The 243,793-nt window shown below is 54.0% G+C and overlaps 3 protein-coding genes and 1 long non-coding RNA gene across 8 annotated transcripts; 2 read left to right on the top strand and 2 right to left on the bottom strand.

The window, feature by feature from the left end:
- Positions 1-214: 214 nt before the first annotated feature.
- Positions 215-78,155, bottom strand: EDA (ectodysplasin A). Of its 4 annotated transcripts, none has more exons than XM_080366325.1 (8): positions 77,684-78,155; positions 29,124-29,229; positions 11,097-11,126; positions 7,354-7,533; positions 5,975-6,009; positions 5,520-5,571; positions 2,515-2,645; positions 215-477 (listed from the first exon to the last, which is right to left on the bottom strand). In XM_080366325.1, the coding sequence occupies exons 1-8, from the start codon at positions 77,957-77,959 to the stop codon at positions 226-228; spliced, it is 1,062 nt and encodes a 353-aa protein (XP_080222451.1). In that variant the 5' UTR covers positions 77,960-78,155; the 3' UTR covers positions 215-225. The 4 variants fall into 4 exon arrangements, with proteins under 4 accessions (XP_080222451.1, XP_080222452.1, XP_080222453.1 ...); XM_080366326.1 differs by having other exon boundaries at positions 2,521-2,645; XM_080366327.1 differs by having other exon boundaries at positions 2,515-2,636.
- Positions 78,156-78,235: 80 nt separating this feature from the next.
- Positions 78,236-100,173, top strand: LOC308054090. Its single transcript, XR_013923957.1, has 2 exons — positions 78,236-81,105; positions 96,796-100,173. It is a non-coding gene; the product is annotated as an uncharacterized lncRNA (long non-coding RNA).
- Positions 94,207-128,508, bottom strand: NALF2 (NALCN channel auxiliary factor 2). 2 transcript variants are annotated; one of them, XR_013923949.1, is made up of 4 exons: positions 126,679-128,508; positions 103,148-103,319; positions 96,234-102,596; positions 94,207-96,091 (listed from the first exon to the last, which is right to left on the bottom strand). XR_013923949.1 is itself a non-coding variant. In XM_080366299.1 (3 exons), the coding sequence occupies exons 1-3, from the start codon at positions 127,441-127,443 to the stop codon at positions 102,172-102,174; spliced, it is 1,362 nt and encodes a 453-aa protein (XP_080222425.1). In that variant the 5' UTR covers positions 127,444-128,508; the 3' UTR covers positions 94,207-102,171. The 2 variants fall into 2 exon arrangements, 1 of the variants encoding a protein (XP_080222425.1); XM_080366299.1 differs by having other exon boundaries at positions 94,207-102,596.
- Positions 128,509-178,714: 50,206 nt separating this feature from the next.
- Positions 178,715-229,420, top strand: EFNB1 (ephrin B1). Its single transcript, XM_080366331.1, has 5 exons — positions 178,715-178,931; positions 209,561-209,838; positions 225,963-226,055; positions 227,113-227,241; positions 228,354-229,420. Exons 1-5 carry the CDS (start codon positions 178,816-178,818, stop codon positions 228,740-228,742), a joined length of 1,005 nt encoding a protein of 334 aa, XP_080222457.1. The 5' UTR covers positions 178,715-178,815; the 3' UTR covers positions 228,743-229,420.
- Positions 229,421-243,793: the final 14,373 nt, after the last annotated feature.

Raw genomic sequence — 243,793 nt, 5'->3', positions numbered from 1 at the left:
ACAACAGCCTTTCCTCCTCACAATGCTTTTTCAACTAGCTTTTTGATCCAAGTCTCCATGCAAGTCACAGAAGACAATTGTGCTTCCTGCATTCACATATAGGAATAAATAGCTCTGGATCAGTTTTCTTTATGGCCGGATTACAGAACCCCCTGAAATACTGATACGCTTATGAACAGCAGCACTGTGCAGTTCTGTGAGTATCCTTGGACATGCCAAGTTCGTCTAGGATGCTGGTGCATCTCCTAGGCGTATGGCCCCAAAGAAAGTTGTGTGCTTGCTCATGTTGATGGAGATGTCAGCATGGACCATTTTCACAGCAATCTTCTGCCTGGCTTTGAGGAGGCAGACCCCAGCTGTATAGCAGGTATTGAAGTTGGTCTTGCCGGTCTCAATACTCCGAGTGCATTGCAGAAAGGGCTTTTCATCCACCACCACCTCATAGCTGGCAAAATCTGTGAAGTTTATGTAGTATACCTGATGTGAAGCAGGAAGAAGAAAGGTATTAAGGAGTGAATTTGTGCACATGGAACAAGTCCACATTCCTTTCAGTGCGTACATCGTGTACGTTCCCTCTGCTGACAATCCCTTCCTTGGCCCCGGGACACCTACACTCATGGGAGGTCGTCTTGTTTGAGGCAGAAGGAACCCCAAGCCAACCAAACACGAGGAAACTCTGTACTCCGCTTCATACTACCACAAGCATGCAAGCATCCGTCAATCCACGTATCTAAGGCTGAGCTACGAATCCTTGCTTTGGACCCTGCTGATCACAGGAAAAATTACAAACCTGCACAGGCCTAGTTACAAAACCGTGTAGACAACCCTGTCTGCTACAAACAGCTTTTCATCCAACAAACAGACAGAAATATTTTAACTGAAGTCCTCTTTCACTTACCTGGCCAGTCCTGCTTTCTGGGTCCCATGAGCCTCCTTTAGTGTTGACATCAAAAATGCCCTAAGGTGTACTGGCAGTTGTACAGCGCCTTTGTAATTGGACTTGTGGTGCTTTCAAAGGCATAAGCTATTACAGGGAAGACACACTCTCAACCTCCACAGCTTGGAAGCAAGTGCCCTTACAGTGTTTCTGCTGATTTAACCCCTAGATCTAGCACCTACGTCCCCAGGGCTCCGTGACTCGTTACTTAACCTCCTCCCACACACCGGATCTGAAGAACTGCGGGATGCATGAGAAAGACCTGTCCAAAGAGAAGTCAGTCCCAGGGAGCTGCTTCTTCCCAACAGATGAAAACCAGCCAGTTTGGATGCATCTGCTAATTCTTCTTAGTCTACACCCTGCGACCACAGAAGCTATGCGAGACTAAGCCCCCTTTCTCCTTGATGGGCTACAAATAACAAAGGTTTCAGAGGCACAATGTGGTGGCCAGCAATTAGCATTAAGCACTCGGGAATCGATTATCCTTTATCCTTTGGCTCACGTAGTTTTCCTGTCCCCATCCAAACCAGACACGTAACCAGCTCTGTGGAAGAGCCCCTAACCTGACACCCAGCGCCCACCGTACCCGACCTGGTACGGCACCGGCGGGGCTGCCGGCTGCATGGAGGCGAAGCACGAGCAGGAGGTGGTATCAGAAGCCTGGAGCAAGGTGGGAGTTGCTTAGTTGTGGGTGTCACACAGAAACTCTCTTGCCTTGCTAAAATCTGCCCCAGAAGAGTTTTTCCGTCCACAGGTGGGTGGACACCCTGCATGCCCTCGGAAGGGGAGAGCTTCGCAGCGCAGCGATTCTGGTCAGAGATTTGCAAGACACTGGCAGCAGCGTGTCAAATGACAGTCCACCTCCTGCATTTCATTTGAATGGGGAGAGGAAATGATGCCTTAATTAGCTGTAAACTAAATCCTAATACAGTGATTTATTACTTTAGCCCTTCTTTAGCCCTTTTTACAGGAGCAGGTCTGTACATCCATCGTCGGTACCAGCTACAGCAGCAGCTGAGCCACCCTGCTGCATGGCACAGCTGCTGGCACATCGTGTTGGTCTGAAGCTACACAAAGGTGGAGGCAAAATGGAGTTACCTGGCTGGAGTTTGGCCAAGCCACCCAGGCTGAGAGTCCTACGCTTACAAAGAGTGACGTGGCTTCGAAACAATCAGGAGGTGTCAGGGTTTTGGTCTTACACCTCATTCTAAGCACAGAGCCCAGCATCCTGCCAGGACCCTTGCCCCGCAAGGAGGTTTAGATGGGCTGGCGAATGAGTGCACAGACAATGTGGAGAATTGAAAAAAAAAAAGGCACTGGTGGCACGTGGGATCTGGCTGGGCAGCTGTGCCTGTGTTTTGGTAACTAATCCCTTGCAGCTGGTGTCACGCCGTGATGTGTGACCTTGCACTTCAAACCGCTAAGGTCTTCCTCCGACACACATCTCCTAGAGCACGAAGGGGTTAAAAGTACATACAAGTTCTTGGCATTTGCTAGTTGTCTGGAGCCCTCTCGTGGTTCATGCAAGGCTTCCATTGGAACACAAGAATAGGAGTTAGGCCTAGGACCGTACTCACTTCTACCTGACTATAGATGAAGTATGTGCCGTCCACCAGTACCTCCAGCTCCCCACTGCGGGCATGCAGCTTAAACACCTTGGGGTTCATAGTGATGCGAGACCAGTCATTGAGGACTCCACCTGAAAGATCTCAGTATGAGAAAACGGCAGTCACTCAGTACCCGTCAGAATGAAAAGCGCAGGAGCACAGAAATACAATGACATTGCAAGGTTTCATACACAACGGCTGGCACAGACTCAAGTTGAAAAGTCAAGGAACTCGGTAAGAAAATGCCAGAATTAAAGCCCAGGGTGCGTTCGTTTGGACCCCTCCCTACAGCTATGCCACCCCTTGCTGCCGGACATCCATGCCGTGCGGTGCACAGCACCACTCGTCCACATCTCTGCTCGTCCTTGTCAAGGGCAGTTCTCACCCCTGAAAACTGGCGTACGGCCTTTTGTGCTGCCCTGTGCGGGGTACAGCCCAGCCTGCTCCTCCTGACACTACGCGAAGCTTAGTATCACATTTAAGTGTTTTACCAGCCTGGAAACACATTCCCAGTATCATCCCCACTCCAAAGCAAAGACACTCCGGCACATGGAAATCAATGCCAGTACTGTAAGGTGTTTGCCAAGTTTTGTTAATCCACCTGAGAGGCCAGGGGCTGATTTTTCATGTTATTTTTGTATGTTCAGCTGCAGATCCCAAAAGACTTCTGGCAGCTGCGATCATAACAGCACTTCTTCAGGTACCTCCTGAAGAGCATCTGTTCACAGCCCTTGTAAAAGCTTTGTTACTGGCGCCTTCCCTGATAGCACGGAATAAACTCAGCAGCGGAGGTAGGACCAGGATCCAATTCTCCAAGAAAAGACCCTCAGCTGACATCACACAGCCTTGAGACTATTACATCTCTTCCTCTACTTTCCATCCCATTTACTCCCCTCCCCACCGCTCTCTCCCCAGCTTCCACACTAAACAAAACGGAGTTTCAGCAGACAGTGTGCTGAAGACCAACATCAGCAGATACGTCCATGAGGACCACAGCAAGGCCAGGATGACAACGGGATTCCTGTCTGGTGGGAATGGGACTACACGTGGCCAGTCTGTCTGCCCCCGCCTCAGTGCTGCTGGGCTGGAAGGAAGATGCTCTCAGCAGAAGCATCAAGATACAGCCTTCACCCTCGCTTCAAGCCTTGAGGTCATCCCCAGAAGAAAACCAGGCCTTGCAGCAAAAGAGACAAGGGTTATTACGTAAAAAAATCATGTGCAGCTACGGGACTGCACTGTCTCTCGGGACACATCTGTGCATGGAGGCCAGCTTAGGGTTACACAAACGATTTTTTTAATTCTGGTATTCCTTGACTTCAACGTTCTTGACTTTGTAACTAGCATTATTGTAACAAATGCTTTGTCATTACATTTCCTAGGTTTTTAAAAGCCAAGATAACAACGAAGTATGAAATTGCATCACGTCACACCACATTATCCCCTAACTGGGGTCCTCAACACAGTCAGGGATTTATAGATCCGCCACCCAGTCCTCTGGCACTGGAGTAACTAGCAAGACGAGGGGATCTCTGCTCTCTGGACGGGCCAACACACAGGTCCAGAGGACACCTTTGCTGCGAGCCCGGAACAGAGCCATTCTCTGTAGGTGTCTCCTTTCATCAAACTTTTTTTATCAACTCTTTTCCTCCCAGTCTTCATCTGCTTTTCAGCTCCCTGCCCCCGGTCACAAGCCAGCCCGGCTGTGCTTTCTGCTGGCTGTCAGCTGGACAGCATTAATGGCTCGCGGCGTCAGATTGTTCCTGAGCAGCAGGGAAGCACACTCACAGGGCAATTCCCCCTCTTAGAGAGTAGCGTACGCTCTGTAAACATACAGCCTTCCCATTAATAAAGGGATAATTACTTTCTGAACATAAGCAAAACAGCATCTTTCCCCTCGCATTGTTCTCAGGAACAGCCGGTTTCCTTTTTGTTTTGGGGAGCTTTCCCCCACCCCACTGCAAGCATACTTCCCTAACCGTCAGAAATTTCGGCTCCCACAGCTCGCATCTACCAAAAGAAAGGAACTGCCTTTCAGCAGAAGCGCTGGCCAGCCCTCGTCATCCCATGCACGGGACAGAGGTTGGTGGACACGGCTCCTGCAGCCCCATCCCTGCTGCACCAGCCCGTGGGAACTGCAGCCCCCCAGCTCTGGGACAGGGGGACAAGCACGGGGGCTGCTGCCCGTGCTCCCTGGGGAGCTGCACGTGGTGGCTTCAGCTGGGGACAACACAGCCAGCTCCTCTCCGGCACAGCCAGACATCGTGAGCAGGGAGGCAGCAGCTAATGAATGAGACCCAGCTGTTGGCAAGAAGAGCAGGAACTCGAGCAGAAATTGGATAGGGATTTGGGGAGGAAGGAGGGGAGCAAAGAGCTGCCTGTGGATGCGAAATGGCTTGGCAGGACTTGAGCTTAAAGGCTGTCGGTGGGGACAGAGATGCACGAGGGACCATGGAGGCTGCGGGCTGCGCAGCGTAACGCAGGAGGAGCCGGTGGCTGTGCACCTCTGTGCCCTCATGCTACAGCTGTGCCTTCCCCTGCCATAAATTACTGGGGAAGCTGGAGAAAAACACAGGCTAACAGGGCCAAGCCAGGAAAAGGATACACTGAGGGCTTAAAATTGAACACAATGGGAAAGAAGGCTGGCCATCGAGGGGCTGAGGGAGACCGCTGCTAGGACAGCAGGTTGGGGGAGGCACAGCACATGTCTGGAGATCAAGGAGAAGGGAGATTTGGCAGGACAGAATTGCTGGGAGGTCAGGATAGAGATCATCTGGGAGATAAACAGGAGTGCAGGGGAAGCAGGGATGGAGACTCCTCTAAAGGGGTGTGGGCAGGGGAATCAGACTACCCTGGAGCGAGGCCAGCAGCGGGGATAACTGGGGTGTCGTGCTACGGGATGGACCCAGACCCAGATATGAGCCTACAGGTGCAGGCTGGGCTCTTTTCAGCAACAGCCAATATCATGAGATCCTTACCATTCTTCACTTGGATTGCTGAGCCTTGGCCTTGGAGGTGGACCACAGCTGGCTGCAAACGAGATCACAGGGATTTAAAATTAATGGGAAACACCGCACCATTTTACAGCCACTTGACACACCTCCACAGCCCTGGTGAGCAGTACAGAGGCATGACAGTGCCTTAAGATCATGAATGCTTTTATTAAATGAAAAAAAGATCAGAGCAGCTGACAACAGCATATTTAAGTACCGGAGAAGAGGCAAGAAGCCCAAGCCAGACATGTTTTCTTTTGAGCAATAAAAAGGGTGAGCTCAGGCAGTCACCCAATGCATCTCTGACTTAGCACACGCAGGAAGCAGTGGGTGTCTTTCAGAGCTATACCACAGAACGGAACGTTAGCAAACACAGCCGGTAACGCTTACAAAGATCCAGCCAAAGCTGGGCTTTTTCCCTTGAAAGGTGATCAACCAACCTGGATGTCTCTGGAGCCGGCCTTGTCTGTGGCACCTGCAAAATGCAATTTCACACCATTGAAGAGGAAGCTTGAAAGAGCTGCAGTAAACACTCCTATAAAAAAAACTTCGCTTACCCCGTAAGAACCATTAAAACCCCATTTATAACCGGAGGAGGACAGTAGCAGGGGTAAGGGGCACAGCTTCGTGTTAAAAAGTACACAAACAAGAAAAAAGATTCATCCTACTTTTTCCTGGTTTATTCCTGCATTTCTGTCTAAGATCATCAAAATTCCCCAACGTTATTCAACCAGTTTCCACTAGAAGAAAAAAGTGCACAACCCTTTTCCTGATCGGTAGTGGCAATAAAGCCTCTTGGCTGCAAAGATTACAAGTTTCACTCCGCAGTAACTCAGGTCATTCATTGCATTCAAGCTGCATGCTGAAATCTCTTTGCTCCGAGAGCCAAATCTCTATTAAAGAGGAGATGCTTGTGGGCAGCACTCTGCAGTGCTAAGGACCTCATGCTGCTCCTGGCCTCTGCTTTGGCAATTTCAGAGATATAAACGGAGAAGTCAACGAAGTGTTCCTTTGAGAGCTGTGTGAGCTATAGGGTAATAGTCCTGGTTTCTCTGAAAATACATTTGTTAATACTAGACTGTTCATATATATCCAACCAACACCAACGTGAACTTCCACTAATCTGCACTTTAAAGAATTATTAAATTCAGGGATTTTCAACAAAATCATTGGCACATGACTCCATGCAGAAAACAACGTGGTGCAGATACAAAGAAACAAAGGAAAATGAAACCAAGAACTGCAGGAGACAAATGTATTTCTAGTTGGCCGGTACGGGGGCCAAGCTGCCTGGGCTCCTGCAGTTCCTGGGCCGGCTTCATGGCTGTGCCAAGTGTCAGCCTTCCCGGTCCCGATGCAAAGCTCGGCCTTGGGTCAGCTCAGGAGGAATGAACCCAGACACCGAGTCACCGCTGGGAAAAGCCACCCTGCAGCCAGTTTGCGCACATGGAAATCGATCCACGGCAGATTTCAGGAGGACACCTAAAAGCTACTGAGGCTCCGTAGGTCTTTGCTGCTCCTTCTCTGCATCCCTCTTCGCCTGCAGCATCGCACCCTGAACGGCTGCACTGGGCTCCCACCGTGCAGCCCACGGGGCTGTGGAGCTTCTGCTGCTCCCCTCGTCCCCCCTGGGTGCAGGGACGAGCCCAGGAACACCCGAGTCCTACGCGCGATGCTGCACCGTCGCCTTCAGACATTCCTCTGTCCTCAGGTGCAAACCTGCAGCGTTTTTATGTGCTGGTACAGCAGCGGTGCCACCATGGCACCTCCTGCGTCCCCCCAGTGTGCAAAGGCTGTGAGCAGAGAGGGGGACACTCACCTGAGGGGCCCTGCAGTCCAGGTGGTCCCTGAGGGCCTGGGGGGCCAGGGGGGCCGGGTGGTCCCATGACGGTTGTACCGGGAATCCCGGGGATGCCGGGAATGCCAGGGGGACCCTGGGGCCCAGGAGGACCTGGTGGCCCTTGGGGACCATTGGGCCCTGGAGGACCAGCCTTCTTACCTGAAAAATAGAAGGTCAAACGTTAGTTCGTGTGCACACCAAGCGCAGGATGGTCTTTTACCTGCAGGAAATCCGTGGGAAGGAGGAAAGCAGAAGACTGGGGATGGCTCATGGCTGGCTGGAGGGCAGGGGCAAGGAGGAGCACCCAGCCAGCTGGGGTAGGGGTCCCACAGCTCCGCACCCTGAGGACGACGCTGCTGGCAGGGAAGAGCAGGTCCCCGCCTTGCAGGCTCCTTCCAGCACATGGAATTACATTTAAATGAGGCACGTAGGCTCTCCAAGGCCTCCCCAGAGATGGAAACTCAGATGGTCTCTGCCCCAGAGCTCTGGCCACAGCCCTCCCCTGGCCACGGGTGGTCCCGCAGCCCCCAGAGGCAGCCCCCCCAGCTGGGTGCACCCCGGCGGCAAGGCTGGGGTGCTCCCTCTGAGCAGCTGCACGCTGCAGCGCAGCACGGTGCAAGCTGGAGCGTTAGAAGTCATAACGAACCGCTCCACAGTTTCTCAAGTTTTCCATTTTCTGACGGAAAACAGTTGCAGTCTTTTCTACCTGCTGGATATGGAGGCATTAACACAGAACCCCCCCGGCTCCATCGCCGGTCTGAGGGAGAGGTGCCTCCAGAGGGCAGTTCCGAGCTGAGCACCCAGGGATGCAGGAGGCATCGCCGCCACTGCAGTGTGGGCACCCAGAGGATGCCCTTCACATGGACGAAGGGTTGAGATGCCACAATGCCTCCAAATAATTAAATGTGCATTTTGAGCTTTGGATGGAGGGGTATGGGAAGGACCAACCCAATTAGGTGGATGAGAGCACTGAAGAATGGCCACGATGCTCAAACACATCTCATTACGTGGTCCCAGGAAGAGAAACAGCACAAGCAGGTAAGTAAAAATGACTCTTGGGCACCATGGACTGAAATAAGGTCTGCAGGGAAAGCCTGACCTGTGCTCGTTTTCCAGACCCCTGACTGAAATTATGTTAGTTCGACGTCATTCTTAAAATGCAACTTTTTAACAGCTTTTATGACAAAGAGCTCGATTAACTTAGCAAAACTGCTTCAACTGCTGAAACAAAGTCAGCTCTAAGGACAGAATTAGATGACAGCAGCAGTTAGGATATGAAATAATGGTTATTGGAATGGTTTCTGAGTACGTTTATGTACTCATTTCTCTACTAAATATTACTCTTTGTCAAGAACACAACTATAAGGAAAGAAACATCTATTTTAGTTAGCACAGTGGTGGAAATCTCTAGATGGCCGCTAGCCATGAGCAAGGGTACGTGCAAATCGGCGTGGGACAAACTGTGCGGTTTAGTTTCAATGTGCAGAAAACTAAGTTAAAGAAAGCACGGGTGATGAAAGTAATGCTGGTATCCTACAAAAACGGGGCAAAGGCTTAAGGGGTCAAATTGTTTGCAGCAGTATTTCTGGCCAGATTAGTAGCCGTGCTTTCAAATCTGAGCTGGCAACAAGCCAGCCTTCCTCTAATCCAGCAGTTCTCCTGCTCCTCCTCGGGACAATGATATGCTTTGGAAATGATCACCTTGAAGCAAACCCCTTACTTCTTTCCCCTAAAGCACACATACTAAGTTCTTCTCACTCACATCCCCTCCGATATAGGCCATCCGAACGAAGGATCATACGCACCAAGTCAGGAATCCTGCTGCTGTCACTCTTTGCTTTCCTTCCCAGGAGGGATACACATTACAGCTGGTTTAACTAATCTGTCTCAGAAATCTGGTCTGCTACTAAATGAGCTGCTAGTTTAGCAGTAAAACAATTGCACATAATTCTGATGCCGCACAGGGACACTTTATTTTCCGTGCATTCCGCTCCTTCAAGTAATTTCAGCTACTTTACTGCATTAATAGAACCTCACTTAGGAAAGTCACAAGGCAAAAAAAATAGATATTCAGTATGTATAAAGCTTTCAATTAATCTTCTCACTGGGGGGACCCCAGCCCCACCGCAAGCAGCTCTCCAGGGAGGGTCTCCAGCACCCACATCCCGGTGTGCCAAGTCTCCGTCTTTGCCCACATGCACTAGGCAGGCTCCAAAACTCAGAGCAGGCAGAACCAGTAAGTTTTCCTTACTCATCATTTGCCAAACAATAAGCTCTAACTCTCAAAAAAATTACGTGTGACAACACCATAACATTAAACTACTTTATACAGCACTATAGCTGTATATAATACAGCTCTGTGAGAGTGTCCTGCTACTCCAGAGTTGCTACGAGTACCACAGTCACCATTTGCAATTAGTTTGGCCGATTTAACACAGGTTTAAGGTTTCAAAGTTTTGTTAGGACAAACATAAAATTTTATGCTGCTTTTGAGAGTAAATATAAACTAACCGTGACCTGTCTCAACTTCTCAGCTGTGCATTTCGAGGCTGTATCCAAGGATTAAAGGTGACCTGACGTGCAGTTGAAGTAGCACAGCCACGCAGAGCTCGGCCACTCCTGCTCCCACAGGTCCTGGCGGTGGGCTGGAGCCCCAGCTGCCTCCCAGCACGCGCGGGGAGGTCTCTCAAGGGACACAGCAAAGCACTGAACAGCTAGCTTTTCTGTTAGTTAACTACACGTTAGGTATGTAAGGCAGTAAGCAGTGAGCTGGCGTTGCACCTGCCAGTGCTTTACCGCGTAGGCTTGGCCACCAGCACGTGCTGCGCGCCCGCGCCTGCTCCAGCCCCTGTGTCGGTGCAGCTGCCCACAGCGGCTGCGCTTCTCATCACCCACACCCCGCAGCGAACAGGCACTTTAAAACATGCACAGAAACGTTTTGATGGTTACAAGGAGCAAAAACCGGTAATCTGCCTGCGCTTCCCTGAAATCAAGACTGCAGCGTGCTTTCAAGGATCAGTTTATAAAGCAACTCGGATCCCTTGACTCGCTCAAGTTCCTGGTAGCAAGTAGGTGTGAGAGCGACCGTAAGCATTCCCCAGGAGCCCTACGCAAGCAAAGGTGGCATCAGACACCCCACAGAAACACAGGGCTGCCTCCTGAATAACCCAAGTCACAACACTCATCCACACATGTTTTAAAAAACATCCGTTGCAAAAAGCTTGAGGAACAAAATCAGACAAAACACCCATGGGCCGAGCAAAACTCAGGCCAGACACAGAGCGATGCTCCTGAGGTTACGGCACATCCAGAAGCGAGATGCAGAGCGTTTCTGCGCTGACTTTGGTGGGTCTGAAGGAGACCCCAACCTGCAGCAAGCGGCTCCCGATAGCTGGCATATAACTCAACTCTGCTCAACTATTTAATTATAGTGTCTTCAGGATTACTTCTATACAACATCATTAACGTCCTTTGGCTTTTAAGGAAGGCTTCAGCGAGCACCTGCGCTGCCCTGCCACTGCTGGGTCACACCGTCCTGCCACAGCAACATGGGGACATGGGAGCAGCGGACGGTCTGCACCGCGGGACCACGCACCACGTCAGTCCCTGCCCTGCCCGGAGAGGGAACCTCTCGCTGGCTTCTCCTCTGGGCTGGCTAAAGAGAATTCGTAGCTGGGTAACATCAGCCTGGAAAGGAAAATGAAATCAAAACTCAGACTTACCCTTTTTCTTGTTTTTCACTGAACTTGGACCTACAAAGAAAAAAAACCAGAAAACTAGTGAAATTCAGTTATCATTTCATCTTAGAAAATCCCCACTGCCATCAACACCCACTGAGCCCCGGGGTATCTTCTCCAGAGCGGGAACAAAATCGGCAACAAAACCAGTAAGCCAAAGACGGAGAGTCTTCTGCTTCCTACAAACAATTACAGCAAAGTTGTAACGATTTTACCAGGACCCAGATCTGCTTTACCCTCTCTCAAGCTAGCAACCCGTGGCTGGTGTAGCACAAGTGAGTGAGTTTTGGTGGGCAGCTCTCCCCTTTGTTGCAAAGACAGTGAAGCCACCTGCTGATGGCCAGTGGCGAAGCTCAGGTGACAGATGCTCTTCAGCTTTGAGCCAGAGCTTTCCTCCCAGATACCAGCTCAGCTGAGCACCGCTCAGAGCTTTGCCCACAGACTGGCCATATGTACCCCTTGGGGTCGCTGACAGAAGCACAACACATCAAACCTCCAAGCAGAAGAAATCCTGAGACTCAACAGCAGCCATTTAAAAATACAACCCTGGGCAGCAGATTATTTTTCCAGCGGACAATGGACGCATCTGTGGTCTCTGCAGCCGTACCTGAATTGTCTTCAATAAGCCTGACGTGCCAAGCTTAGCACTTACAGCTGACACACTTCACTCCCCTATGAGCACAGGGAAGAAGAAAGTTAGCATGACTCAGCCCTCAGCTGAGAGCAGTAACCCAAATTCTTGTGAGCCAAGTTGTTTAAAAATAATAATAAAAGTCTAGGAAAAACAAAAGCAAATAATTAGTATGAACTAGCTTATTTAAACAATGAGAATACAAGCTTCCCTAGCAAGAAGTGAAAACATTTATAGTGAATCTGAGAAACATGACTTCTTGAGCAGAAGCTGAAGCGTGAAACACATTCCATCGCTTCCTCAAAAATTAATCATGGATGGGGATGAACTGCAAAAATCCCCCAATATTTCCTTGCTGTTCATCAGTGAAATCCCTCTAAAACCTGTGTTTAAACACACACCAAAGACTGAAGTCACCTTTAACCGAGATACACTTGTAACGAATGGAAGGTAATGAAGTTGCTCCAGGGCTGCAGTGGTAGAGAAAGGCAACAGCACCGGAGTGCCACGTTCCTGTGGCTGGTTAGAGGAAAGATGCGAGCAGGACCAGAGAAATATTCAATAACCTTACTGATGCCTTTTCAACGGGAACATGAATTCACCCACACTAAGCTGTTGGGTCACAGGAAAACAGTCATAGCACACACCCTCCCACCAGCCCAGGGTGCCCCCAGCCCCGTCCAGCCTGGCCCTGAGCACCCCCAGGGATGGGGCACCCACAGCTGCTCTGGGCAGCCTCTGCCAGCGCCGCCCTCACAGGAATGTCTTTATTATGGCATTATCTAATTTACTATTCCTGCTAATTTTAATACACAGTATTAAAACACGTCGCTAGGACAACACCGCGGTTTCTAACAATGCCAGCCCCAGCATTCTGCCAGGGAGCAACCCTGAAGCCAGCCAGCAGGTCCACCACCAGCAGATGATCTTCAAAACCTTTGATGTGTGGCAAAATCGACAGGCTCCTCTTTTGGCATTTTCTGAGCTCCGCCGATGCAGAATGAGCCGTGATCACACCGGTGATCTCCACCGGCCCTCATCCTTGGCATCAGCTAGTTAATAACATTTTCAGTGAAGCAAAAAAAAAAAAATTGTCTGGAGGATTTCATTTAAAAAAACCCAAACAACACAGCAAGCTAAATGCAAGTGCTGTGTATGTGTCTCTTCAGACCTCGGAGTCACGAGAGTTTATTTCATGTTATATATATCACACCATTAGTGCTATAACCAGAGTGAAAGTACAAATAGCTGCGGCGAGCCAAACACATTTGAAATGGATGGAACCAATTAGCTTCAAAGATGAATGGGAGGAATGAGAACCACATGCGATGTCAATGTTCACAGTCTATATTACAACACACGCATCTGTTCCAGGCACGGCAGAGAGAGATGTTACGGCTGTGCAAGTGAATCTTTCGACAAACACAAAAATACTTCTGACATGAAAAAAACACAGTATTATTAGCCTTGGGAGCTTCTGAGTCTCTGGGGTTTGCATCTGTTCGTCTCCCAATAGGAGGGGGTGGATAATTTAATTGTAGCAGGGAGCCATAAGGTTCATCCGATATGCCAGAAGACAGAATTTTCCTCATTTTTGCTCAAAATGGTAAACTCATGGGCTCTTTCTCAATTTAGTCTAAAACAGTAACAAAGCCTCCTAGTGAGTTTGAGAAGCTGAGTGCCCTCGAAATAATCAGCCCTACGTTCCCCTCAGGATGAAAGGTGCTGAGGCACAAGGCTGGAAAACTTTACTTGCCGTACGCTGCCCCAATAGCTATGTGCAGAGGAGAAAAAAAAAAAAAATGCTTTCTGCCATGCTTCTCTGAGGCTGCACCCCAACATTTGAGCAATAAAGCTTGTTAAATGCTGCAGTGGTTGAACACGTACCACCCGCTGGTTCTCTGTTCATTGACGAGGCAGGTTACATACCTGCAAGTCAGGCAAGCGTTAAGGCTTTCCTGGAGCGTTCTCCTACATTGTTAATCCCACCTCGCCATCCCACCTCTCCAGCGGAGGGGCTCCCCATCACAAAGCCTTTTACACTACCCACATTTATTGACTGTCGTTTCACGGAGGCCATTAGATGACCTGATTCCAAGGAAGGTCCACAAGAAGACGCTTTTTTTTTTTTTTTTTCTCTCCGAGATACAGATTATAGGCGTATGGCACTATGTTCCTCAACTGCATCAAAGCCTTATAAAAAACCAAGTTACAGGATACCTGCTGCAGCTCTGGAGTCCACAAGTAGAAGGAAACGGGTTTGACTTGAAGGACTCGGTTTGACTTGAGGAACTCTCCACTGACAAATGTGGCCTGCTACCGCTCTCTGCTTTCAGGGGCTTCTCCGCGGTGCATCTGCGGATCTGTTCCAGTCCTGCTGGGACCTGAGAGCAACCTGACTGGTCAGCTCTTCCCCAGCACCTCTTTTCCCTTCTTGACAAAATGAACCTTGAGTTTGCTTTTCTGGCATCACCTTTGCTCCTCATGAATCCCTTTAAGTATCTATCATGAAGGCACTAGAGGTCAAGTTCGCAGTCTTGACTGCTGGTACTCAGCGTGACCGCTACCCAGGCACAGCTATTTTTCTCCGTATGTGTTTGCACTTGACTTTCGTACTTCTTCCTACTAATCCCCCCTGTCCCCCACCTCCTTTCCGCGTGCTGTCTGCTCGTGTTTGGGGCCAAACCAGACCCCAGACCGAGGGAAGCCCATCCCCTTCCGTATTTCCTGCCTTTCACCTGAAATTAAGTTTATGCTTATGCTCTATTCCCTCCTTGAAGGAGCTGTCAGCTATCCTCAAGCCCTCGCTCTAGCCTTGCTTTGCAGAAGAAGGGAAGTTGACAGGACATGTTAACAGAGAGGAGGACGGGGATACGAGAGAGGACAGGCTGGATGGCTCTGGATAATAAGCATGGAATGAGATTCAGTCATACAAAATGCATAGCCCTATGAATTATGTATACGTGGGGAATAATAGACTTTTCTGCTGGGTGGTGGAGCCCCTCAGATGGAGCTGTGGAGGACAACGTCTGCACATGTTGAGCTGCCGTTGCACAGCCAGGAAAGACAGAAATACAGAAACATGGCTCAGTGGAAACACCTCTGGCAGACATGGGGCAATATGGAAGCTACGCAGTAGGTGGGGGTGAAAATCCTGGGAAAAACGCCGCCAATCCTGATCATCTACACACAGAAAAATGAATTTAAATGAGAACAGTTTCACAGGAGGGCTCCTGGGAAGGTCAAGAGATGGTCAGGCTGAGCTCGCCTGGTTGGCCATGAGCACTGGGGAAGGCTGTGGTGATGGGCATGGAGGGGGAAGACCTGTTAGGGCCTCAAGGACAGCGCTGGCATGTCCTCATGTGTGCAAATCACTCGCCAAGACTAATAAGCTGGGAATGAGAAGGCTTCTTTTAATCTCCAGGAGCAGCAGCACAGGTCTGGAGGGGGTCTTCTGGCTCAGAGCAAGCCCTCCGCTGTCACGGGTCACTGCTTGAAAGTCCCTCAAAAGTTCATCAGTCCCTCTGGAAAGCAGTGAGGGTACTTTTTGCCTAGCTACTAAAGACGTAGCTGCTAAGCTATGAAGCAGGCTGCTACCCCGACGCGAAAAGTAGCTACCTGATACACTTCTAAAATTTATCATCTCTTTCATTGGATTTCCTGTAGGAAAAGCCCACCGACTCCTGCTGCAATAACTCAGGCCAGCTCTGTCAGCTGCCAGCCCAGCTCCGCAGGGCAGGACGGGGCTTCCCTAGCAAGAGCAGAGCGGCATCACTGCGAGCTGGCCTTTTGAAGACCCTGGCTCTGGACAGGGCTCAGGACCTAGACCTCTCCAAAAGCTTATTTTCCACATCTGTTGGGAAAATAAAAGGGCATGATAACAGAAAGGGAGGGAATACAAAACCAGCAAGAGTGGTAAGCTTTGAGGGAAAGGTACAAGCAGGAACAGACAGCTCTGTACGATCCCAGCCCCCCCAAGCCTGCCCGCAGAGCCGTCCCGCTGGGCAGGGCTCCAGGCGATGCCAAGTCACTTCTAGCAGAAGCGCCATGGCCACGTGTTTCAGCAATGAGCCCGCTCAGATGCAAGCTTCTCACTTAAGCTGAAGGAAATATTTGCAATAGATGAGGCTTTTGTTGTGTAAAACCACAGCTGTGGCCCAGCAAGCACCAGAAGACATCTAACCATGCTTCAGGGAGCAGGTTCTAGCCCCCAGCTCCTGCAGCCCCAGCATCTGCTGGATCATTTCCAAGCGCCTCAGAAAAAAAACCAGATGGTGATGCAACCCAAGGATATTACACATGACATGTTTGCTCTCATAAAGATTAATAGAGTTTACTTTCCCCCCCGTCCCCGGTTTTTCTTTCTGCACGCTACACGCTGCTATGATTTACTATAAATACAAAAATATCAAAAACTTCTTTAGGACATATGCTGATATAAATAGTATATTAAAACCCCCCTGCGTTCACTTATTAGTTGTGTGTGTGGATTAACAAGAAATAGTTTAAATTCCTGCAAAACAGTTCAAACTGGTTTTATTGATGGGAACAGATCTTTGTAATTACGCTTATTTTATATAAAACATATAAAAGGTTGACCATTATAGAAATCAGTCAAACAAAGGACGAATACCTGGGAAGGCTGCTGAGCTTTCTCAACTTCTCAGTTGCCAAGAGCAGAACAAAGTCAACGCGTGCCACCACCATGTTCTAGCAGCATCCACGTTCAGTTCAGAGCAAAGACATCTATTGATGTCTTCAAGATGTTCAACCAGTTTTGGAAAGGTACACTGCACCCACCACCATGCCCACTACAGGCTGTGCCATCCCATTTTCATCATTCATTGCTTGCCCTAAGGATTATTAAGGCAACCCTTTTCCACCTTCCCAGCACTACGTTACTACAGCTTATCATCAGTCTTCTTACCTAAGCAGGACTCTGGTTCGGGGAATATGCAAGACCAAATCATACAACTGAGCCATCTCCACATTACCATCACTGCTCTACCCTTGAGAGATGAGAAGGTGGTGGTACTGAGAAGTTTTTCCACATCCCAGGTTGCAAACAGCATCAGTCCCAAAGTCTTGATGATTCATGAGATGCTGGCATCTTCCAGAAATGCCACATCACTTCTCACTCGTTCATAAAATAAGCATAAGGTGACCTAAAGTCATGAAGTCCACAGCTACGTTCAAGATGAACATTTAATTTTGAAGACGAAAACAGAAGTGGAGAGCTCTATGTGACTTACCTTATATGCACATTTTCAAAACTACATTGTCTTTATGCACTTAAAAAAAAAAAGAAAGAGAAAAAGCAGCTTTTTCTTTGAAGTATGAGCTTTTGGCTGTAGTTGGAAGAAGAATATTAGGTTTAATGATCACTGTTCTCAACAGCTATGGAAATTTGTGTAAAGTATTTTTCCAAACCCTGCTAACCATCTGGTTTAACAAAAAGACCACTTGCTACATCCCAGAAAAGCTCTAAATACTGCCCAATTCCACCAGTAACTCCTGGGGAATAGCTAGCTAGCAGAATTTGAAATGAGTTCCCGGACATTAGCCGGGATACCATTATTCATGGGGAAGGAACAGAAGCTGAGCTCTGTAGTACAGCAGATGGCTGTCCCAGGACTCAAGCGTCTAAGCCAACAACGCAGGCTGCTTCCATCCCTCATAGAAAGCTCTGACCACCAAGTGCCCCCCCCCCGCCCCCCTGCTGTGACAATGCCCACCTCTCCAGGAAGGCAGCTCTCTGCCACTTGGGGCTTCTGAAAAAAAAAAAAAAAAAAAAGAGGGGCTGAGCAGGTATGAAAACGCTACCGCTCCCGAGCCATGCTTGGGAATTAACCAGTCCCATCAGCTTCCACAGACATTGAGACCAGAAGGAACCACCATGAGGATTCAAGTATTAAGGAGGTGCTGCCCATCAAGCCTCCCATCAACCACTTTATCTCTATTTGACCGATCCTAAAGGTGGAGGGGGTGGAAAGAAAAGCTCAGGTGATGAAGCTACTAGCTTCATCAAAAAAAAATTAGGCGATGAAGAAGCTACTAGTTGCTTTGATGTAAGTTGTCCCAATGCGTAAGATCAAACCCCTCCACCTTAGCCAAACCTCTGAAACTCACTTGTTTCATTTCAGAACCGGTGTAATGACACTTACTTCACTCACATGGGTACGAGATATGTAAGGCTTTTCAAATATTTTTAAGTGCGGCATTATTAATGCCAGACTATGGTGGAGTTGGGGAAAGAAGGATGTTAGCTCCCAAACACATGCTTAATCTAGAACATGTGGTTTTGGGGGAGGTTTGGAACCAATATGTTTTCAACATTTTCAGGAAATTCGGTCTATCCAGATGAAAGCTTCTTGGACCCTACTGAAATATCAGTCAGCAATACAAATACTGAAACAAGATGAATTTCTTCCCTTCCCTGAAAAAGAAAGTGCTGCTTCACCAGTTCCAGAGAAAAAGGCAACAGAACCTGAAGAGCAGCTTTGGTATTATTACTCCAGAACATTTAGAAAATATAATAAATTATAGATCAAGAAAAATATCTCAGAAGTAAAATACATTGCACACTACTTAAAAACGTCTGGCATGCCTTACCAGTGTTTTCGGGGGGTGGGGGTGGGGGGTGTGGGGGTGGGATGGGGAAGGGAGGTCTTCTGCCAAGTGTGGAGGAAAGATGCTGCCCGCAATTACAGGCAGAATAGCTAAATACAAGTTAGGGATGTGATGTCCACGGTACAAGGCTAGTACTAATTTCCATAAATCAGAATATAGTGACTATACTACATAACAGAATTGGGAAGCTCATTGTACAAAGCGGGGGAAGGATGAAACAGTGGTGCTTGATATATCAGTGTGGAAGGCAGAGCCCGGGGCTGTCCAGTTTTTCTCAACCACCACTGTTGCTTCTCTCTGCTTTTCTTTCAATTTTGTTGAAATAAATTCAATTTTTGTTTTTAAACTCTTCAAAATTCATGTGTGAACACAGTCACCCTTAATTGTCTTTTTCTGGTAGCATCTTAAATTGAGATGCTCTACGATGGCATCCCATAAAACAGGGTTCCCTCTGCGTCCTTCACTTACCGGCACCTTCCTTCCAGGGCAAGGCCAAGAGTCATGCCTGGAGGACACCCCAGCTCTGCCGCCGCTGCGCGCAGGCTGCGTGCACGGCAGGAACACAAGCCCTGCATTCCAGCAGCCTTTGCTTAGCGGCAGCCCTGTCATGTTCTGGAGTTATAGGCTGCTAAGTCCCTGGACGGGCTGGGGGCCAGTTCACAGCTGACACTTCTGATACCCCACCCCCGTGCTGGACCGAACTGCCGAACGCTCGCAGCCAGCCTCCTCCACCCGAGAGATCAAGAAGAGTTTGCAGCTCATCTTCTACTCTTCTGAGGCACTCCCTTGGCTACATCCACTTTTTGAAGCTATTCTTCATCTCTTTTAGGGACTTTTCCTGTGTCCGCCTATGTCTCCAGGGGAAGTATCCCACACAGAGGTCTCCCCTGACACTTGTGGGACCCTATGCTGCTTGGCCAGAGGGTCTGAGAAAAGCTTGTGCATCAACACCAAAGCCTGAGAATCGCTCCTCTTGTGGTGAGCTAGGCATGAGAGTGGCCTTCTGCTGCCTCACTGCTCTTCTCCTCTGAGCAATCCCTCAAAGGACAAGCCTACATCCATGTGTCATCCAGATGATCAGATGCTGCTCCAGGAGCTCCATGGATCAGTAGCCTGCTCCCTCCCAGTTCCTCTGATCCCATACACCAGACCCCAGTTCAAGCTTATCGGTCTTAAAAAGAAACGGAGAGAAGTCACAGCTCAGCCCTGCCCCATCCCTCGAGTCCCTGGAGCGACACTAGATGCCAGAGAGCCACAATCTCTCTTCCTCAGACAGCTTCAGACGATGTAAGATCTCATCACGTAACAGGGGTTTTTTTTTGTTGTTGCCAAAGTTCTGATTTTTTTCTCCTGCCAATACTCATAGAGACATTTTTGCTGGGTTTGACAATTAAAACCCAGGACTCTTCACATCTAGGAATAACTTGGTAAAACTCATAAGGAATGGGAGGACAGTTAAATGCAAATACACAGAGATAATGGCCAACAGCGACAGTAGGTTGTGATGTAAATTATACCAATTTTTAATCGTATTAAAGGGAAAAAAATCTTTAGCTACTGCAGTTCAAGATGATCAGAACTGAAGCGTGAGCAAAAGAGACAGACCCCAGAGACCACCAGCCAACCACCTGCTTTGCTGCTCCAGGGAAAGGTGCCCTGGTGAGTGACCACCCTCTGCCCCAGCTGGAAAGGAGCAGGAAGACTGGAATTGCTCTCACATTTACCAGGTTTTTCCACCTTAAAAAGGACAGTATGATTCGTGGGTCATCAGCTGCTGTTTGAAGGGACCCGTGCTGGAGACCCACCAGCCCTGCACATCTCCTAAGGGCTTTTTGGCATGAGGAATAGCATAGGGGCAGGGCTGCAGGAGAACCAGGCTGAAAGAGCAACCATCCTTTAGAAGTCTGTCACCTCTGCTGCCGTCACCTCTGTCATGGTGCTGGTCCCGCTCTGGGGGGGAGAGGGCTGGATCCAGCCACCTCCCAGGGTCATCCCCCGTCCCCCCCTCCATCACCCCACAACCTCAGCTCAGCTTCTCCAACAGCCAGAGCTCTGCTGGAAATCACTACTCGCTGTCTTCCCAAGTAAGGCAGAGGTATCTTACACCCTGCAACAGGAATTTCCATCACTTTATACAACGTAAAGAACAACCAAGTTGACCGATCTCCTCAATCCCATCCAGATCCACTTTGGGATCGGTGACAAGGTACCAGGACAGCCTACTGATACCATGAAGGCTCTTGAAAAAACTACTCAGTCTCCACTGAGTAGGTGCAAGCGCACCACAGCGCAAATGTGTTCATGAACAAAGACAAAATCCTGCTCCCAATTAACTACAGAGCCACTGTTGCTGGCAAAATAATACTGCACTGCCTTCTCAAAAACACAAAAACCCAATCAAACATAAATCACCACCCTTCTTAACTCCACTCCCACATAATCAGTCCCAGCCCAGTTCCTGGGGTTCACACCAGAACCTGTGGCCATCATATTTCATTTTCCGCACTCTCACTGGCTATGGAAGAAGAATATGATGTGCCTTTTGTTTTCCTTCAGGCATTTAGGTTGGATTCCAAATGCTGGATCTTTACAGCAGAGCTGACAAACAACATTACTATTTCTAATTCGAGTATCTCAAGGCTTTTTTTGGCTTGCTGGCCAGACTCATAAGGCTTATTTTCTATACAGCACTGCACCCTATTGCTTACTTTATCAATACCACATATTTGAATTCAACAATTTAAAGCGTAGTATTACAGCTGTGTTTTTATTTTGTTTGTTTTATTCGGTTGTTGCTTAACACAAAACATTCTGACATTTTAAGTCATATCCCACTAAGATAAACAACTAACATATGTCATGAATTCCAGTAGAAATGATTCCCAAGTGGTGCTGCAGCAAGGTTTTAACCAAGCGTATGAAAGGCTCTCTTAAATTGTTTGCTGGATGTTTTAAATGCACTCTTCCCCACCACAGCTACCCATAAGGAACCAAGGGCAGGTGGGAGGAAATCTCTCCCACTGCCTCACCCCTGCAGAACTTTACATGTTTTTCTTCCTCCCATACGTAACTCTGCCTAATTGGGTCGAAAACCTCCGCAGTGTGGAACAGCTGTCTGTAAGCCGTCGGTTTAATGACACGGAATAGCACGGGATGCACAGCCAAGGACAGATCTGTGTTCATATACGTTACTTGCATTTGTACGGATGGGAAAAGGGGTCTGAAGGACACCCAAGGGAGACCCCACCACTCTTTGGGGGCTGAAGTCAAGTCCCCGCAGCAGCCAGGACACAGCACACGCTGCCTGGCTCAGCCACCTCCCGAGTTCATCCACTCACAGCATCTCAGACAGATTAACGGACTTCACCAAATCCTGCTCATATTAACAAGATCGGTTAGGAACCCAACAATGTTGCTATACGTCATGGCCAACAAAGCCCTAATGAAAACATGCCACTGCCGTGCCTCATTCACAGCTTTGTCCCTAAAGAGTTTTCCAGCAGTGGCGTTCTTCAGCTTTGTGCAGCTTCAGCTAAGTGCTTTTCTTATGGCTGATGTATCTCGTCTGCTACAACCCAGCGAGTTTTTAATGGGCGCTCAGACAGGCTACAGCTGAAGACAACTTCACAATCCCCACCACCAGCGCAGCGGCTCTGGGTTTGGCTATTCAGTCCCGCTCCAGCCCCCACAGACAGAAAAAGAGAGTTATTGAGCCCAGGATGTGCAGAAGGCAGCCAGCCCGTGGCGGCTGCAGCAGGACCCTGAGCCTGGACCGCCGTACCTGGCCGTTTGGGAAGCTGTACGGGATCCAGCTCAGCACCAGTTCCTCAACTTTTGTGCTAGAGCTGGTCTGTGACCAGATGGGCTTGGAGCATGTGCTAAGCAAACTTTTGTCTGCCTGCAAAATACTCTGTGGATGTGGCCAGAGAGCCAGTTTATTCACAGAAATCAAAGCTCAGCTGCAAATACTTCAGCAAGACAGACAATAGAGCCTCTCATACTGTGGGAAAGAAATCACCAGCTACCAGCGGAGTTCAGCATTTACAGTGCTCAGTGCATGGCATCCACAGTTCAGATGCAATCGCATTCCTGCCCGGCTGGAACATCTGTTCTCCTCTCATTAGTCCTGGCCATGTTTTGTAACAGAAGAAACTGAGATTCCTGAACTTCAGTATTTGACCTGAGGCGTTATGAAAAGCCCTGGTTTTCCGAAGTGGAATTCATACGGAATCACCAGTCACTTCTAATAATGTTGGTCCCTGCTTAACATGCAGCTGTGAAAAAAAAAGCTTAGAAGTTTAATTCAAGTTCCAGCAAAGCCTGCTGAAGCACACACCGTAGGCTACGCACTGGGAATCCATCAGGACGACACTGAAATCCACCTGAAAAGTGGAATCGGTGCGAGTATCTGGAAATGCAACCGAGGTGAGATTCTGACCAGAGAATTCCTTCTCAAGCCTTCTGAACGTCCTCGGCATCCCCAAATCTTCCAGCAGTCACCCCACCACCTTCTCCGAACCAGATGGGAGGTACCAGGGAAGAACAAGCACACACCAAAGCAGCTCTTTGGATGGAACAAATCAACAGCACCTAATCATGGCTTTATAAATACCAAAAAATAACAAAGCAGGGTTTCTTTTGCAACAATCCAGATCACAGCTGGAGGGGCTGGTGAAGAAAATAGGTTGTGTGGTTGTGTATGGATCAGGACATAGCGACCATTACACTGTGAACCCTGTAACTTGGGACAACTCCTCATCACAGCCACCACACAATTAGGCTTTTACCTCTCCCAGCAAGTTAATTGCTTTTAACATTTAACATCCAATTGGGACAGCAACGTACCAGAGTTCAGTGAAGAATTCTGGACTCCGTCAGCTTTCAGACCCTGGTTCCTCCTTGCTGGCTGATGCAGGACGTCTTCACGAAAATACCACCCTGAACACATGCTGCAGCAATGAACATCACCACTCGGGCTTTTGGCGTCACACAGTTTCTAGGTACAGAAAGCGGCTCCCAAATCTTTAAGCTGAAACAGCACACTGGCTCAAGCCCAGATGTTAACACCTCTGCTCTCCCAATGCGCCTGGGCTACCTGAGGCTTCCTTCAAGCCGTGTCCCACCCGGGTACCCACTGCGCCGCTGGAGCCGGCGGCCGCCCGTGGTCTCCCAGGACAAGCTCCAGCACAGTCCGTCACTGCACACTGCAGTGGATTTGACCACAAAGCAATTTCAGTATTGAAAAAAATTAATTCAGAGCGGTTTGAACTAAGGATACTGAAAATGTTTCACCTGTCTAAAAATGTATTCTCCTAAAAGTTATACCACGAGCAAGGCGACCTCTTTTAACATCACCCTCCCCTCTGCTTTCACTTGTTTCCAGAAATGACACGGTACTGCTCTGCCACTGCTGTACGGGGGCTGAAACCAGGACCTTAACATCGTTCCGGGGTTTTAGCCAGTTGTTAAGCTTCTCTGGATCTATCCCAGTGGAAACACTGGTTAGAAATGAGCACAGACACAAGACCATGGTTTGAAATAAGTTACCTATATATTTATCACTGTACCTTCATGGCTGAAAGGTGCCTGAGGTGTAAGACCTCACACAGCTACCTGCCCGATTCGCACAACAGGTATAATGTGGAGGCAGGGATCTGTATATGAGCTGTAGCCTTAATTGTACCCCAGTAATAACAAGTCCTGACAGCAATGCCACAGGAAAGGGATGGAGACTGTCCATGAAGGTTCAGACATCATCTTAATTCCCCCTTCTCCCATTTTGGGGGCAATCGCAGAGAAATTCTGGGGGAAATCAGTAAGTGCAAGCACTTCGTGGTGAGCTTTTCTTTTGGGACCGTCTCTTGCGCTCCAGTATCCAGGAAATGTTCTGTATTTACTGAGTGCTCATCACCATGGTTTCGGAGCACAATAAGGCTCTATCGCCCTTCATACATCTGTGTTTCTGGGAATGCCTGGGCTTTGGGGAATTGCACGGGCCGACACAAAGGCACCGATTGTTCTGGAGGCAGAGGGACGAACCTGCCCTTTCCAAAGGAGAGGAAGCCAGCAGGAAAAGTCGCTATTGTGATCTGGATATAAAAAAACCCACAAACCCTATTGCATCATCAGTGCTGCCAGGTCATGATGGGGGTATGGCTGAGACACGGCACCTGCAGCACTGAGGGGATGGAGGGACCCTTGGCCAAGGCTCTGGCATCAGCTGCCTGCTAAACCATCCTAAACCCACCCTCAAACCACCAAGTGAACACTAACAGGGTGACATGCTGGACCCACATAGCTGGTGCATCACTTCTGAAGCTCCAGGTAGGAGCAGGGATCGAGATGAGCTTCTGCTCTCCCAGAATTTAATTTTCATTTCAACAAAAGCAATTTGCAGTGCTGAGACCCATGAGTTCTCATCAAGGACTTTCCTCAGCAGTAAGGACTGCCAAAGTAGTAGGAACCAAATTGTTGTCAGCTTAAGGACAGCCATCTGCTCAGCCTCTTCCCAGCTGCCATGCTCCAAATCAAAGAATGGATAACAACCACTTATGTTTCTCACCAAGCTCAATATGAAAAAATCTAGGAAGGAAAAAAAAGCCCAAACCAAAAAGCAAAAACCAAACAAACCAGGAAAGCAACACGGCAGGGATCTAACTGGGAACAGAGATGAAAGTAGAAGAAAAAGAAACTAGTTTTTGTTGTTTTTTTTTTTTTTTTTTAAACAATGTTTTTTAAAGAGTTCTATTGACATCTGCTTTGTAAATGCTCTGTCATTATTTATAACCTCAAGAGCACGGAATTGTCTCTGTAGTTACAACCATGCTACTCCCATATTTTGGCTTTGTTAGCAAAGAGCCAGCAGCATTTTTACTGGTGCTCTGGGAATAGAGATCTAACATTTCATACACAGTTTATTTAAAAGTGGACTAATTTAACATTCTTGATGGTTCCTTTTAGCACAACTGTTGCTAATTACCAGCTCCGGAATGATTTGTTAATCTGGGAGCAACAGTGGTTCCACAGCAGCATAAATACACCAAGGGAGAAAGGAAGGAGGGAGAAAGAGAAAAATACAAAAAGAGACACGGGAGAGGGTCAAGTTTTAGTGAACTAAAGCAAGTTAAGTGGCAGGTGGAGCCAGCAATGCAGAGTGGAAAGAACTCTGTGACGTGCAGCTGTAAGGGGGATAAACCTGGTCCCTGAGATGCAGAAAAAAACAGCGGCAGTTTTTAAAGCTGTGCAAACGTTGGGTTTGGTGGCATGGACAGGCAGCCGGCTTACAAGATGATCTGTGCTCCTCGGGACCAGGACAGGCACCAGCCTCCCACCAACCCCACGTGCCCGCGGCAGGGGGACACCCACAGCAGGGTGACCCACGGCAGGCCGACCCCCATGGCAGGGCAAGGCTGGAGTGGCAGCGAGTGCCCAGGCACCTCGTCCCAGGACACGACCTTGGGTTCTTTAATTGGTTCCAGGACACCGTGCGTGGAGGGACACAAACAAAAATTAAGCAAAGACGATCATAAAACATGACAAGCGGGTAGGAGGACTGAAGCCGGAGTCCTCAAAGGAAGAGCCCTTGAAATACTGGAGTTATGTTTGGAAGTGACAGCACCCAGCCAGTAACTCTGCACTATTGCACACAATTTGTCTTGGGGTTTTTCAGCAACAAAGAGGCACCGGAGCAGCTTCACTGCTCGTGGCCTCCCGTGTCCTATCCCTGCGGCTCCACGCTCTGGGCACAGCCACGGCCATCACCCTCCCCTGGCCCCAGGGGACCTGCCCTGCCCTGTCTCAAAATCCCCTTTCTCGCAGCAAAAGCCTTGAAGGCAAATTTTCCTAAAAGAAAAAAAAAAAACCTTTTAGGTAAGGAATTGTGTTATCTTTGACATTTCTAAATCATCAAAGCCATGCCATCGTTGGTACCAGGACAAGCAGGACTCCAACAGCCGTGGAAGGGGACTGAGCAGCCTCCCTCTGACCATGGCTTCCACGCTCGGATCACTTTGGTCTTTCACTGCATGTGTGAAAGGACTTGAAAGTTCAAAAAATTAATTCCAGACAAATATTAGTGAGGCCTCAAGTGGAAAGCACATCTTCCTTCTGGGAATTTATAGTTCATCCACTTTTATCTTCTGGAGGCTCTTTGGAGATCAAAGATTTGATCAACCTTCCCTTTGCAAAACTCACAAAGAAAATGGTGTTATCAGTACTGTGATGTGATTTTTAATTTTTTTTGATGATTCATTGCCCTTCTCTAAAAAGTGAGATACCTTCACGTAGGTCTAAAACAAGCAGCACAAGTTACAGAAGAAAGCTATTCTGCTTATTTATTGATTTTACGGCTGTTACAAGGTCAGTTCCTAGCCTGACAGCTTACACTTGTTAAATGCTGCCCTACCCAATAAAACCGCGATGGCCAAACACAAAGGAGCTGCTTGCCAATGGAACCTGCCTGGCTAACGCCACCAGGAAAACGACCTGTTGCTCTGGCAGTTGTCCCCATCTCCATTGCGCTACGGAGTCAAATCCCCTAATTTACAAAGAGATGTGTATAAGGGGTGGGAACGTGCTATGCTTCTGGAGTGACTCAGCCCTGATGCATTCAGGGAACATAAAGAAAATCTGGGAAAGGAATGCAAGTTATAAAAGTACGACACGTTTTCACCCAGGCACAAGGATGACGAGAAAAGCCCTCGTTAGCCCACCGACCTTCAGCAACCATTTCTCACTGTGCAGCGATTCTCTGCACATCTGGCAGCAGAAAGGCAGCACTTAGGCAGCCTAACAGCCTAGGCTAACAAACATCTGCCTGCAGCGCTCCATTTGCACTGCCTGCAGACAGTGGAAACTTGCTACTTACACAAGCGACTTGCGAAGACACTGGAATAGATTTCAAGGAGCTGGTGTGAAAGGATTTGGATCCTGCCTGAGCCATCTGAGCATCAGAGCGACACCAGCTCTAAAGATGATGGACCACATTTAGCTGGAATCACTCAGAGAGTCTGTACCAAATGCATCATGCTTGTCAGCGTTTCGGGGAGGAGCAATCCAGCGAGTTTCACGAAGCTCTTTCTTGGAGCTGAGCCACAGAGAAACGCTTTCCCACTGTGAAATTGTGAAGGCTTCAGGGAGATGGGAAACTCACAGAGCCAGGGACTGGAGAGGAAGACTAACGGCAGCCAGGAGGTCTGCAGTGCAGTCAGGACTTGGGCTTAGCAGGCATCAAGCCTGCTTGATGCTGACCACTGCTCCATTACCTCTTTCCCTGGCATCCAGTCCCCTTCTCTCTGTGTAGGAATGGACCTGTGCAGTAGGGAAGCGCGGGAGCTCTTCCAGGAGCTCGACACGGGGGGCAGTTCTCATGTCTCAGCGTGGCTGGAAAATCATGGAAAGACAGCATTGGAAATCAAATTCCTCATACCTAAAGCAGGCAGAGGATTCAAGCTGGGGGAAGGGTCTGAAAACTGAGTTAGTTCTAATTATTTTGGCATTTATTATTTAAGTTCTCAGCAAGTCTTCAGAGTGGTTTTGGTGCAACAAAGATGTCGCAGTATTGACTCTAAATTATGCTCTAACTAAGGACTCTGGTGCTGTTCTTAGAAGAACAGAAAAGATGACATTACATGACCTCAAGCACAAAATGCAATTTTAGCAGGGTTCAGTTTCCATTTTAAAGCATGCTTCATCGTCCAGGGGCTTTAGAGGGCACTTGCCGCATGAAGAGCCAGCTGCTTGGCACCACAGCTCCTGGAGAGCCCTGGGAACCGGCACCACATCCGCAGCGTCACACGCCACCAGCCACTCGAGAGATGTGCTCCTGGCTGCCTGCATCCCTGTCCCTTCCTGCAGCGCCCTCGGCTGCCGTGGCCCCGCTTGTGTGAGCCCCTCTGGCACCCAGCTTCCCACCGCTGTGCCTCACGCAGGGCAGGCACACCGTCACACACCACCTCCAAACCCAGCCTAAACCAGGTCTAATGTAGAGACCAGGTACAAGAGCAGGGCTTTGGCACCTGAGCCTAACGAAGCAGGACACGTGGAGGGTGCTGGGGACGGTGATGGCACAGGGAAGCAGCAGCTGGTGCCCTGCAGACCAGGAGGGCAGGCAGCACCGTCACGCCAGGGAGGTCCAGGGCTGTCACCCAGGAAGCCCCGACGCCCTTGGGGTTTGCATCGCACATCCTTGTTTTCATATTTATCAAATCACCAATAAATGATTTTGAATTTTTTGGTACCTTTCTGCTCTCTTAATACAAGCTCTGTACAACCTTGACTCCCTTTCACATGGGCTTTCAACCCTCCTGGGACTCCGTCGCGCTGCAGAGCCCCATTAGAGCAGTTACCGCTCCGCGACGCAGAAGTTCACAGCCATTTGTTCCACTATGAACAGCTACTTGATGATTTTAAGCAAAGACAAGTGTACAGAACAACAAATACAGGTATACAAGCACAAATTATAGCCTTAAATGAGCACAGAGCCTCACTGTCTGAGGAGTCAAGGATGAAATTACTAAGCAGCATTAATTTGCACAAAATCACTAGACCTACAGTTGCAGAAATCAGAACTACTGGAATTCCTCATCTGGAAGGCAATCAAAATCAGACAGAAACTATCAAAAGCCACAGGTGCCAGTTTTTTTCCTCCCCCACATACAGAACTCTGTACCGTGGCCATAACCACGACCCGAAAAAAAAAAAGTCAGTCTTCTGCTTCTGTGTGTGAAAATGAGAAGCACAGTGGGACTCACCATCTGGCCCTTCGCTGCCTTTACTCCTCTTATTTCGACGGACACGTCTACCTTCTTCTCCAACGTGCAGCTTTTCTTCGGGGTGAAAGAAGTTCAGCAAGGCCAGCTGGAAGAAGAAGGACAAGTTTAAGGACCTTTGGCAAGGATGGCTTAGCCGAGCGGAGGGATCGGATGCCAAATCCTCTCCATCAGGGAGAGCTCTGCTGAGCGGAGGGGGAGAGCCAAGGGATACATGAGATGGCAGCTCATGGATGCTCAGCTCATCCCAAGGGAAAACACAAGGAGCTGTGTCCCTCTGGAAGCAGTCTAAGACTTAGGAAAACTCTGCCTGAAGGGTTTTAGCAGGGAGAAGCATCCCTCCAGGGCACGGGGGGCTGCAGGGGCAAGGACAGAGGCGGTGTCAGGGGAGATCTATAGCTGGAAATAATCAAACACCCAAATGCCAATGCGATCATTTCTAATTATTCTCTGCAAAACTTGCTCAATCCTGGAGTTCTTTCACCAGTATTACTCACTGCCAGTAAGTTTTTCCTCTCTCAAGCTCTCTTCTGCAAGCCTCATTAGCTACTGAGATTCAAAGGTCTTCAGGGACCTTTAAATCCAATTCAGTACACCACATAAATTAACACTTTAAACCTAGAGCAAGTACATCTTTATAACATGATTTTTGCCAAGAGGCAAAAATTATATGTAGCGACCTCTTATTAATGAAAAAATAGTTGCTGCATTAAAAGCCCTTTGACAGTTATTAAATCAACATCCCTACCCAGAAACAGGAATTTTGGTTTAGAAACTTCACAAGTCCTCCCAGCTAGCCCAGGGCACAGCAGCTCATCACCAGTGGCATCTTCCCCAGCTATTTCCACTTCCTAAAATAAGGAACGTCACGAAAGATTAATTAGGGGCCAAACACCTTGTTCTGTGTGTTACCGCACCCACCAGCAACCAGGGCTGCTCTGGCCATGATGGGGTTTTCTTTACGCTGAAGAAACCCGATCACAGTTACTGAAGCCATAAATAACACAGCCAAGCCAAATCCAGCCTAAGACAAGAACCAGGAGGCTCCGAAAAGCATGACCAAAGGTTATCAAGCGCGTTACTGTTCTGAGAACAAAACCTGTGGCGTCAAAAGCATCTCTGAAATAGCAAAGCAGAATAAACTCCTCCCATGAATTGCTAGTTGAAAGAGTGGCTCGTTAAACTCCAGGCCATAAAGAACCCCTATCAGAAGTAATAATCACTGAAGGTCTCTTTGCTTTGGACGTGCCCCAGGGCTCTTGCCTCCCCTCTCCCACCCCTCAGAGCCCGCTCTGTGCACCAACACCTATTCCCGACTTATTTCCCATGCACACACACTCTTCTTCCAGAACAAGAGCATCCCATTCCTGCCTCCTATGGAGCAACCGCTGGATTTTACATTTGCATCTTGCTTTACTCCAGCAAGCCCCAATGCAGCCTCACGGGCGGGATTTGGGAACCCCCCGAAGCGTTTCTCAGACTCCCAAGCTGTTACTGTTTAATTTCGCCAGCACACAGGCAGGTCTGCATTGACTGCGATTCCGGGTGTTTTGTCATTGCAATGACGCCATGTCCAAAAGGACCCTGAAAATGCTGCGGGATGGCCTGGGACCAGCTCTCCGCATGCAGTTATATTTTTCAACACACCCAAAACGCAGTGACAAGTAAAAACCAGCAACTACCTACCTAAGGAAGGACTAATGGCAGTGTCAGATGAATCAAAGGCTCCCATTTACAAGTCCTAGTAAATGGAGAGAACAAGCTCCCTCTGCCCATCTTCGTTATCCTCCCGCATCCCACTGCGCTGACCCAGGCATGGAGCACAGGAGCAGGATGCTCCTGTGGATGCTGCCAGTACCTTCCCCTACACAACAAAGCAGGGCAAAGGATGAGCAAAAAGTGAATGTTTGGGGTTGGGCTTTTTTTTAAACCCCTTATTTAAATCAAGCTGAAACACTGTAGAACTAATTGAAGGGACAAACTGCATTATAATTCAGGTTAAAACTTCGATGAAATCATCAGCACTGCTTTTGAATGCTGTTATTACTTGGCTCTCTTATTTGAGCTTTACAAAACAGGACTAAATAAAAGCACTGAAAATGGAGCCCTGGGGAAGCAGCCTGGTAAGATGCAGCCTCCCACCCCAAACAACCCTCCTGGCTCCGGCCAAGTGGCACACGGGATGCTCCCAGCACTAAGGCTAAACCCAACATTTCTCATATTGAGCAGATTTTGTAAAGGCACAGCCCTAATTGTGTCAAAGCAAACAGGCTGCCTTGCCCTGCTATTGCAAATACAATTTTAACACAGCATCCACAGCACAATATTCAGCTCACCCCACGCCACCTCCTTCCCCACATCTGGGCACTGACGCGGATTGGTGATAAATACACCGATAAATACACTGATTTCTTTTCTTGCCAGGTGTAAGCTTCATCCTCGCATGCCACCCTCCTACCCACACTGGAAAGAAACAGAACTACTAGTGGGCTTGGAACAATTAGGAGTTTCATATGGAAAACCATAAGGATTTGAAAAGGATGGCACCCCCGATTCTCTCATTGATGGGTTTTATCGTTTTCAGTGAAACAATCAAAGTTACTCAAGAGACCTGAAAACTTTTCACGATCTGAACAAAATCCTTTCAGTTTAGTCTCAGAAGGGGAAATACAAAAGACTGATACAATGTGTTTATTTTCCTGGACAGTTAATCAAAATAACTTCTCTATTCACAAAACTAAGGGCTCTGCTTGCTTTGGTCAGCAGTGATAGTAATGTGAAACCTCTGTTTAAAAAAAAACAAACCCAAATAAAAACCAAACTCAAATTATGGCTACCAAAGCACATCCCCCAGCCACTGCACCCAGCCAGACCTTCCTCCTTCTCCTCCTCACACCATGGATACAGCAAGAGCCATTGGTGTGGTCCCAGCCCTCCCCTGCCACTTCCACAAAACCAATGCTGGAAAGCATCGAAATCAGGACCAAACCCTTTCCCCTGCCCTGTCCCCTTCACCGGGCTCCTCCTGAGCCCCTCCAGGCTCCGCTGCATCCCTCCGGAGCCAGAGACCCTTCCAGAAGCCACCTCTGCAGCGCTGCCACTGGGCAAGAAGGTGTCCCTGGAGCCTCCTCTTGTCCCAGTGGAAGAACCTCAGCTCTGCTACCCTGTTCTCACCCACGTTTTATTCTTACATCACACTGATTACTCAGCGAAACACTAAACATGGGCTAGAAGCAACCTACCTATTAAACTGTGTCTTCCTAATAAGACCAAGTCAGAAAGAGAAATGCCGGTGAGGGTGAATGACCCAAACACAACTTTTAATTAGAAAAAACGCAACGATGACAGCTTGTTGTGACCAGGCCAGCTACAAGCACACACTGCTTCGAGATCAACCCCCCGAAACCGAGCCTGAAACTCCCCACTCAGTCTGGTCTGGACACAACTGGTGCGAGCAAAGAGAGAGGAGCTTGTCCCAGGGACTACTGCCATTGCACTTTTACCAGCATTTAGCCATTTATTCTGAGAGGTCCATCCCCAGGTGGTGGGAGCTGCTGGGAGCACTGGGGAGCTCAGTGGCAGGGCGAGGGATGGCCACGCTGCCTGCTGGGGTGCAGCCCCAGGAATGCCCTGCTCAGCTGCCAGCTCCCGCGCTGATGAAGGTGACATTTCTCCCCGATGACTCAAAGGGGCCGTTGTTCCAGGGGCTGCAGCTGCAGGAGGTCGGGGGATGCTCGGCCGCTGGGTCAGCCTGTGAAGGGCCGTGCTGTCTGGCTGGGGACGTGGCTGGCACAGCTGTGCCGGTCGGAAGAGCAAGCGATGATTTTTCCACTCACCGCCCCCTGAGATACGATTAATGTATTCACTCACAGCTCTTGGACCCTGCAGCTTTGGGTCTGGACGTAAGGGTGCATGTTGTGGCTCAAACGAAATTCATCTACTCCCTGTTATGTGGTGTGGCTGCAACAAGGGAGAGGATTTGAAGAGAGGAATGAGCAGATGTTCGCCACCCATCCAGAAAAGTATGATGCAGCCACACAGACAGATGCAAAAGGAGAAATAACCTTCAGTGAAGTGCTGCTGGCTGGACACGAGCGCAGCATTCCGACACAGAGGTGGCTGAAAGCAACACTTCACATTCCCGGGAAACACACTGAGCAGTGAGGACGGCTTCTGCGGGCTCCCTGCCTGCGTGGGGGACAAAGCAGTGGGCTGGGCAGGAGTCTCAGTCCATCTGCTGCGGCCATTCCCATGGCTGAGTGCTTCCCAGCATTTTCAAAACACCCAGAAACGTTTTGCACAAGTATCAGTTGCATCGTTTTAGGAAAACATGGAGCAAACATGCTCGCAGGGCTCGAAGGAGCTCTGGCTCGCTGAGCTTGGGTGCCCCATGCTTGCCCCCCTCGTTGCGGCTCGTCGTTTGGATATGCAAGACCTGGAGCTTTGCCAGGTCTGGGAGATGAGATGCCGGAGCTGGCGGGGCGCACCGGGAAGCTGGGTGGCCCCAGCCCAGGGGATGCTGATGCTGTGCAGTGCCGGGCAGACACAGCTGGCCACACACCCTGCACCAGTACGGCAGCTGGGGCAGGGCAGGGCTTGGCTGGAGCGCCCCGGCTGTGGCACCCATCCCTCCCGTGGAGGTCTGGCAGAAATCATTGCCCTGGTTCACTGAAACTCCTCATCCTCAAAGTCAGGGAGAACTGATTCTCCCCGCCACTACATGTGCAGAGTGAGAGTATTTTTGAGGAGCCCAGCAAGCACATACCTGCTCCCCTTTTAAAAAGCAGTCTCATTTTTCTCTGTACAGCTACACAACAGCAACAGAAAAGTCTGGAACAATCACCATTCCCTCCTCCCCCAATCTAAAGCCCTCAGATTACCTTAATTTTAGAAACACCATGTAAACCCATTAAACTCCACACTCTTAATCAAGCAAATCACCATAGGATGCAAAAAGGTCACACAGCCAAGAGAGGCAAAATCCCAGGGGAAGCGGTACCTCAAAATAACCTGGGAAACAATAGTAAAGGCATGCCTCCCCAGAATGAAACAGCTCTACCTTGGGTACTCTCAGCAAAATAAAGAAAAACAAAGGCATGCATGCAAAAGCACTGATTTTCTCTACAGCCACAGGCAGAAACCACTCTGGAAATGCAGAACAAAGTCGTGCTGGGATGTTGAGGGAGCACAGTGGGAACCCCCAAAACAACGCAGCCTGCAGTCACCCCGAAACTCATCTGGCTTGTAAGGACGGATGTAGCACGCTCTACAGAAGTAAGAATAAAGAGAGGTGTGTGTGTTTATACATATACATTTTTTAAAAAATAATATTAAGGTACCATAATATAGGAAGCTTCCTTCAAGCTGTGAAACCCAAATGTGCCACAGTGTTACGGCTGGATGTACAAACCACATGCAATAAGGAAAACTATGCTGGGATGCTGAAATAACTGTTACGGTCTGCATATTTAATTGCATCCCCCTGCAAATTTAATTGCATCCCTCTGCAAATGCCCTAAATAATGCACACCCCTCAGAAACACTTTAGAGATACGAAGAGCCACTGGACACCAAGGGGATGTGTACTTCCCGTGGTCAAACAGCTTGAAAATGAGAGAAGTGGAAACATATAACCTGACCTATGCAATTATGTACTAAAGGTGTATTTTTTTCCTTATGCAAAGCCAAGTTGGTAGGAAGAACTAGTGTTGTCTTCCTGATTAACAGCAGAATTGGGAAAAGCACGCAAGTGTTCAGGTGCACAAGCCCTCTTCAGTGAAAAGTGCATTCTTGCAAGGCCTTTCAGAAAGTATCTATCACTAAACAAAACCCCAAAAGAATTCTCTGCATGCTGTGTTACGATGTTGGCTTCCAATTAATCATGAGAAAGCTAGACCAGCCAGCTTTAGATTTAATCAATAAAACCCACTCTCCTGCAGCACAATGTCTTAAAGCACCAGAGGAAAAGAAAAAAAAAAAAAAGTGCATGAAATCATCCCCTTGCATTATTGTTTAACGGTATTGTTAAAGTCGAATTCCCTCATCATTTGCAATTTTGGAGATCATTAGTGTGAGAAGAGTAATAACAAGACTCAGCTCTGCAGAAGCATTCTTTGCAAGCAATGCTGCTGGTTTTCTGGCGCTCTGAAGTTCAGCCATCGGAGGTTGCGGTTCAGAGCAGCAGCTACTTGAATATCAGCCCCATTGTCCTCCATCAGAAATTCGCCTCTGGTAACACGTGGTGCAAAAAAAAATTTAGTAGAATATTTATTTTCAAACAGACTAGAAAGAAGCTTGGGGAGTAGCTTTGCTTTATTGAAAAATAAAACCCATTCAACATATTTTAAGTCTTGTTTTTGTCATCATTATTTTTCCTCATAAAAATGCAAGAAGCGAAAGAGTGAACAATTCCCATTTCAACATGACAAAAATTTATACACGACGTCTTGTCTGCAAGACAAACCACAGCCCTGCACGCAAAACTCTTGTAACATGATATATACCGCGAGGCAGAACGGGGTCAGCGATAGCTATGGAGAGAGTCGAGATTATACTTTCTCTAAGCCGGAATTCTCCTAACCCATCTTTCTCACCCAGACCCGGTGGTTTCAGCCCAGCTCGCCTGCGTGCATCCTTTCCAGGGGTCTGGAGTACGTTACACACCGTCCTCCACCAACCCTTCCCTACACCAGCTTCTCTGCTGTATGAAAGCGCAGGTATGGTCCTCTCCTTCAAGACTGCCCATAACTCTTCTCGCCCCTACTGATTCACCTCTGCCATTGCTCCCCGGCATCCTCACCCCCCTCCGAGGTCTGCCACATCCCGGCTCTCACCAGTTGTTCATCCTGAAGCCCAAGGTCCCAGGGGCACAAACCATCAGCTTTGAGCAGACACAAAACGCACCATGATCCCTCCTCATTCTGATTTGCATGCAAGGATCCTCACTGAGCCTTCTAGACCCAACGGTGATCCCTCAAAAGCTTTTTTCCACCCAAAGCTATGAGGCAAAGCAATTCTATAATCTAGAGAATAAAAGTACCAGTGATGCTAAGGAGCTTATCCAAAGCTGGGCATCACCTCCATCAGAGGTCACCTCCACCCCATACTCACGAGGAGCTCTGGAATGAGTGACAGCTGAGGAGCCAAGCAAGTACCTGACCATTAGAAAACAGAAATGCCCTTGGTCTCCCCAGATGGAGGTGGATCAGGGAATGCTATGGACCAGTGGCACTGCACCAGCTGCTGCCAGTGGGCAGGATTGTCCATCTCGGTCAGTCTACGGCCCTTAACGTGCCTCCACTGCTTTGAAGAAGCAGATTTGAGATCCTTTCGATCTGCCGAGCATTTCTGTCCTTGGGTTGAAAAGCCTTTCCAAAGGGGACTGCGCAATCCCAGTTTTCAGAAGGCCAGTGAGTCACGCTCCCGGGTCTTCTAGGCACTGCGGTAACAGAAAATCATTAGAGAACAATAAAAGAGGAGGGAGCATATTTTCTTTAGTTTTTATTGGTATTTTAACTTCATTACCCAGGAAAGCCACAGTATTTTTCAGCACAGAACATTAAAACTGATTGCCAATTATCAGTTCAAGCCTCACTACAAAGCAACAAACCCAGCGCATTAATTGCCTTTGCAGGGTACAACGCAACTCTTAACTCTCCTTCAGAACCGAACCCCTCCCAGAACTTTCCTTGCCTTTCCTCCTTTTCATGCATTACAGAGCCTTTTGTAGTCCTGAATCTAGGGTAAGTCATCTTTTTGCATACTGCAGCCCCCCCCCCCCCCCCCCCCCAGTTACAGCTACCAAGCTTCTACTGCCAGAACTGATACCCTGCCCCAACGATGGGAAACCAGACCACAGGCTTTTTAAAATTTCGTTTGAACCTCAATAGTGAAATGCCTAGATCAAACCAACCCGCCAAATGCCACACTATTTTCCAGAAACAAGCCTATCTTTTAAACCAAAAGCATTTCCCCCCCCCCCACCAAAAAAACCTCAAAATCAGGAGCAGGTCACTCTCTTGACAACTACTACAGGTAGCAATTTCTGGCAACGCAGGCAGGAAAGGCAAGTCAAGGCTGTACATGGATTAAACTGCTTCTGAAACTGCCCAGCTCATGACACAAGGCGTTACTTCCCAATATGAAGTGCCTCACCACGTATTTCCAACAACACAATGCTGTCTCACGATGGCCTCTCTAACTACGTCAAGTCTAGAGGCTTTGGACAGTTGGCCAAGCTTCTGCGCGTTCCATAAATTCAGCTTGGTTCGATACGCAATGCACCAAGCGTTCGTATTTCCACCCGATTCGCTGCTGCTTTGCCAGCGGTTACTTGTTCTTTGCGAAGGACCAGACCAGCGTCAGCTCTGCTCCTCCCACACGCTTCTGTGTTAATGGCAGACCACAGGCACACGCAAACCCAGGTTTTCATAGCAACAGGTTTGAAATCCTCCGGGTGAACGTGGCAGCAAGGCACGAGGCATGCTCTTCCAGCCCCCAGTCCCGGTGGTCCTACAAGGCAACAGGACCCTCTGCTGACCTGGGAGTCCAGGTCTTCTTCAGCAACCACCCCGTCTTGGCCCAAGGGTATACACCATTTATCCAGGCTGTGGCTGCTCTTCCATTTTTTCAGCTGCTGGTACACGACTTTAACCTAGAGGGAGAGTCTCAGCCCTGAAAAACCTCAGCCACAGCAATTAAGGCGAGAGCTTCACAGACGGTGCCGAGGAGACAAAACTCAAGGCCGGACAAAAGGCGTCCTGGGCCAACGCCGACACCGAGCTGCACTGGAGGATAGCTCCTCGTGGTGTTATTTTCACAGTTTCCCTCAGCAGCCACATCTGGGCTGCAGGTCAAGGGAATGAGAGGTGCCAACGTCCGCAGGGAATATCCCCTGCATCCACCTGGAAGCAGGGAGTGCTGACCACGGGCGCAGGTCTGCACCGCGCACATGGATGGCCACTGAAGGACTTTGCCCTGGGACATCTAAAACCAAAGTCAAGCATGGTGGAACAGACTTCAGCAAACAAGCCTACGAACAGCGGTGTTTACTGCGCCTTTTTTAGAAAGAATGGGATATAAAAGTGTAAGTGTAGGGAAAATCTGACCCAAGTGAATCCATCGCTTGGTTTTTAGTTTGTTTGCACTCAGGGAACCTGAAGCAAATGCACTGAAATCCCAGGAACATGGCAGAAGCAGCAGGCAGATGGGTTTGCTCTGCACGGGAGGGGAAGAGTGTAACTCTGGAGAAGAAAGGCTTCTGGCATTCCTTCGGCACAGGCGGAATAACCCATGCAACACCGAGAAACACAGCTTCTCTCTTAAAATCTCTGTATAAAACTTGTTTCTAGCATAAAATCGAAGCAGGTACACTAGTCCAAACCCCTGGGTTACACGTACATCACAACTTCAACCGACTTTGCGGAAGCACCCAAGTAGCTAAACTTGATACCAAACCAGCATCACCTCAAGCCAAGAAGACCGTGATGTGTTTTGCCATGTCCTTTGCCCAAGTGCTTGTCCCCAGACAGCCTTCTGTGGAGCTGCCGTGGTCTGGGAAGGAGCTGGTGCCTGCCGGGAGGCTGGCGGACGGAGGCGCGATGCTGAGACTTCAGCAGCACCAACGCTGCCCACGGCACAGAGCGAGGGCAGAGCCTTCCGATCCACTGCACCTGCCGGCACTGACAGGGAAAGCTAAAAACACAGCCCAGATGTGCGGTAGAACAAGGTCAAAGCTGAGTTTAACACCGTATATGAGAACACCTGTAGTAAATTTTTAAATGGTAGCAAGAGTAAGGGATTCCTGCTGCAGGCGTTCCCGTCCGGGCACAGCAGACTCGCAGGAACTAAGCGCTTTGCTGGCAACACGCTGGTTAAACCGCTGAAAAGTATCAATGTCAGTGCAAGGTAAGGAACTTAAATCAGTTCCTTTCGTCTCCCAAGGAAATCAAATTTAGCTGTGAACCAGCGCCAGACAGAGATCTGCTGTCTATTAGCGTGAATTCTCAGTTTTTCACGTTTTAATCAGCCTTCATAGTCTTTTTCAGTCCCATTTTCAGCCAGCTGGGCTACGTCCCCCTCCAAATGGAGGTCACGGTTTCTTCTCCTGCATACCAACAGCAATTCTTTTCTTATTTTAGTGTTTATATTATCAAAGCATTTGTGCACTTCTAAAAGGACTGCACACACTTGCATTTGGGGAGAACCTTGCAAGCTTAAGTGACTTGGTGTTAGCCGTAGTTTCTCCTTTTGCCTGTTCCTCCATCTGTGCCTTTGCTCATGCTTTCTCATGACCTGGACCTTCTCCAGTACATCCAGGACAGCATGAGGTCAATAGCACAATCCTCCTCGAAGCCATATACCTCTTTAAAAAATTCGTGAAATCAGGCGTTGCTCCAGCAAAGAGCTTCAGGGCTGTGCTGCTCTACTTGGAGCACCTCTGCTGCCCTGTGAAATAAAGAACTGGGCTCTTCCCAGCCTGCAAAGGCTCGCCTTTAGCCACCCTTGGGTCTCCTCCTTAGGAGAAAGTTTCCTTTTGCCGTGTTTAAAAACATTTTTAAGAATACCTGGCATGTTGTGTTAGCCATGACAGAAACACTGATCTCATCTGGCTTCCACAACCAATATAACACGAACCATAACGAGACAGAGTGACCATGCCCAGAAGATGCTGCTGGGCCACTCTCCACTGAGCATGCTTCTCTTCTGCCCAACGCCTTCCACTTGCACCACTTCCAGACATCTGTTATGAGGCAGGAGCACTGAAGCCCCAACAGCTGAGCCAGCTGAGAAGAACAGCTTCTTGAACGAGGAGTCACCTCTCTTTTGAACCCCATCTCCAATGCAGATGTACAACCAAGGCGATAAAGCCACAGCTTCTTGCAAGAAGTGGCCAACCTGCAGAACAGATGCAGCTGGATCCTGCTCTGGAGCTTTCCATTGAGAACGTGGTTGCGCCACCTGAATTTATCACATTTTTCAGTTCTCTGGTACTTTTCCTTTTATCTTTCAAAGTTCTACATAAAGCATTGCTTGAGACAGGACTGGCTGCAGAAAAGGATGGGCTTGGACTCACTCCCTGAGATGAGCCCTACAGTAGAAAGTTACAGGAGAACATCTGTCAGACGCTAGAACCGATGAGCTTCATTCTGCCCTTGCTATCAGGTGTCCGCTCCTCCCCTATTTTTGGAAATCTTCAAAAAACCTTCACAATTCTGAAATCATTTTGCTATAAACTGTTCAGATTGATGAAGGCTTAAAAACATTTTTCCTTGCTCCATAACAAAACAAAGCCTTCCTGTTAGAGCGCACTTTTCCTTTCAGCACAAGGGTTTTAAAGTCCTATTTTCTAAATCTGGATGTTAAAATTGGCCTTCAGCTATGATTAATTTTTATGACATTTTATTGGAAGGAGAAAAACAGAAGGGAAGGAAGTAGTCCAAATCAAATAGCATTACCATTAAAATTAAAACAAGTCCACTTTAAATGTAACATCCATGAAATAATGCTTCCAACATAAGGATTAAAAAGTCCACTACAGCAACCAGGAAATAAACTCAATCAGATTATTACCCGTGCCTTTAAACAGTTTCCATACTCGCACCCCTAACAAAAGAGCCAGAAATCCAAGAACAAGCTAACTGCCGACCTTCCTCCATGCAAGTGCGGGGGTTCGGCAGCGGCATCGCGGTGTGGCCAGAGCTGCCAAGCTGGCACCCGGTGCCATCAGACAACCCACACCCTCGGCCCTAAGCTGCTTTTATCAAGGCGGCTGCTTGAGACGGTGAAGGTTTTAGTGCTGATTCCCGCACCTGCAGGAGCGCACGGCATGGTGGTGGGAGTGTGCACGGTGTACGGGCGGCAGCCAGCATAATTCTATAAAATTAATCGGTTCAAATAAATGATGCCTTGCTGCCTAATTAATCGGATCCACTGCAATTAATGTCAAAACAGACTATGACCTCATACAAATGGGATTAAAAGCTCTGAAAGCGCTCATTTTGCTTCAGGGCATGGCGATGCAAACAAGTCACCGCAAGGCAGAGCTGGGGAGTGGTGCTGCAGCGTGCCAGGGACGCTCCTTCCACGTGGGAATTGCAAAACACCGTATCCCGCAAGGAAAGCAGTGCGAACTGGGACTCGTCGGAAGCAAACGGGACACAGCGCAGGACTGGGGAAGGGAGGGAATGTCCCCATGAGCCTTGCCTCCAGAAAGGGGGGAGCACGAAGGACTGCTCAGCACCGGCACCTGCAAAGCAAGTTGCCTCCAAAGAAATCCAGTCCTTGCCAAAAATTGAAATTATGCTGCTGTTCAGCCCCCTCCTGGCTTGGCCTTCGATGGCTGCATGAGCAGCAGTTATCTCCCCTGGAAGCGCAGACACCTGCAGCACGCTTCCGTCGCCCTGGCACCCGCTGAAACCACCGGCAGGAGGTGAAACCCCCCCAGCACTTCACGTGTGCTCCAAGGAGTAAAGCCTACGGCAGTCTGAGCTTGCCTGCCGGCTGTGCCATCTCCTCACCTACCCCATGCTGTCTGGGCAGCTGAGGGAGCAAGAGGTGGCACGCAGGGACGCTGGTGGCCCTGCAAAGGCAGAGGCTGTGCCCGCCGGACAGCAGTGCCGGCACCGCGGAGCCTGACCAAGTAGACGTCGCTGGGTCCTACCCGGGGACTTCATAATCCACCATTTCAGGCACAGCGGAACAGCAGAAAACTGAGCTTTGAAGAAGCTAATGGTGCCTGGCTGATCTGAATGAGGAACACCGGGATGGGCTGTAGAAATGGAAACTACAGGAAAACAGCTGGGAGGAATTCAGGAATTTGAATTTTCCAGAAGACGCTATCTCACACACTCGGTCCCAAACAGCAGCAGCGTGCACAGCGCTGGCCGTGCTCTAGGCTGAGCTTCGGGGCTGCCAAACAACCCAGCGCCACTGCTGCTGTACGGATCAGACGGACTAATAATCACAAAACATTCTCCGTTTACTCCCTCCATGGAAGCAGAAGGGCTGCTTTTAATTGAAATAAAACTGCATCAAGCCACCCCACTGTCTGAGCAGCTGTCCATTGAGCAGAGCTGCAGCTGGCACCATGCGAGCAAGTGCATTTCGAGGCTGAGCCAAGGAACTACATTTTCTTTTCAGCAAAGGAACCTCAAATTATGCCGCTCGGTCTCCAGCTGTGGGCATGAGACACAGCAGCACTAGACAAGAAAGGAGAGGTGTTCGTTTTGTGCAAGCCAAGCCTTTCTGCTTCAGACTTTGATGTGATGAACTAGAGAGCATGTCTTTCAAACAGGCGAGAGCAGCGACAGCAAGATGCTGCACACAGCAGCAGTCAGCACAGCGTCTCATGCCGTGAGGGACCATACATTGTCAGACCATCCAGATGTTTCCATCCAGTAAGCCAGGCCAGCTGTTACACAGCTGCCTCAAATTGGGCTTTGTTAGCTCTTCTGCAGGAGCAGCAGCTCGCCTGTGGCTCGCTTACAGGTTCTTACTTTCTGATGCAGAAACAAAGTGTTTTTGTATAGTTCTACTAGTTTGTCAAGACAAGTTTTAGCATTATTTTAAGCTGGTGGAATCTGCTTGTGCCACTGTGGTAGCTGCTTTCTCCATCGCACGGATGCTGACCGAGGCACTGGAAGATTAAGTGACTTTCTGAAGGCTAAAAAAGTCTGGAAAAAAATTTCATAAACATTTCTGTCCATAAAATGAGGATTAAGCTCGCTTGTAAGGTTTGCAAGCTGGCTCTCAAGTGTTTCTGAAACCCCTCTTACCCCCAATTATTTAAAGTTCAATATTCAATTGCAAGTGTGCACATTGCATGAAGGTATTGCCGAACTGCTCCCCTGAAGCAGACCCTGCTGACTCTTCCCCAGGACAACCTAATCTTGTCACTTTTTTTATTTTTACAAGCATTAATTTTATCATTATCCTCTTCTTTTTACCCAGCAAACTGCTGAGTACCAGTTATGGAAGCAAAAAGTCCTCCTGCATCAACCCAAGTCCTGCCAGCAGTAAGGTTTCAAAGGCAGATACAGATAATTATATATATTTATCTGTCTACCTAGGTACCTCGGGCACCCCCAGCTCCCAACCCTGGCTCCTGTGGCTGGACACCCCCCCGCTGCCTCCCAGCTGCTGCCCCCCAGCCCCATCGGAGCATGTGTGGCAAACAACCTGCCCCAGCACAACTGGGGACCTGCCATGGCCGCTGTCCCCTCGCCATCTCACAGCCACAGAGACACAGGTTTATCCCTCCCTGCAAACCCCGGCGGGCACGCCGATGCCAGCGGAACTCTGCGGACTCCTGGAGCCAGCTGGCAGCTTTTGGCCTGGCTTTTGGCACTGGGAAACAGGCAACAAGTCCAGCAGCAGAGGCTGGGGAATTCACCAGCGTGTCCCACAGTTTTCCAACACACACCTTAGTGCAGCATGTGTACTGGGGGTCTCAACCGGGCGCTCTGCACACTCACCGTTAATGGGGAACACTACTGCAGTGACAGAAAACTAGGAAAACAATCCACTCCTGCAGCCAGGGAGAATTTTCCTGCTTTTCTGGGTGAGACGAACAGCTACATGGCTTGGGGCTCATGAGAAAAAAAACCAAACTAATACTGTTTACAGACAGAATTTTGCAACTTCTCCAAATGTCACCCCAGGTCGTATTTTGCCTGCAATGGGGATGCAAAACCTGAGCAAACTCCGCAGCCTGTGCAGCCCCACATGTGCAAGGAGCAGCCCCACGCCGGCACCACGCAGCTGCCCAGCCCCACGGCGCTGCCAGCACGGCCGCGCATGGGCAGCAACATGTACTAGGGAAGGACCCGAAAACCTTATGAAGGCTTGAAACTGAAGGATGGAAACTGTTTAACTTTTGCCAGGAAAAAGTATCAAATGTATCCTCACTGGATTTTTCAGACAGTTCGGTTTGGTTTTGTTTGTTATATTTTTTTTCTTTTCTAAAGCTGAAACTGGCTTTCTAAATCATCCTAGACAGGCAAACAAACAGAGACATCACACTGATTCAATATCCAAGCAAAAATTATTCCACTGGCCAGGTTTTGCTACAAATTAAGTGTACTGAAGCCTTTCTTTTTCCCCATCGTACATACTGAATCTGGTAAGAACTGCTCATCGATACAGCCAGGCGCACCGCCTGCAAAGCCCATGGCCAAGGGCAAGATCTGGCTACAATCCTGTTCCTGAGGAGCCACAGCATCGGTGACCAGCTGGAACCACCACTGCGTGGGTCACGTCGGGGCTCTCGGGATGATCTTGGAGTTATGACGTTGTATTCCCCCGAGCATTGGATCAGCCAAACCGGGAAAGGCTCCCACAGCCCCCCAGATGAACGAGATATTTTACCATAACCTTAAATAAACAAAAAGCAGAGGAGACAAGATGCTGCCGGGAACTACAAAGGGCAATTGTAAACACAACAGCAGATAAAGCAGATGGATGTTTTAAACAATCATTTGTGCTAGAGAACAACACATGGGATACGTCCCTAAGCCTGCAGGGAATAAACTACTGCAGCCAGAAACCATGTCACGCAGCCAAGTCTCAGTTTACAAGCGTTACCTGCTTACCCTGAAAAAGCCCATAAATAGAATCCAGGGCAGCAGAAATGCATAACATTGCAATGAGAAAAACCAAATGACTGAGGATCCCACATGGAGCCAAGGATGCTGGAAACCCTGCCACAGAGATCTCGAGGCCCCCAAGGTGAGGTGGTTTTAATTACTGCAGAGATCTGACACCCAGCACCCAAAAAGAGATGGAGATGCTTGGTCTGGATCGCAGTCAGAGGCGGTTCTGGCCCTCCTTAGCTTTTCACGCAGAGAGAACAATTTGATTTTTTTGTTAGCAGGCTGGAGAGGCGCGGGGCTGCAGTGGAAAGCAGGGTGAGCACAGCAGTGGCAGGAACCCACCCCTCTGCCAGATTTCACTGTCCTTACTTAAAAAAAGCACACACCCCCTTAAACAGAACGTAGCAAAGAACAGAAACTACCCATAAAACAGCCTTATAAAACAGATTATTTTGGAATTACACCATCATTTAGATGGTGGTGTTTTGGCAGCAGCACTCCACGGGGGTCGGGCCCCCCCAGAGGGTGGCTCCCGCTCGCCGGCAGCACCTTCACCTGCAGCTCAGCAGCTGAAGTTTTTAAGTTAAGAAATTAAAACTGCTGTCTGACAAGGCTCAGGGCGCTGTCTGGTCCCTCGCTCCCAACTTCCTCCCCAGGATCAAGGAAATCCATCTGCCAAACGTGCAAGTAAAGATTTAGCCAGACTGGGGTTAACCTTCCCAAAGCGTGATGCTGCTCCTCACCACCAGCTCGGGTGCTGGGTAGGTCGGCAACCCACTGCCCAGCTCAGTCCCCATCTGATACGAATGCCACCTCCCAGGGGTGTCCCACAAGTGCCCTGTGGAAGAGCAAACCCACCGGGGAGTTAGGATGGGGGCTTTAACAAGCAAGGAACTGTCTTGATGCTCGGGCACCAGAGCAATCCCAAAAGGAGACGGCCGGGCACAGCAGGCTGGTCTGTGCCAAGCCCCGGCTGACCCCACCTCTGGTCCCCGCGCAGGGAAGCTGCGGCAGCCCCGCCATCGAGACAACAGCAGGATGCTGAGAGGCGCGATGCCGGGAGGAGGAACCCCGGGGCTGCGCGGCCCCTGACCCAAGGTGCTGGCAGGGTGGACAGGCTACTTGCTGCTGGGTGTGACAGCACCTCGTGTGACGCCAGGTGACATCCATGGCCGGGCGGGTTTGCTCAGCGAAGCGAGGGCAGGAGAGCAGAGCAGAGTGGGAAAGCTGGCTTCCTCGGGCAGCCCAGGAGGAGGGGGCAAGGAAATGCCCCTGCTGCGTGCACCGCTGCCCAGGAGCGGGTGGGCTGGAGTTTTTAAGACCTGAGCACAGGAAGGCACTGCAGGGTCTCCAGCTCTGGGGGGGCTTTGCAGTGCAGCTCCCCAGCGAGGCCAGGCCATGTGCATCTGAAAGGGGCGTGAGGTGGGCTCCAGCCCTCACCCACCACCTCCCTTCGCACAGCAACCCCTCAAGCTCAGCGCAAAGGGAACCCTGAAAGCATCCCAGCATGAGGACTAATGTCACGACCAACACTGGTGACACACAGCAGCCCACCAGAACACCCAAGAGATGCCCAGGAAGGCAGAAGGAGACTGCACCGCTTCAGATCAGAGGTGAACTCCCATAACAAATGCATACATTGGACCAATTCGGATACACTCAGCAATACCAGCACACGCTAGACCCGCAAAGGGCACGTTTACCACCTGGCTTTGCCGGGGGCGGGGGGCTCTGCTGACAGCCCCAAGCACTGCAGCTCTGCATACCGGGCTGTGGGCAAAGCGGGAACACTTCACTGATACAGCGATACTGAGAGAAGAGATCCTGAAGTACACGCATGATCTTAGTTAGAGAAATCCAGAAAAACTAATGATTAGTCCCGCCTCGTTACCAGATGCTCACATATATCACTCGCAGGGAGAGCAGAAAGTCAGACAACTTTATGCAGCAAGGTCAACATTCAAAAGGAGAAGGAACCCAAACCCTCTTTCAACTTTTAGAGTCAAAGAAAAAAGAGAAAAGGAGAAAAAGCATCTGAAAGAGATGAAATATGCACAGCACCCCAGAAGCATAAAACACAAATCCCCCCAAAAAGTCATTAACTCTGCTAAGAAACCAATCACACTCGGACTGAACGTGCAAACCACCCTGTACCTCCTGGACTCACCTTCTTCTGGGATGCTGTCAGTTTTCCATTAGCAGAAGAGAGGAGGGATTTATAAAACAGCTATTTCTGTGCAGACACGATATCCAGCAGCATGTCCCAACACCTACCCCTTCGGTCCTGCTTTACAGTCTCACCCGCGCCCCTGAAGTGGCTCTTTGTCAGGCACCCGGGTGTTGACATATCCTGCTCTGCGGCATTATGCACAAGGGAAAGCAACAAAAGGTTGGGCTGCGCGTATTTCTGTGGATTAGCTGCTATCATTCTAGCCAGGACCAGTGCTTGTACCGTGTATTTATCAAGATAACTCCCTTACACAGGCATTAAACAGAATACCCAACAGAAGTTAGCAACAGTTTAAAGCACCGTAACAAACAGCCGTTGCTCTTGTGCTACCTGGTGATGGAGGAGAGGCACAGGTTTTCCATCAAGGCTCTTCAGAAGTGCTTCACTTCAAGCAAAACAGAAAGCCATCGCTGCTTGCTGCCTGCAGAGCGACAGGGCACGGGAACCTGTGAGCAGGCAATGGTGGAAGCTGCTCTTGCACTATTTTTTCTAGCTTAGCATCTCCAAGTCAGCTTCCAGTGTGTCTCATAGAGCCTCAGCTCTGTTGCGGTTAAAGGTTCACCCACACCCCAGCATCCCCTCTCGACACCAGTGCCAGGCTGTATCTTTTAAGAGCAGTTATTTACTGGTGAGCAGACTCTGAGACGCATAGTTATGTAGATTATGGAATCTTTCCATCGACACCATCAGGGTACCCAAGTCTTCTTGCTGAAACCAGATCAGGAAACCTCTGACCCAGGGAAAAGAAAAGCATGCCAACAAAACCCCAGGTCACAAGTGCTAGAAGCCCAGAGCACCACATTGATGTCCCGTGGGAAGGCTGTGGGAAGGACCTCCATGACCACACCACATCACTGGCAGCTCCCAGCCGACACGGGCTGAGGAGGGACAGTGCCCGCTCCCCGACAGCCCCGTCCCATCGCGGGGCCAGGGACACCAGGACCAGCCCCGCCTCCGCCCCAAACCCTCCTGGGTGGCAGCAACCAGACGCCAGGGCTCGCCAGGACACCTCCGCCAAAACTCCCTCAGCCAAAAACCCACCCCAGTGCCCCCGACTCCAGCAACATTGCTCCCGGCTTGTCACCTCCAAACACAGTTCCGCCAGAGTAACCGGCAGTGGGCAGAGAGGGAATCTGCTCTTAAAAAAAAAACTATTAGAAAAAACAAATCTCAAATGAAAGTCCTGTTCCTCACGCATACCGCCAGCTTGTCATGTTATCAAAAAACTTTAAGTTTACAAAGATAACACACACACACACCCCCCATTATCAAACTCTAGGCATTAAATCCTGCATCTTCACTAATCTCACAACTTTTCTTTCCTTAACAACTGATTAACAGACTTACACTGCAGACCCCAGAACAGGGCCTTACGTGGACCAGGACACTAAAACCCAAAAATGTGCAAAACGAGGGAAAAAGCTTTATTCCTACTTCATAATCGGTAGGTAATTTTGGCATGACAAGCCCCTCTTAAAACAGAAAAGCGCTCTGTTAGCAGATACTGTTGCAGCTAGCAAGGCACTCTTTCTTTCCAGTTTATCCTAACTCAAACAACTTGTGCAAAATTAATTGTTATTTTCTGTAGAGCAAACACTCAGAAGCTGCATTACCCAATATCTGAAGGGTTAGCTTTCTCTCTGTAAATCAAACAAGAAAAAAAAAAAAAAAGGACTTAAGACAAACCATGAGCTTTTATATAGCTTGAGGTCATCTTTGTCTTTCTTCTGGTAGAGGGACAATGCCCCTTTTAAGTGCATTGGGTGGCTGGGGCATGCAGAGGTAAAATGGAGAGGCAAGGAGGTATTTCATTATAATAAACATAAAAATAAAAATTTAGAAAAAAATTAGTAGTCAGAGGGAAAAAATGAGCTCGCGCAGAGGACAATTCTGCTGAGGAATTGGCATCCTCGGTTAAGGCAGAGGAGCCTGCCGCCCCGCGCAGCCCCTTGCCACTGGAGCCTCTATCTGCAGGACCCAGCCCAGCAGTTTTTGGGGTGAGAGGCAATTACATACTGCATTTAAACAAGCTTAACTTACACCCACCCATCAGCAGATTTACAGGCTTATCGCCCGTTTTTCAGCACAGGCAAGGGAGCGATGCAGTTTCAAGAACCGTTTCAAAGACTTGTAACAAAAACACGCACATGGGTTCAAAATGCATTTCACCAGCTTGAAGTCATATGTTGCCTAAGAGACTTTACAATATAATCTGGATAAAGAACAGCACATAAACACAGTGCCTACATAAGCAAAGAGCCTGGGGGGGGGGGGGGGGGGGGGAAGGTTACCGAATACTCTGGCAGGATTTGAAAGAGTTTTTGTATCAGCTGAAAATCTTTCCAGATTAACATAGATAACGCACTGACACCTGAACTTTTAAAGATTTATTTTGAAAAAAGTGATAAGCAACTGTTGGATGGAGGAGCACTACGAGCTTGATCTAAAAATAAAAACAGTTAAAAAGAGAGAGAACAAACCAACATGGAAAACTACCTGCTGCAGAGTAACAGAAAATGAAAAAAAAAATTTTAAAATCTAGTTTGTGCATGACCTGCCCGAGAAAATATAATTTTCATCATCATTCCTCACAGCATCAGTGCATGCTAGCTTTTTTTTTTTTTCACTTGCTTTTAGTTGTAGTTGTTTCTAGTTCATTTACTCTCAGTTTTTCACGTCCTCGATGGTGGTTTTTGCCCCAACACAGGAGGGATTGCTGGAGGAAATGCCATTTTAAGGCTATCGAGCTGCCCAGCAGCAGGCAAAGACCTGCAACTTCCAACCCGCCTCATCCGTACCCAAATATCCATCCTACTAACCTTTGGGACAGACCTCAGTTTTAACTACTTGTAGCTTTTTCCAAACCTGTGGCTGAGCATCCCGTGACGCACAACCCCACTGACCAGGGTTTGAAGAACCGCCGCCAGGTTTGCAGAGCATCTCCCCGTGGCTGCCAACCGCCCTCTGAACCCCAGCATCACAGAAGACCCAAGGAGAGGCAGAGACACGCTACACTCAACCTTTTTTAATCTTTTTGACTCCCATAACTTTCTGCCAGACAGACCGGAGCAGTCCCCGAGAGGTCTATAAGCCATAAATCACGGCAGCCCTCACTCCGGGGAGCACGTACTCACCCATTAATCACTGCTGCAGCTCAATACCAACACATGGACAACTCAGAGCCTTGGTCCCAGACGCTACAAATTAGTTCTAACTGTGCAAATCACAGCCATAAAACAAAAAAAATCAAAACAATAGAAGAGAATCGAAACCTTACCAAGAGGCCATTTTCTCGCAATATAATTTTTTGTCAAAGCTTGCTCCATAAACCAGAGCAGCAACAGCCGGGGTTTGAGGACTTCATTTGAGGACGAACATGTCCAAGCCTCTTCTACTGTAAAAAAGACTTTTCCATCATCACCTCACGTACCCTGCAGCAGGAGGAGACGTGCTGAGGGCAGGCAGGCGCTCGCAGGGGTCCCTGCCCCCCTACCTCCAGCACCCCAGGGACAGAGAACGAAGCACAATTCCCACCCCCTTCGCTCAGGGATCAGCTGCAATGCAAAAAGGCTGATTTTTCCAAACTATGTTTCATGTCTCAACAGAACAGCCTGCCCGTAAGTGACACTTCGGCAGGGCAGGAAGAAGATGCCTGCTGCCCTGCCCGAGGACAGGCAGCGGCACACAAAAGAACACCTAAACGACCCCAAAATAACCCACCATCTTTTTTCCATTTAACCTGATATGACAGTTAACCTGAGGCACTGGAGCAAAATATTCCCACGTTCAGCTAAGATGAGCCACGACCCCAGAGGACGCGCAGCTCTCGGACGAGGTGCCATTCAGGCATCGCAGCAACGCATCCCCCTGAGCAGCAGCCCTGCAGCATGGCACCACCTCACGTCACACCAGGGGAGGGTTAGATGGGATATTAGGGAAAATTTCTTCACCCTACGGGTTGTCAGGCACTGGGACAGGCTGCCCAGGGACCAGGTGGAGTCACCATCCCTGGAGGGACTCAGAAGACTTGTAGACGCAACGCTCAGGGACACGCTGTAGTGGTGAGCTTTGCAGTGCTGGGTTAACAGTTGGACTCTATCTTAAAGGTCTTTTCCAATCTAAGTGGTCCTGCAATCCTGCTTGATCTGTCCACCTTGATGGCACCTCTGCAGGGAAAGCAGGACGCAGCGCTGGCACCCAGTGACCGCACCGGGCGAGATCGCACTCTGCAACGGGACACAGCACTTGCCACCGCACGCAGATCTGAACAGGGAATAAATCTCTCTGTCCCACTTCATAAAAATCCCTCCCAACGCCTCTGAAAGAGCTACTAGAGCATGGAAAAACAGAACCGACGGCTCTGAAAAGCCAAGCCACCATCCTGCCCGCACGCGTCCTGCCAGCAGTGGCTGACACAGGTTTTCGGGGCATGTACCTCTCCCACCCGAAAACAGTTAAGTTTCCCTCCAACAGCCTTCTGCAAGTGAAAGCTCAGCTCTTCCTCAAGCTGCTCTGGCAGTTTGGGATGCCTTTTTTTCATTAAATCACTCATTCCAAGTTGAGAGCTTTCCGTAAATTTAATTTGAGCTAATCACTTTCTTGCCAATGGAGAAAAACAAATCAAAGGTTTATTTTAATGCTATTGAATTCAATGCCTGTGAATTTAATTTCTATCTGTACTTTTGTTTAAACATTTTACAGTGTTAATTACAACAAGCAGTGCAAATTAGTCTTCCAGTGTAATAAAAGGCCTGTTATAACAGATAATAAATAGCTTTGAACCATAAGCTCATTAAGATGCTGTTGAAGTGCGTGCTCAGACTCACAGGTCAAGATCAAAACCTTCATCCTAAAACCAGGATGCGGGTCTTTGCAGCACGTACAAGCTGTAAGCGCTGACGCAGAATGTCACATTCTTTCCAAAGGAAGATCCTGGACCTAGTGGATGGTCTGAAACCAAAAACCTCAACGTCTGGACTTATAGGACTCCAGCTAAGCTATTTTAGACAGGTACCACAAAGCACGACTCACTATTTCTTATCATCTGCGACCATTTAAATGCCAAGCTTGGTGCAAACAAAATGATTTCTGTATCTGGATAACTGGCATCCTCCAAGCCATGCTGCCCTGATCCCCTTCCTTAGCTCTACAGGGAAAAACAGCTGAAGTGTCAAACATGTTCACCCCTCGCAGGACCTGCAGGACAAGCTCAGTGTCTTTCTGATCCTCTGCGTGGATGCAGTAAGGTCTCACCTTACCCTGCTCTCAGCCTGCAGCCCACGGGAGAAACCCCAGCAGTACGAGGCAGGAGCGATAGGGAGAGGGGCGCAGCTCTACCGACAGCTCTGAACGCTGGCTCCCGGGCTCTGCCCAAACCTGGTGCCAGCCCACAGCACCTGGGCAGGGGCACGCGCGCTCCCCAGGGAACCAGCGCATGGGGCAGGAGCAGGGATCTGAAATGGTTCCATCTTTACAAAACCTGGGAGAGATTTGGCAGATATGGAGCTGAGCAGCCAAGTTTTCCTTGCTGGACTCCAGGCTGGCTGCAAGATAGCTACAGGATACGCAGGATTTTGAGGACATCTGGTTGATCCTCCCCTCATGATCCAAAAGCCTGAGAAAGAGGAAGGTTGCCTGCCAACACACACACATGCCTGATACACTGTTGACACGAAGCCAGAAAAGACTTACCACTTCCAACAAGGAGCAGGTGACTTGCTGATAGGAAATACAGCAGCGCTGCGGCCAGCCAAGGCTGGCACGGGATCCTGGGCTATCCCAGGGAAAACCGTTTGGCAGCCCCATGCCGTGACACAAGGACACTCACGCATCCCATGGGAACTTGTGAAAGTCCTCCCACCCAGGGCCACCACATCCCAAGAGGCAGATCTGAGCCCTCGACCTGCGGAGGAGCTGCTGCAGCTACGCAGTGGGACTGAGACGCGGGGAGATGGGAACAGGCACGTGCTTAGATACAGGCAGAGACAGAGGAACACCCTTCTCCCAGGTCACGAGGGAGACAGGGCTACGAACACAAGCAGCTGGCTGGTCAGCAGGACACTGGCCCCATTCCTGGAGCTCACCATCCATACCCTGCACCCACCTCCAAACTGGCCGGGGCTGACCAAGCACCAGCACTGAGACCCCCCCCGTGCTCCTTCCCTCCCGCCTTTCTGAAGGACACCGGTCCCAACGGCAGGTGCAGTTGCCCCCCTGGTCCTCACAGGACGCGGGGTGACGCAGCCTCAGCCCAAAGAACGTCCCTCTCCCCTGCGCAGAGCTTCACCCTGCGGCGGAGGACGCGCGGCTTCTCCTCACGGATGGCTGCCAGCAGCTGGGCAGCCCGACCACCACCTCACCGCCTGCTGGATGGAGGCACCGAAGGCGGAGCGCCAGCTCAGCACTGACAAACAGCTTTGATACTTATAGTTTGGTCCTAAGGGGAATTATACCCTCCTCACTAAACGGAAAATTTAGAGTAGGTAAAAAACCCCCAAAAATCGCAAACTGACAAGTCTATCCTTAATACCATCACTGGCCGTTCTATGGATTCAGGCCACGTTGCACCTAAGGAAAAAGACGTTTAGAGAACAACCCTGTAACCAATATTACAGTGGTGCCTTCTGCTGAAATGCCAGCACTTCGCCAGCCAGTGCTGCCACCTGAGCCGCTTCCCTGCCTGCCGCGGCTCCAGCGCTGCAGGATTTACTGCAGGGAGGAGACCTCGCTCGCAGCCCTTCCAGTCACCATCTCCTCACCTACGGTCCTCTCCGAAGATGAGAAATCCTGGGCAAACCACCACCAACTGCTCCGCTCCCACGCGGCCACGGAGAAGGCAGATTCCACAGCCACACATCTGGCACACCAGTGGCTCTCCCCAGATCCTTCTGCGTGTTGCAAGTGACATCAGCCCACTGATCTCTGAAGTGACTATGGATTTCAAAATAAAGCATGCAGGCCGGTGTTTTGCTCCGCAGTTGGCCGTTAGCCTCTGTTTTACGTGCAGAAACAGCCAGCGAGAGCTGCAGGGAAGCAGCCCGGGTCTGGCTGGAGGCAGGGGCACGGCGTCTCTGCACACCAGGCTGCCTTTCAGGAGACGTGATTTGAAAACGTGGGCTCAGCCACAAGCCCCCAGTGCAACCTCTGGTCAAGGAAGCTCCTCGGCACCAACATCTTCCATTTATGAACCACAGTGACACTGTCCCCAGCCCAACCATCGCCTGCTCTGCAGAGCTCCTGCAAGCCCACCCACACCCAAACCAGGACTCAAAACGGAAAGTAAAACCTGTATTTGCAGCTAAAAAGGAAGAGCCTTGACCAGATTCTTTGGCCATATAAAATAATCACAACGTACAAGAAAGAGAAAGGAGCTGACAGACTTGGGGATAACAAAAAAATAGGGCCAAACCCCAAGGAAAAATCAGTGTTTCAAAGCAAGGTGCGCAGCAAAGCGCTCAGCCCTTTTGGGGCTGTACAGAAGGTCTGAAGAAGGTTGGGCCACCTTGACCCAAGGGCATGTGGAGAGACGAGATGCCTCTAGCTCACAGTTCTGGAAACAAGCCTCATTTATTCTTCCTGGAAAAGTATGGGCAGCTAGAGAGAGATCTGGTAGGTTTACACTATAAAAAGAGAATGGCACAACACAGACAAGAAGGAATTTTCCATTCAGAATTAATTTGTTTTCATTAACACCCAATTCCATTGCTCACTATTAGAAGAAAAGCTCTTTTGTTAACATTTCTAGGGGCTGAAAAGGCCAATGAAGGGCTGAAAATGCTCCTCCCATATCAGGCTTCACACTCGTGATATTCCTGAGTTTAGAAAGTGTAGGGAAGCCGCTAAAAATCAGTCTGGTCTTCTCCTGCCACAAGTTATATACATATAATTATATGTAACTCATCCTGCAGACGAGATATTTTGCCTTCAATATAGGAAACCCAAACACCCCAGGGAAAGCAGCAGCCACGCAGGGATACGAGCACCTTCGTTAATAAACTCCTTCCAGACTTTAGGATAATTACTGGTATGTGAAGAGAAAAGCAGAACCCAGCTGAGGTGTTGGAACAAGGAAGGAAATCCAGCAGAATCGGATCAGTACAGAAATAGACAGAAGGGTGACCCTGCCCTTCTCCCCTAAAGGCTAACATTAAATAAGCGAAAGTGAAACAAACCCGGAGACAGCCCTGTAGGTAAAGAGAGAGAAGCCGAACTCATCAGGCTGCAAAATAAGGGCTTTTTTAAAAAAAATTAGTACATACCTTACAGATAAGAAATTTGATAGCGTAATCTCTTTCTACAGAGTTGATGCAAAACTCTGGGAAATCCAGCATCAATTGCAAATATTTACCCTGATAAAGATACACAAACAAGCGAAAGGAAATTCCACACAGAAGAACGAAAGTTGTCCGAGCTAGAGGATGCAGCTTCATAAAGCTCTAGAAACCCGCGCACAGAACGCCACGTGCCTGCCTATTTCCAGCCATCGCCAACGGCTCCTCCACGGCTCCCTGCGCTCATGTGAAGCCCTTCCATGGGGGATATGAGAATTTTGCAGTAGTTTCCAGCCAAGTCGGTACAAACTTTCACGCAGCCACCGTGCCGTCCTGGCTGGGGCTTTGGCACCCCGCAGCCCCTAAAGGCACGGGGGGCTGCACCCCCCCGCCCAACCCTCGTTCCAGCAGCAGCAGGTTGGCCCTGGGTTCTGCAGGTGATGAAACCTGCCCCAAAGGCCAGGGGGGCTCTGCCACCGCCGGGGGTGGACACAGCAACCCACCAGCTGCCTCTGGGCATCATAAACATCTAGGTCTATTTTACTTACAGAGAAGTGAACGGCCCCAAAACTCAGGTCACGGTAGCATCACTGATGGATGGAAGCAGACAAAGGATGGAGATCTCAGCAGCAGGGACACACTGTGACAGGGGGAGAAGGGACCAGGGGACCACTGCCATCTAAACACATAGTTACAGGCAAGAAAAACCATGTACACAACATGGACCATTTTTATTATCACCCAGGAAACAACTATGGGTGTCCCATCCCAGGCAGCCCATCCCAGGAAAGGCTCTTGCTGCCTCTCACGGTGCAGGGGATGGAAAGCACCATTTCCAGCCCAGGCTGCGGCACCTGCCTGCCCTCCCCACGCTGCTGCCCGCAGTGAGCTCCGACAGGAGCAAGACATGAACTTTAATGGCAGCATGGGCAACAAAGATGAAGTGGAGAGGAGCGAGGCGATGCTAACATCATTTCCCAGGTTCCAAGCAATGGCCTGCCCAAGTCTGCAGCTACCACGGGACTGGTGAACACGAGATGCGGCAACACGCAGAGACTGGAGGTGCTCAGCTGCCTGCAAAGAACCTGAAAACAACACTGGCTGGAAGATGCAAAGCCTTGTCGAGGCAGCCCTGGTGCAGGGCACCCTGCCACCCCTCTTCGGTGAGGCTGGGGTGGGCTGGAAATGTCCCCGGGATGGCAGAGGGGGCTGGCCACTCCGGGAAGATGACTGAGAAAGGACAGGGACATACACGAAACGTTTCCTGGAGCGGCCGTGGAGCCAGCCAGCTTTGCTAGAGCCCATGTCTCCACACTGCCCCACAGCTACAGCACTCCTGCAGCCCAGTCACATCTGGCAGCCCGGCGTGAGCTGGTGGCAGCTCCCTCCGAACCCCGGCTTGGGGGGGCCCTGCTGCCCCCCTCACCTGCCAGGCAGCCCCAGAAAGCCACCGGGCACCCACCGCCCTCCTCTGCTCCCCCTTGACTTGGCAGGTCCCACACAGACATGCACTGAGCTGCTGCCACGTTATAGAGCTCCAAATTCTGCTTTGTTAGGGGTTTTGGGTTCCTTTTTTTTTTTTTTTTTTTGGTAATACTATGTTTTAAGTTGTATATTGTTCCAAAGCTTCCTTGTTTCATGTCATTGTTTGTTACTGTGTTTGAAAGTTGGCACATATTTGTTCAATTAAAGATTTATTTGCACTATTTGTTGAATAAAGATTATTCTTGCTAAAAGCTAAATAAAGTTTCATAAAAACTCACACATCCCATAAACAAAATACAATGTCCTTTCCAAAAAATTGTTGCACAAAACATTTCAAAATCACTCAATTCATTATACAATAAATCCACACACAAAATAACAAGACCTTGCCAGAATACATAATAAAATCTCATTACAACACTTTCAGACCCGAGCTTCAAAGTGGGAACACAAAGCCTCCGTGAACCCCTTGGCCTCGAAAAATCACCAGCGGCGCGGCCGGAGGGCCTCGCTGGTACCACCTGAAAGCCTCCGCACCTCCACCAACACCCATGGGTGCCAGCCCCCTGCCCCTCGGCCGCTCACAGCCCACGGTGGCTGGTGGCCAGCAGGTCCCCCCCTGCCCCGTCCCCCTGCCCCAGGCTGCCGGGCGCAGCCCATCGCCATTGTGCAGCGCGGAGATGCTCTCTCATAAAAGCGCTTGCAAACCACGGAAACAGAAGGCGAGCAGGGCTTCCAGCGGCATAAGGAGGAGTCAGCACAACTGCCACACGAGCCCCGAAAGCAGAGCCCCACTCTTCATTAAAGCAACAGGCGGAGTTTCTAAAAACCACGGATCCTTCCAGAGCCCAGCACATTAATAATCAGGTTGATGATGGTTATGAGTTGGCTTTCCAGAGCCCGGCTAGTTGAGATGGGGAAGGAAATAAATAAATAAATAGAAATAAAAGGCCTTTAGGTTTGCAATGATGTTTGGGGCAGAAAGCCATGTTGCAATATGCTTAGGGAATCCCAGCCAAGCAAAAGCATCCCTTGCGCTCCTGCACTCGGCACCTCCAGCGAAGCAGAAGGGCAGCCTGGCTGGTGTGATTGCACCTGCCAGCGCGAGCACTGACGGCAGCAAAGCCGTGGGCATCGACAGCCCCCTGCTCCGGCATCCCCAGGGCATCCCACCCGCCACAGATGGTGACAGCGCCACTCGCCACCCTGCTGCCACCTGCTCCGGCCATGCCAAACCAAGTTTCAACTAAACCTTCTCCCACCCCACATGCCGGAGCCGAGCTGCGGGGCCAATGCTGCGCTGGGGCTGGCGGCACAGGCTCTCCATCCCTGAGCAATCGCTGCCGTCCCAGTGCCAGCAATGCCTGGCTCATTTACAGCTTCAGAACCCCTTGGTTCTCCCCATCAACCAGAATTTGGAAACCATAGAGGGATTTCTAGTTTCCCCACGCCACAGAGGGATTTTTAGTTTCCCCATGCCCGCCCCCCCCCTCGCTTTAAATGCCGAAGGAGAAGCTCCCCAGCACACAGGGCTGCGCAGAAGGTGATCGCTGTGTACCAGCTGCACCAGCCGCGCTGCGCTCCCTCCGGCACAGACCCGAAGCTTTATGGATGCACTTACCTAGTCCCCTCTGAGCAACAGCTGTCCATGTGGATTCAGTTATTTCGGAGCAGCTACTCCAAAATGGCACTTGCGAGAAACCCCCTGCGCGGAGCAGCCCTCAGCAAATATCAAAGGGCGAAGAAAGATATGACAGATCACGAAAGCCTGACAGCAATGCCCGAGGCTCGCCTAGCTGGGTGTGACAGAGCTCTCGGGCTAGGAAAAGTCTGGAATAAGGCTAGGAAGACCCTGCTGAGAGAGACAAGGCTATGGAAGAGCCTTCCAAGGAACATGGAAGCAGAGCTGGCTCTGCCGCCCAAACAGCGAAGAGGAAATTAAGAAAAGCAGCAGAATGCAGACTGCAGCGGTGATACACGTCTCCTGACAACCCAGGTGCCAGTGGACACATTTGCCACCTGGATAAGCTCCTTACCCTTAAAATAGTATTAAATTTTAATATTAGATTTATATAATACTTTTGACATATAATAAATTGTATTTTTATATAATGTCATATATTTCCCATATATATACATTCCCTTATCCCATTAAAATAAGCTGCTAGAACCCCAGGCTGGGGGACAGGGGACAAAGGGGGCTGAAGGACAAAGGCCTGTGGTGGGAAGAGCTGACATACACAAAGGTCACCCCCCCTCCCAAGGCAGGGGTTAAAAGCCGTGTTTTTTTCCTGCCATTTCAAGCGCATAATCACTTGCATTAGTTGCTAGAGACGCCTCCCTCCCAATTCTTCGCTGAATATATTGTCTCACCAGGCAGAGGAGTATGAACTCATCGTGGTTTCCCAACCCTGACCAGGGGCTCCGCGAGCTACTGGCAATACATATAATAAGTTATTATGCAAATAAAAACTGGACTCAGCCAAGTGAAATATGCTGGCTCTTAAAGTCCCATCTGCATCACAGCAAGGATCTCAACGAACTTTAAAATACTTATTGTCACCACAATGGGCAATATTATATTCTAGTTTGGATCTGTTCCTTCAGAGCACTAGCTCTCATTTGTAGATATTTTTAGATTTTCCTATCTCACTCCTCATTATGAAACACTGAGCTGCAGATTGATTTATTTCTTAAAAGCAAGTTGCTGTTTTCCCAATAACAGATTTAACAAATTTGTTCCACCTGTTCAGTTATGCTTCCCATGTCTTTTTTGTGGTTTCATTGAAGTTTTTTTTAATCCAAACCTCAAAGACTCTAAACTCAGCATTAAAAGACAAGCTCAGCATCATCACTACCACTCACAATTCAAATGCTGCTCCAAATTACTGCAAGCTTTCATTTGTAAGTCAATACAGACAGCAAGATTATTAAGCTTAATGGCTGTGGGCACAAACACACGCTCTTTGGAGGGCATTCTCCTACTGTAAATCCTACCTCTGCAGCACATGGGGGCTCGCTGCGTTATCCCCAGCCTCTTCCGTCACCCCAGCTAACCCTAGCCACCGATTACAAATAGCGAGGTATTAAAAAAATTTAAAATAAATTAAATAGTCCTATACATATTCATCAGAGTCCCTCGAGCCTGGCATTTTTCACCGCTTTATCACACCAACTTTAAGTCAGACACCAGGATGGGGAGCGCCAGGAAAGGCAATGGCACCTCTGGGTCTGGAGGTGATGGATACGGAGCCGCAAACACCTCCCCCCTTACTGCAAGGTGCAGGGATGTGACCCTGAGCCTGGAAGGCAAAGCTTGGTGCTGTGATATTTCATTAACATAATGACAAGCAGCTTTCTTGCATTTCCAGCTCACTGAGGAACTTTATGGGTTAATATTAATAACAGCAGATGTTCGGCCACCTTACCAGCCAGAAACCACCCTTACGGTAGGTAACTCCTCGTAACTAGGACATAATCAGCATTCTCCAAGCCCTGTGGCCAGTCCAAGTAATTGCCAATTCTGAAATCGCTTAAAATAAAAGTAGGAAAATCAATGCCTTCAGCCTTCACATAAGACCAAAAAATAAATCCTGATAATCGTGAATCATAAGATTAATTATCTTGGGGGTTTATTTATTTTTTAAGAGTTCAATCTAGGAAATTCCTTGCTATCGGGTATCACCACAGTCAACAGCCCCAGATAATTACAGGAAATACTCACCCATGTGCAACACGAATGCACAAAGTAACAAAAGATTGCACAAAATGAGGAAGCGATAGAAGCACTCATTCTCCAACATCCAAGACACATCTTGGCTGCGAATGAGAAGAAGCACGCTTACCAAAAGCTGAATTATTTTGTAGGTGGCCAGTTCTCTTTGCAGGTCTCCATAGGCTGGCTGGTGCTGGCTCCACCATGTCAGCCCCACATCTCCAGCACATCACCCCAACGCCAGCCCGAGCCGCAGGCTCCTTCACCACATGCTGTCCCCCCGCTGCTCACCACGCTTGCCTTCGCGTGCTCCCTCCAGAGCTGCTGGTTAACACCTCGCCTGCACATCTGCTGGTGGGTCAAGCTGCTTGGTACCTCAAGCAGGTAATGAAGCCAGCAATGACATGCTCAGAGAAGACCTGATGGCAGGTCTTCCCCTGCACCAGCTGTGCTGTAGAGCAAGTCACACGGAAAGGAACAGCAGGATGAGACCCGGGACGAGATCCGTGCTGAGCACGCACTGCCCTGGCATCAGAAGCAGCACAATGGTGGTGCCAGTGGGAAGGGTCTTTGGGGAAGTTTCAAGAGAAGGTGCTGACCGACATCAGGGTGGTTTTAACCCCCGTCAGTGAATGGAGAGCCCCTCCTGCCAGCTGAAGCTCCAGGGGGAAGGAGCCCGCTCCAGCAGCAGAAGGGAGATGGGGCACCGAGGATGGTGGGGCACTGAAAAATCTGCCCTCGAACTGGAAGAAACAGGACCCAGCTGCTGCTCCAAAAGACCAAACAGACTACTTGTAAGAACAGTTCATTTAGTTAATCAATAAGCTATTTTCACATAGCCTTAATTCACAAATGACCATAAAAAGGCCAAATCTTACAAGAATAATTTTTAGATTGCCAAAATCATTCCTCAGCAAATATTTTAGAAGCAAAGTTTAACTGCAGCGATTTATTGGCAGAACATGCAAGTGCACAGGTGTGCACAAGAGTCGGCCAAAGAATTCTGCTTAATTTATGTGCAAACAGTTATGTTACGGAGATATCACAGGGGGAAGGAAAAAAAAAAAACAAACCAAAAATGAACAAACTAGGATCCTGTAAGAAATAACCAAAGTCCTTTCAATCTGAAAATGTCAGCATTGTGCAACGATAGCAGAAACCTGAGAATAATCTTCTGCATTCTTTGCATGAGGCTGGGAAAAAGCAAAATATTTTTATTCACCAAAGGGATCCTCAAAGTGGAAAACATACATAGCGACATGTTTCCAACTGGGCAGCATGAAAATTTAAAACTTAATCTGATTTTAACGTGAAGCAACTTTTTAGGAATATCTGAGGCTTGGCATTACCAAAGCAATAGTGGAGAGGTGTGAGACCCAACTGAGGCTCTCCTCCGTGCTCCTCCAAGAGCCACGACCCAACCTCCCCTGACATAAATATGCAAAGAAACATTCCCATTCCCCTTGCATAGCCTTGCAGCTATTCACAAATACAGACAAGTGCTCCAAAAGCTAAAGCCAAGGCCCTGCAAGCCCCGTCTGCCGGCTCTCCTTCAGCAGCTCCAGCACAGCACCTCTGGTACGGATGGGTCCTCTGCTCCGGGGCTGAACCGGCTTCGTTTTCTGCCGGAAAAAGGAACAACTTCTATAAAGCCCTGCTGCACTTACAGAAAAAGTCTGATGTTTTGGGAGGTTGACGTAGCTTAAGGGTGAACCAAAAGCTGACTGCAGCAAATACCAACTCCTGCTGAAAGTCATTTCACCAGGGTCTCAGAGAAAGCAGGCAACAGGAGAGGAACAGCAAAAGGGAAACCCTGCCACAGACATACAATTTGCCCATGCACTCACTTGCTTTTATCCAACAATTAAAGCAGGAGAAGCTTCTCCCCAGCCACTGCTCAGTGTGGCCATCACCCATTGAGTGACAGCTTTACAGGCCTGGAAGCTATTTTGTGACAGGAATCCACAGCGCGACACAGCCTGCACAGTGCAGACACGAGCCCCCAGCACCCGACGGTACAGAGCTGTCAGCGTACTCCACTGATAGAATAAACTGAAAATGTATAGAACTGCCTGGAAAAAATATCCACCCCGCCAGATTACAAGCTCCGCTGCCTCCAACAGAACAAAACAAGTTTTGAAGCGTGCCAAAGTTTGAGAACTTTCAAAAATGTTACTCGCTGCCCAAAGACCCGGACTGACCAGGAGAGTGGCAGGTAGTACCATGCTGCTGACAACGGGAGAGGCGTACCCACAAAAGGAGGCAAGGCTTGAAAAAGTGGGCAATGTCCAAAAGATTTAACAGCTCTGCCAACAACACAACTCACCCATTGCTAAATGCTTATTCTGCCCAGAGGTTCACTTGAAGAGATAAGAGCCACCAGCCTAGGGGTCTGCAAACCACCGTCTGCATCAAGGCTCAGCACGGGCTACCGCAGCCTCCCTCGGGATTACCCCACAGGCCACCACGGAGGGTGACGACGATGCCGGCGTTGCTGGACCTCTCTCTGAGGTGGAGCTGACAGCCCAACCTGCAACGCTGCCATCATTCCCACCTAATACTCAACCTGCTGCTCCTTGACTTTCCTCAACAAGACGCTGGAAGAGGTGGCGAAGTCCAACATGCTACTGAAGCCTCCTCAAAAACAGCGCCCAGCCCTGCGGATCTTCTGCAAATGGAGCAATCGGCGCTTCCTGAACAGACTGGCACCTCTCTCTTCCCTGTGGACAGCCATCCTGGCAGATCATGTTGGAAAAAACCTTTTGCAGATGAAGAGCCCAAACTCTGCCCAAACTAACCACCAATTCATTATCTCTGAAACCAGTGGCACAGTTCATCATACCTAAAGCTAAAATCGGGCACTATGCAAGACTGCTCAGCCTTCCCGCGACTCAAGCTCTCAAACACATCTTTGCTAGCTTTCAGTCAGCCTACACCAATACAGCCTCCTACACCTACTCTTCCTAAATCACTCATCTTAAGGTGTGAAAGCCATTAGTGCAGCAAGCCCAGCTGTACCGACCAACACAAGAGCCACCACAGCAGCCTGGGACATGGGACCAAAGGGGCATCGCTTACAGCACGGACAATCTCTTCCATCTCTAAACCACTGGTAACCACCAGAAAGTTTCTCCACAAAAGCCCAAGATATTCAAGCCCAGAGTACTGGCCTAAGAAAAGCTAAAAGCCTGAAAAAAAAACCCAAGAAACTGCCCTGGGTTTTGTTACTGCTGTTGCATCGCAGGCGCCCACCAGCCTGACACGTACCGACACGAGTGCCTATGGGCAAGCAACAGAGCGATCCACGGGGCCGTCCCGTCGCCCCATGTAGCCTCTTGCTCTTTGTCAGACCTTTCCCCGAAGCACAATTAATCCGAGTTGCTCCTTCGAAATCAAACTCTTTACTAGCGTGAACATTATTTTGGGTCCGTTTTGGGGCAAGAGTGAAAATAAAGATCGGGGAAGAAGAATTTCTGGAACAGCAATAACTCCAGCTCAGTCTCGGAGATGCAAGGCATATTTCATGTTAAGATGTCAGTTACTAACATTTAATGCTAACAGTGTCATTTGCCCTTCAGCTAGAAGAAAGGCATGTAAGCAACCCTAACTAAACTAAAATTTCCCCATTGCAAAGCACTTCTGCCAGGAATCACAATTTGAGTGTCATGTTTCTTGTGCCCTTCGTTGTACAATAACCCAGTAAATCCACGCTTAAAGCCAATGTTTTATTGCTCAGTATTATACGTGCCAGCGTTGACAGAGCATCCTAGCCACCGTCTGGACCAACTTCATGCCAGTGCCTTTCTGTGACCTGTAAAATAATACTGAAATAAAGGGGAACAGCCAGCGTTACCACTTTATAACCTGAACGATCCCCACTGATTTTTGACGGCAGGGTGCCCCTGTTTCTTACAGACGCAGTATTGCTCCGTTCTCCCAACAAGCGCAAGGACCAAGACAGATGGGTGGCAGCGAACGCCGGCACGGCCGCCCACCTCCTCCCAGCGATGCTTAAGATCGATTTGAGCCCCGGCAGAAGGCGGCGCAGGCGGGAAGCTGGCTTTTCGGGGGTCACCCCTACAGCACCTCCTGCATGTGTGCCCCCAGGACAGGCTGCACAAGCCATTCCCCTCCGCCCTCTTGCTCTTTCCAAACTCAGCCTTTTAATGTCCAAAACAAATGTTTACTTTTGGTTGTTTTTAAACCGCTGCCCTGCCTGCCTCTCACAGCCTCGCCAACCGAAGATAAAAAGCGTAATGCAAAAACCTTCAATTCCAGTCTTTTTCAAACTTTGTTTTAGGAATTCTCTAACTGTACTTGGCCTCGCTCTAATTAACCACTAAACGCCACGTCGTTGAAGAGTGAGCAAAAATCTTGAAGCTGCATCTGCTTGCAAAACCTGCAGTGGGTTTTTTTTGTTGCTATTGTTCTCGAGGTTCGGGCTTTTTGAGAACGCGCACTGACTGATAACCGAATCGCTGGGTAAATGTGTCAGCGAGACCTTCCCTGTCAGCCGTAGCCTTGGGGCGTGATTGCTGTTCACGACATAAAAATTTTTGCTATTTGCCAGATTTCAGATAGCAAACTTGGATCTCCTGGAAGATACCTGGTGTTGCTTTTGTACCCCAGCAGCAGGAATATTTAACTGCTTGAGTACCCAACCCAGACAAGCAGCCTGAAGCCACGCAGGACCTTCGCTGGGACCCAACCGAAAGTTTAACTGCCCCAACTGCCCTCACCTACCATCACAATTACCATTCATAAAACTGGTTTTCCAGCATCTTCAGACATGGGAAGAAGAACTGATTTTGAGTCAGGAGGAACCAACGGCAGGGAAGCTCCCGGTCCACGAGATGGGGGGACACCAGCCTGGGGGTCCCTGGAGGTCTTCTTCTGAGCCCAGCTGCAGCCACCTGCACCCAACTGGGCTCAGTACACCAGAAGTCTTCATGGAACAGGGACGAGCTAGTTAATATTTCAGCCAACGTCCCCCCTTGAATACTTTGGTCCAATATTTAGGTACCAGAGGAGAGGAACTCAAGTTATGCTCAGCTTGCTGTGACCCTCAGCCCTCATCTCTGCAGCGGGTTTGCAGAGGGACCCAGCGGCCCCCGCATGGGGGGCTGTGGGGATGGAGGGAAGGGGATGGGGCTTTGCCGAGCGAGGGGAAGCATCACTAAGGCACGCAGAAGCCCTAACTTCCACATCACTTCCAAACAGCTCAGTTATTCCAAAAAGCAAGAGGCTGGCAGAGTAGGGAGGAAAGAGTTGACAGCTATTTGCTGTATCTAGCGTAATTTTCTTTGGCAACTCCAGGCTGTTGTTAGAAATGTGCGCCAGACGCCTGGATCAGCAGAGCTAAGCCTGCAGGAGTGACGCTTTGTATTTAACACTTGAAGACCTCAACTTCTGAGAGCTCATCCTACCATTTCATACCAGCCAGCGCATGAAGACAGCACATATGGAACCAACTAAGGCACTTGATGCAGCGCCTATAAATTGTCTAAGCCTTGCAGCCGCACATGAGAGTGCTAACAACAACTGTGTGGTACGCGTTTGTTTGAAGTCGGATCCTGCTTTTATTAGAGGCGTGCTACTTTCCTCTTCAGAGCGGTGCACCGGCTGCTCCCCGCAACGTGGCTTCACCAGCTGCAACACTCACAGCCAGGGGCGATGCTGAGGTTGCAGGGTGCAGCCAGGGATCCCAGCCTGAGCATCGGTGGCATGGCACAGTGGTGCAGGGCTCCCTGCCCGCCGCCGGTGCCCAGCCAGAGATGGGAAACAGCCCCTGTGGGGGCACACACAGGCGACATGCAGGACAGAGCCTGGAGCTCTGCAGGGCTCCATTCCATGTGGGTTCCCTGGGGATTATAAACATCAGCATGTGTGTGAGTACCAAGCAGAGAGGCTCTCCCTCCCCATCTCCTAAGGGATATCCACCCTACCAGCAACAGGTTTGGTATTCCTCATAGATCCAGCCTCTTGCCAGACACAGAGGCCAAATGCAGCTGGGCAAGGTCAGCACCCAGCCTCCACAGGCTCAGCTAAAGGCTGTAGTTAAAGGACCTTTCCCACACACATCCCCTTTTCCTACTTCATTCCCATTTTCCTACCTCAGTGAACGAGTTTGAATTTTATCACTGCATCAGTAAAAGCAAAGACCAGCTGCAAAGACCAGCCCTGGCTTAGCAAACTTTCTGCTAAAGAAAATCAAGAGAAAATGTACATAGCCTAGAAGTGATGACTGCAGAAAGAAAGAGGTTTGTGTCTGTTTTCTTTCAACACAGGAAGGCCTCCATCCTCCCGTGAGCTTTGCTACCTGTAGCCCTTGTCTGCTACCAGCACTGCTGGGATGCTCTACAGTTATGGTAATGCACAGATGGGCAAAACCAAAACCACTCCCCACCAAACACTCCAAACCCCCAGGCAATACCAGGTGATAGACATTTTCCCCCAAAGACTACTTCAACACCAACAGAAGCAGCACCAGAACAAAGTAATTTGGGGTTACGTGGTCTCATGCAGCCGGCTGACTGGGTGGTTCTTCCCATTCAAATAAAAAGAAAAAGAAAAAAACAACCAAAATACCCACCCTAAAGCAGCAGCCAGCAGACATGCAGCTTCTGGCTATGCTGGCGGCTACCAAGCAACCAAGAGCTCTCACACATGATTAAGTCTCATTTAAGTCTCAGAACCTGCTTCTAACCCCACCCAGGAAAGCGTGAAGACCACCTTGCCCCGTGCCTGGGCTGGGGGCTGCTCAGCAGCAAGCTCAGAGGCAGCAAGCCCCCGCAATGCCCTTCTCAGGCAGGTGGTCCAGCAACAGCCCCTGCCCAGGAGTGCCTGGGACACCCACCCACGGCCAGGAGTGCAGGATACCTGCTCCCTGTGGCACACGTCTCAGGAAGCAGGACTCACCCAGAATCACTTCAGAAAAGTTTGTCTCTATTTTTTTGTCTCCATTTTTTACCATTTTTCCCACCAGGGCGATTGCACACATCCAACCCAGTTCAGCACAGCAGCACGCTGTGCCTTAAAGCCAGTCACTGCCACGTCAGGAACATTTTCCTGCAGAAGTGCCTCAGAAGCCCTGGCACATGAGCTCTGGTGTAGAAAACCCTTTTTTCCCCCCCATTTACCTGCTCTTGGCTACCATCAGAGCTCAGAAAACTGCAGCAACGCTGCCAAAATCACTGAACCCCAGACCCGTGCTCAAACCTATTCACATGCAGTTTACTCATACGTTTGGGCTTTCAAAATGAAGTTCCATGACCTGGAAAAGAAAAGGGGCTTTGGGAAGGGATGAGGACGGGTCAGCAGCTGCTGCAGAGGGTCGGCAGCACCACGATCCCACTGTGCTGCCAGAGGAGCCGGAATGAAAGCACAACGTTGCCAGCAAAGCTGCTGCGCCCTCCTCATAAGCTCTTTCTGCTGACCACCACCAACCTCTGTGCAGCCCAGGGATCCGTGCACGAGCCACGTTCCGAGTCAGAACAGCTCTTTTCAACAGCAGAAAAAACAGAAGAAAACTCCAAGTCAGTGATAAAGCTGTTGCTAAAAAAGAAGATACAATAATCCTTTAAAAATTACAACTAACAACTTCAAATTTTACCTTCCCCCCCCCCACCCCACCCCCCATAGAAAAGGTCTCCTTTTGACCTTCAAAAGGGAAAATCTCCCACAACTGACTCCAGCACAGAGGTAATCCAGCTCTGGCGGAGTGGGTCCCTCAGACAGGATCACCCGGCTCCCCAGCAAGAGTTAACACCGCAAACTCAGCAAGCGCCAGCAAGCCTACCCATAGCTCAGAGGCAGCCAACCTACTAATTTAGTTCATTATCACTAAAAAGATAGTAACAGCTGCAGTTAAAAACCATTTTCTTTACATGTCTTCATTCCCCTCTCTAGATACACCTCATCAGCTGCACGTCCAGCGATTCCTATTTTGATCTGATTCTTCTGCCATAGGGTATGTTTTATGGGAAAGCAGGAGAATTAAAGCTTTCCAGGCAGAAACACCACCACTCCTAACTCCTGCAGCCCCAGGTCTGGTAGCGCTGATGAGACTGGGTGAAAAGCAGACAGGCAGAATGGCAGCACCCTGCCACCGCAGTAAAAAAAACCAAAAATCTCATTTTCGAGCCTGAACTATTTTGCCCTCTCAGTGTCACAGCAGGTTAGCAACAGTTCCAGCCATCAGCTTTAAACAATTTCTCCTATTTTCCTATCCCATGGGAAAATTTTAAAGAGTGCTGGTTAGGGCTAGAAGTAGCTCAGCAACTTATTTGCAAGGTTGAAGGAAATAATTGCTCCAAAATTATTTCCTGGATTAATTTCACTGAGCCCAGCACGTGGCAAAGGCTGGAAGGATCACATGAAGTCTGTTTAGGCCATTAGTGCCTGCCCCACGCCTCCCTGGGAAACGCTGCTGCCGCTCCATGGATGGGAAAATAAAAGGACAAATGCAAAAAAATGTTTTCTTCTTCTCTGCTGGAAAACGTACACTGCATTTAGGTCCTCTCGCCCCTAAAGCTAATCAGGTATTTGCTGCGTGTTCAGCTGTGTGACATTATTTTACATTCCCTGCGCAGCCCCCTCCTTGCCAGGGCTGCCCGTGGCAGGAGCAGATGAGCATCTGCAGCCAACACAGCCTCCGGATCCACTCACTGCCCCAGCACGGGACCGACCACCGGGAGCACTGGCCACAGCTCTTCTCCTGCTGCAAGCCCTTAGTGTTTGGGGTTTTTAACACAGGAGAAAAAAAACCAACCACACGTGCAGGCCTATAGAGAATTGCTGACTGTAACAGAGATCGAGAACTTTGAATACAACAACTGGAAAGCCAAAAGCCAAGGGACAGCACTTCTCTGAGATGTGGAAGTTTTATTCCTGGGGGCAGCACTGGTGGCAGAGGGTCTCTGGCTAAGGGAGCACACACTCACCTCCTGCCCCCAGCCAGGGGTGGCACAGGGGCTGCGAGCGGGGGCGGGAGGAACGGCAGGGTTAGAGTCACTGAGCGGAAGAGACAGAGAAGGGACGTAACGACAGAAAACTTGATTAAGAGGCGTGATGAGGTTTATCCAGGGAGCTGCAGCACCCAGCTGAGCGGTCAGGGGCCGCGCAGGAGAGGCACCAGCCGCGGCCGTGCGGGGCCGGAGCGCCGGGGCCGGTCCCTGCGCGGAGCCAGAGCCACCACGGTCACGGCTCAGCCCACAGGGAGACCACAACCCCGCCGCCGCAGGTCCCCAACTCTTTATTACATAAATATATCATTTACGATTATAGAGCTGCTACATGCTCTGAGGTGGATTTTACTCCAAGCGCTGGCTTGAGAAACTTCCTCGCTACCTTCCCCCTTCCCCCTTGCGGGGGAAATCCCCAAGAGGGATTTGAAGCACAGAGGTAAAAATGAATGTCAAAGAGGGATTAAAGGCAGGCTGACAAAGGCTGGGCACAGAGGGGCTGGGCAGGAGCCAGCACCCCATCGCCACGGGGGATCCGGTACTTAACCCTGCTTTGTCACTGACGGCACCGGGAACACGGCGTCTCTCCTACGGGAGGTAACAGCAGAGACAAGGAGTCTGGCCTTGCAAAACCACATCTGCCATCATTGCCACGGCAGGCTGGCAGCCCTCTGCTGGGCCTCATCTAGCCCATGCCTGGGCTAAACTAGGGGCATCGCTGCCCTTCCTCAGGCCTTCCTCCTCCCTCACTGCCCTGGGACCAGCCGCTGCGTGAAAGCCCCACCGCAATGCCACCCCATGCAAGCGCTGCTGCTGCAAAGCCATGCAACACAGCGACAGGCGGTGACCGCAATCCCATGCAACGCAACATGCTGCAACACCATGTCGAGCAGCGCCCACCATGGCTGCAAAACCACGCAAGGCAATGCCATGCCACTGAGAAGCCACACCATGCCATGAAGCACCCACCGCTGCAAAACCATGCAACGCCATGCCGCTTAGCACTCACCAGTGCAAAGCCACGCTGCTTAACACCACTGCAAAGCCACGCAACACAACCCCACACCATGCAATGCCATGCAACACCCGCTGCTGCAACCCCTTGCAACGCAACCCCCAATGCTGCAAAGCCATGCAATGCAACCCCATGCCGTGCAACACCCGCTGATGCAAAGCCACACAATGCAACCCCACACCATGCAACACAATGTCCGCCACAGCGCCATGCCATGCTCACTGCTCCAAACTCACGCCATGCCTGCTGCTGGTGTCCCCACTCTTCTCAACACCTTTAGTTCTCCTGAGTGAACGTGACCAAGAACAAAGCGCTGGCGGCAGGGTTTCAGCTTTGCACAGTACGCCTCCTTACCCTGCGCAGGCAGGAGGGCACAGTGCGCAGCTACGTCTCTTGCAGATTTAGGTATGATTTCAGGTCGCTGCTCCGCACAGCGCAGGCAGAGCGGGGAGCACCCGACTCCAGCAGCTGGATGCTGGCATTGCCATTTGGAATCCATTAGAGCACTGGCATTTCATCAGTACAGCCCTGCATATTTAGTACTTTGCACTTACAACAGAATTTTATTTGGGCTTATGGAACAAGCTCATTTTAATATCCACCCATCTGTGAGTAATTATTCCTGCTGTAGTAGCGCTCAAGCCCAACTGGCCTCAGCATCATTAGCATACAAAACCCCCGCGTTCCCCCAAAAGCTTAACCAGAGCACTTACAACTGCAACCGTCCCATAAAGGCAGTTAACTATTTTAAAATTGCATCCAAATCTCACTGTAATTTCGTACTTGGGCACAATGAGTTCTGAGAGATTACACATCTCCAGAGTCACACTCACCACTTACTCACTGCGTGCACTTTACTTAGTGCTTCACATTCACCAAAAGCCCTCAGCCTCTCGTGCAGGGGTTACCTTTTGCAGCCAGACACCTCTAAAAATAACATCCTCTTTAAGTGTTGAAAGATACTAAAATACAAAGTCATTAACATATAATAAGGCTGGAATGGGAGCTTTGCATGCTCTGAAGCTCTCAGGGTTTGGCTTCCAGTCAAGAAAAATATATTGGATTAGTATGAGAGCAAAATTAGGATAGCGTGCAGTTTAATTAGCATTACAAGATACTACATGTGTATGGAAGAGCAGAGAAGATTTATAGTATTATGTGGTAAGAAAAATAATGTTAAAAGGTTAGAATAATACCGGTTTGATAAAGCACTGTGTACTCTGAGGTTAAAGTGAAAGATAACTTTGGAATGCCGCTGACTGTTCTTAAAAAATGCAGGTTTGAGCATTTGCCAGTTAACACATCTAAAAATTGTGGAAAAACCCTGCAACTTCACTCATGTGTCGGTCAAACACTCACTTTGGCAACAACATTCTCCATCAAGGAATTCAACAAATGCTGATAAAAAGTCCTAGTCCCCACACAAAATTGTGGTATTTACCCTTCACGGAATGAGCAGAAAATAAAATAAATAAATAAATACAGCAGCAAGCTCAGCTCCGGAAGGGGAAGACGGGGCAGAGCTCGCAAGAGCCTGGAGAGGAAGGAAGCCCAGTGCTCCATGCACACACCGTCCCACTGCCAGCCGCCTCGGGCGAGCTCTCCCCTGCTGCACGACGCCTATAGCCCGACGCCTGCAGGATGCCAGGGCCCACCTGGTCCCGATGTGCTGTTCCTCTTAGTTGGGCTTTTATGTTTCCAACAGGATAGCAGCATGCCTGCTTTCCTCCGGGAGCTGAAGCCTGTCCTCTCCTTCCCATATATCCTGGAATTAATCTCCTCATGCCACGGAGCACAGCTGCCTGCGCCCTCCCCAGGTAGATAATCTGCCTGATGTTGACACAAGCTTTGAGATAGCGGTTGCAAAATATATTTCATATTTTCCAACTGCTCCTTCTCTCCTAGCTGTGAGATTATTTTTTTTTTTTATCTCTGCACTCCTCTCACCAGCATCCCCAGCATTTTAAGGGCATCCCTGGGGAGACAAGCCTGACCTGCGCTTGGAGACCCCAGAGCCACAGCTATTTTATTATTATTTTTTTTAATTCTCGCTGACCTTCTCCCCCTTTCCAAAGGGGAATTCCTAAGCTCCAGCTGCTGCAGCTGAACAGCTCAGGAGCAGTGACATCCCACCACATCCAACACTATGTCAGTCTCACCTGCTCGATGTAAGGAGGCAGAGCAAAATGCATCCAAGCAGCACCCTAGGTCTGTGTAAATAAGCGTGCTGGGAAGGTGCCAGGGCAGCAGCAGGGCCCAAAGCAGCCAAAGGAGACTGTTCCTCCGCACACCAGGAGTTAAACCTACAGCACATGCACGCATGCACCACAAACCCTTGGATGCACCTCAAACCCCTGGGGCAAAGCTCACGCTGTACCTAATTTTCCAATTAATGCAGCATACCCAGCAGTCACTGCCATTCTCCCGACGCTCCGCACCGTTTTGAGAAGGAGGAGTTGATGGGATTCACACCAGATTTTGCACGGAATCTTCACAGGTGTAGTAGCAGAAATATCGTTTCTATTTGATATCAGGCAAACCCGCTGCAGCCCCTTCTTCCTGGCACAGCCCCCAAACCTCACGCAGCCTCAGGAATGCCATCCTCCCTGTCCCGGGATGGGCACTATTAAGACGTGAATGAAGGTTACCAGAGCCCCGATGTGTTGTTAGCCAGATAGCGCACTGCGGTCTCCCTTTATTGCCCTGTAAGAGCTTCCTCCAGCTACAACTAAGACCGCTGAGCCTAACTCGAGGGAAAACTCACCACGAAGCACACCCCATCCTTCTGTTCCACAGCCTGCCTGCGCAAACCCATACCCTGGGATCAGAAACCCCAGAGCACAAGCCCTGAGCAGGTACTGAAGGGTCCGTGCCCTGCAGGGTGCTGCGCAGAGGCTGCTCATGGAGGAGGATAGCACTGGAGAAGCATTTCCAACAAGCCACTCTGCTCCAAGCTTTCAGCACGCTGTCAGGTTTCAGCTCGTCCCTGATCCATCACATGCCGGTGCAGCCTCCCGGCTCGGGATGCGGGAACCAGACACGGTAATGAATGTGCATGGATGAGCTCAAGGTATGCTCAGGAAGGGAGAAGTCTCTGGAGCAGCTTTAATGCCCTTTGGACCCTTTGACAGCATGTGGTGCAAATCGCACCCAAGCACTGCCTTTTACTCTGGGGCTGGAATCAAGAAGAAAGGGAAAAATCATTGCAATTTCACATGAGTCAGGCAAGAGACATGGAGGTGCCCTCCCGGCTGAGCACCAACGCTCCTCTGCTTTCCCCCAGGTAAGTCTCGCCTAGGTGTTCCGACCAACCTTCAAAACTCCATTTCAGTACAGAGCCACTTACACTGGACTGATGACATTATTTTGAGAAACAGTGTACAATTATTTTGAGAACAGATGGCACCAAGAACCTGGCCACAACTCCCTGGTTTTGGTTATAACCCTTCGGTGGCAGAGGGTAGACTAAGCGTACAAGACGATGTGATGTCTACCTGTCCTTTGCAACCAGCAGACCCTTCCCACGGCCGGGGAGAGCCCAGCACGCCACATCACTTCTCCAGGCGAACTGCCCAAATAATTCACCAAGAATTACTCAGCATTTTGTTCTGCCATGCTGTCCAGAAACAGAAAAAAGCCCCGTATGTATTACTTCCTAAATCTTTTCCTACCTCCCCAATTATAGTTATTTTTTTAAAGTATTACAAAAAGCAGCGTGCATAGACTCGATTGCACACGCTCACTGCATTTCTTTATCTGTGACTACAAGCAGAACACTACTTTGTCTCTAAAGCTTTATTCCTACTATTTCCATACCAAACGAGCAGGCTTTTAGAGGACAGATATAAATCAACGGGGTCACATACCCCCAAACGACTGCTGGAACCAGAGGATGCTGGCTGTTACTTCAGGAGATGGTGGGATACAGGTGGGAAAATGAAGAAAAACAAGGAAAGGAACAATTAAGGTATTTCTGCATCTTACTTTGGTGGAATTAAAAATACTAGCAGGAAAGCAATGATACCGTCAGGAACGCTGATGCAAGCGCACCTCGGAAGTGGGTACATCCCTCGTCCATGGGTGAAAGGTGCAGACCTGGGAGCAGACAGACACCCCAGCACTCGGGACACTCACCAGGGCACGCACTTTGCCCGGTGCTTGTGAACGAGTTTTTGCAGAAATGTGGCACGAGATGGGCTCGCTCGGGGAAGAAGCACAGAATCGATGCTCCGTGAGGCTCAACTATTACAGGGCTTTTTTTTTTTTTTTTTTTTTTTTGAAAACAAAATGCATTTTAGTTTAGGCATAAAATACTTTAATGAGCGGTACATAGTACCCCGCTGCCTGTGCTCCACGAGCAGAGCCATTAGTGAGGCGCCTGCTGAACACTAACACACACGCTGGCAGAACCGCTGTTGTATTCCCCAGCACGGCCACCTGAAGGGATTATTTAGATTTGGTAACACTAGCAACGGCCGAGTGGGCCACCACTCCCCAGACACGCTATCACATCTCAGAGGGACAGCCATCGAAGAGTCGGTGAATTAGAGCAGCATTAACAAACTTTTCATCTCCAAGCCAAACTAGTGATGCAACACCCTGCGCTTCTGGGACAAAGATGTGCACTACAGTGCCTCAACCTCTGCCATGAAAAATTGCCCTTGTATCTTAAATGAGTTACATATTTGAGTACCCTGTAAGATAGGGAAGCGGGGCGTTATCGAGCTGCCAAATCTCACTCCTGTCATGAGGTCATTTCTGGCATGCAGCCAGGCAAGATTTCAGCCAAAATCTCTGTGCTGACCATCACTCCCCACTCTTCCCCACCACCCCTGGCTCCTCTCCCTCCTGCCTCAGATCAGAAAAAGAGGCAGGAGGGGAAATAAAATATTTTTAAATATCAGGGAGGGGAATATTTTCTTGTTTTTAAATCCACTTGTACAATTACAATACACACAGTCGTTACTTGGACTCTTTGCTGAAAATACTTTGCATAGCTAAACACAGCGAAGGGCTGTGTGTTGAGGGCTGACAGCAGCATGTTTACTAGGCTGCTGGGTCCCCCCCAGCGCACCCCCCACTCCATCCACTCCCCCACAGGTCCCTGGGAGAGAAATGCCATTGATCAGATTGCTTAGAACAATTATTTAGTTATTTCTGCTTAATTTACGTAAGCATCCGTCTCCCCATACACATGCATAGGACCGCACTTTGGATTGACCAGCTTGGTTGCTACGGGTCGGAAACCAGCTAGGCACCCCAGATGCGCCCTGAAGTTTTTAACGTGGTTGATGATAATTTTTTTAATAAGGCTGTTTGCAACTTGCTCGTTTCATTGCTTTCATCAAAGGAGGGCTACATTCACAGCACCCTTAGAGGCAGAAGGTGCTGGTTTTCAGCCACACATAGACCACAGTGACCGGGAACGTGGTAAAGTCAGCGAGGAACAGGAGAGCAGCACCACTACAAATAACATTAATTACACGTTGTTACAGCACCAGCTCCCAAACAGAGCGCGCGCTCAGTGCCAGCAGTCAGGCTGCAAGCTGCGTGCTGCCCACCGAGCTCAGCCTTCCGCACGCCCTTACCAGGGGGAAACTTTCTCATCACAACTGACTGCTTCAATACGTCTGAAAGAATTTCTCGTCTTATGCCCTACAGGCCAGATGTAAAACAAAGAAATAAATAATTAGCGTTACCTTATCTGGAGTATATCAGCTGTAGCGAGGGACGCTTGGATCTTCATATGCATCCAGAGACAAACTATTTAACGCTGTAATTTACGAATGCCTCAACTATTTACCCTGGTATTTCACTATACGTTCGCTGGAAAGAAGAGCTCTAAAGACTAAACAGATCCAGCACGATAACACGAAAGGAACTTCAGCCGTGTGCTCTTACAAGACAACCGAAGAATTCCAGCATGACACCACGCTGCTCCGACCCACTGCACGTTGACACTGCTTGAGCACCGAAGGGAGGGAACAAACCCCCCCAGCCGACCGACGACCACGGCTCTCTCCAGTTCAACACTTACTTAGGTTTTACTATCGGAAGCCTCAGAATCCAAACGTGGAGTGGAAGGCGCAAGCCTGGCTTTCCCAGGAGCAGCCGAGGCCGGCGCAGCGCAACGGCTGCCAAGTAGGAGGAAGAGTTTCCAAACTCGCAGCTTTATCAAAGCTATTTCTGTCCTGCCCCCCCTCCCCACACCGATAAGCAGCGAGGCGAGGGCTGCCGGGGCGCAGGGCTCCATGCCTCCGCCGGCTGGGACCCCCACCGGGCCCCACCGGGCCAAGCCAGCCGGCATCTTTGGGGAGCGGGCCATCCGCTCGCGAGGCTCGAAGGGGAGGAAACTCCTTCCTCCAGCTTATCCTGCTCGCAGCGAGGTTTCGTGCCTGGAAAAAATGAGCTAAGTTTGCGAGCGGAGGCCCCAGCTCCGCTCCTGCCCTCCCAGAGGCTCTCGGGACAGGGAGCGCCCCCGGGCACCCCGCTCCGGGGGCTGCACCAGCGGGGGAACAGGAGGCAGAGGCCAGCTTGCCCGGCACGGCTCGGGCTCACACTGCGGGGGGCTCACACTGCGGGGGGCACACCGCACACCGAGCCGCCGCTCAAGGGCTGTGCATCCCGCTCCTGCGGCAGGGGCGGGCAGCGCGGATTTACAGCACCGCAGCCTGCCCAGAGGGGAGGCAGGCAGGGGGTGCGGGCAGCAGGGTCCCCCACAGCCGGGGGCCTGCAGCAGGGGCCTGGCAGCAGCGGGGCCGCTGGCCGGGGACGGAGCGCGGGGGGTCCCGGGCAGAGCCGCCCCCTCCAGCCGGCCCCGGCACAGGCGCCGCGCTGTGCCCCGCCGCGGGCCGCGCTCTCGGCGGCGGAGCCGACACGGCCGGGCTGTCACGATGGAGCGACAGGAAAGCGGCGGGCAGCAGGTGGAGCGCAGGCGGCCCCCGGCAGCCCCGCGGAGATCCCCGCAGCCCGGCTACCCCCGCACCCCCAGCCGGGGCACCGCGAACCGACCCTCCCCAGTCCCGCTCCCTCCCGTCAGCGCCGCTTCGCGCCCCCCCCCCCCCCCCCGCAAAAAAAAACCCGCAACTGCGCGAGGAGAGTTGTTTTTTCTTGCAGCCCCCACTGGAGCGGGCCGGCCCCAAACCGCATACGCGGGCAGGGGCACGGAACCACCGGGGTCCCCAGGCCGGTCGCGGGTGGGGGGACACGCGGGGCTCCGCGACAAGTGCGGTCCCGCCCGGCCGCGACCCCCCCTCCGCCCGGCCGGCACCCACCTGCTGGCGCCGCTCCGCCCCCTCGGCGGGCCGCTGCGGCCAGGCGGCGGCTGGGGAGCCCGGCGCTGCCGCCGTCCCGTCCCGGCGCGGCGGGGCGGCGGGCTGCGGGCCGCGGTCGCGGCGCAGCTCGGAGCGCAGCTCCAGGTAGCAGCCCAGCGTCAGGACGTGCAGCGCCAGCGACAGCGCGAAGAAGCCGAGGAAGAGCCGCCAGCTGCCGCCGCAGGCGCAGCCCCCGCCGCGGGGCGCCGCCGCCTCCCCCTTGCGCTCCGCACCCATGGCCGGCGGTACGGAGCGGCCGGGCGCCGAGCCGCTACTGCTCCATGCTCGGCCGGGGCGCGCCGTGCCGCCGGGGGCTGCGCGGCCGGGGCCGCCCCAGCGCTCCGCCAGTGGGCGGGGACACGGCGCGGGGCGGGGACACGGCGCGGGGCGGGGCAACGAGCGGCGGCCCCGCCCCGCCCGCGGGCAGGGTGCGGGCGCGGGTGCGGACGGGGCTGCGGGTGCGGGCAGGGCCGGCTGCGGGCAGGGTGGTGGGTGCGGGCACTCCCTGGGTGCAGGCAGGGTGGTGGGCGCAGGCAGGGCACTGGGTGCGGGCAGGCCCCTGGATGCAAGAAGGCTCCTGGGTGCGGGCAGCCCCAGGTGCAGGCAGGCCTCTGGATGTGAGATGGCTCCCGGGTGTGGGCAGGTCCCAGTGTGGGCAGCCCCAGCTGCGGGCAGCCCCAGGTGCGGGCAGGCCATGGCCCCACAGGAGGAGCACAGCCATGCCAGCTGTCCCCGGCGGTGGCAGAGGGCTGCCATGTCCGCAGGCGGTGCTCGTGCAGGTGGCCTTCACCTTGTGATGCCCCGCTGGGTGCAGCCGAAGGTGGGCTCCTGCTTGGCTGCGCTGCGGGGGCTGGGAGCATCTCCCAGGGGTCCCGTGCCTCCATCCCACCGGTCTGGCTCAGCACACCCGGGGCCTCCAGCACACTCCTGGTTCCTTTCTTTAAGCAAATGGAGCAAAGAGCTGCAGAGCAAAGCTGAAAGTGGTGGGCGGGGGGTGCTTGGCACAGGCCATGCGTGGCCGTGCTGGCAGCCACCTGCCGTGCTGGGAAGCGTGGGGGGGCAGCTTGCTCAGCCCGGTGGGGCCTCGAGCACCTGGGAGCGCAGCTGCCTTAGGCAAGGGTCTCTTGGAATGAGTTTCCCTGCCAGGGGGCTGGGTGCAGGCAGGGCAGCCCCGGGGGAGGCTGGAGGAGGATTTCTGGGAGCAGTAACAGATACCCACAGCCCGGGGCTCAGCACCACTCGGGAGGCAAATGCAGCTGGGCACTGGGTGCCTGGCAGGCTTTTGGATGTTTTATGACAACTCCCAACGCCTTCTCCAGCTTTTTGAAGGTTGTTCCTGATGGCTAGAAAGAAATGAAAGGCAGAAAGCAGCTTGGACAAAGGTTAACCAGGACAAAGTGTGGGCTTTGGGAGGGAAGGCTGTGAACTTCTAGAACATGGGCTTGAATAAACCATGCGTTGGGTATGTATCCCTCAGAAAACAAGGAGTGCGAGAAGACGTCCAGGGAGTTGCTGGTTCCTTATTGGAATTAGAGTAATGGCACATCTGCAGACCATCCCAATGCAGAAGCGAGATAGAAAGAATAGCATGAGATCAGCTTGGTCATCTCAAACACAATAAGGAACACGCACAGAAAGTATAAATCAGAGCCGTCCCTAATACCCAGTGTAAAAGAATAGTGCGAGCATGTGGGGACAAGAGCGGGGTGGGGGGGCGAGCAGTGAGTGGCATGGGAGATAAGGAGACATCAACAAGTATGTCAGTAAACAAGGAGAGAAAAACCAGGTGGTTCTTCTCAGCGAGGAGGAGCACATACAGCTGAAATGGAAGCGAACAGAAGGGTTGGGACTATTTTAGTGAGAAAGTACATTAAAAAAAATAAATTCACATTTCAGTCGGGCGACAGCTAACGCTAGTGACAGGTAAGACTAGGGAAGGGAGGGAGGAGTAGAGGTGAGAACATCAGGAGTTTTGCAAATAGCTGGGCCTAATGAAGGTGATGTTTTAGCCAAATCATTAGGGGTTATCACTGGGAATTCATGGGGTCAGGGGAAGCGTAAAAGACTGGGTGAGGCTGAATAAAATGTTGGGAAGTAATTATATTATTACTGTATATATTGGCTAAATACCCCCAAACATGGCATATCATCGAGGCATGTGTTAGCACCTGAACAGTGGGATGGGAGGACAGCTGGGGGGGTTTACTGAGGGTTATCTTGCCAGGCCAATCTCACCTCCTCGGTGACCAGGTACAGCAAAGCCAGCAACTGTTCTATCTTGATTTCCAGCATGCTGTGACATTCCAGCTGCTGGCCGGTTCCCTCCCCTGGGTCACCATCAGATCCACCAGCCCCTGGGTCTTGCAAGAGCAGAGGCAGGCTGAGGGCAGGGGCCCCTCCTTGAGCGGGGCAGGCTCCTCAAATGAGCATCTGCAACGCAGCGAGCAGTTTGTCAATAGTCTATCGTCAAGGAAGCAACGTATCAAAAGGAACTCTGCAAAAGTGTTTGCTGGCTCTATTACTGACCAGTGTTCTACTTGATAATGCAAAAGAGTGAGATTAGTGAGATTCCATGTGATGCCTGCATACCTCAAGCTGCAAGGAAGTTGGAGTACAGCGTTAGGAGTTATCTTACCAAATTGGAGAGGTGGCCTGAAGAAAATAGGATACAATCTGGAAAAAGAAAAGAAAAGAACAAGGAAAAAAAAGGAGCACAAAGGTCTTAATGGAAGGAAGGAGGGCTGAGGCTGCAGAGGCTGAGGCAGGAGTGGCTAGGTGGCACTGCGGAGGAGCACTGCCAGCTGGTTTTAGAGGATCAGGTAGCGCAGAACAGATCATCCGTGCGGGGAGAGCGAGCACTGAGAGGGAACGTTAGAATGGTCATCACATCGATAGGAAGGGTAGCCGCACCGAGGGCTTTCACCGAGCAAATCTGTTGGACCCGTTGGAGCAAGTCCAGAGGAGGCCACGAAGATGGTCAGAGGGCTGGAGCCCCTCTGCTGTCCCGGTGGGCTGGGGCGGGGGCTGCTCCGCCTGGGGAAGGGAAGGCTCCGGGGAGACCTTGTGACACCTTCCAGTACCTGAAGGGGCCGACAAGAAAGCTGGGGAGGGGCTTTGTACGGGGGGGTGCAGTGACAGGGCGGGGGGGAATGGCTCTAAGCTGACCGAGGGCAGACTTAGGGCAGATACTGGGAAGAAATTCTGCCCTGTGAGGGCGGCGCTGGCAGAGGCTGCCCAGAGCAGCTGTGGGTGCCCCATCCCTGGGGGTGCTCAGGGCCAGGCTGGACGGGGCTGGGGGCACCCTGGGCTGGTGGGAGGTGTCCCTGCCCCTGGCGGGGGGTTGGGGCTTGGGGGGCTGTCAGCTCCCTCACAGCCCAAACCAGGCTGTGATGCTACGATTCTGTGACATCCCCCAGGCTCAGGGAGTGCTGGGGAGGCTCCCCTGGGGTTGGAGCTCTGCTCTTGGCCTGTGCTGGATGTGCTGCGGGAGGGTCTCGTGTAGCTGGTGGTGCCCAGGGACGTGTCCCCTGAGCCCACCCGGACACACCTGCTGCTGCACGGCTGTCGGGGCTGGTGAGCTGGGTGGTCCCTGGCAGGGCTGTTCCCATGCTCTGTCGTCCTCTGTGTAAGGTAAGTTTTACACGAGGCTGGCCTTTCCAGGAGAAAGCCTTCCAAGTCCTGGAACAGATTGCCTGGGAATTTGTGGGGTCCTCATCGCTCAGTATTTCACAGATTACGGCTATAAAGCATACTATACTTGCTGTTTATCCTGCCTTTGGGGAGGAGGATGAACTAGATGACGTCTTTGTAGCCCTTCCTAGCCTTGTTTTTCTGCAGTGGGTTTTTTTTCCCCTTTAAGTTCTGTGTAATAGTCATGAAATTATATGAGTCTCTGTTTTCATTTAAGAAAGAAATATTTCCCTAATATTTGTGAAGAAAAAACCTGGAAGAATTAACCACTGCCAACCCTAACAACTCAAGAGAAAAAAGCAAATAAAAGCAAATGAATCCTCTGTACAAAAATCTGTAATTATTTTAGGATGATTTATAATTATTTGGATGCTTATGGTTGTTACTGTTTTACAAGATCAGGATATTTAAAAACAATCATACATTGACCTGCTGAGGCTTGCAATAGCCTAGTTCCAATTTCAAGAGTAATTTCTTACTTTTAAGATGAGTTTTAGAGGTTCAAGCCAGTCCAGAAGTCCCTGAAATACTTTGTACTGTGTATGTCCATAAGGTCTTAAAGACAGGTCTGCAAACGTCTCAAGTCCAAGCTGCGTAGCGGGGTCAATCAGTTATTAATATTAACTAAGTTAATAATATTAATTAACATTAATAACAAGTTCACCATTTCTGCTCAGATCTCATTAGGGACATTTGCCAAATCCTCAAATTGAGGTACTTCTGCCTGCTAGAGCAGATCATTGTGCAGCATCCCACCAATTAAAAAGACATCCCATCTGATGATATAAATAATATATAACATGTGTCATCTCAGACCGGGGAGAGGTCCTCACCCATTGACCACGTGGCACCGGTCAAGCCCCACAAATGGAGGTTTCTGTTTCTGCCGAGTTTTATTTTAATGGCTCTCGTTCTGAGCATTGCTGCCAGCTTCAGGCTTTGGTGAGCGCATGGTGGGGAGATGTTTTCTTTCTGAGCCACGAGTCCTCTTTCTCTGCTGAATGCAGCCTGTGCCTATTCTTTTCCAAGTTTCATCCCCTTTTACTATGCCATCCGTGATAAACTTTATTATAGGATGAGGAACCTCAAAGGTTTAAGTTGTCTTCTGTAGCCCAGCCTCATCGCTCCAAGGAGTCCCAGTCCAGGAGAGGCAGGACCCGAGGACAGAAAACCCTCCCACTCCTAACGGCTGCAGAAATGGCACAGATTCGTAATGCTTCGGATGGGCTGATCAAAGGCAGGGTCCACAATAGGAAAATCAAGAACAGTCCTTTTTAATCAGAAAATAACATTACTTCTTTCACAAGGAAGAGGTCCCCCCACCCAAATTTTGCCTCTTTATATCTGCTGGACTTTATTGGGTCCAGCTGCCCCTGCTTCCCCCCCCCCCCCCCCCCCCCCAGCCCGTGAACAATAGAGAGAAATCTAGGAAAAAAGGAAACATTCCAAAAATAAAGGCATTGTTCCCTCCAGCCCATGTAGAGCGAGAGTCCTCTGGAGGGTGGGCAGAGGCTGGAGAGGAGAAGAACGCGCAGAGACAACATCTCTAATGCCAGGCAACTTTTTCTCTTGATTCCTAAACTTGCTGTTTTTTTCCCAGCCCCACAGTGCAACCGAGCTAGCCTTCCCATCCAAGCAGGGTTTAACCGAAGGTGGGAGGAAAAACCTGCTACAGCAGCCTTGTCAGTGTAGAAGATCTCCCTTCCTTTTGGGATGGGTAAAACTCTCTCAGCATAACACAGGGCACTTTATGGCAGGTCCAAGTGCCAGGGGCTATGCATATGTAAGGGATCAGGCAATCCTCTTAGAAGGATGTTGTAAAGAAGATTTTAGCCCATTTCCCATTTACATTTTGAAAACAGCTGTAATACTTGCAGCGGCAATAGAGTAGATTTTAACATGTGTGACCTAAAAGCTTTGGAATTCATGACTTTCCTTTGAGGAAAGCTCCGCTAAATTGCAGGAAAGCCATCCCTTACTCTCTCGGTGATGTTAGCAGCAACGTTAACGTTAATACAATAAAGTCTCCTGAAACCTGAAGTCATAGCATACCGACTGTGTCCTCAGATATATTTATAAATCCTTAGGACAAAGGATCCTGACTTTCATAAAGCCTCCATACATCACTGCAATTACAATTATTTTTCCTCAGCATGAGCCGAGACGTTTCGTACAAGCTGGTTTGCTTAAGATTGCCTTTTCAATAGCTATGAGCTCTGCCTGTGCAGGAAAGCTCATTACTTGTGTCCGACTGCTTCCATTGGGGCATGGATCAAGCAACATGTTCATGTTATAAAAGAAACACATACTAAGCAATTGCATTCATGGGATGCCTCTTTCCTGGCTCTGCCCAGGACTCTTCTGAGATTTCCCCCTCCCTCAGGCCATCGCTACCTGTCTCTGATCATTCATCCTTCTCTCCCACCTTACTCCGTGAATTCTTGTAACTGTCATTTCAAATGACACCTACCAAGCTTCTTGTGCCTCTCCTCAAGCTCTCCTGCACCAGTATCATCCCATTCCCCCCACCTGACTGGCAGTCACTGTAACAGGCTTCCATGAGAGGCGCAAGACAGAGGATGACTACAAAACACTTGATATCCTAGCCTCAGCTGAACAGCCACTGCATTGTAAGCCTGAATTATTTTTCTTCTCATAAGCGCTAGGCAGCATTTACAGAGCACAGAGCATCACTCGAGGGGCCATTTTACATCATTAAACATGAAAGAAGGCAAAGCAAAACCTCCCACTATGTATTGAGAGACATTTTTTACTTTGAGAAGCAGTAACAATTATCAACGAGCAATAATAAGAAGAGTAGTTATGTACGCTTGTATGCTTGCGTCCTTTTGGCAGAGAGGAAAAACCCAACAGGTCTATTGAACCTTATCGTGCTTATTTTCACATGCTCTTCCCCCTGTGCTACCGACTTCTAAGAATTAGCAGCACGTTGCCATCGAGCTTTCCTGCACAGACGAGCTGTGCTGTGCTTTCTGCTTTAAGGGAAGATGGAGGCCCAATGCTCAGCCAGTTTGCTATGTCTTTACAGAGCGTACGAGGAGGAGGTTTGGCCAAAGAAGGCTCAGTTAAGCCTAAACACAGCTTCTTCTAGAGAGGGTAACTAGGATGTTGCTCTTGGTTCTGTTGTATGTTTATTTATATGTTATTTGGTGATAATGAAAAACAAATGTTCGGAATCTATTCAGTTCTTAAACTTTTATAGACTTATTGTCTTTATTTTCAACTGTGCAACCGTCTCTCAGCCTCCCCCTCCCTCAGACACATGGAAGTGCAGTCGGTGACCAGCGTCAGCTGTGCTCTTACTCATCCTGGCTGGAACAATGATATTCCACACCACGTTATACAACCTCCCCGGTACTTGCTGCCTCATCGCCCCGGATCCCTCAGCTCCCCACAGCCCAGGTCGCTCAGGCGAGCAGGCAGCAGAGCAGCCTTCCAAGTTATTGTCCTGGGGTGCCAGTTTCAGGATTCGCTGTTGCCAGTGCAAGAGGATATGATCTTTGCCTCGAGGAACACACATGATATGTGCAAGGCACCCTTCCAGAAAGCCTGGAGCCTGCTTTGCCCCTCGTATGGCCAACACTCGCCCCCCACCAGCCCACACGAATGCAGGGAGGAGGCAAAGGGAGCTAGAGGACCACGACGAGGGTGCTCCTCTCCTCTGCCCGTTGCCAGAGGATGGCAGGAGTTTCCCCAGGCTCCAGCATTCCTGCTGCAGGCATTCACCCGACCTGTCCGCAGGGGAGCCCGGCTCTGGGTTCAGTGCTGCTTGCGGGAGGGAAGCCATCCCGCAGAGCTGCGCTGCCCCTGCCCTGCTGGGAGACCCCCAAGGTACACCCCATCCCACCTAAACAAACAGAGTGGCCGCCCTCGGCGCGGGAGCAGAGGGGTCTTGCAGCAGTAGCAGTCTTTGTCCGTACTGGGGCTCAAGCTGTGGCCCTGCTCCGTCTGCAAATAATTTTGGTCCCTTTGTATTTGTCTCTGCTAATGCACAGCGCAAATTACCTCTTTGGAGAAGCAGCCCTGATTAAATTGTTATCCATAGAATTTAAATCTCTACAGCAAGAGAAGCAGAAGCCAGAGAGGCTGAAATATGCACCGACACCACAAATCTAAGGCAGGGGGGTTCCAGAACATCTCCCGCTGGATTTCCCTCTGGCTGGAGGAGACCTTATGGTCATGAAACCAAGGTTACCACCTGCTCTGCAGGGACAAGCCTAAGCACAAAATGCAGTACTGGCCAGCAGAGTTAATTCTCAATGATATCAGCTCAATTTCCGTGACGCACATGAGCCCAAGTACCATCCCATGCTCATGCATCTCTCCACTGACACAACACAGTCTGTGCAAGGCTGTTCCCAGCCCAGCTGCATGCATGGTGCTGGCCTGGCCTGTCCCATAGCTCAGCATACCCGAAGGTTTGGTACCCACTGGACTAAACCGGCTTTCTGCACCTCAGTGGAAAGCCACAGACTTCTCTTGCGCTGCTGCAGTTCCTCCTGGTATTCCTCGATGCCCATCAGGAGAGCAGCAGTGGTGTGGCTCTTACCGGAGCTCTGCTCTAGGGCATCTGTGGCACTGACTGATGTCCCATCTCCCTGTTGCTGATTCCTTCACATGGACTTGCAGGACCAGTGGCTGTGGGCTCCAATGCAGTCAGCACACGAAGCACCATCGCTTGTTACCATGTGGGCTGTGGTTTCTCTGCTTTGTTACCTGGTGGGATCATCACAGGAGCCTGTCTGCCCTCCAGAACCACCCCCAGAGCCACCAGCCCTGGGTCATAGGTTCATTTAGGTTGGAAAAAACCTTTAAGATCATCAAGCCCAACCCTTAACCCAGCGCTGCCAAGCCCACCACTAACTCATGTCCCTAAGCACCACATCTACACAGTTTTTTAAACACTTCCATGGATGGTGACTCCACCACCTCCCTGGGCAGCCTGTTCCCATGCTTGACAACCCTTTCAGTGAAGAAATTTTTCCTAATAAACCCTCTCTGCAAAAAGCACTCATCCTGCCCTTCCTCAGGCACATCTGGCCTGCAGCTTCTACATTTCTGATGCACTATATATAGAGAGCAATGGTGCTTCGTTATTAGCACTAAAAAGCCCAGGATCTGGAGGAGACCACAGCACTGCCCTCCTTCCTAAGGCAGCTTTAGCCCTGGTATAGCAACATGCCACGTCTCTCTGGTTGCAGCTACACAGATGATTTAGGCTGCTGTAAACAGCTGTTTTGGGTTAAGCAGATTAAAAAACATATATATAAAATTAAAGATTATTGAAGAAAAATGGAAAAAGAATGAAAAATTACCTTGATTGCAGTGGGTTTTGGTAGTGTGGTGGCCAGTGTGTCCTCGTGCCTGACGCCCACAGGCATCCACATGGATACACCACCTCCCAGCAGCATCGCCGGCCAGTGCCGATGTGGAGGGTCTCAGCTCAGCCCTTGCCCACCACGCAGCTCAGCCTGCCCAGCAAACACAGCTGCAGGGGGGCAGACGGTGGAGTGAAGCCCCCACCCCCTGGCTCCAGGCATTTCCCTCTGCCCCCCCCCACACTGTGCCCGCAGAGGTGCCAGCGGGGAGGAGAGGTCAGTACATATCGGGAGCTAGGGACCAGAGCTCTGGGTTAAACTTGAACTTTGAGCATTTCAGGTATGGTAGGGTGAGCCCAGGGTAAAGAAATAAAGCCTTGGCTTTGAGAAGGGTAAATCCAAGGGATTTATATCAAAGCAGGAAAGGTCATAAGGAGGACATATGGAGCTGTCCTTTGCTGCTTGCTTCAGTTATTGGAAACTGCATGCCCAAGGCGCTGATCCGGCTCCAGGACCTCCACATATGGGGTTTAGTTTCCAGGTGACCTGGGACTTCAGTGATTTGCAACCTTGAGACTGTTAATATGACATGACAGCAATAACCAGGGGAAGGAAAACCCGAGTGTTTGTTCTTAGATGCATCCCAGCAGTCGCAGATTTAAGCGAGGGGAAAGATCACAAGGCTGAGATGTAATATCCTACAGCAACACAGCCTTAAACCGGCAATTTCCTCTGCGGATCCCACGTTGGATCAGGGCTCGATAAAGCATGCCATTTGAGCCTTGGTTAGAGGGTTTGGAAAGGGGCAGTAGCCATTTGTTATGGTGTGGAATAGCAAACTCCAAATTGCTTATTACAAAGGCATATTTCAAGCAGCAAACAGATACAGCCCTAATGAGTGCCATTCGCCTTCATCTCTTGTAACAGGTCCAGCAGCCATGTCTCCATGAGCTCTGGATTGCTAGCTTTGGGGAAAGCTGCATTTCTAGGCTAAACCAGCCAATACAAACATGTGTGTTTCATCTCAGAATGAAACAAAAAAAAAGACTGAAAAATAGCAAACCATGTAATTTTTGAAAGAAGTAATTCATTTGCGATTTGAAATAACATACTTTTGGATGTGAAGGCCAGTTTCACTGGATCAATTGGATGAAGACATCTGCTTTATTTCAAAGAGATCTGAAGAGGTAAGACTTGACAGTTCTTTGTTAAGGTCTTTGCTATCTCCTTTGTATATCTAAATTGCATTTATTGATATATAATGTTGATGTTTTGGTAATACTTCTAAATCTCATAACCTTCTGTTTCAAATTCACAGTCTTCTACCACTTAAGCTATTATTATTTTTACCAGTCCCAAGGGTGTGCTAGAGTCTCTTTGGTACAAATTAGAAAGGCTTTTATGAAAAACTTACAGTTTACATAAAAGAGGTCCTCTCTTTGGCTTCCTAACTCCACCATCCCTAATGCAAATGTAGTGACAGCTTCTAGCATAGACTCACCAAGAACGGGTCTCCATGGCATCTGGTGTTTTCGTACTCACGCTAGACTTGTTCACAACTAGGCTTGGAGGATCTGAAATGGTGTTAGAAACAGTAGCAATTTTCCCCAAGAGAAAGAAAAAGCCAAATGTTGACAAGCTTGTGAATACAAACATGTCAGGGCATCTTCTCCCGACAGCAAAGCTTTCCTTCTAGGCGGGCGTGGACTCACCTGCGGGGCTGGATGCTCCCCAGCCTGGGCACCCCGCAGCGGGGAGGCAGGGCACCAACTGACTTGGCAAGGCACAAACGCTGGGGTAGGAGTGACCCAGCGATCCCGGCTTAGAGAAGGTGTGGGGCAGTCCCCGTTGGTTTTAGAGCAAAGATCAAGTCACAGGCAAGAAGGCTGAGTGATCAAGAGGAGGGTGGTGGGAAAAAGCTGAGAAGGGCCAGAGGAAGAGTGCGAGAACTTGCTAGTGCAAGCCTTGGAAAAGGCAGCAGGTAGCCCAAGAGAGACAGAGGATATAATCCTGATTATCACATACAGGGGACCCATTCCATACCAAAACCATGAAGAGGACTGGCAGGGAAGAGCAAAGTAGGGTGTAAATGTGGCGGTGGGCCACTGATCATACAAAGATAACCTCCTGCTAATGTGGCATCTCCTGGAGCAGCTGCTGGTACCTGGTTCAGGGCACTTGTCTTGACATTTCCACATCAAGACGAGGAAGTCTGATGTAATTTGACATCCCTCATATTTATCAGGCCTGTGATCTTTGCTTGCACTTAACAATTCCTTCTTCAAAGGAAAACCAGATCCTGCACACTTTTCCTTACAGAAAGCTGCCCAAGGGGCAGTGCAAGGGATGGATCCGTGTTGGATCATCCTGGCATGCCTGTGCTGCTCCCCTAACACACCACCAAACTTCCCTCCACAATTGCCTATTGCTCTGTTTGCCCATTAGGGAAACAGGAGGGTGACTGTGTCCAGTCCTTCCCAAACTCAGCCTACAACATCCAGCCTAACCTCACCGAGCCTCCTCTGCCACTCTTTAAGGAGAAGTCCCCAGGATGGGGCCAGCACATTCCTGCTGACAGCCAACGAATCTGCTCAGCAGCTGAGGACCTGCCCTTCTGTAAAAGGGAAACATGGTGACCGAGGTCATCCCGCTTCCAGTGCTTCACCCTCAGGCTTTTGAAATTCTTCCCTCCACCCCTTTTTTCAGAATACTGGGACCTAAAGTTTCACCTGATGTGGTTTAATTAACAGGGGTTTGGGCACACTGCTGGCTCAGGGCAAGCTCACAAGAGAGGACGGTCATCCAAGTCCCACATGGCACCAGCAACACCTTCTCCGTCTGTGCCTTCTCTCCTTGAAATATGCATCTCTACAAATATGGATGAGAAAAGAAAGGAACTTCTGCTTTCACATGAAGGCAGAAAACACACTGCTTCCAGCCCTTTCCCATCACAGGGCTCCACTTCAATACAAGTAAAGCTGAATTAATAAAAGACACTGATGTTTTCAATGGAGGAAACACATTGGTATGGCCTTGACCTTCCTCAGTTACCAAAGCAGGTCTAGCAGAATGACACAGACTGGTGCGCAGTGCCAAGGCCATGATCCAAAGTGGGCAAAGGAGAGAACAGGAAAAACAGAGCAAGACAGACATCACGCAGTAAAACCCATCTGGCTCGTAGCAGCTGACAGATAAAGCCACATAAACCCACCTTCTACAGCCTGCGCAGGCAACTCCAGCTCTGCTACGGCAAGGGGGTTGCTAATGAAAAATAGATTGTTAGCTTTTACTTAAGGCAAATTTTAGACAAAAAGACAAGAACAAAGGAGTCCTCCAGGCAAAAATGTGGAAAATTATGATCATTAATAATTTCTTCAACCCTTAACTACAAGATTTTCATCAGATTTCTGAGGTGGCATCACACTAACTTTCCAGTCACAAGATCCATAAACCTACAAAAAAATACCTGTTAGATCACATAAAAATAAGTGAAGAACTCACCCACATCAGGGCACTCCGGGACGTACAGACTTGGAAAGACCTAGAAACATCCTTGAGCTTCCTGGTAGGTGGAAAACACAGCCTGAAAGTGTACTCTTAAGGCAAGGAATAGGAGGGATGATAAAGCACAGGCTGTCTTTTCAGGATTCTTGGTCTTCCATCTTCAAATGTTGGTGTGAAGAACAGGGCCCTTGAGCATATTTTTAGATCCATGGTAACAAGTTGCCCAATTTCCACGAGCCCTAAGCAGTCCTCTGCCCAGGGAAGACTGAGAAGCTTCAGGAGCTCTGAAATTGTCCAGAAATACAATTGCAGTTAGTGTGGTTTCTAGATGCATATGCTTGAAAATGACACACTGGTTTTTTTTTGATAAACCAGAATGCAGAACCTTTTGTGTCATCATTAAACTACATAAATAAATACAGACACAAGGGGAGCTCCTAGTTCACATCCAGGAGAGATGCTGTTAGAAATCTGCACACCCCCCATGATTTCAGGGCCCAGAGAGTCCCATCTTGCACCTCAAAGCATTTCCAAGTCTGGCGTTTGATTTGGGTCTGCAGCGCTTTGCATTGTTTTCTCAGGAGTGCAGCATTTTCCATGCTCTTTCCAGCAGAAATATTTTTACGCTGCCCATTGCAGTTTTTATGGAGTCACAAGGCAAATTTATAGCTGAGAAATTTATCTCTCTCTCTCTCCATGCTGCCTTCCAGCTTTGAAGTCTGCAGGCCTATAAGCATGAAAATTTATATCCACTTAACTTTCATCAACTTCAAATCCCTGCTAATGAAATCCCTGGGAACTGACATGTTCCTGGGTGGATTTTTAGCTGCTACAATGGTTCAGGCACCATTTGAGAGCCTTCCTTGTGCTGTGTCCAGTGCTCATTGCCAGCAGGAGCAGCATCACTGCTCCCCAGGCTGGGCAGCCATGTGCCGCCTTGATTACTTCTTCAGCCCCGTAAATCTTGAGGGCTCTTTATATGTCAGCCAAGCCCCAAGAGATGCCTCTTTTGAGGCATCGTGGAGGCAGGGCATGCTGGTGGTACCTCTCTTTCTGGAGAGGCAGCGACCAAGGGGAGAGATGCTCAAGGTCTGTTACACCATGAGAGGCCCAGGGAACGGAGGTTGGGGGTGTGACATCTCAGATGATAAGACACAGAGGCATCAAAAGGAGCTGCTAAGACCAAACAGGTCCTCCAGCATGCCACATGGCACCCCAGCAGCCACTGCCGCAGGAGCAGGAATGCCCGCAGAGTAGCTGGGTCCAAGAATGCAGCTACACAAATCCAGCAGTTAACCATCAGTCCAGAGCTGTTATGCAAAGAGATATCCCTTGCATTTGGCTCAGAAATCGCATTAATTGCACATTGTTGTACGGATATTCCAGAGGCAGCAATGCCATATGCTTGCTCTGAGCATCTGCCAGGGCAGCCCACCCAAGCCACACCACGGTGTCCCTATCCATGGGCTCAGCGAGCGGTTCAGGCTTCATCTCCCCCCCCCTTGGCTGCGGTCTCCCTGCCAGCCCCGGGACGCAGCTCTTCACCCTCCAGCAGCAGGCCCTTTTTGGAAGGCTTCACAGCAGGCAGGTGCTGCCTCCCCAGTGCCGAGCACGGTGCCAGCCAGTGATTTCTCCTCGCTGCAGCAGGAGGCTGGTGGGAATGAACATGGCACGTGGCTTGCTGGTACCCATCCTGCCAGCAGTACTTCCACAGGAAAAAGTGAGCCCAAGCACCTTTTCTGAGAAGTCTGGTCCCATCTGGGTCCTGAAGCTATTTAACAGCTTAAGCCCTTTGTAGGAGCCCAGGTAAAGCCCAGAGCTGCTCAGATTGGGGCAGAGCAGGACACACTCATGAGGAATCACTAATTTAACCTCATGAAAAACAAGTGGGGGGACTGCAGGCATTAGGAAATGGCCGAGTTGGATTTAATTGCCTACAGCAGGACATGTGCCAACGTGGAGACAGCCTGGTATACCCTTTTCTGTTTGTGGGGCTAAGCACGATCCCCTGTACGCAAGTAAGAAGAGCCGCCACCCACCACCCCACCCCCCCGGCCCCATTTCTGTTAGCTGGCCATCAGGCATGTGCATTAGAAGTTCATGCTTCATCCTGGAAACCTTCTTGGCTTATTTTCACTGTGGTGGCCCGAGAACACGGTACTTTCTGAAAAGCCAAACAGTAAGCTGGAACAAATGAGGACAAATGGATTTTAGAACAGAAGTCCTGTTCCTCCCTGCACATCCATTGCTGATTTGCATCGATGTTGCTCCTGTACAGCATCCACACTGTCCCCTTGCTTCCCTGCCAAAGCTGGGAAGGTTACCTGAGAAATTTGGTGGGAACTCAGCCAGTTATTGCTGCTGGGAACCTTGTGAGAGGTTGTGGATGACTTAATGTGACTCAAGAAACAAGCGAGCAGTGTGGTTTCGGTTAAAAATGGGCTAGATAACATTGATCCCTAGTTGCCCAGACTGGGAGTAGCACCGTGATCCTCCCACCTGCCTGTCCTGGTGTCCTGGACCTCCTCCCTCTGGGTTTTTTGGGCAAAAAGGCAACCAGGTGGCTGTACCAACGAAATGGCTCCCTCTGAGAGGAGGTGTGATGCCATCTTCTACCCAGCTGGAAGATACCCTGAGCAGAGCGTTGTGGAAACGAGAATCGGGTACCGATCCATCTGCCACCATCAGCGGCCAGGGAGGAGAGATGTGTGCACCTCTGTCCACGTGTAAAAAGCTGTGCATGCTGGTGGCACGGGCAGGCAGCTTTGGAATGCTTTGGGTTTTGCAGCTGAAGGGCTGAACATGGATGTTGGCTCCATGTGGGGCAAAAAGGAGAGAAGAGCCAATGGTGTCCCTGCAGGTGACGGGAGAGGAAAGGGGACGGTGCAGCCCTGGTCCACACCTGAGCACAACCCTGCCAGCATTGCCTCCTGCTCCTGGGCCAGCTCCTCTCTTTGAGAAACTCTGGTGAATATATATATATATAATTTCTTTTTTTTTTTTTTTTTTTCTTCTCTCTGAGACACAAAGGAAACTAGCCTCTCGTAGAGGTGATTTGGTTTGGGCAGAGGGCAACAAGAACCTCATGGAAGGCCAGGACACCCTTCAGTTCCAGCACTGATATATCCCGTTAATTATTTACCCACCCAGCCCCTCGTGCAGTCACACACCAGACATCCCCCTCCTGGCTGTGCCCTCCATGTGCCCCCTCCTGCACCCACCACTTCTCTGCTCCGGTCCTACAGCAGGGCCGATGCTGCCCAGCACCCACCCCCCCCCTCCCCCCCAGCATTTGCCTTCCGCACCCATCTGCTTTTTAAAAAAAATATTTCTGTCTCCATCCAATGTCATTCTTTTTTTGCTCTCTTTTCCTCGTCTTCTTTCCAAACTGAGAATTTTCAGCTCAGGGTAAGAGTGGCCAAAGTGTAACTTCAGAGTTTTATTACATGGCCTTTTGTAGCCTGGCATGCAGCATTCAATTTGGAGCGGAGTGTCCTAGCTCATTGCATGCCGAGATCTGTTGTCCAGATGAATTAATTCCAGATTATATGTGGGTGTGGACTTCAGCTGGGCAAAATTTGGATACCCTGGTTCAGTCATTATTCTCTGATGAATCTCTTGGTGACAGTCTTTGCCCCTATTGTTCTGAGGTGAGCCCCATGGCAAGAAATGTGAAGGCAAGAAACAAAAGAATATAAAGAAAGGTTACGAAATCAAATTCAGTAAGGCAGGGTTATTGTCCCTCCATTCTGCCTCTTCTGTCCTCCATTTGAGATTGGATTTTGCAGGAAAAAAAGCACCCACAGGAGAGACAGATGGAGCTTGCAGGGCAGGTTCTGGTGGGGAGCAGGGCTCGGCAGCCTGTCCCACGCATCTCCTGGCCGGCGAGCAGCGCGCCGGGACCTACTCAGCCCAGATTAAACCGCAGAGAAAGGGAGGAGGAAGTTATCATCAATTCTTAACATTTTATTTCTTTACTGGGTTAAACAAGGAGCGGAGAAAACCTCTGCCCCAAAATACAACAGAACTGAAAGCATTACAGGTACAGAGACTATTGAACACAGAGAGTAGTAGGATAATATTTTTAATACAACTGAATTATAGCATGGTTTTGTGTTTTTGTTGGGTTTTTTTGTTTGTTTTTTGTCAAACCATTTTGGAAAATAAATGTAATAGGAACTAGTGCAAAAAAGTTCTAAACATGAAGCACAGTGTATAAAATGGCATAAGAAAACTGTCCCCTTGAGGACACAGTCACTTTCTTATGACAGAGGGGAGAAAGAGAAACAGAAGGGGGGGTGGGAACAGGGAGGGAGGGTCCGGGAGGCAGAGGAAGAAAGCTGGAAAGAAAGAGAAACCGGGCAGGGGGATTAGAAAGAGTATTTTGACTTCAGCAGTATGGTTTTGTTTTGTTTTGTGTTTTTTTTCACCTCGCCACCGTGTACTGTAAAAGGACCTTTTTTTTGTAGGTCTGAGCTCTGTAACCACCGACATTTCACAAGCACTTGAGAAGGGTTCGGTCACAAGCAGCCTGGTCACACACAGACAAAGCCATCCTGGCGGGGGGGCTCTGGTCCCTGCTGAGGTCCCCCATACCCCTCGTGCCTGCCGGCGTGCCGGGACCCCCAGCCCAGCCCTCGCCGGCAGCAGAGGGGTTGGGAGACCTCACCTCGGCTGCCAGGAGCAGCATCTCCCACGCTCCGAACGGAGCAGGGCAAGAGGCAAGGGCACTCGCTTTGGGGCTCTCCAGTGCTCTCCCTTCAAACAGCTCTTGTTAAACCGCAGCGTTGGCTTTCCTGGCTCTGTGGCATCCCTGCCAGACTGGTGCACTGGATTTCTTCCAAATCTAAACTCCCACGAACATATGGGAGTATCTCTGGTTCAAAGGCATCCCTTAAACTGTGATGTCTGGATGTATTGGAGGCTAGAAGAAGCTGGATTCATTTTGGTTTGGAAAACAGAGCTTGGTTCGAGGGATGGCCAGGGGCACCCACCACCAGCTGAGGTCCTAGGGAAGAAGAGATGCTTCCTCCTGGCAGCAGCACCTCAGCAAATTCCCCAGGGAATGTGCCTGTGCAGCTCTCAAGGTGTGTTACCCTGGACTGAAACCATCCTGGTAAGAAAGGCAGCTCTCCAGTTTGCTTTCACCACGGAGCCGCTCAGCCTACTGCCCCCAAGAAATTTGCTGGATGCTATTTTAAGTAGAGCTGGTTGGAATTCCTTACAAATTGCTATTCTCTCCGAATCCACTGCCACCAGTTCCAACTGTGCGAGCAGAAAAAGTATGATTGATTTTTTTCATTTTATTTTCTGAAAATGAAAGGTTTTGTGGGAAAGGGCTGCTCTTGATACATTTCTCAATTTGAAAAAAAATTGGTCACAATTATCAATATGGCTTGTTTTGACAAATTTCAGAATAAGAAAAAATAACTGTCTGGCTTGAAATGTCTTTTTGTTTTGCAACTCAAGCACGTACCATTCCCCAATACGTTTAAAAATGGTAAAACCAACCCCAAATTTCACAAGCCAAACCCTTCTTTTTTTTTCTTCTTTTTTTTTTCTTTTTTTGAGTTTCAGTTTACAAGAACCCAAGTTGGCGACTTCCTGGCCAGAAAAGGGATCATCACAAAATGCTAACAAGACTGGAAACCACTCCCAACCTTGTTTCGAATAAAAGTACTAGATATGCAGCGTCCGAGGGGAAGGCGGAGGAATGGTGTGTGGTAACACAGCCCATCTGCCGGTGAACACCCTGTCCTGTGAGCAGGGGCTGAGAACTTTGATAGAACCCCAGCAACTTCAAAAAGGAATTATTTTTATTTCTTCTTTAATGATCCTTGTTGGACAATTATTTACGCATCGTGTACGGCCACAGGATTTCCTTTGCTCCCTTCACCCCAGCAGGGCAGAGCCGAAGGTCCCTCTGCAGCCCGCCCCGCAGCAGTGGTGTGAGTGAGCTCCCTTGCGGGGTCTCACACAGCTCCGCACAACGGGGGCAGAGGCAGAACCTCCCCTTCCCCTCCCCCTGACGGGCCCAGCACCCACCAGCCCATGCCCAGCCCGGCGGCAGCTGCACGCCGTGCCCGGCCCCACGCATGGGACTCCCGAGGACCAGCCCATGGGCGGCAGAGCCAGCCGCGTTTGGGGGAGCCCCGTGTCTGGGAGGATGCTCCTCGTTGCTCAGCCATGCTTGGTGCTGGCTGGCTGAGCTGGAGCCTGGGGCTGCAGGGGTGGTGTCAACTGGGGCTTACAAGAAAGATGGGGACAGACTTTTCAGTAGGGCCTGCAGCGACAGAACAAGGGGGAATGGCTCTAAGCTGACCGAGGGCAGACTTAGGGCAGATACTGGGAAGAAATTCTGCCCTGTGAGGGCGGCGCTGGCAGAGGCTGCCCAGAGCAGCTGTGGGTGCCCCATCCCTGGGGGTGCTCAGGGCCAGGCTGGACGGGGCTGGGGGCACCCTGGGCTGGTGGGAGGTGTCCCTGCCCCTGGCGGGGGGTTGGGGCTTGGGGGGCTGTCAGCTCCCTCCCAGCCCAAGCCAGGCTGTGATGCTACGATTCTAAACTGCCGGGATTTTCAGGAGTCAGGTGCTGACTCCTGGCTGGTGCTCAGATGAGCAGAGCAGGCTTTCTCTATCCCCCTCCCTGCAGTGTCACACAGAACTGGCAGCAGTCACCCAAAGAGCCAAATGGACCAAGAATACCCAAACAGAGCTGCTGAAAACCTTCACTTCTGAAATAAAACTAAATAATGCTTGGACCTGTGCAGTCCCACCGAGAGCTGCCATGATCCAGGAGCTCCGAACAGGCTCCTTTTGGGGGGAGAAGGGATGATCACGGGGTTTTGTCATGTAGGTACCTCTGTCACCCTGCTGAGATGCCCAAGAGCTGACTTTGATGGGCTAAAGTAGATCGTTAATGTCCAGCCTGAACATTAGACACTGCCCTTCCTAACCTTCCGAGTATAATTTAAGAGAGATTTACAGCCCCATGGATGGGAAGCCACAGGGCAGCTCAAAAAGCCTATAAGCAGAATTGTCTGCCACATCACATAGATTTTAGTAGGGTTTTTTGCAGAACCTCAGTACATTTCTGTCCTGATTTTGTCTTTACCATTTTCTACAGGCATTCCTTCCCAGGCTGCTGGTGAGTTATCATGTCACAGCTTATCACAAGCTGCTGCATGACTTTTTGAGGGCAGAGCCTTCAGCCCGAAGGCTGAGCATGAGGCAGTGTCCCTCCCAGCAGGACGGGACGGGGGTCCCTGTCCCACCAGCAGCACTACAGCCTCACTCCATGCTGTAAGTCACCCACCTCCCCAGCAAGCGTGCACGGGGAGACCTCGCCAGCCAGAAGGCACCTACAGAGCTCAGCAATGGGAAGCTCCATCGCATCGCCGAGGAGGATCCTGCCCCGGGAGTAGCAGATATCAGGGGTTTTCTTTCTTCTTTTTTTAAACATGGGCAGAGGAACCGTCTCCCAGCATTGCCTGCAGTCCTGAGTGGCAGTGAATGAACTGCCCTGACATCTCCTATTGAAGCAAAGCAAAATGTGTTGAACAAAAACCATTTCAAGATGTTTTCTGAGTGTTGCCAAGTTACTCAACATGTTCTGCTTTAGTTGTCAGATGCTTTCAAAGCGATTTCCCTAACTCAGAGCACGAATGGTGAGGGCTCTCCCTGGGAATCTTTTGCCTGGGGCTACCATGGATCTGTATTTTCATAAGAAAAAGGCTCAACTAATGATTAATCTTCACCAGAGGAAGCAGGGCCTTTCTTTGGGATTTTTCTTCAGTTATTTTTAATTAATTTGTACAACTGGCAGTTACATTAAAGTGCAAAACCCAGGACTAATGCTCCAGCTGGGCAGGATCTGGCTACCTTTCCTCCTGCAGCTCTGCCTGCTCTGCCCGCTCCCCTGCCTGCACCCGCTCCCGAATCCGGATCCCACAGGGACAGCATCACCCCCCTGCTTCCCGGGGCAGAGAAAGCCTCTTGCCAGGGAGGGCAAGAAGGAATTCCTGCTGTCCAATGGGCATTCTTCTCCAAGCAGAGAGAAGTTTATCCACTGAAGGAAAGGTTGAGTTTTACATATTAATCCCAAAGTGTGGTGCCTTCTTTAGGGAAAAGAAATAAGATCATTGAATGAAAAGGAGAAAACACCTTGGTTTAAATTCCTGGTAGGATAAATCCATCTAGCCCTGGTGTTCTCCAAGGTCCCAGGTGGCTGCAGGAGAATGGCTCTGCAAAGGGCTCCTGCTCTGCTGGGCATAGGAGGGGCTCAGGTTGAAGCGTACCTGCATGCAGGGGGCAAAGAAACCCATCCTCTCCTTATCCCAGGCACGCTCGCTCCGTGTTGTAATCAAAATAATGTCAGTGGCATTAACTGAGGCAATGTTAATGTCTCCTTTCTGGGCTTTTCTCTTGTACAGCAAAGAGAAAACTAGTATGGACGAAGGATTATGAAGGTTGTAATGTCAGACCAAAGAGAAGATTTTTATCCGATGGCCTTATAATGATGGACTGCGACATACACTGCTTCCAGCTGCTCTGTCCTGCTCTGTGAACAGCCTAGTCTGGATTCATTTAACGAGATTGGCAAAGTGTTGAATACAGCATATGGTGCCCTAAAACCACAAAACTTATTGACAGCAGCCCAGACTGCTAAATAAAAGAACTCCTTCCAAAAGCCTTGCTCTGTGAAGACTCAGCACTTTCCTTCCAGTCACACTAGGTAAAGCCCCAGCCCTGCGCCTGCCAGCACGGCTCCGCACCCTGTGCACTCCCCCTGCCCGCGGACCCGGCAGCCTCCCTGCTGGCCTGGCACGTTATCCTCACATGAACACCTCCTGGGAAGCCACAGCCTGGAAAACGTGTGGATCTCCTCCAGCTAGAGCATAACTGCCCTGCAGAGCCTCCTCACTCCCCGGCTGATGAGGCTGACGCAACTACACCTCCCCAGCAATCACGCCAAAGACCCCAGTTCTGAAATGGCTCGGCTTTCGGATTCACTGGGATGTCACATGGGCTCTCTGCCTCCTGAGATGAAGCTCGTCAGCTGACGTCATGGAAGGCAAACACATTTGTCACAGCTCCCAGGTTATTCCAGCAAAACCCTGCCAGCCTCCCCTAGTCCCTGAAGACAACTTGGGCTATTTGACCTCACTCCCTGTGGAAATCACCCGTCGCAAAACCCCCACGCTCGGTGCCACCAGAACCTCCCTGAGCTCGGGCTGCCACTAACGCGCTGGACATCACTCTGCTCGCCGGTGCTGCAGGACAGCCCCAGGGTGGGCAGAAGGGACATCCCCTCCAGCAGGGTCTTTGCACTGGAACCACACGCACATGCGTGCGCGGGAGAGCATGCCCGTACCACCATGCCATCGGCGAGCGCGCAGGCTCGGGCGCTGCTCAGTGTCACCCCAGCAGACAATGAATAGGGCCAGTGACTCAGGGCCACTTGCTGACGCACCACACTGGGCTATTCTTCTCTCTCTAGATGAGTCGTTCAAAGACTGGATGTAGCCTATCTCTGAGAGAGGCGCCTGGAATTAGCTTAACTCTTGGCAGTACATGAAAAATCTAATTTCCTTAACAGCGAACTGGATCCGGCTGTCTCCAGGCAGGAGCAGGACTGTGCTCCCTCCCTTGGTCTGGCTGTATGCTTTTGCTAGTTATCAAAGCAGCTACACAACCCATTTCTTAGCAGCAGAGAAAATGGAGGAGTCAGATCCCTATTTGCTGAACTGTTGCATCTCCACATTCTCACGCTGGTGTAAACTAGACTGAAAACACATTGATGCTGTGAGGAATAGTCAAACAAGAATCGTCCTACCTTTTCTGGGTAGCAACAGCAAGGAAATCTGCTCGGGAAACACTCTGTGTCTTCCACCAACACCACCTCTCCTAGCGCGACAGTCAAGGGACAGCAGCTTCATGGGCTTTGTATCTGCGGGACTTTGGTAACAGGCAACTGATAACATGTAAACATCACCCCAAAGCTCTGAGATTCAAGTCAAAGCAGAAATCAAAACATTCAGCTGCTTCTCAGAGCCCTCTTTGGTCTGGAAATGGGCTGGAAACATCAGGAAACCTGTCCTTCCCACGAGATGCCCGTTACTTCCTTCTTCCAGCCAGGTAGGAAGTAGCTTTGCTCCTGGGGCTCTGCTTGGTTTTGCTTCACCTCAACAGACCACAAACCACAAGACTTACAGTCCTCAGCTCTGACTTCTTGGACCCTCGCAGGGATCTGGGATTGGTTTGAGATGCAGCAGGGCATTCTTCCTGCTCCATTTCTGCCTCCCAGCAGGGCTGCGGTGATCCAGCCGGGGCTCTGCTGTAGGCTCCCCGGCAAGAGGCAGCCTAGAAACAGAGGGACCATCCCACGTCCTCTGCAGGCAACGAGCAGGTTCTCATCCGTATCGTGACCAGGACATTTTGCAGCTGACTTGTGCTAAAACGCACCCTCCTCCTTCCCCTCATCCACACCAAGCATGAACTTTCTTGTGTCTGGTCCCTGGTCCCCATGCACAGTGCTGTGCCCCATGGAGTTTTCATGCTGGGAACAGTTCCTAGTGGGTGGGTGGAGAATTTGTGAGTTTCCTAGGAAACTTGCCTAGGAAAGCAGATCCCTGTTTGGGACTGAATCCCAAGATACGCTGAGCTCAGGTTAAAACAACCAACAACAAATGAAAACAAGTGAGCCGAATGAGGCTGCACCAGCCAGCATCTTGCCCGGCCAAGTCCAGCTGTCCCAGCTGGGCTTCTAGAAATTTTCTGACCTGGGGGCATCCACGGATAGAAAGTACTCACAAAAACTCTCTTCCCCAGCTGGGCTTTACTAACGCCTCCTCTTTGTGTAGGAGACTCTCCCTACAAGCCAGATTTCTCCAGCCCTTTTGCCCAGTCCTTCTGCCATCCAGGCGATGATTTGTAGCTGGGAAGCATGGAAGGATGCCTTCTGACAGCCTGCATCCAACTGTTACCATGCGTGATCCCCCTCCCTCGCCTAGCCTGGGCACTGCTGGAGTAACATCTCCCTAACGCCTCTTGGAGACCAGCCACTCCAGTCAGGAAAGAAAGCAAAAAAGGTTAAACCAAATCATCAGGACACTTGGCAAAGTGGAATGCGGAAACGCTGGAGATGTCCCTCCTGCTCCACGCCTCCTCCTTCCCTCTCCACTTCCCTGCACAGAGCAGGAGGAGAGGGAAGGCTGGATGAGCAGGTCAGGGATGTCACGAGACAAACCCCAAGTAGTACCACAGTGTAGCATGATAGCACCCCACTCCTGTCCCCCAAATCCCACCAGCGAGGGGAATGCCACGCTGAGGACGCTGCACCCCATGAGGGTGGCTCTGCATTGGGTTGCTGGGTCTTTCCCTGGGACCGGAGCCAGGGTCGGGGGGGCAGGCTGTGCCCAGAGGTGCTGTCCCCCTGCCTGCCTGGCCCTTCAGCATTTACAGACCAAGGAGGAAAAGAAATGGGGGCTGGTCTGACTGTCAAACCCTTGGCATGTCGCTGGCGGGTAAGGTGTGGGCGCCCAAGGCACTCGCGGCAGGCGGCCGGGAGATGTGCGGCAGTCCCACAGGGACACCTCTTCTGAAGGGACTCCCTCCCCTCCGCTCCCCCCACCCCCGTGCCGTACCTTCCTGCGCTGGCACCTCAGCAAGGCCGGGCACGCCGCGCTGCCTGGCTGCTACTGACCGAACCCTTCTCAAAGCCGAGTCCCGCAGCCCTGTGCGCATTAGAGACTCTTCATCACGGGGATGCCCCGCGGCGAGCAGCTCTTGGGGGTATGTGCGGGGGTGTGTGTGTGTGCGCCACCCCCAATCCCGTGCCTCCCATTGGAGGAATAGCATGTGCCCCCCTTAGTGGAAAAAGATCTGGCGTTCTTCTTGGAGTTCGGTTTTCCCCTCTGCATCACTCGTCCCGTGCCACGCTCTCCTCCAAGGCGGGCAGGGCCTCCAGGCTGAGCCCTCCGCCAGCCGCCCCGCTGCCGCCGTGCACGCTTGAGAAGGACACCATGGTGTGGAGAAGCATCAGGACCAGCACGCACAGTCTGATCCTGGTGCTGCCGAGGCGAGACCCTGCGGAGACCGGCAGCAAGGATGGGGAGTGGGGCTGGTGGTACTGGTGGTGGTGGTGGTGGTGGTGGTGGTGGTAGAGGTGGTAGTGGTTCTGTCGCTGGTGATGGAGGTGGGGGTCGTGGCGGTGGAAATGGAGTGACTCTGATGCTGTGGATTTGGGGGATGTGTTGTCGTTGCTGTCTGGGGGGTGGTCGCAGGAGTCCCATTGCACCTCGCAGCACTTGGCCTCCTCATCCGGCAGCTGGTTCTCCAGCAGCCCTGCGGGAAGGAAACGGAGGAACAGGAGGGGGTCAGCAGCAAGCGGAGAGAGTGAGCCCTGGTGCCTGCCAGCCACGCACCGTGGAACGGGCAGAACCTGAGGCCCAGGACACCCAGCGACCCCCCAGGACTGGCCCTCAACAGGGCTGTGAGCCTGCACAGACCCCAGCCCTGGGGATCACTCAGGGCTCAACAAACGCCACTTGTAGTGGTTAAACATCCCCGCCCTGCTTTAATCCCATCGCCTCCAGCCCCTGACAAGCTTGCTTTAGCTTTCAGTTAAAGGTAGGGCTCTCATTTCCTGCACTAAGCTGTCAGGCTGTTGTTGTGTCTCCATTAACCACTCACACCTCACCCCAGATGGCCACGTTTTGGCAATCACGCAGAGCGCTTCATGTGTTTTCAACACTGTACCTCCTCCCACTCCGCCCCCCAAAACCTTCAAAATCTGGTGTGTGGTTTGCAAGCGCAATGGGGCTTGCCAGCACCCACCCCTGCCCTGTCCCCCCATGTCCCTCGGGAGCCTGGCCCCGCTCCCCGGACCTCCTTACCCGTACAGATGAAGCCAGGCAAACCTCCATAGATCAGCTCGTCATTGTCCGGTAACACAAACGGGCACCTGGTCTGCACCTCCAGGCAGTATTGCTTGCATGGGATCCGGTGTCGGCACTGGTGTTGGGTCACATTGAAATACTCGGAGCACAGCCAGGCCTTGTAGACAGCCTAGGGGAAGCCACCGACAGGGACATGTCACCTCCCCAAACACTGGGGTAGCCGAAGCATCGCAGAGACACTGGGACGCACGTGTCTGGGGGGTGCATGTGTGTGTGCGCCACCCCCAATCCCGTGCCTTTTCCACAGGGAAAAAGGGGAAGGGAGAATTCCTCTCAGCTCATGTGAGGAATGTGTGTCAGTGCATCAGGGTCGCTTACTGAACTCACCGATCAACTGAAATAAACCACTGGCATGTTGGGACTGTGGAACTCATCTAGCAAACTAAATCCACCACAAAAATAAAGCTAATTAACTACATGGACTAACGTCCCTTACAGATAGGCACTGCAACAGACTGCGGTGACTCTGCCAAGACCTGAGAGCTTGCTTCATTGAAAGAAAAATGTAAACACTGCTTATCCCCCGCCCCAGAGCATCCTCCTCCTCCCCAAGACTCCCGCTGCTCCCCCTGGGCAGGGTCGGGATTTACACCTTCTCTAAAGCACTCTGGTCCCCATCAGCTCTGAACACGGGACAGCAGAACAGACCATGGGCTGAACTTTATTGGAAATTTCCAGCAGGCAGCGCTTTGGAAAAGCTACTGGCCAGAAGCAGGTGGGCATCGCTGGGATGCAGTGCATGCAGCTGCTGCAGCCTCAGACTCGGCCCTCTCTGCCACCAAAAAACTCCTTCCCTGCCTTCCCCACCCCTCTACCCACTTCTGGGGGAGATTCCCCATTCACAGAAGCCTAGCACTTCACTGTGCCGTTTCTTTTGGCTCAAAGGGGCAGACCCTGGGGGGAACACCTTCATTTTACAGGCATACTCTGACACTCGAAGGTACCAAACAGCATTACGGATGCCCCTGTGTGCTCCACTTGCCTTTCCACTCGTTAGAGCTGTGCCTGGCAACATTTCCTGATGCAAAAGCACCTGGGGGTTCACCTGCAACCGCAAGGCTGTGCCACAACCCCTGCCTCTCCAGCCTGCGCAGTTACTGGTCCTCCTCCCTTGGGTCCACTGCCAACAGCACAGCCACTTGCGAGCAGGACAGAGAAAGCGGCTTCCATCTGCAGCTGGCCGAGATGGCCCTTCTCGGCACAAACCAGCTCTTCCCTTCCACCCTCCGCGCGTGCGTGCCTCTTGCAGCCGGCTGGGCACAGCCCAGATGGCTTCGGTTAAGAGCGTATCTCCCGCATCCCCCCTTATCTCCCGAGCATCAGGCATGGGTGGAAATTGTTTGTCTTCGCTCTCTGTAAAAGGGAGGGAGATCTCTCATTTCTCATGGTGAGCAGTCATTCCTCAGGCTGCAAGAAACCCGTGACACCGCTGGGAAGAGCAGCACCCTCCGTAGCGCTTCCAGCTCATCTATGAATATATCTAGGCACTAGCAACAGTGTTAAGGTCATGGTAATGACCACATCCAACTTCCTTTGAAACCAACTAGAAAGGACTCCCCGTGATTCAAAGGGAATGAATTTCCCTCCTCAGCAGGCTTGGAGAAAACCCCGTGCTCCTCCTTCCAGCTGCATTTTTATTTTCTGGAGTCTTTAAAAACATCACTTCTTTGTTTCCCCATGTTTTCCATAGATCCTTATCATCATTTGTTTGGACCATGGTAGATGTCCAGGATTAAAGCTGGTTGGGAAATTCTTGGCAAGTTATTTTAGTCTCTTTTTTTTTTTTTCTCCCTGGAAAATGCCAAATCATGAAAACCAGAATTTTCATGGAAGCATGTTAGTTTTGGTGAAACTTTTATCACAAAAAGTTTAATCAGGACCAGGACACAATATATAGGGCAAGCATTTCAGAGCAGTCAATAGCCCTGTGGTCAGGACTTTCAGCTGGGATGTGGGAAATTCAGCTGTGGTCCTGCTTTTTCTGCCTGGCCTGTTGGATGTTAACTGCTTTGACAAAGTGGAACAGCTCCAAAGAAGGGACTGACTCTGCAATCAGACTGCAAAGACACAACTGGGAGGGAGAGCTTTGAGGCCTGGATCTGCATCTGTCCGAGGTGATTCCCCTGGGGTGGAGAAGAGGAGGGGAGACAGGCAGGGTGAGCACAGCCCATGCTCCAGAGATGCCACAACCCCGTCCCAACGTGTGTTCTCCCCACTGGCCTCTGCTCCCGCAGGAACAGTGTAGGGAGCAAGGGGACAGTGGGGCAGTGAGGAGGACACAGAAAGACCCCTTAGCAAGGTAGAACCTCTGCAAACATGAGGAGCTTTTCTCCTTTGGGAAAGCAGCACCTATCATTGCTCTCCATGGGACCTCAACAAGGTGTAAAGGAAGGTTAGATGTCTCAGAGGACACCGACACGTTATGATAGATGGGACAGAGAACCAGAAGATATAAAATGGGCTTCAAACCATCCACCAACAGTCCTGGACTTGGCCAGACAGGATGCATCCCTACATCAGCCCGAGGACTCGACAAACCCCTGCCTTGACACGATGCTGTTATTTACGTGTGACTACAGGCACACGGGTAATCTGGACCAAAACGGAGAGGACCCTGCATCAAGGAGCCTGCAGATGCAAAGACACGCTGTGTGATAGCTCGAAATCTGGGGACGTCTCTGGCATCCCATCCCCTTCTCCCTTTTAGAGGGCAGGCAGGCACACAGACCTGCCCCCAGCAAGCCCTCCTGGGGAAATTGCTAGGAAACACATTTTCTGAAGAGTTTTTAGGTCTACTGGAGACTTCAGGCATCCAGGAAGGGGTGAGTTTCTTTAATTTCAATCTTCAAAAATAAGTTATTATTGGGCTGCTTTTATAGGCAACAGAGAGAGGGCATCCTGAGAACAACGCAGCCCTTCAAAGCACTGGAGTACCCCAAGCGTCCAACAGCGAGGGGGTTGGAGGGGTTGCCCTCTTTCCCTGTTGGCTGTAGAGGATTTCTGGAAGCCAATGTAGACTAGCTGCTTGAATTTTAAATGACTGGACTTGGGTGGGATGATTCCCCAAAGTCATAAACTTTCCAGGATTAGAAACTGGATGCATTAACTACACCCCAAACAGACTGCAAATTTAAACAAGAGTTAAGGTACGTACCACAGAAAGATAACTTGCCACTCCCTTTTTGTGATTAAGCCCTTGGGCTTTTTCTATGCAACCAGTCTGCCAGTCACATAGCACCAAAAGTGTCCTGCCACTTCAGCCTCTCCCTTGCAAGTGCACTTCAATGCTCCACGGTAATGAACAATAACTAGCAAATAGGTGAAGTGCATCATTTATATACAGCTCGCAGCATTATATGTGCTCACAAAAATTCTGCTGTAAATGCGAAGTGACGGCACATGCGACAACAGACCCCTGCATCCACTCACGAAGGGGTCATGAACGGGAAAGGGATCAAAGCTGCAAGGTGACGCAGCCAGCACACCGCCCAGGGCCAGCGGCTGGTGTCCCTCCCTGGGGCGAGCAGCTGTGCGAGGCTGCTGCTCCTTGCTTCTCCGGGGGCCGAACGGTGCCAAGGGGAAACAGAAGGGCTGCACAGGGACCCCCACAAGCCATGTCTGCAGGGTAACTGCTCCGTAAGGACAAGGTTACCTGCTCTCCCACCTGGCAGCCCTGGCAGACCCCCTGCAAGCCCGGGGCAGAGCCGGATGGGTACGGCTGGTGTGCCCGGCCCCATGTGCCAGCCCAGAGGCCGGGGGTGGAAGGATCGCATGGGACACACCGAGTCTGTCCCACCAGCTCAGCCTGTTTTCCAGGCCCTCATCTGACTTAGCATTTAACATCTCCATCAACGGGACTTCTTTGCGTTTCCCGAGGAGGCTCTTTTACCACTGAAAGCACTTATCTTGCTGCCTACAAGTTTTCCTTCATACTTGACCTACATTTTTCTATCCAAAAGTTCATTCCCTTCAATCATTCCATAAACCATTCCTCTCCCTCCTTTCTGTTTACACATTTCTGATATTTGCAGATGTCTCATGCTCCCCATTTAGTCGTAACTTAGGCCTAAGCTCGACTGATTTACTCTTTCGCTTTCCTGTGAGTCTCCCTCCCAGCCCTTTCATCATCCTGACTCTCCCCTGCGCTGCTTCCCAGAGCCCAGTCGAAGCCCAGTCGCATTCACCACTCCCACCTGGGGACACGTGCAGACTGCTGAGGAGGGATGCTGTTACACCTGACCCCTGGCAGAGAACCGTGGCTGTCACCTGCACTGTCCCAGCTCCGGCTCTGGGCTGCAGTGTCCCACTGTTCGGCCCCGGAGGCACAAGGGGCAGCCAGCACGGGAGACTCCTGAGAGCTTGGTAAGAAGGAGCTTGGGTTGGTTCATCCCGCTCTCCTGTGGAAACACAGCTTGCACGAGGAGATCCTGCATCGATCTGCATGTTTTCTCCCTAAAATGTTTCTGTTGATGCCTACCAGGGAAGTTTGGCAGAGGGCTGGGGTCTCAGACGAGGACATTCCCCTGAATTTAATGAAAATACTGAGTGAAAGGCTGCAAAGAGCTGCTGGTACCTCTGCCGCCAGAGAGGGCAGAGGATGTGCTCTCACCCAGAAACTGCAACTAGGCACCAGGACTGCCCGGGTGCCTTCCCCTTTCCCTTTTCTTTGAGGGCACCCACCTGCCCAGAGGAAAGCACCGGAGCTGTGCGGCTGCCTCGGTCCCAGCCGGCCCTCGCCTTGCTGGGCTGCGGGTCCTCCGGGGGCTGCAGCAGGCATTCCCGCAGCTGTGCGTGACAGAAACTGCCCACGTCTGTTCAAAAACAAAGACAGCAAAAACCTGCTGGTGCAACAGCGCTGGCAGCTGCCCCACTCCACTGGGATCAGGCTGAGATGCGAGCAGATCTTTACAAGACTCCAGCATCCTCCCGTCACGCATCTGCAAAAATCAGCACTACGGGCAAGGAGCAAACTCCCTGGGATGCTCAAACACAGCCTTATGGCTTTGGTTTTTCAACAGCTTCCAATATCTCTGAGCTTACCCCACACAACCTCCTTTATCTTGCTGTTATAAAAGATGTGTGAGAATTTAGGACAGGAAGAAATTTATTCTCTGCTTAAATCAATGGCAAAAAGCTCACTGGTTTCTTTTATGGTTTCTTCAGGAAGTGACTTTGGTTGCAATCAGTGTTTTCTTCCATTCTGTTTTTGCTTTTGGCTGATCTCCAGCCTGGCCAAGGAAATATAAGTGACCTGAACTCCAAAAAGCTCTATTTTAGTGCCCTCTTCCTGCCATTTTAGCCCAGAGGACTGGCTAGATGACTCTCAGACAGCAAAAGTAGTTTTGCTGCCTAGGAAAGGGGCCAACTTCAGACACCTAATTTATATGTGAGGAGGAGGAGGACAGGCTATCTATCTGCATCTGAATTTTGCAGGTGTGCCGAAATGCCCCATCTTAAAAGACATTTAAAAGAAACAAAAGGAATTGGACTTCCAGTAACTATCTAATTAAGCTACCTGTCTGCTCACGCTTCCACGGGTATCTGACAGCAGCAGGCAGAGGGACGGCCTTTTCGCAGGCACTTATGTGCCAAATTGAGTTCCGCGCTGCCTGCACTTCTCCCGCTGCCTGCTGTCAGTACCAGGATAGCATCCCCCATCAAACAGCTTTTCCAGAGTCTTTCTGCATTCTTAGCATTTCTGCACAAAATAACATACTCATTTTTTTCAATACCAGTCTAGCTGCTGCCAGTATTTTGTAAACACTGGCGTTGCCTGTTAAACCACCCCAGCTAAATTTCAGGAAAGCCAAGGGGCAGGGATGGAGCAGCATCCTGTGGATGCAACACCTTTGCAGAGGATGCAGTGCTTGGGATAGTCTGGATGCCCACCAGGACCACCAGCTGTAATTAACCCAACGAGCTGCTGTTTTCCATTAGAGCAGGCATCAATGTTTAGGAAGTTTTCCCCAGGATAATCCTGCTAATGGTGCAGGGGGCCCGCACCCGCTTCTCTGGAAGGGGGATTTGCAGACCGGAGGGGGGTGAGGATAAGGAGGGCAGAGAGGGAAGCCTTCCCCTACAAAATAACCTCGTTCTGCACAGAAGAGTCAAGACTTGGTGCTCATCTCCTGCAAGGGTGGGGAGTTCACCCAGAGCACTGCCCAGGGGCACCCCCCACCCACACTGCTCCCACTGAGGGGACGCACAAGGAGAGTGGAGCTGCCGATCAGCAGTAATAAGTGGTTACACCAGGTGCAGGCAATTTGGATGCTCTGAGAAACAGAACGCGAGTTTATAGCTTGGCAAAGCTGCCCAGGGCTGTACTTAATTGCAATAATATTGGGCTCTGCTGACTGATCCAAGGAAACACTGGGGTCAACTCTGGAAGGAGACCCAGGAGCGTGCTTGGGCTGGTAGTTCATGCTGGAAGTTGCTGGGCTCTGCTGTCACGACTCTCCTCCTCCTCTTCGCTGCTGCTGAGGCCACGAGTACTCAAGCTGGCTGCAGCTGCACAGGGCTGGGGCGGTACGTGAGCATCCATCAAACCCCCCTCAGCCCCGCTGGGCTCACTGCTCCCTCAGACCAGACCCCACCAGCACCCCGCAACCTGCCCGAAACCTTCCTCCCAAAACTGCCCGGGTCACCGACGCCCGCAGAGGGCTCACTCGTATCTTGCTCATCAGGACACTGCATGTGCCCAGCCACCAGCTTCCAGGTGGACAGAGAGAAATCCCTGACCGCCCCTGCCAGACTCCCCTGGCTGAGAGCTGCCCCCTCCCCTCCCAGTGCGGTTCTGGGACTCACATTTCCATTATGGCCTGAGATGAGCATCTGGAGTGGCTGTGCCTCATTAATCTTGGACACAGGGAAATGAGGATTGCTAATTAGCTGCTTGGCACCTCTCCAATCTCTGGCACATCAGGGTGCAGCACAGGAAACTGGGGTGTGTGTGTGTGGGGGGAGCGGGAAGAAGAGCCCCCTTGGATGGCAGAGGATTAAGGGAACGCCAACATCCACGGCCAGCCAGGAGTCACAAACACAAGCTGCAATGTCCAGTTACCACTGTATTCAATTACTGCTGCCTGTAATTCTGATGTTAACAATGTTGAGCTTTTTAAACAGATTTTTTTTTGTTTTTTAAATTAGCCTTGCTATAGGCTCTTCTAACATCGTATCTGTAACAGCTGGTTTTGGGGTAACTTCTTTGATAGTTCTGGAGCTGTGCTATCCTTGCCTCGCCACATTCACATGCTCTGGTTTTGGGGAAGGAGGTGGGAGAAACCCAAGCCAACCCCAAAACCCAACAACTGTGTGCATTTTTTGTTAAATTATTGGTTTTACTTATTTTTTTTATATAAAGTTGACTTTTGCCTGACGATGACAGCTGTGGAGCCATGGATCTTCCATTTCACAACTGGGGGAAGCAAGAGGTGGGGTGCCTCTGCCCACTGTACCCTGGCACCGTAGGGCATGGAGGGGAGTCAGCGTCTGGCTCCAGGGATTGCTACCAAGGCTGCCAACAGGAACAGCATGGGATGGGGACATGCACTCGGTGGGAATAAGGCTGGCTGCATGCAGGCTGCAGGGTGCTGGGAACAGCACCAATGTGAACCCCATCCACTTGCCGGAGTGGGTGATCCTCAAAACACCGCTGGAAACACCGCATCGTGCTGCTGGACCAGCATCCCGCCTGCTGCCCACTGGGGCTGGCTGGCACGTGCCCATGCCAGGCTCTCTGCTATCCTGAGGCCCACCCCTCCCCAGGATTTGTTTTCCCATTAGTTTTCCCCCAGCCATCCCATGCACAAAGCCAGTTTGCATCCTGGCTTGTCACCCCAGCGCTATGATCACGTGGCATGCCACGGCAGAATGGGGGCAGGGGGTGCTGAGCCAGGTCTGGCACCCATCAGGCTTGTCCTCAGGGACAGTCCTGGGCAGAAGACACCCCTGTGCTCCCCAGCCACTGCTTCCCACCCACGTCCCAGGACCAGACCTGCATCCCTTGACCTCAATGATGAAGTCACTCCCAAATTACCCAGAAGCAACGTTAAGTCAGAGCCACCCACTCTCAACACCTTCGATTACTTTGTGAAGAAGCTCATAGTTTTTAGCATTTTAGTTTTAATTCCTTTAATGCAAGAACAACCTGAATGCCCCTTCTTTTATAGCGGGGGGGGGGAAAAAAAGCTCCCCAAAATAACCCCCTCCAAGCTACTCCAAACAAGTCTGAGATGCGCACAACTCCCTATGGACTCATCTTTCAAAACTAAGAGAGAACAGCTTTAAAGCACGACTTCCACGCACCTTACACACTCAAAACCCAGGTTAACAATCCTATTGCACTAAAGTTCACAATACCAGGTAGCTCAACACACACCTTGGGAACATCTGGAGGAGCAAAGGACAGGAGAACAAGCATCTGAGCCTGCAAACACATGCACCCCTTCAACACACCCACGAGTGTGCCGGGCCAGGGGCTGTCCCAGGACCTGGTTAGCAGTGCCAGCTCCCAGCCCGGGGATGCTATCAGGGGACTGGCACCACATTTACAGGCTTATTTCTTTGCTAATCTGCTCGTTGCAAGCGAGGGCTGTCGCATGTGGAGGCCAGGGAAAAGCCTGGTCATCCCAGTGGATGCAACTTGGAAAAAACCCAGGAGGAATAGCCCGTAATTGTGGTTTGGACCAAAACAGGAAGCATCCCCTGCAACAGCGGTGCTCCCAGCCTTGCTTCGGCACCGGGCAGCCCTCAGCAGCTCTGTGGCCGGGACTGCGCTTAGGGGACACGGCACTTGGCACCCCAGCGCGGCTGTGTGGCTGCTTCTATTACACAGGAAGCAAGAACAAAAATAATCACGCTAATTAACATCACAGCTTGACAAATGCAAAGGCAGTGACCACGGCTAAGCCTGCTCACTTTCTGCATCCAGTACCCGCGTGCCTGCATGGCACAGGGCCCCCCCATTTCCCCGCACCCCCATGCACCCCCCAGCAAAACACCCCATACAGATTCTCGCTGCAGGGCAGGGTCACAGCACCCAGTGCAGGAGCTGGCACTGCAGCCACAGCAACGCGGGGTGCAGGGGCACAGGTGTGGGACCTGGGGCCACAGGACAGGCAGCGGCGCCTGGAGCCCCTTCCCTCCCACCGCAGCTCCTGCCTTGCCCTGCGCTGGTTTGCCACGGTGGCCCCGTGGCCATTGGGACCCGGATGGGGCTCGCCCCTGCGGTCCAGCTGCCTGCCTCCAGCCACCCAGCCCTGCCTGCCCACTCCTGCGGACCCCAGCCCACTGCAGTAGGCTTTTGATACCGTCTCACTGCTTGAAAACATTGCAATCCCCATGAAATAATATTCATTTAATTATCAAACTCCACCTTGGGATAGATGCGTCCTTCCTCCAAGGGAGGATGACGATGAGGTGGAAGCATTCTGCTCACTGCAACCCACAGTGCCCAGCTCTTGCTCTAGCATACACGATGTCGGCAGCGTGTTCAGTCCCCCGCTGCACCCTGGATCTGTCCCCTCTTCTCACCCTGTGATTTCTTCTGGCAGTGACTACCCTCGCTTGGACAGTGTCTAGTACAATGTGGCCCCAGTCTTGGTGGGCTGCCTGCAGGCACTGCTGTAAAACAAATGTATTGAATCCAAACGAAATGCACATGGAGCGTGCTCCTTCTAGAAGTGCCTTGGAAGGAAGGTCTGGGCCCCATTGTGCTACAGGCTGTGCAAACACCAGCAGCAGTCTCTGTCCTGAGGAACGTCTGATGCACACAAGCCCGAGAGCACAGTAAAGGCAGACGGGACCAGCACTCCCACACTGAGCCCGTCGAGCGAGAGCAGATACAGTAAACCCAGACTGCTGCTTTATGCTCTCCTTTCAGGAAAGGTTTTGGCTGGGGTTTAGAGAGAAGACCAGCTCACCAGGAAGATGAGGCCAGGATGGGAGGGTGAAGGTATGCGTGGGAAGGGGATGGATACCAGGAGACTGGGACAAACAACTGGGGGCCAGGGAACAAGCAGCTTCTCCTCAGCATCTGGAGGGCTTTGTCCTTCTCCACCTCCCCTGAGACACCACATGGCAGGGCCCAGGGGGGAGGATGTCCCAGAGCTGGGGGGAGGCCAGGCCATGCAGACACCAAGCCCCCTCCCCGCAGCCCTGACCCTGCCAGCTCGTGAGGGCTCCAGCACACCATGGCAGCCCCAGCCCAGGGTGGGAAATGGCAAAACAGACCAGCATCACCCGGCCCAGACACACCCCGGCATGGGCGCACCCACCCCTGTCCTGCTCCCACAGGCTGGCCACAGAGGAGCTGGGAGAGGGGACAGCTCAGTCATGCAGCCGTCCCTTGCTGGGGATGTGCCAAGTCCTCCCTCCCGAAAACACTCTGGTTACTGTGCAGCCAGGGATGCATTTCAGCAGGTCCCCAGAACCACAGCCCTTCCCTCTCTCCTACCCAGGCAGCGATGCTGCTGGGATGCTCCAGCATAGAGCTCCCCTTCCCTGTCTGGGCACAGGAGCCCAACCCTCGGTGCTTGCAGGCAGGCTGCACCCCTGCACCGGGACTAAGCCTTTAGCCTCCCAGAGAAGCTTCTGACACAACGCTTTTTCATGGGAAGGCCAGTGGGAAGCAGATGAGGCAGAGAACCCCACCACTGGTGTGCAGCCACGTGGGAAGCATTTCCACACTGATCCCTGTCAGAGCGGGGTCAAGGCAGAAACAAAACCTGAATAACCCAGTAACAAAGGACGAGCGACTCCAGCTACCCACCTACAGACTGGTCAAGTGTCATGACAAGACAATGATGAGAAATGAAATTTCCCCTGAGCAGCCTGTCTGAGGCCACAGGAGGCTCGAGCATCTCCAGCAACACAGATGCTGGTGCAGAGTAACCGAATAACCACTCCTTAACCGCCCCCCCAGCACACGGCCCTGCCTGGCTGCCCTGCAGAGGTGACTGACCTAAACGCTAACGGCAAGAGATGGTGACAGGAGAAAGAAGAGCAGCAGAAGGCAAGAAAAAGCCAAGCAGAGGCTGGGAGAGCAGCATTTCGCTTCAGCACTGCACTTCTTTAAGCAGCTATAACTGCACCGTGGCTCAGCTACAAAAACAAGGAGACAACGGGGACAGGCTGGGGGAAGCATCCCATCCCGAGCGCTGCACTCCCGCAAGCACCCGTTGGGCAGCAGGAGCCTGGCTGCAGGAAGACAGAATCTGGAGGACCATTAACCAGCATCCTAAAACAATTCCTGAGGTTTGCAGAGTGCCTCAGAAGGTGGCAGGGCTCAGGGAGGCAGGCAGGAGGGCTGCTTCCAAACGCAGCCATGTCTGAGCCGTAGTTGTCCTAGCCAGCACGGCTCCGGAAAGCCATGTGCCCAGCACTCACCGGCCAGCCCCCGGCCAGGCTGCGGGTAACCTCTGGGTTAGTTAGCAGCCCAGCCTCCTATCAGCCCAATCACTTTAAAAGTAATTAAAGACTGCTAGGAAGCTGAAGATGAACACCACTGAGTTGAGACAGAGGGAAAGTCAGGTCCCTGCAATCTATTAGCATTGCTTGAGGAATTCACTCCCATTAGATACTGCTGCAGCCAGGAGCTTAGCAGGATTCAAAAGTAGATTAAACATTCATACAGATAATGAGAACATCCTGTTATATCAGATAGGATATAAAAAAATAAAGGCTAGACACTTCAGTGCCACGAGCCATAAATTACCCACCCGCTGACGGGGGCAAGGAAGAAGTTTTTCGGCAGAGCGGGTGCTTTTACCGTCCAAGGAAGCAGTTAGGCTGGACCATTCTTTTCAATAGGGTGCGAGTGCCCAGCCCAGCAAGGGTCATGCTGGGGTGTCACAACAGGGCTGCCCTCACAACTGACACACGTGAGGGCCCAATCCTGCGTGCTGCCAGGAGCCCCTTGCTCTCGCTCAAGTGCTTGCATGGTACGCAGCATCCCACACAGACCCATTTCGCATGAACAGGAATACAACATGGTACAGGGTCTAAGGCACACCCCGCAGCGGGAGGAACCTGGCCTGCCTCACACCGTGCCTGATGTACCTCACGGAGGGGATGAGCAGCAGGAACTGGCTTTTCCCAGCTCCCTTACGCAGCAAACAGTGGGAAGACAGGAGCATCCTGCCTCGGCAGCCCAGCTCGCAGGCACCCTTCGGGGTCTTGAGGGAGGTGCACAGTCTCCCACACTGATGCTGGGGTTGTTTAGGCAGCTGCAAGGGCCTGTTACACTTAACTTGTGTGCAGAGATCCCTTAAATATAGCAAACAATTTTCTACACATTTATCACCACTCCTGGCAGCTTCTACTGACAAAGACAACAGAACTGGACATGGTTCCTGTCAGACCTGAAACCTCTTTTTTTTTTTTTTTTTTTTTTTATCCCTGGCTGAACACCACTTGCAGAAATTTCCTCGTCGCTTCCAGGTGGGGCCTTACAGCACCCAGGGAGGTGGGGAAAACCCCAAGATAACTCCCAGTCTCCATGGTGAGCAGCAGGCAGATGCTCCTACCTGGCACTACTCCTCCTCAGGCACTGAGCCTCAAGGGATGCGCTCCTGCAGGGAAGCCCCATCCCTGCTGCTTTACCCTGGAGCATGCCCAGGACAGGCACGGGCTCTCCTCTCATGCTGCCACAAATGCAGCTGCGCATCTGCTTGGTCCTCCTGTGCCTGCCCTGCCCATAGGCTGTCTTTCCCTCCCAAGCCAAGAGCCAGGATGCGGGCAAGCCCTGGGGGTTCCCTGGCCACCGCTGCCTGCCAGACCCTCGAAAACAGCCAGCACACGGAGCCTGGGGGCTGCATGCCCAGCACCCCACCACCCACAGAGCAAATGGGTGCAGGAGGGAAGGCAGCAAGTTGCAGTCAGAGTGCTGCAAGACAAGGGGGTGAGCAAAGAGGCTGGCATTTTTGGTAGCATTAATACACAGAGACTTGAACTTCCAAAGCATGGTATGAAAGTTATTTATCCTCTGCAGAGTGGAAGCGCTTCCTCTGCATTTCATAGATCGCATCACAGAATCACAGCCTGGTTTGGGCTGTGAGGGAGCTGACAGCCCCCCGAGCCCCAACCCCCCGCCAGGGGCAGGGACACCTCCCACCAGCCCAGGTTGCCCCCAGCCCCGTCCAGCCTGGCCCTGAGCACCCCCAGGGATGGGGCACCCACAGCTGCTCTGGGCAGCCTCTGCCAGCGCCGCCCTCACAGGGCAGAATTTCTTCCCAGTATCTGCCCTAAGTCTGCCCTCGGTCAGCTTAGAGCCATTCCCCCCCGCCCTGTCACTGCACCCCCCATACAAAGCCCCTCCCCAGCTTTCTTGTCGGCCCCTTCAGGTACTGGAAGGTGCCACAAGGTCTCCCCGGAGCCTGCTTTGCTCCAGGCTGAGCAGCCCCAGCTCTCTCAGCCTGCTGGCATAGGAGAGGGGCGGGCTCCAGCCCTCTGACCACCTTTGCGGCCTCCTCCAGTCTTGCTCCGACAGGTCCATGTCCCTTTTACATTGGGACCCAGAGCTGGACACAATACTGCAGGGAGGGTCTCACCAGAGCGGAGGGGGACAACCACCTCCCTTGCCCTGCTGGCCACACTGCTTGTGGTGCAGCCCAGGATTCAGTTGACTTTCTGGGCTGCGAGCACACATGGCCAGGCCATCAAGCTTTCTGTCCATGAGCACCCCCAAGTCCTTCTCCTCAGGGCTGCTCTTGCTCCATTCTCTGCCCAGCAAGAAGCATCCAGAGAGCCACCCTGTGCCCTGGGCTCACTGCTGCCCCAGGACTGTGCTCTGAGCCAGCCCTCCATCCCGGCAGCTACTGCTGTTCCCCGTCAATCTCATTCTGACAGAAAAGCAATGAAAGACAACAAACAAGTAACACATCAGGGCAAATGCTGCTCTTGCGTACATATGCAGAGGCTTCTGCAGACACTGCTTTGCCACCCGTGCCGCAGAGGTATGAGGGGAACACTGGGCAAATTTCATAAACACCATTCAGTCAAATGCCTTGATTTTTTGCAAGCACCTCCTCAGGTGTATTTTCCACATGTCCAACCAGCTCAGTATCAGGCTGCAACACACCAAGTGCTTCCAACCCAGGTATGACAGCTAGCAGGCTTGCTTTGCGGGCATGGCTGGGCTCAGGGCACCGCACAGGGAAGCTCTGCTGCCCGCTTAAGAGAAATGGCCTCACTCAGAGTTACAAAGATCCAAATAACTTACAGGTGTACAGATCTAAACCACACATCTACAAACTAAGCAGGAGGCAGCAAAAAAATCACAGGACTTCGGTGTCACACATGCCTTGCCTGCACAAACATCCCTCCTCAGCAGGCAGGCAGATACACTCCCTGGACACAGAGATTTCTGATCCTTGCCAGTCCCACAGGAAGCAGGGCCAGGCTAAGGCGGGGGTGACAGATGCATGGAACAGGTTACAAAATTTTGCCAAACACAAGCAACAAACAGCACTTCTACAAATGGTGTTTCTGCTAGAAGCCATGCGCTGAAGAACCCCAGGGATCAAATAAGGATCTGGAGACTGCAGACTGCATCCAGTAGCAAAATCATGCTGACTGCACCAGGCAGCCAGTGCAGGGAGCCAGCAAAACATGCCGTGCTTCTCTACCACACCAATACCTCTCCCATCACCTACTCATGCCTGCTCCCTCCAGCCAGCCTGAGCCATTGGGTGGGATCAGGAAGAACAGGAGTTCCTGGACATCTTTGGGATGGAGGTGGAAGCAGAGACTGCAGGGAACATCTCAAACATACCATCAGAGCACTCTGCAAACACAAACCAGCATCTGCACACCCAGGTATCCCCTGTCCCCACACTGGGGGCTGCAGGCCCTTTAGTAACAGCTCACACATGGCAAGGGGAAGAGAGCGGCTGCTGCCTGTGAAATAACCATTGCCAACAGCTGACCTTGCTTGCCCTGGGCTCAGTCAGGCTGCCAGACCCTGCCTGCCCACCCCTCCTGCCCAGTGAGAGCTCAAAGAGCTGGGACCACCCAGGCATGGGGAATATGCAGGGGAAGAGGTGGCCATGGATGAGGACTTCTCTCTCCCTCCACAAGCATCTCCTGCCCTGGTTTGCAGAGGCAGGTCTGTGTGGTGGGCAAGCTGCAAGCAGTGGTTGGTAATGTGGCTGCCTGGGAACATTCTGGCTAAAGGTTTTATTCCCTTTTTGAATACACCACTTCTTCGAAACTGACGCATCTCATGGGAAGACAGTAGCTTGCTCCCCTGGTCTAGAATGGAAGCTCTAGTGAAAGCAGGTGGAGATGCCCCAGGAGTGGGGCTGAAGGGGTCCTGGGGTGGGATGAGGGCCCAGGGAAACCAGGACCTGCCCCGACTCATCCCTAGAGGCCCCCAGAAGCAGGGGCTTTGGGGATGATGCTGGAGACCTTGTTGGGAGGAATAAACCATCCAGAGCAGAGCTCCCATCTGATCTTGGCCTGGTGGTAGTTGCTTTATATCCTCAGCCATGAGGACCGATCTTTTACAGCTTACTTCTTGGCTATGGGGTCATTCTTACTCTCTACCATCCAGCTGCACAGAATATGACACTGAAGACCAGGAGCAGGTCGGGGAGAGACCCAGGTCTGGAGTGGGCTGAAGTTTGCACTCTTAGTATGCTAAATGCAAAAATACAGCTCTTGCTCCCCCTGCACTGGTCAGCCCCTGCCGCCCTTCCTAAAACATGCCTGTTTAAAAACTTCCAAGAAAATCTCTGCTTGTCTCCACTCCCTCTGTGACAACCAATAGTGGAGACTGCTGGGCATTGCTGCAGCGCGGTGCCCGCAGGCACGAGGTGCACTAGGTTCCCTGTTCTGGAGTAAACACAGATCCTGTTCCTGCCACTGGTGCTGGCTTCAGCCCCCCTCTCCAGCTCCCCTTACCATTGTACACCCCTTCACCCTCCTGCAGCCTCTGTCCACCACAAGTGCTGCAGAAGCTGCCGTGCAGAGGTAACATGTCAGCCAAGATGCCAAACACATGTATCTTTTACACCTGAGGAGATGAACAGGGCAGGCAGGATTTCCCTTCTGCAGTTGGGACAAGGAGCACTGGGATGCTTATGCAGGCGGGTCTCCGGAAAGCCAAAAACTTGCCCAGCAATGCTGTTCCATGCTGCCTTTTTTAACGCAACAGCCACATCAGCAGAGTTTGGGGGAGCCCATGGTGGCTGCCCGCACCCAGCACCACTCCTCCCTCTGACACCTCAGGAGCACGGCTGGGAGAGGCCCCGGGGAGAAGCCAAGAGCAAAAGCCAAACAGGGAAGAGCAGCGAGGCTAAACTGGTTGAGCCCCCCCCCCGGCGGGCAGCTACCGGCTCTGCCCACAGGAGCTGGGGCTGGAGGCAGCGTGGACAGATGGCTACTTCTCCGCCAAGCAGCCTCCGTGTCTCATTCACAGATTTGCTGTCCCTGAGTCATTGCCCTTCAAACGACAGCCGAGCCGAGCTTCCTCTGCGTGGAGCCAGGCATGAGTCGCATCCTAATGGCATCCCAGTGACAGCAGGAATAGCCCCTGGCAGTCAGGTATACCCTGCGCTCCTGCCTCTGCTGCCTCCAACCCTGGCAGGCAGCTCCAGAGCCGGGCAGCAGGGGGAAAGCCTCGTGGGGCATCTGCAGGGCCAGGCCTGGGGCCCTGGGATGTTTCCATGAGACCCCCGCTGCTTCCTGGGGTGTGGAGGGGCTGGGGCTGCTGCGGGTGGTCCTCAGGGCTCCCCCGCACTGAGCCCTGTGGTGGTGCCTGGGGTCTCTGCCATGGGGGGAGGCCAGGTTGTGTGTGACCCTCGCTGTGCTCAAAAGGCTTCTTTCCTGATGCAACAGATGCCTGCCCCCGGACAGGGACCCAGTGAAACCCTTTGTGTGAGCAAGTCCAGCGATGTCCTGGGTTCAGGCAGACATTGTGCGCGTCCTTTTGCACCTCTCAGTGCCCAGCTGTGGGGAGGGTGCTGCCTCCTCTCCCCCGGCAGTGCAAGGATGCTCACACAGCTGGCAGTCAGCGTGACACTAGCAGATGCCTTTGTCCGTGGGGATACCATGCATCACTGCCTGTTACAAAAAGCAGCACTGCAAGCCATGCCTAGTCTGGGCCACCCCAGGCAGCCCATGGCAATGGATGCGTACAGAAAAGGGGGGACCTGGGCGGGTTGTGAAATTTTAGCAGGTCACACATTTTGCCAATACTGTCACACATGCTGCTGGGCGCACTGGCTCCCAGAGGCTGCCTGCACCCAACGGGACTATGGCACACTGGACGCTTTCCAAAAAGCATCATTAGCTGCTGAAGTATCACACCGTGCCTTTGCTGCTGGAGATGAGCCTGCTTCTCTGAGGTCGTTCCACCCCGCGAGCGAAGCCTCCATGTGCATCGTGCTCCCAGGGCCGGGCACATGCAGAAAGGAGCCTGGGCGTGCGTGCATGCAGCACTGGAGGCAGCAGGCGCAGCCAGGAGCACACGGGAGCGGGAACAGGCGCTGGCGCCTGCGTCACTTGTAGCTACTTGGTGACAGTTTGATGGAGACAGATCTCTCACCCTCCCTTGCACTCTTCCCTGCACCATTTGCCAACCTGCCTGTTGCTGCACGGAGACTTGCTGCCTTTATAAACTCCTATTTTTTTCCCTTAAGCGCCACTGACAGACGTTAACAATAGACAATGAACCAGCCCAAAGCAGGCAGGCGACCACCATGGAAATCAGTGGTAAATTGCCCCCATTCACACCCCAGGCTGCTTTGCCCCACAGCAACCATGTAAGTCCGGCCACCAGCCCACGGCACACACCCAGGCATCTTGAGATGCCTCGATCCCAAGCAAAGCTCAAGACTGTCCAAGCACCGGCTCAGCATCCCCCTTCCCTCCCAGCTTGCAGTGCTCCTATGCATCCCAGGCACCACTGGAGCATTCCTGACACCTTGATGCTTTTTTTTTAATTACAGAGCAAATTCATTTCATCAGTTCATTTTTTGGTTCTTCTGTTTTTTGATCTTTGATCTCTGTTTTCAAGCATCTAGGTGGCACCTGACACAAGGCGCACTAATTGGGCTGTGGCCAGGTAACTGCACACCTAAACGCAAACATTCCTTTTGTTCAAATTCTTTACACAATTTGCTTACATGGAATCAGTGTGTAACATGGAGCTGCATGCTTGGCTAAGCTCACGCACATGGTTTTGCTAAAGCTGCCAAATGACTTACTGCGCTGATCCACTGGAATTACTCTGGAATTTACTCTGGAACTTTTTTTTCACCTCATGAAATGCCAGTAAAGCTCCACCTTACCATCCAGGCTTGTTTCTGAGGAAAAGCTCCAGGTGCAGATACCAGAGCTGCCCGGGTGCTTGGGAGCAGCCTCTCCCCTCCTGGGTGCCACTGCTCCTGGTGCAGCACCCACGAGCCCATCAATGCTGCAAGAGGGGACGTAGCCCAGGGTGCAGCTTTGCTGTCACCCATCAGTGGATTCTCTGGAAGCCGTAATATTAATGTAACCCCACACTTTTTAAAAAAAAAAATTAAGCAAGATTTTGGTGAAACCACTTTTGCTGTGGGTCTTGAAGGACCTCCCCTCTGTGTACGAGCCTCCATGCAAAGAGCTATCCACACTCAGAGCCAGAGTGCACCAGGTTGTGCAGCGTTTTGTATAAGCCTAGCCCAGACAAACTCAATTTGAGCTGCTTTTGTGAAGGTAAAATGCTGCTTTGGTTCCCCCAAGAGGCATCCCTAGCACTGGGATGCCCCCAAGACATGGCCCTCCCAAAGCTGCTGGCCCTGGTGTGCTTGGGTTTCTAAAAGATGTTCTGCAGGGAGGGACGCTCAGCAGAGGCACCAATCGCTGATGCTATTTCTGGCTAAACAAGAGCAAGAGAACAGGACCCCTGGAGGGAGCTGAACCCAGACACCACAGATTTGCTCCCCAGGTACTCAGTGGGGGCTTTGCCGCCTGGTAAAGACTGTGCCAGGTGCAATGTCAAGGCACCTTACAGGGGCACAAGCCTCTGCCTCTTACTGCATCACCTGGGCACCCGCAGCAGGGAAACACCAGCATGTCCTGAAAGCCTTGGGCGTGAAATCCTGCCCTGCCAGGCTCCCCCAGGCAGGCTCTCTGGTAGGTAACGGGGAAACCAGAGGTGCAGAAACAGATCTGGCCAGGGTCACAGCAGGATTCAACAGCCACCAGCCCACGCACGCAGAGAAACCCTGGTAATCTAATATAATTTGAGATGCAACAGGTCCTGTCCAGCCTTGCCTTCCCATCAGTGCTCTGTTACCAGCCCTGGCCCTGCAGCTCCTGGCTGTCAGTCCTTCTCTCTCCACAGCTTTGTTTCTTGCAACCTAATGACTCCTTAATTCAGCTGGCTTTGTCCCATAGATCTTGATTTGCCCTAGTATTGGTGGGAGCATGCAGTTTTAGGAGAGCTCTCCACAGCGGCTGTTCGTGAGGGAGACAGCAAAAACACAGCGCTCTGCCATTGCAGAAGCAAACCTCTCATCTGGCGGTGGCTGAGCTGGAGCGACGCCGCTTTTTGCCTGTTCGGATAAAAGGGCGCAAACCAGCCAAAAGCATCCCGCAGGGCATCGCTTCAGAGGGATGGGGATTTCTCCCTGCACTAAAGTCCTGCAAAGCCTGAGCTGACAGCTCGCGTGCTGCAAGGGCTGCTGCTGCCCCGCATTTCCCGAGGGATAGTCAGCTGCAACACGTACGTCACCAGGCCATGACCTCCTCCAGCCCTTCTGAAGGATGCTACCAACGTGGCACCACAACCACTCAGAGCACAAAGTTCATCATGTCTTGCAGTGCCAAAGGGTACAAGTAGAGCAGGAAGAGGGGAGATGGAGGTGGCAGATGGCTGCTCCTGAATATTTAAATGAATTTTCTCTTTTACAGACCAGCAAACACAAGTATTTTCCACCTCTTTTATGCACATCACCACTAACTAGCACCACAACCCCAGCAGCTGGCACTCGGGTCTTCATGGCAAGAGGCAAAATGTATTTTAGAAGACGGATGGACCTTGCAGATCCACTTCGTCCTCTACCTCCCCTGTTTGCACGGTGCCAGGGACCTTGCCCGTGAGGGGCTGTGACAGTCAGCCTCCACAAAAACCAACACAAAATGCAAGCGAACAATAAACCCAAGAAATGTGTTTTCATGTTTCACTGTTTCTCAGCCATAGGGATTTTTGGTGTTAGCTGTAGGAGTAAGAAGTAAAACATTTTCAGAGTGTGATTTGGAAGCTGACGGCATTGCACAGGAACAACAGTGTATGCAGAAAGAGGGATTTGCCCAGGAATTATTTCCAAGCAGAAAATAAAAAGGCCTAGGAGAGTATTACAGCAATGAGTAATCTAAGCAGCTGAATTACACAGAGACCCCACCATTTCACAGTATTTTTATGCCCTGCAGTGCCCGGGGAGATTTTGGCCCAGCCTCCCCCGAGTGCTCCCCCAAGCTCCAGGTACAGACAGGATCCGGGGTTTGGATACTCAGGATGTTGCTTATCCCCCCCGGCAGCACCTGTCTTTCCCCTGCCGAGCCTTGAAACCGAGGGCAGCCCTCAGGACGATTTATTAACGGGGAACGATGTGCCTTGTGTGTCTCCCGAAACGAACCCGCAACGCTCAGCCGTTCCCAAGTTTTTAACTCGGGGTCAAACCTGCTGCTGTAAGGAACTGGCCGCTCCGGTGGGGCTTTTGTTGTTGTTTTAAAGCAGATGCAATAAAGAGCCAAAATCCCCGGGGTGATTCGGCTGCCAAAGAGCTCAGTGTGTGCTGTTTATTGAGCCGCACTGCTCCTTGGGGATGAAATTACGGGGGGATATGCGGCTCTGCAGAGGGAGGCTGTGTGCTGGTCAGCTGGAGCTGCTTTGCTTCCTCACCTTCTATTTTCCAGCTGCTGTTACGGAATAGGAAGATGCAAATGGAAGGCAGCACTAATCCCCTGCACACAGCCATGTGGCACAGGACCCCAGCTCTCACAGCAAGTGTGGTCCCCTGCCCTGCATACTCACCTAGCCCCAGAAATATTATTTAAATCCTGTTTACTCAGCTACAGGGTGCTCTGCAACCGGACTCCCGCTACAAGGATTTTGTGGGAGCCTCTCACATTGGCCAAGCTGTCTATTATATTTTCCTTCACTCCTCTCCTATTTTGCTGTCATTTGCTCATGTATGTTGTTACCATCAAGCAGTAGCTCTCTGCTGTCACTTAGAAGCGGGTGATTTTAGCATCTGGATAGGAATCACAAATTCAGACTGCCTTAAAAACCCTTCCAGTCAGATTTTCCCAATGCAACGAGTAACTGCAGCCCCTGCTGAAGTCCAGGGGACTCAAAATCAAGCCAAAACTCACTCGTCAACACAACACTGGATGAGTTTGGCATTAGCCTCATTTCACAAATGGGGAACAGCCACCCGAGAGGGCAAGGCTGAGACTCACAGTTGTGAAAGTCTAAAGTAAAGCACCTAAATACATACTGAAGCACCTTAAATAAGTGACCTGATTTTCACAACAGACTGAAACGAGTGGGAGCCACGAGGGCTCGGGTCGGTGCGTGCAGACTCAGACACCTGCACTGGAAATTTCCTCGTGGGTGGCCCGGGTGAGCGCATACATGTTGGCCCTGCTGCTCATGCCCTCCTGTTGCTTCCCAAACACTGCCCGTGAAATTGCAAAGCTGGTGCTTGCAGATGCTTTAAGGATGCAACCGTCAACATGACACAGAGCGAGTTAGGAGGTACATGTCTTGCTGCTGCTACCTGCAGCTCTGCATCTTCTAAGCTTGTTTCCTGCTTTCTCATCAAGGATGTTAAGACCAGCGATGCTTAATGAAGACTCATCTAAGCACAGCTCTGTTTCTAGGGGCTTTGGAGTCCATGGGAACATCTTGCCCAAGACCCAAAAGTAACGATTATTTTCTTATCTCCGTCTCCTTCTCTCTGTGGGTTTCTCTACCAGTGAGCGCAAGTCAGACTCAGCGGAGATGGATGCTCAGGCTGAAGCGAGTGTGTCTGTGCGCTCTACCAGACATGGCATGGGAAGACCCTACTTGTGCTGAGTCCCTGGGAGCAGAAGCAGCACAACAGCGGGCAGCGCCAAATCCCTTCACTCACCACGGAAGCAGAGCAGCAGGACCAAACCGCTCGGTGCAGGCTGAATACTATGTACCTTAGAAACCGCAGGGGGAATTTGGACAAGCAGATTGTAATTACCTGGCCTGGCACTGACCCAGAACGCCAGCACTAGTTCCTTTCCAAACCCAGCTCCTTACAAAAGCAATGCAGAAACGCGGGCCTGAGAGTGGCGGCCAGGATCTCGCCATCATGCCCTTGCTGAAAGACACCGCCTCGGTGTCCCCATCACTGCGCCCCGGTGCTGCTCCTGTGCTGTCCCAGGGGACAAGTGCTGTGCCAAGAGCCACCTGCGACGCAGCAACGGCTCCAAGCGTCTCTCAAAACTCTGCCAGAAGAGCAGTGGCCGAGCCCCGTCCTGTCACCAGGGGGAAAGCTCTGCCACCATCCCTCTGGGGACGATGCTGTAACACACCCCGCCACCTCTCCCCCAAGACGCGGCTCTGAGAAAGGGAAGCAGGTTTAATCATCGAGACCATTACGCTTCCCGGAGGTGACGTCTGGAGGGAGCGTGCACAGGTGAGCCAGGCAGCTTGGAGCAGGCAGAAGCTGGAGGAGCTGCGACTCATGAGGAAGCAGGGCAGCGTCCAGCAGAACCACAGCAGGGCTCCAGAAGGAGACACAACTGTGGCTCTCATTTTGGAGAGGATACGGCACTGTGCTGAGGCTCACTCTGATTGACGCTGGGAGAGGCAATCCATTCGCTTTCGGAACACCGATCATGCCACAGGGCTGGGGACAGTCAGCGATGATGGGGAAAACTCCAAGGGGGCAGGCACATCCCGGCCCCCCCAGCCCATTTCCTTGGGGAGTAGGGGTGGCAGAGCTGGAAAACTGCTGTTTTGTGCAGGGAAGGGGCTCCAGTGCCACGGTTCATCTCAGGTCACTGCTCGTCTGCACACCTCAGCCTAATGATGGCTGGGCAGAGCCGGAGGCAGTGGCGCGGGGCCCCATGCCTGCCCCGTCCTGGCCCGCGTGCATGAAGCGCTGCACAGGCGAGGCTGGAGGGGAGCGGGATGCCTGGAGCCTGGGTGGGCGGGAAGGCACACGTGAGTGCACACAAGTTCGGGCCAAGCCCTCTCTGCCCTCCCGCTCCCACCATCCCCGTCCCAGCTTCCCCGGGGGCTCCGGACCCCTGCCGCCAGCACTGCCAGGCTGGGGGCTCGGGGGGCAGCGGGAGCCCCCCAGCTGACAGGCGGGAGACCGCGGCACTCATCTGAGAGCCAGGACCCCGGGGCTCGGTGGGGCTGCGGGATGGCACGTGGCCCACCCAGCCGGCACCGGGCCAGGCCAGCGGGGGTGAGGAGAGGACCCCAGGACGGACCCTCCTACCTTGCAGTCCGTCAGGCAGGATCTGACCGAGTACTCCTCCGATTGCAAGTACTTCTCCAGCAAGAGGTCGAACTCCTCGTATTTTTCCTGAGCATGTTGGTCCAGCCGCTGGTACGCCTGGACGCAGCTGCTACAGGCCTCCCCGCCCAGCGCCCCGGCCGCCGCCACCACCAAGTCCACCATCAGGTTGTCCACGCTGCAGTCCAGGCCGTCCGGGCCGGCCATCTCCCGCAGCAGGTCCCAGATCGTGTAAGTATCACAAAAGGAGAGGTTGAAGTTCCTAAAGTAAGCCTGCAGGAAGGTCCTCTTGGAGGAGGAGGGAGAGGCGAAGAAGGGGGCGGCGGCGGGGGGCGAGCGGAGGGGCGCGCCGGCCGGGGAGCCCCGCGGCCGCTGCAGGGCGTGCAGCCGGGCGCAGGCCGAGTCCAGGTCGCCGCGGGCGGCGGGGCAGGGCCCGGGGGCCCGGCTGAGGTTCCCCAGCAGGGCCTCGCAGCTGCCGCCCGCCGGCTCGGCCGCCAGCAGGGCCCGCGGCCCGCGGCCCCTCGGCCGCCCGGCGCCGCTCCGCTCCCGCGCCCGCAGCTTGGCCCCGGCGCAGAGCCACAGATGGTCGGAGAGGAGGACGGTGAAGAAGAGGAGCGAGGCCAGCGAGAGGCGCCATTTCTGCGCCCGCTCGGGGTCGGCCACCGGCTTGTCGCTGCGGCGCGGCGCGCAGCACACCGCCCCGCCGCCGGCGCCCCCGCGGGGGTACATCCAGGCGCCGCGGATCATGCTGCGGGGGCGGCGCGGGGGGGCGGCGGCGGCGGCGGCGGGGGGGGGGCACGCCGCGCTGCCGCCGCTGTCACCTGCGGCCGCCGCGCCGCGCCGCCGCCGCCGCCATGCCCGCGCCCCCGCCTACAGGCCGCCGGCCGCCGCCGCCGCCGCCGCGCTGGCTCGGCCCCGCTCCCGCTGCCCGCCCCGGCCCCGGCCCCGGCCGCAGCGCGCCGCCCGCCGCTCGGGGGCATGCCCCGGCCCCCCGCTCACTCGGCTTTCCGCTTCCCCGTCGGCTGCGCCAGCTCGCGGGCCCCGCCGCGCCCGCCGCCGCCGGGCCCCATGCCCTCAGTCTGTCGCCATCTTCGGCCGCGCCGCCAACACCTTGAGGAGCCGCGCCGCCCTGCGCCTGCGCGCCCGGCCCCCCCGCCCCGCCGCCCCGCCGCCCGGCCCCGCCGCCCCCCGCCGCACCGGCAGGTGCCGTGGTGCTGAAGGACAGCTCCTCCCCGCCGCTCCGCCGCCGCGCCGGCCTGCCCCGGGGAGGGGGCGGCGGGCGGGGGCACCCCCACGCGGGGCTCCGCCGACCCGCGGGGGCGCCGAGGAGGGGGCCCCGGGGCAGTCCCGCTGCGGCGCCGGCCGCCGGCCCGGCCGCGGGAGGCACAGCCTGCGCGGGGAGGGGGTCGGTGCTGCGGCGGACGCGGTGCCCGGGGGGCCGCAGGGCCGTGCCGTGCCGTGGCCCACCGCCGGTGGCCTCGGAGAGGAGCCCCCAGCCGCTCCGCTTGTGGGCACCGGGGCAGGATTCCAAGCAGGCACCGAAAGGAAGAGGAGGCCGGATTCCCGGGAGCACCGCTCCTTGTGTCCCGAGCCCAGCCGGTGCCCCGCTCAGGGTTTCTTGGGCAAGTTAACCGGGAGGCTGTCGGCTTCCTGAGAGCGAAAAATGAACGGAGCTCTGCCACGTGAACCCGGCTGTCCGCCAAGCAACAGGCAGAGCCGGCTCTGAGGCTCCTCCGCACACACAGCCGTCCTCACCCCGGTGCACCAGCCCGGCCGCGGGAACTGTGGCAAGTGTTCCCGATTCTGGGGTTCCATCCAGCTCCGTCCCAAAGCCAACCAACCCTTCCACGCCACCCAGCCGTGCTGGCAGCGTCAGAAGTGCTGGAGCCGGTTGTCCGGGCTCCCTCAGACTGGCGTGGGTGGGATGCTGCGGGCACGGGGAAAGTCACTAGAGGCTTTGTCCTTCTCCCGTTTGCCAGCCTGACCTGTGAGGAGCATGAGCCCCACGGCAAAGGGGAGCTTGCGGCGTTTCTGCCTGCTCGGGAGGGCTGTCATCTCAGCCAGTGCCTGGGGCACTGCTCTAACATAAGCACAATGCACAGAAACCCTCCTGGCCGCTGCGCTGCCAAGCCCAAATGGCCGGGCCCAGGCCAGCCAGGCAGGATTTTGCTTTGCTATGGCCCTCCCTTGGGTCCCTGCTCCTGTTTAAAGCCACCCTCCCCTGAACGCAGGCCCTGCGCGACAGGGCGCGGGCCACCGGCCTCCCTCTACAACAGCAAGGGCGTCTCAGGGGGCGTACGGCCGGCGCCGAGCTCCCACCCCTCCTGCTGTACAGCACAAAGGGTGTATTCGGCACGAAGGCACCGTGTCTGAGCTGCACATACTCCAACAGTTAGCTCCGCTCTGGCTGAGGCACTGAGGTAAGAAAATATCTGGTGTTGAGCCAGGAGAGGTTTTACAGCTGGAACGAACAAATGTCGAACATCACTGAAAGTGATATAAGGAAAACTGCAGCCCAGGCTGGAGGCTGAACTCCTCTGAGCCGTGGCACAGACACCTGCAGCTCCTGGAGCAGAGGGCAGAGCTCATGGGGCAGCTTCCCTCTGGCTCTTCCACCGCATCCCTTCCTGCCCCTTCAGCATGCCCATGGCCCGGCTGGCATGAGATGCTGGAATAGCTGAGCACACTCTTCCTGCAGGGCTGGGGTGTCTCTCCTGGGACTGCCAGTACCTGCCTTCTGCACGCAGGATCGTAGCAATGGCTGTGGCACTGGAGCCATTATTTTGGAAGTAAATACTAACCGTGCTCCCTTTGTATTCACAATGAAGTGACTCCGATACCTTGGGCACAAATGCCTCACTGACCTGTGCATGGTGTAGGAGCAGCATCCCCCACAGTTCTGGTGCCTGTGCTGTGCAGGCAGAGCTCCTTGGGGTACGAAGCACAAGGCTGTGACCGCAGCAGCTCCTTGCTGCTGGGAATGGAGCCCAGCACCCTGCTTTCCAATGGGAAACAAAGGCACCGGGCACCAGGTATGGAGGGAAAAACTCCGGCAGTCTGAGCACACCTGGTACAGGCTCTGGGCACACCAGCAAGGACCTCGGCTCCCTAAGCTGTGCTGCCGAGCCAAGAAGCAGCGGCCGTGGGACTGCAGTTTTTCACACTCTTGACAGGCTGTGTTGCCCAAGGGCTTTCACTTCCCCGTGGTGAGGTACTGCTGTTTCAGCCCGGGGGTGTGTGTTAAGTTTTGTGCTGCGTGAATCCAAAATGTCTCAGGGAGAGCCCTGCAGGCAGGAGGCCAGCAGTATAGCCTGCTGTCAGGCCTAAAAATTGTGAAGAGATAATAATGGAGCCCCTCAAACCTTTGCACACCCTGTTATTTATCTGACACGGAGCACTGCTGGCCGCTGGCCCTGGCTGCTGGCAGCAACTTCTTCCCTTCTAGTGCTCCACGAGCCGGCGCTGGGGCACTCAGCGCAGGAAGGGAGACAGCGTCCCGCATTCCCAGCAGAGGGTTTGGTGACCCCTGCTGAAGACTAGCTGGCTCCCAGAAAAGCCCAGCGCTTTAGGTTGCGTTTGTGTCAGCAGAGTGGATCTTCCCTTCCCTCTGCCTTCTGTGGGGAGCTGCTCTTTAAGCCTTTTCTCTCTTATCTCCCCAAAGCCCCGCTATCCCCATCTTATTTCAGCTCTTCCCCCAGGCAGAGGACTCCACTTTCTTCCTGCCCCTGCACTCCTGTCCCTTTCCTGCACCCGGGGCAAGCACATACCGGTGGGCTGAATGCAACCGAAAGGTGGGCAAGCAGCAAGCAGGGAGGGCATGGGGAGGGCTTCCCGGGGAGCTCACCCGTGCAGGCAAACGCTGCGAGGCTGAGCTCAGCCCCGGCCTCAGCTTCCCCACATGCTCACGCAGGGCTTTGACGGGAGCTTGTCACTCCCATACCCACTGAGAACAGTTCTCCACTGCAGAGCCTGTACCCTGCTCAGCATCACCCAGCTGAGACAAGGCTGCACAAGCACTGCCCTGTTTGGTGAAGGGCTCCGTTTCCAGGGTGCAGCACTATTTCCACCCAGGAGTTTCCCCTTGCTGGGAAAACATTAACTGCTCCTCCCACTCCCTGCTCTTGCATTGCAAAAACAGCAGTTTACACTTGGCCCTTCATGAGATAATGGGTGCATTTGCTCAGCCTTCCCGGGTTTCTCTCCATTTACTGCTGCTGCTGGCATTCAAAGGGCAATGTGGTTTATTGGTGATGTTCTTACAACCAAGCAGAGATGGACAGGCTGGCTCCCAGGACCAGGGCTCCTTGGGTGGAAGAGGCAGCTCTGGGCCAGCCTCTGCTCCGGTGCTCAGGAGGCTTCCCCAGGGAGGGCTGGCACCTACAAGGATTTGGAAAGTTGCTATCATTACCTGATGCTAATCAGCCCACTGACTAATTAGGCACACCCTCTGATGGGGATAAACCAGCAGGCGAGGAAGTCACCACCAGCCACCAGCATGAGGCCAGTGTTTCCTTACTGCACGCTGCAGCTGACAAGGCTTTGGGCTGGTCTTTGCGAAGGGCTCTCCATGATGCGCTTTTATGGGATCTCAGTACTCTACTGGGAAAGGCAAATTAATTAGCTGCTACAGGAGGGGGCCCAGGCACCAGAAGGAATGACGATGAGGAGGACCCCAAGCTCCAAGCAGCTATCAGAGGCACCAGGGCACACACATCCCCAGGCACAGTCAAAGCACGTTGAAGAGACCCTGGGGGCTGACACTATACAGTGGCAGGAGGGATAATTGCACCAGGCCTGCATGTGCACCCATATCACCCTGCCGACATGTGGGTTTTGGCAGGCACACACAGCACAGTGATGGAACTGCCTCTGCACCCAGTCAGCATTTGGGAAGGACCACTCTAGACTGGCCCTGGGTACCCAGGGTGCAGGGAAACTTTTGCTTTCTGTGATTAAAGTCACCTGGAGAAGAGAGAGAGCCTGGCTGGTGGCTGACTGCTCTGGGGCCTGAGCCAGCAAGAGAAAAGTGTGGGGCAGGGCATGCAACTTCATGTGCCCCAGCTCCTGCAAGAGCCCTTGTTTGGTGTAGCCCTAGAGGAAAGCCCAGACTTGGGGGGCCACGGCTGGCCCCTTGTGGGGCGGAGGGAGGACCTGCAGCCAATGCAGTCACTGGGGTGGCGGTGCTGCCCCAGGGCCTGACACAGGAGCAGCCTTGCCCGTGCTCATTCGGTGCATCCTGCAGCCAAGCCTCCAAACTGCAGGGCTCTGCCCTCACCCCTGCCAGGGCTCAGCACACGGTAAGGTAACTGGGCTCAGGCTTGTGCTCACCTCTGTTTGTGCGTGTGTGCATGTGAACTCTCCTGCCTGGACACCTTCACCCTCCCCCCAGTTCCACTCCACAGCCCTCTACCAATGTCTGGCTCTGAGTCACTGAAATCCCACCCTGAAGCAGAGCCCCTGTGCCCCTGCTGGAGGCTGACAGCAGGAGATACTTCACCCATCGCAGGAGCGATACATGCACAGAGTTGGAATCAGCCTTGCACTGTGGTCTCGTTCATGATGCAGTGACAGACCTAGCAAGCCCTGCTGCTCACCATCTCCCAGCCAGGTGGGAGGTGAAGGACCCCACAGCTGAGGCAGGCACTGCAAGGGTTTCAGGGAATCTCCTAAGGGATGCCCCTGGTGTGGGATGTTTTGCTGCAGCCAGAATGCAGCAGAGGTTGCTTCATACAGAGGCCCTGAGAGCTCCCCAGCCACAGCAGCCCTTGCTCTGGCAGCGAATAAATCAAGTGCAATCAGATGTAATAGCCAGAAGGCAGGGAAGAAGTGGATGTGCATCCTGGACCTTCTTGCAATGAGACTGGGAAAGGCAGGGAAGCCATGCCCCAGTGCCCAGGGTTTTCCACTTTGATGTCAGACCTTGGTAGTCCGCTGCCCAGCATTGCCCATGGGACCCACTCGCTGTTGCCTGGCGCCAGGCTGTGAGGGGATGGCTGCCTCCAGGGAGAGGGGCTCAGGGAGTCCCTCTCCAGGGGACACACCACAGTCTCGCCCCACTGGCGCTGCCCGTACTGCTCTCATTCACAAATCCTCATCCCCAGGCTGGCTCCATGCCCTCTCGACCCCAGTGGCCCTCATACGGCGCCGCTTGGCCGCGTTTCTAGACATACCCGGGATGATGTCAACAGCGTCCAGCCCTGCTTCTATACGGCCCTCCTGGGAAAGCCTGCAGACCACATAGCCAAGCTGCTGGCCAGGCCTGCCAGGCTCCCGACTCCTTGGGCAAGGGCTCCTATTGCTTCAGCTTCCAAACAATGGGTGGTGGCGGGGGCTCTCAGCTAGCCTTCAGGCCACGGGCTGGTTTTCCCATCAGGTCCTACGGCTGGTGCCACCACATCACCTCACAGCACAGCCCTGTGCCCAGGGACCTGTGCTGCATAGCCCGGGAGAAAACTGTCCTGCACTTTTTTCTGGGAATGGCCATGTTTGCATCCCGCTCCTCCCAGGGAAGAGGGGAGCTGCTGGGTGCAGGTTGCAGCTGCAGTGGCAGTTGATCATGAAAGAACCCACAGGACTGGGCTCCCAGCACCACCAGTGCTCCCAGAAGGGGGGCTTTAATGGTGGCACCTTAACAAGAGCCTGTGCCACTGGTGAGAGGGACTCACCAGCTGCCCGAGACGACCTACACGCATGTTGTGCCAGAGCAGCACTGCACCAGACTGGAGAGGAGGGTATGGCTGAGCTCCCCATCTCCCTGCTACCTGCCTCATTCCCTGTCCTCTTGCTGGGTCTTTTTCTTGCATTATTGATGAGAGATGATTTAATTTTGGTTTCTGTCCTACATTTGCAGGAGAAAAGCCATTCTGACCCTCCCTGGGGCCTCTCCCTTCTGCCTGCCCCACGGCTTTGCTGGGAGCATCTTGGCCCAGCAGCCTAGAGCTCCTGGGACCCAGCTCTGCCAGATACATGGGATGGTCTTCTCTGCCCAGCCTGTCCCAGCCCCTCACTCTGTGGCCATCATGGGGTGAAGCAGCCAGCCTGGCATCTCCAGAAGGAGTGGGGATGGGCAGTGAGCATGGAACTCACTGCTTTCCCAGTGCACTGCCCTCTGAGTAGGTGCATCCTATGGGTCCTTCCTGTGTAAACCCCAGCCTGTGTCCATCCCACACCAGGTCCTGCTTCCCCGTGTCCCAGTATGGACCTCAGCAGGCAGTGGGGCTGGGGTGGGATGCAGCACCCTCTGCTCTCCCTGCAAACTTCCACCCCATGGCTTTCCCATTCCTTCCCTGATGTTTCTTACCATCTCCTGGAGAGACCTGTGTGCACACCCTTCACCAGGGTTCCCGTGCTTACCTGGTGTGAGAGGTCTCCCTTTCGGGCTCCATCACCCCATGCTCTGCATCCTCCCCCACAGCCCCCTGCCCCCCAGCCTGCTTTCCCCGCCCTCAGCTGCAGTCAGGCCCTGGATCCAAGGGGTCAGGAGAGCAGTGGCAAAGGCGGCACAGCATGCCGTGCCGGCAGGGCAGCTGCCCAGCTGGGACAGCCTCTGCGGCTGCCCAGCAGAGCTCCCCGGCCCTGGCTGGCTGCAGCCTCATGCTGCTCCCAGCTGTGAGCGCTCAGAGCAAGGGAGGGGAGCAGGGAGAGGGTTTTACAGCCCACAAAAGCAGATGTTGCTAATTGAGCCTTTGAGCTGCATGCCAAGCCGTGGCATGGAGGCTCTGCCCGCATTTTAGAACCACTGCCAGGTCGCTGGCTTTGAAGACCGTGGGGGTGGGAGAGGGGGCTGGCAAGGGGGAGGCCATGGATGCATATCAGACTCAGCACACAGCCCCAGGCCGGGATGATAGACCCATCTCTGCACCAGTGGCCACAGAGACCAGGAAGCTCATCCTGCTGGAGCAAAGGAGCCCTGTGGTGAGGGTCCTCACATCTGCTCCTCAGCAACAGCCGGGCCAGGACACATGAATGCCTTGGCATAAGAGGGAAGGTGGGACCTACAGACACTGGTGACTATTAATTTCCCTTTTAATTTCTGTAATGGTTAAAGATGAAGAAGCCCTCAATAGACGTGGCAGGTCCTGGAGCTGCCTAGGAAGGAGAGAGGATCTGAACACCTGACTCGATCAGAGCATCCTCCCCACCAGCCTAGATGCTTGCTAGCAGTCACAGCCTCTGACCAGCTGGTTTTCTGACCACAGAGCCATCCCTTGGTCCCCAAACCCTCCGATTTCCCTTTCCTCACCCTTCCGGCCACACTTCAGTGGTTAGAGCCCTGCTTTACTTCACCAGTGCCCAAGTCCGGGCAGGGAGGTGGCTGCATTGCTGCTTTTGTTCTGTGCCAGTGGCAGTCGGGATCTGTCCCAGCAGGGCGGCCTGGGTGCAGACAACATCCTGGGACAGTGGGTGTCACCAAGTGCTCGCTGATACACGGGGCCAGGTCCTGCATCTGGCTGCAAGAAGCTCTTGCCGTAGTATCTCCCCGTTCGCTCTGGGCTCATCGTCTTTGCCTCAAGCAGGTCAGGCACCAGCACGGTATCTGGCCCCACTTTTTGGGGCTGCGGAGCTGAGCACCCGACAGAGGCATTTGCATTTTCGAAGACAACTTCTGCAAAAGCACTCTGGAGCAATCACGGCTACCCGGGGCCGGGGCCCAGCTGCCTCGCTGGGCTGCTGTGGAATGGGGAAGTGGGGGGGGGGGGGCGGTGGCAGGCTCACCTGGACGCCTGCAAAGGGGGTGCAAGCATGTCCTGCGGGGCAGGGGGGGGAAAGCAGGGGAAGGGGAGGGTGGGGAGCAGGGGCAGGGGGGGATGGGGAGCAGGGGCAGGGGGGGTCATCCCTGTCACTCTGCTGCCCCCTCGTGGGCTGCCGCTGCGCCCCTCCTGCGTCGGGCTCCGCGGGCGCGCAACGGGGCTGAGGCTCTGCCTGGGGGGCTTTGGGGGGTGGCATCGGGCTGTGCACCAGGCTTTGGCCGTGCTCCGTGCCTGGGCCGTGCACCGAGCTGCACACCATGCCCCACACGCATGTGCACCCACATGTGCAGGCAGATGTGCCACACTCCCTCCCTCTGTCCAGACACAGTCACAGACACACCCGCTCTGTTTTCTGGTTTTCCCTTTGCCTTCAGTGCTGCCGTCTGCCTCACACACATTCATGCCCGACTGCCACTCACAGTGTGCCCAGGGCTCACAGCTCCTTCGGGGTGGCAGGTGCCCCTGCACCCCACTGCACCCCTGGGCTGCCCACCCTCTGCCCTGGCTGCTCCTCGAAGGGCCAGAGCACTCACCTCGCTCTACAGTCTTTTTTGGCTCCTGTTTAATAAAAGGCAAAGGATGCTATGCACGTGGTCCCAGGAGGAAAACTAGAAACAAGGCTTTCTTGCAACACAGGTGGGTTTCATCAGGAGTTGGGCTGAGGGATGGAGAAGACTATGGTGAAAACAACCTCTGCAGGAAGGAAAAGAGGGGATACATGGCTAGGGGAGCCCAGGGTGCTGCAGTGGGGAAGGGACAGCAGGAAGAAATTACCTTTGCCTCGCCAGAGAGGCCGCAGGCTGGCCCAGCCCTGCGCCCAGACAGGGGAGGGTGAACCTCTGCAGCATGCATCATACATGGCAGCAACTCACTCTTCCCACTGCAGCACAGGCAGCACCCTCACCCACAGGGTGCAATCCCCCCAGGGCAGGCAGAGCCAGGTGCTGGCAAGACAACTCATCCCATAAGCAGTCCCAGCCAAGGCAAGCGCAGAGCCAGGCTCAGGATCCACCCAGGCAGGAAGAAAGGGATGCAGAGCTGGAGGCTGCACCATGGCTCCAAATCCCCCAGGAGCCAGGGTCAAAGCCAAGGCTGGAGACAAGCATCCTCTACCCACCTCAGAGACACATTCCCCACACTGTACAGCTGAGTCTGTCCTGGAGGCTGAACTTAAATGGAGTGGTGGGCAGGTGTGGGGAGCCCCAGGTGAGGCTGCTCAGGGCCTGACAGCCCCGTCCTTCTGCCCTCACTCTTTCCACTCCTTGCCCTCACTCTTTTTCTCCTTTCCCCATCCCTCGTGCCTGTGCTGAGTCCCCAGGCACTGTGCTGGTGGTGCTGCATTCCTCTGGCCACCTGTCAGCTGCTGGAAAAAGAGACCACCCCTCACCCTCCCCCCCCAAGTAGGAGACAGAGATAAATTGAAGGTCGGAAAAGATTGGAGGCTGAAAAAAGTAGGAGGACAAGCAAAAGTGAAGGGTTAAAAAAAAGAGTGGTGCTCAAAACCCAAAGAGATGGCCAAAAAAGTTTGAGGCTGAGAAAACTGTAGGGGGAAATGGTGTCTGAAGCTGGAAGAATCTGACTAAGAGTGGAGGCCAAAGAAGAGAGGGAGGCTGAAAAAGAGTGGGAAACTCAGTAAAGAAGGTAGAGGCCAAAGGAGATTGGAGATAGAGTAAACAAGGAAGGCTGAAAAAGAAATGGAGACCAAAAATAAGGAGGAGACTGGAAAGGAAATGGAGTCAAAAAGAAGATTGGAGGCAAAGTAGAGGCTGAAAAGGAGTGCAAGACAAAAAAACCCAAAACGGTGGGAGGTCAGGAAAAATAGAGGCTGCAAAAGGGTAGGAGACTAAATAAAGTGGGAGGCCAAATGAGAAGTAGAGGACAAACAAAGTGGAGGCTGAAAAGGGGGAGGGCTGATAAAATTTCAGGGTGAAATGGAGTCTGAGATTGCAAAAGACTGATGAAGAGTGGAGGCCACTGAAGAATGGGAGACTGCGAAGGAGTGGGGGTCTAAAGAAAAAGTGGAAACCATTAAAAAGAGTGAAGGCTAATATAGAGCAGAGGCCAAAAAGCAGCAGAAGACCAAGGCGAGGGGTGGGAGGTGGGAAAATAAAAGAAGGGCAAAGAGTGGGGTGCTGACAAATAGAAGAGCCCCAAGAAAATGTGGAGGTTGACAGGGAGTGGGAGGTGGGTCTCACTGGGACAGGGCTGCCCCCTTGCCTTGCCTTGCCCCCCCTGCCCGGCCGTGGCCCCACCGTGCTGTGTCATGGAGCCGGGCGTGCGCTAGGGGGCAGCCGAGCTCCACGCAAGCGGCCCTGGCAGCCCCTGCCCTGCCTGCCACCACCCCCAGCCCCGAGCGCCCCCAGCACCCAGCACCCCCAGCCCCGAGCGCCCCCCAGCCCCGAGCACCCCCAGCCCCGAGCAGCCCTGCAGTCCAGAGAGTGCCTGGCAGCCCCAAGCGCCCCTGGCAGCATCCCCACAGCCCCCAGCATCCCCACAGCCCTGAGCATCCCTCCTGGTCCTGAACACCCTGCAAGCCCCGTGCATCTCTGCCAGCCCCAAGCTCTCTTCCAGCCCCGAGCAGCCCTGCAGCCTGCAGAGCCCCTGGCAGCCCCAAGCACCCTGGCAGCAACCCTGCAACCCTGAGCATCCCCACAGCCCTGAGCGTCTGTGCCAGTCCTGACCATCCTGCCAGCCTCAAGCTCTCTTCCAGTCCTGAGCAGCCCTGCAGCCCAGAGAAGCCCTGGCAGCCCCAGGCCCCCTTGGCAGCATCCCTGCAGCCCCGAGCATCCCCACAGCCCTGAGCATCCCCCAGCTTTCCGCAGGGCTCACAGGTCTCCTGGACCTGGAGGCAGACAGGCTTGGGGCTGTGTGCTAAAGCCCTGCTGAGCAAGCCATGGCAAAGGTGAAATTCGGGGGGATTCGGTACTTCTACTTATGCATGGGGTTTAGAGATCCTTGCAATTGATTTAAATCCAGAACAGGGAGCGTTACTTTGGGGGAAGCAGTTGTGAACGTTCCCGCTCATGCGCTGCCCCGGAGCTCATGTGGTTGTATAGGAAATATGGGAAGTGTTCCCTTTCTCCTCAGTTTCAGGTCAGACGGGGTGGGGAGCTGGGGAGCTGCAGCAGACCCTGCTGCCAGGAGTTGTTGCTGCCGGTAACATGAAGGAAAAAGAAAAGGACACGGGAAATCCCAGCCATGGTGGTATGATGGGCATGCAGCTCATGCCAGGGGTCCCCACAGCCAGCCCCTCACTAAGTCACCGCCTGTTCCCACAGAGGAGGCTCACAGCTCAGCCCAGGAGCCAGCTCTGCCGCCCAGATCCCATCTAGAGCTGGAAAGTGTTTCCTGAGGTTTAACCTCCACTTCAGCCCATCCTTCACGTGGACATGGGCAACCATGTCCTCCTGCGCCAGTGCGAGCCCATCCTCTTCCCACACACTTGCTGCATCCTCTGTCCCTGCTGTCCATGTCCCCAGGCTGCCAGGGCTGGGTCCCTCGCCCCATCACACTGCCCTCCTCGGCATCTCCTTCCCAGGGGTCTACTCATCCACTCCTTCCTGCAGGGAATGAACAGAGGCCAGACCCGCTGGGTGGGCACCCCTTTAGGATGTCTCCTCAGGGCTGGGGCATGCCTCCCCATGCACCTGTTCCCTCTCCAGGGCAGGCAGCACCGCCCCAGTGCCTGCGCCCATCAGCCAGCGTGGGAGGCTGGCTGTCCCCAGCCCACACTGCCACCCGCTCTGGGGGCTCAGGGCTCCCGTGGGATCAGGCCCGTGGGCATGCGGCTGTCCGGGCAGTGCATCCTCACTGGCTCGGCATGCGGACCACCGTGGGGCAGGCAGGGTGCGGGGGCTGGGGTGCACAGATGCTGCTCGGGGTGAGCAAAGCAGCTGTGTTTACTTTCCATCTGCTGGAGGGAACAACAGGAGATTTTTTTAAATTATTTATTTCATTTTATTTTTTTGAGGCTTTGTGTATCCTTGACCAGCCAGAAACCGTCATGTAAACATCCTGTGGCTTCGCCAGGAGGAGAGAGGGGGGTGACAGAGGAGGTGTCCCGCCTCCCATTCTGCAGGGCTGCCCCTCTTGCACACCTACCCACCACAGGGCCAGGTAGCACAGGAGGGTGCTGATGTTCCCCCCAGCTCGGTGTGGCCCCTGTGGCAGTGAGGCCAGGCTGGTGAGGGGTGCACAGGTGACCCCATGGGTCCCCAGAAAAGCAGGAGACACCAGGACTGCAGCCTGCTGCCGGCGCCAGCCTGGGGGAAGAGAGAGGGGGATGTCCTGGGGGCAGTGGGCTGGAATGGCCCAGGGAAAGCCACCAACCTGTGCGGTGCGGGCTGTATCCCATGGGCTGCAGAGGCTCAGTGGGAGAGCAGGTGGGAGGCAGAGCAAAGCCCAGCGGGAGGCTCAAAGAGAGACCAGAGCAGCACTTGGGCTTGGGACTGCAGTGAAGCTGTGGGGTTTGCTCCAAGCATCCCACAGGGCTTTCCTTTCCCGTGCTCCAAGCAGGGTCACTGACACTCTCCACTCTCATGGCAGGGTCTGCGGCTGCGTTAACCATCAGGGTGCCCCAGGCAGCATCCTTGGGTCCTGTGATCTGAATCGCAATGAGCAGGGACTCCTGCTCAAGCAGTTTCCCCCAGTCCATAGACAGCAGAGGGGTCTCCAGCCCTGCGGGGTCTGATGGAGAGTCTGGAGGTCATCAGGAACATACTCCGCCACCCAAGCCTCACCTCCCAGCTGTCTCCCTCCATCCATTGGGTCCAGCTCTGGAGCGCAGGGCTGCTACCCCCTGCAGCACTCCCGACACCCCACTGCCCTCCCCTCCGTGGCAAAGCTGGCTCCTGCGTGCCTGGTCCCTGTTGCTGCCGGCGTGGGGGACATGGGGGACACAGGGCAGGCAGCTGCAGCGCTGGTGGCAGACGGCTCCAGAAGAATGCAGTCAATCGCTTCGTAAAGATTTCTGATCCCTCGTGCTGTGCCGTGCAGGAGGCAAAAGGAAGGCCCTTAGCACACACTGCCGCCTCTGCCAAGGCTTAATCAGCAGGTTTGTTCCAAGTTGTGGCCAGCCTGATTAATCCAGGCTGTCTCTGCTGGGATGCTGATTTCAGAGCCTGCTGCTGAGAGCAAATTTCTGGCTATTATGCACAGAAAATTGTTCAGGTTCTGGCTGAATTATCGGTGTCCAGGGAAACAGAGCAATACCTCAGTGGGACTGATGCTAATGGCATGCAGCGGTGGCAGTGCCCCTCTGCGGGTGCCAGAAGGGCTCAGGGGACCTGGGACAAACCCCGAGGCTCAGACATGCACCCGTCATCCTTCCCTGTCTGGGAGAGATGAGACCCACTGCTGGCCCAGAGCATCATCATCTCCAGTGAGGTGGAAAGGAAACATCTGACTTTGAAGGAAACATTACCCTCCTGACCCCAGCACTCAGGCCAACTGTTGACTCATTTCACATCATCCCCTCTCTGGCCAAGGAAACTTCGAAGAGTGCAGTCAGGCAATGCTGTAGCCCTGCTGCCTTCGCTCCTCACAGCCCGGAGAGGGGCAGGGGCTTTGCTGAATGCAGTGTCTGCTGCTGAGCCGTGCCCTGGCAGCGGTGCTCTCTGGAGCGTGCATCGCACTGCCAGTGCTGGGGGTGATGCCTCAGCCACCGGCAGCAGAGCATCCTCTGTTGGGGCAGGGAGCATCCTTGGTGAGCACCCAGGGGCAGCCCCCCAGCTGGGGGCTGGGATGAGGGCTGTGGGGCCATCCAGCCGCCGGCGGGGCCAGGAGCACAGCACCAGCGCCCGGGTGAGGCGCGGTGGCGGCGACGGCTTTGCTTTGTTTACTCTGCAACTTCGGCTATGGCTGGAGTTTGTTAAGGGGTCAGGCTGATTGGGTTGTTTTCCTGTACTTTACAATTTCCTATGTGGTACTTTAATAGACGTTAGGGCGCCTACAGCTACAGAGAGGCACTTTATTTTATTTTAGAAATGGAAGTAAATAAAGAAATAAATGCACCCAGGCATTGCCTCCCCCTCCCTGGCCGCCTTGCTCACTTGCCATCTCGCCGCAGTCCCTCACTGGCTTCCTCTGGCTTGGGGAAACCTCATTTAAACCAACCACACTATATTTTTAATGAGGAAGTGTTAATTAGCCCCGGCCCCAGCCCGCTGCGCTTGGCTTCCTCAAAGTTGGGCCAGGGTTCTCCAGAGCAGCATGGCAGCTTGGTGGCAGCTCTTTCCTTGGTGCAAACACCAAGATTCTGATCAGCACCAAGCAAGTGGTTTTAAGCTTTTTCCTAGAGGATGCTCCTCTGGGAAGGGTTTTGCTGGGATTGGGTGGAAGAACCCAGGATGGATGTGGAGGATCTGGGCATGATGCTGGCACACCCCCAGGGCATGTAGCGCTCTCCCCTCCGCCACTGCATGTTTAATCCAGGATGGCTGCAACCCGGCGGGTGCCAGCCCCATGCCTGTGCCCTGTCACAGCCCTTGGTCCTGCTGCCCACTGCTCTGCCCCAAGATGAAGCCATTGCCGGGTCCACAGCTCCAACAGGCAGAAGCGATGCTGCTCTGGTGGATGGACTTGGAAGCCTTACAAAAACCATCACTACTTCAGTCACACTGGTACAAAACTGCAGCGATGAGCAGGAGGGAGATGGATCCTGAGGAGCTGCACACCCCACATCACATGGCCGGCTGCCACTGCTCAGCTCTGCCGTTCCTGCCCCTGAAGCACAGGCAGGGCTTGAGCATGGGGCCGTCGGCAGGCAGGTCCCCCATAGTCACTGGGGTGACGTGCTCCCCATGGCACACCAGGTGCCTGCAGGCTTGGTGGCACCACTGGCATCCTGCTCCAGGCTGCTGGCAGCTGCTGCCCCAGGGACCTGCCGCTGGCACTTGTTTTTGCACAAACAGTGGGGCTGGTGTGTTGATAAGGTGCCAGTGGTGCCTTTCTCTGGGCCTTTCCCTGCTCTCCCAGGCCCTGAGGGCAAACATTCCTGGCATATTTGTCATGTTCCACTCAATACAGCATCCTTCAGAAAAGAAAAAAAAAAATCAAAAGAAAATCCGGTTCTTCCACTGCTCCCTTTAGTGTTCTTTTACGCTTAAGCTTTTTAATTCCAGCACTGAATAACACTCTTTATGGAAAGGCCTGAAAAGCTGCAGCCTTTGCTCAGCCGGTGCAGGGGTAGAGGGTGAGTGCAGCCGACGGCGGGGCTGCTGGGCGGTGCGGGGGGAGCCCCGGCTGTTGCCTCTGTTCCTGGCACCCAGAGGGACCTCGCTGCCACCCAGCCCTGCAGAGGGGAGCGGGGAGCTGGAGGTGTGATGGGGCTGCTGCCCGGCTGCGGTGGGCGGATAACCGTGGGGCTGGCAGGGACGTAGGAAGGGTGGCACTGGGTGGCCTTAAACTAGACCTGGGGAGCAGGGACTGATAAACACAAGGGTTTCACATGCACATTTTTGTTGAGGTCAACCCAAAGGTGCCTGGATCCCAAGGCACCCCTGGTGCCCAGGGTGCTGGGCGGGGGCAGTGGCTCTGGTCACCCTGTGGCTGAGCACGTGCCGTCGGTGTGTGGTGGTCTCCGACACAGCTGCACACCACCACCCCTCACCCCCTTGCCTTTTCACTTTTCCATTCCACTGCTCTCCCCGCCTTGCCTGCTGCCTCCTTTTGTGCCCTTTCTTCCACCAAAGCACTAAATCCCACCATCCTGCACATTTATAAATGTTTGTTTTCCAGGCTGGGGCTTTGGTAGCAGATAAGCTTCCATCTCAAAGTCCTGCAATAAACCACCCTTTCTGGCCGCCCGCTCCCAAGCAGCCCATGCGTGCCGCCCGCTCGCCCTGCCCCGCCACGCGGGCACTCCCTGGTGCTGCCCATGCCACAGCTTGCCGGGGGCCAGGGCTGCCTGCTCCCTTTCAAAGGACACCTGGGTACGGGGGCGAGTGGCGCGCGGCTTCAGAGAGCTCTGTGAGCTTGGGAAAAAGCCTCCGAGGCTCTTCCCCAGCTGTTTGCTTCCCCAAGACTTATGGTTCAGACCACGCCGCTGGCACGCTGCCTCCCCACTGCACTCGATACCACCTCTGCAGCGGACACGCACAAGCCCGGTCACTGCCGGGAGCTGCTGTGGGGCAGGCTGGGCTGGGGACCACGGCTGCCCCTCATGTACGGGGGGCTGGGAGAGGGCAAGGGTGGCGAGGGGGTGGCAGGGGCAGCTGGGAAGCAGTGCGGGCAGAGCCCCGCTCCCCACATGCAGCTGGCCGCGACGCACGGCTGGGGGCCCGGCGATGCTCACTTCTTTCCCACTCCCTCCCTCTTGCCCCCCTGAGGAAAGTGATGTTTTTGGAGAAGAATGAAAGGAAAGCTGGGGAACACTCACTGCGCTAATTCTGTCAGGGAGCCAAGAAATATGAAGCGCCCCTTTGTTTTTTCCGAGCAATTATCCTCCACGATTTGGCTTTTTGTATCTCTGTGTGTGTAAAACTAGTCATTATATCCTCCCTTATCTGCGGGGAGCACGCTGCCTCCTCTCCATGCTGCCCTGTGCTCCCACCCCTCTCCTCTCACCCGCCTCCCAGCCAGCACCAGCTGTGTTGCACTGGGCACCCGAGCCCAGCTCCCCCCTCCCTTGCTGTGTATCAGGTCAGAAAGATGCAGAGCATCCCTACAATCAGTGGCTGTTTCCCTGGAGCCGTTGCCCGCACCCCCCCCCCAAGAAGCTCCCTGGAAGAGGTCACCCTCGCCCCAGCTTCTAGCCCAAAGTGACCCATTGGGTAACTTAGAGCAGCCTTTGGGCTGCCCCATCCTGCACTGGCTGCCTGTAGTTCCACCAGCCTTTCCCTAAAGGGCCTGCTGCTCCACTCATCCCAGCTGCAGGGCAACCAAAGGTACCCCCTAAAACTGCTCTGCACATGGGGAGGGTGCAGGGGGCTCTGCCAGCTCCTGTGCAGCATGGAGAGCAGGGCCACTGGCCCTGGACTTGGCCAGGGCTGCCCCCAGCTGCTCTCTGCCCCAGCTGCTCTAAAGGGAATTTACCCCACCCCAGCTTTTATGGCTGTTTAAACACGTGAAGCTGCCTCACACTCCACCCGGCCGAGCCTGATGCCAGGCAGATGAAGAGCGGCTGTGTCTCGCTTTGCAATTTTGCTTCCTGAGACTTCATTTGATGGGAGATGCTCCCAGCTCCCCCACATGCTGCTATTTCCCGCAGCTGATTTCCCCTGCAACACTTGTCCTATGAGACTCACTCCTTCCTTTAGCTTATCAGCCCTCACCAGCCTGTGCCAGAGCCTTGCAGGCAGGTATGGCTGTGTTTGCCCGAGGGAGGTGGAGGGGGACACCAAAAGGGGGGGGAAGCTGCTTTCGATCTCTCATCCAGCATCTCCAAATTCAGGTCAGGGCTGTGCCATGAGCCACAATGGCTCTGTGTGTGTGTGTGTCTTTGTGCTGCCCTTTGGGTCCTGCTCTAGAAACCAGTGATCAAGCAGCAGCTGTACCACCCTGGGGAGCCTGATGCTCTGGGACCGCCGGCATGAAGGGGTGGCATGCTCCAGGTGCTGCACTAGATGCCACCACGCAGCTTTGCACAAGGGCTTCAGAGACGGGGTTGGGGCTGGCAAAGGCTCTGCAATGGCCCAAGCGCGTCCCTCTTCTTCAGCTGCTCTCACACATGGCTCTCCATCACAGAGGCTCCTCCTGCAGCACCTTTCTGAGCCAAGGGCTCCCTGGGACACCGCTTATCTCTCTGCAGGGCTGGCAGATTTTACGAGGGGCTTTTCTTTAAGATGCAGAGCAAATCTTATGCTTATAAATGCAGAGCCTGGTATGCTGCAGGTATTGAGGGTGCTGCAGGCGCCAGCCCTGGCTGGTGGCACAGGTCTGGGGTCCTCTCCACAATGCTACCAGCATAAAATGTGGCATTGGAAATAGCTGCCAGATAAAACCGTGCCTGGGTTTGCCTGCTGAAGGATCCAAGCTGCCTTTAGCAGCCCTCACATCTGTCCTCCCGTGGAAGGTTTTGGCCAGGGAACCACAGCAGGATAAACAACGCTGTGCTCCTCAGGCCGCCTGCACACCCAGCTCCGGAGAGCATCACAGAACCCCCCTCCCGCATCCCTCCTCCAGCTGCAGCTGCCTCCGGTTTGCAGAGGGTCCGGGCGGGCCGGTAAACACTGCTGGCGGTCCGTAAATAGGCTGGGGCTAAACAGGACGTGAAGGATTGCATCCGTCCCTGGGCTGCACCAGGGCCAGCACTGCCGGTGCATGGACGCGGCCCTTCCCAGGGGAACAAGGGGAACTGGGATGGGTGCCAGTGGTGCTGGGGGTGCTGAGCCCCCGCTGGGTCACAGCACAGAGCACCCAGCCACAGCATCCCGCTCCTGCAATCCTGCACCCCCCCGAGTGAGTGCCCCCTGCACAGGGGTGTGTGCAGATGCTCCACGTTCATGCCGCACGCAGCCAGCACGGTTTGCCTCCGTTTTCTTGCCATTGCAAAGGAAGGCTGGAAAGCAGCAGATGCAAAAGCTGCTGGTGAAAAACAAGGAACCTGTGACTTAAATTTGCTTTTCGTATCTGTCTGAAGGTGCTTTGTACAGGCTTGGAGCTAGTGATCCTGTGCGAGTGCTAATGGGAGCTGCTGCTGTGATTCTGGGAGAATTCAGCAGCAGTTACGCATGGGGTTTTGTCCCAAAGACAACAAGCAGCTGGCTTGGTGCCGACAAGATGAGCCCTGTAGCTTTCTCGCAGACTACCTGGAGGAAGCGCTGAAACCCATTTTGTACTGCGATGCCTTGTATTGGAAGAGCAGAAGCCCCTGCCCAAGGCAATGCTGGGCTCGTGCAAAGTCTGGACAAAAATTAGCCTGCTTGTTTAATGAGCTTCCTACAGGATGAAGACATGAGCAGAGCTTGGGTTTCCAAGCCAGGGAGGGGGAGACAGCAGCACCAGTGGGTGTTGGGGGGTCCAGCTGCTGCTAGGGCAGGGCTGGCCCCTGCAAGCAGGCAGGGCTGCACCCCGCAAACCCCACATCTGCACAGAGCCACTTAATTTCTTATCAGCAATGACCTGGCAAAGCCCCAAGTGCCGGCGAACTGCTTCAGCTCAAATAAATGAGCTGACAGCTCCATGAGGCCGGGGTCTCCTGGCAGAGGGCGGCAGGGGGACAAGCCAGCCGCTTGGGTTTTGGCTGTTCCTTGGGAACATCTTTGCCTGAAGGCTTTAATGGCAAACACAAATATATGTGACTAGGTGTAAGCCAAGGAGCCTGTGCCAGGTCTTGCTACCTACTTAATACCTGGGGCCTGTTCAATTATGACTACTCCCTCCTGGGTAATGAATATTTTTAGCACTCTGCTATAGTGATTTTAGTGCCCAGAGAGGCCGGTTCCTGGCTGGCCTCAGAAGGCGGTGCTGGGGCTGCTTATGTTATTCCAAGGATGTCTTCCCCTATACAGATCCTAAGGGACCTACAGAATATCCTGATCTCTTTCTCTTTTGGTTTTTGGGGGTTTTTTTGTGTGGCTTTTTTTATATATATATATATATATATATATCTTTCTCTGATGTAAGTGGAAATAAATCTACTGCTTTGGAAGCAAGGGAAACTGCTGATCCCCTCGCTGCTTCAGCGTCAGGCTCAGAGCTTGGACAAAGGGCAGATCTGTCCCTCCTCACCCCCTCCGGAGCCTGAGGCCAAAGAAAAGGTCCGTGCTGAGAGCAGAAAGGGGGGTTCGCCCCTACCCTTTGGTCTGTGCGAGGGGCTCCATCTGGAAGCACTAAGGACAGAGGGGAAACTGAGTTTCTAATATTGTGTTTGGCTACAATCTTGTTGTAGCGACTGCTGTTAATGCAAATCCCGTGTTGATTTTCTCCAGCTCACTTAGATCGGTCGCAAGGCAAAAAGTAGGATTTCTCTCCAGCTGGAGCCAGGAGACAGGGCTGCGGAGGAGGGAGGAGGAGGAGGAGGAGGAGGAGGAGGAGGAGGAGGAGGAGGAGGAGGAGGGGGAGGAGGAGGAGGAGGGGGAGGAGGAGGACAGGACTGGTCAGGAGGGGGTGAAGACATCGGGGCGTTGAAGCCATCCCTGGCTTCACACAATGCTGCCCTGGGCGGTGTGGGGAGGAGCTCGCTGGGGTCTCCTTGTGCCCCCCCCACATCCCTCTGGTGTACTTGCTGGGCTCAGGAAACCATACCCCCAGAACTGCTGGCAGTTGTTGTGCCCAGGGGATAAATACCCTCCCTGTGCCCCAAGACAGAGGTGGCACAGCTTGAGCTTCGGACTGCACCCCAGGGAGGGTATCTGAGAGGTATCCCACCTGGTGGGCACCCACTCGAAGGCTCTGCTTTATTTATTGCTGTTAGAAGACTTTTTTTCTTTCAGGCTTAAGTGGAAATACGGGACAGTTGATGACTCCTGAAGAGAAGTGTTGAGAATGAGCACGGGCAGCTCACCATGAGTACCTGCAGCCATTCGAGGCACAATCCGCTTTTCCAAAAGCAATCTGTGGCTCAGTCACCTGTTGATTAATACCACGGCTCCGCACGGTTTTGTCATGCCTGCAAGCCTCCCGGGTGATATGTCCTCGAGCTGCTTGAGTTACTCTGCTCTAATCCCTTGGCAGACATGAGCAGAGCCGGTGCCACTGGCAGCTGGGCACAGAGGGATGTTTCCTGCTGGCCAGGGTGGGGGGACGCATTGCTGGTAACTCAGAGATGCTTTTGGGTGGGAGATGGCTGGGTGTGACTGAGCATCCAGCCGGACCATGCTGAGGAGGGCATGCGTGGCAGCCCCAGGGTCACTTCTCACCTTGGACTGAGCTCTGGAGAACTTCAGCCAGGAATGAGAAAAATTCATCTGACGTGGGGAGCGAGCTCTGACACCTCTCCAGCCGTGGTCTGGAGCTGCTGATTGCGGGTGAGGGTTTTCCTGCTCTCAAAGGGACCCGTGCTGCATGTAGCTGCTCCACAGCCTCCCCTCCCCGCACTGAGGGTAGGCGCAGGGTCAGCAGGTGACAATGTGAGCAAAAACTGATCCCATTCCAGGTTCTTGAAGTCATTTTGCTTCTGTAATGTGCTAATTCCTGGGCCCAGAGAATAATTGATTCCAGATCCTAGAGCATTTTTGCAGAAAGGCGATGGATCTTGGCAGCCCTTCCCACCTCCAGTGCGAGCAGTACAGGGAACCTGCAGCTGCGGTGGGACCATGTCACAGCTGCGGGAAGGATGGCAGCGGGGGAGCACCGGCTCCCTGTGCCACTGCAGCACTTGGTCCTGCAGAGCCAGAGTGGCTGTGGGTGGCCATCGTGCATGCCACACCACCCAACTGCCCGCTGCAACTGCGGGTACACCCCCCCTATTGATCCTACCCATCCTCCCTGGCTGCTGCATATGTCCCCCACCACAGGGGACATCTGCTCATGCTTTTCTCTTGCCCCCAGCTCCCCATGCCAGAGGTGCAGGTTCAGTCCTTCTGAGAGTTCAGGAAGGTCAAAGACTTTTTCCAGTGGTTTTCATCGGGCTGTGTCTTCTCCAGATTGCATTATTCGCTGCATCTGAGCCCGTGGTTAGTTCATTCCTTGGCTGGGATATTCCCACACTGGCTGGATTCATTCACACACCTGCTGATCCCACAGCATGCTGATCCCAGGGTGCTGCCTTTGGATCTGCCCTCCTGGACGGCCCCGGCCCCAGCATCTGCAGGGTATGTGTAGCGAGGAAGCTGCCCCTGCCCATGCATCAGTGCTGGGGGGTCCCAACGGTCCCCAAAGCCTGGCTCGTCCCTGCTGCAGGGCCGGGCTGTGGAGCCAGGAGAGATGCATAGGGTTGCTCGTCCTGCAGCATCGGCTGCAGCTCATCCCCTGCCCATCCCCAGGGATGTCCCATCTCCCGTGCAGGGGTGGAGGGATGAATGGCCATGGCTGGGAAAAGGAGGATGGGACCAAATCCATGCCTGCAGCCCCACGCTGAATACAACTGCATCTCTCTTGAACCTTCCCTCTGTGCAACCTGGCAGCAGGGATATGCCTTTTGCCAGCTCGCCACAGCCTGGGGCCAACATCTGGTTGTCTTCCTGGCTCCAAGAGCAGGGCAAGGTGGGTGCCCTGTGGCAGCCCCCACCTGCATCCTCAAGTGAGGGATTGTGCACCCACAGTGCGTCCTCCGTGGGCTGCAGGCTGTGACCTGGCCTCACGCTGTGGTCCGGGGATGATAGGGAAGGGGGAACATGGGGGGTAGCCAGGCCCAAAACACTCAAGAGCCCAAAGAGAGCCTCTGCACAGCCAGGAGCTTTTCTGGTGAAGATTGCACTCGAGCAGAGTCAGCTTACGTTTATTTTTTCCTCTAATAAAAAACTAATAAAGGAGAAAATGAAAAAATAATTTTCTGGAATTTGGCTGTGTCTGCCCAGTTTCCTTTGTCCGATCCGCAGGGGTGCAGATGTGCCGGCGTGTCAGACGCAGGTCATTGCGGCATGGGTGCTGCAGTGCAGAGCACTGCGTCGCCTTCCCCTTCCCCTTCCCCTTCCCCTTCCCCTTCCTCTTTTCCCTTCCCCTTCCCCTTCTTTTCCCCTTTCCCCCTGCCCAGGCCCCTGCTTCTGCAGATGGGCAGGGTCAGCCCATGGTGCTGTGCCAGAGCCCAGCATCGCAGGGTCCCCATCCCACCCGCAGACCTCCTTCCCTGGCTGCCTGTTGCTGTGCCTCCTGCCCACCCTGCCCTCGCCACAGCTTCCTGCACCCCTTCGCGGGAGACAAACCTCCCTCTTGCCTCCCTTGTTGTTGTTTTGGGCTTTGTCTCTCTCTATGAAAACTGCCCGGTGCAAATCTCTGCAAAGGGCCCATCCTGCATTATTTATGCCCGCAGCGGGACCTTTCGCGCTCTTTTATCCTGCTTCTTTAATACGAACCAGAGACTTTTTTGGCTTAAAAAAGTCTGCTATGTTCCCGCTCCTTCCCCTGCCCAGCCCCGCTCCTTGGAAGTTCAGATAAGGGGAAGATTTATACCGGCGAGGAGGCAGGCAGTGAGCAGGGGGTTAAGAGCGAGTCGCTTTTGGGGGTTCTTTGAAGATAAATTTAACTTGTTCTTATCTGGGCTTCGTGTACTCAAGAAAATGTTAACACCAGGGAGGCTGGCCGTGGCTGGGGAAGGTGGGGGCTGGTTTTAATCTTTAGCCTGTTGCATTTTAGGTTCATTATAGTGACATTCATCACTCTGGCCAGGTAAATAACCCAGGTCCTTGCTATTGCCCAGTGTGGCAGCGCGAGTGATGCTGGCAGATAAAGGTGGGCTCCCCTGCCCTGGCTGTTAATGGGGTGGTGCCGAAGAAGCAGTAAGCTCTCACAGGATGCGCTTTTATTTCACATCTCATCTATTAGGGGCCAGTGGGCAGGACTGGGGGGGTCCTGGCCCCGTGGGGCACTAATCAAACACACACCCTCGTGTCCGCTGACAGCAGCCGAGAGCGTGGCCCTGGCCCCGCAGCTGGGGCTAATGAGCACTGGGGCTCATTAGTGACCCACGGACTCACAGCGCAGGATGGCCGGGCTCACCCGAGCTTGGCGCCAGGGGTTATTAAGGCACTGCCAGCTGGGGTGACACAGGAGGTGGTGGGGGGATCCCTTCGGTGACGGGGGGTGTCTTACAGACTGGTTTGCTGGCAGCTTTACACTTGCCTTCTCCGAAGCTGAGAGGCTGCCTTTGCCTGCAGGGTCTCTGCCTGGACCTTGGGGCTTCTCATGGTGCAGAAGTGCCCTGACACCTTCAGGGGAGCACTGTTTGTGGGGTGACCTGAGGAGGCTCAGGTGATACCCAGAGCGAGCTGTGCTCACTGCCCTGGGCAGCCAGCAGCACCTCTGGGCAGAGGCTGCAATTGCTTTTTTGTTATTTTTTTCCATACAATTTCCTGTGGTCGGGTATTTCTGGCTAGAAGGTTGAAGTTTTTAGCAAAGGAGGGACATGTGGAGCAGAGAAGTGATGAGGAAAAGAGGGTTTATGGGCATGCATAGGGAAAATCTACCTCCTTGTTGCCTGGCCTTTAAGAAAAGGAAGACATGGGTTTGCTTTTCTCCAGTTCCAGCAAGTTGCATCCCTTCCCAAGAGGCTGCCTGGCACCCAGGGACCACCCTGAGCCCAGCGCTGCAGGGTGCTGGGGCCCCAGCCTTCGCGCACTCCCCCTCCCAGCATGGCAGCGGTGCCTCGGGCGGCTGCGTGTCACTGCAAAGGCCACTTCCCCCAGCTCGGCGGGACGGTTTGGTGCCTGACCCGTGACCTCAGTGTCAGCAGGTATTAACGATCCCCTCATGCCTGGCGGAGAGCAAACGCCCAGCCTGCCGAGGAATTCCCTGCCTTTGGGGAGGCAAAGAGCATCCCTGTGCTGCCACACCGGGAACGGGCACCCACAGCTCCTGGAGCGCTCTGCTCCTGGCCCCTCCGAGCCAAGGGCTGGCTCCTATCTCGGATATTCATCACTAATTTATGTCCCGGGTTTTGGCTGCCAGGGATGCTTTAATTCACCGGAGGAGGGAGGGCAGGTCCCTTCAGCCCAGCCGTATATCTGCCTGGGTTATCTAGGAATTCAGCCTTGCTATCATGGCCCTTTAAAGAGCTGAGCATCATGGCAGCTGTGCCCTCTCCTGCCAGGGTCCCTCTCATCACCCCTGTGCACTCCAGGGTCGTCACCTCCCTCCCCGGGGTTGCTGGCTGTTAACTCGGTGCAGGGGTGTGGGGCACAGCCTTTGGGGCAGGAGCACATATTCCTGCATGGGGACACAGGGAGGGAAAGGGTCATGACCAGCACTGGGGCTGGGTGAGGGTCCTGGTGGTTTTGCTTCCCAGCTGGGGTTTCCTATGGTGTCTTCTTTGCCTCTTTGGCACAAAAGCTGTTTAACAATGCTCCAACCAGCCACAAACAGTTAAAACCAGCTGCAAAAGTTTAAAATCTAAATAGAAAGGACAAATGGTGAAAAGAAAAGCTGAGGTAGAAAGGGATGAAATAAATTACTTTCCTAAGACCATACCAGCAGGTCTAGAAGGCAAATCGGTATCTTATCCACAGAGCAATGATGTTTTCCATGTGCTTTGTGCTCTGTCCATGCAGTGAGCTGGGTGGAAAGCACATAGGAAACCATTTCCTCTCCTTTGCACTCCCCCTAAAAGGTAAATGTTGCGCAGAGCAGAAGCGATTCATCAGGCTGAGGACATGTATTTATGTTTCAATCAACTGGAAATGAGTAAGTACCTGGGTAACAGGAGTGGGTATTTTGCATCTGGCTGTTGAAAGGTCGGGGACCCTGGGGGTCTCTTTGCTTCTCCTGATATATCGAGGCTGCGTGTTCAGATGCTGTCCAGTGTCAGCCCCTCTTCACCCGGGAAGGTGAGGGGGCACCGTCCCGGAGCCGGTGCCGGCTCACCGGAGCATCGCCCCTGGGTGCGTGCAAAGGGAGAGCGTGGGCCTCCCCTTGCCCTTGCTGCAGTGCCCCCCTCATTAAGGCAGCATGTGTCCTTAGGAGTTGAATCCCCGATAAGGCAGGAAAATCTCCATGTCCCCGCATCTGACGTGCTCATCAGTGACCTTGTTTTCTGAATCCTTTGCCACGGCACTGGGGGCTGATGCCCTGCCTGAGCCCCGTGGCCTGAGCGAGCTGGGAGCCCTGATGGGGACTGCGGGTCCTGACCCCACAATGCCGAAGGACAGGATCCTCTGTGGGGGCCCTCTCCCACTCACCAGCATCCTCCATGCGTGGTCTCACGCCCTAACTGGGATGAGCTGCCACCATCCCAGTGCAAAGGAATGATCCAGGTAGGATCTCGGCAGTGGCTTTTGGTGGTGGTGGCAGCGCTCAGGCAGGGATGCTGAAAGCCACAACACCTTGGGAAAGGTAGAGTCCTTGAGCACTGGCAGGGAGGACATGGGAACCCGAAGCCTGGCTGGAGAGCAGCGAGCACAGCCCTGGAGCTCCGCTGGCAGAGAAGGGATGTGAGCGGCAAAAGGAAAGGCAAGGCAGAGGGCAGGAGCCCACAGGGATGCCAGCTAAAAAGGCTTCTTTCAGCACTGAGGAACCCAGCTTGCCTGAAGGCAAGAGAAAGGAGCAGAAAATATGGTAGGTTAGTTGTAAGATGTGGCTGAGGGGGGATACGGTGAGACTGAGGCAAGGGTAGGGAACAAAGTCCTCTAGCACATCAGAAGGAGAAGAGCTGCAAGGGAATTCATGCATTGATGAGAAACCCACAGGCAATAAAAGAAAAATGAAGGAGGGAAGGACACTGCAGAGGAGAGAGAGGATTTCTCTGTGCCAGACTCCTTCAGAGTGAACGTACGTGCAGTGGCGATGCCGTCCAGCCCAGCCGCGGGCAGGGCAAGGGAGCCGCGCTGCCAAGAGGGTCCCGAAACCACCGGCACATCAGAAAGTACCAAGGACGGGCAGCCTCCTTCAAGACTCCAGAAGGATGAAGCAGCTCAGCTGCTAGACTAAATAGATTGGGCTGGGAACTGGCCAAGGAAAAAATTTTCTGTTAAAAATGCCGATTCATCAACTTTGTCATGAACAGATCAGCAATGTTTTCTTTTTTTTGCTGCAAAAGAGAGAAAACCTCTCCAAATTACTGAATGTTTAGCTCTTTTCTGTTTCAAAAATCCTGAAATTAAAGTTAATGATAGGAAAACATATTGAAAAATAAATGGTCGTCATGACTGAAAGAAAAACTTATGAAAATACGGGGAGAGCATGTTTTGATTGTCCTGAGCATATCTTGGCAATTATTTTCCCTTCCCCCTCTCTTTTTTTGTTTTTTTTTTTTTTTTTTTAGTTGTGATGCCCAGCTCTGCAGCTCACAAAGGACAGATCCTGGCACGTTGTGTTGGGTGGATGTATCTGTGAGCTGGTAATTTTAGCTGCACCTCTTGACTAATTTCAAGCCAACATTGAAGCCATTCGGTATTCTGCTCCCGTGACTTTTCAAAGAGGGATTACAAAGTCTTTGAAGCGTTACTAGGTGCTAAGGTTATAATGAATAACGTTTTAATTAAGCTTGTGGTCCCTAAAAAAAATACCTCAGTGAAAGATTGGAGAAAATACTGCAGAGGAAATATCTCCTGTACAAAGAGCAAGGCTGTGCGTTGCTAGTAATGGGTCTAGCAGAAGTTTTCTCCGCTGGATATAAAGTGAGAAAAGATGTCTAATTGCTAATCCAGAGAAATTTAGAGAAATAGCTGAAATGTCCCCTCCCCAGCGTGAAACAGATCTGTAGAGGATTCTTGGAAAGATTAATCATGGGACAAATTCATTATAAACATATAGATGAACCCAAAGACTTGAGGCACTTCACAGGGCTCCTCTGGAAAAGGGATTTTTAGTGGAGGAGAGGAAGCTGAAAGAGGCGTTTGATCAGCTCCAAGCAGCGATTGCTCCTGGATGACCATGCCGGTGGCTGCACGGGGCTGACCCAGGAGAAGGGCAGTGGTGGCACTTGCCAGCTGCCACGGCATCGCCACTGAGCCTGCTCCAAAGGGAAAAGCCCTGCTGCAGCTCTCCATCCCAGCAGCCTGGAGCAGCAGGCTCTATGACCTGGGGAGCAGGTGGATGCATAGCTGGCTGCGCCACTGCTCAGAAGGCTGCAGGGCTGGGAAACATCCCATACAGCAAGACCCAAGTCCCTCATCTCTGCTGTCCTGTGCAAAGGAGGGCACGTCACTGCAGGCCCCAGGCTGCTGGGGTGGCAGCATGCCACACGGACATCTCAGCTGGGTGCAGCACCCCAGCCTCCACTGGGAATGCCGGTGGGGAGAGGGGCAGGGAGACTCCAGTGGGGGACCTGCTGAGGCACAGGGACACAAGCCCGGTGGTCCTGCACAGCACTGAGGGGCATTTCTGCGGTAGCAGCCGGTGGGAAGCTGCAGTTCCCACGGGAGGGAGATCAGTCCAAGTGGCTCCTTCCTCCTCAAAATGGGAAAGGGGGAAGCAGAGCAGAGAAAGCAGCTTCACCCCATCCGTGAGGGTCTGTGCCCCAGCTACGAGTCCCCCCACCTCCGACAGCAACCCATCCTTTTTGCTGGGAAATCAGCTTCTCTGGGAAGCTGAGAGTGCAGTTGCAGGTGCCTGGCAGCACTTGCAACCTGAGGCTGCAGAATAGGGACCCTCAAGCGCTGTGAACCTACGTCAGGGCAGCCGGCAGGATCCTGCCTCACCAACCCACTCGCTCAGCAGCGATGACCAGACACTAAAGCAGAGCCGGGCTGGGGTCTTGTTTTCCCATCTTTGCAGTGCTGCCAGTGGGGAGGCAGGGAAGCCGCCGGTGCCCTGAACTGTGTCTGGAAGCACTTGCACAGCCCCAGCTGGGAGGGGGTGGCCAGGTGCCCAAAAGGATGCGCGGGGCTGGGGAGGGAAGGGGTGATGAGCAGAGCAGCATGTGTGGTGGGGATGCACGATTTAGCACAGCCGTCCTTCCTGTGCTGCTGCTGACAGGGTCCTGACCCATGGGGGAAATTCACACGGCAGAGACCTGATGTTGGGGAGATTCATATGGCTGCAAAGCTGATTAAACCGCCCCGTGCGAATGTGTGCACTCAGTGAGTGGGGAAGTGGCCAGGGCGGCCATGCCCTGGCCCTAGGAACCCATGCAGGGCTCATGTAGGACTATGTTTATTTTGGTGCAAAGCTGCGAGACATTTGCACGACCCGACCTCGCTCCTGAACCGGGTGGATGCAGCTGGGAGGATGCGGGCCCTCCTGTCTCGCAGCTCCTGGGACTTTGGTGCCTTGGAAAAATGCGCCTTGCTCAGCTGCTTGTGCTGGCCCCATCCCAGTGGTGCTGGGATGCTGCCACAGCCCTTGCACTACCTGACACAGAGTGTGAAGCCAGGATCTGGCCTCTCCAGGGCAGCTGGTGAGCTTTGCGACTCCACACTTGTCACACATGAGCCCAATGTCATCACCTGGTGCTGAGCAAGCGATGGGCTGCAGCACCTTGCCATGGGGCAGCAATCGGGTGAGCACCAGAAACCTCCCACAGGAGCTGTGTAAATGGGGGGGGCATTCTGCAGACCCCAGCCACAGTCATATGGCAGCAGCTGCTTGCTCTGCCCTCTCAAGGGTCCGGGCCGTTTCCTTAGCTATTGCAGTTTGAAAAAGCATCTTGTTTCATGGGGCTGATGTCCACAGCCAACTGCTCAGAGCTTCAGCTGCTGCTCCCAGGAGAACAGGGTGCGTAAGAGCCCTTTGTGTAAGGGCACGGCAGGAGAAGGTCCCCATGGGATGTCCTAGGAGATGACCTGATTGAAGGGGGGTGGGATGCCTCCGCATTGAAGCAGCTCTGGGTGCAGACAGTCCCTGAAGCACCGTGCAGAGTGCTGCCCTTGCGCACTGACCCAGAGAGGCTGAGAGCTGGGGCTGGGAGGAGCAGGCAAAAATCATGATCAAAGATAGGTCACTTGTAAACACATCTGAAGCCACCCCATCGCTCCCCTTCCCACGGAGCATCTGCTGGGTAATGTCTTTCAGGTGTCCCAGAAGAAGTGAGCCTCAGGGGGAGGTTCAGAGGGAGAGCGAGGGCTCCCCGTGCAAGCCCAGGGGGGCAGCAGGGCGGTGGTGCTGGCAGGAAGCTGCAACATCGGCAAGGGACAAAGGGTGATGTTAAATGAGCCCATCCTCCGTGAAGCTGCCACATGCAGTCCTCCCTGACCTTGCAGCAGAGAGAGGTTGGTGTTGAAATCTCATTTTTGTCAGTCCTGATACAGAAGAGTTTGGGGGATTTTGGGAGGAGTTTTTATTTTTCCTTATGTGGGTCCATGAAACATTTTCCTGCTCTCTGTCCCCCACAGTTTCAATGAAAGGTTCTGAAAACATGCTGTTTTCCATCTTTCTTACATGTGGGGGAGGTGTTGGCCGTTTTATGACCAGTCCCACCCCCCAGTTTTACCTCATCCCTTTTATGTGACTGAGTCACTGGTGCCCGTGGAAGCCCCGCCAGTGCCGTGAGGGCGTTATCATCGCCTAATGAGTTACCCCATGTTGGCAGGGCTGCCGCCAGGCTGCGAGCTGGCAGAGCCCATGGCAAGCATGAGGTAAAGGAGGAGATGAAAGTGATTTCATCGCCCGGGATGGAAGCGAACATGTTTCACCCCATATTCACCCCGGCCGCAAAACGCTCAGATGCTGCGGCTGGGTTAGGCTGGGGTAAGCACATGCAAAGAGCCCATGGTCACGGCAAGGGGCACCCAGCACTGCCAAGGGCACGGTGCAGATAACTAGGGTGGACCTGGGGTGCTGCTGGCCAGTGCCGGTCCCACTTGGCAGGTGCAAACTTTGGCCGCTCAGGCATCTCGGGGTGATGGGGCTGATCTCGGAGCAAACACCTGCAGGGCTTGGCACAGGGAAAACAAAGGTGATGTGTAGGTTGGAGGGAGAGGGGCTCTGTGGGTCACCAGGCCTCCTTATCTCCCACAACTGTTTGCTCCAAGATTAAGTCACAGCCTGCAAGATGCAAAAGTCCAAGGAAAGCCAGCCTGGAGGAGGCTGGATCAGGATGATCAGGGGCCTCTCCCCTTCCCGCTGTGGGATTGCTGGGCACCTCCACCGAGGGCTGGTGTTTAAAGTCCAGGCAGATTGCTGGCATGATTTACAACTCATTATTCTTGGGTACAAGAGTTGGTTAATGAGCAATGAGGGGTTGGGCAGGCTGCAGGGGCAATGTGAGGAGGGGTCAGGCTGGCTGCACCCATAGAAACCTGTGAAGAAAGGGCTTCTCCTCCCCGGCCGACCCTGGCAGCTGCCTGCCTGCCCCCTGCCCAGGTAGCCCCTGGGTGGGCAGGGGTACACCCTGGGACAGGGCATGGGCACAGCAGCTGGGGGGGCAGGCTGGCAGGAGACCCTCCCCTCCCCGAACCTGGCCAAAACCAGCTGGGTCATGGTTAAAACCTGGGTGAGAGGGAACCAGCTCTGCTTAGCTGCTTGCTTCCAACCAGTCGGCACTTCGTGCCTCATGGGGGGGTTTCAGTGCAAACCTGGCTGCTGGGGGATGGGGCAAGGGGGGTCCCTGCACCCCCAGCCCCGGGGCTGGTTTGTCACAGGCTGCCAGGGGTTGCCTCTGACCTTGGGCGCAGTGCAGCATAAACATTAACAGATGAAAAAAACCCTCTATAACTAAAATTCTGCTGAAACTAAAGCACTCCTCAGGGGGAGGGGAGGGAGACTAAAGGTGGGTGAGGCTGTGTCTTGGCAATGCCTTGGGAGGGTGCTGCAGGGAGCACCTCTGCCCGCACACTGCTCCCGTTGCCGTGGGTGCATGCACCCATGCTGGTCCTTGCTCAGCACTTGCCTTGTTGGCATCCCAAATCCCTGCCAGTTCCCAGGGCAGGAGAGGGGCCAGGAAATCCCTGCCTGAATCCCAGCCCTCCTGCAGGACCATGCACGTGCCTGCCTGGGGGACTCTGGGGTCATCCCTCCACCCCGGCCCCATGGGTTTCTGCAAGGGCATTTCTGAAGCTTTGATTCATGTCTTCCAGCCTGCCTGAATGCAGCCCCTCACCCCAGCCCTGTCCCAGCAGGGTGGCGAGGTGGTCAGGCAGATGGTCTCTGCCTGCTTGAGGCAGAGACAACCATAAATCATTGCCCGAGGAGGGATCTGCAGCCTGGAGCTCTCTGCAAAGCCCGGGCCGCCACAATGTGCTACCCACAGGTCACCAGCTGCGGGCAAAGGGCACTGCCCAGGGTCTTTGTGTTTGCTCTGGGAAGTGGCTCAGCAATAACAGCTTCTGCTTGACTCATGCCACACGTGCCTTCACGCTCCCCTAGCATCCCACCTGCCAGGGAGACAGGCAGCATATCTGTGTACCCAGCACAGAAGCTATGACAGCCCCAAACCCCCCATCTCGTGCAGGCTGTCGTACTAGCAGGCTGTCACTCATGCCACAAAGTGTTCCCAGCACCCTTGGGTGCAGACGCTGCAGGCAGCCCTGCTCTCCCATCACAGGAGCCATGCACTGGCCGGGGCAGAGCTTCTCCGCTCTCGCAGGACCAATGGGGAGCGATCTGTTTGTAGAGAAGCTGAGCAAGTGTTCCCATCTTTCCCTTGAAACTGCAGTTTCATTAAAGTGTATTCAGCTGAAAGGTCAGCATGAAACCCCCAGACTGAGCTCACCGCTCGGGACCCCCCATGAGCCGCCCTCAGAGAGCGCCACCGCTGTGGGGTGTGTGCAGCCCACCTCATTCCTACCCCTGCCAACTGCAGGGTCTCCAGCTGGTGCTCAGGGTGGCACAGGCAGGGACTGTGCCTGCTGCCAGGGCTGGGGGATGCACCACAGCTCCAAATCCCCCAGGGGCAAAGCCGAGGCTGGAGACAAGCCACGATGTGCATCCACTACCCACCTCAGAGGCACGCTCCCCACGCTGCACGGCTGAGTCCGTCCTGGAGGCAGGGCAGAGGTGGGCATGCCCACACCGAGGTGAGGGAGGGGCTGGGGGCCCCAGGCTGAGCTTAAATGGAGTGATGGGCAGGTGTGGGGAGCCCCCCGTGAGGCTGCTCAGGGCCTGACAGCCCGCAGTATCCAGGGCTCTGACGACAGCTTAACCCAGTGTCCCGGCTGCAACATCCCCAGCCATCCCAGCTCGTCTGAGCCATCGGGGTGACAATGGTGACACCAGAGCTGCATCCACCCACTCCCACGTTCTTCTGCTGGCAGCAAGTGACTGGCCCTGGGAGAGGGAGCCCCCAGCAGAGCCCGTATCCTGCGGTCCAAGCAAGCTGCGGAAGGCAGCCAACTCTGTGTCTCCAAATCCCTTCTGTTTTCTCAGTGACACAGATTCAGGGAATTGAGAAGAAAAAGTGGTGGAGAAGGGATGGAGGGTCCAAATCTAACTTAAGTCAGTGCATTAGGCCAGGGGCTTATTTGTCCCGGGGAGTGCTGGCTGCAAACAGGATCTTGGGGAAGGCGGGGGATGTCAGGGAGAGCTACCACTCCCGGGGCCTGGTACAATAGGCTGTAATTAATATCTGTGAGGAATTAGGAAGGATTTGGAGACAAAATGGCCTTAGATTAAGTTAAACAGCAATGTGATCTCAGCTTTATTAGAAATCTGCTTTCCTAAATGGTCGGATGCTTCCTTGCATCAGCGGTGCTAGGTGGCCACCAGCCACTGTCCCCCTGTCCCCACTCACCTGGGCAGCACTGGGGCCATGCACAGCCCTGGAAGCCCACCCTAATCCTGCACCCACAGCCTGAGGCATCACCTGCAGTGTCAGGGCTCTGGGAAGGGCTTAGAGCTCATCACAGGGCTGCTTTAGCCCTGCTCAGTCACCAATCTTAAGTCCCCTCTGACGTGAGCAGATGAATCCTCTCTTGCCCCCCAGGGATCTGATATCAGGGGAATTAAGGAAGAAAGAGGATCCGAATGCTCCAGTTCCTCTCTTAAGCTGCCTCTTGCACAATCGGGTACCTCTGGGTCAGTCCCATGGGTGCAGCACCCCTCTGCCTGACCCAGCCTGTCCCCAGGCCCAGGCGTCACCCCTTGCCCATGTCCCCACGTGAGCTGGCAAAGCACCTGAGGGTGGCTTTTCTGGGGTCAGAGAGCCAGTGCTGCTTTTGGGGTCCTTTGGGCCACTTTGCCATCAAGGGGGTGACTGTCAGCAGAAAGCCCAGACTGCAGGTCCAGCAGCAGGAGAGGAGGAGGAAGGTGGGCACGGGGGCTGCTTCACATAGAGGAAGCACCATGTTTGCCCCCCATTCACCCCTGGCCCTGCTGCCCTTTGGGCATCCCTGTGAACCGCTTGCCTGAAGAATTAGCCCCAGCCCTTGGTTCTGCTTGTGCTCCCTGGGGCATCACAACCCCAGTTGCTGCAAAATGGGGCCACAGGAACAATTTCTCCATCTTGCCACTTGCTTGTGCCCATGTTCTCTCCCCACAGCCTGGCATCCCTGCTCCCGGGAGACCCAGATCCAGCCCTCCCTCCCTTCAATGTCACAGCTCTGCCTTCTTCTTCCTTGCCTCCTCTTCCTCACCACATGCCACTGCACACCACAGCGGTGCTTTGCATCCGGCCCAGTGCAGGCTGGCCTGGGCTTTCCTTCCCTCTGCCAAAGTCAACACGGCACCAGTGACGTGTTCAGCCCAGTCCTGGTGCTGACAGTCCCCCAACCTCCAGTCGACAGGTAGGAAATAAATAATGTCAGAAAGATAAACAGAGCAAATACGACCTCGGCTATTTCATTTCAGAAAATATTTGCAGAAGAGGCGCACCCATCCCGCCCGGCGTGAGTCAGCGGCCAGGCAGGGCGGCTGGCAGGGGGACGGTGGCAGGACCCTGCCCATGCCCGTGGGGCCTCCCCATAGCTGGCTCTGGGGAACTTCTCTGTGCCCGTAAAGGGGCACCTGGTGCTTTCTGCCCATTGGGCTGTCCATTTGCACCACAGTCCTTGGGCAGGGGTGGGTGGTGGGTACCCATGGGATGGCTACCCACTTCTGAAGGACCCGCTTCTCCTCTCTGTGGGTCACCCCACACCAGAGTGGTTGTCAGGACCCTTGGGTAGCCCACCTAGTCCCCCAAAGAATCCCTGGGAGATGCTCATTCTGCAGCCCCCAGCTCAAAGCTGCAAAGCAAGGGGATGCTTACTTCAGAGGTTGCTGAGTCTGTCAAACCAGAAACCCAGAGACCGGCTTCCAGGGCACCCAGAGGGGCTTGTAAAAAGCCCTGAGCACCTCCAGGGACCTCAGCAGGGGCAGACGACATCAGGAGCAGCAAGAAGAGCCAGCCAGCCCGGGAGATGTTCTGCAGTAATCTGGGTGCATAGCACCATGATTTATCTTGCTTTGCTCACAACTTTGTTTTTTCCTTTCTCCTCACATCTGGCCACATGTGTCTGTGACAGCGCTGGCTGCTGCAGAACCCCCATGCCTGCAGACCATGTGCGCCCCGCTAATTGGTGGTGATGAATGAGGGAAGGAGCAGAAGTGTGGCTCACATCCCAGAATACTGCTCTTGGTGTGACAGTGACAGATCGACCTCCTCAGACCCAACGGAGAGCTCAGGCAAGGCTGCTCCTCAGCCACAGCCTCTGGGGACTTGCAGAGGACGTCCCAGCACAGCACCAACCTGTCCCACGGCCCTGCTCGGGGCAGACAAGGGGCGAATCCAATTTGCAAGGGCAGGCTGTGGATGCTGCTGAGATGCTTCTCCTGCTCCCTCCCAGCTCTGCAGGGCTTGTGGGCTCAAGCCCTCCACGTGCACTGACACAGGCAGCATGCAGAGCTGGTGCAAGCAGGTGGGGCTGCACCAGCACCCACGGAGTGAGTCTGTTCCACCACAGCCGTCTCCTGGGATGCTGCACCTTCACTCCCACCCAGACACTGGGATGGTTCAAGAGGGTGGGATAGCAAAGGGAAACCTCCCTTCCTCTGTGCTGACTTGGACTGTCCGGGAAGGTTGGTACCCCAGTGGGTATGCTGCAGGAATCAGAGGGCTTGGGAAAACTCCCACGAAACAGGGGTAGATTCCTAAAAAGGAATTTGAGAAATTTCTTGAAGCATTGGGAGTGTTCCAGAAATGTAGACAAAAACGTCCTAGAAAGCATAGAGAAATTTTTTAGAAATCACCAGGAACATTGCTAGAAAGGTCCTAATCTGAGGAATTTCTAAAAAGTAGTGGAAAAGTCTGAGAAAAGTGCTAGACTGAGGGTTTCCTAGATGAGGAAATTTCTGAAAAGTGTTTGGATAATTTCATAAGAAAATTCTAAACTGAGGAATTTCTTGAGAGCCCTTGTAGGATTCTTGAAATGCATTGGGATGTTCCTAGACAGGTTGTAGATAAAGAAATTCCAGAAAACTGAAAGACAGAAAACTCCAAGGAAAACTGGAAATTTCCTGGGAAGTTTCGAAATGGAGGAAGGTCAATGAAGCTCTAGGGCATTCCTTGAAATGTTGCAGGTTGGGGAAGTCCTATGAAGCCCTTGAACATTCCTGGAAATGTTCTAGACACAAGTCATAGAAAGACCTGTGAAAAACATAGAAAGGCTTCAGACTGAGATTTCCTGAGAAGATACAGAAAACTCCTAGGAAACAGTGGGGAATTGCAAGAAAGGATCTATATGAAGGATTGAAGAGGAACACCCCCTCCTCAAGTTCATAGCTCTAGACAAAAAAAACAAAACTCTGGAAACCTGTGGATCCCTAGAAAGCTCCAGAAATTCCCCGGGAGGTTCCAGGTGAAGGACTCAAAATGGTGCCCATCTTGATCCTCTTCTCTTTTCTTTTCCGCATCCGTAAGCTCTCCATCTTTGACAGAAAGCTGTGCAGGACTCGTGGGACATGACTTTCTTGCCTCACGGACCTCGACGTGTTGTTTGATTGTGCTGGTCAAACAGACATGGCACATCAAAGGGCTCTGCCGTGGCCGGGAACAGCTGCCGCTTGCAGGGGCCGGGCGGGCTCTTGAGCCGCCTTCATTGCTCGGTGCAAGCACCAGCACGGACCGAGCCCCAGCAGGATTTATTTGGAGCTGATCCTTTTTTTGCCTGCTGCCTGTTCTCAGGCTGCTGAGCTGACCCCAGAGAGCCATCAAGATGACAAGGAGTCTCCTCTGGGGTTGAGTCCCTCAATTCAATGAAGCCACTTTGTGGGAAACTTATTTCTCCTCCTTTGCATTAAAGCTGTTGCCTAATGATTGTGTGTTCAATTTTTCCACTCACTCTTCTGTAAACCTCTATCATTTTAAGTTATTTGCCTCTTCATCCTCTTTCCTGGGCTGTGAGGTCCTGGTCCATTTTAAGTCTCTCCATACAGGTGCTATCCCAAAGCTTTGATCAGCGTTGCAATGCCTTTCTGCACCATCTCTTTGTTTTACGGCATAGGTCATTTTGGAGCCGAGCTGCAGGAGCTCCACAGCTCCAGATGAAGGAAAAAATGACATTTTCTCTTTTATTCTCTCTTCTGGCTCTAAGAATTCTTTATATACCACTTGCCTTTTTTGACTCTCACTGATTGTTGAAAGGATGTCTTGAAAGAGCTCTCTGCAATGTCTCCAAGACCTCTTTAAAGACCAGTAATTGCTGATACAGAACCCGTTGCTGGGCATGTACAGTGGGGGCAATGCTTTTCATGCTCATTACTTTGTAATTATGAACAGTGAAGTTCATATGCCATTTTATTGCACTGTTCCACACGGTCATTACATCTCTCTGCATTCTTCAGTGTCAGCATTAGGTTTGGCTGCCTTGAACCACTTGGTGCCACGTACAAGCTCACTGCCGCTGCACTCTCCCCTCTCCCAGATCATTTCTGGGAGGGGACCAACAGAGGTCCCTGGCCAGACTCCTGTGGGACCTTCCTGAAAGTCCTCTCCTCTGCAGACACAGGCTGTTCATGCCAAATCCCTGCCTGCTGGTTTCAACCAGTGATTAATCCACAAGACCTTCTCATTGAACCTGGGGCAGCTCTCTTGCCTCACCAGCCTCTGCTGAGTGACCTTGTAGAAAGCTTTTAGAAAACCCAACTATTGCACAGCAACCTCTCTGCTCAACATTTCTTCCAAGAGCTGAGCTCAATTACGCTAATTGCACTCAAATTACAGCACAGCTAGGTGCAGACAGACCTGCCCCAGCCCTGGCAAGGTGCTGCAGGGCAGCCAGGCTTGAGCAGGGGCCACCATGCATGGAGCAGAGCTGCTCAGGGACAGCTCCATCCCTGTCAGGATGTGGTGTTCACCACACTTTTCTTCCAGAGCACCTAAAGCTGGAGAATTTACGGGTCTCTGTCCCAAACAGTGCATGAGCTAAGTGGCCTGGAAATTCAGAGAACAAGTGCTGTGCTTCTCAGGGCTCTGCTATACCTCTTCAGCCAGGCCAAAGTGGAGCTTGGCTGGCCAGGAGGGATGCTCCTTCTTTAACAATTTCCAGGAACAGCAGCACAAGAATGGGAGAGGGCAGAAGAAAGTAGAGGGGGCTTTTGGAAAAGCTCCTTGAGCTTAACAAAAGCTCTTGTGATGCTTCCCCTGCTGTTGATGGGTACCTACTCCTTTGGGCAACACCCCACCCAGGTCCGACAGCTAGGAGGAAAGGGGTGGCTGAAGTGCCTCTTATTTCAAATTTCTCTCTCTTTTTGAATGAAGAGCTTGACAGGAATCAGCTTAAAGTAAACAGAAGAGTCCTTGGGGCAGGGATGGCCAGCAGTTCTGCAGAGCTGGCAGAAATTGCTGAGGTTGGCGCTGCTGCGGACAGGGAGGATTAAGCGTGGGATAGTTAGCTGTGCTTCCCAGCATCCATAGGATGTTAGGTTTTGGACTTCATCAATAAGACTCTTCTCCTGTGGCTCCCAAAGATGTTTATGAAAGAGATACAGGAAGGGAAGAAGATCAAACCTGCTTTAGCAAGGCCTTTCTGGCTTTATCTGTGGTTTATGAGGTGACCAGACCTTGGCGGCTCTGTTTTAACTTGTTTTGATCTGGCTGTGCTTTATGACTATTATTCTGAAATGTTTAGACAGAAGCGAGCCTCACCCGTCTGGGCTCCTCTGTGGGAGCCACATCTCCCCGCCGCAGGGAGTCTTGGGGCCACGCTCCCTGGCTGCGGCCGGGAAAGTGCTCTGACAGCCTGGCTTTTCCCTAAAAAAAGGCAAAATGCATGGGAAGTCGCAGGGGAGAAGGTGCCAGCCCTGGCGATGCTGCAACCCGCATCTGGTTTCGCCAGAGAGGACCTGACATACTCATGGCGCTTCGCTTCCCCTCCTCACTTGTGCAGAAGAGCCAAGGGTGCATCAGGCTTGTGCCAAAATTCTGCATTTGGGTCAATTTAGCTTTTCTTATTATTTCCGCTGACAGTGGGGTGACTGCAGTTAACTGGCTTGAGTGATGCGGGCAGGGAACTCAAGGGGCCTGGGTATCCTGGGTGCAATTGGTGTTATGGGTGAGCCCACCTTGGGCTGGGGGCCTGGGGAAGGGGCACGGGCAGGTTGGTGCTCACCTGGCCCCTCTGCCCGGAGGCTGCTCTGCCAGAAGTGGATTTACCTGCTCTAACCCAAGTGTTTGGCAGCCTTTTTCTTCGTGGTGCTAACAAGTTTTTTGTTGGTGGGGCTTTCCGCGCTTCCCAGCAATGGTTTTCCAACAGGTATTCGGGCTTTCAGGTTGGTGGGTTTTTTTTTTCCCCCAAAATTGACTTGTGTTTGCACTCATTTCATACTTTTTTTTTTTCAGTTAAAAAAATCTCCAGCTGCAAAACACGTTTCTGGGAGGAAAAAACTTTTGTGTTTTCAGTGAAAATTGGAACATTTCAATAAATCACTCTCATTTTTAAATTCTTTTGCAGACAATACTCCAAGATGGCATCAGAGCTGCTGACTGGTTTTAGAGAAAAGTATGATTTACATGTCAGCTGGGGCAGCAGGGAGGGCTGTGCTGGGGTCTGCCAAGGCTGAGGGAGCTGCGGGGAAATGTCAGTGGTTCCTGGGGAACACTGGGGACATGTTAGCAGCAAACCCCTTCCCCATTTATTTGCAGTCCTTCAAACCACAAGCAGCACATCACAAATAACTGTACACCATGCACAGCAAGTCACCAGCACGCGCTGCAGCTGCATATTGCACACCTGAGTGACGTAAGGAATCCTTGTGCGGTTTCGAGCAGGTCTCCAGCTCGGTGGATAGGATCCCCAGGGGCTGGAGCCACAGAGGAAATGAAGTTCATCGCATTTGCCCATCAGCAAAGGCTCCTTATGGCAGGGGCTGGCACCTCGGCACTGGATGGAGGCAGGCAGGAGTGCTGCCAGGGCAGCGGGGACCAGGCTGCAGCAGGAAAGCAGCCTGGACCAGCATCATCTGAAGAAGCTGGGACACAGGAGGGCTGCAGGTAGCAGGGGGAGGGCAGGCTCCAGCCTTGACACCACGCTGCAGGGGTGGTCCTGCCTGGAGTGCTCGGAGCCCTGTGCCTAGAAAGCTGGCATTGCCTTATCCGGATCAAGTACCTGCTCCCTGGTAATTAAGGATGTGTTGACATTAAAAGCCTGGTATCTCTATTTTGTTTAAGCATGCTTATGGACTAAAACCACCCCACTTTGTTATTAGCTTTGTGGAGTGGCTTGTGCAGCGGGTGATTAGAAGATGAGTGTAAAATTGCTTCCTGCTAATTTATGTAGATTTCCTCCTCTCTTTCTGGGCGCTGCACCCGCTTCCGTCCCGGCCGTGCCCGCTGCTGGCCCCCTCCAGCCTGCTGCCCAGTGCCCTGTTCCAGGGATGCCCCGCTCTCTGGTGTGGAAAGACCTGTGACATGGGATTTGCAGCGACCTTTCTGCATCACCGATGCCTATGGCAGCCAGCAGCTCTGCCGCCGGGGTGCTGCATGCGGCTGCAGCAGGGCGGTTAGCCGCATCCCTGCATGAGGCAAGGTGGAAGGAAGATTGTCAGGCAGTGAGCTGCGGCTGCCGTTTACATCTCAGTGGGTGTTTTCTTCATTAACATGCTGTGGGAAGAGGTTACCTCTCCTGCCTCGGTGTTTATTACTGCTGGGATGGAAGCAGAAACCCTTTGTCAGAGATACTGTAAAGTAGTTTTGGCTGAAAGGGCTTTCTGTCTGCTGGTGAGGGCACTTGGGCATCTGGCCGTGTCCGTATCGGCTGTCCATGCTGGTACAAAGGCTTGACCCTTTGGCAGGGGTAGGATGGGGAAGGGGACCCCACCCAGCCCCCACCCTGCCCACCCACCCCGGGCGGCAGAGCCGGCTCCCTGCCTGCTGCGCTGGTCCCTGAGTCTATGCTGCTTCACCCTTTCGGCAGGTTTGGCTCTTGGACAGTCTGGCTTTCAAGTGGGCTGCTCTGTATGCGAAGCTGACTGTCTTTTTTGATGGCCAAACCCCTGTCTGTGTCTGTCACCTGGGTTTCTGAAGACCCCTTCAACCCCCCATATCTCGCTCAGCATTGCATCCCCAGCAGGGGCTGCAGGGAGGTTATTGCCAGTAATTATCATCTGCCTCACAGATGCAGTCGCTTTTGATCCATTGCCTCATCGGAAAAGAACACCCCACCTTTCTCTCTCTTCATTTTGTTTTAAGCATCGTTTACCAGAGGAGCAGCACCTTCTAGCAAAGGAGCGTGGGGGCAGGGCCCCTGCCGGCCACCCACCCTTTGAGCAAAAGGCTTGGGGGCACCAGGGAGGGCAGGAGGGCTCAGGCTGGGGGCAGCAGGGACCCCCCATACCCCCCAAGCCATGGGGCTTCGCACAGCCAGGCACGCAGCCGGGCTCCCCATGCCCTCCTGCTGCCTTCCAAGCAGGGCTTATCTGGGCTGGACATGCTTTAGAGGCACTGCTGAAATTGATGCTGCTCACTGAACTCCTTAATTGCTTTTACTTGTAGACTTATTAAAGAACAAGATTTAAATAATGTCGGGGCGGGGGGTGGGGGGGAAGCACTATAAATGAGCTGAAGGAGCTAGCAGAGAAGCTTCCCGTAGCGCCGAGATGAGTCTTAACAGCAGCAGAGTTACGGCAAGGAGCTGTTGGCAAAGTCTTGTTGTGCCACTCCCCCAGTGCTGCCTTTCAGAGACTTGCAGGTTTTCTATTTTTCCTCCAAATCTGCTTTGCTTAAAAGCAAATACTCTGAAGATCGTCCATGAATAGTCATGCGAGAGCTGCCTGTGCTTGTGAGCTGCCTGTGCTTCGGCTGCTTTCGCTTCCCACAGGTATCCCAAAAAATGAGTTTCCTGGCAGAAAGGGGATGAGAAAAAGTGCAAGATTTTCCTTGAATATTCCTTATTATTCACGGAAGACTTGTAGACACTAGTCAGTGCTTGCGCTGGAGATCTGATAGGGAGCGAGAACCTGCCCAATTATGGAGTGGAAACGATAGCGGGGGGTTCGCAGCCGGCTGGAGGCAGCTCCCGCGGCTCCAACGGCCGAGCCCGGTGGGAAACACCCTGGCGGGCAGGGGGAGAGTGCTGCGGGAGCAGGCTGCCGGCACTCCGATCCTGGCACAGCCTCCCTTCTGGTGTGCGTGTGGGTGTCTGCATCTGAGAAAAAAATCATGCTTATCTGGGGGAAATCCAAAAGTGAAAAGAAGCCAAAATCCTTTGGAAAAACTTCCCTTGATCAAAACTCGGCATGCTCAGAGGGTCGGAGAATAGGCGATGAATTACGGGTGCGCCTTGACTGATGGAGGCAGATCATAAGATTCATACTAAGCAAACATGCTGAAAAGGGCATTAGAAAAAGGGCTCATTATTTGCTTCTCTGGAGTGCTAATTGGGGTCATGGCACAGTTTTTGGAAGGATGGTGCTGTGAAACCCGGCATGAGCCAATTGCTCTTTGCATAGCGAACAGTTCTGTCTGGGTGATGGGGGCTCTCCAGCGAGGTGACAGATTCAAGGCTTGAAATTCCTCCGAAAATTGTCTCTCCTAGCAGAAAGGCACTTGGTGGAAAAGCCATTTCCAACACCAAGGTTTCCAGAAGTTGCTCTGGAGCTGAAGGTTGATATTTCAAGTCCCAAATGAACACAAAGCACTTGGCTGCACCTTTCTGCCCGCTGTGTCTACTGGCCTTGCCAGCCATCCCATTTCTGTGGCATGCTTGATTAAAGCAGGGAACTCAATTCTTTCCGTGGAAATGCAGGAGTAAAATGCCTCAGAGAGGAGGAAAATGGGAAAGAAATGGGAGAAGGACGGGTGATGCTCACAGGGCAGCAGCTCCTGTACCCTTGGTGTCTCTCCTGTTTAGGAACATGATGCTCTGGGTCAGGCTTCCCTTCCCTGTGCTGAACCAGAAACTGCCCAGCCTGATCCCAGGAATGCTGTCGCCCATGTTTGAAGCTGGGCAAAACCAACAGCAACAAAGAGATGAGATGCCTTGAGGAAAAAAAATAAAACAATATCAACACCTCTGCTGTTTCCTAAGATTATCTTTACATTTCCAGCAGCACCCCAGCAAAATCTCCTCCATCCCTGGGCCTGGTGCAGCGTCTGGCAGGGGAGATGCAGCACCTGTGGCACCTGGGCAGCTCACAGCCACGTGGCAAGGCTGGGCTGGGGAGAGACGTGGCGCCGCGGGGCACCAGTCATGGGAACCGCTGCTGGACACTGGCGGGGAAGGGGCTCCCCTGAACCAGGCAGTACCTGCCATAGATGCAGCTCGTTAAACGACTGGCTGGAGGCGAGACAGATCGCTTGATAAAGATGTAAAGTGAAATAGAGGGTAAATATAGTCATCTCCAGAACTTCCCACCAGGGTGTTAGCACTGAGGTTGTAAATACACTGAAATCAAAGACTCATAAAACATGCAAATTGCTCCATGTGTGTTTGTCTGTCTCCTTCCCATGTCTTTGCCCCTCACCCCCTTCCTCTGAATTTCTATCTTTCTATCTCTCTTCTTTCCATGATCTCTTCTCCACTCCTGATGAGCCTGTTAGGGCAAGGGAGGGAGTCTTTAAAAGACATTTTTGTGGTTCTGGGCAGCAAGTCAAAAAAAATCTGCTTTTTTTTTCCTGCCACCCTGCCCCCCTCCCCGTTCCAGACCCAGGGACACGTCACCCCAAACCTACACAGCCATCAAAATAAACATTAATTAAGATATTTTCAGTGATGTTCACTGTCACAAATTACCAGCCCCACAAAAGAAACGCTGCTGTGCAACTACTCATGATGTCAGTTTATCCCTTTTGTGATTGCTGAGATAAAGCATCATTTCTCCACTTTCCTCTTCTGCCTTTCGCTGCGTCCTGCTTCTTGCCAGGAGCCAGCATCTCAGCATGGCTGGAAAAGTCACACCGCTGCTGCAAGCTCCCGGGCTGCACGGGCAAAACCTGCGGCGGGAACAATGGAGCCATGGTCCAAGCAGGCAGCATGACACCATGAGCTGCCTAAATGAGAAGATTTTATAGCCTTGGGGCCCTGTGGGAAACTGGGGTCTCCTCCCAATTCCTGGGGTGGGTGGGGATCAGTTGTGGGGTGCAGGGATGTCAGGGTAGAGGGATGCAGGGGCACAGGGATGCAAGGGTGCAGGGATGCAAGGATGCAGGGGTTCAGGAGCACAGGGGTGCAGCGGTGTGGGGTGCTGGCGTGCGCTGGCCCCGGGCAGCGCAGACAGTGCTGGCAGGGCCGCGCAGCCGCACGGGAAGGCAGCGTGGGCTGCCGGGCGCAGGACCGCTGCCAGCGAGCCAGAGCTGGCAGGGCAGGGTGGGGAAGCAGGAAAGGGAGCCCCGCTCCTCCTCCCCTCGGGGAGAGCTGTGGCTCTCGGCGGGAGGGTTGTGAGTACACACAGACTCTCTGGAGCCTCCCATGTAAATCCTGGCAGGACCCAGCCAGCTCTTAGCTCATTCACGTGAGATCACCGTCTTGTTCGGGGCACTTGCGCGGGTAGGTATGTGCCAGGATTTCTGCAGGGACCCTGCCCTGGGGGGCTGCCCACAAGGTGGGAACTGGGAGAAGGGTTCAGCCCGTCCAGCTCTTCTCCCTCTAGCTCTCTCTGGCAGCAGCAGCGTGGCCACACAGTCCCTCCTTTTCCAGCTAGCTGGCAGAAACCCACTCTCATGCCAAGACACAGGCTCTGACCCTGGGGATGGAAGGTCTGGTCCTGAGACAGTAGATCTAACATGGGGGACAGCAGGTCTGACACTGGGGACAGCAGATCTGGCACTGGGGATGGCACATCTGGCACTGGGGACGGCACCACTTTTATCTGCTGCCCCAGCCAAGGGGCAGAGGCTGCGGCAAGCAGGGGAGCAGCCCTGGGAACAGCCACCGTGCGATGCCCCAGGCACCTCCACCGGCAGCCGCGTGCCCCGGCACGACGCCGGCGTGGTGTGAAGCACGGCCTCCAGGCTCCCGGCAGTTTCCCCTTGGGTAGGATATGGCCTGAGGTCGCCTTCTGTTCTTCTGCCACCCTCAATCATTTTTCCTTTAGTGTTAAAACCTTGCGGGATATTTGCATGCAGTTGTGACTTCCCCTAGCTGCTACCGGTCCAAAGAAAACAGATCCATGTGTTTTAAAATCTCGGCTTACATACCATTCCTCCAGCTTCTGCTCCTTTTTGGGGCTTTTCCTTCTTTTGGTGGATCAGTGACCTGAAAATGCACTTTATGTTTTCCCTGGGAGAGGTAGATGAGAAGAGCTCCGGCATAGCTGCATATTAAACCCGACCTGCCGCCACTGCTGTCCCCAGCAGCCTTTGCTAAGCGCTCTCCCCCCTCAGACAAGTTTTTAATCACTCGCCCCCAATAGATTCGATTAGAAATTCCCCCTCATCCCCCAGCAAAATCATTAACTTTGCTGTGTGTATTTGTAGCCATTTAGGCCCCTTTCATGTTTCTCTGACTGTGGAAGTATGCGCAGCCCCGCGCATTGGGGTATCTGCGGGAATTTCATTGACAAGCTGCTTATCTTCTCTGCCAGGTCATTAACATGCTGTTTATGTGTTCTGCCAGGTCATTAAGGAAGATGTTAATGAATGACCTTCACAGTATCCCCTTAGATACTCCGGACTCCACCTCCTGCCTCCTCCAGCAAGCTCTGCACGAGTGGGTAGGTTGCTACCACATATATATATACACACAAATATATATATTCCCACCATATTGCTGTTGGGATATATTACTGTGCAGCTTAGGGTCACAATTTGAGTCATTTTTGTTATGTTTTCTACAATATTGTTCAAAGACCTAAAACCAGCTCCCTACCACATCCCACCCATTACCATTACTCTTTAGAAGAGCAAGGCGATCTGCTTCTGGTGGGGGCTCTCAGTGTGCACAGCTTGGCTTTGCACACTTTGGGATGCTCGGGACCTTTCTCCCCCCGGTTGCCCTCGCTTTGTGTTTTGGGGCGGTGCCAGCCGCCCACCAGGGATGCAGTTTTGGGCATCGCTACTCTCTCCCCCTTGGCAGCGCACCAGCTCTACCCCTTGTCTAGTGACCTCGGGAGGAGCATGAGTGCTGCGTGCAGGACCGGCTGCCGCCGCCTTCTCTGCCTCTGCTCGTCCCTCGCAGAGGGTAGAGCAGTGAGTTCAGTCGCTCTCACCCATTTCGGAGGCCTCATTAATTTAAGCCAATATTCTTTCCTCCCCAGAGGTCCTGATGAAAGAGAGCAACTCCACTGAAGATGCTTAAACATTAAGCCAGTACTCAAGCTCCATTAAAGTGCATGATTAAAGCGGTGAATGGCTGGACTCGGGACAATGCTAAGTGCTTTCCTGAATCAGGTTCCCTGACTTCCCAGAGCCTGCGGCTGCACAACGAGCTCCTGCTCTCTGCCGCTCTCCTTCCCTGCAGCCCCTGGCTGGACCCTTCTTCAGTTGCCTTTTACATTTTCTTACAGGGTTTTTTTTCTTCTCCCCCCCCTTTTGTTTTTTTTTTAACCTCAAATCCATGAGTGGCCACTTCTGAAGTGATAAAAATCTTATTCCTTGCCTTTGGTTTTTTTTCCAGGCAATTGTAGCTTACAACACCTTAATTATCGCGTCTCTGAAAACTGGTTAAAGATTTTAATACTTCCTTCCTCGGACCATTATGCAGTAGACTTCTCAGCCCCATAAAATGTGCCTTCTGGAACCCAATCGCCCTGTGCTGCTGCATTTCCCTGCTTGGTCCTTGCCCCAACGGTTCCAGCGCCTCCAGCTCTCCCCTGTCACCTCTCCTCCCATCCTCCCTAGCACCCCAGGCAGGTGGGAAGCGCCAGAGGTGGTGGTGGGGCTGCAGGCAGCTGTAGCAGATTTTCAGTTAGAATATGGGCCTTTTAATTTAAATCATATTACACAGCTAGCGAATCTGTTGCATCATTTTAATCAGCCAGCACATCTGCAGAAGGTGCAAGTTTCCAGGAGCCTGAGCGCAAGAATGATGGTATAAATCATGGCGAAGGCAAATCCTTGACATCACCTTCATTTCTGAATTTGATCCTCTGATTTAGCAGCGCAACGCTGGCTTTCTGGCACCCATTTTGCCTGGCTGTTTGCTATTTAATAGGTACAAGGCTTGTCAGACATCCCTTTGCATCTGATCTCCTGGCATTTCAAAAATCTCTGGTTTTTTTTTTTTAGAGGGTTGGATTAATCATGAATTTTGGCCCCAGTCTGCTCTGCATGAGGCTGTCTCCCCGCAAAAGCTCTTCTCAGGGAGAGGGGCTGCGCCCCTTTGCAAAGCCATTTGGGATACACATGCTGCATGAGCTCAGCCTGGTGAGATCTCATCTGTTTCATCCCAGAAAACAGTTAGGGGGGAAGATCTACCAGGTCCCGTAGTGCCCATGACTTTGGGATGAGTGAAGTTTATTCCCCACTGATTTTTATTTAGGTGAGTTTTAAATAACTCAAACGCTTCCCTGGGGGAACCATCCCACAGCCGAACAGATTTCAGCACTAAGCAGTTTTTCCTGGTGTTCAGCCTAAATTTTCTTTTGCTCTGTTTTATCCCAGTACTCTTTTGCTATAAAAATTTTCAGATAATTTAAATATGAAGTGGCTGTGGAATACATTTTGGGATGCAGATCGTCATTGATGAGGGTGTGATTGTGCAAGGTAGCACACTGCAAGCCACAGCCACTCGGGAGGAGGCAGGGGATGACGGTGAGCTGCTGAGAACCGCAGGTTGGGGTGATGCTGGATCCTGCCAAAGGGCATCCGGTAACTTCTTTCTCGCCTTGTCCCTTTAGAATGAAGCAGGTGGGAGGGAATCCCCCAGATCACCCCCTGAAACTGCATTATCATTTTAAGTTAGATTTCGAGGGTGGGGATGGAAGCCAAAAGACCAGGGTACACATGTACCGATGGAATGGGAAGGAGGCAGCATGATGCACAGGCAGGGGAAGCACTAAGATGCGTGTGCATGTGGCACAAGGCAATTCCTGGACCCCAAAAATATGAAGAATGAGGGAATAAAGTGATGCCCTTTCCTCTCCCACAGGGTTGTAAGGAAGGACTCTGAGGGACCAACGGGTCAGTGGGCTGCTGGAGACCCCCTGCACCCTTCCTGGAAAGGGAGCCCAGCACAGCATTCCTCTCCTGGGTGCTGGGAGGAGAGCCTGGGCAGGAGCTGAGACCCTGAAACTCATGACACCTGCAGTCATTTAATACGTAGGGCAGCTGTCCTTGCTCGGGACATCAAAGGCAGCTGGAGCTGCCCTTTGCTGCAAGAACGGGGAGCATGGGCCAAGTCCCACATCGCCTCTTGCAGCACACTGCACCTGCCTCTTGCCCTGCGGCCGCGGGGCGCTGGGTGGCCATGCCACAGGAGGATGCCTGGCGCAGCTGGTCCAGGGCTGTGCTGCGTGGGTAGTTATATTTGCCCCCCACGCCTGCCTGTGCATATGTGCCCTTGGCATGGGATCTTTAAATGTTGCTTCCCCTGATGTATGGCATGCGAATCCTCTGGACAGGTGGGGGGGTCTGGTCACACACTGCCGTGGCAGCGCCTGAACTTCAGCCAGTGCTGTTAGCAGGTGCACCACAGCCGTGTGCGCTCTCCGTGCACGATCACTCCCTGCACACTTGCCCCTTGCATGCTTTCTCTGTGCACACTCTCCGTGCACGCTGTCTATGCGCACTCTCCATGCATGCTTTCTCCATGCACTCTCCATGTTCACACTCACTCTCTGTGCACCCTGCATGCACTCCCCATGCATGGCTGCTCTCTGCGCACTCCCTGTGCTCACTCCCCAGGCTGTGCGAGGTGGTGCCCATGGCCAGGCGTTGCGTGTGGGGTCTCCATGCTGGCTCGGGGAGCGCGCTGGGGAAGGAGAGAGGGGCAGAAAAAGGGAAGGGAAACCTGAATTCCTATCTCTCCCTGGGCTGACAGGTGGGCACGAGCAGGGTAGCAGCTTTCTGGTGACTTCCCTCCCACGTCCAGATCCTTGTGAAGGCTCGAGGGTCGCTCCCAAAGCCCGGGACTTTTGGAGAAGTATGCAGTGTCGTCGCTCCCCTGCACCTGCCCCACAGCTGCTTACACACCCTTGCTTTGGCCCTCCAGGAGAGCAATCCCTCTGGCTGCTGCCGCTGCTGCTCCCACCTGGAGCTCAGCCCAGCTCCCCAGTGTCACTGGTGCAGCTGAGGCTGGGAACCATTTTCCAATTAGTCGTTTTTTTACCCAGAACTGTCCAAGGAATCACCCTGGTTCAGCACTACCAATTCCAGGGCTGGGTGGGAAAAGAAGGATTATGTCTCTGAGTGACTGTACTGGGTGGGTGTTTCCTGCCACGGGAGCGACGCTAGGAAAGGTTGGGAAGGGGGTTTTGCCGTTCTCCTAGAACAATGCTCACCCCTCCGAGGTGCCCCACTGCCATGAATGAGACCCCTCCCCTTGCCACGGTGCCTTTTCCCACCTCGCGGGGTTTGGTTTGGTTTGGTGTCTGCTGAGACACTCTGGTACTGGCACCGGCGGGCAGCTGTCCCAGTGTGCTGGTGGGGCTGTGCCACTGCATCCCACAGGACTGTGGCACTGGGTGACCTTGGGATGCTTGTTGGTGCCTTTGCCGATCCATGGTGCTCGCCTGGCTGGCACATTGGTTCCCCTCATCCCTGGGATGTGCCAGCACCCATCAGCACCCAGCTGGGCTCTGCTGGTGTGAGGGGGTCCGATCCCAAAGGAAACCCACAGGCATCCTGCCTCCTTCTCCTGCCCGTCGGGGCAGTTCGGGCACAGGGGGCACATGGGCACAGCATCCCTGTTCAGAAGGATTCCTGGGCTCTAGATCCCCACCTAAGCCTGTGCCGGGAGAGCCGGCATCGCCATAGCAACCGATCGTGATGTCATCGGCAGATGATGGCAGGGCAGGGACATGGGCAGGCAGCAGGCAGCACAGCCACAGCACCCTGCCAGGCCAGGGCAGCTCGCCGGCTCAATCCGCCCTCCAAAAAATGGGAATTGTAATATTTATTTTTTCTCTTCCCTCAGTTATTGTCACCTCTGTTGCGTTAGGGTGTCACCAGAGCAGTGCCAGGTGCACTGCCTGGACCCCGGGGTTTGGGTTAGAAATAGCAGAAACCCGCGGACCCTCTGCGGGTTGTGCTGCGCACGGGGCAGCGCAGAAATGGATAAATAGAACAAGGAACAGAGACGGATGCATCTGGGGTATCGCAAAATGAGGGCGTTTAGGGTCTCGGTTGGAAGCAAACTGACTCCAGAGCTATTTCTTTGTCAATTTTTGGAATTTTTAGATCTTCTTAATAAAAAGTGAACAGACTCCAAAGTGGGGTTTTTTTGTATATATATATTGTTTTTATTTTTGTAACAGAAAGCAAACTGACTCTGGAGGTTTTTAAAATTTTCTTAATAGAAACTGAACTGACTCTGAAGGGTTTTTAAAAATTTTTGTAACAGAAAGTGAACTGACTCGAGCTGTGATTTGAATTTTCTTAATAGACTGAGAACTGACTCTGGAGCTTTTTTTGTTTATTTTTGTAACAGAACGTGAAGTGACTCTAGAGGTGTTTATTTTAAAATTTTCTTAATACAAATTAAACTCACTGCGAAGGTTTGGGTTTTTAATTTTTGTAATATCAAGTGAACTGATGTGCCTATTTTTATTTTCTTAATAAAAAGCGAACTGACTCCGGAGGTGGTTGGTTTTTTTAATAATTTTATTAATAGAAATCAAACTAACTCCAGAGGGGTTTTTTATTATTTTTGCAACAGAAAGCAAACAGACTCCAGAGGTTTTGTTCATTTTGTTTTTTTCCGAAAGCGGGCTGATTCCGGAGTTTCTTCCTTTCCCCCCCAAATCCCCCAAAACTCAAAAAACCCTGCAAAAACTTCCAAAAACTTTCAAAATTTGCAAAAACCTGCCAAAAAAACCCCCACCTTCACAAAAAACTTCAAAAAAGTTGTAAAAAATTTTGAAAAAATTTAAAAACCTACCCCCAAAGGTGACTATTGGGTATTTCAGGGCAGACCCACCGCACGCGGAGCCGTGCCGCCCCCCCGCCGGGTTCCGCCGATCGCTCCCGCGCTCCCCAGCAGCGGGCGGGGGCGGGGCCACGCGCGACCGCTGGGCGGCGCTGTTGGACCGCGGCTGGATCCCGCGCCGAGACAGGGCTGGGGGGGCGCGGGGGGGGGCCGGGCCGTCGGGGAGCTACGGTACCCCGACGGCCGCGCCCCCCGTCCCCCCCGCCTTTCCCTCTCACCGCTTGACTGGGGGGAGGTGGTAAAAGGGAGGGGGGTGTCTGGAGGAAAAAAAGGTACGCGCGCCCTTTAAGAAGCGAAGGTGGGCGTGTCCCCGCCCCGCAAGGCCCCCCCCGCGCCGCTCAGCGATTGGCCGTGCCGCGCCGGGCTGCCCGCTCCGTTGCCTGCGCGGAGGAGTAGAGCGATCGTCGCGGCGGGCGGCGCCGCTGTGCGGGAGGGGACGGCGGCGGAGGCGGCGGGACGGGAGACGGAGGCAGGCGGCGGGGAAGCGGCATGGGCGCCTGACGCCCGTCCCGTCCCGCCGCCGAGGGACGATGGCGCGGCCCCGCGGCGGGCGGTGGTTGCTGGGCGTCCTCCTCGCCCTGTGCCGCTTGGCCGCGCCGCTCGCCAAGAGCCTGGAACCGGTCTCCTGGAGCGCCGGGAACCCCAAGTACGTGCGGCGGAGGGGGCGCGGGGGAACGGGGGGGGAACCCGCCTCGCACCCCCCCGGCAAAAAAAAAAAAAAGTAGGCCCGGGAAAAATTAAAAAAAAAAATATTAAGCAAAACCGCAGGATTTTTGAGGAAAAAAAAGCCCTCCCCGGGAAGCGGCGCGGGCACCGCGAAGAGCTGCGGTCGACGGACGGAGAGGAGCGACCCCCGGCTGGAGTACGGACCTCGCCGAGCCCCGGCTGCTGCGGGCTGGTGCCTTCGGGTTCTGAAAACAATGTACTTCTCGTTTTTACCCCCCAATTTTTAAAAAAATTATTGGCTTTTGAAGGTTTTCTTACCTTTCAGGTTTTTTTTCATTTTTCAAAAGGTGTTTCATTTTTTAGATTTTGCCTTTTTTTAACATAGTTTTTACCTTTACATTTTTTATTATTTTTTTTTTTCCCCTGGATGGGGGGAGGCTCCGCCGGCGCCGCCGCCCCTCGCCCGGCCGCGCTCTGGAGGGTGCCGGGGGCCGGATCGCCGCACTCTCTACCTCGCCGACGCTAGAGTTGGATTTATCCTTTTTTTTTTTTTTAATTATTACTATTTTTTCTGGCTTTTCTCTTTCCAAAGCAAGCCGCGGAGGAAGGCGGGGGGCGGGGGTTGGGCCGGCGTGGGACCCCCCGGCCCGGGTCCGAACAAAGCGGCGGGGCCGCGGCGTGCCTGCACAGCCCCGCTCCGGCTGCGCTGCCGCCCGCTGTACGCACGTATAGATCTATATGTGCTGTGTGTGCGGACGCGTCTGCCCCGGCGGAGGTGCAGGAACAATGAGAAGGAGCTTTTCCAGCGCGCCGGGCTGAAGGGCGAGGAGGAGGAGGAGTGGAAGGTTCGGCCGTGGTCCCCTGACCCGGGATGCTGGTGTCAGGGTGGTGCTGGTAGCCCCTGTGCTGGGGGGCTTGTAGATCTTGTAGATCACAGCGTGTTTGTTGGTGTTGGCCCCTTATCCTTTTAAAAAAAGAAAAAAAAATCCTGCTTTTGGCTTGATACATTTTCCCCACCACCACCACATTTAAAAAAAAAAAAAAAAAAAAAAAAGAGTTTTTGAACAGTTGGAGAGAACTGAAACAATCTGGACGACATTCCCACTTGGACACTTGTATTCCAACCAAATAATTTTTTATTATTTTTTTTTTTTGGTGAGGGAGGAGAAAAAAAAGCCACTTTGCAGGCACACGCGTGTGCAGGCACGCTCCCGAGCTTCAGCCAGTGCGTTGGGAAGGCTGGGACGAGGGCTGCCCGAAGTTAAATTCTCCTTCTTGGTGTGGTTTTTTTTCTGTTCTTGGAGCTGTGGCTGTGAGCAGAAAGAGCCTTTACCGTCGGGAATCGATCTGTTGCTTTGTGACTCTGAGGTGTCTGAGAGAGAGGCAAATCCAGAAAAATCCCTTTTGATTTGAAATAAAAGGGCAGCTGGAGGTGGTAGTGGCCTTGGCTGGGTGGCATTGGGGGATGCCATGTCACCCCAGTCCTCTTTACCGTTGGCCTGAGAATCTGGGGGCAGGCGGCCGGCAGGCTGGGAGCTGGAGGGTTGGCATGCCAGTGGCTCGCCCCGTGCTCCCCATCTGCTGGGTGGCTGCCTGCGGTGGTCTCCTGGTGGTACCTCGAGGTGTGTATCCCCCAGTTTGGAGCTGGGTGGCTGCCCGCCCTCGGCACAGCTTTCTGGGTGCCCACCACCCGGCATGGGGACGGCTGCCAGCGGTACCGGGCGCAGGGCAGTGCTGGTGGTGCCCCAGCCCTGCAGTACCCACGGGGATGGGAGAAGGTGGGAAGTGCCCAAAATGTTGGCATTCCCACCCAGAAATGGCTCGGCCAGGGTGGGACGGGCGCTGGGGAGGATCCCAGCGGCGAGGTGGGAGCCGTGGCTGGGTTTTGCCTTGGTGGTCGCTGTTGATGCCCAGCTGTGGTCCCGCTCGGTCTGACCCTGGAACCTCATTTTTGGGGTCTGTCTTTTAGGGTCCCCCATTTTCTTTTAGGCCTTCATGCCCCCGCCTCTGACATTTGCAGGTTGCATGGTGTCAAACGCAGTTGAGGAAACCAGTCTGGGGAGTTGCGCGTGGTGCGGGGTCCAGGTCCAGTCTGGGGAAGAGCCGTGCTCTTTGTTAGACCAGGACAGCTCTTCTGCGGAGATCCACGAAAGCCCCCACACGCGCTCACCACCATCCTTGGGGCTCTCCAGCCCTTCCTCTGGCGCTCTGTGGGCAGTGCCGTGCCCGTGCCAGCCCTCTGCTCCGCTTTTCTGAGCTCTGACTCTTGTTTTTAGAATAGAGTGCTAAAGCCTTTAAAAATAACGTTGCTAAGTGGAATTTTCCAACAGATAGAAGAAGAAAGCGTTGCATGTCTGGCATTGGTGGTATCACTGTAAATAAGGAAAATATTTTTCTGCCCTTTCCTCCCCTGGGCAGCTTGGGGCCGCGCGTACAAAGCCTGAGCTTATAACTTCACTGGGGCGTCACCGGCAGGTTCCTGATCTCGTGGTGGTTATCGGAGGGACGCTGATAACACGTCCGATGGAAGGAATGATTTCCTAATCGAGTTAAGACTGGCTTAAGCTGTAGTGCCGTGTGCTGTGCTGGGGAAGCGTTCCCCTTGGCTCCTAGGTGCGTGGCCAAAAGCCAGCCCTGGAATCATCACTGTCTCCTTATTGTGAATAATTCTGTGTTTTTTTAAGGGGAAAAAAGTAGGCCTGGAGATGCTTTTGCCGGATAAAAGGTGGTAATTGTCACAAACCTGTGCTTGGGACCAGCTGAGGCTGAATTAGATCCCCCTGAGTGAGCTTTCCCCAGGATGGCTGTGGAGCCCCAGGATGGGCTCTCGGGGAGCCAATATGGTTTTAATTTTATTCCGCTGTGTCACTGGGGGGGTGGAGGGTGCTGCTGGGATTTAATCGTCCCCTTTGCTGCTCAGCTGGGGGGTTGGTGGAAGCGTGCTCTTGTTGGACAGCCAGGAATTGCAGGAGAAATTCTGGCTAAATCCTTTCTGTACTCCCTTGGCTGTAATTTTGGAGAAATATTGACCCTGGTGGGCTCCTGTGCCGACCGTTAAAAGGAAGCATTCCTAATAAAATATGGTTTGGAAAATTCATTTCAGGCTGGAATTTGCCTCTCCAGAAAGTATTTTAATAAGGAGGTGGGGGAAATGGGACACATCATCCGCGCAGCTCTGAAGAATGGGTTGTTTCGGCTCCGCTTTTCTCTCTTTATATGAAGTTTTACTCGGCCCCACTTGCTTGCTAGCTGTGCGGAGCCACGCTGCAACTTTCTAAAAACAAAATAAATGCATTTATGTAAAAAACAAATAAAATAGGCAGGGCAAATAGGGGAAAACCAGACAAAAGTAATCCTTTGTGGTATTTTTATTTTGTCTTTAATGGCATTATGGTGTCCTGTTGAATTCTGTAAGCACTGAGTTTGAAGCCTGGTGTATCTTTGCCTTTTTTAATGCCTTTTACGGGAGACAAAGTGCTTGCTGGAAGGTTGTTTCCGAGGGGAATGGCTGGCCTGGAGCTCTGCATCGGTGGGCTCACACTTGTCGGAGCAGATGTAATTTAATTACTGTACCAGTGGGCACGTGAGGCGCTTCACAGTATAAGGAGTTGGGAAATAATGAAAGCATGCTGCTTATTTTTAATTAAGAGCCACGTTTGGCTGGCTGAGCCATCAGAGACTCCCCCTTCCTGGGGAGAGGTGGGGGCTCCGTTGGGTGTGGATGGTACCGAGAGGGATCCGATGGCCCCTGCGCATGCCTCTGCCTCCCTGGGTCTTGGCTCCATCTCCAAAGGCTGCCGGGGGCTGGGCGAGCCCGGGTGCTCTGCGTCCTGGTTGGAGTTGCCCTCTGGAGTGAGTGGAGGATCCCTTTCCAAGCCTGCTGGGCGGTTGTGGCTGGGTGGGTGCTGGGGGACCCTTTGCTGGGTGCCGGGCTGAGTGCACCCCCAGCATGGAGGGCTGCTGCTCTCGCTCTCCGCAGGGCAGAGCCCCCGTGCCTGGCCATGTGGCAGTGACGAGCAAGGTTACTCTTCTTGCTGTGCCTGGGGAAAGGAGCACCCAGGGCTCCTTGCGTGTTGTTTGGGAATGACTTCATTAACTTAAATTAAAAAAAAAAAAAAGTGAAGGCAGCGCTGCGGCTATTGCAGTAGCTGGGTAAATACCACTGGATTCTATAAAATGGATTTAACTGCTTCCTTTAAAAGAAAAAAAGAGCCGTGATGGGGTGGCTGATTGATTGTAAAAGGAGCCGTAGCTTTCTCCAGAGCAAAACAGCTGCTGCAGCTCCTGGAGCCGCATGGCAGCGGGGACGAATGGGGCTTTTGTGCCCGTTCTGGCTGTGGAGGGCTGGAGGGAGCTGACAGGGGGCTGCTTCCCTCCGCGGCCGCACCTGAGCGGCTGCATCGCTTTTAGTTTTATGAGCTGCTCCAGGGATCCCTATTCCAAACAGGCTGCGTGCAGTAGGGTGGGATGTGCCCTCATGCGGTGCAGCCCTGGCTGGGTGGGCAGGGGTCCCCCTGCCGAGCAGCTCTACGGGGTGGGCAGGGGTTCCCCCCCCCCCCAAGCAGTTTTATGGGGTGAGCTGGGATTGTCCCCCCAGAGCAGCTTTATAGGTTGGGTGGGAGTCCCCCCAAGCAGCTTTATGGGGTGGGTAGGGGTCCCCCATGAGCCCTGCACATGTTTATACGGGTCATGGGGATTGCAGCCAGCCAGTGTGCATGTGCAGCCTCTTGCACGACAGGTCGGGAACGTTTGGGTTGTCCCCTGGAAACTGGGGGCTTGGTGATAGGGAAGACCCCTTCTATCCATGTAGGATTTGTGGGTGCTGCTGGCCCCACGGATCCCTTGTGGCTCTCCGGTCCCTGCCCCGCTGGCAGGGCACCCCATCATCAGCACAGCAGCACTGCCGGGAAGCGCTGGGGTCCGGTGGGAATACATCTTGTACCGATCAGTAGCACATGCTACTTGGAGTCTGGCAGCTGAAACAGGGTGGGGAGAAACAAAGCTGAAATCCATTCTGTGTCTAATTAATGATTGCTTGTATCGGGAGAGCAGGAGGAGGACTCTGGGCTCTGCGCTATCTCGGCGTCACATCTGGGCAGGAATGTGGCGGCCATGCTGCGGGGCTTTTGTTGTGCTTGCCTCAAAAGAGCCGGGGTCCTTTCTGGTGCTTTCTGACGCTTTTTCTGCTTCCATCCCTCTCTCTGGGGCAGGTGGTGTGGCAGAGAAACCTCCTCCGGCAAGCAAGGAGGGGTGCTGGGGGCGTTTCGCCTGCTCACAGAGAGGTTCGGCACCCCTTGGTGCGCACCCGGCATCCTTCGCGGAGGTTTTTCTTGCCCCTTGTGTATTGTCTCCGGTCGGAGCGCTGGTGCTCTGCTTGTGGCTGTGCCGGAGCCTCGGGATCCTGGTGCTCCCGGTTCCGCCAGCCTGTCAGGGCTTGGTCCCTGATGAGTTGGACAAGCCGGGGCTAAACGTCCTGCTTGGTTAGGCTGGGTTTGGGCACGGGGTGGGGTTTGCACGGCCCCCGCGCTTTCGGGGAGCAGGGTTCTTCCTCTGGGGCTGGAGCCAAACCCTGTGGAGGCTGTGGGTGATGCCTGGAGGGGAAGGTGGGCTCCAGCACCCCCCTCCCTGGGGAGGGACAGGGGATGGGGGGACAGGTTTGGGGGGTTACGAGCGGTGGCTTCTCTGCTGCGAGTTCTCCCCACCGGCACCCCCGGACAGGATCAGAACCCGGCTCAGGTGCCGGCGTGGCACCCCGGCCAAGCAGAGCAGCTGCGCTTCAAAAATGCCAGCTATTTATAACCCTGGCTTGGCTGCTCTGGAATAACCTTTTCCTACCCGCAGCCGGCCCTTCCCAGGTGGGCTGCTCCGCCTTTCCGAGGCCGTGGCACTGGGCTTTGCTGTGGGGGCTGCACGGAGAGCTGGAGCAGGGGGGCTTGTTAGTGTTCATCCGTGAGCTGCCCTCGGTGTTTTCCAGGGGTCTGTCCTGCCGCGATGCTGTGCTTGTGCGTATGTCCACGTGTGCCGTGTCTGCTGGCCTGGCCATGGGTGGGCTTGGGCTGCAGTGAGAGGCTTCGTGCCAACGCGGTTGGATGCGGGTTGGCTCTCGGTGATGCCACCGTGGAGGTGCTGGGGACAGGATGCCCAGGGGATGCTGAGTGACGAGCTCTCTCTCCCAGCACCTTCAGGCTGGCGTTGCAGAAGTGCCTTCCTCGTGATGGCCAGGCCCCCCTCCCCTGCAGAGGCCAGGGGTGTGTGCCGTCCCTGCGAGGGGGGTCCTGGCTGGTTTTGGTGGCACCTGAGCCTGCCTCAGTGCTCCACGTGCCGTGATGGGAGATGAGTGTCCCTTTTCCCGGCAATCCTTTCCTTGTGGCTGGTGGCTCCCTGGCTTGCAGCACGATCCCAGCCTCAGGAACAGTCTGCTCCGCCTGGCTTTCAGCATCAAATGGCTTCTAAGTAGGTGCTTCAGAAAAAGCATTTTTGCAGCTTATCAGCTATAAATACCCTTATACCATTAATATTGATCACTGAGCGTTTGTGTGTTTTCCTTCTCGTTAAGGCTGGGAAACGTCAGCGGCTGCACGTGCATTAGTGCAAGGCTGAGGCTCGACACTGTCCTCTCTTCGCTCCCGCTTTGAGTGTTTTAATGGGTTTTTCTGAAACCTGTAGTGCAGTCTGGCGCGTGGGCTGTCGCGCGGGGACGGCAGCCTGGGGTCTGGTGGCAATGCGGAGTGATGCTCGGGGACGCAGCGATGCTTGGGGATGTGGTGGTGCTGGGCTCTGGCGTTCTTTGTCTGGGCTCACTGTAGTATTGCAGCCGAACGCGAGGGGGAGGTTCGCAGCCCCCCCGACTCCCACTGGCGTTTTGGGGAGCAAATTACTGACGGGCGTCGGAAGGGGGAGTGGGCGCAAAAGCACTTCCCGCCTTAAAACAGGGTGTGGCCGGTCCTTGCCCGGGTGGGGTCCAGGGTGGGCTCCCCCGGTGCCAGCAGGGGTGATGGCGTGCCCTGCCTGCAGCCGGGCAGGCAGCATATGGAAAGGATCTGGGTGTAATATCCCGGGCTGTAGCGCGGCTTTGCTGAAGAGGCCACTTCAGCAGGGGACGCGGCGTGGTTAGTCCTCCCGGCTGACACATCCCAGGCTTTCCTCAGACTTGAAAGAGCTCGAGTTCGCCTTTGAATCTGAGGATTTATAGCCCTTTTAGGCTCTCCAATAAAAGCACGGCTCCTTCCTCAGATAGAGCCCACCGTCTCCCTCCTCCGGGCTCATTATCCTGGGGATTTGTGTTGCTTGCTCTCGCTCTGTTGTTCACTGCCGCTGCTTTCTTCAGATGTGCGGCCGAGAACTTGAGAGCATAAAAGAAGAGTTGGAGGAGCTGCGGGTCCTGGCCACGCTGCCAGGATGTGGTCCCTGCCATGGTGTTGAGCAAAGGCGGCTCTGGACCCAGCAGCGCGTGGGGAGAGGACCCCTCACCTGACGGTGCTGGGGGTATGCCAGCATCTTGCCCTGCAGCTGGGGAGCATCACCTCCCCGGGCCCCGTCTGTTCCCGGTGGTTCCCCTGCCATCCCTCGAGGGCTGTGAGCAAACCAGGGTGCGATGCTGTCCCGCTGGGTGCAGGGTGTGCGCCCAACCCCTCGGCCTTGTCTTGGCCCATGTGGGCACTTAAGCATCCTCAGCCCTACAGATCATGTCTGCTTTATGCAGGCACGTCAAGCCTCTAACTGTTTAAAGAGAGGCTTAGGAAAGAGTCCAGAGAAACGACATAATAATTATTGTATTACAAATTGTTTCCTTTAATGGGCCCTGTTGGATCGCTCAGTCTGCTAAACACATTGTGCCCTCCCCCAGCCCCGTGCTGCCGCGGCCCCTTTCCACTGCTCCAGCCTCCCCTCACAAACCCAGCCCTGCTGGAAAATTCCTCTGGCCGAGGAGCCCGGCTGGTGGGGGGCTGTGCAAGGTGAGGGGTGGCCCTGTCGCTGAGGAGGGGTCCTCTCCCTGCAGAGTGGGTGGTGGTCCCAGCCCCTTCCCGTGCTCTGGGGCATTGTATTGCCTTGGACCGTGCCGTATCCCAAGGGATTTCAGGGCGGTGGCACCTCCAGCTGATGCTGGGGGCTGAAGGGCATCTACTTGCCATGCAGAAACCTCTTTGCCGTGCCGGCACCGGTGCCATGGGATGGGCAGAGCAAGCTCCCTGCCTTTCCCCGGCATTTCGGTGCTGGCGTGGGGGCGGACGGCTCCCAGGCAATTTTTTGGCAGCTCCCACCCCTGAGAGCTGTGGGGTGTAAGGAGAGGAGCCACCAGCGGCAGTGCGAATTTCTTTGTTGCCCCTAAAGAATAAACGTGTTGGAATTAAGCAGCAGGTTACGTTTCTTCAAGGCCGAGCAGCAAATATGTTTTAAATTTGGCAGCCGGCAGCAGAGAGCGGGTGGGAGAAATTTTCCAGGTATTGCGTTACACTTTCCCCTAAAAGGGCTCTGCTTTGGGGCTGGGGATTAAAGGCAGGAGAGGAGGGGGCAGCCCCGGGCGCGGGGCCGGGGGAGCAGACCCCCTTCTTTCTTACGTGCTCAGAGCCCCGTACGCTCCGGCACGCTCCAGTGGGCACGGGGATGGGATGCTCACCCTGGCTGACTCGGGCCCTGCTCGGGGGATGGCCGGGATGGATTTTTGGGCTTCCTCCCTCTGGGTGTGATGGGAAATTTCCACCTGGCTGTGGGCACCGCCCCGCTCCAACGGCCTGCCGGGCTCTGCCTTGCCCTCCTCTCCTCTGATGTCTTTAATAAATGTTTCATGCAAGAGCGAACCTGGGTTCCACTCCCAGCACGGCACTGGGGCTTGGCCAATTAGTCAGTTATTTTGGAGGAAGAGATATTAAATTATTTATTTTTTTTTAATCTCAGGCCAGTGCATCAGCTGCAGCCCCTCTCCTGTGGGAAGCGCTGGGGTGGGGGCGAGCTGCGGGGGCTTTGCATGGTCTCTGCCGTAGTGACCTCTCCCTGCAGCCCATGAGCTCCGGTGTGTCCCCACTGTGTTCGGGATGGGGAGCTGCCCCTTGCAGCAAGCAAGAGATGGGGTCTTGGCAGCTGCCTCTGCTCTGGCTCGCACCCTGTGCCCCCTGCCCCTGGCTGTCCCCCCTGCCCCAGTGTGTCCCTGGACCCTGGGCGGCCAGGTGGGTGGTCCATGAGCATCCCCTCTGGAGCTGGCACTGGTGCATCCCATTGTTCCCAGCTTCCTTCGCAGTGGGAGGAGGAGATGATGCTTCCCCAGGAGGTGGGGAAGAGCTGTCCCCGTGCCGTCTGGGGGTGCAGAGCCCCCTTCCCTCTTGCTGGGCAGAGCTGAGGGGGCCAGGGAGCAGGGGCCCATACAGATTGGGGTTGCGGGAAGGTGTTCAGAGGTGTGAGGGACTGGAGGCAGCTGGAATTTCCCCTTCAGCTGTGTTTGGTTTTAGATTTGTATTATTCTTCTTCGTGTAAATTCTGCCAGGGCACGGTCTGGTTGCGCACCCCTGCCTGCGCATCCCTGCCGGTGTGTGCTTGCCGGTGGCGTGCCTCGCTACCCCTACGCGCCCGTTAGCTGTAGCTAATTGCCGAAATAATTTGGGCAGCAGCAGCCCGGCAAGGAAGCAGTGCCAGGCCAGGGCTGGTGGAGGAAGGGGGGAGAGGAGGGTCCCTTGTGCAGCCGTGCCTCCTGGCCTTGCCAGCCCTCTCCCACCCCTCTGTCCTGCACCGGTATGGCCGGCTTTGCGCCTTTTGGTAGTGTTGCTACAGTAGAACTCTTTCCTATTTTCTTTTCTTTTTTTCGCTTGCCCGAGCTACAGGAAAACTTGTTGTTGGGGTTAGGGGATGAAGGAAAGCCTGCTCGTGTGATGTTGGGGATGGTGGCACTGATTTGGCTTGGTGTTCCTTCCCTGCCAAACGATGGGTGCCGCACCCTGGGGGGAGGCTCTGCAGGGCCACCCTACGAAGAGGAGGAGTTTGGCCGGATTTGGCTGCGAGCACTTGGAATGGCACGTGATGGTGCACAGGCCAGCTAGCTGGCTTCACGTCTTGGGCTTTTCCCTCCTGTGTTCCTTTGCAGAATTAAAATTTCTTCCCAAAAAAGCCAGGGAGGATGGCACCCTGGCATAACAGTGGGGAGCAGCCAGTGCCCCCCCAGGGACTGGGCTCCAGTGACCACCTCACATGGCTGGGGACAGAGGGGGTCCCGTGCGAGTTCCTTCCCAGGAGTGGTTCCCAATCCCAGGGAGGTTTAACATTTGGTGATGCTTTTGATCTCTGCCCTGACTTGGTTAGCGATGGGTGCTGCTTCCCTAATTACCCCCTTCATGTGGGGCTGTGCTGGTTGTTTGTGCTTACCTGGTCTCTCTCTCAAGAAAAAAAAAATACCCTGCAAGGGTGTGTGCGGGGTGGGGGAGCACAGCGTGCTTTCCCATAGCATGCAGGAATCCTACAGTGCTCTTCATATAGCCCTGGGTGCTCCCACCCACGGCAGGCAGTTTCATGCTCCTTGGCTGGTTTCATAACATCCAGGAGAGGCACGAAAGCCTTCCCAAACCACCTCCCTTTGCTGTGCGCGGAGCCCATGCGCTTGGGAAGGCAGTGGGGGTGCCAGGCAGGCAGCGGTGCTGGGGGTTTGCTGGTTGTGCCACCCGTCCAGGGAGCGCCGGTGCCCGCCTAGCATCCCTTCTTGGCTGGGTTTTACTCCTTTCGGGGTGCAGGCTGCTCGCCGTGCCTGGGCAGTGGCAGGGAGAGTGGGGGCATTCCTGCTGTCCCCAGCCTGGGGAGGGGCATCAGGGATGGGGAAGGGCTGCGTGGGATCCTCCCGGTTCCTGCTTTCTGAGACGAGGCCCTTTCCTCCTTAATTTTCCTCTTTGAGGATGGAGCGGCGTGGGTTGAGGATGGAGGCGCATGGACCGTTCCCGCAGAGCTCCCAGGAGTTCATCCGTGCCTGTAAAGCAGCTGGGGGTTTGTAAAGCATCAGACTTGCAAAGTAAAGCATTAATGTGCTGCTGCATCATACCAGTGCACGGATGGAGCAGAGAAATTGTATTGCTTATCCGAGAGTGCTTTCTCCTTAAGGTACCTGCAAGTGCCTGTCCCAGGTGTGCCCACTTCACCCCGTGTGCCTGCAGCTGGGCAGGAGGCACCTTGCCCGCCCTGTGCTCTGTGATGGGACAGTCTCTGCTGCCTACTTCGTGTCGGGGAGGGGGTGAGAATCCCTTCCCTAGTTTGTTACAGAGATTTGTTGATAGTACGAATGGTTTCCTTACATGAGGGTGGGGAGCGGGTGACAGATACAAGAGCAGTGGGATAATTGCTTCCAGATGCTGCCTCCCTTCCTTGCTGGGACTGTGGGTGTTCCAGTGCCCTGCCAGCTCCAGTGAGCAAAACCAGGGAGTCAGCCCAAAAAACAGGGCTGGCCTGAGCAGTTTCAAACAACTTGGGATGCGATGGCCCTTGATTTCACGGCATCTTCTGGCAGCCGGCGTGGTCCTGAGTGGCGGACACGAGGCTTTCCTCGTTCTGCCCACCCCTGAGCTTGGGCTTTATGAGAAATGCATGGGATGAGAAATGGGAATGGGGACGCGATCCGGAATTGGCAGCAGCGGCTGCATTGTGCACTGCAGGCGGCTCTCCCGGATCCGCACCAGAGGAGGCTGCCTCTGCTGCGCCCGGCTTTGCCGCGGCTCGCTCCGCCTTGGGATGCTTGTGCTGTAAACACCGCGTTTTTTGGCATCCGGACTTACTTGCAGAGAACATCCTTGCTAGCAATACTATTAATGATTATTTATTGGTTCTTGATGCCAAATAATGTAAACATCTAGCTAACGCAGCACACGTGTTGCCCATGCAATGCAACATCTCTGAGTGCTTGGTGTTGGGTCTCAGTGCTTTATGAGTTAGAAGGAGGCAAATGGTGGGTTGTTTTGATAAACTCCCCTGAAGGGATAGATTCTTGAAGGGCTTTGCTGCTGACCTTCTTGTTAATTACTGCTGTGCAGCGCCGGGAGGACCAGCTGAAAGGGAGTAATGAAGCATTGTCATCCGGCGCGCTCAGCCTGGCCAGGGCCCCGCGAGGAAAACGCCTCCTCCCTGTTGCACCGGGGATGTGTGCCTCTCTCTGCATATTTATCAAGCTGGTTCCCCGCGCCTGGTAGATCTGAGACTCGACTCATAAGACCTCTTTTAAGGTTACGGTTCTGACCTTGATTTACACCAGCAAGGGGTGTCGATGCAGGATTTTTTTTCCCCAAGGTAACCGCAGCAGAGGTAAATCTGGCTGATGATAAAGGTGCAGTGGAAGAAAAGGGAGCAACATGTCTTGCCAGCGTGTTCTGGCGATGGGCACGGGTTTGACTTCCTTGTGTTTCCCCCTGCTTTTTTAGCCCCAGACAAACCTGGGTAGGAAGGAGAAAGGAAGATGTGAACAGAGGAAAATACCCTAGTCCTGTGATTTCTGTAGTGCTTCTGAAGGTGAGAGTTGAGTCACTTTGCCTGGTACCAGCTCAGCAATTCCACCTTGTCCCTGGAGTGTGTCTGAAGTCACGCAGGGAGAAATAATGCTCGGGGTTAAAAATAGATGCTGACAATAGGAAAGGAGGACTGGAAAAGCTCCGTGTACAGGGGAGGTGGACAGAGCCCAGCAAAAGGCATCAGGATTGTGCGCTGCTCGAGCTGGGCTTTAATGGCTTAGGCTGGAATTAAACCTCGGTTGCACTTGTTGTAACCTGGAGCGGATTTTGCTCTTGGGCTTGGATGTCAGTCAGTCAGCCTGGGGGGAGAGTGCCTCTGGTTTCAAGGGTCTTGCAAAAGTTTGTTAGTGAGGGTGCAGTGCTGTTGGGGCCAGGGCTGGGAGGAGAAAGCAGCTCGTTAAATCCTAATTGTTGGAGGAGGGCAGGTGGGACAGGGCTTTGGCAGAGGAGAGCCTGGCACAGAGTGGCAATGTTCCAGCTCCCCTGGCATTTTTTAGGACTGATCCGGAGAGGGAGGGACTTAAACTCCATATGCTTTGTTTTCCAAGCTGGGATGCACAGTCCTGCCGGTGCCCAGAGTGCTTTGTCAGGCTGTCCCAGTGCCACCAGCAGCCACCTTGCTGAGAGTGGGGTGTGCAGGGTGCTGCTCGGCCGGGGATGGCGGCGGTGCCAAGGAGAGGGTGCTGAGCGGTGCAGAATTCCGCAACCCTTGCCTTGCCCGAGGCTTTTGTTAAAGCTCATTAAAACCATCTGTGGTTACCAGAGCCTGACTAGAAAGCCTGGGCGGCAGCGGAGGCTGGGGCAGACCGAGTCCCTGTCCCCATGGTGGGGACACGGCCAGCGCTGTCCCCCCGGGGTAACTGCCAAGCAGCGGGCGGGAGGAGATGGGGTCACAGCTCCTGCTGGAGCGGGACCAGGAGCGATTCCGGCTTCTCTCTTAAGGCTTTTTTCTTTCTCTCCTGTTTCTTTTCCTCTGGCAGCCTACTCTGCCCTCTCCACCGCACGAGATGCTGCGAGTACAATAGGGCTGCGAGGTGGGGCGGGAGGGTGGAAGGAGATGAAAGGGGAAAAGTAAAATTGAAGCATGTCTGGAAGGGCATTTTGATGTAAATGGGACTTTTTGATAGACTTTGAGAGACACCGGCAGAAAGGGCACCGGCCCCCTTCAGTGCGCTGAGCGCTGTGCTCAGCTCTTTCATTTACTTGGAGAAAAGGGCATTTTTTCATCCCCTCTCGGGTGCACCCACAGCTCCTCCCCGTCCCCATCCCCGCGCGCGTTCTGGTGTGGAGCAGCACTGTGTGCGTGTCTTAATGAAGTCAAACAAGTCGAGAGTCCTATTCAAAATGGGAAAGTAGCGGCAGAACCTCGGGAAAGGGAGATGGCTTCTTGCAAGCCGAGTGGGCAAACCACGGGTGGTGGTGGGGGGCATGGCTCCATCCCACCTTCCTTGCTCCAGCAGCTGCTGCCAGCTGGGTCCCCTCCCTGGGGAGGGCGCGTGTTTGATCCGCTCTCATCCTTTTGATCCCAGCCCTCGTCCTTGGCATCGTCTCGGCAGCTCTCCTGTGTTTGTGGAGTTGTGGCTTCATTGTGAGTCATCCTCCTTCCTCTCTGCTGCTTTTTTATTTTTCCCTTTTCCTTCTCCTAAGAGAGCACTTACTGAAAGGAAGCAGCACATTCATCCAGGAAACAAGAGCACAATAAACACCCGCCATTTATAGTTTAAAAGGCATCTCTGTCGTGGTTGTCACTGCTGCGTTGATAGACAGTGATGAGGGGTGGCTGCTGGTGTCGGGGAGCCGGGGGTGCTCCCTGTGCGCATCAGCCCCAGGGTCCCTGGTCCTGCCCAGTGGTGGGGAGCCCTCGGTGGGGGGTGTCACTGGTCTCCTGTTGCCTTCCCATGTGCTCGCATGCTTCTGCTTGGCAGCTAGTGACCCTGCCAAGGCGAGAGGAAGAGGAATGAGGACAGCGCTGCTCTCTGAGTCTGACAGGTCCAGGGGACTGGGAGGGGAGAACCGGGAAGGTCGGTCGGAGCTGGCATCGCCTGTCCCCGTGCCGTCGCAGGTGATGGGTAGCCCAAGAGGAGACCTGTCACTTCTCATCTCCATGTTGTCGGCTGAGCCCGTGGCTGAGCTCGTGTCCTCCCTGCACCTCCCCGCTGCTGTGTTCGCCTTCCTTCAGTAGTTGTCCTGCGCACCAAGCTGTCGGCAGTCCGAAAATTTACTACTGGTATAAAACCATCAAAACCCAGAACTGTTAGTTTGTAAAAATGGCAAGGCAATTGCAGGGGAACTTGTTTCTTCCTCTGACAAACTTCTGAGTCAGTCCTTTAATCTCTAACGTAGGTTTATGGTCATCTTTATTGAAATGCTTGGCTCTGCAAAGGATTGACATGTATGACCATCATAAACCAGGAGTTATGGGAGCCCAGAATTGCCTTGATGGTCCAAGTGTCTGCAGGAAGCATTTTTAAAATCCGTAATTGGGATTTATTGGCCATTGTGGCTGAAACTGTCAGTAGAAAATAAAATAATCAGCTCGGGACTTCCCCTCCCCCCCCCCCCCACCCCCCCCCTTGGCATTTGACTCCTTCCACGTATTCTTAAATCATTTTCTGTCTTGCCAGCATACTTAATGCCTTTGTACCTGGGGGACTGTGGGTGAGAGGAGGGGTGTCCAGCCCTGATTGGTACTGGGTGCCTTGGCTCCCATCCCTGCCTGGGGCAGGTTCCCCATGCCCTCCCGTTCCCACACACCCCCCTGCCTCCCCATCCTGGGCAGGCTGAACATCTAGTTGGTGCGGTCACAGCCATGGCTGTGGTGGATGTGAACAGGGGCAGGTGGAACACTGTGTGTGCCTGGAGGAGGCACCTCAGCTGGTTTCTCGCCTGCATTAGCTGGGTCCTGTGAGTGACACGTGCTTTTTGGGGTTGTTTTGTTGTTAGAGATGTACGTAACAGGAACAGTATGCTGTGGAAAGGCGGCCTCCTTGGGTCGATCGGGAAGGGTGCAAAGAGGCTCCTTGTGCCTGCTTGTGGGAAATGGAGACTGCCAGGACCTTTATCACTCAAACTATCAGTTTCCATCGAGTTACAACAGTACTGAGACCAGTGCATGAGGCCGACTGCATAAGAGAAGTAATCTGTGCCAGAGCCGCAGAGGAGCCTGCGTGGTTCACTGGGTGGCATGGGCTATGCTACAGCTGCGTTAGCCCCGCTCGGTGTTAAAGCAAACCTCAGTGCTCTGTAGCTTCTCCTTGCGTAGGACCTTGGTGTTAAATCTCTTGCTTTCTCTTTTTTGGATAAGCTAAACCCCAATGTTTTATGGGTTTTCCCCCCAGTGTTTTTCCAGTCTTTGAATCATTTCTGTGCTTTGCAGTTGTTCCCCATCCATGTCTGATGTCTGTGGCTATGGGTGGGCAGCATCACTTGTCCAGGCTGTGGGTGGGCAGTATCGCTCTTGCTGGTGCCTGGTGGTTCCCTGCTCGTGGGTGCAGGATGCATCCTGTGCTCCCAGCATCCAGAGGCAAAATTCTTACCCAGCCCTGAGCATCTTCCCAACCCTTCCCTGTTATCTGCAGCTGCCAGTTTGCTCTCCACTAACCTGTGTCTACAAACAACACCCGACAGTGCCGGGTCCTGAGTTAGGCTGAAATAGTCTGCTCGAGTTGATAAAAATCTGTTTCTGTTTTGTTTAACAAATATCTTCCTTAATGGCAGAGCTTTTTGTTAAGCTTTCTCATATTATCATCACGCTTAATCATGCAGGGTGTCTTCTAAAAGTACTTTTTTAAAATGCCAGTTTTCATCCAGGTTTTAAAATTGAAATTCATTTTTTATCCAGAAGCAGGATATAAATGACTCTACTAAAATTAGATTAATCCTAATAAGAATGTCAGTTATCATTTCTGAATACATTAAAATTTTTTTTGAAATTTTACATGCCTCTTTAGCTATAATTGCTAGTGTAATTTCTTACATAGACATGGTGTGTCCTCACGGTTGACAGAAATACTTAATGCAATGTCGACACCGCAGTAAGTTCCAAATTAGTGCATTGCAGTCGCTGAAAACGTTTTGAACTTTCTCCTTAATAAGTTAAAAAGAAAAAGCACCTTAAATGCAAGCAAGGGTACAATGTATTTAGCTGGTCTGAGTAAAGCAGGATGGTTGGAGGGTGGAGCCCTTCAGAACGGAGGACAGAGGAGAGGAAGGACTGAGGGTCCCCGGGGGACTGCAGGGGTGATTTGGGGTCCAGCAAGCAAGAGCAGGTGGTGAGGTTTGTGTGGAGTGGGGGCAAGTCCTGCCTGGGTCCTGGGGGCTGCAGGGCAGGACTAAGGGGGTTCTACAGCAGCACTTGTGCTCAGTTTAAGGCATGGGAAATAATAAAACCCTTTCCTGATGGATGTGCCGAAACCATCCCTGCCCGGCGCGTGCAAGGTGGGCGTTTGATCTCTGCTTTCGCAGCTCCGGTTGCTTGGAGTGGTGGTGCTCAGCGTTGGGGTTTGCTGGGAGCGTGCCACCCGGTTGCAGCCCTCTGCGAACCTCTGCCGGTGGCGTGCATCCTCTCAGCACCCAGACCCCCTCGCCCTGCCTGCAGCTGGGGGCGTACGGGGGGGACAGCGGGGGGACAGCCGCGTGCCCGGAGCGGGGCAGACCCCAGCAGCCCCATTCATGCAGCGGGTGCTTTGCAATAAACTCCCTGCTGCAGTAAAAGGGTTGGCAGCATCAGCCCTCTCATGGCTCCCAGCACTGTGGCATGGCTGCGATGTGTCCCCAGCTTGGTGGCACAGCGTGTGGTGGGGTGAGGACCGCAGCGGGAACGCCTGAGCTAGCGGGATTTTGGGGCAAGGCTCTGGGGAATCGCATCTGGCAGCAAAGCGGAGGGGGAGGATGTGGTTGGGGGGAGACTTGGGTTTCTCCTGCGGCATCTCGTCAGCCTTCTTCCATGTGCGTGGGTGGCAAGTTGGAGGTTTTCGACTCTGGGAGGGGGAGGGTGGGAGTGCTCCCTGTCCGCAGGCGATTGGAAACTGCTGCGCGTTGGGCCGGCGCTGGAGCGGCCGGCTGGTGCTCTATCCTCCTCCCCAGGCCCAAGGGCTGGTTTATTTTTAGGTTTAAACCCCGAGCTTTCCTTAGCGTCTTGTTAAAGCTCCTGCCGGGAGCAGGGGCTGGGTGTCCCAGGAGGGCCTGGGGACATCCCTGGGGAAGGGGCTGGAGAGGAGCACCTGTCCCAAGATCTCCGGGTCTGGCAGTGTCTGTGACACCTGAGACAGCAACGGCCTTTCTGGTTCCTCTGCTTCTCCTCTACCCAGCTGGAGGTTGTACATTTTATTAAAGTTCAGCTGTATGTGTATCTGGCCTAAAAATAAAGGCAAGTACGAGCCAGCTCTGTCAGCAGGAGAGGCTTAAACCTGACACCCGAGTGCTGCGCTGGCCTCTCTCCTGGCCCCTCTCACCGCTCTGCTGTGCCGACCAGCCCTGGACTGGGTAAACTGGGAGCAGCGGAGGAGCGGACGGGGGGAGCACAGGCCATCCCAGCACCTTCCAGTGGTGAAGCCGTTAGGAGGGTCTTTCTCTTCACTGCAGGCTGTAGATAACATAGAAAACTGGGGCTTTTGTGCCTGATCAGGACTCCTCAGTAAAGAGGGAACGTGGGCAGCGCTAGGACGATGTTTTGGGGCGAAGGGGACACCTTTGTCCCCTGCTGAGTGACACCCAGGAGCCCAGCCTAGAGTAGGAGCTGGATTCACGCTTTCTGGCGGAGCTTGCTCACTAGGCTTTGGTGACCTCTCACAGTTTGTGTGCAGGAGGAAAACAGGCGGAAAAAAGGAATCTTTTGAGGTCCCGTGACTCATCTTTAGCTTTTTCTTTGAGACCTAAACCAGACCCCATCCACCCCCATGGTGTGGAGCTGGAGGTCCTTTACAGCCCAGCGCAGCGTGAGGGTGGCAGGGCTGACTCGGCGGTGAGGAATACTGTGTGACCTGGTTACTGGGGCACCTGCGGCACGGCCGCAGCGGCAGCTCTCGGGGCAGCTGTACTCGCACTTCCTCCTGATGGGGTGGTTGAGAAGGTCTTAATAAGTTACAAGGCGGGCTGCTGTTGAGCGAGTTCCCGGTAATGACACGAGAGTTGAGGGCTGGGGATTTGCAGCTGCCTGGGAAGATGGCACTTCCAGACCGAACCAGGACAGAACTCGTTTGGCCACATCTGGGAGCCGGGAGATCAAAGCGCCCAGCAGTGAGTCACGGCGGCGCGGTGAGGGGTGATGCTGGGACCAAGGGGGCTGGCAGCTGCCACCGGCGAGGCTGGTGAAACCCGGGAGACCTGTTGGTGCAGGGCAGGGCATCCTGCAGCCGGGCTGCAGGTAACCATCTGCAGGGATTTCTCCCTCCCCAGTTCCTAATGTTGGGATTAATCCTTCAAACCACAGCATTGCTTCCCTGGGGCGAGCCTGAGCCCCAGCCCCCCCGTGGGACCTGCTGGCAAGTGGGGTCGGTGCCCTAGGGCTGTCCCCTAGCTCTCCGTGGGGTCTCCAGGGATGGAGGCATAGCATCGGGGGCTGCTGGGGGCTGGGGAAGGGGCTTCCTAGGGACCTGGCCACAGCCGGGAGGTCCCCGCTGCCATTGTTTCCCAGGGCACGTGTGGGCTTTATTTTTGTGGAAGTCCTCAGGAAAATGGGTGAGGCTGGCTGCTCCTCTCCCTTGGTTCAGAGGTGGCCGTGGAGCCGCGGGGTCTGGGACCCTTGGTGCTGGCTGGGTCGGGGTGCAGGAGCGTGGGCAGGTGGCTGAGGCTCCCAGTGTCAAACTGGGTTTGTGGGGTGCAAAGTTGCCTGGGATATCACGTGCTGGGGTGCAGGGAGGAAGGGGCTTCCTCTCGCCCAAGGACTAACCACAGGCTGTAACTTCATCTCTTGGCTGTTTGCTTTCAGTTCTTCGTTTTTCCGACCGGGCTGGAAAAGTGAGAGGTGGGAAGGGGGAAGGGTCTTCGGAAAACACTGGGGTTGGTATTGGGTCTGGTGGGCAGAGCGCCTCCCCCCCCCCCCCCCCCCCTTCCCCTGCGCCCCCCAGCCCCGTATTGTGGAGGGCTGCAATTTGCCTCCTTTCTGTCCCGGCTGGGGATTAATCTGCATGACAATTAGTGGGGCTTGGGTTCCTGGGGCATATTCCTGCCGCTTTCCCTTCCAACTGGGCGCCCAGCCGTCGCCGCGTCCCCTGCCAAAGTAATTCTTTGCTTTGGAACTGGGAGGCGAAATCTCCTCCATCTTATTTCGGAGGGGTCAGGGAAGGAGCGGGAACCCTGCTGATCCAACCTTGTTCCCTTTTAACCTGCCCCCCCCCTGCTGGCCCCCTGTCCTCCGGCTGAGTGGGGCTGCAGCCAGGGCACCAGCGTCCAAACCCAGGCGAAGCCGGGAAGCACGCGGGGCCGAGCGGGGAGCCCGACCGGGTTGCGCTGGCTGGGGGAGCAGCTGCAGCATCTCGCCTCAGCCGTGGGGCTCGTGGGGCTCGTGGGGCTCCTGGTGCCGCCGGGCCTCAGCCATGCCTGCTGGGGTGCTGGGCGCTGCTTACTGTTTGCCCATCTCCTTGGGGTTTGAGTGTTTTTGGGGGGTGTGGCAGTTGCGGGTGCAGCATCCAGCTGCCAACCTCTGGCCAGGCAGGCACGGCGGGGGGCTCGTGGTGCGGGCAGGCAGAAGGTGAGCGCAGGCTGCCCACGCCTCGGCCCGCCGCCGCCCGCGCCTCATTGTCTCACTTCTCTCTCCATTCCTACGCCAATTAAAGAGCCGTGTTGCCATTCATGGCCCTTATGGTTTTGTTCAGTTGTCTGTCAGCTCTTGTCAAGCCCTGTCCCCTTCCCCTCCCCCGTTTTCAAAAACAAAACCCCTGACAAACCCCCCTTTGAATCCCCTCTTACCTCACTCCCAGCGTGGGGCCCCATTGACGGGGATGCCGGCGGCGGCGACGGCGACGGGGAGACCGCTCCCCATGCTGCCTTTGTGGGCTGCCGGCAGCCCCCCGGCCCCCGGCCTCCCCACTTCTTGCCAGCATTAATTAGATAACCCTGCTCGTCTTTATTTCTCTGAGGGGAGGTGCGGGATGATATTACTTGAGGGAGAAAATATAGTGCTTTCCCCCCCCCCCCCCCCCCCCCCCCTTCACTCTTTATATTTTTTGGCCAAGCTCTTGGTTCCATCACTGGCCGAGTTGCTTATTGCACTGAGAAATAATGACTTTGCAGGGGGGCACGTGGGGCGCAGGGGGGAGCCCAGGGGAACCCCAGTGCTCCTTATTCTGCCCAAGCGGCACCTGCACCCCGGGACGGCGCTGGCAGGAGCCTGGGGTCCCCGGAGCCGCAAGCCACCGGCTGCGGAGAGTGCTGCAGGTGGCAGCAGCAGCCTGCGCCACTGCTCCGGCCCCAATTAAATTTCTCAAACTCGCTCATTTACCAGCTTTATTTATTTATTTATTTATTTTCTAATACCCCCTCTCTTGCCGGGTTTGAATTAATATAATTTGTTTGCATGGTTTGGGTGCAACATCTGAACGCATGGGGTGCTGCGCGGAGGTGGGAAGATGGAACAGCACGTGGCTGCTCACATCAGCGCCTGGCTGCAAAGGCTTTGAGCCTTCCTCCTCTTCCTCCTCCTCGGGGCATTGGGGCGGTCAGCAGCCATCCCCCTTCAGTGGTGGTCGAGCGTCGGGAGGCAATCCTGGCTGAGCCTGTGAGGTGACAAAGGAAAATCTTTGCCTTTTGGTGGGTGCTGCCACCTGCCTTTGGCAGCACCCAGCCCTGTTGCCGTGGCAGGCTGGGGGTCCCCGTCAGCACCCACCACCAGCAGGTGCCTGGGCAGGGTGCTGGGAGGTGGTAAAAGCCTCGAGCTCCCCGTCCTGCTCGAGAGGGTGTATTGACAGTGTGCAGGGGGCACCCAGTGGCTCAAGGTCTGGAACGGGTACCCCTCTCCGGCGAGCCCCGGCATGGCCACTAGTTTCTGCAGTGGCTCTGCTATCGCTGGGGCATGCCTTGGCCTCCGTGGGATAAAGCCCAAAGCCACCCAGCCTCTTCTAGGTGTTTGTGGGTGGCCCATGGGCCGCAGTTGGGATGGGGCAGGAGGAGAGGCAGCTGGAAAGGCAGACTTGACAGTCCCTGCCATGAGAGGGGATGGCAGAGCTTTCTCCCCAGGTTCCCTGCCTGGCTGGGTGCTTTGGTGTCCACCTGTGGTCAGCCAGTGCCATGGGTCTCCATCGCCCGTCCTCCTTGGGGCCAGTGGGGGCTCTGAGGCTCAGATGCTTTCCCGTGGCCCGTACCTTCGCCACGCTTTGATTACCTGGACGGCTCAGGGAGAAAGCCCTTCTGTGGCACAGGAGGGCTCCAGAGCAGTGGGGCTGGCCATGGGGCTGGGGCAGTTGCTGGCTGCAGTGGGAGGCGCCGGCCATGGGCACCGAGTTACGGCCAGTGCCTGTGCTGCTTTCCTGAAGCCTGGCTGCTGCCCTGTTCTCTGCAGCATCTTTGGTGGCTGGAGCAGACTTCTGCTCGGTTTCTTCTTGCTTCGTACTGACCATGGTGTCACCGCTGCTGGAACTGCCGGGTCCAAAAGCCCTCGGCAGCAGGGCAGGCTGACCCGCAGGAGGGCTGGCGCAGAGGGCAGAGCAGAGCCATGGGGATCATCCTTTTGCCCTGGTGGCCTCTGCTAGTTGTCCCTCATGTACACCTCCCCTGCTGCGGCATCTGGTGCGGGGACACTAAAGGCATAATCTGTACAGAGGGGCAGTGTTGCTGCTCAGTGGGCGGCTTTTTTGGCTGAAGGGCACCTCTGCTAGTGGAAGCATGCTGGGGTGTAGTAGCAGGTGAGGTGTGCAGCTGGCCCTTGCCCAGCGTTGCTCTGGACTCCTCCCCAAGGAGAAGGGGTCTGGGCTGAAGGAGGGAGACGAGCCCCTTCTGCAGGCTGCAGGTTTGTAGTTGTCACCTGGATCTTCCTGGCTTCCCATTGCAGGAAGACGCTGCAGTTAATGTGTGTTGTCACGATAAAATAGGTTGGTCATTGGAGTTACAGCAGTGCCTGTGGGACTTGCGAACAGAGCTCAAAGAGCCACGATGGGATCTCTCCTGCTTCCCACCTGGTGTGGGCAGCTCCGCATGGGTTAAGCGAGATGCTCTCCTGGCCTCCAGTGACTGAAGCTGGTTAAGGGAGAGTTACGGTGCAAAGCATTGACTGTGAGGCTCGTGGTTACCAAACCTCCGTGCAAAGCATTGGAGTGGCCTCCTGGCATGGCCAAAGCCACCGGCTTCCCTGTGGAGACACACGGAGCCAGGTCTGGGCTGGCACCTGAGTGTGGACTCAACCTGCGCCGTCTGAGCATCACACCTCTTTGGGCAGAAAGAGGGGTGTTTTGGTTTCATTGCCCCCATGGCTGGTGTTTACGTGCCTTCTGCTTAATTGGAACCCCAGCTTGACCGTGACCCAGAGCCACTCACGGTGCAGAGCTTGCTGGGGTGCCTGCGCCGGCATGGCACTGCCTTGAGCATCTCTTGGCTCCATCTCAAAAAATGGCATCCCTGTTATCCGGGGAGGGAGGTCACTTTTGGGTGGGTGAGTGGGTGTTTTTACCAGCCGGTGACGAGCCTTACAGCTGGCATTAAAGCAACAAAGGGTTTTTGGGGAGCAGCGGAGTTAGAAAATGGCATCCCCGTGCTGGGGGGGTTGGGGTGCGGGTTGCCATGGCGACTCGTTTATGCCTCACTGATGCATCGTGTAAATCCGTTTGGAAACGAGAAGGGCCTTTTGTCTTTGGGAGGGTTGAATGGGCCTCATTAAACCCAAGATGTGGAAAAAGGGCCTTAGAGTGTACCCGGGAGGGGGATGGGATGGGATGAGACGGGCCCGTGGGGCTCAGCAGAGGTGGTTCCCCCTGCCTGGGGGCAGAAAGGGAAGCTGGGGGGGCTACAAGGTGCCGTAAATAACTGGAAAGTATCTTTTTGAGGGAGGCCAAAGGAGTGAAGGAGATAGGAGGCAGTTATCAGAAAGAGTTACCTGAAATTGCCGTGTTCTGTGCTGGCCACCTCGGCTCCAAAAGAATGCAGCAGAAATAGAAGAGGTCTGCAGAAGGGCAATGAAAATAATTATACATAGATCAGCAGGGGGAAAAAAAAAGATCGAAGTCTCTTTTTAAAGGAGGCTAATAATAGAAGATCACATAAAAGAAGTGGGATCTAAAAGTGTGGGGATTCGCGTGCTTCTATTTACCCTCTCTTGCAGTGATGAGTAACTCAACTGAACGAGCAAGAAGGAGACAGATACAGATGGGAGGCAGAGGAGAGCGGGGAACCTTTTTATTCAAGCTGTAATTAACTTCCTTCCGCGAGATATCTTTGTTCCCAGGAATTTAACAGGAGTCAAAAAGGAGAAAAAGGGTCCTCTGCCTCAGGGTGCTGGCACCACTCTGGGACAGGGCTGTGGCTGCTGCTGGTGTACTGGGATGGTGTGCTGGGATGCGGTGGGCCGTTGCGTTAAGTACGTAATTACTCTGTTTTGTCCTCAGCTCTTGAATGGTGAAGTGAGTTGGGTGGTGGGCTGTGGTGTCCTGCAGGGCTGGCCGGGGACCCCCACTGATGTGCCAGCATGTGCGGGCAGCCCTGCTGGGGGTATCGTAGGGAAAACCTGTTCCTGTCACCATGGAACGGGATGTCTGATGTCTCGTTTGAGCTCAGGGGGGACCGTGCAGTTGTCCCTGTCTGATGATGCTGTTTGACTTCAGCCACGGTACTGTGAAGGTACCACCCGAGCAAGGTCCCAGTATTTGCTGCCAACCCACTGATGTCTCGTGTGTGGTGGCAGTACAGGTTTTGGCAAGTGCAGAGGTGGCTGGCATCACCGGAGGGGCTTTGGAGCGATGGTCAGACTGAGTTCTGGAGGGACCCTCTGATGGCTGGAGCGTGACCGGGCTCTGTGGCACCAGGGGATCTGGAGGTCTCCTCCGGGGATTTCTCCTAGCTGTTAGCCAAGTGTCCTGGGCAGAGAGTCCCCTGTGCCTGGCAGCTGCCATGAAACAATGATGCTGTGCCCTAGAAAAGCAAACAAGAATAAGGCAGAGAGGCAGGCACTTGATTGTGTGTGTGCAGTTGGGCACTGGCAGCGCTCTCGCAGGTTTCGGAAGTGTTTGTCAGGAGTACGTGCCCAGTTTGTACAGGGAGTTTTGGCTTTCAAACTGGGTTTCTGTAGTTGCAGTGGCTCGCAGGAGCTGTGGTCCTGCTGGAAGGACCCATACGCTCTCTTGGTAGGAGAGCGGTGCCAGCCTGCTCTCCAACTGACCAGGCACCAGGAAAGCGCATGGCTCCTGCATACTAAAAAATGCCACATGCACCTCGGTTATCACTGCCCTCCCCTCACAGCGCCGCGCTTTGCCGGGCATCAGCAGCCTTCCTGCAGCCTTCACTGCCAGAAGTAGATGTCCTCTTGTAAGATAGAGTTATTTTTGGATTTCTTTGAAGAAAACAGCATTTAGCATATGTCGTCTTGTATGTATGTCAACGTTAATGCTTTAGAGCATCTCTTCCAAGGAGGAGACTGTTGTTAGATGTTGTTCTGTTTTCTGCAAAGTCTACAGTAAGGTGAGGTACATCGTGTTTCTTGGGCATGGAGGAGGGTGATGCTGCCCCAAAGATTTTGCAGTTCGTGTGGTGCAAGGAGCGCCTGGGCTTGGGGGGAGAGAGGTTGTTGGAAAGTGCATCAACCCATTCTTTTTAAAAAAATTAGATTTTCAGGCAATTTACTGCTCGTGCTCTCCCTGAGGAATAGCTGAAGGACTGCTAGCATGTTTGTAAAGGTGCTGATATCGTATCTGCAGGACACTTGTGTCTGCAGCTATTGCTGTGAACGTGTTAGCTTGTCCATGTTTAACTCTGACCCAGCCTGCTAGCCCAAGCGTGCCTGCATGGAGAAGAGGAGCCGGCATGGTGTGTGCATCTGGAGGAGTGAGGTATCGTTCCCAGCACAAGTCCTGAGCTTGCTCTGACCAAACTCACATGGTTTTCCGTTTTACCCCACGTTCCTAGGCTTGTTGATCCTCGAGCAGCAGCGGGATGGCGCAGGTCATCCCTGTGCGATGCCCGCTGGGATGTGCCGGTTGCAGGAGCGCCACTGCTGCCCGAGATCCTCAGTGTGGCTGGTGCCTGTGGGCCAGCCCGGATAGCTGTGGTCTTGTGATCTGGCAAGCAGTTTGCCGGGAGTCCTGCCACCCTCCCACATAGCTGCTCTTCCTCGGAGGCGAGGCGTGAGCTTCTCGGCTGCCCGTGGAGGGATGGCATCTCTCTGCTGGCGGTGGCACCGGGGTCCCCGGGCACCCTCAGTGTGCGGAGCTGTCGGGTGGGTCTGTGCCCAGCCACGTCGGGGTTGAACCGAAGGAGAAGTCGGCACCGTGGGGCTGGTCTGTGCTCGCCCGGGGACCGTGCCGGTGCTGTGGGGCAGCTTGACCTCCTGCCTAGGCACAGCCCAGGGGTGCGAGGGCTGCAGCCCCTGCCTGGACCCAGGGCAGGGCAGGCCTTCTGCATATTTCAAGGGATTACAACCTCTTAACCGCCCGCTCTCCCTCTGCCAGCAAACTGCCTCCGTGCTGCCAGGGCGGCTGCCTCTGATAGCAGGCACTGGCCAAGTGCGTGGCCCTTCCAGCAGGTTCCACTTGTAGCCCTTGGGTCACTCCATCAGGCCCCACTGGTGCTTTTGGGACCCCTGAAGGGAGCCTAGCCTTCTGTGCTGTAGAGAGGGGGGGCTGCCTGCTTCGCAGGGGGTTGGGGCCCCCCCCCGGTGGCCCCCCAACTTGGGGCAGGGGGAGAGGCTGCTCTTTAATCCCTTCTCTCTGCTCCGGCATCCCGCTGCCAACAGAGCTCCCCTTGTTTACCCAACTTGGAGGAATTGGTTTACAAGGCTCACAAATACCCTTTTCACCTTTCCCATCAGAAAACACCTCCCGAAACAATGAGGAAATTGGACGCTGCCATCTGATCGCTCCCAAGGAACCTGCGGGGCCGGGAGCTGGAGGCCGGGGGTGCAGCAGCGGGGATGCCTGGCTGGGATGTTCCTTGGCGGGTGGGCAGCCGCAGGTGCCACCCCAAAATCACCTTGAGGGGCTTTAAGTTGCTGCTAACTGTTGGAGGCTGGTGCTCTCCACCTGGCACACTGCTCAGCTGGCTGCAGTTTGCAGCAGGGGCAAAAAAAGAGATATATATATATTTTTAAGCTTTAATGGCTACAGTTAATCTTTCCCACCACCTTTGACATCGGGAGAAAGGATGCTTGTCTGTGAGCTGCTAACTGGTGATAGTACTGATGCTAAATAAATAAAACTAGAGCTACCATCCTCATCCTCCTCCTAAGTGGTGGGGGAAGCAGAGTGGTTTGGGGGAGACACCGTGGCTGGTTGGGGGGTGCACCCAGCACCCACTGGTTGCCTTCCACAGCAAAGCTCCAGCACATGCCATGCAGGATTAGCCCTGAAAGTGCTGAGCAGCCACTGGTGGTGGGTCACTGTGCATCCCATTGCATGGGGCAGGCTGGGCAGGGGCTTGCTGGGGCAGGTGGTGGGCAGGGAGCTGCTCGTGTCCCAGGAATGGGGTCAGAAACTGGGGTTTTGGGAGGTTACTGCTTGGAGCAGCAGGTTGTCCTTGGTGCCCTGCCACGCTGCTGGACCTGGATTTGAGTTGTCTAATAGAGTGTGTGTCTGGGGCTGTGTCCTGCGGCCTGTTTTTGTACGGGTGTCAGTCTTAGTTTCAGCGTTAAGGTTGATTTGAATTTTTATTTTTTCTTTCTTTCCCCCTCCGCACCTTAAAACGGGGAAATCGAACTGTAATGTGTGGAGGATACAGCAGATCCTGCCCCCCCGCCCTGAAATTACAGTGTGTACTCTGAGGGCACGATGAATTTCCCTATTAATTTAAAAGGAGATCTGTTCATTCCTCCCAGTTAAGATAAATTTGAAGATGTGTCCTTGTAAAGACAAGTCAAGACTGTAATTCTTTTTTGCCTACAATGATCCTTCTGAAGTGAAATTTCTCATGCTTGGAACTTGCTGTAATACTGCGTACAGGCAACTTGTGACAATTTTTGGGTGCTTTTTTTTCCTCTGCTGTTCTTGCGATAAATGTTGCTTTTCACCTTCTGTATTTTAAAGGAGAATTTCCTGGAGAGACGGATTCTTGTGTGATGGGAACTGTTGTCAGTCTTCCCTAGGATGGTCATCATAAGCTGTTGCTTGTGACAAAGCAGATTTTTTTTTGGGGGGGGGAAAGGGAAACCTCCATGTGTGGTTAAGAGCCCAAAGAGCAGCGAGAGCGGTTTCGAAGGCATATGCGTTGGGGCTTTATCTCCACCTCTTATGCTGCCTGGACTGTCAGCTGGGAAAGCCCTACTTGTAGAGAGGAGAGGGAGGACGCTAAGGGGGAAATGGAGGAGAAAAAAATCCGGGAAATCGGAGGGCAAAGGGTAAAAGACATGTGTGCGGGCAGGTGTGCGGCTGAGGGGGCGCAGTGGTGGGAGGACCACCCCAAAAAGCCCCATGCGGCATTGCAGCTGTGTGCCATGAAGGGCTGTCAGCTTTGGCTGGTAGCTCTGTCTTGCTTGGTGTTGGTGTTGGAGGTCTGGAAGAGGTTCCTGGGCTGATTCCCAGGCAGAAGCTGTGTGCTTCCGAAGCAGAGACTGAGTGTTCGTAGAAGAAATGCGTCTCGTCATTTTATCCTTGAAACAAATAACCATAGGCCACCTTTCTGAGTTTTCTAGGATGAAGGAGTGCCAGCAGGATGTGGTGCTGGGATGTTCTCAACTGCCTTGATTGCTTTATGGCCTCTCCCCTGGTTAAAACTCAGCTTGACCTGGTGCCAGCCAGCCATGCCGTCAGCGCAGGCTGGTGTCGCGTGGACTGGTTGGTTTGCAGGTGTTGGGCAAGGCTTTGGCCAAGGAGGTGTGATAGGTCCTGCTGGTATGGAGATGGTGGATGGATAGGAGCCTTCTCCTCCTGCTCCGGCGTTGCAAGACATCTGCTTGACTTGTTTGTGGCTTCCTGTTTGGCATGTTCTGGGCAGGAGGGAGCTGGCAGGAGGGGCTGGAGGAGGGAATTTGAGTCACTTGGGAGTCCTGTGCCAGAACCTCTGACTCAGCCCAGCCGTGGAGAAACGAATGTGGGATCCAGCTGCCTCTCGGGGTGGGAACCCGTGAGCGAGCGTGCAAGTGTGCACTTGTGCTGCATGTCTGCGGGCTGGCGCGGGGTGGGGAGGGAGGGGCAGGGGCTCCTTTGCATCTCCTGCTGCACGGCTCCTGGGATTGCGTCAGGGCTCCGGCTGTGGGTGGGGGAAGCCTTTATCGCTCCCAAGGCTTTGGAAGCCGTGTGCTGGCCAGGGGCCAGCTGACCTACTTGGTAGCATTCAGGCAAAGTGCGTGGCTCACCTGCCGGCAGCGCCGGGATCGGAGCTGGGCTCCTCCGTGCCAGCAGCACGCTGCAGCATCCCACCTGCACCGAGTTTCCTGCTCTTCCATCAGGCTGCTGCATCGCCTCCTTCCAGAAGTCACGATTTTTACAAAACTTAATCACTCCCACAAGCTTGCGTGGCAAAGGCACAGCCACTCTGCCGGCGGTGCTGGGTTTGGGATGATCCCGACTGTCCCCGCCGTGCCCGATGCCCCGTGGTGCTGCTTTGGGTACCGCCAGAGCCGGCATGGTGGAGGGGGCAGAGCCGCAGCCAGGCATGGGGCAGATAACCCACCTGAACTCAGCTCACGGTTGAGGGGGATCATACCCACTGCCCCTCTGCCTTGCCTCCTCTGCTGCGGCTGCCCCCTCCGACCCGATGAGCTGACAGAGAGGTGCAGTCGATGTCTGTCTGTCTGTCCGTCCTGCCCATCCCTCCCGCTGTTACAGCTGGCACCGATCTCTGGAGCCATTGCCAAGGGCATCGGGGTGTGCGTGGGCTCAGGCAGTGCCTGCCTGCTCCCAGCCTGGCCGGCTGGCGTGCAGAGCTGCTGGGGCTCCTGCAGCCAGAGGCCTGGAGCCTGGGCTGCTCAGCGCTGGTGTCAGCTCCGTGGCTTCTTGCTAAGACTTGTACCAGAGCCACGGAGCAGGTTGGTCCTGTGTATTTGATCTTCCTTCTGTGGTGCCTGCAGCCCCAGCCGGCACAGCTGGCCGGTGGAGAAGCTGTCCTGTCCCCCCATCCAAGTGCCAGGGTGGGATGGGGAAGGGACCGGCCATGTCCGAGAGCGGGAAGGGAAAGCCGCGGATGTGCAGCCTGCCGAAACACACGCTTCGGTTTTTGCCGTGCCCAAATTACATGAGGGAGTTGCAGGAGAGATAACTTTGCGGGAGCATCCATTCAACCTTATCTTCCATCAAGAACGTGCTACGTTGCCTACATCAAAGTGGATGATCTGCTGCTTCCCTCCTTGTTGCCCTAATCCTCTACTTCACGCTGAAAAAAAAATAAGATCAGAGTGTTGCTCCACAATAATGAAATCTGAATGCTAATTATCAGCATATTGCCTTCCTTCCCTTTGCAATGCCCTGCCTTCCAGCCCCAAATAGCTTTCCTCCCTCCTTGCTCCTCTCCATCCGGTCCTCCCACGCTCCTGGGCACGCTGTTGAGCCTGGCTTGGTGGAAGTTGTCCTGCAGGATGCTTCCCTCCCTTCCATTTAAGGACAGGAGTTCCTCGGGGAGCCGGGGCGTGGAAGGGATCCCTCCCTGCGCCCCATTGTCAGGACTTCTCCCCATACCTAATTATTGCCTGTCCCTGCAGGAAGCTCCTTGCCTGGCCGTCGGGCAGAGCCACGACGTCTCCAGCCCGCTCCACAGCCCTTTGTGGGAAGACTCCATTCCCTTTCGGGTGCCAGGCTTGGGGCTGGGGGAAGGGCGCTCGCCCTTGTTGTGGTGGGAGGGCTGGGGAGTGGCACCGAGCCAAGCAGGCCCCTGCTTTTGTCGGTGGGAGCCTGATCTGGCTCCTTGCGTGTGCAGCGGTGGTGAAGGAAGAGGAGGACTTTATTCTGGTGTCAGAAAACATCCTGCAGAGGGAAAGCGGTGGAGTTTAAGCACGACGTAAATGGTGTGAGAGTGGGGCTCTGCACGGGGTGGGACGGGCTCCACTGTGTGGCTAACCTCTCGCCCTCCTCTCTTCCAGGTTCATGACTGGGAAGGGGCTGGTCATCTACCCGGAGATTGGGGATAAACTGGACATTATCTGCCCCAAGGCAGAGCCGTCCAAGCCTTACGAGTACTACAAGCTGTACCTGGTAAAGAAAGACCAGGCAGATGCCTGCAGCACCGTCATGGACCCCAACGTGCTAGTGACGTGCAATCGGCCGGAGCAGGAGATCCGCTTCACCATCAAGTTTCAGGAGTTCAGCCCCAACTACATGGGCCTGGAGTTCAAGCGGCAGCAGGATTACTTCATCACATGTGAGTCGCCCTCCTCTTCCTCGCTGCCGTCCCTGGCTCAGGGGGGCCGTGGGGGCCTGGAGAGTGTCGCCAGGCACTTGTTCACAACTTGGCCAGTGCAGAGAGCTGACACGTATGGAAAATATTTCCTGCTGGATGGGAGAAAGGGGAGGAATGTGTCACTGGCCAAGCGGGTCACCAGCCCGTATCTGGCTGCGGTGCTGTGTCCCCTGCCCTGCCTGCAGCCGGGAGCGGGAGCAGGAGCATGCCCCCCGCCCTGGCAAGGAGGGGCAGCCTGTGTCTGGAGCACCATCACACCCGGAGCTTCATTTTCGCTGCCGTCTTTGCTGGAGGTGTTGCAGGGCATTTCTTGCAGGGCTTTGCCCTGCAGCTGGGGAGCTCCTGGTGGGATCAGTCAGGATCAGGAGGAGCGGTGTCTGAGGAGATGCTCGTCCTCCTCCCTGGGAAGCCACCGGCGGTGCTCAGTGCTTGCTGTGGTCTAAATGGCTGTAAAATTCTGCATACTGGCCTGTTCCTCTTGTTCCTTGGAATACCATGGCTTTTTGGAGTGGAGAGGGAAGGAGGGCTGGATTTTCTTGGAGCCGGTGGTCCGAGTGTGCAGGGGACCATTGCACAGGGATGCCTCTGCCTGTGCCAGCTCCGGTGCAGATGGAGGGAGGACGCCGGGGAGCTCGGCCGTCCCTCGGCAGCACTGGGCTGGGCAGTGCCTGCCAGCTCGCGCTTCCCTGGCTCATCTTCTCAGCCTCGCTCAGCACATCACGTGTGAACCCGCGGCGGAGCAACCGGCAAAGGGCACGGTGGCCATGCGGCTCATCTCTCCCCTGGCCGTCACATGCCGTGGGCTCGCCGGCAGGCGGCTGGGTGCAGAGGTCAGCTGCCCGCGTGGGAGGTGAGCGCCGAGCTGTGGGAGCTGGTGCTTTCCAGTCGGTAAACAATGTATTTTTAGCCCGAAATCTTCACCCTCGGAGGGGTGGCGAGGATGTTGTGGGCAGCTGGGGGCAGGAGGTGCTCTGTTGTAGCGCGGTGCCGTGGTGATTTGAGCAAAGCCGGTGCACAGAAAGCAGCCGGGATGTGCTCCGGCAGGTCAGCCCTGAGCCCACCCTTGCTTCCCTTGTGGTAAATTTTGCTTAGTGCTTCTTAGTGCGTGGCTGAGTGCAGGGTAGTGACAAAGGGGCTGGCAGGGGTTTCTGGTTGCCTGCGCCTGGCACCACGTGTCTGTAGGAGGGGTGATGGTGGGGAGGACCTGGTGCAACAACCCACTCAGCCGGCTCGGCATGGTGGTGGTGCCAGCAGAGACCGCGGGCTGCACAGGGCTGAGTCACTGTTTGACGGGGCCGGTCTCTCTCGAGAGCTGCCATCACTCGGTCATCCTTGCTGTCCGGATCCGAGGCCATCTATCCAGTGTCACTTGGGGGGCACAGGTGGGGTCACCAGCTTTGCAGCTGTTGGGGGTGCAGGAAAACCCTGGCTGCAAGCCCAGGTGCCCCGGGGATGGGCTGGGGATGCCAAAAGCCCTGGCATAGCTCCTCGGCAGGCTCCTGTCTCCCTCACCGTGAGTAGCCGTGGCTGGTACCAGCCTGGTGGCTCTGGGACCCAAAAGGTCAGTCCATCTGCTGTCCCTCAGCTGAGGCAAAGCTTTCCCTGCAGTGTGGGCAAAGAGGGGGGAGAAGGGGCTAAGAGCACAGCCATGAGTCTGCCTTTTGTATGTCAGGCAAACATCTTGAAGCACTCGGTCAGTGGCTCCTCTGTGCTTAGGGGTCAAGTTCAAGCAGCAACAAGGGCTGAAAGCAGAGTCCCACCTCACGCCCCCAAGCTACATCCTGTGGGACCCTCAGGCTGCAAATAGTCTCCAAAGACAAATAGATTCCCCAAAACAAGCTCAGGAGCCTAATGAAGTGCCGGGGTGGAGAAATGTGGGGTCCATTGTGTTGCAACGCAGTCCGGCAGGGAGGTGCAGGCATAGCAGGCAGGAGGATTTACCAGGCTCTGAATTGCACAAGTTTTAAGGAGCTGCTTTGCATTTCACACGAAAGCTCTTGCTTAAGTTAAATCAACCTCCTGTAGCTTTTGGTGGCGTTTCCACAAGCGGCCGACAGCACGCTGCCGAGTACAAACAGGGCTCCCCAAGAGCCCCCATGGCTTTGAGCTGGTGCCAGCTCCTGTCCAACGCTGCCAGCACACCTGGGTCACTATTGCTCCGGCTCATTGCAGCTCCGACGGGATGCACAGCCAGGATTTTGCAAGCTCCGCCGTGCTGGCTTGCCGGCATGGCGCAGCTTGCAAAATCTCAGCTGCACATCCCGTCGGAGGTTTGGCTGAGGCTTTTAAATGCGTTGCATTTTTGCCCAATCTTTTTTTTATGCTACTAGCAATGTGAATCTTCTCCCATATCTAGAAGTTTTTTCTATATTTATAATGCAATCCTGCTTTCTTCCCAAGGCGGGAGGATCTCCCAAGAGATGGCCATAAAATCCCATTTATCTTTTTATTTCCCCATCCTAGTCTCCCATTGCAGCATCTTGGAGCCTGACTAGGGCTGGAGTAGAGATACAGTGAGTGGGGTGCTCAGAGCATCCCTGTGGGGTCCCTCCTTTCTCCGGCAGCCGGCAGTGCCCTCTGCCCCCTCCATGGACCGTTTCTGACTTTAATTTCTCTTGACTCCTCTGCGCTTTGATGCGAGCCCCCTCAGTGCTGGGAGCCAGCAGCCGCTGCCAGCTGAACTTTGGCCCCTGGGTGGGCTGAGGATGCTCCTGTGATCTGGCTGTACCCTCTGTTGAGTAGCCCCAGGAGCTCTTTCTGCCAAGAAATAAAATAGCCAAAAAAACAAAGTCAAAAGTCTCCTGAGCAGACCACCCACGTGTTGTCTTTTTTTTTCTTCTTTTTTTTTTTTCCTTTTTTTTTCCCCTTCCCCTCCCTCTCCCCAAGCTTTGCCGTGACACACAAAAGATTTTTTTCTTTTTCATTTGCTGGCGGCCCTAAGCTGGGGAAGCGATGCTGAAGCAGAGGGGAGCAGGGCAGCAGCAGGACGTGTGCCGCTTGGCCCCCACCTTCCCCAGGCGGCTGGAAAGCCTCTCTGCCAGAGCCAGGGGGCTTCCTGGGGTCCCTCCCCATTCAGGGCTGCTCCCTGCCTTCGCCTTGGATATGCCAAGCTTTGTTTGGGGCCACTTTTATCATGGAGGGACACAGCCCCAGCCCTGGGCTTAACAATGAAAAAAGCTTTTGAAAGAGAACGTAACCTCTCCCCGTCCTCTCCGAAGCCTTGCACTGGGCTCCTCCGCGCCAGCCCCAGGCTTTCATTAAAAGCGTCTTTTCTCCCAGGGCGGGGCAGGGGAAGGTGATGCTTCTTCCTAAGCCTTTTTATAAAGAACAAGATGTGGTAGCTCCTGGAATGAATTCTTGCTTTTTGCCCCAAATTAAAGTCCTTTTGGGGGTTCTTGGCCAAGCACAAAGCTGCGGGCAGGCTGCTGGAAAGGTCGTTGGGGACCCCAGGGTGGCTTATACTTGCAGAGCTGTGTGTGGATGAGAGTGCTGCTGCCATTCCCTGGGCCAGCAAGGAGGGCTGGATCGCTCACACCGTCCTCATCGAGGCAGAAGGTGCTTTTGGCTCATCAGCAGGCGTGTGGTCGCTCCTCCCTTTGCCCCTGCAGAACTGGTAGAGAAGCTGGTTGCTTGTGAATGGCTGAAATGGGAAGGAAGAATGTGTCCAAGTGCTTAAAAATTATTTGTCCCATTGCTTTTTGGGCTAGCAGGAGCAAAAGGCAACGGGAAGATGAAAACTGAAGACTGTTTTGGGAAGGTGCTGTCCTAGAGGTGGGCTGGGGGTCCAGCTTTGTGCCTGCAGGTCGTCTGCCCCAGCTCTGAGAACCTGACCATGCCAACATTTCTCCTCAGCTTTGGTTTTTACCAATTTCTGATGATTCTCTCTGCTTCCTTGGTTGTCTGTGTCCCACTCAAGTAGCCTTCCCCCTGTCCCTGGTGTCTATGGTCTATGCTTCTGGGATGCTGGTGGGCAGCTCCAGGCTCCCCCCCCCTGCCCCCCAGCTTAGCCAGCCATGCCGGTTTGGCTCTCTCCACCTCCCCTCCTAATTCACTCCAGCTCTTAATTGCATTTGCTGCTACTCTTTGAACTTGCTCCAGTTTTACTATCTCTGGTAATGAGGTGCCTAGATAGAGATGCATTAATCCCGATGTCCTGGCAGCGGGCGGGCGGCGTGAGGGGGAGCTGCCTGCGCTCCCAACCACGCAGGAGCTGTGGGTGCGGCATGGCCGTGCCCTGTCTGTGCTGTGCCACGGGCTGCTCCTCAGCCCAGTGCTGGCTTCATCCCTGGGCATGGGTCTCCAGTTCGTTTGGTTTGGTGGCTGGGAGGCACTGGTGCCATGGAGAGCGCAGACCCTCAAGCAAAGCCTTTCCAGGCAGCTGTTTGCAGATGTGATGGGCAGTGCCTTGGCCAGCCAGTGCTGTGATGGTTTTCCAGATGGGATCTCTTGCCCACCCCTCTGCCGGGTCCCTGGCCATGGCCGCAGTGCCGCTCCTCTCCTGGGAGCCTGTTTAAGGCAAGGAGACCTCGTTTGATGAAAACGCTGAAGTAAAAGCGAGGCCCTGGTAGATGTTTGCCCCATAAATCTAATACATTCGCTGTTTATTGTTAGTCTTTAAGCCCTTCAATCCATTTTTGATGTAATAATGTTCGTAATCCAATCTAATGCTTTTTGGCAGCAGGATTCAGTGAGACCAGATATATTACCCTGTTTCTTTAAACCTCTTGTCTTGCATTTCTGTTTTTAGATGCAATTAGACTTAACCTGGCAAGAATTATTTGTTGTAAACCATTGCTGCCTCTGCGATGTGGGCTTTGTCCCTGGACCTTCCTGCATCAGCATTTTTCTACAGCTTGCACTTCTGTGTGGAGAAAAGGGTCACCTATGTGCTGCCAACTGCCAGAATCATCCTTCTTTTTTTTTTTTTTTTTTTCCTTTGGGACATGTTGCCATACTTGCTTTTCTGGCTATGCTCCTCCAGCTTCCGAAATAGCTGTTTGGGAAGACTTTAGCTCACGCCAGCATGTGTGAGAGTGGCTGCGGAGCCACTTGAGCTTCTTTTCTGCAGCCCTTGGTATTTAATCATTTCCTCCAGGTTCCTTCTTCCCTGATGAGTGCCGTGCTGGCTGCCCATACCCGATGGGTGCCGTGCTGGGGAGGGGCCAGGCGCAGCCCCCCAGGGCGGTTTGTCAGCCCGCCAGCTCTTTGCTGGCTTTCTTTGCTGATTGCATTTGAATGTGGCCACTTTCATGTGCTCCTCATCTTCCGTCCCACAACTTGTTTGGTGAAGATGAGTTGAAAGCAAAAGTGCCGTTTGATGCTGTGATGAGAGCTACGAACTTCTGCTGATAAAAACCAAATTAACCGGCTTCCTCATTCTTCACCCAAATGGGCTGGTGCTCTGTGGATGCACACATCCTCATCCCAACAGCTTGCAATATACCTGCGGCAACACAGAAAGCCTGGGCAAAGCAAAGCCATCCTGGTGGCGTAACCATTTGGGTTTGGGGGCTGGCTTTCCTCTTCTGTCCCTGTCCTGCTGGGAGCTGGTGGCCAAGGGTGGATGAGACCCTCTGCCCGTGGGAGATGCTGTGTGGGAGCCGGCGGGCTTGCGCTGTAGACAAACGGGTCTCTTAACGGTGTCCCACTCCCAACTTCAAAGCCCGGGCGCTGGACATGTCAAACCCAAATAATGGCCCTTAGACAACACGCGGTTCCTTGTCTTGGAGGCTTGTCTGAAGACCGTGACCACAGTAAATGCGATTTTGTTGAGCCCTGTCCCTTAAGCCTCTGCCTCTTTTCTCTTCTCCTCCTCCCTCCTGACCTTTTCGGCTCAGCGCTGTCCCCGGACAGCCCCTGGCAGCTGATCTCATAGCTCAGCCTTTCACGGCTCTAATAGGGATGAAAAGCGCTATCAGAAAGGGCCAGTGTCCCGCACCCGGCCAGGAGGTAAATACCCAGCGCTTTGATCAGCTCCTGGGCCAGGGAGAGGGGGGCCCTGCCTGCAACAAAGACCGAGGCCAGGGGTGCCAGTGCCCACTTAACTCTCTGGCTGCTGGGCAGCCCGGCCCCTGCCTGCACCCGGCAGGCAGCTGCCTGCAGCTCCGGCGTGGACAAGGGATCTACCGGCTGCAGGGAGCCAGCCACCGGGCTGTGTCTGGCTGGGGAGTGGGCTGCCTGCATCCCACGATGCTCTTCCCCAGGAGAAATGATTTCCAAGGGCGTCTCTTTAACTCTGACACGACCCATTAGCAGAAAATAAAACGTATTTAACTCCTCAGTGCTCCTGAAAACTGAGGTGACGTGCAGAGGTGACACGCAGCCTGGGCGATGGCAGCAAGGAGGTGACATCCAGCTGGCACCCGTGCATCGCCTCTCCACGTTGTTGGTGTAGGGTGTCTCCGTCTGTGTCCTGTCCCCCCCCAAAGTTGCTCCCCTTGCATCTGTGGTGGGGGGCCAGCGCTAAAACAGTCTGTTCGGTTTCATGGTGCATTACCATGGTTGTACCCCTGCCCCTGTCCCCTTCCTCCTCTTCCAGCCCCTGCTTCCCCCAGCACCTCTGCAACGGCAGGGTACAGGGACCCCAGGGAACCTCCTGGAGCTGCAGGTGCACAGACCATGGGGACCCTGCTCTTTAGCGATGGTCATCTCCGAGGGCTTCCTCTGTAACGCTGGAAGAGATTAAAAGTTGGCTTCCTTTGAACTAAACTTCCAGTAGAGACCTGAGCTTTTCCCCTGGGGTGCCCGCTGTGCTCTGCTGTGCCCATACCTACGGTGCTTTCTTGCTGCCCAGGTGCTGGGAAGATGCTTGCAGGCACCTCCACAGCTCTGCCCCGGTGTGAAAGGCTGCATCGTGTAGCTTTAGCTGCAAGCTGGGCTGCTGGGCAATCACTGGGCTGTGCCAGCGCGGCGGTGGATGCTGCCTCTTGGGACCAAGAGCACGCTAGGGGCTCCAAAAAGCATCACCATGCTTGGACTGTGAGACGTGCGGGGTGCAAGCGGGTTTGGCATTAAGGAATTGCAATGCCCAGTCCTTCTCCATCCCTGATTTCTCATGACGGGTGTTTTGAATGCCAGTTGACAGGCTGGCTGTGCTGGGGAGGGCTGCCCAGGTTGCGTGCGGCGCCTTTAAGAGCCTGCCTTTCTGGGGAGAATTGGTTTTACTGCCATTTGAAGTTTCTTTGCCCTAGGAATGATGGTTTTTCTGCTGCTGCTGTGTAATGACTGTGCTCTTTGATCCCACCTGGCAGCGTGGAGTTGGTGTTAACACAGCTAATTGAGAGCCAGCTGTGGTGGGCTGGCGGGGAGCAGTGGGGTCTGGGGGTGGCTGCTCACCGCTCTGCAGGGGGGGGCAGCCGTGACCTGGGGGGCAGAGAGGCCCCTTCCTCCAGCCTTTACTCAGTGAGGGGGCAAGTCCTCATGTGGATAGTCGGCTTTATTTAGCATATGTTGGAAATGTCCGAATCCCATAAATCAGAGTGTTGCTGGAGATCATTAGGTCCACGTGCTGGTGTCCTCCTGGAGCAGAGGGCTGAGACCACCTGCTGGGGTCTTGCTGGGACCCGAGGGCGATGTGTCAGCTCTGGCTAGGGCAGCGTGGGTGCTGCCGTGCTTGCTGCCCGGGGAGCTGTGGGCACCGCTGTGCAGAGGTGTCGGCGAGCCCCTGCTCGCTGCTGTGGGATGTGAGCCGAGGGGGATCCTGCTCCGAGCCGGGCTCAGTCCCTGAGCGGGTGCTGCACCGGTGGGTGCGTGGCAGCACGGCTGCTCCCCTGGCAGGAGCAGTGCCTGCGCTGACTCCATTCCCAGCTGTGGGGTTATTTGCAACTCTGAGCCAGGAGTTGCACCAATGTGAACTTCCCTGCTGCCGGCAGATTCCCGATGCTTATGCAAAGCTTACGTTTAATTGCAGTAGGGTTTCCTCCCAGCTGTCCCACAGCACACCCCGAGCTCCTGTCCCTCCCCACTGCCCTGCACCTCCTCGGCTCCCCATGCTCTCTCAGGCAGCTTGAACTTGCAGAAGATTTGCACGTGGATCAGCCTCCCTGGTCCCTGATAACTTTGATTTTTCTCTGAGCCGCCTCCATTCCGGCACCCGCGCAGAGAGGGTGTAGCCTAGGCTGAGCTGTTGCTGCAGCCCCTGCCCACCTCCGTGCCGCATCTCACATGCGAGGAGCTGGTGTTTGGCATTGGCCTTGCCGATGGGGGGGGTGGCACTGCCCCCCTGCGTGTCCCTCTCCATCCCCGTCACAACAGATTCCTCAGTCAGGGTCGCAGATGTTTTGCTACCTAACTGAAGAGATTTACATCCTGTTAAAATGCAGTAAGTGCTTTCCTCCTCTCCTGCTCCCAGCGGGGCCCACAAATGACTCTGGCAGAGCATCAGGTAGAGAATTACATGGCACTTTTTTTCTGACCTGTAAGCAGTTGCTTAGGGCTACCGCAGAAACTGCAAATAACCTTTCTCTTCCACTGATGCTCTTTTTTTTGGAAGGGGGTGCGTGGACCTGCAGGCAAAGGCTTTATTGAGCGCCCTGGTCCCCCTCCAAGCTGTGTGGGGAGCGAGGCTGTGTGTGCTCCCCGGCATGGGATGGGGACACTGGGAGCTTGCACACCTTGTCTGCGCGGATGTCTCAGCAGCGTTGGTGCGAAAGGGCTTGCAAGCAAGCAGTGGTCTTGTAACCAAGAAGTGCAATGGAGCTGTGACTCTTAATTATGATGCTAATTAGGGTTGGCTGTATTTTTTTTCCATCAGAAAGCTGTTTTAATGAGAAATTAGGGGTTTTATTTAAGCATTACTTGTGTTAAAGTGTCTTTTTTCTATGTAGTGCTTCAAGGTTTGTTCTATCGCCCCAGGGAAGCACCCTTGACGGTCCCAAAGCAGTGCTTTGGTGTGGCAGTGGTGCTGTAGCACACGAGGATGAGTGTGGGTGTGTGGTGTCCTCCCTCCTGACGCTCCTTTAACTCGGCTGGTGCTGCTGGACCCTGCCCTTCGCAAATGTAGCTGCTGTTTTTTACAAGGGATGGGGCTAATTTAATAATTCTATTTATCTTTCTGGGCAGCTGACCCTGGCCAGGAGAAGGACAACTCCATCCCAGCTAGACCCAGTGCTGTCATTTTCAGTCCTGTTTCCAGAAGTGTGTTTGAACTTGGTGATTTTTCACATGATGGTGTGTTTGCTGGAGCAGCAAGCGTGGGCTGGGATGTCTGGTTTCCCCAGGGTGTGTGACAAGTGGTCTGTCTTCTGCAGTCACGCCGTGTGTCCCCACCTTGCCACATGCTTGGGAAGGATGGAGGTGAAGCCCTGGGTTCTTCTGCTGTGCCTTGGCCCTGGATGGCAGGAGAGGACCAGAGCAGCACACCGGGTTCTCCCTTCAGCAGCAAAAATCTGTAGGGTTTTGCAACAACACAAAATAAATACTATAGTAAATTCAGCCTGAATCGGCACCACGAGGTTGTTTCCTCATGCCTTGCTTGGAGACCCACCAGGGCTTGTCCATAGCTGCTTGCTCCCCCTTGACGGAAGGGCTCAGTCCAAGGCTGTGGGATGGACGCTGGCGTTTCCCTCCCCCGTGCAGGGTGAGTCATGTTGTTTTTATATATAACATCTATTTATTTAGCTAGGCGGTTCCAGGACTGAGCGCGCAGTGCTGGTGGGTGTTAGCATCCTCCTCCTCTCCAGCCGCACTTGGGTGCTCCAGGGCTTCCCAGAAGGTTGTGGCACTTCAAGGAGCCAAAATCCCTGGCAAAACCCACGGCCATAAATGGGACCTTTGTAACTGGGTTTGCCGTGTGCCCCTCCAGCCCCGCACCCTGCTCAGCGTGGGCGTACGCTGGCAGATGGGCTGGCGCAGCTGTGCCCGCGGGAGGTGGGTTGGGAGTGTGCTGCGCTGCGGCGGCTCCTGCCATGCCGGCTGAGCCCTAAGAGCCACTTCTGCTCGCAGCTCCCTGCTGCTCCAGGGTCTTGAGGGCATCAGCAAAAATGGAGCCGTGGGCTGGAGGGGGCTGTGGAGGCAATCTGCCTGCGCCCATGAAGCGGTCTGTAGCGGTGGAAGGCTTCATGGCTGTGCCAGAGGAACAGTGTGGCCATGAACCTTGGCATGCCACCACCCAGTGGGCTCTGGTGTGGGTCCTGCTGCTGCTTCTCCAGCAGCCTGCAGTGGTCAACACTCGGTTCCGTGGGCGCAATGTGCCAGGACCCCTGTTCATCCCTGCGGGAGGGGAGGACACGAGCTCTGTGTCCCTGACGTGCTGTTTCCTTGACCTCAAGAGCTGCCATGCTGCAGGCGGAGGGAACCTGGCACGGATTGCTGTGACATGAGGAGGGCTCGGCGCTTGGAAACCCCAGCAGCCCTGGGATGGGCTGTTTTCTAGCAAACACCCACATATTCCTCTGAGTGATTTGTGGTTTTGGGACCTTGAGACAGTAAACCCTGAGGAGCAAAGAGGAGGATCCAGATAGTGAACAGGGAGGGTGTTGCTTCTGAAACTTTGGTTTGGGTCTTTGGAAGGTCAGAGCGGGAAGGTCGTGGTGCTTGCCCCCAGCTCTGAGGATCACTGCGTGTTTCCCACCCCTTGGCAGCGGCCAGCGCCGTGCATGGAGCAGCCTGGAGCAGAGGTTTTTCCTGCCAGAAGGGTTTCTTTGGGTAACGGAGTAGGGGATGGTGGCAGCTGCCAGGCAGGCAGGATCCCTGTTCACGGTGGTCGTCTCCTGGTGCCCACTGGAGATGGGAGAACAGTCCAGGGGCTGTGTGGGCTGTCTGCAGGCTGGCCCGCAATACCAGGCTCTTTTGCATGTCCAGTATAGGTGTGGGAGGACGGAAGAATCCCAGTTGTCACTGTGGCGTTGGTGGTCCTGGCTGGCTGCGTGAGCCCAGCAGTGCCCTCTGATGCTGGGGCGATGAGCTGGGGAGGGGGCAGCCCCCGCACCCCAAGCACCCACAGGGTGTTTTTTCTTTCTGTAGCAGACTGGGAGGCTGGAGCAGCTCTTGAGCAGCCGGGAGGGTGTGTGAAACCCTAGCCTTGCACCTCCTGCAGCCGTTTAGGAACGGGACAGGGCTGGGCTGGCTTGCACACGCATTTCTGGGGCTTTAGGGCCCCTTCCCGCTGCAGCTGCCTCTGGGCTGGAAGGCTGCTGCTGGCCTCGCTGGCAGCGTGACAGCGTGGGGCTCGGCTCCCCCCGCGCAGCCCCTGCCCTTGCTCTGGCAGCTGACCCAGCGAATGTGCCGGAGCTGATGGAAAGGGCTCGGGGGTGGTGTGTGTGGGGGGAGCGGCGGGCTCGCCTCCCTTCAGCGGGGCCCAGCAAGGAAATAATAATAATATTAATAATAATGGTGATACCGTCAGCACAGGCTGTGTGCTGCCTCCCAGCTCAGCCGCAGAGGAGGAGAAGGGGCAGCCACCAAGCCCAGGGTGGCTGTGTGTGGTGCAGCAGGCGGGTGCCTCTGCTCGGTGACTTGGAAGTGGCTCCATGGGTCCCCCCGGAGTGCCAGCCCTGGCCAGGACGGGGGGAGGAAGGAGCCTGATGCCCAGGATGATGCTGGGCACCAGTGCAGCACCCATACTGGTACACCACCCATACCAGCGTGGTGCTCGTACTAGTGCAGCACCCATCCCTCAGTACTGGGGGTGCGTAAAACAACTTGAAAGACTTGGTGGATAGGGAAGGTGGTGAGCTAGATTTTCATTTTAAATAGAGTCTGGTTGTGGATTCGTGCGAGGGTCTGCTGGCGCAGTGTCCGAGCGCAGCGTGGATGTGTGAGGCACAACTTCAGGGCCATCCCTGGGTCTTTACCTGGGTCTTTGAGCCTGTTGTGAGTGTCCTGGCTGAGCTGTGGCTGCTCTGCACCGGCTGCCCCTCGGCAGGGTCGGTCGGGATCGGGCTCAGGCTGTGGGGGCACCCGGAGCCCTGGCAGGGAGCGGCGGTGGGTGCCGGCGGGATGCTGCTGCCTCCGCCTAAAGCCCTGCGGTGGAAACGTGAATCTTGGACAGGTCCGGGGGTGAGGGGGGATTGTGGGGAGGGTGTCCAGGCTGCATCCACGCAGCGCCTGGCTGCGTCTGGAGCAGGGCTGTGGTGCACAGATGGAAGAGTAATTAAGAATAATAAAAGGAAAGAGACTTGGATTCGCTACAGTCTCAGCACTTTAATTGTGCTTTGGGGCCCAAATCATAACGGAGTCCTGCTAGAGGGAATCCAGAAGAGAAACCAAACGTCTCGCTCTGTCCAGAGCTGACCATTTAAGAGACCCTTGCCTTCATCTGCTGCCAGGTATTACTTCCAGAGTCTCCCATCTGCCAAAACCCAAGTTCTCATTTGAATTATTTTTAGGGGAGGAAGAAAAGCTGCAGTGACAGTCTAAGTGCTAGCAGTGGGCAGGCAGGGTGTGACGCAGCGAGGACAGCACACTGCTGAAGGTAGAAACATGGGGTTGTTGGGACTCTCCTCCCTGCAGGGACATCTGTCCCAGATGGGTTGCATGTCACTGGGCTGGGACTTGGTGTTCTGCTGCTTTGATGCCTGAAGACCGGGATGAGTTGTGCCAGCAAGTGGAGGTCTTGCCTGTGCTTCCGTGCAGGCTGAGCATCTCTTCTAAACTGACAAGCAATTACATGGTTAATGGTATCAATGCTAAGTCCTCATCACTCAGCAGCCTGAGGCTTAATGCTTCATTAAGGCAAAGGCATCTAATAGAGCTCAGGGCTGGGAGCTGCCTTTTCTTTAAGCCTGAGTAGAAGTCATCTGTCCAGAGGCTGCTTTTGCTCTCCTGGTCCTGCAGCCAAACTGTTAAGTCCCGCCCAAATGGAAGCGGGGCAGGAAAATGCTCCGGTACACTCTGTGTTGCTGGGGCTGGCCAGATCGAGCCTCGCTGGTGTGGTGGAACCGCACGTTGCAAACACGGCGTGTGGAGATCACGGCCATTGTTCCGAGACCTGCCATGTCCTATTCCCTTGGCTATCCCCAGCTCCCTGCCTGTCTTTGTTCATCATCTTACAGCTCTGCATCATGCTCCTGCCCTGCAGCCATCCCTCCCAGGCTCAGGGCTGCCTCTCGCCTTTCCCTGCAGCCCACTGTCATGCCTCTGGATTTAACATTTCTCTTCCCGGCGTTACCATCCATTTGTTGATGCTGGATTTCATCCGCCGTTGAGGATCAGGGGTGCCTCTGCCACCCTCCCGTGAGTGCAGCAGCAAGTACCGCAGGTGCTTCGGGCTCCCATCTCACCGCTCACCATGTGCCTCCCGGATCGCACGTCTCTGCTTGAGCAGTGCCGGCCAAATCGTCTGGCCTTCTGCTGGTGACGCTGTGAAAGCCAGAAACAGAACGGGAGGATCAGCTCTCCATCTCTGACCTTGCAGTGGAGGACGATGGAGAAGCCTGCAAGTGCTGTCGCCGCAGCCCCCTGCCCATGGGTCAGTGGGGACCCGCTGGCCGCAGCCCCCTGCCCACCTCTGGACCTGCTGCTTAGCAACACATCAGTCTGTCCTGTGTGTCTATCTAAAACCCACCTGAAGTTGTACTCTTTTAACCGTTTGGATGAGATTTTGACTTTTGGAAGCCCGACCAGCTGTATGGAGTATCTTGCTTTGCTTTGCTTTGGCCCATTTTGGATCTATACAGAGTGTGGCAATGTGTGTCCTTGTTTCAAGAGGCTGTACTGGAGACTATCGCCATGGTTTTTGCAAGCATTTTACCCTTTTAGCTGCCCCTTTTTATGTTGCCTCAGATAACTGTTTCATGCTGTTCCCTTTCAAAGCTGCTTTCTCCCCTCATCATCATTATGATCAGAACAAGAAGAGGCTTCTTGAACAAAGTCCTGTGTGCGGCATGGGAGGAAGGATGCTCAGCTGCATCCTCTTGTCCGTCCCTGCGACTCCAGCTGCCATTCCTCTGTCCTCTTTGGACCTTTAATATTTTTGTCATATCTGAATGCAATGTCTCCGTTGTCATTTTGGACAAACTGCTCTTTCCTGTTACTACCATGTGCTTCACCTTTGCAGTATCTCCTGGTTCCTCACACTTGAGACATACTTACTCTGTAAATCGTTCTGATCTAACTAGGTTGTTACCTTAAAAATAAGACCTCACGAGGTCTCGCAGGGGCTGGTTTTTACAGACTGCTCTGTTTTCCCCTGCTGCGCTGTGTTGCAGTGTGAATGGGTGAATTCTGTTTGAGATGGAGCAACCCCATGGCATGCTGCTAGGAAGCTGGGAAGCTGCTCATGCAAGTGCTTCAGGGCCATGAGCTGGGACGTATCGGCTTATTTCAATCCCAGACCAGTGCCTCTGGCCTGGGAGAACTGGGCTGCTGTGCCTTCTGCCGGAGTTGGCTCCATGAGGTGATTTTATGGGGAGTTTGAGCTCAGGCCCCTGCTGTTCAGGTTAAGCAGAGCTTGTGCTGTTAAGGGGCGTTTCTCTGCTTTCCCAGGCGTTTGCACCGGGATTTGTGCTGACAGTGCTCCTGTCAAAACACCCGCCAGCGAATCCCAGATGCGTGGATGTTAGCTCCGTCCAGGGAGCTGCTGGCAGGCGAAACCCCGCCACGGGAGAGGTGATACCTCAGCAAACGACCCAATGATTTTCTGATTAGTAAAACATTTGGTGGTGTTTCACACGAGAGCCTTGATTGCACAGAAGCGTTTGGACAGAGCCGATGGACTTTGAGCCTGCATTCCGGCATGATCCAGGCTCACTTGCCAGCATAGCCCAGCACTGAGTCCTCATCGAGGCCCCAGGGGTCCTGCTGTGGTAAAGGGAGGGCAGAAGGAAAAGAAAGACCTTGCACTGTAACCCGGCCTCTTCCCATCACCTCCCCAACACCCAGCAGGGTCTAATGGATTCATCTCCACTGACCACCAGTCACCCGCCTGCCCCAAACCCAGGGTTTTTGCGGGCTGGAGGCAGGAATTGGGCTGCACAGGCAACCTGAAACCCAGGGCTGAGTTTTGGCATTGAGGCTTGGGGTAGGTGTTGGCTGCGCTGTGCTGGCCAAATCCTGCTTTATTTCACTGCCTTGTCTGTAAAATTATCCCTGTAGCTTCGTGATTCTCCATTGCATCGCCTTTCCTGAGCCCCGCTCATGCCATATGCCATTGCTGTGCTCCTCCCAGGTTTTGTTGCTTCCCTGGGTGAATAAATCCCCATGCCTGGATTCAGTGGGGCACTGGGATGATTTGCGTTGGCCTGATGGAGGGAGGTACCGGCTTGAGAACCGTCCCTGGTGAGTGGGAAGAGCCAGCTGTGTGCCAGAGCCGCCCGGTGCCCGGCGCATCACCTGTCTGCTCACCACAACATCATCGGGGAGCTTGCTGCAGCCAGTGGCCTGGGTTCTTTTGGGGTCAGAAGCCAGGTTTTTGAGTATGTTTAACAGAATCTGCCATTTAGGTGCTTAATCCTGTAATCTGCTGGTTTTGGTTTTTTTCCTTGTGTGTCCTGCCCTGTCCTGAGCCGTCCCTGCTGTGGCAGAGCCTTGGCGGGCATGTGGGTGGGGGGTCTTTCCTGCGTGGTGGCAGTGGGAGATGTGCACTCCCTGTGCTCCTACAGGATTTGAAAGACTTAAAAATCTGTGCCGGCTAAAGCGAAAAGTTAATGTGAATTTAACTGACTTCTGCCCTGCAATTAAAGCCACTCAACCCCATTGGGGCTCTGAGTTTACATTCTTTACTGAGGCACAGTGTGTAATTATATATGTATAATTTAAACTGTGCATATGCATGTGTTCCTATTATACACCAAGGAGCAAAGGAAATTATCCAGGAATTAAAGGGGGAGAGGCGGGTGCAGGCACGGAGAATGGCTCACTTGTGTGGATGTGGCAGCAAGGGGAAGCTGGAGGGATCACATCCCACCACTGCAAACATCTTTGGAGGGTGCAGAAAATGAGAACTCGCTGTATTAAACGCTTGTGGTGGGCTCCGGACTGGGACATGAAGAAGGTGCCTACAGTGGGGGGTCAGGAGCGAGCCCCCATGTTGAGAGGTGCCAAGCTCCTGCCAGGTCCCTCGTAGTGCCTGGGGACAGCAGGGACCTGCCCAGCAGTGCCCTTGCAGCTCCCAGGAGCCCTGCCTAATGTTCCCTCTTTTCTTACAGCCACTTCCAATGGGACACTGGATGGCCTGGAAAACCGGGAAGGAGGGGTCTGCCAGACGCGCTCCATGAAGATTGTCATGAAAGTGGGGCAGGGTGAGTCCCTCTGTGCCCTGGGGTCTGCTGGCACCGAAATGCCTTCACCCTGCAAAACGGCCCCTGAACCAGGACCCCTGACCTGCTTTGGTTAGGAAGGGGTCTGGGTTCTGGAGAAACTGAGGCCAGGTCAGCTGGTCCCGGGAGCCCGGGAGGCCCCCAGGATTAGTTCAGCAGAATTTCATTTTTGGATATTTTTTTTCCTCCCTTTTTTCTTTTGCCAATGCTTGCACATGTTTTGTGCATTGGATTAAAATGGAGTAATTGTTCTGTGTTACCTCCTGGTTTGTGTCCTGGTGGGAAGTTAGAGCAGTGCGGGACCCGTGAACCATGCAAGTGCATCGGCGGGGGAGTTGGCACAGCAAATGCCCCTGGGACTTGCTGGGCACCTGAGGGGGGGTTTGAGCTGGGCAGGCATTAGTGCTTGGGCTCAGCGTGGTCCCTGCAGCTCTCAGCAGTGGTGGCTGCCGTGCTGTGGGGAGAACACTGGTCAACAGTGGGGATGGGACAAACACCAAGGGACAGACATCATTGCTGCTGATGGTGCTGCTGTGGCAGAGTCTGGAGGTGGCCCCCCGACAGCTCCCATCCCCAGCTGCCTGGTGCCTCCCGGCCCCAGCAATGCTCCCAGCTCATTTTGGCCCCCGACTCGGATGCACAGCTCCTGGTGGCTGCTTTTCATTATTGTGTTTTCACTTTGAGGCCAATATTTATAATAAACAGAAGAAGCAGTGCTGCAGCCTTGGCAGGCTGCCTTCCCTTCCCTTCCTCCTGCTGCCCGTGCAAGAAATTTGCCCCAACCCGCGCACGGGAACTCAGAAAACATAAAAGTGGGGAGGGGGGGGTGGTCAGGTGGGGAAGCTGCTGCCCACAAGCCCTGAAGTAGCTCAGCCTTGCTCTGCTGCTCCTGGCATCCCCAGTTGCTCCTGCACCTCCCTTGCGCCCCGGGAGGGGGGCCAGCTGGGATTTCGGGGGCAGTTGTTCTTTAGGCGGAGGGGTGAGCTGCTGTCGTCCAAGATGAATTGAGGTTTCTCATCCATCCCTTCCCTCTCTGCAGATCCGAATGCAGTAATTCCAGAGCAGCTGACAACGAGTCGGCCAAGCAAGGAGTCCGACAACACCGTGAAAATCATCACGCAGAGCCCACGCAGCAAGGTCCCCGCCGTGGAGGAGCCCGGCAAGCCAGGTGAGTTTCGCTGGGGACAACACCCCAGGAGAGGGATGGGGGCTCTGCAGGGTTAGGAGGGTGGCAGGCAGCTGCTGCCGGCAGAGCGTCTGTGAGCTGGGCTTGTTACATGGATGCTGGGGATACTGGGGGCTCCAGAGCAAGGACCCAGATGGGTTCCCATAAGCGTTGCGCCTGTTCCTGCCAACCCTGCTGCTCACAGCATCTCCTCACCTCAGCCCTGCACCTTCTGGCTGTGGACTGCTTGGGACATGGTGCAGACAGCCAGGCTGCGGTGCAGAGCAGCTCGGGTTTGTTTTCCCAGCTCCGGTATGTCCTGGCAGGAGCTTTGCAGGGAAGTGCTGTTTCAGCACTCTCCTCCTCCTCCTCACTGCCCATCTGTTCTTCCGAGTACATCTGAGATGGCTTGGGGGAGGTGAGGTCCTCGAGTTTTTGAGCTGAGCCAGTGTGAAAGCCCTTTGAAGGTGATTTCCTGAGTTCCTGACCCTGCTGAGAGGAAAGTGAAATCAGATGATGTAGGGAAGAGTTGCTCTTTCTTCTCGCCCGGCATGGCCAGCCAAGTGCTCTCCCCTTGGGGGGCTGGGGCTGCCCCAGCCCGGGGGTCAGTAATCGGATATCACGGGGCTCCGGGTATCAGAACCCACTTTCACCAGGGCATCCAGGTCTGTTGCGGAGAGCGAAGGCTCCCAGGGTCCAAGCTGGTCATCACCCGGACGCAAGTAGCGCTCTGCTCCATTGCCTGGGAGATGGGAAAGGGGAGCAGCAATATAGGGTGGGGGAGAGGGTGCACGGTCCCTCCTCTGTGGGTGCCCAGGGTTCCTGCCCAGTGCCTGTGGGCTGGCCTGAATGGAATGTGTGGGTCTAACTGGGGTGGGAAGGTGGGGCAATGCTGCTGTCCCCTCGGAGGTGAAGAGGCTGCTCCCCTCCCCAGGCAGCACCAGGGGAAGGGGCTGTACCAGATTTTGGGGGCAGAGAGGGGCTCCAGTGGATGGCTTGCCCTCAGATGTGATCTGTGCGTGGATGGAGCACAGAACCAGCTGCGCAGAGCCCCCTGCAGAGAAGGGGCGCAGGCTGCCTGCCAGGGTCTGACACCGCCTCCCCTTGCCTTGCAGGCTCTGTCAACCAGGACGGCCAGGAGACCCAAGGTCCCAGCGACGGCTTCTTGAGCTCCAAGGTGGCTGTCTTTGCCGCGATCGGTGCCGGCTGCGTCATCTTCATCCTCATCATCATCTTCCTCGTCGTCCTCCTGATCAAGATCCGCAAGCGGCACCGGAAGCACACGCAGCAGCGAGCTGCAGCCTTGTCCCTCAGCACCTTGGCCAGCCCGAAATGCAGCGGGAACGCGGGCTCTGAGCCCAGCGACATCATCATCCCCTTACGGACTACAGAGAACAACTACTGCCCACACTACGAGAAGGTGAGCGGGGACTACGGGCACCCCGTCTACATTGTCCAGGAGATGCCCCCCCAGAGCCCAGCCAACATTTACTACAAGGTGTGAGGAGCAGCCTGGGCAAGCCGCCGATGCAGGAGCACGGGAGTGCCGAGTGCGGGGGGCAGCCACCCCCCGGGTCTCCCCACGGGCGGTCTGGCGCCGGCAGGGAGGAAGCGAAACGAACCCCACGGCACGGCGCGGGGAGCAGCAGGGTCCGGCGCTGGAGAGCGGATGGCTCGCTCGCACGCTCGTGTGCTGATCCTCCCCTTTGTATTTAGTTTTGTAGTTCTCAGCTTTTGTAATCCCGAGACTCGAGGGTGAGCCTTCAGCATCCTCCTCTTCTTCTCCAGACTGTGGCCGGCCAGGGGGTGGGTGCCGTGCCTTCCGTGCTCACTTGGACTCCGCCGGCAAACCTGGAGACTCCACTTCCCCTTTTCATTTTGGGATTTCCCTTCGTCACCCCTATGTCCTTGCGTGAAGTGCCCGTGTGCCTGGCGCCGCATCGGCCGCCACTTGGGTCCCGGAGCCTGGACCGACGCTGGGGCCGTGGTGAGGAGCCGCGGTCCAAGGAGGAGTGAGCAGCCGTGGGGGGAGGAGGAGGATGCTTTGCCTAGGTGCCAAGATGCAGACAACTGTGCAGGGAGGAAGCTGGCAAACCCGATTTACTACTACTACTATTATTATTATTATAATTATTTTAATTTTTTGTAACAATTTTATTTTTGTGAATTCCGGGCGGGACTCCGGCCCGCCGCCTCCTTCCAGCACACCGGCCCGCCGGCCGTGGGGCAGACCCCGCTGCTCCCGCCGCTGCCCTTTTAAACTTTTGTGTTCGTAGCTGTTGACTCTTGTTTTAGTCTCTTTATAAAAAGAAAGAAAGAAAAAAAATTATATCTATACCATGTCTGAAGCATTCAGTGCGCGAGAGTCCGGGTGCTCCTCCTGCCCCATGCGGAGCAGCAGCCTTGTCCCGGCAGCTCTTCCCGACCTCCGAGGGGGTCCCACTGCAGAGAAAAGCCTTTACTGAGGGGTTCCACCAGGCTGGGGCTGAGCCTGCTGGAACTGAAGCGGAGCGGGGCGGAAGGGCAGAGGGTAGCGGCAGCCCCCAGTCCCATTCCCCGGCTGGTGATGCTGCGGGTGGCAGTCCTTGGAAAGGAAAACTGGAAAACAAATGTTCCTGACCCGCAGCTCCTGCTGGGGGGCTGGGGGTGCCAGGCTGGAAGGCCCCTGGGAGGTGAGGCGTACCTCGGGCTGGCCGTGGCACCAGGCTTGGCTGGGCTGGGAGCTGAGCCGAAGGCTTTTCTCCACCCGCCTGGTTTACCAGGACAACCTGGTGTCCATCTGCGGGACCTGCCTTTGGGGACCGGCCCCCAGCAGCGCCTGCCCCTGCCCACGGTGCTCCCGGCACAGGAACATCCCCCCGCTGTGCCCCCTCCCGGGGGTCGCGTAGCCTGGGCTCGCTCTGCCCTTGCCTTGCCCATCTCCTGCCCAAAACTGGAAGGGGTTGAGCCTTGTGCTCCTCTGGTGGGATCATTCTCAGATCCCTCTTCCCAGGAGGACCCACCAGCGCTGTAGGTGATGCCAGCGAGCGTGGTGGGGCTGACGGTGTCGTGCCACCTGCCTGTCCTCAGGCTGTCCCAGCCAGGGGGCCGGCGGCCACCCTCTCCTTCCTCGCTTTCTTTTCCTTTCAGAAGTAGCTGCTTTTGCTCAGGGAGCAAGCGTGGGGCAGGTGGTGCTGCTCTGCCAAGGTGGCTCGCCGTGCTGCCAGCGGTAGGTTTGCAGTGGCACGGGGCTGCCTGGCCCGGTTTGTCCTCACCTGTCGCCAGGGCCCCGAAACCCGCGCTAGGAAGTGCCCAAAGAGCGAGAGAGCTGCTCTGCAAAAGTGCCTTGATGAGGAGTGGGCAGGGGCGGCAGGAGGGGCAGAGCAGGGGACAGTGAAACCCAGCAGCTCGGGTGCTGTGCTGGGGGTTTGGCTGTGGTCCTCAGTGGGATGGGAGCATCCCTTGGAGTCACATTGTTGGTTTTTGTTTGTTTTTTTTTTTTAAAGGCAGGAGTTTGCGCTGGAGAGGAGCAGGCTGCCCAGGCTCTCCTCCCGCCCTCAGCATCCCAAGGCGAGGATGGCTTCCTGTGCCCAAAACCAGCTACTGTCCCTGGGAGAGAAGAGTCACAGCAGGTGCACCCCCTGCCCGGCTCTCGTCCCTGCTCCCCCGGCCCCCGCTGCCACAGCCCCCCTGTGCAGCACCTTTCAGCCCCCTCTCCGCGGCATTTGTGCCAGCACTGCCCACCCTGGGCTGCTGCTGCAGGGCCGGGAGCCACCCCAGCTGGGACCCTGTGCTCCCTGCCGGGCACTGGGGTCTGCTTTCAAAAATCACGGAAAACGTTGTCTTAAAGAAAATCCCCCTTTCCCTCACTGGTGCCCTTTTCCATCTGCCAAGTCCTGACCTGCAGTTCCCAAAATGGGCACGGCCCCAGCTGGGCGGTGCTGGCAGCGGTGACGGTGGCGGTGGAAGATGCTTTATCAACCGGGAGATTCTTCCCGCAGCCCGGGAAGCAGCAGCTGGCGTGGAGGAGGCAGTTGGGGCATGATTGAGTTTTGGTTTGGTTTTGGAGGAGAAGGGACAGAGTCTGGCCTTGGGTTGTACCAGAATCAAACTGATAGCGCTGGGTTGCTTCCCATGGTGGCTCCCCCGGCATGGTGGCTGTCCCCAGCTAGGCTGCAGCTCCGCGGCCCCGTCAGCTCCACTCCTGTTGCTGGGGGCAGCTGAGAAACCTTGTAAATATGTGAAGAAAGGGTGAAATCTGAACTCTTGGTTTTTGCTGAGCACCTCGGTCTGCTGGGTCCTGAAATGGAGTGTGTCCCTTTGGTTCTTTTCATTGAAAGCATTGAAGTTTGGTTGGTTTTTTCTTTTTTTTTTTTTTTTTGGTCCCCCCCCCCCCCCCCCGCTCCTTTTGTTTGTGTAAATACTAGTCTTTTTTGGAAGAAATAATGTAAAGATGTTTTGTATAAACTCTGAATTATTTTCTGGTTGCTTTTTCTTAGAAAAACAAACAAGAACTAAAAAAAAAAAAAACAAAAAAAGAAAAAAAACCACAAGAACGGGTGTAAAACATTGTCATACTGTGCTCAGCCCTGGAGCTGCCCCGCGGGGCTGTGCTGGTGTGCAGGTGCCACCGGGCAGAATGGCTGTGGAGGGGCTTGGCCGCCCCTGGGGGGGGTCAGGTCAGGGTAGGGGCCGTGCCCTCAATATAATGCAGGATCTGCTGGGCGCCAAGCAGAGAGCGAGGCCGGGAGCACCGGCTCTGTGCCCGCCACAGGGTTGGACCTGGCTAATTCCCAGCGAGTTTCTGGCTGCCCTGGGTCTGGGCAGAGCTTTCAGCCCCGGCCTGGTCACGGGCAAGAGACTGGTAACACAGGGTGAGCTAAAGGAGCACCAAATTTATCTCCTTTTTGTAATCTTTAACCAAAAAAACACCCAAACCTCAGGATGTATAACTCGGTGCAGCATCCTGAGATCCTGATCCGCTTTTCCAGACCTGTGGAGCTGCTCTTGTTGCAGATCCTTTTTGCCCATTATCCCTATTTTCCAGTTGCCAATGACAAGCACCCTGTAGCCCAGTCTCTGCTTGGTGCCTGGCTCGGGGTGTCTCGCTCCTCTCCAGCAGCCCCCACATTTTGTGCCAAGGGTCCCTGCCCTCAGGGAGGTGGCCGTGCCCACTGAAGCCATCTCTGGTGTCACCGTCATCCCTGGCACTTCCCCGTGGGCAGCTGGAAGGCAGCTGGGAGCATCTTGTAGTTTCAGTTGCCCACAGGAGCCCGGGCAGTTATCTGAGAATCCGCATTATATCAGCAGGGAGTGAGTGGGGGCTGCCACAGCCTCTGCTGCCCAGGGGGGGGTTGGAGGTGCTGGAGCAGGGCTGGTCCTCCCTCCCTCTGTCCCGGCTGTGCTGCGCACCAGCACACCCACTCCACACGCTCCCACATTTCAGAGCTGTGACCACATCTACATCCCACAGTGTCGCATCCGCACCCTCGCCGTGGTCCCGCATCCCGAGGTGGGGAAAGTCCCAGCGTTCCTGGGCGGCTCAGCATCGCGCGATCAACCAGCCGTGGGGCTGCTGCCCCAACCCCGTGCCTGGCTGCCCTTGCTACGGTGCCGGCACCACTGGACCATCCGGGCTGCTGGATTTCTCTTGTCCGTCCTCTGAGAGGTGGATTTGGACTTGGAGCCCGGAAGCAGCTGGTCCCGCTGCCGGTGCAGGGCACGTGGGATGGGGACTTCGGCCAAGGGCTGGGAATTGCCGCTGGTGGGCAGCAGGAGCGGTTTGGGCACCTCACAGCTCGGTGGTGCACGGGGACACTGGGGCTTCAGCTGTGGCACGGAGGGAATGAGGACCCTCGGTGCCAGGACCTCCTCGGGAGGTGGCTGGTCCCCAGGCTGCTTCAGGGGCATATCCCAGAGTGGGACTCAGCAATCCCACGCTGGTTGATCGTCCTTGGCTCCCGGTAGGGCTCTGGCAGTGCTGGGCATCGGGGTCCCGTCGGCCGTGCTCCCCGGCGGTGCAGACTTTTCTTTCTTGGTGTCATGTTCCTCTTTTTGATTCCTTTTGCCTTCTCCCTGGCTCTCCCGCCCAGTAGCATATCATCGGCATCGGTAACCAGCTCTGTGGCATCTGAACTCCATGGAGCCATGATGGAACCTGATATATTGTTAAATAAAAGGGTTTTTTTCCTATGGAAACCTGGCTGTCTCCTGTGTGCTTTTTTGCTGCCCCAGGTTGTCTGTTGAAATTACAGCCTGGTCTGAAGAGATCTGGGACAAGTTAGTTCACACAGTTCATCGCCGGCTTTTTCTGCTGGTGTCGGAGGGAGCTATTGGGTTTGTTTTGGTCAGCTTTAAAAATTTGGAGATTTTTGTCCAATAGTTTCAGCATCTCACATGGCCCCAGTGACTGGATGGACTTAGGGCTGGATACGGATGGATATGGTTGGATACTCAATGGATACAGTTGGATTTGATGATCTTAAAGCTCTTTTTCCAACCTCATTGAGTTTACGATTCTGTGGCTCTGTCCCTGCAGCTGGAGGTTCCTCCGAGGCCGTCAGCTCCCCTGGGTGCATGCCCCCTGCCTTGCTCCTGGGAGCAGAGCTGCCTGCCCAGCCACTGTGCCAGCACGGTCCCTGGGCTCGTGGGGTGCCCGGTGGCCCCCATCCCCCGGGAGCTCGAGGGACTGCCTCTGCCCTGGGGAGCAGGCAGAGCCTCACAGGAGCTCTTTGTGGATGGCTCAAGGCAGTCATGTTCGTCCCATCTGGTGATTGATACTTATTTAGTCACTCCTCAATGTACCTTCATTTGATAAGTTATTGAAAAGTAATTTTAGGAAATGGGATGGTAATAAATCCTTAACAGATGGTGCTTTTGCTGGCTCCAAAATGGGCTCCACCACAGTCATTGCTCTTGCTTTTTATAACCAGCTTTCCGATGGCATTTTGCCTCGCTATAAAGTACCACGCAACGCAGGACACTGAGTGAGGTGGGGAGTGGATGGGGAACGCTTGGTGAGAGTCTGTCCAGCCATGTTGCTCAGCCCAGAGCCCGGATTTCTGATTTTGCTGGACTTTGGACATCTCTTTGCTGCAGGGATAGGACCATGCCTCTGCCCTCTCTGCCTGTTCTGGCGAGTGCAGCCCCTTGGTGACAGCTGATGCCTCCTCTGAAGATTGCCCTTCCCAGGGACAGTAGTTGGGCAGCCCAGGACAGCAGGTAGCATGGAGGCGACTTGGGGAGTCTGGGACGGCTGAAGAAGGAAGGTCTTGGGCAAAGGGCAGTGATGGAGCAGTTACGTGTCGTCCTCATTGCTGATGTGAATCTGAGATGTAGAATGTGGGATGCAGGATGCTGGGTGCAGGACACAGGACATGGGAGGTGGGATGCAGGCTGGGGATGGAGCAGAAGTATGGGGAAGGGGTTGCGTTGCTTCCGCATCAAGCTGGGCTCGAGGCAATGTGAGAGTGCGAGTGCTGGCTGCTGAGGTCCTGGGCAGAGGCTGCAGTCTCTGGGCGCTCCCTCCCTGTGGATCCCAGGGGACCGGCATGATGGTGCGGAGGCTGGGGCACCACAGCCTCGCCAGCCTCCAGTCCAGAGTAGGAGGAAGGCTTTTAGCAACCTGCTACAAGGATCAAGCCTCCTCCAGGAGAGGACAGAGGACTGGAAACTCAGCCCGCCTGGTGTAAAACACGTCTGCATCAGTCCAGGTTGTCCCATCAGGGGTTGCAGATGCTGGATTGCATGGTTACTGCAGAGATGTGTGAAGGGATGCATCAGGTTTATGGGGTCTCAGAGGAAAAGTGAGGTTGAGGCACCAAGAGAGGGTGGGGAATGGACTTCTTCTTGGCCAACATGCGAGGGGTGAGAGACAAGGTGGGCCGAGGAGATCAAATGCAGCAGGCTGTTTCAGAGGTGCTTGGGTGCAGCCCAAGCCGCAGGGACCATGCCAAGACGTCTGCAGGAGCAAGCAGGGGCTGCTTGGGATCGGGGTCAGGGTGAGGGGAGTGGGCCTTTGGGTGTGACAGACGTGCTTATATGTGGTTTGCTGGTTTGAAAATCATCCTTCTCTGCGTGCTTTGATCCCAGAGTGAATTAAATAATGCTTTTAATTTTAAACAGCTTCGCTGGTCCCTGATGCCCAAAGGGTAAAACTGTAAGTGCCAAACTTGCTTGGACCTGCCAGAGAAAAAGAAAAGCACTTTAACAGGTTCCTGTAACCCAGCACCCGGCCAGGGAGCAGGAATGCAGCGGGTTCCCCCCGGCTCCAGGGCTGCTCTGGCTGGGCCCAGCTGGGGACCCAGCAAGGGCTCAGGGACACCCACATCAAGGCCTGGTGGGACAGACCCTGTCAAACCCGTGGGATGTCCCCTGGTGCCCCTACCTGTGTGTGTCCCAAGGCTGCTGCAGAGCAGGGTCCCATGGGGCATGGATGCAATGGAGCTGCATCGTCCCAGTTGGGTGGGGATCGGGGAGCTGCCACACTCCCCCTCTGCTCGCACCCTGGTTCAACGTCCTGCAAAAGCAGCCGGGCTGGGAGGGGCATTGCTGGGGAGCATCATCGCTGTTGCTGGTGGTGGGGAGAGAGGCGGTGAAGCCACAGGTGCCGGTGCCCACAGGGACATGGGAGCTGAGGGCACACGAGCATGCGGCAGCTCTGCTCCCCAAGGCCGGCTGGCAGCCAGGGGGATCGGTGGGATCTCACCCAGGAGCCTCCAGATCTGGAAAGTTCATTAAAGCTGCAAAGCTGCTGATGTTTTTGGATGTCCATCAGGACCGGAGAAGTTATTTTAATTATTTAACATAAAGGAGCTTTCTGTCAAGTTTATTAACTCACCCTTGGCCAGATCCCACTTGGATCTGAAGCAGCTGCCAGGTCAGCAGAGCCGGAGCGCGTGTGGTGGCTGTGGGGAGGCTGGATGCTGGGGTGCACCGTGGCCCTGGTGCAGGAGCTGGCCTGCTGGGTGGCACGGCCAGGGTGGCACCCCATGTGAGCTTGCCGTGTGCCGTGGAGGGGGGAGCCGACATGGGAAGCACCTGTACAACCTGGTTAAATGACGGGAGGTTCAAAGCACCTGGGTGGCGGGTGATCAGGTCCCAGCCCCGGTTTGCGACAAGGCTCAGCAGGATGCAGGAGCTGCCATGCAGCCGCAGCCCGGGCAGGCACAGCCCGGGCGGCCCCCAGGGTGCCCAGGGCACCGTCTGAGGCTGCCGGGTGCGGGGCCGATGCTTGCGTGGGGCACAGCTCCCGGCACCAGGGCTGCAGCATCACCTCTCCGGCCGCACACCCCGCAGCATCCCTGTGCTGCCGAGGAGGGCTGGGCTGTTACGGATGGGGAGATCAGAGCGGAGGCTTCCCGGGCCACCTCTGGCCTCATAGCCACAGACTCGCATACCAGCGGGTCCATGTAACCTGGCAGCAACCTCCCTGAATGGAAAGCAGACCGCAGAGAGAGACTTGATGCTTTTCAGATGTTTTTGGTGTATTCTGATCTCTCCGTTTATGTAGGCGTCTCCTGAGAATCGCCCAGTTTGTCCCGGCATGCTGGGGGGGTGCAAGCAGGGGAGGCAGCAGCACTGGGGGGACTAAGCCTGCAGCAGCAGCTCCATGCACTGGTGCTGTGCTGGTGGCACTGGTGCTTTGCAGGGTGCTCTCACAACTGTACCCACCCTCCCCGCTGCTCTTCGCCCTGCTATTTCCAGTACTGCCAAGGTGTTGCTTCCCCTGGAGCTTCCCTTTCCCTGCAAGGCCCTGAGCAGCAGTTTCTGCTGCACATGCATGCGATCAGCCGGCCCCGGGAGGCAGCAGGGATGGAGCTGGAGCACCAGTGCCTCCAGCCCTTTGCTCATCCCGGCCTCAGCTCTGCTGCCTTGATTCTCAGCTGGGTCAAGGGTAAGCAGCATGGTGGAGCCCCAGTTCTCATGGATGCTCCAAGTTCCCTTTCCGTTATCGCACTCCATCACCCTCACTTGCTGCAGCCTTTTCCCGGCCCTTCCCAGCCTGCTCAGCCTCCTCCTTCCAGTGTTTCCACTCCAAGGGGAACATCTGAGAAACCCCATCCTGTAAGAGACTATATAACAGCAATCCCTTTTAATAAACCTTGGCTGGGCCAGCTGCTGCAATGAGGATTGGGAAGTTTATCCTTGTTTTCCCTGTAGTATATCCAAAATAACTAACAGGTTCCCCTGGTTGAGGCGATGGGCTTTTCTCACAGCCACGGTTTCTGCGGCATCCACAGACTCGGCTGCACCTGGTTTCCACGCTCACACGGAGAGGAGCCTGGAAGATCCATTAGGCTGTCGTGGTATGCAATGAGTCCCGCGGGCTCCATAATGAGAGCAATAACGGCAATGCACCGGGGGGCTGTTTGTCACCGGCCTGTCGTGTGGGCAGCAGGGAAGGTGCCGGGGCGTGTGGGACAGCGGTCCCTGTCCTGGGGCTGGCCACTGCTCCGGGCTTGCTCTGCACTAGGTGCTGCATGGGAGGGGAGGAGGAGGAGGACGAGGCAGAGAAAGAGGAAGAAGAGAGCATGGTTCACGCTGGCAAGGCACTGAGTTGGGATCCAGTTCTTGCTCGGTGCTGCTGTGCAGCAGCCAGCAAGCAGCACCATCCTTCGCGATAGTCAGGCCATCTGTGCCCCAAGGCAGAGCAAATCTGGGACGAGGAAAAGCCCAGCCCAGGCTTGACACAAAGGACCGGCAGTTTTCTGTAGCTAAAACCAGCTGATCTCAAGTGCTCTAAGAAAAGCGTCACATGCTGCCAAGGTTTTTTTCTCCACAGGCAGGCCCGATGCCAGGGTGATGGCTGCAGCCGTGTTTCCCTGTCAGGGCTTCCAGCATCCTGAAATGGCTTTTCCCTGGATGTATCCCGGTGGGGAGCCTGTGCATGGGGAGGGAAGAGCTAGCCAGCTGGGACACACACAGCCATGCAGCGGCTCCCATGCATGTCCCCCCAGGTTGCCAGCACCCTGGTAGGGCAGCCATGAGGAAAGGGATGGGCTGCAGGGACAGCAGGGCTGGGAAAGGCAAAGGACCCTTGGGAGCGTGCTGGAACACTGGGGAGAAACGAGGAAGGGAGTTTGCTTCCAGCAGCACGAGGCCCAGCAAAACAGGGAGCTTCGGGATAAATCCAGTAGTTTTTCATTCATTAAAAAGGAATGAATACAAGTATTGCACTACAGCAAACATAAATTAATTATGTGCAAGGTTTTAATGTTACTGAAACACAACCCTTGGAGAGGGTCCCCTGGCTGCTGGAGCAGGGTCTGAAGGAAACAGAGATTTTCCTTTTTCTTGTCTTGACAGAGGATGAGAGGTAATCATGAAATGTCACACTGCGGCCGCCCTGTGAGCCAGCCCCTCAGCCAGCCAGCGGTGGTTGCTGCATCTATTTGGTTGCTCTGCTCTTCTACCTGCGTGGCAGTGACCTATCCCCAGGGGCACAGGGGAATAAGGACTGTGACTGTGACGGCAGGGTGGACGTGTCCTGGGGGGTGGTGTGAGCCATGCACCCATCACTTCATCCCACCCCATAGGGAGATGTGGGTGAGCCTTTCCTGCCACCTCCTGCATCCCCCAAGGCCAGCACCCAGAGCACAGGGATGCGGTTTGGGCAGAGCCATGACAAAGAGCCCTGTGCTAGGGCAATGCCTGGTAGGTCTCCTGCAGCCCCTGTCCCCGTCCCAGCCATCGCCTCCAGCCTTCAACCTACACTCCCTGCCCTGGCTGGGAAGGGCTGAGAGAGGCTTCGGTTTCAGCCGGGCTCCCCCCGCCTCTAATTCCTGCAGCCTGGTGTAATCCTCCTGAGTGAGCCCAGCGCCAGGTTCCTGCTGGAAATTGGCTCTTGCTGTGGCTCTGGGGTCTTTGTAAGGTAGCTGAGCCAGAAAGAAAAGAGAGCCGACAATTCAAAAGAGCAGAGGCTGGGGGGGGCTTTGCTCACTTCCACCCACGCTGAGGGGGGAGACAGAGACAGGAGACCTCAGGTGGGGACGTGGCCCAGCTGGTGTCTGGCATGGGGTGGAAAAAGCCCTGAATGCTGCTGGGGGGCTGGTGTGGGGCCAGCCCTGAGGTGTGGGGCAGGGGATGGGATGCCCGTGGTGTGCCAGCCCTGCCCAGCAGCAGGAGCCAAGAGGCTTCTCTCTGTGCCTGGGACATGGCCCAGCTGGAGGTGGGCTTCTCCTCCTCTCCGTGGTGTCTTTGTCCTTCCCATCTTACAGCAATGCAATGCCACGGTGGTGAGGGTGGAGGTGGGGGAGGGATACAGGGAAAAATCTGAGGAGATGAACCTGTGGGTAAAACTGCAGCATGTTGGCCGGGGCCAGGAGCAAAAAGGCAGCTGCTTGCAGCATTTATTTTCCTTTGCATTAATGAGAGAAAAGCACCAGGAGGCTTCCTGCTGCCCTGGCCCCGTGGCAGGGACTGTCTGGGCTGCTGGCAGGTGGCTTGTGCCCAGTGCTGCCTGCTGCCCTGCCCGGGGGCTTGGCTCTTTGGAGCCAGGGTGCAGTGGGCTCCTGTGGCCACTGTCCCCTTGGGACCCCCAGGGGCTTTGCTGGCTGTGGATGTGGCCCCTCTCCATGAGCAAAGCTGGGGCTCCCTCACACCTTGGATGGGAAAATCTGGGCGCAGGCTTCCTCTTGAGAAAGAAGGTGCCGTTTCCCTGGCTGGCCCTGGGATGATGCTCTTGCAAGACCAGCTGTGGTCCTGGTGCTCAGCTGTGGGCACTGGAGCTGGCCAAGGAGCAGGGACTGGGGGCCGTGCCCTCCCACCGCTGAACCTGCAGCTCCTGGGCAGTGATACCCAGCTCCATGCCTGCAGCATCCCAAAACGCTGATCCTCAGAGCTGCCTGTACAGGCTGCAGGCCAGCGCTGCATCGCTCATCAACACTGGAGCTTCCCCTTGGGCAATCTTCCTCGCTGCCTTGGGACCACGGAGAAACTGATAGATGAATGCCAGACGGTGCCGGCAGCAGCCACGGCCCTGAGCAGTGGTGGCGAGTGCAGGGCATGGCACAGGGCAGTGGAGGAAGCCACCTGGCATGCTCTCCCAAGGCGAGATGTCTCGGTGCATGCCAGCGGCACCCTGGCCACAGCTTTTCAGCCATTACCTGTGGGCAGCCCTGTTCCATCTTTTGTGTGACCTTGGCCGGTGCGCAGCTCGCTCTGTGTGCCAGTGCTGTGCCAGTTCTGTGCCAGCGTTGCAGGACCTTGCAAGGATGGCAGCTCCTGTCCCTGCATTGCTTTGGACTGGCTCTAAATGAGAAAGCAGCCTGCAAGAAAGATGTGTGATGAACTTTGGCATCCTACTGCTTAATGTAATAAGGTGTTGGCCATTAATTATGTGCTTAACAGGCCAGCCTGGGGAGGAACCTCGAGGAGCCAGTGACTGGATCATGGAGAGGGCTGAGCCATAAAGCCAGAGCTGTGCTGCAAGGGAAGAGGTTTTCCAGGGGATGCATGGGAAGGGCTGAGCTTCATCCCAGCGGGAGAAGGCAGGTCTGGACAGCCAAGGGGGGGAAGGTGTGGGTCCCGCTGCTGCCCCCAGCCCTGCCCTTCCCCCTCCCCGCACCACCCACTCCCACCCTCCCACCGGTGAGGTCCCTCCCACGAACCCATGGCCGTAGCCTTGCCAAAACCTGATGCGTCTCCTTGCCCTCCCCGGACTTCCAATAATAATCCCGGTGCCTGCTGGGCTTTGCTGCTCTTGGACGCCGGGAGTGGGGCTGGAGCGCTCGACACGAAAGGCGATACTCCGTCAACAGCCGCAGCCTGCGCGGCCGAACAAAGCCCCACTGTCTGCGGCTGGCCGTGCTCCCCTGGGCGCGCATCGCCCAGCACAGGGTCAGCAGGAAATTAATCCCAGGCTGGGGTGAAAGGGTTAATGAATGCTGATTTTACAAACATCACCACTATCCTTCCCCAAACTAATAGAGGCATAATTAGCTCTTAATAAAGGGAAAGATGAGCCCTGCCATCCTTGGAGGGGATGCCAAGTGGTGCAAAGCGATGGGTGTCTGTGGGGTGTGCAGTGCTTGGGAGCCACAGGGCAGCTGAGGGCTGGGGGGCTCATCCTGCACCCCAATAATATGCCCAGGCAGTAAGCATCTCACAGCTCAGGCAAAGGTAGTGAAGCCTTGAGGTCAGGAAGATGGATTTTGTTCTGTGTCCTACAGGGTTTATATGTTGCCAGAGTCAGGTTTGCACCTTACCAGGCAGTCCCAGCTGCTGGAGCTGGGTTTGCGGGAGCAGGACCCTTGTGCAGGCTGGGAGGGGCTGCAGGGCTTTGCTCCAACCCATGAATGCACTTTGCATGTTGGCAGCCCCATCATTCAGCTGGGGATGACACAGGGGGCTTGGCAGCAGTCAAAAAGGCTTCCCCGGAGCGGCGGTGGGTTTCCCAGTGTGCCCTGCCTTGGTGAGATGCTCCGGTGTTGCTTCTTCCCGTGCTCCCTCTGCTCTTCCCCACGGCACTGCTGGCTTGTGTGCAAGCCTGGATGCGTGCGTGGTGGGGAGGGCCTGTGCACAGCAGTGACCGGGTGAATCCTGCCATGGCCGGTGTGAATGGGAGAGAAAGGGCCTTTCAGGGAACGCAGCCATGCACGCCATGCTGCTGGGGCCCGCGGGGAGGTCCCCGTGCCCAGCGCGGTGTGGGCAGAGAGGTGGGTGCTGGCCTGTGCCCCCACCACCCTGCTGTACCGTGGCTGGATGCACAGAGGGGGTTTTGTGAGCCCCAGGGGGAGTAACATTTGCAAAGCAAGGGAAGGTGGAGGCCCCTGACTTGCAGCTGACATGGGTTAGCTGGACGCTTTGCAGCATCCTGACTCAGCACCAGGGCTGTTCCGACTGTGGATGGGGTGTCCCCCCTCCATCCTCCTGCAGCATTGCCACATTCCAGTCATCTCCTGCCCACAGCCTCCCTCCAGCTCAGGCAGCGGCACAAAGCCGGTGCTGAGTGCCATCGCAAAGGCCAGCCAGGCTGGGCATTTCGGTGGTTCACCACAGCCTGTGGGTCCCCTCCAGCACGGCAGCATCATGTGCTGCGGGTGGGATGCTGGTGGGAGCGAGCAGGCTATTCAGCTGCCTGGGCTTCGTCTGCCAGGTCTCTGGAGCAGGACCAGGCAGCTGGGATTGCTCCCAGCATCACCCCAACAGCTGGGAGGTGCTGGGGCAGCAGCAGCGGGGGGTCTCTGTGGGGTGCTTGGCTCTCCCCAGCTCTCAGCCTCCTCACCAGCAACCAGCCATCAGCAAAGCGATCCTTCTGCCTCCCTCCTCCCTCCCTCGCCTGCAGGTTTTTAAATAAATGCTTCTGCTGTATAAATCATATATATTAAAATTTCCTACCAGCCCCCTTTACTGTGTCACTACCCACCTCCTCGCTCAGAGAAGTGCAATGGGCTGCAAACAGCCAATTTACTGCCCAGCACTGGGGCTGCTTTGCCCATCTCCTCCCCCTTCCAACATGGACGATGGAAGCGGCTTCACTGCACCCGCTTTTGTTTCTAACAGAGCAGGGTGAAACATTTCCGATGAATGCTTTGCTCAACAAAAATATGCAGTTTTGGACCAGCCTAAAGTATTCATACATTCTGGGTTTGTTGCCAAAATAATGGATTTTTAAAAATATAAAAATGTCTCACACTGACATGTTTAAAATAAAATATTTTGGCTTTGCCTTTGGAGTAAAAACTGGGAGGTCAGGTGAAGGTATATGGAACATTTTTTAAAAGATAATTTTCCCTTCCCCTTTTTTCCTTTGCTTTTCCTTTGGCTCTGTTTAATGTGCATTTGTTTGTTTACCCTTGTGGAGACAACAGCGTTTGCTTTTGTGGTGTGTCTTGTTTGCTCTGGGTTACTCAAAATGATTTGGTTTTTTTATTATTTGGTTGCCGAAGGAAACCCCAGGTCAGTTATTTTCACAGTTCTTGTTGCAGTGGGATTTTCTGCTGTGCTGTTCCGTGGTGGCTCGTTACCGCCTGGTATTTATCAGAAGAAGGGGTTCGGAGCATCGCCTCCCACCGACAGCCCCCTGGGGGGGTTGGCTGGTGTTTGGAGGGCAGTGGGATGCGTGTCCTCTGTGGCAGAGGAGCTCTCACCTGGCAGTGCTGAGCCCCAGGGTGGGGGTGGTGAGCAGCAGCGGTGCTGGGGAGTGGGGGCTGGTGCAGGGTGGCTGGGGGGCTCAGGCCAGTGGCGTTTTACCCCCCACCACGTGTGAAACCTCCTGGCTGGGAAGATGCTGTAGTAGCAAAGCTGGCGAGGGAGACAGCATTGGCCGTGGGGATGGGAGTCCCTAGGGATGTGCCCCGCTCCACCACTGACTCGCCCTCTCTCCTTGGTGGGCTTCCCAGTGCCCCCCTTCCCCACCGGCACCCCTGGGGCCAGGCTGGTGGCAGGGTGAGTGGCAGGGTGATGCTCCCTGGGGAGAAAACAAGGGGCTCCCATGTGAGCCAAGCCTGACCCCCTCCTCCCCGCTCTGCCCCTGCCTGCACCCTGCCTGCCTCGATGGGCACAGGCAGCGCTGCCTAATGCGTGCTGGCAGCTGCTGCCGCCGGCTCCCGGGGGGGGGGGACGTGGACGCACG

The sequence above is a fragment of the Falco punctatus genome, assembly GCF_963210335.1.
Source record: "Falco punctatus genome assembly, chromosome: 15".
Classification (NCBI taxonomy): Eukaryota; Metazoa; Chordata; class Aves; order Falconiformes; family Falconidae; genus Falco; species Falco punctatus.
Note: the sequence above shows the minus strand (reverse complement) of the source record. Positions and strands in the feature narration are given on the sequence as shown.

Coding starts and splice junctions, on each gene's coding strand:
- EDA (XM_080366325.1), bottom strand. CDS start 77,959: ATGGGTGCGGAGCGCAAGGGGGAGGCGGCGGCGCCCCGCGGCGGGGGC. Junction 11,127..29,123: donor AGGCAGCGAAGGGCCAGATG/GTGAGTCCCACT, acceptor TTTTCTTTGTAG/GTCCAAGTTCAGTGAAAAAC. Junction 7,534..11,096: donor AGTGAAAAACAAGAAAAAGG/GTAAGTCTGAGT, acceptor TCTATTTTTCAG/GTAAGAAGGCTGGTCCTCCA.
- NALF2 (XM_080366299.1), bottom strand. CDS start 127,443: ATGATCCGCGGCGCCTGGATGTACCCCCGCGGGGGCGCCGGCGGCGGG. Junction 103,320..126,678: donor CCTGCCTGACGGACTGCAAG/GTAGGAGGGTCC, acceptor GGCTTCCCCTAG/GCTGTCTACAAGGCCTGGCT. Junction 102,597..103,147: donor GCCTGGCTTCATCTGTACGG/GTAAGGAGGTCC, acceptor TCCTTCCCGCAG/GGCTGCTGGAGAACCAGCTG.
- EFNB1 (XM_080366331.1), top strand. CDS start 178,816: ATGGCGCGGCCCCGCGGCGGGCGGTGGTTGCTGGGCGTCCTCCTCGCC. Junction 178,932..209,560: donor TGGAGCGCCGGGAACCCCAA/GTACGTGCGGCG, acceptor CCTCTCTTCCAG/GTTCATGACTGGGAAGGGGC. Junction 226,056..227,112: donor TGTCATGAAAGTGGGGCAGG/GTGAGTCCCTCT, acceptor CCCTCTCTGCAG/ATCCGAATGCAGTAATTCCA.